General features: G+C 39.3%; 12 protein-coding genes and 1 pseudogene across 13 annotated transcripts; 5 read left to right on the top strand and 8 right to left on the bottom strand.

The window, feature by feature from the left end:
- Positions 1 to 370: 370 nt before the first annotated feature.
- On the bottom strand, positions 371 to 29,782 carry zdhhc5a (zinc finger DHHC-type palmitoyltransferase 5a). Its single transcript, XM_042484275.1, has 12 exons — positions 29,311 to 29,782; positions 19,244 to 21,388; positions 16,993 to 17,114; positions 15,853 to 16,010; positions 12,067 to 12,239; positions 11,748 to 11,850; positions 10,775 to 10,866; positions 10,017 to 10,143; positions 9,307 to 9,415; positions 9,070 to 9,179; positions 5,130 to 6,274; positions 371 to 2,931 (listed from the first exon to the last, which is right to left on the bottom strand). The coding sequence occupies exons 2-12, from the start codon at positions 19,405 to 19,407 to the stop codon at positions 2,697 to 2,699; spliced, it is 2,538 nt and encodes an 845-aa protein (XP_042340209.1). The 5' UTR covers positions 19,408 to 21,388; positions 29,311 to 29,782; the 3' UTR covers positions 371 to 2,696.
- Positions 29,783 to 32,090: 2,308 nt separating this feature from the next.
- slc43a1b (solute carrier family 43 member 1b) lies at positions 32,091 to 56,423 on the bottom strand. The gene is made up of 15 exons (XM_042484278.1): positions 56,215 to 56,423; positions 52,168 to 52,326; positions 51,094 to 51,277; positions 50,955 to 51,010; positions 50,452 to 50,528; positions 44,913 to 45,005; positions 44,180 to 44,313; positions 42,351 to 42,493; positions 40,579 to 40,725; positions 40,449 to 40,484; positions 39,209 to 39,341; positions 38,127 to 38,256; positions 37,911 to 37,984; positions 36,332 to 36,455; positions 32,091 to 36,226 (listed from the first exon to the last, which is right to left on the bottom strand). The coding sequence occupies exons 2-15, from the start codon at positions 52,319 to 52,321 to the stop codon at positions 36,011 to 36,013; spliced, it is 1,701 nt and encodes a 566-aa protein (XP_042340212.1). The 5' UTR covers positions 52,322 to 52,326; positions 56,215 to 56,423; the 3' UTR covers positions 32,091 to 36,010.
- Positions 56,424 to 61,479: 5,056 nt separating this feature from the next.
- Positions 61,480 to 82,665, bottom strand: si:dkey-28b4.8 (sarcoplasmic/endoplasmic reticulum calcium ATPase 2). The gene is made up of 24 exons (XM_042484274.1): positions 82,325 to 82,665; positions 79,969 to 80,088; positions 79,367 to 79,384; positions 79,139 to 79,221; positions 78,818 to 78,922; positions 77,748 to 77,886; positions 72,342 to 72,508; positions 70,709 to 70,864; positions 70,420 to 70,561; positions 69,737 to 69,903; positions 68,601 to 68,689; positions 68,327 to 68,429; positions 68,042 to 68,173; positions 66,153 to 66,278; positions 65,834 to 66,055; positions 65,561 to 65,672; positions 64,528 to 64,766; positions 64,198 to 64,418; positions 63,881 to 64,083; positions 63,660 to 63,745; positions 62,871 to 63,004; positions 62,663 to 62,780; positions 62,364 to 62,498; positions 61,480 to 62,276 (listed from the first exon to the last, which is right to left on the bottom strand). Exons 2-24 carry the CDS (start codon positions 80,084 to 80,086, stop codon positions 62,094 to 62,096), a joined length of 3,198 nt encoding a protein of 1,065 aa, XP_042340208.1. The 5' UTR covers positions 80,087 to 80,088; positions 82,325 to 82,665; the 3' UTR covers positions 61,480 to 62,093.
- Positions 82,666 to 85,088: 2,423 nt separating this feature from the next.
- On the bottom strand, positions 85,089 to 89,892 carry pold4 (DNA polymerase delta 4, accessory subunit). Of its 2 annotated transcripts, none has more exons than XM_042484284.1 (5): positions 89,721 to 89,892; positions 88,056 to 88,171; positions 86,951 to 87,034; positions 86,492 to 86,603; positions 85,089 to 85,245 (listed from the first exon to the last, which is right to left on the bottom strand). In XM_042484284.1, the coding sequence occupies exons 2-5, from the start codon at positions 88,159 to 88,161 to the stop codon at positions 85,221 to 85,223; spliced, it is 327 nt and encodes a 108-aa protein (XP_042340218.1). In that variant the 5' UTR covers positions 88,162 to 88,171; positions 89,721 to 89,892; the 3' UTR covers positions 85,089 to 85,220. The 2 variants fall into 2 exon arrangements, with proteins under 2 accessions (XP_042340218.1, XP_042340219.1); XM_042484285.1 differs by having other exon boundaries at positions 89,778 to 89,891.
- A 638-nt stretch (positions 89,893 to 90,530) lies between these two features.
- Positions 90,531 to 93,308, top strand: LOC121941487 (annotated as a pseudogene).
- Positions 93,309 to 94,353: 1,045 nt separating this feature from the next.
- LOC121941483 (GTPase IMAP family member 4-like) lies at positions 94,354 to 96,835 on the top strand. The gene is made up of 2 exons (XM_042484279.1): positions 94,354 to 94,489; positions 95,276 to 96,835. The coding sequence occupies exons 1-2, from the start codon at positions 94,420 to 94,422 to the stop codon at positions 96,367 to 96,369; spliced, it is 1,164 nt and encodes a 387-aa protein (XP_042340213.1). The 5' UTR covers positions 94,354 to 94,419; the 3' UTR covers positions 96,370 to 96,835.
- Positions 96,836 to 99,125: 2,290 nt separating this feature from the next.
- LOC121941484 (GTPase IMAP family member 4-like) lies at positions 99,126 to 102,770 on the top strand. Its single transcript, XM_042484280.1, has 2 exons — positions 99,126 to 99,214; positions 100,875 to 102,770. Exons 1-2 carry the CDS (start codon positions 99,193 to 99,195, stop codon positions 101,906 to 101,908), a joined length of 1,056 nt encoding a protein of 351 aa, XP_042340214.1. The 5' UTR covers positions 99,126 to 99,192; the 3' UTR covers positions 101,909 to 102,770.
- Positions 102,771 to 104,087: 1,317 nt separating this feature from the next.
- Positions 104,088 to 110,919, top strand: LOC121941490 (UPF0687 protein C20orf27 homolog). The gene is made up of 6 exons (XM_042484286.1): positions 104,088 to 104,256; positions 107,827 to 107,907; positions 108,442 to 108,575; positions 108,884 to 109,037; positions 109,636 to 109,761; positions 109,938 to 110,919. Exons 2-6 carry the CDS (start codon positions 107,889 to 107,891, stop codon positions 110,036 to 110,038), a joined length of 534 nt encoding a protein of 177 aa, XP_042340220.1. The 5' UTR covers positions 104,088 to 104,256; positions 107,827 to 107,888; the 3' UTR covers positions 110,039 to 110,919.
- On the bottom strand, positions 107,194 to 129,253 carry LOC121941481 (nuclear factor 7, ovary-like). Its single transcript, XM_042484277.1, has 13 exons — positions 129,096 to 129,253; positions 122,985 to 123,588; positions 121,879 to 122,059; positions 121,364 to 121,459; positions 120,183 to 120,272; positions 119,879 to 120,022; positions 119,166 to 119,313; positions 118,072 to 118,116; positions 117,913 to 117,939; positions 117,634 to 117,809; positions 114,574 to 117,026; positions 107,415 to 107,513; positions 107,194 to 107,312 (listed from the first exon to the last, which is right to left on the bottom strand). Exons 2-11 carry the CDS (start codon positions 123,575 to 123,577, stop codon positions 116,658 to 116,660), a joined length of 1,869 nt encoding a protein of 622 aa, XP_042340211.1. The 5' UTR covers positions 123,578 to 123,588; positions 129,096 to 129,253; the 3' UTR covers positions 107,194 to 107,312; positions 107,415 to 107,513; positions 114,574 to 116,657.
- Positions 129,254 to 132,996: 3,743 nt separating this feature from the next.
- On the bottom strand, positions 132,997 to 166,322 carry LOC121941807 (zinc finger protein 638-like). The gene is made up of 24 exons (XM_042484683.1): positions 166,197 to 166,322; positions 152,214 to 153,918; positions 150,551 to 150,612; positions 149,348 to 149,377; positions 145,529 to 145,707; positions 144,562 to 144,752; positions 143,576 to 143,791; positions 143,255 to 143,353; positions 143,002 to 143,039; positions 142,832 to 142,878; positions 142,490 to 142,521; positions 142,165 to 142,284; positions 141,275 to 141,406; positions 141,074 to 141,115; positions 140,120 to 140,257; positions 139,795 to 139,959; positions 138,518 to 138,928; positions 137,930 to 138,418; positions 137,666 to 137,836; positions 136,276 to 136,558; positions 135,377 to 135,649; positions 133,781 to 133,876; positions 133,482 to 133,603; positions 132,997 to 133,289 (listed from the first exon to the last, which is right to left on the bottom strand). The coding sequence occupies exons 1-24, from the start codon at positions 166,262 to 166,264 to the stop codon at positions 133,239 to 133,241; spliced, it is 5,160 nt and encodes a 1,719-aa protein (XP_042340617.1). The 5' UTR covers positions 166,265 to 166,322; the 3' UTR covers positions 132,997 to 133,238.
- A 3,305-nt stretch (positions 166,323 to 169,627) lies between these two features.
- Positions 169,628 to 173,313, bottom strand: LOC121942695 (asialoglycoprotein receptor 2-like). The gene is made up of 5 exons (XM_042485974.1): positions 172,996 to 173,313; positions 172,746 to 172,853; positions 171,467 to 171,627; positions 171,157 to 171,260; positions 169,628 to 170,419 (listed from the first exon to the last, which is right to left on the bottom strand). The coding sequence occupies exons 1-5, from the start codon at positions 173,108 to 173,110 to the stop codon at positions 170,275 to 170,277; spliced, it is 633 nt and encodes a 210-aa protein (XP_042341908.1). The 5' UTR covers positions 173,111 to 173,313; the 3' UTR covers positions 169,628 to 170,274.
- A 541-nt stretch (positions 173,314 to 173,854) lies between these two features.
- LOC121942158 (H/ACA ribonucleoprotein complex non-core subunit NAF1-like) lies at positions 173,855 to 179,806 on the bottom strand. Its single transcript, XM_042485285.1, has 9 exons — positions 179,737 to 179,806; positions 178,262 to 178,503; positions 177,986 to 178,130; positions 177,519 to 177,612; positions 177,341 to 177,423; positions 176,787 to 176,947; positions 176,051 to 176,102; positions 175,801 to 175,885; positions 173,855 to 175,613 (listed from the first exon to the last, which is right to left on the bottom strand). The coding sequence occupies exons 2-9, from the start codon at positions 178,501 to 178,503 to the stop codon at positions 175,222 to 175,224; spliced, it is 1,254 nt and encodes a 417-aa protein (XP_042341219.1). The 5' UTR covers positions 179,737 to 179,806; the 3' UTR covers positions 173,855 to 175,221.
- A 12,714-nt stretch (positions 179,807 to 192,520) lies between these two features.
- On the top strand, positions 192,521 to 241,587 carry vegfc (vascular endothelial growth factor c). Its single transcript, XM_042485461.1, has 7 exons — positions 192,521 to 192,917; positions 213,373 to 213,613; positions 213,881 to 214,071; positions 223,980 to 224,119; positions 232,104 to 232,246; positions 236,956 to 237,280; positions 240,741 to 241,587. The coding sequence occupies exons 1-7, from the start codon at positions 192,801 to 192,803 to the stop codon at positions 240,847 to 240,849; spliced, it is 1,266 nt and encodes a 421-aa protein (XP_042341395.1). The 5' UTR covers positions 192,521 to 192,800; the 3' UTR covers positions 240,850 to 241,587.
- The last annotated feature ends 46,771 nt before the right edge of the window (positions 241,588 to 288,358 follow it).

Here is a 288,358-nt window from a genome sequence, read left to right on the forward strand (position 1 = left end):
TGACTGACTGGAAGGCTGAGAACGAGACAACGGCCTCGAGGAGAGACAGCAGGTTTCAGGATTCTGCATTACTGACTCCATGCATCACACAAAAACCACGTGTTCTTGGTCCAATTAAATTTCTCTGTTTGGTGGATGCTGTTATTAAAAATAGGGTTTAATCGACAACTGGGGTCATAACTAGCATGAAAGAATACTTGACCTTCAAACTGACCTTTTTTATATCAAGTTCTCACTGCAAGTCGCCTTAAATTGGCGGGCAAAACTTTGTTTTTTTGCGTGTCTCAATGGTGAACGGACAATCCCAAAAAGCCAAAAATTCTTGCTTGACAACAGCAAAACTATATCGAAACATCTCACACAACTCATGCAAGATAATCCAAGTCTCATTTATCCAATCGTATTCTCAGTGCTACCCAAACACATGCATTTTTGCTTAAACACTACAATGTAAAACACTTCTGTCTAGGGTCATATCAACACGAAATAATGTCAGTCAGATTGAATTTGGCTGGCAGTGAAATTTCCTAGTTTCCTAGCTTTTTTCTGTAAATAGTAATGAAAAGTTGTAGATATTTGATTTTGGGTTTGTGGGTGTTTTGCTTTATAGTTGTTTTTAGTATATTTATAACTGCCTTTTTAAATGCACAGAACTCAAATGCACTGGAATGAGCTGGTGAGAAACAACATTTCGTTTCATTCTGTGTATGTGAATACTCAGTGAAATAACATAAAATGAATCTTGAATATATGTTTATTGATTATCGAAAAAATGTATTTATTATCGAAAAGGGGTGTGATTAAATAAGTTTGTAGTTCTTCTCACACCTTTTCGCATGTGTAAACCAAATCATAATGTGGTTGACCGTTTATTTTGCTTAATGTTTTTCATTGTATTTTTGCTTAATATTTTTTATTTCATTACCTTTTTGCCTGTCTGATTGTTTGCAAAATCATTTGTCTTTTCTTTTTTTACACATTGGAAATAAATCAAATCAAAATCAAAAATTCAAATAGGAATGTTCAACTATTTGTTCTTTTTTTTCCATACGAAGTTTGAGAGATTGAACAAGGGTCGCTGGTTGTTCAGGGTGACAGCGAAGATCACATAATATAATAAACAAGCCAAGTTAGCCCTGAAAACTACTGCGTGCTAAGTACGCTATCAACAAATCTGAAATGTGTAACAACATTTGCTGCCAACACTATAGAGATCACTTCTAAGCAGGAGGCAGAAGATAACGTTATCTCTGAGTCTGACCAGGCAAAGCCTCCATGTCAGACTCACCCTGGGTCTGCAGCTGCCTGCATCACCCTGCAGCTACACCTGCAGACCGAAACGTCACCAGAATTAAACTGCACACTACCCATCAAAATAAATTAATAAATAAATACAAATCTTGAAAAAGAAATCTCATTTGACTCAGGGGTTGCCATCTGATGTTTCGAATCTTCGACTTTTAGAGAGCAACCCTAATTCTGTCTGCAAGTAGTGCACCCTGAGCACATGCATGTGCATGAGCTCCACTTGAGCGGAGTTCAAATGCACATGTGCATAGGTACACTACTCAGCTGAGCATGAGACTGTTTGCCCAGACGCCCTTTAAACTGACATGTTTTAGCGAAACTGCTCGTGTTTTGGGAAGTACAGAGCATACTACTGGACATATGAGACTTAAAATATACTGCTTGACTTATGTAAGAGTTTGGAAACAGACGCTTTAATATAGTTTTGCTGTTCTAAACACAATCCCTGTTAACAATTCATGAAGAATTTATTTGTTGTCGTAGAGGCTTATGAGAAAAAGGTTTCTCCATAAATTCAACTTAACACGCAGTGAGTAATTGTTATACAAATGGTCAATTTGTGGTGAAGTATTCCTTTAAGAACAAGCTATGACTTCATCTTATATGGCTGATTACTTATTTAGTTTATACTTAAGTTGTTGTCTATGGGAAGCCCTTAACTTTGAATGGATTCTACCTTGATTTTGATCGGGTTCCACAGACTGTGCATAAACGTGTTCTTTATTATACCATAATCACCTTAGGGTTTTGTGTTCAATGATCTAAATGTGAGCTTAAAAATGGTGAAATATTACGCATATGCACCACTTTTTACCTAAATGCAGCTTCAGTGCAAAAGTGCTGATTCCGACTGTCATACACATAGTTTTCAAATTCCCAAATCCAGAGCTCACCGGTGACCCCAGTGTGGATCAAACTCCTCACCCTGGCAGTGGTGATGCCTTGCGCTGCTATACTTTTATAATGTGACACCCAGACCTGACCACACCAGTGCCTCCTGCTACCTTCTGAGCTACAGTGAGGATGAAACCCACAAAAAACGAGCCAAACCGTCATTCTTGTTTGGTCCAGTGAGATCCCAAAGAATAGTCTTGTATAGCTCAGTGCCAGAAAGTCCTGGCTTACATCAGTGCAGGTTTTCCTCTCATTTTACCAGCAGAGTTACTGAGTCGGATGTCTGGAGGCAGGACTGTTAGCTCCACCATCAATCAGCCAGCGAGGAGTGAGATCTGGACAAAATGGTTCAATTCATCCTCAGATGTCCTGGTCGACAGTCTGTCAGTGGCTTGTTGTGTTACAAAAACCAAGATCTCTCCCTCAAAGGCAGGAGGAGACGGTAATACCTCCTCTTCTTGTCACTGGTCCTCAAGCGGGAGGCTGGCTGCCAGTCAGACAGAAATCTCATAGGTGGTGCCCCCGACACCCGTCACCTTCTTCACCCCGCCACCCTGAGGCTTGTGGGCGGGACTCTGCACCAATGCCGAGCTGGGATAGGCCACTCCGGGCCGGGCAGACACGCTGACTGGGTGAGAGGGAGAGGAAGGGGCGGAGCAGGAGGAGGTGGAGGAGAAGGGCTGGCCGCCGTTGGTCCGACTCAGAGGTTTCATCTGGATCAGCTCATCCCTGGTTTTAGGAAAAAAACAAAAAAACATCAAGACAATCAGCGTGACAGTTCAGGACAGGAAGTCCAATGACAGTAACAATCAATAATTCAACATTTCAGTTCTGTTTTGCAGCTTTAGGACTGGAAGGTCTGTGTTTGACTTCTTACAAAACCCACCAAGAGTCGTAAACATGACGTCACACAGACTGACAGCCCTCGTTACTTTCACAGTAGAAGGCTGCGAGACTGTCTAACACACACAGTAAATTTGACAGTGTTTCTACTGTCTGCAGAAAAGAAAGTACAGCAGAAATCATGACATAATGCTACAGCTTGTATCTCAGTATGAAGGTTGAAACATTCATATTACACCAACATTCGATTGGGAACTTTCGCTCAATGGAGAGATGATCAGAGGCACATTTCCCTTTAATATTTGGTTAATCTGTGAACTAGATCACATGCAGCATTCAAACTCTACACAGTCCATTTCTTTTAGTCATCAAGGTCACAATGAAGACGCACAACGAGACATTCCTGTGATCAGAGAACCACAGCAGTAAAACTAAACCCATGCAGTTGTGGACTACAGAGAGCAGGATGGAAGAGCAGCGGGGATGTTGGACAGGACAGAGACACACGTTGTCACCATGTCAGAAGATGAAACAGTCTAATTGTGGTCATGCAAAAAGTCTGACTGTGCCTTCGTGGAACTGAAACATCTGGAACTAACCTAATACTAAACTAAAATAATAAAATGTGGGATTCGGTTCTATAGTTTAGTCAGGAGAGGAAACGCAAAACGTTCCATGCATTGTGCTTAATCATTATATATCTAAAATGCATCATCTCAAGCTATGTCAGCTGTCATTGCTTTTTCTTTTCTTTTTATAGGTTACATTTGTTTAGGGATGCAATGATTTATATCAGTATTGTCAGATATTTGCCTTATTGACTGCCATTAGCCTATTGGCAAATTAGATGACACTCACCGATGGCCGTGGCCGATGATTTTCTGTTGTGTCAACATGAATTTTGCACGAGGTAAAAAGCAGTACTTGAGAATCATAGCTTCTCCTTGTGTTTGGGGTTAACAGAGGGGTTTGCCTCTTTGTCTCAGGCTTTGGCTTTAGAACCAAAGGATGCAGTAAACTTACAATTTGCTCATCGGGGGATGCACCCTTTAGTTTGCCCTAATAATACTTCATCGTGAACAACAAATTCATGTAAAAATCAGCTGGGTTATGATGCATTCAAGCTCTATCCTGCAAAAATGAGTATTGGGTCGAGATAAATAATGTTATGTTGTTTTTCTGTGTAATTTTACAAAATGTAGATTTTAGCAGGAAACTTAATTATAGTTGTTTGAAAAGTAAATTTGTTGACGTTTTCAGATCAGTATGAAAGTATCAGAGAGGGAATCATTTGAAAGATTAAAATGAAGGTTGTTTAATAATTTGTATGGCTCAAATTGTGCTCAATCAAAGGTAGAGTAGTGAAAGACTGAATGTATTAACACAGGGCAGTTATTTTGTTTCCCCGGGATAAAAGGGGAAATAAATACAAAAACAAATTAAACAACAGCAACAATGTCTGCTAACTTCAGTATCAGTTCAGAATTTTGCAATTGGTGCATCCCTACATTTGTTTGATAAGATGGTAAAAATGCAGATAGTCATTTCTCATCTTGCATGTTTTCACTTTGCAGTTTTATTATCATTTCTACTGTTGCGACTGTTGCTTTTGCACATCCTGAAATGATGTTTTTGTAAGTCTTAATTCGTTGTTTTAATCCCACACTAAAACTGTGTGCCAAGTATGATAACATACATCCTCCCTTTCTCTATTTTTGTCACTCCTACACTGCTGTTTCATGCTGAATACTTCCATGTAATAGTATCTTTGTTTTTCATGTAGTGGGATGGATATTTGCTGCTAAAGGTGCTGGCACAAATCAATGCACTGATCAAACAGAAGGTGGTAATGATGCAGAGGCCAAGAACAAACAAGCAGTCCACAACAGCATCACGCATGTAACAGCGAGAACCGGAAAGAAAGAAGAACTCACAGGAAATCTGGCAGGAGGAGGAGGAGAGAAGGGAAGAGGAGGAGGAGGAGGAGCAGTCAATCAGGTAGTCAGGTTTTCAGGCGGGCAGGTGGTTTGTTCAGGGTTAACAGCAAACCAATCGTCCTGACAAAAGGCGGAATTCATACTCACTTCGGCGCTTGTATTCCTCCTCCTCCTCCCATCCCTCCACTTCCTCCTCCTCCTACCCCCGCCGCATTTGCTCCAGCTGACGCAGAAGCCTTTCGGACCAGCCGGTACTGCATTTCAGCGGCGGCTGCACTTGAGTAAGAGAGTGACTTGCCCAGAGGTGGTGGGTGCGGGGAGCGGGGAGGGTGGGTTGTGGAAGTGGTGGAGGATCCCAGAGGGGTGTCAGTGGAGCGGGTGCGGTAGGGATAAGCGTGGTGGGGTTGTGTGTGAGGGGCAGAGAAGCGGGGAGGGCGGGAGGTAGAGGAAGAGGAGGAGGAATGGTGGTGGTGATGATGGGCGTGGTGGTGGTGGTGATGGTGGTGGTGATGATGGTGTGGGGGAGGCGGGGCAGAGGAGGAGGGAGGGGGAGCCGAGGCCTGGTTAGCAGGCAGTGGGTGAGCACCGGTGTGGGGCTCGCCCAACAGGCGCTCCCTCTCTGGAGGAGGCGGTGGGGAAGAGGACGTGGAGGAGGAGGAGCGATGGAGGAAGGAGTGGTGGTGGTGGTGGTGGGAGGTGCGGTGGTAGTGATGGGGGGACTGGGAGGACTGGGAGTGAATCTCAGCATCTCTCTGTTGTGACGACAGGAACGGGGAGTTGTAGCCGCCCGCTGCTGGCGTGCAGGGTCTCGCGGAGGAAACCTCAGGGGCTGCTGAACTCGCTACCACCCCTTTGTCGAACTCGTCACCACCTGCTAGTAAGCTGTCATACGACAGGCTCCCGTTGCGGGACGGGTGGTGAGGCGGGGGTGTCTGATTGGCTAAGCTCTTGAAGCTGGCTGAGGTGGTGGTTGCCTCGGAGACGTGGACGGCGCCTGCTGAGGTGTGCGTGGAGCTGGAAGATCGTGAAGCCACTCCCGACAGAACCGTAGGGTCGGAGAAGGAGGGGTACGAGCGTCCGCCGAGGGAGTAGCCAGGGATGCCCCCTCCCCCCGCCTCTCTTCCTCCCTCTCTCCTCTCCCCACCTTCTCCCCCTCCCACTCTGTCAGACGAAGTGTCCCTCCGGTCCAGGCTGGGCTGGGAGCGGAAACCAGGCTGCTGGCTGGCCTGAAGGAGGGAGGAGGTGGAGGAGGAGGAGTCCCTGGCACTGCCAACACTCTCCCCTCGACTTAACTGGAGGAGGCAGGAGGGTGAGGAGAAAGAGGAGGGAAGGTGAAGGAGAGAGGGGGCAGCGGGAGGGAAAAGAAACAAGAAGAAGCTGAGCAAATAAGCGTAGAGAGCCATATGGGAGTTTCACCATGAATTCCTGCTGCACCGAAACTCCCTCTAGTGTTGACATCCTCACACCACACCCCACTGCCAATGTTTCTTTGCTTTTTACAGTCAGTGCTGATATTCTTGGTCATAAGTTTACAAAAGGCCCTTTTTTTAGGTATGAAATGTGAAGATTTTGTGAGGAATTTTGAGAATTTGAGAATATGACCTCACAATGCAAAGACAAAGGAAGGACATGGAGAACTGAAGGGCTGAAAATATGAAGATAATTTTCTAATAAGGGTGCAAATATTCTAAATTCAGCATAAACTTGAATTGATATTGATATTCTAAGATAAGGACTTTTCTTGGGTCGCTAAAATATGTTTTGCTACCACCCCTATCCACAGCGGTACATTGCTTTGCTTCTGTGGCGGTACTGCTGTCTGCCTCTGCAAACTAGGGTCATGTCAGTAGGTAATACAATGACTATACAACTACACTAGAAAAAAACTATCCCTTTCCGACATAATGATGAATTTAACAACAAAGAAAATTTTGTCCGAACTGGAATTTTAGCAAAAATAATGATCAGAATTAATTTTGTGGGTACTTTTATCAGTCCCTCCAGGATGTCGCAATCACAACAATTAACACAAATTCAGCCAGTCCCTGTGAAATTAAATAAAATTTTAATTAAATTTGACTATTTACTAATTTCACACTGCCTGTTCAAGGCAGGAATTTCATACCGTTATGCTTCCTCACTGTTCTGTACATAAGGCACGATCGCAGAAAGGAGGGGGGGCAAAGTGGTCTCACCTCTGAGATAGGACCAGAGGTAGTAACCTAGTAACCTTAAGAGATTTAAAAAGCAGTCCTTAACAATTAAGGCTAATACAAAGAAAAAGAACAGTGGCCATGAATTTATGCAAACTAGGAAAACAACGAGATTCAGGAGCTGCTAACCCTCCCTGCAGAGGACGAGATCAGCCGCCATATAACAGAGGAGGTAAATGATTGTGATTGACATGTTATGCCTCTCTTATTGTTTAAAAGGCACTACCAACGCATGTATTATTTGTCACATTAGAGACTGAGGCTATTGTGTTACATGTCACATCTGTCATGCCTCTTTTGATTGCAGAATGCCGCGATGCAGTGCATTAACGCACACTGGAGCGGAATAATGCCACCGTCGCTTGGTTCCGTGTAGAAATACCCTGACAGTATAATTCATTGCAGCCCTATAGCGCCATCTCCGCGTGAAAGCTGCTTTCGACACAGTGATGACAAAAGAGTTGTTACTGAGATTGAACTTTACACCCACTTCTTCCCATTTGATTCCTCTTTGTTTTCTCCATTTGAGACAAAGTCAAGAGCATGAAACATCAACATTAGATATGTTCTTTCTGAACTAAAACACAAAATTGACGTTAATTTTCTCTTTTTATACTGTGTCCGTACTACAGGGGAATTCTGGGGAGAATCTACAGGAGACAATTCTAATCAGGGAGAAACTGAGGAAACTCAAAACTATATTTTTTACAGTGTTGGATCGACAGGGGGGAGGTTATTGACTAGACATGGGTACAAATACTGAAATTTATCTGTACTCAGGTCCTCTGATTTAAACGCAAAACTTTGTCAGCCTTACACTTATGTTGTACTCATTCTGTCCAGTCATGCCGCAGCAGACAAATCTTGTCACTGACCATTTTAAATGTATTCAAACAGTATTTTACCCATGTCCAGAGCAAACAGAAAGGGGCAGGAAACAAAGTTACAAGTGAAGATAAGAGGGGAAAAATGCTTTCAGAACAATCACTTACTGATACTGATCAACAGAAAGCCACTGAGAAACCAAACCCAGATGACGGACAGGAAATCAAAAGGAAAAACACAAACAAAAATGGAGATGCATTAGATTGAAATTGAAGAGATAAAAGAAGCAGAGGCATGGACAAATGGAAAAAAAAAGTTATTTTCTTACAAACACATACACACACACCATGCATGTACTTTCTAGATTTGATCATATTCAAAACTTTTTCTTGTTTTATTTATGTAAAACATAAATTCATAAATTCTCTTTCCCCAAAATTCAACGCCTGTTAAGACTTTTAAGGATCCACAGGATCCCTGTAAATACAGACAGAACTGCTGGTCACTGGCCCTGCTCCACGCAGACACCAGTTTGATCAAGTCACAATGACTCAGAGCAACTGTCTGATCTCTCCAAGTTTCTATGTCTCACTCGTGTGCTTGATTTTGTTCTCCGTTCTTTGTGAATGTGGATACAGCTACGGCCTTTATGTGCAGTCTTGTCCTCCTCTCTGGTCTCCATGGAGGACGGGAAGTTGTGTGTTTCAGGTCTTGTAAGTTTGGTAACACCTTGCTTGACTTACTTCTGGATCCATCCATATATTTTTACAATCTGTCTATAATATTGTAGTTCTTACTGTCTATACTGTAACTGTTTTATATCTGTACACACAGAAATATTGCACATCTGTCTGTCCACAGAAAGGGATCCCTTGTCAGTTGTTTCTTCCATTTTTTCCTTGTAAAGGTTTTTACTTATATAAAGTGAGTGTTTGAAGACAGAGGGTGATTTTGGGCTAAAAAAACACAAAAAACAAAAAAAAAACCCTGACTTGACTATCTCTGTAAATCACCTGGCTGTCTCTCTTGTGTGTTAATGTGTGCGTTACCTGGTTGGCGTATGCATGTGTGAGCGCTGTGTGGTTCTTGCCGGGGCTGTAGGTGGGCCTGTATTTGTACATGGTGGGGGTGGGAGGGGCTTTGTTCAGTAGACTGCACTCTGCAGGAGGGTGGGAAGAAAAAGAGTAAATCTATCACTGTGAAATTAACATTTCATGTTAAGACAAAGTCCATGTGTAGATGGCTGGTTGAAGTCAGAACTGTAGCAGGATGTTAGAAAACATTACCCTCTGTGTTTCCTCTGGTGATCCCAGGGTAGCGGAGCTCTGGTTTAGGAGGAGGAGGAGGCTCAGCGTCACATGACTGGCTCTCCATCATCTCCAGACTGGACTTGGACTAGATAGAAGACAGTCGACAGTTATACCAACAAGTATGTCAAAGCCAGAATAAATGAATGAAAACGAGACTAAGTGAATGACTAACATCTCATCTGTTTTCTCATATAACAGAGCAGTTAAAAAAAGGATAAGAAATGGCTAAATGTTACATTAACCTTTTTTTTTTTAAGTTGCTTTGTAAGGCACAGCTGCAAACAGGGATAGATTAATTAAAATACTGCTATATAAAATGATAAATTAGAAGAATGGCAGTAATTTATTTTTAGTTAACACTGTTTAACCAATAGAATAATTGCAAATAAAATAAAATAATTCTGAAAATTCTATCTTTTTTTTTGCTTCAATATATATGTTTTATCGTGATGTGACCTTAAAGGATTTCTGACTGTTGAATTTTAAACAGCTTTCAAACCCCTTGCTGCCCTCTGGACTTGACGCCTTAAAGAAAAACTTATGCAGATTTGAATGAGATGCACAGCTTCCTTACATAACGTGTTTACCAACAGGGAAAAGCAATTCTGTTTTTTCTTTAACTCATGTCTATATCAAACAGGATGACGTTAACACTGCAGTATTTACATTTATCCTGCTGTTCTTACCCGGTGCAGGTCTCCCTGTATGCCATTGTCCAGGATCTTTGCAGCCAGCTGGGCCTCTGTCAGCTGTGGCCGCAGAAAAGGAGGCTGCACGCACACACTCTGCACACACTTCTTTCTGCCCAGATACCTGCAGAGTCACAGAGACAGTGAGTGTCCCCATTATAACGACCAACCACAACACAAGTACACTGATGTTACAAGCTTTGTTTTGAAAGCAGCAACACTCTGAGTACTGAAATATGCCATTTCTCATCAATGCAATTTTCAAATATCAACGAATATTTGCAATCTCAGTTAGTCCCTAAAATGCCGGTCTTTAAATATTTTATGTATGTGTCATTTTGTTGTGCTGTGTATACTGAGGCACACTGATGGATTTAAGATGGAGGCATGCACTTGTAAGGTTATGCAATGCTTATGAACAGCCACCCCCAGAGTGTATATTTTATGTGTATGTATATATATATATATATATATATATATATATAATTACTACAAGTATTCCATGTCTGAAAGGAGTGGAAGAAGTTAATACTTATGAACTCCAATCCTCTTTTTTCGTATATATTTTTTCAGTACATTTCATATCAAACATAAATATTCCCACTTTCCGCCTCAGTGCTCACTACACACATCTCGATCAATAAATCAAATGAAAATAAAACATTTGAAACAAAACAAGAACAGAATAATCAAGGGAAAAAAACAACACAGAGTAGTAGTTAAAAAAAAAAGAAGAAAACAAGAAAAAAAGACACCTGGGTGCTTGTGAGCTGCAGAGGACGTGGGAGACATTCTTCCAGCAGCCGTTGGTGAAAGGGTTAACACCTCCTCTGAACTTCCCTGTTACCTGCAGAAAGAAAAAAAAAAAAAGACAATGGTCATTTGTGGCAAGTGGTGGGAAGTTCTAAATGCTGGCAGCAGAACAATGAATTTGGTTTTATTGGTACTGAGTAACTTGGAAACTGATGCAATTTTAGATATATTGCACAAGAAAGAACCCTCAGTTGCAGCAGTTAGTTCTCATCATTATAAAATATAAAGTCAGTAGCTAAAAGAAAGGTTTTAAAACAGGGTTTTAAATGCTCTTGGCTCAAAAAGCCCCATGTGGGGATCGGCCCATATTCACATGTGAAGAGGCCAGAAGGTGGGAGAACAAAAACGTGCACACCAAAAGCCAAACGCTAATGTCATCATTTGCTCATAGTTGGCAGAAGTTAGTATTTCTTTTAAAAAAGATGTTGACTGTGGTCACCATTAACAATGTGGATTTCATTCTCAGCGCTAATGTGAGTCTCACTTTTGAAGAAAGACATGAGACTTCACACTGCAGTGCGCACCAGCTGAGATACTGTCATAAACCAACCCTTTGGTAAATATTATCAGATTTAATGTGGCGTGGTTGTCCAGGAAAAAATGGCAAACTTTTTTTTGCTTCCTATTTGATACCATTCGGAGGTGATGGCAAGTAGACAAAAACAGGTTTTCAGGATCTCAAGCAGCTTTCTGAGAGGATTACCAAACATGAAAATTAGTGGACAACATGGCGACAATGTGATAGGTGTGTACTCAGTGCAGTATGTCAAGTTATCATGTCTGTAGTAGCTATTGACCCACAAATTTTTCAACCTGGAAAATCTGCAATTTGTAAGATGTTACACTGTACACTGTTTTCAAATATAAACTTTCCTTGTCACTGGTGCACCAGTACTAAAACACTGAGTTCCCCACCTGTTCATTGGTAGTCCTTCCTCTAGCCACAAGCACTATGTGGAAACCAGTAAGACCAGCAACAGGGATGAAGAACAGGCCCGCAACACACATTACAGCCAGCCTGAGAGCACAGGGGCGTCAAGGAACATCTCAAGAAAATCACATTAAACTCGTTGTGAAACCCTCCCACACTACATTGAAATGGATCTTCAGGACAGCTGATATATCCGTAACTACTTGTTGAAGCAAAGAAAGAACTTCAGTCACTGCAGAGGTGGACGACACTGTAACAGACTGGACAGGACAGACGAACATCGTAAAGATCCTAAAAGGATACGTGACAATGGCGTGCAGGCGGTCGATGCTCTGGCGATGGTAGAGGATAAAAAGCAGGCCAAAGCCAAACACGGCCATGATGTGAGCCGTCAGAGACAGGAGGAAGAGGAAGAAGTAGCGGTAGTTCCTCCTGCCGATGCAGTTGTTCACCCAGGGACAGTGGTGGTCGAAGTCCTGCATTAAGAGGATTATAAGACACTGTGGTGAGAAAAAGGTAATGTCATTTGTCGGCAACATGAATACAATTACCACAGAGTGTTGTATCATTCTTTACTTCCTCTAACACATCATATGAAGCAGCGTCATTACAAAGACAGCAGAGAGAGAATTTATTTTGATGTCTGACTTTAGTTTACTAGCACATACACATGTATAGAAAAGACAGTAAAAGAAAATTTAAATGTTTAACCCTTAGGGCCCTCTTTAATATTACACACAATCGTACCGCACTGCGTACAAAATCAAGCCTTAAAATATTATACACTTGTGTTATTTTTTTAAAATCACATCAGCCCTTTTCATAAATATCACATATTCATTCATTTTCAGAAATTTAACCCGAACCCTCTTTTTGTCATGATGACACCATGTTTTTAGATGAAATTAAAAAAAAAACAAAAAAAAAAACAGACACATTAAAAAATTGTTTTCAATATACTATATGAGTGGCAGCAACGCTGATTGCGACAGTGCACCCAGTGGAAATAGCTTGTATTTGCTCCATCTGCCAAATATAGTAAAAATGACAATCAATGGAATATAGTAAAAATTACAAATTACAGAATGACACCCAGAAGAAATACAATGTATGTTTTTATGCTTTGATGGCCGTGGGATCAAAAATTGCAGTTTAAATGGGTTTCGTTGGCACATCTTTTTGCACTGAACAGTATGCATGAGAACATTTTGTTCAGACGGTGTATTTTAGACATATTGGAGGAGGTGAGCCGGAAATTCTAAGATTAAACAAAAATACTCAATCGTGCCAAAATGTGTGCCATATGCATGAACGCAGCCAAAATTAGGAAAAAGTGAAGAATCAAAAGCGCATAAAATGCTCCAAAAAGTAAGTTCATAAAAATGTGCAAATGACAAAAAGTTTGTATTTCCAAAGTGAAATGAATAACAAATTCATGAATGAAGTGCTATGAGTCTTTGCAAATCGGAGTCCTTTGCAGATGTTCCTTTTTTTTAAAATAATGATAATGTTGATTGTAGTGATGGAAGCAGGTTGTTCCAAAGAGATGGACCTGTGTATTTCAATGACTATTCATTAAGGGAAGTCCAACAATAGTTATTTTAGCTCCCGCAGGAGAACTCAATTAAAATTCAAAGAGGTCCAGTTGTTAATAAGTTTCTTTTCCAAAAAAGTCCAGATCTCATTTTGTCTAAATTGTGCCCTAAAGCAGAAAGTAACAGGGTCAGTTGCTTCATGCTGTCATCTCCCTCACATCTCTCTTTCGCTGTTCGCCCCAGCAAACTGCAAACACACTGTAAACAATCGATTTGACTGACAGTTGAGCGAAGCTATTGCTGCATTAACTGGATTAGCTGTGCCCGCAGTCTATAGCTGTGACCCTCAGAAAAAAACAACACTGTGAGGATAACCATTTATTCTCTTTAATTTATTAGAAATTGGTCACGGATCTGGATAGAACTGTCACTCGGTCTGGATCTGGGAAGCAGTCCTCCATTTGGTGATGCCTGTCCTATGTTGTAAATATTAAAATAGGTTTAAATCTTTCACACCCCATGGGCTACAGTCTGCAGTCAAATTAACTCATATAAAGGTTTCTATATTCTCTCAATTTCTCCAAGCTCCCATAATACCTGAATCCTGAATTGTGGGCACAGCTTTTGGTAACTGTTACCTAACTGGCATCCGTAAGAGAAAGCCGTTTTCTTCAGGGTTTTCCCCTTTCTGATAGATTTTTGAGCAATAAATGATGTGGGAACACACCTTAAACAGGATAATGAGATCATATCTGCCTTCTACTGCAGAAGGAAGGGAGGCTACTGAGGAAGTGGCCCTGCATAATTTACAGCAGCATATTTTGCTTCTTTACTGAGTCTGTTCCTACAAGGGATGTCCCGATCCACATCTGAGTCCTTTGACTGTGGGTATCTGCTGATACAGAGTCCAAACAGATACTTTAGCATGCCTTATTTTTCACTGGCTTTTTTAATCCAAAAATGGAGGCCCTGGTTCATAACTATTAAAATGATAATCTTATGGAGTAGGGCTTGGCGATATGGCTTTAAAATAATATCACGATAGTTTTGGCTATACTGTGATACACAATATGTATCGCTATATTTTGAAATCTCTGCTAAAATACCATAAAATACTAAAATACAAAATTAAAAAGTAGCTACTGGCATAAAATAAAGTAACGTCAACAATTGTTATATTCAAATTTAATTAAATACTATCATAAATTTAAATAAAGAACTGTTATAGTAAAGTTAAATAAAGTATTGTTAGATTTTAAAGTTAAACGTTATAATTGAAGTTTTTGCTGTAAACTTGAAGCTTCTGGTCAACAGTTGGATTTTGGCGTTAGTAGAAAGTTAAAACTGTAACCACAGCATGAAGATTCATAGACTGAGTAGTGGAAATAAACCAACAGCTCTTCAGTTCATACATCACATAGATTTCTAAGATGCACTGGTGCTCCATGATCACAAAAAGTGATGAAATACTCACAGACTGGAGGTCTACAAAAGCCCTGCTTTTTTGTGTGTGTCTGTGAGAGGCAGAGTTGTAGCTTGTGCTGAATCTCAAGGTTCAGTATCACTTTCCAGCTCCTACATGTTTGTTTTGGCTGTGTGGATGGAGTGACAGTTTCAGCAAATACGACAAAAGGTGGTTTATTATTAATACTGCCAACTGTATCTTTAGGGACTATTTTATGGCTGTGTTCCCATTTTATTTCCAAAAATTCTAAGAAAAGGGAAGAAACCTCTACAACAAAGCTAAGGCAGTAGAGGAGTAATCGAAAGTTGCACAAATAATTCAAAGAAGTTATCATGGAGCCAGGAATAATGCCATTTGTACTAATTTATTATGTGTAATGATGCAGTGTGGGCTTTTTCCAAGTCAAATTGCACTTTCAACTGCATTATCCTGCAACCATTAAACAAAATTGAAAACAACAAGGGAAGACAAGTGCAATGAAAGGAAGGCACAAGTACTTGTTTTGACATATTCATGGTGCCAAGATCACAAAAGGTCATATTCAATGAATCATATACCACAAAGAAAAAGGTCTAGAGATGTCCCTGATCGGAAACGCTGTAAGAGTTTAATGGACTGGCATCAGCTATATATAGCCTGGAGTGTATACCCTCAAGTGAGTCTAGGAAAAACAAAGTCTTTGTGCCTATGACAGAAACATTTTGCAGATGTATAATGCATCTAAAGTACTGCTGCTGGGTGCATTTGAGCCTGAGTTTCTGTTGATTCAAAGGACGAGAAGAGGCTGTCCAATGTCTTGCCACAACAGATCAACACTGACACTTTCAACTCCACCAGAAACCATTAAAAGGAATTATGCGTTACAGGAGAAATAATGTACATTTAGTTTTATCAAATATATCTGCACCGGATTGGCTTTACAAAATGTTGACATTGGCCTGCATCAGGCTAAGTGTCAAGCTGTATTTTGAAGCTTTCTTGTTTTTTCTTTCACTTTTCTTACTAACTTAGTTTTATTCAGAGACAATGTGCATCAACAATGTCCTAATTTATCATTTGTAAAAGGTGAATGGGTGAGTGTGAGCACACCTCAACACAGTTGTCGCAGACGGAGCAGTGGGAGCACCGTGGCGGCCTGTAGAAGCGGCAGGTTGAGCACCATTTCATCCTGACCTGGATCCCTCTGATCTCCACAGTCTTGTAGAGGGGAGCACGAAAATCGTCCTCCTTGTCCTCGTCCTCCTCAGCTGCAGGGACGGGAACAAAAGACACACACATGATCACACACACAACCCTGAAATTTAACATAATGAACATTTGAGAGTGTTTGACCCATTTTTTTGTTCGAATTCTCATTAAAAACTTGGCACTAGACCCAACAATGCACATGCACAATATTCCTACAAATTACTGCAGAAAATCACTAATGAGTGCAAAATCTGATGATACAGATCCTGCTTTTAGACTCTGAGAATCTTTATCCCATTTTCTCCGATCCTAGTTCAACTACAGGGCAATGAATTAATCAGTCTGTCAATCAGCAATAAGATGTTACGGTTTCTGTAGTCATGATGAACCGTCACAGTCTGATGCACACAGCAGCATGCAGACTACACAGTATGTGGGCTGATGCATGCAATACGAAACCAAAGTTCACAAGCATGCCTTTACGCCTTTAGCCACATGTGATGTGGTTAGCAGAACAGCATCATAGAGACGACGGTGTGTCAGCGCTGCTCCATCAATAAAACGGTATTTTAGTTCTTTGAAGCTGCTGGTTTACTGTGGCCTCGATCAGTTAGTTTCAATCAGTTAGTTAGTTAGTTCTATTGTTTGACTTTGATGACTCCAAACTAACCATTTCAAAAACTAAAGCCAGTTTCTGAGTCGGACTTCAGCCTGCTTCTCCAAATTGAAGACAAGCCGGCTGAAATCTACCGAGTTTATACACCGACTACAGATAAGTACAATCTCTCTGTTGGAAAAAAAGTGGAAAAGTTTCTCATCTTTCTGAGGCTGATTAAATGGGAATAAGAGTGTTGAGGCTGTGTCATGAAATCACCTTTAAATGTGGATAAGCAAGAAATGTATATACTTTGAGTAAGCCAGAAAACAAATTGGATATTTTTAAACGATGGTGATATAAACATACTGCAGATGGTGTTTAGTGGATGACTTGGTGACACATGAACAACACACACGTACATACTAAATAATCCACGCACTCACCTCTCGGGAAGATGCCGGGGTCCATGAATGTGGCCATACAGAAGTTAGCCAAAACAAACAGGAATATGACTCCATTGTAGATTGGCACCGCTACCGAGAAACGCTCTGAAAGCCACGGACACCTGAAACATGGACAAAGACCTTTGTTTTCTTATACTGTATGGTATTGTATTGTGAGGCACTTTATAACTCTGGTTCATAAACAAATGCTATAGAAATGACAATTAAAATAATAATAATAATAATATAATAATAATAATAATAATAATAATTATTATTATTATTATTATTATTATTATTATTATTATTATTATTATTATTATTGTTGTTGTTGTTGTTGTTGTTGTTGTTGTTGTTATTATTTATCATCATCAAATTTGTGGTGGCTATATGTTTTTTTTATCTTGGATATATTGTATTTTATAATTATATATATATGTATTATATTATATATAATTTAACAATAACATAGGAGATATAATACCATAACCAAAGTAAAAATAAAAAAACACCACATTATAATAATATTATTATTATTATTTATTATTATTATTATTATTATTATAAGACAGGGCCTGACACAACAATAATTAACATTAACTAAGAAAAATTCTTGTCAAATTTCTAGTCTGATATTTAGTCCATCCTTTACATGATCTCTTGTTATTTTAAATTTGACTTAATGCAAAATTAATTACTGCAAGTCCATATTCATGATTTTTTTCCAAATAAAAACAAGCCAACATATCAAAATGACCTCCAACGATTTAACTGCTTTATGGTCTCCAAGGAGGTGTCTTCGATTTTCTTTAATTCACTTGTGTGAGAGTGAGAGTGACCGCAGGGATTCAAACACCAACAGACTCAGGGAGAAAGAATCAGTGAGAGACTGGATGATGGGCTTTTGTCAGAGTGACAGATGTTGGCCTATTTTCTCCTCACTAATCTGACCACCACACTGACCACACACACACACAGATTAGATTTTCTCCCATATGTGTGCACAAATACACACAGACCAGCAGGCACACTAACGAACACACACTTGTTCACACCTGTCAATCTGACTTTCTCACATTTAAAACCCCACACACGCTGTTTTTTCCCACAGATACTGCTTCACACACTCCAGCTCTCACCACTATTTTCTCTCTCTCTCTCTCTCTCTCTCACACACACACACACACACACACAAACACACACATCCCCGCTCCAGAGTGAGGTGTCAGCAAAATCAGTGATGACAGTCTATAACACCATTGACTTAGCTTTCTGTCAGAAACACTCAAGGGGCTGAAGGCCAAACTGAGGCGGATAAATCCATGTGAAAACGACCTCAGTTCAGTCCACACTACTGTTTTCAACTTTTTTTTTTTAAAAAAAGCTCTTCATCCAAACTCCGAAACTATAAAGCCTGCTTAATCGCTTTTTTCTCCTCTTTTTCGTTATCCAAACTGTATCTGACCTACTCAGGGCTGACAGACGGACAGATAATATTCTTCTGTGTCTCAATTATGTGTTCTGTTGGCCAGATAAAATGACATCCTAGGGGTTAAGGTTCACGTCCAGCTCGGGACATTTTGTTGTTTCACAACTCTCTCCCTCTCCTCACTCTGCTGCTGATATCAAATAGGCAAAAAATATATCTGACTCCCTATCTTTCAGTTAAAGTTAGGGATGGGGATCATTAATGTTATTGATATTGATACCATTATCAAGACTCCTTAACGATCTGAGTCTTCATCAGTACCACTATCGATACTTTGCTATTATTTGCTTGACTGGCGAGGTGACAATGCCTTTTTAACGGAAATGGTTTTGCTTTTATTGCTTTACAAGTGCGTTTTTAACTGACGGGACTTGCTTCAAAATTTGGGTGTGCTTGGATTTAAATGACGTGACTCGACTCAAGATGTAATGTTACATTATAGGACTCACAGGACTTGGCAGCAGTATTGATAAGCTCAAACGTTGTTGATTTTCAGGTTTTGAAAAAAGCGGGACCGGGTCCTCAATAGAACCAGGCTTCGATCACCATCCCAAGCTGAAATTAGGTAGCTGTTCTTACAAACACAGCTCGAGGTTTAAAATGTTCTTGGGAGTAGTTATCTTGAAATCATCAACAAACCAACCAAGCAAAAAAAAGAAAAAGGCATGCTCTCAAATTACTTATGTTTGCACCATATGAACAGGCTCAAGTGTGTGTGTGTGTGTGTGTGTGTGTGTGAGCCGTTGCACTGTTGCCACTTACGTGAAGCAGAAGAAGAGCGTGGTGGAGCCAACGAGGAAGAAAGTGGCTGCCGACACCGGGACATATCGGGAGGGTCTCAGGGGTCTGCTGGGCGGGACCACGGCGTGGGGGAGGGGCGACGAGGACGGACCCCGCCCTACACTCTTACTGCTGCCACCTGGCATCACTTCCTTTGAGTAGTTGTGTGTTTGTCCGTTTAGTAACCACTATGCTGAAGAAGTTATCATTCAGAGTTCCTTTAGGTGAGTTGAGCTGAGTGGTTTTGTAGTTTGTGGGTAACAATTATGGATTGGCAAAATAAAAAAAAATGTAAAAGGACAGATGAAAAAAAGGGGTGGAGGGATAATTGAGGAGGAAAACAAGAGCGGGGAGGAGGAGCGATCGCTTGTTTTTTTAGGTTCTTAGGTCAATCCTGATCTACTCTGTGTGTCTGTGAGATTAAAAGAAGCTTACAAGTCGCTCTGATGTAAAAGCCTTGTTTTCCCGTCAGCCAGAAAACAGGTGGGAGGGCAGGATGAACAAATAAGCCACTGATTGTAAAGAGGAGGAGGTTTCCGGACTGATATCGCTTACAGGTAAAAACTAGTTTGACTCTCTTCTGCCCAACGTGACAATAATTACAAACATAAGCAACAGAAAGTAATGATTCTTAGAGGTGTGCTTGTACAAATCAGTCTAAAAAGCGGACATCTGCATGGTGAATGAAGGCTTAGTGAAAAACATGATAATAGTGCAATAAAAAAATGGCTCTTATTAAGATATTTAAAAAAATATTTGGACCCTTACATTAAAAAATAATTAAGTGAAGCGATTTTGTGTTTTAATAAAATCCTAACAGACAGAAAACCTCAGCTAAACTTTTGAACCTGTCGTGAACGTCCTCGAACTCGTCCAGTTTGATTTGATTGGTCTATAAAAATGGGAGTTTAGTGAGGTACAAGAGTTGGCAGAGGTAGGCCTGTTTTGGTAGGAGATGGACTTACATGATGGGGAAAAAAAAGCGAGCGCAAGAAATGAAATGAGGCAGAAAGAAAATTAAAAAGCTTGGGGGGAAAGTTGAAAGAAAAAAGGCTGGGATGTCAACTTTTTCTCAGCTTAGAAAAAGTGCAGGTCAAGACCTAAAATGGGAAAGCGGCGTGTCTGTAGCTACGTCTCTGCTAGCAAAACATATGGGAATTCCCATTCACTTCTATTTAAAGTTTTCGCACCCAGAGATGAGCAGTCTGGGCAGCTGCAGCAATGTGTGAAAAGTCTTGTAAATAAAAAGGGACCACCCCTTGCTCCTGGGGACTATTTGCTTTCAGTCCAGGACTCGTATTAGAAACAGCAGTCTGTAAGCGGGCCAGTGGAGTAGCCTGGTTTTCCTGTGTCGGGGCATCCCTAAACCCCGCCGGTGGCTGGTTCAAACCACCTCACCTGCCAGCTGCTCCAGGGATGTGATTGGAAGACAAAAAACAGGAAGTGGCGTGGTTCTTTCCAAAACATTTGGAGGAAAATCCAGTAGAACATCCATTAGTATCCATGAAACTGAAATGTTTGAGAAAAACCTAAAATTGCTGCGCTGATTCGGAACGCTGGGGATTAGGTGTGAATAGATGATGATATCTCATACATCAGCCAGGAATGGCAACATAGAACAAGTCAGTTTCCCCACTGGTTTCCTCGTTCCACTGTGTTAGTGGACAGCCGCGCCTGTTAGTTACGTAACCGTCAGCCTTTAAGCTGCAGGCCGTTTTCTGCTTTGCCCTCTTCTCCAGGGACTTCCAGGGACTTCCCTCTGCTTCCTTCCCCAGCGGTGAGCACTGACGCTTGGATAACACCCTCCCGCCACAATCCCTTGGCGGATACAGCCTCTCCAGGCCAACGTCCTAACAATGACCTCAACAAAAATGTGAAAAATTGAGGCTTCTATGTGTGGAAAATAAGATTCCTGGGGCCGTTTGAGGTTCTTCAGGTTTTAAGAATCCTTCTCCAACCTCAAAAACAGGATCTGTGCTGATCAGTAGCCTCTCTGATTGTTGATTTGGGCCGCTTTGTGTGTATGGATGAAACACAGAGGTGGCAGTACTGAATATCAACTTCCAAAGGTCACACTGGATCACAAAAGAAGAGAAACTAGTCCAGTGGTTGGTCAGGATGCTGAACCTAGAGTAGCAATGAGAGGAACAAGGGTTGAGTAAATACCAAACACTCCAGTATGGTAACATTTCTCTTAGCTATGTAGATTAACACGGACAACTAAGAAACAGAAAAGGATCAAAATTAAACAAAACGGCAACAACAAAAATGGACGATAACCTGTACAAAAAAACTCAATAAATTGATACAAATCAGCAACAAGAAACTGCATCTTACATGTAATTACATGTACAAAAGGAGTATCAGGAAGAATAAACTTATTTCATAATCCTTCTCAGCTAATCAGATTTGTGAACTTCATCTCTAACATTTTACACACAATTTACGATTACCTCTACAAAATACTGCACAATAAATCCACACAGGATGATAAGAGGCTGGTATGTGATGACAATATTATGTTTTCCTATGTTTAGGATCTGAGCTGCTCCAGCTACTCACATTCACTTCCATGAACACAATGTCAAATTCAGAGTTGAGTCCTAACCAAACACCAACAATCGCCGGTGCATGATAACAATTCGAGGGGAAACACAACTTCCTTAGACAACTCTGTTGACGATGTCTGCACACAACCAGTTTTTCCACTGCAGGAACTTTCCCAGTGGACCAATAACCTTTTTAGGAACGGAGGAACTTCACCTGCACTTTGACTGAGGGAACCAAGGACTGCGTTTAGTTCCTGTAGAATATTTGTGTACAAAAAGGAAAAATAACGTCCCTGCTCCAAGGGTAGAACCCTATTTTAAGTTTGCTTTCGCACCTAACTAGGACTGTGTCCATAACTGCATCACCGCAATACTGCAGTCATGTGAGGTCATCACCACATTTTTATTTTTTTGAGGCAATCTAATAAATTCATTGAAAAATGTGCTTCTTTTGCTTGGATGCATCTGCAGTCACCACTCTGTAGCCTCACTCAGTGTCCTGCCCACAGCACTATCTGATGGCAAAGATAGAAACAAGAGTTGCTCCAGTGAGCGAGTGGACTCAGACGTGTGCGTCTACTGATGCCAAAAAACACTGAGGAGCAGCACGCAACTGTCTATGTAAAACTGCTGAAGCCTCTCTGAGCTGTGGCTGTTTGATTCTGCAACTAAGTGTAGCCAACCACAGATGTATAATAAAAAGTACATACGGGACTCCAAGATGGAGCCTATTCAGTCCAATGAAACTGCTTGCCTAGCATGTATGCCAAAGTTTCTTGCTTACGGGTTAACTTCCTCTGCAGTGTTTCTCCCACAGGCCCTGCCCACGACTGCCCGCTTGGCTCATAGACTTTTAAATAGTTTTTTTCTCAGCTTGAGGAGGGTTTTATACATGTTCCAAAATGATCACCAGCCATGTGCCAAATGCGGGTCAATTTTCCATTTGGCGAGTGAACTTCTGAGGGCTTTCCACCACACTGGCAGGTAAATGTTTGTACCAAAACTATGCTGAAAGACTCTGTCGAATATTGGTGTCATCTAGGGGCACACTGCTCTGCTGTTCCTCTGCTGTCTATGTCCCAGACACACACACCAGCGCCGGTGCAGCAAAACCTGATCGTCTCAAGCGCTACTAGTTTTGCGGCACCTTTTACCGTACAGGACACCAGCTGATCCACTAAACTATCACTTGCTTCCAGTCCACTACTAGCAAGCACTGCGTGCATATCTATGAAGGACATGAGATATTAAGATGGAGTCCTCATAATCTGAACCAAGACGGCAAACTCTTTATTGTCTCTCACATTGACAGCAGCCCATTAGCTCCACTTCCTCTGTTCTTACCTTTCACAATAAAAGGAGGAACATAATCACATGCTGAGGCTGTGGTGATTAACTGTTCAATATATTCAATCACTTTGCTTCAGATTTTGCGCTGGCCTCTTCTCTAAATTTGGTTACATGATCATCTCAATTAAATGTACTGAAACAAATGTATATGTGACACAAAAAAAGGCAAATTACTATTTTGGCTGATGATAGAAAATGCTTGTCTGGAGGATTTTTTTCATCTACCAGCCACGTTGATCTGTGAGACAAAAGTTACTTTCAGACACTAGTTTTACAAATACAACACCTTCATGGATGAAATATTTATGATAGAAAGTGTCATAATTGACCATGTTAGCGGTTCGAGTTGTCCTGGCAACAGTTTTGCAGACATTTCTTCTGTGGTGGTGGTCTATGGGGATATTTTTTTAGCAATACTGCAAGTGGCCACTGGGAAAAATTAGAAGCAAGGCTGAGCTGCTTCCCTGGGGGAACAGCCTCGCTGCCACAGAAAATGTAAGAATTGTGGGGAGCTGCACTCTGCTGCTGCTTGGTGTGTTTGCGGCGTATTGCAATAAATATCACAATCTTTTTTACTAACAACAGACTAGTGTTTCTGCTGGTAATGTTCTGCCGTAAATATTTACTAGACATAACTTCAGTTGTATGAGTACAAAAAACAGCAAAGAGAGGCACTGCAAAGTAGAGGCTCACATTTTTGGGGGAATCCTGTGGGTCAAGGGATTCCTGTGGGATTCCCACGGGACGGGAGTCAGTTTCACTATTCATCACGTACGCTCACATGCGTAATTAGTGTTGAGTGTACACACTGAGCTTTTACAACAAGAGATCCTCTACAGGAGACCCTTTCATCGGATGCTGTGTTGTAAGTTTCAACAACACTAACACTTCTGCTGTGTCTCTGAGTTTTCTATAAAGCTACTACCTGCCCCTCGCCCTCATCCTTGATTCATCACTGAGCACTCAGCTCAGCAGCTTAACCAGAGAAAGCTGTTTGCAGGGACAAACACAGGCAGAGAGACACAGTCCATCTACACAGTTGGCTACTTTGTGGATTCAAGGCTTCAACTCTTCAATCAATAAGCAAATGAGTGCACCTATTCTGGCCAGGTGTGATGGATGGACCTGTCTTCCTAAACTGTATCTATTACTGCTGCCCAATTTATCTGCTTTAATTGCCCCCAACCTCATTTTCTCTGCCTCGCCCTGTACTGATGCTCATTGTGATGTTACAGCATGTTCAAACTATTCAGAGTCAAGAAAATCTCCTCTGACAGCAGGTCTACAGCTCAAATAGCATATTAGGTGTCCTACAATCGCATGAGACAAACTCTGAAAAGTCTCAAGAACGGTTGCAATTATTATAATCATTTTCATAATCTGTTCTTCATATGTCATGTACTCATTCAGAGACACTTACATCAAGAAATTTACCCTTTATTTCCAAAAGGCATCCGCCTAGATTTGGGAGAAAAGAACTTTAATGCAGAAGGGTAATGTTTTGGAAGCTTTTCTAATTAAAACCCATATATTACCACTAATGAAGTCACATTAAGCACATTTGAACAGAGCTAATTAATAAACAAGGTTTAAAGAGTGTACTTAACAAGAGTGATGCTCTCTGTTGCCCACCCTCATCATATTGGATATATTCTAAACAATCCAAATTAAAAAAGGTGGGTTGTAACAGGCAACACGTACTGCTGCATCACCTATCTCGGCCAGATTTGCACAGGAACATGCCAAACCAACAGCAAACAAGCATGTATGTTCTGTGCCTGCGTGAGAGGAAATACCTCTCTATACCAGCAGACGGCGGTCGTCTGTAAAAGTCATTCAAAACAGGAAACTGGAAGATCGCCATGATGCTACTTAGCCATTTAGCACATTAACAACACAAGCCAATATTCACAGAACTGAGCATGTTTACTAAGAACAAGTGAACAATGACACAACCCATGAGGAAATGTTTCACTTGAGAGCTCAATGGTTAAAGAAAAACAATCTAACCTCACAAGAAGTTTGTTTTGAGCTCACTTTTCCCCTCTTGACATTAGCCATTTGTTTGCATTATTCACTTTTTGTTTCTTTTCTCGTGCACTGAACTGAACAGCCAATCAGAGTGATTTCATTAACCGACAGGCTCCGCAGCCGCTGCCGATTCAACATGCTGAACTGGCGGAAAAAAGCAGAAGGTCGACAAGGGTAAACGGTGCGGGACACACCGACCCAATGTGGGCAGACCATTGGCTTGGTGTGCTCCTGCCTTTCATCCCATCCATCAGATTAGCCAAAAAACATCTGCGTTTTGCCATTTTATCTGTACTCACCTATGTATTACACAATCACTGCGACACTAAGATTTGGGCAGAATCATTTTGATCATGCTATCCAGAAAACACAATGTCTGCAGTCACTTTCCACACATTTTTTATATCATCACCTTAAATTAGTATCAGTTTCAAACCAAACATTCCTAAAAATAGGATTTTCAAATAAAATTCTGTCTCTGAATGGGCTTAATGATGACAAGCTCAATATACAGGCAAAGGACCGGATCTGTCAAGTCTGATAACAAACACCTGCCATGCAAACTATTAGAAATGCAAGGTATGGTGTCTTGTTAATCACCCAGTATTTGCCTTAACTTGGCAGGCTGCCGTAGTGTGTTATGTTATAACATGTCAAGGCCAAAATTAGGCTATGGTTCACAACCGTCAAATGATCCTGCCTAATATTGAACACACACTCCTGCAAAATGAGACATACATCTCCTCTGATATGCTGTAAAAACCTAGATTGTATTAATGAAACCAAACCATTCATTAAGTCACACAGTCTTTGAGGGACTACACACAGAATGAGTTGCTCACTCAAATCTAAACTGCAGCGGATTTCTAAAATTACACCGCTTCATTTGCATTTCCTCAAGATCCGTGAAGACATAGTTATGTCCTCATTCAACCATGACTCCTTCCCATGTGATCTTATCAAATCCGTGCATCCAAACGCCACCAGGAAGAATCTCGACTCTTTAATTTAGTAAATACTAGAAAATCACCGGACACAATGGCACCTTCTTGTATCTAAAAAGGAGCCCACGGCATTGCCAGCAATTACACACATAAATCCTGGGTGTGTATGGCCCGCTGCAGTCACGGCAGCGCTGTAACAACAGCATCAGTATATGCACCAAACCGGTAAAACGATGCCAACAACCCAATTTCCTGAGCACGAGTGTCCAATTTTTTGGATTTGTGATATTTAGCAGCGTAGGAAAAATACACTGGTTTGCAGAAATCGCTTACTATTGTCTCAAACGCTTGCAGAGGACGCTTTATGGATATAGCTGAGCCAGGTGACACGCAACCCCCTGATTGATTCAGTCAAACGGCCCAGCAGCGTTTGGTTTTGACAGCTCAGTGGACACGATTCACCCAGCAAAGATGTGCTATTCAGTCTCTAAACGGAACGTCTTGCAAAACTACGTTAGAAAATGTCACAGTTTAGCGCGGAGGTTGAGATAATCGGTCAAAGGCTTTATATGGTGTGCTGAAACATGTGCTCTTTATCATCATAGGATCCACTCTGGTAATCGGCGCAGATACATGATCATGCAGTGGCTTCTGTGGTTGATTATCGATAAGCGAAAATTTCAGAAAAATCATTTGGTGAAATGTTCTGTGCATACAAGTGAAAGATACCCAGCCCACACTGGACAGTGGGAAATATTGAAGCCGGGGTGGGGACATGATGCTGAAGTAAGCTTCAAATTCGTATCTTGCGATTCAGCAGTTAAGGGGAGAGTTAAGGAGATATTATTTTCAATAATTGAGGGCAGATTCTCGGCATACTGCACCTCTTGCTGTGGTGAAAGCATTTTTGAAATTTTAAGTAAGGCCCCAAAGTTGTGTGAAACCCACTTTCAAATTTGTTAAACCTTTATTCTATTTGTGAAAATGTTAAAAGGAAAATCCCACAGCATGTCACATGTAGACCACACTGGACAACGTCCAGATAAAAAAAAAAAAAATACTTAGACAGGTCAAATCTGGACTAGATTATCACAGATAGGCTAAGGATTATTTAAAACACAATTTAAATTTATATTCTATGTGTGAAAATGCAAAAAGATTAAGATCAATATCTCACGACCAAAACGATTTTACTGTTTGTTGCGATTACATCCCTTTTGCACTTACACAAGTAACATATAGGTTGCACATCTCTGAAACTGTATTTACAATAATCATTAGCCTGTCTGGGATAATGTCATCCAGATTTTCAAGGTTTTCAAGACAGACCTGGCTCAATGTGGTCTACATGTTAAAATGCAGTGTAATCTCCGTTTTTTTTTTTTGTTTGTTTGTTTGTTTTTGGGTTTTTGTTTACATTTTCACTCATAGGATATACATTTTACAAATCTGAAATTGTGTTTCAAATTATCTTTAGCCTATCTGGGATGATGTAGTTCAGATTTGACCTGTCTGAGTGTCGTGGTTTTCAAGAGAGACCTGACTCAATGTGGTCAACAAGTGTGGGGGGAAAATGCATTGAAGGCATCTTTACATTTCCACACATACAATAAAAATTCACAAATCTGAAAGTGTATTCTAAACAATATTTAACATCTCTGGGATAATATGGCCCAGGTTTGATTAATCTAAGAGTAGAGTTTATCAAGAGAGCCCCGAATTATTACAGTCTACAGATGACAAATACCAGTTAATCTCTTTTTTTGCATTTTAATTTTTATCATAAAGGTTTCACAATCTGAAAGTGGGTTTCAGACATTGCTGAGGCTTCACTTAAAACGTATAACACGTGCAAAAAATACGAGAATCGGTTGGTAAGCAACGCAAATTACATTTCCCTTAACTCTTCCCTTAACTGCTGACTCTGAATCGAAAGCTGACTTCAGCGTCGTGGTGGGGACGCATATTAAAGACTATAATAAACGTTACACACCTGGGATAACGAGCAAAATTAATATACCATATAACCTCGGGTGTCATGTTAACGGAAACGTTAGCTAGTTTGTATTACAATGCTGTCAGTAACGTTAGCGTGTCAATAATGATGAAAGAGAAGTAGGGTGGAGATACCAACCTTAGCTAATGTTGAAAAGCAACGATAGCAGCACGATAATAGAAATTAATTAACAAGATACAAAACAAATGTATTACACTTACGCAATAGCAACACCAAAGCAAAGATGATTCGTGGTTTATACGTTATTGATAACGCTCAGTATACCGCAGGAGCCCTTTTCCATTTAACGTTAGCTAACGACGCTGAAGTTAGCTTTCGATTCGTGGATTCCGTTTCAGCAGTGGTCACCTAGACCACCTTAACCAGGTCTCTCTCGAAAACCACCATACTTAGACGGGTTAAATCTGAACCAGATAATCCCACACAGGCTAAAGATTATTTAAAACAAAAAATTCTGATTTTTCAAACGTTTATCCTGTGTGTAAAAACGCAAAAAGCTGGTATTTCACTGCATTTTCACATGTAGACCACAATAAACCTGATCACTTTTGTAAACGACTATACTTAGACAGGTGAAATTTGGACTAGATTATCCCAGACAGACTAAAGATGACCTGTACTCTGTTTGTGGACCCCCCCAACACACACACACACACACACACACAATAAAATCTCATTTTTTTGCACTTAAACAAACTGAATAAGAGTTTCACAAATATGAAATTGAGTTTTAAATATTCTTTAGCCTTTCTAGGGTAATCTAGTCAACATTTGACTTGTCTGAGTAATGTGTTTTTTGGCTTTTTTTTATTTTTATATAAAGAACACTATTGTGATCTTAATATGATAATTCAAGTTAACTCTCCCTTTTAGCATTTCCACCAATAGAATAAACGTTAAACAAGTCTGAAAGTGGATTTCACACAACGTCCAGGCTTTACTGAAAATGTCTAACATGCTGTCGCTACAGTAGGAAGTGCAAAAAACAGGAATTGGTCGTTAAACATTGAAAATTACGTTTCGCTTAACTCTCCCCTTGACTGCTGAATGGAAGCTACGAATCGAAAGCCAACTTCAGCGTCGTCTTTAGCTAGCATTAAGCTACTCAGGTCTCCCCTGGCTAACCCAAGCTAGCAGCAGGCTAACAATTCATCTCACCTGTAAAGGGTTTTACAATTGTCCTGGGTCCAAAAACGGTGAATGGGATGTGCCAGTCTCCCTCGTGTTATTTCCTCTTGAGATTAAAATCAGCAGAGACAACTCCTTACATCCATTATGATCCATACGGCTCATTCAGCGGTGCCAGCAAGCTGTGCGAGTCTTCCTGTTGTGGCTAGCTAAAGTTATCCCAGCGCCAAGCTAATACAGTTAAATGTTTGGCTAGCTTGCCGGAGTCCGATACGCCTGTCGTTATTTTACTACACGCAGCTATCTTAACTAGCTGTTAGCTAGAGGTGGAAGCTGCTTGGGTTTCTTAACTTCTTTTAAAATAACTAGCATCTGTCTGCAGGCAGGCCGCTGCACCAACACGGAAGTTCAGAAGTGGATGTATATTCCCAAAACAATTACGTGCTCCTCTCATATATCCACAATATTGGTGGCCAAGAGATTCCCAGAGGCCGACATATTTGTCAGTACTATAAAACTCTAATGCCAGGTTCAACAGCGGAATTGTCGCAATGAAAATAGCACCGATTGGAGAAAGAGGGTGTCAATCAAGATGTAAGCGGTTTCTATTAGTTCTGCAGATATGACGCCCCGCCCCCTCCTTACAGTAGCGTAAACGTCATGATTGCACTAAATCGTGATTAAATTTATTCCCCAGCACCAAAACACAGTCCAGGGCGTGTTGACTGAGGCGGAATAGGTAATAACGCCTCGGTAATATATTTTATTGTCACTAAGCATGGTTGGCACATAAGCTGTCTCTGACATGAGGTTTTAATCCTCTCATGTGACACACTGACACAGTAACGTATGCTTATGTGTGTGTGTGTGTGTACTCATTATGTGCACGCACGCGCACGCACAGATACACGCGCGAGCACACACGCACACACACGCACACACACACACACACACACACAGATACTGCCAACACAAAGGGGAGATTAAAATGACAGCAGGGGCCATGAGGATAAACACACACAACCAAGCTCTTCATCATTGACATACACACACACACACACACACTCCAAAATAATAACAAATCTGAAATCCTGCCACCAGGAATTGTACAGTACATGGAATTGGATTGTGACTCGCTGTGTGTCCATGTGTGTATGTGTGTGTGTGTGCATGTGTGTGTGTGTGTGTGTTGATGAAGCCCTTTGGCAGTTGGCATGTGAGTCCATAAAGCTCTTAAACTAAAGGGGCAATCATAGCATTAAAGAAACAATGGCTGATTTGGGGATGACCCATTTCCCACTGGGAGTCGAACAAAGAAAACACATTTTATAATATGTGTGCCTTTTTGTGAAACTGCAGGAAGGTTTTGAGGTTTTAAAGGATAGGTTACGTCTATCTTAATACAATATTCATGTCAATATACACAGAAAGAATATAGAGGTAAAGAGTTTGCAAGGGAACAGCTGAATGTGGGTATCAGCAATGTGAGCAATGTGTACAAATGGCCTTCATCTATGGCAAGAAATAAGAAAGACTGAATCTAAATCTGAAATGTGGACATTTTAAATAAATTTACTAGTTGGGATTTGTTCTCAGTCTTAACATGTTTAAGAGTGTGGTCCTAGTAGCTCAGGGATTCTCAAACTGCTTTGCTCTAGGGTCGCTTTTGCAAAATGACAGGAGGCCCAGCAGCTCTGCACAGGTCAGGTGTACAGGGGCATTTAGAAACTAGAATTTCACCTACCTCTGTTAGGGGGTCTGCAGTATCTTCTTCTGCCACTTCTTTTGATAAATAAGCTCTATTTTGATCCTTTTTATGCACTTTGGCACCTAATTTACAGTCTAAATACTAAAAACATTCCAGTGTGAATCATTTTATTTCCATGGTAATTAAGAAAATGGTTTGGGGTGCAGGGGCACTCTGGTGGCTGGGCATGGTTTGGCTTACTATACCTGGTTTTTGGGACACATTCCCCACTGCAAAAGTCTTGGTAAAACTACAATTCGTGGCACTATCCTGGCTGGTAAAACAGCGACAGGTCTCAATAAAACACCCATGTCTGGTGCCTAAAAAGCTGCTGGAAACAAAGCAATGACTCATCAAATCCCAACCACTTTTGTTATTTGTTTGTCTTGACAGCCATCCACCCTTTACCCTCAATAACAAAATCAGCTCATATGTTACGTCACATCGGAAATGTTGATAGATATGCATGAAAAATGCAAATGTAACATATTTGTGGTTTGCAGAAACACACAATACCAATGTCTTCTTCTGGCGACTGGGCTGAAAGTAAAGGTTGTCCTGGTGCAAGATAACAAGTCTCTGGCAATCGTCTTTGCTGACGCTGCCTATCTGGGTAATGTCAGTGCAGCACAGAGCTAGTCTTGTAGGAAAAAATATAATTTATGAATCCCTCAGAGGGAATTCACTTTTTCTACTCTGTTATTGTTTTACACACACACCCACAGACCTGAAATAGAAACACATATAGAAACAGGACCTACACGCTTTAATGGATAAAGAGATGTCAGAGCGAGAGGGTTACTTCATATAATGGCACCCCATAAATTTGGGGGTCCGGAGCCTTGCTCAAGGGCACGTTAGCAGTGACCATGACATAAATTTGCACCTCTCTAGTTACCAGTCAACATGCGGCACTTGGTCCGAGCTGGGCTTGAATCATCAACCTGCTGGCTCCCAATCTGGTTTCACATTTATTTAAATAGTTATGAGATATCTATTTGGGCTTTCATTACAAATTCTTATTTATTTATTTATTTATCTATTGAAAAAATGTAAACAGTAACACATTCATTTATTTTTTATTCTTTACATTTCTTCACAACAAATCAAAGCCACATCGCAAATCAAGTCAGACACCAAATAAATGTTACATAAAATACTTTTTCCTCTTTTGAGAAAAGTTATTTACACAGAAAAAACATTTTGAATTATATTCTCTCTGGACATTCAGTTTTTAAAGATGAGTAACATATGTTGCCTCTTCAATGTCTGCGATTCTGTTATTTTTTTGATAAAACGTTAGTGTCCTAATCATCACCTAAAAACAAACTCAGTTGAACTGTGACATGAGTCATATTAATTACCACTGAAATACAATGAAATAACACAGTAGGTGAACTCGACACAAGCAACACATGTACATTGTGATCCAACCCAGTGCAATGGATATACAATAAATACTAGCTTTCTGAAGCATACAATGGCCTGTTTTTGTGATGCATTGTATTGTATTTTAAAAAACTCCTTAATTTATATTATGTCTGTAAAACAGCTGTCAGATGAGCAGCACATAAAAAAAGAAGAAGTTTTTTTCTTTATTTGTTTTATTTGTGCGTATGCTGCCTTCATCAGCAGGTTGCACTTTGCACTAAAGGTCAACCCAAGGCACTTCTAAAGCATGCAGATTATGTCACACACATTTCCACTATTTTACATATCATTATGTAACCACTAAACAAAGCTTCATCATTAAGCTATTGTCACATTTTCTATTAACACTGTACAAGCTCTCTATTCACAGATTTAACCAGAAGCCATGTTGTGCTCTCCGCCTGAAGGCATTCACAACAAATCACAGTTTCAAATCTTTATTCATCATCGTGGTGTGCTGCTGGCTTTGCTACATTCAAGCTTCTTGAATTGTAACAGTAAAATAAAGCCGCTATAGTTACTACTGTAGCCACTACAATATTTATTTTTTATACTCAATAACACGTAATTTTTGTTGTATGAGCTCCATAACTGTGCCTGCACAGGTGAGGAGGAGGGGGCCAAAATCTATTTATTATTTATAGAACAAAAAGTCTTAAACTTTTTGAGTCTTTATCGTGTAACATTCAGGTTTAAAAATGTTTAAATTATCATTTAGATAGAGCAAACCTATTGAGTTACATTTGTTGAATCAACTTTATCTCAGTATTAGAGTTGGTTGCTACGTGACAGTCAATGTCACAAACTGCCACTGCATATATCAAACAGATTATTTGACAGGTGGCACATGGAAAGGCTGCTTGTTGCTAATGCTAATAATTCAGTCTGAGTGCAGAGGGAAGTGAGCTGCAAGTTTAAATAAGCTCGTAAAATGTGCTTCTTGCCTAATTGAATGGTGCTAATAATTGTTTTAATGCCCGGCAGCAGTGTTCTGCTTTATGCTATGTCTGATTTATTTTCCTTCATTTTGGAGGACATTACCTCTGGACAAGGGAGCATGCCATAAAACACCACAAGTCAAAAGTTATAGTGATCAAATTACATTCAGTGGTTTTGTACTAGAAATCTGCTGGCAGTAGACAGAGCTGAGGCCTTTTTTGGCCACTTAGAGCAGTGGAAACATGTTGTGAATATTATATTGACATACGAACCCGACTGCAAGAAAGACTGTTGGCATTGTACGGTTCAGCAAACCACAGATACACTGGAATTGCACATTACTATGTAGGGATACATTGAAACTTAACATTTCAACAATGCTTTATGTATGGTTGGGTTTAGGCTCGAATACCACTTGGTTGTGGTTAGGACAAGATAAAACACCTAGTTTTGGGGGCACAATCCCCGCTGGAAAAGCAGTTTCAGTAAAAAACAACAGCTTTTTGAGTCACTATCCTGGCAGGAAAATCAGCAACAAAACACTCATATTTGATGATTTAGCAGTGACTCGCTAAATCACAACCAGTTTTGTTGTTTGTTGGTCCCCAATAGTGGTCTGCTCCTTTGCAAGCATCTTACCCAGGAGACACACCATCCACTGTCTCTTTCACCTGCCAATGACAAAGTTAGCTCATATACTACATCACTTTAGAAACATTGATATATTCGTATGAAATGTGCAAATGCAATGTATCTGTGGTTTGCAGAAACATGTAATGCAAACGTTTTCCTCTGGCGACTGGGCTGGACGTACACTATCATCACCTATTTAGCTAATGTATTACTTGTTAGCAGCAACAGTTGCAATATTCAATATCCAATATTCACTCTCTTTTAGCTCTGTTTTGGTCTCCACCAACTTCTGAGAAAGATATCTGACTCCTCAGCTGGTAAATACCCCCCCAGCTACTTGCTAATTGTAGTTTGGTGCTAAGCAGGTAGTGCACAGTGGGTTTTTGGTGCTTGTTCTCTGAAAAAAAAGCCACCTGCTGCAGCTGACAATGACAATATGAGAGCCGTGAGAGTGAACCAGAACAGTAAAGTTATGGTCCGAACGGCTAAACAATGAGCTAAAAACTACAAAAGCTGAGGATATATTGTTATCATGAAACTATCAATTCTAGCAGTTTGAAAGATGTTGTTGTTCAGAGCCTTTTGATTATCTATCAATAGATACACAGGTGCAAACACAGGAATTAAATAAACATAACCCTGGTTAATGATTTTACCATAGCTAGCTGTTACAATCATAGTAATCTATTTTTCACCATCCTCACTCATCGTTCTTTGTTTCAGTTACCTAAACAGACAGTTAACTAAAAAAACGGTCAGCATCTTGAATAGTGGTAACATTATTTCATTTGATAACAAAACAAACGCAAAATATCGCAGTGGTAACATACAGTTACATACATAACATTCAAAATGCCGCTGCTGCCTGCCTCTTCACTATTTCTAATATAACTCCATTTTTAGCATCATTACACTGGCTACCTCTGCATTTTCAAATTAATTTTATGATATTAATTATTACTTTTAAGGCCCGGATGGGACTGGCCCCTGAGTATATCAATAATTATTTAATCCCATATGAGCCTAAGTGTAGTCTGCAAATACTCTAGTAGGGCTACTCTAGGCAATTAATAGAACAAAACCTGCAGAAACTCTGTATGGTCCTTGAGTTTTTATGTCATTGTTTGGGTCAAGGCAAGGGTTTGGGCACTGGAAGTTTTCCCAGCATGCAGTTCACTGGTTCATCATTTGTACACATATTCTCACTTATGGGCAGTTCTGGGCGTTTTCATAATAGGTATGATTTGTACGGTCCCCCGATACAATCGACCGCCCACTCTCCACTTTCCCACTACTCAGCTATCACATTAGTAATGCTGCTCCTTACCTGAGTATGCTTGCGTCATGATCTTCATGACATTTTCGTTGTGTTACATAGTAGAAAAGGGCTCCACGCACAGACAGATGGTGACAGTTGTGAACAGGGAACTGTGTGACCAAGCACACTTTTTCAAGTGGACCCGAGCACAATAAACAGTGTTCACACTAATCAAGTGAAGTGGAATTTGGGGTCAAGCATACTCGGATTCGGGCCCCGGTCCCTGATGTGAAAGCCCTTGCAGAGTGTTTGTGGAGAAAGCAAACCCTCATAAACCGGAGAGAGAACATGTAGTCCACACTAAAAGGAGCCGAGCTGAGACTCAAATTGTGGAGCGACCGGCTAACTAGACACTTTTACGTGTTATTTTTAAATGACCACATGATGGAGTCTAGTGAAAATTCAGTGTTTTCTAAATGAGAAGCCTGAAATTAAATCTGTTTTCTAAAATACGGTTTGCATTTTCTTCGCTGTATCAATGGATGTAAATGTTGCCATACCTGTTTTGTACTTTCTCAATAAAAATCACTGAAAAAATAATACTGCTGGCTATAATCTTTGAGTTTTGTTTGTTTTTTAAATAAGGCTTAACTTATTGCTGTCTTGTTGTTTTTGCTCGATGTCAAAGTTTTCAAACCAGAGTGAAGTTGCACTCACTCATCTTACGCAGTGTGCCCATTTGGTGTGTATCCATTAGCTGCATGCCCATTGGGTTGGTCCTTTGCAATATCTGATGGGTTAAGAGGAGCATTCTCTGGTTGGCTGGCAGCCAACCTGTCACGCTTCGTCTTTGCTATGATCAGATTTCTACGGTGATAGAAGAGATAGCCCGGCAACAGGAAGCCAGCCAGAGAGAAGATGAGGAGGCCAAAATTGATCTGTTGCAAGGGGAGACATGTCAGTGCTTGTGACAAACCTGTTCTAAAAACCTGTTGTATGTTATTTGCATATTCTTGTCTTCTCTTTGTGTTTGTGCTCTTTACCCAGTAAGGATCTCCTTTGAGGGGTCCCACCATCAGCATGAACAGAGGCTGCTGGAGCAAGGCGAAAGCAGCGCTGATCATTGACTGCAGGCCTGTCAGTGTCCCAAAGTGATTGGCTGGATACCTGCAGTGAGATAGAAGATAGACAGAAGTCACAATCAAAACTAAATGGAAGAGAAGGAGTCTTTTTTCTCAGTCTTAATTCACAGTTGGATGGATGATCAAGTAATCCATAGAGCAGTGGTGCAATGTACCACATAAATTTGAGATTCCTATATTCAGTGTTGGGGTAAGCCATTACTGTAATCATATTACATTTTTTGGAATGCAGTAATGTAACCAAGCTCATCAAATACTGCCGCTTTGTCAAAGGACATCGAATTATGATGCTTTAGGTACCTTCCTGCATCAGTTTTGGATGTTGAGGGATGTCCATTGTTGCATACATTATGTCTTTCCAAAATACACTTCACTGGAAATGCACCGTTTAGGCTTTTACAGGCATACAGCTGTTTTCAAAATAAACTTAGAAAAAGGTTTTTAAGTTTATTTTCTAAAGTTTAGGCAACAAAAGTTTGTTATTAGTGTTAGGCAACAGAAACAAGTGGTTAGGCTTAAAATATGTCCGGTTGTTACTGACGTCATTTAACATCATGTAAAATATGTCATGGGACACACGTCATGGTACAAATGTCAATACCACAGTATGTTACATGCAAAAATATCTTTTTTTACTTTAACATTCAAACCTGAACTAAACAGTGGGCTCTCAGGTGAAAGTTTGGTGTTGTTTTTCATATTACTGCAAAGGTTGCCTCTGTTTGTCCGTGTTTGACATGACAAAGTGGTGGTATTTGATGAGCTGGAGTGTTGCCAGCTGTGTCAACATTTCCTGCCACCTGGTGCATACCATGCTGCCATAAAAGGTGCCTCTGTGCATCAGTTATCTGATGTAGATAGTACTGACAAAGCAGCAGTATTTGACAAGTTGGAAGTGACAACAAGCTGGTCAATCCCCATAGACCCCCATGTTAAAATGCCCAAGAGCAGAAATAAACATGTTTACAGACTGATACAAAAAGTGGTTTCAGTCTCTATCATGACAGCTCAAGGGGATGCTTTTTTATATATCTCACCCCTTTAAATGTTATTAAGGCTCACAGGTGATTAAAGGTGAGTGCTGCTTGTTTACAAGTCGCTACCACAGTGATAGTGTTCGTTACATAACCATGATGTAACCTTAGATTCACAGAGTATGGCATTGCCGTAGCTATTTTAGTGTGTTTTCAGTACATGATATTTAACTGTAACACTTTGGTTGCCCCCAAAAAACTCTTGGATGTTGGATGATCAATTTCCCTGGGAATTACATTTTGTTTTAATGGCTTTAAGCCTGTTTTTTGCTAAAAGAAAAAAAAAAGCAATGGGATTAGTATCATAACAATAAACCGTAGCTTTAATTGCACTGCATACAGATGGGGAACTGAGCAGTACTGTAACAGCAAGTTCTTTATTCTTTATTCAGGATCCCCATTAGATGTTACCATTGTAATAACTAGACGCCAACGGTGTTACTCACACAGCAGCATAGAGACCTCCGCAGCAGGAGTGGATAAATCCTCTCACTATGGTGTGCAGAACAAACGACACCATCTGTCAGAGAAAGAAAGACACAACGACAGAGAACAAATTAATAAAGTAACATCAAAACGGTCCCTTTGTGTGCCTTTATCTCTGTGCATTAGTATAGTATGTATTAAATAGCTTAAATTCCTGTACAGTGTTTCTCTCTGACCTGTAGGGGCAGGTTGTCAATCAAGGAAATTATTCCGAAGGTGACCAATAGGAGGTTGGTGAAGATGAAAGCTCTCATGGCGTTGGTCAGTTTCTGGATCTTTCTGTCTCTCTTTGGGGGATCTGATTGACTGAAGGGGACAAATGTCAAAAGAGGCGAACATGGAACAGGGTTCCCCCGCATTTTCATAGACAGAATTTAAAAGCTTTTCCATGACTTTTCAAGGACCCATGGTATTTTTTTCCAGTCCCACTTGCCCAGCGTTTTTCAAACACATTGTTGTTGTTTTTTTTAACTTCCTTTTTTTTTTTGCTTGATTTTCTTTTACTTTTTACTTATTTGTTGCAAATGTTGGGTCAATTCTTCTGATAGTTGCTTGTAACTTTTTTCCCATTTTTGAAAGAAATCGATTTCCTTAGGTTAAAAAGGGTTAAAAATTCAATGACTTTCCCAAAACTTTCAATGATATTTAATGCTTTGAAACCTGGATCGATGTTGATATTCTTGTGCTGCGTTCAGAAGCCTTTCACAAGTGTAAGCAAATTGTTTAGATTTCAAAAACATGGAAAAAATGCAATGAGAAATTTGACAAGAAATGTCCAACAAATTGCAAGAATTTTGTAGTTTTAGAAAATAATATTAAAAAGTTGAAAATGTTGAGAAAAATATATGTATAAATATCATAATTATGAAAATAAAACTATGTTACTTGTTATTTTTTGCAATTTTTTGGGATATGTTCCTTTTCTTCTTTTCATTTTTTAAAAATCAATCCAGTTTACTCCAGTTTCAAATGGTTAAAAATTCAATGACTTTTTCAATTTTTTTTACATATTCCATGACTTTTCCTGGTTTCTCGTGACCGTGGGAACCCTGAGGTAAGGAGATGTGGATGCTACAGAATCCAAGATCATTATTTCCTTCATCTTTTACAGTGTAGTCAAGAAAGGGATAACCCCTGGGCCACTGTGGACAGCAACCAAAAACTCTGTCAATGTCCATGTGACAACCCTCTCAGCCCACAACAGACATCTGTCTCGCCAACTGTTGCAGAACAATACACACATGTAGCAACACAATACCTCTTCACTGTTTGTGTGTTTGCATTCTCCTCTTCACACTCCTTCAACCTCCAGTCCATGATGTAGCCGATCAGAGGACAGGTCAGCAGACACAGCAGCTGCATTGAGCCGAAGATAGATGAGTAGAAACCGACTGTGGAGGACATGCAGACACAAAGTGAGGTCCATAAAACAGGTGGAGACAGGTTAAAGCATGTGCATGCATATTGTCTTATTTTAGAAATACTGAGGTCATGAAGCCTGAATCATGTTTTAAGGTTTCATTCCCAGTATGAAGCTCTAAATGAAGTGTCAAAGCAAACATTGTTAGGAATATGATTCAGACGGACAAACACTGTCTATAAATACTGGGATCAGTCTAACATTGTGCAATGACAACAGGGACATGGCCTCAGTCACATGTTGCTCATCGTCAAACTGATGAATACAGTATTATAACAACAACAAGTGGTCGTCTTTGTGATATTTTTATTGAATTTCTCATGTAAACTAAAAGAGTAATTCAACCTGGACCCTACATTCCCATGTTTTTGTGTCTCAGAGGGCTTTCATATGCGGGACCCCATGTCCGGATTTGAGTATACTTGACCCCAAAGTCCAACTCATTTGATTAGTGTGAACACTGTGTGCTGTACCCGGGCATGGTGCGCTAATCTTTGCTAAAGTCCACATGGAAAGGAGGTCTCTCAAGTGTGATTTATGTGTACTCTGTTATGGTACGCATCAGGTGTGAACACCAACTGTACCAAAACATGGAATTGGACTGCTATTTGGCCTTCATCAGGGTCATCATGAAACACATTACAAACAACATACAAATACAGTAGCTTTTATAAATACAGAAGCTTACTTTAATACTATTTGAAATGTGATTAATGATGAAGGCCACGAGCTGAAATGTGTCGGTCTTTTAATAAAGGTGCTCTAAATACTACAAGTGTTGTTGGAGTCTGTACACTTCATGGCAAAACCAAGCACATACTAGAGTTCCCCATCAAACGGCTTTAATGTTATGCTAAATTCATTGTTTTAAAAATCCTTTCTAGTGTCTAATGGTCTACATGCTCTCTCAAAAGCATTGTTTGGGTACATTTGTGAGGATACTGTGTTCTGAACTAATAAACACACAAACTTGAACCATCAGTCAAAACATTGCAGTAACTCCACTCAGCACTGTCGATAGTAGTTACTTGTTGACATACGTACAAACACTGTTAACACTGAGCATCTTGACTCTTACCTTGTTCGTCCACCTCATTCAGCAGCTCTTGTGAGGCTGAAAGAGACGACAGCTTCAGGTCAGGGATCACCACAGATGGGTTTTCCTTTATATTAAAGTTTAATTATTTAGTTTAGGATATTATTCTTACGGTTGGGGTCCCCATGGGTGACCAGGAACTCCAGCATCTTGTTCATGGCACCCATGAAGAAGATCAGCCTGAGCTGGGTCATCGCCATGGTGATGAGACTCCACAGTAAGATGGGAGAGCACACAGAGCGACAGAGTGGCACCGAGTCTGAAGGAGGGAAGAGGAAATGTGTGAAAGAAGCCTTTAGTTCAGGTGGAAACTACTCAGACAAATCCTTCCTCTTCACTTCCATTGAAAATTCCCAAAATACATAGTTTCTCTTTTATTTTTCATGGCACTTTTGTACCTAAGCCTGGATATGGCGTTACTTTTCACCATGCAAAACTCCAGATAAATGATAAACCAGTGTCCTAATTCACTGTGTAAAGTAGTTAATTCACTACCAGGAGAACAAGGAACCAGTTTGAAACAGAGAGGGAGCTGAGTGTGAGACAGATGAGATTAATGAAAACATGACACATGTGATGAGTGACACTTTCAGTTGAAGCCTCGGGGAGTTTCACACTAAAAGAACCAGTTTCACTGTAATAAAACAAATACAAAAACAGTCCAGTAGAATCAGTAGAAGGGTTAATCCGAATGTTATCAGCTGTTCCAAAGTTGAATGTCTTTTCAATGTTGGCAAAAGTTCCAGTGTTGAACCCACATGCACCCACCAGGCTGAAGTTATTTTAATATTTTCATGAGTCATTCAATCATTACAGATTCTGATGTAAAGTATGCAGTTGCCGGCACAAACTGTGGCTGTACTGACAGGCGCTGTGTTTAAGATATATAACAGGTATGTAAAAAGTACTGCTGACTTATTATTACCTTATCATGATAATAAAAAATATGGATTTAACATCATGCAGTGTTTGTAATAATAATAATATAATGACTTTAATTATACACAACCTTTAAAAACACTGTTTACAAAGTGCTTTGACAAACAAAGCAAAGCCGAGGCAATAAACCTCCAAGTTAATAGATCAAATCAGGTGAATAACACCAAACAAAGGCCAGACAAGAGTTGAGGCAGAATTAGGATATTAGAGGCAGAAACACGTTAGAAAAATACAGCAACAAAATAAAGGTTGTAGACACAGAGCATTAATAATAATAAAAATAATAAGCAGGATCAAGACAGAATAAAAAGACAGGTTAAAAGATAAATTAGAAGGTAAAATTAAAAGACAAACAAATTAAATGACAAATTAAAAGCTGACATTACACTCAAACAGAGAGGCTGTGAAATTTTGTAACTAGCAGCCCACCGTCTCTCCTTGTCAGATCATCATCAAGCCTTCGAGGGGAGACGGGCAGAGCAGTTTCACCTGTTCAGAGGTCTCTACCACTCTTCATTGAGAGGTCACAGGGACAGTCAAATTAAATTCCAAATTGGGGAATGAAAAGTCTTTTTGCTGCAGGGTGTGGATAAACATGAGATGGTTGTTAAAGCTAAAAAAAAACGGCTCATGCAAAGAGTGGCCGAGCAGAGGACACCGAGAGTAAAATAATATAACTTTTTATTTATCCATAGAATTTCGTATATTTTTTTAACACCCCCTGGCGTTGCAGAGCATATTGCAACTAACAACATGTTGTGCATGCTTGTACACTGTGCATCATCTGCGGAGGCCTGCGCCACGGCGTCTTGCGTAAGTAGAAACAAAACTTTAAAGCCAGGCTTGTGAACTGGGTCTGTGTTGGCTGCTTTGCACCAGTAAAAAGACAGACGGCTTGATGTTACACATCGCACTGATCTAAATGTCAACAATAATGTTCCTTACCCTGGGTTGTGCCTTTGGGGTTTGTATGGTCGGGTTCGGGCTGCTTAGCTCCCATCATGTCCTCTACGTGAGTCACATGTGTGACATATGTCTCTCCAGTCACCTTGTCCTCTGTCACAACTCCAGTCAGCTTCACCTTTTTACTGTTAAGAAAGAGAAAGACATTTTTTTTATTGAACAACTCTAGTCCTTACCTTTGGAGAAAACCTACCACCTTCTCAAAAACATTTGAACCTGCAGAGAGTGGTGGACGTTATATCCGTGATACCTTACTTAATATCTGCTCTCAAGTCATGGCGTCAAATATTAAAAGTATTCAGCAAAAAAGTGCTCTCTAGATTTCATGACAGTCTGCTTATGGTGGCACTATAGGAGAGGTCATAGGGTTACCAAAAGCATGATGAATTAGCCTCTGATGACTGTGAATAACAGAGGTGGACTTGAGTAGGACTCGATACTTGCAACTCAACTTGGTCTTTAACACCAGTGACTCATGATTTAACTCGGGCTTAAACCTTTTGTCTTGAAAAAAAATAATACCTGCCCCCAAGCAAAAAGATTTAAAGTATGGCTTTAAAAATTGTGCCATGTATCAATTAATTTCCCTTTATTTTCTAAATCAATATTAATGCTGTTCATTCCCAGCAAGCTGTCACTTAGTGCTCCAAATCCATTTTGTTTGAACCAATCGGACACCATCCAATCAAGATGCAGGAGAGACACATGATGAACTAACGTGCAAGATGGAAAAAATGATAGAAAGTTAATTTCATTCATGTTCAAAACTATGTGTAGGGGAAAAAAATTAAATGGCGTATGCAAGATTTGTGGATTTAAAATTACAGATGGAACAAATTCCAACTTTTTTTGACATCTGAAGTTGTGCAAAGAACGCTAAGTCAAGGCTAACATTAACATAGCTCACGAGCAAATGCTCAGCTAGCGTAAACAGCTGAGTAACATTTTTGCAGCTTTGTTTCAACAAATGAATGCAAATTTTTAAAAAAACATCCATGGCTTCTTATATCTAATATACTTTAACTCTTTTATTATTTTTATTTTTTAAGAGGTATTGTGCATGAAGAGCAGATTATGGTTAGTTTAGGGCTCTAGACTTGAGACTTGCCTGCCCCGACTTGGGACGTGAGTGACTTACTTGTAACTTACAAAACAATGCCTTATTCCTATCTCTGAAAATATAGTCATTTTAATCAATTTTAACAGAAATCTAGCCAGTAGATGTCCAGTTATCTCTGTTTTCCGTTGGTCCTGGCACAAGCCCAGCAAATGTTGTGTGTATTAGCTAAGTGCAGTCGCCTGTTTACTTGTCACAGCTGTACACTGTAATCTCATCAAGCCTCATGTAAATGTATGTATTTACTCCCTGTTTTCTCCTCAGTCAGTGCCAAATTCATATCTGTGCTACATGCCTTATTCTTGCTACAGTCTGCAGCTCCGTTGGTGACTCTTTCGTCTCCTTCTCCCTGCAGTCTGGGAGCCACATGGGGCCAATTCAGTTATACATGTGACAAACACAGTGTGGTTTTCACAGCATGCCAACGAACCAGCGTTCAGGCTGTGACATGTCTGCACACGCCAGTGAATTACAGTAAAACATTACAGGATGGAATTAACCTGAAGTAGCACCTGAGTGGAAACTGTGATGTAGAAAAAATAATTTGAAACATGTCAGCTGCATTTCCCGAACACTCAGCTGTACAGAATTTCAATGAGAATTTCATCACTGCCATAAAAATGCCTAAATACCCCTGATCTAAAGTGTTCAAAGCCAAGCACTAATGTGTTTATAGGATGTAGCGTTCACTAACGTGTATCTGACGTCTTCAGGTGCAGGGAAGGACTCAGCAGGCCAGTTTAGGAAGCAGTTGACGAAGACCAAGCAGGCCATACCCGACCAAACCCACATGATGACACGGAACGACACGCCGAGGTCATAAATCAACTGGAATGGTAAGATGGAGGAAGAGGGGGAAGGTTAGGGAGGAAGACAGGTAAGTAGAGTGGCATATAAAAGAGAAAACAACAATAGGGATGGCTATAAGAAAGGGTGAAGAAAGAAAATACATTAAAAATAAGAGTTATGAAACTGACCTTTTTGCATCGTTATATTTGGACTGAATTTATTTTTAAGAGCTGCTTTCTCCCTTCACTTTTTTATCAGTCTAATCACTAATCTCCAACTTCTTTAACTCCCATATTTTTTCCATTCTTCCTTCCATCCTCTCCCTTTCCACAACTTTCTTCCTTTCTTTCTTTCTTTGTTTATGGTCCCACAATGATTCTTGTACTCTTCATGCAGTTATGCATCTTTCAGCTCTCAGATATGACTATTTTCTCAAGATCAGTTGTTCACAACTGGTGGCCCAACTTAGGGGCAAGTGAATCGTTACAAGTTTGTATAAAAAAACCAACACATGCTATATTTAAGTACAGTGAATTTCCACTTGGTCAGTAACAGTTCTAGTAGATTTATTCATGCATGTGTGTGTGTGTGTGTGTGTGTGCGTGCGTGCGTGTGTGTGTGTGTGTGTGTGCATGTACCTTGACACCAGGGAAGGTAACGGCTGAAGAAGCGTAGGAGCCAATCATCAGGGAGAGGATGGTTGATCGTACGTTCCCAAACATGTTCGGCAGCTAGATGACAGAGAGGGATTAAAGAGAAAGGAAACATCTATTATATCAAATAAATAAATAAACAATCTTATCATCAGTTAGCAGTAAATGAGTAAAACACTCTGGAAACACTCTTTAAAATCTATTAACCAGCTCTGATTGCTGTTCTGCAGAAAGCTTATGTTGATTTTCAGTTATTTGAGAGCACCTTAAAAACTTAACCAGTAGGTGGTGCTGCTGCATTCTTACAAACACAAGCTTTTCATGTGAGGAGTGGAAGTTTAATAACACACACACACACACACACACTCACACACACATCCAGATCCTGTGTGACCCTCACACATCCTTTTGTCACGCATCTTTTGTCATAAAAACCTGGCATGAGTCTGTGTGTGCATGTGAACATTCTCTGGCTGTGCAGATGGTAAGTTTTGAAGTGTGTGTGTGTGTGTGTGTGTGTGAGTGTGTGTGTCTGCAGACTTTCACTCTAACTATAGCTGCAGTTGGAGGGCCGCCAATCACACACAGCAACTGCACGTGTCTCTGTTCACACTACAGGCCTTCGTGCTCAGTTTAAACTTACTGCTCATATCAGATTTTATGCACGACTGTTCGTTTCTATTCCAGAATGTCATACCAGTATAAACCGAGGCCATGTCAAAAACACAATCTAAAAACCAGTTAAGTGTCCCAACAAACTCTGATATTGATTAAAGTCCTCAGAAATGTATACAACGGCATGTTGTTTGCTCTAGTGCTAAGAATTTCAGTTCCTTGAAGGGAGCCAGATTTTATGGCTCTATTTCTTTCCATGAGCTGTGTAACAGAGGGTGCAACTGGTGCGACATACAAAAGTCTCACCATGCTAGACTCATAATGTTATAACCAAAGTGAGATGCTCCTGGATCATATTTAACTCTTTGAAATCTGTAGAAACATCTTTTTCTTGTGCTGCTTCCCTTTCACAAGTATTTCAACCACTGAAACGTGAGCAAATCAGTGCAATTTATCTTGAAAAACATGGGACAAAAAAGCAAATTGCAAGAAAGTGGTAGATTTAGAAAATTATTTTCAAAAAGGTAGGAAACAATGTCTAGGGAAAAAAGAAAAAGGCTAGGGAAAAACTATATTCATATTGAGCAAAATTACATATTTAGAATTGTGTTACACAATTATCATATTTCTAAGCACTTTTTGCAGACCATTTATTTTCCTTTTGTACATTTCCTTTTTTTCCAAAATTTTTGGGTCATTTCTTTTGTTGTTTGTTGCCTTCAACCCATGTTTTTGAAAGACATAAGGTAAATTTGCACAGTGCTAAGTGCAAAGTGCTAAGAAACACGTCAAATGATCATCTTATTATACTGTCTTGTATACATTTACAAAAAAAGAAGAGAGAAGAAAGAAATCAGCTCTCAACAGGGAGCTGCGACGTTGAGCCGTCTCCTTTGGCAAACAAAAGTTTATGATACTTACACATTAAATTCAGCAAGATAATCTTTGACGTTTATCTTAGGATGTAAACGAACTATAACTTAACGTCAACAACACAACAAAACTGTAAAGCCGTGTTCGGCGTGATGATGTGCTGTCGTCTCATTTAGCCTCTTATTGACACAAAATTCACAAATGCGGTATTTACTGACATAGTTTAGCAAAACTTCACAAATCTCAGTACACACCGAGAGATTTGTTTACACTTTTACAAATCTGATTATGCACACACTGACTCAGTTACACAAAGCTCTACACACATTTGTAAATAGTTTCGCTATAATAATGACCTATTACACCCCTCAGCCATATGGGCAGTATTTTAGTGGTTTATTACAATTTGTGCACTTTTCCTGTTTTCTGCTGACAGTTGTAACAATCAAAGGGGCGTTCCACCTTTGCACACTGACATCCCTCTCAGAGCTGTGGGTGAAAGAAAATGAGTCAGGCTTGGCTCTTTGACAATCACAGTTTGAGCACATTGTGTACTCTGCTTGTGTGTTTTTTGCCCTCTGTGTTATCCCGACGGCTCTAATCGGACATATTCTACATTCACTGGATAAAATCTTTCCTACACTGACAGGTGCCAGATTCAAATGCCATTCCTTTTGATTCTGTTAATTAGAGCTGCATGAACTGTGGGTTGTTATAAAGGTTATATATTTAATTTGGTCCTGTTTTTCGTTTATGATCCTGGTACTCTAGTTGAGCGCCAGAAAGAGTGAGGGAGGCCAGGCTGTGGGCTCGGAGACAAGGCGTCCACCGGCAGCCACAATCGACTTACACGGGCCATATGGACGACCCTCTCTGGCTCTGGAGAGCCAGAAAAAGTTGGGAAAGTAACAAGGGGGAGGAAAAGGTACATTTTTCTTTTATTAGCATCTTATCTGCTTATACATATGTTTTTTTAAACTTTGTTTGATGGCATGATGCTATGGCTACGTGCTTATCAGTTTGAACTGGCTCCCTCGGGCATGATGCAGCAGGTGCTACAAGAGGTTTTACTGCATCACATAACTCTTCAAAAGTTGAGCGGATCATCCGGAAGTTTTGAATCTGCAATTCCTCTGTGAAATCGTGGACTATCACCTTCCAGAAATCCCTCATACATGGCCGCTCCCACCTATAAAGTGTTTGTGTTTCCATTATCGCTCACATAACACACCTACGTCGCCTTTGATTGCAAATAATGATGATAAGTGCGTTGGCTTTTAGTGTCCCATTGCAGCCCTCTTTGTGTCGTTTAAGATTAGTTTACTGCCATTTCACAATGGAAGGTTGCCCAACAAATTGCCACTGTAGTCTCTTTATCTTTATACAAGAAAAACTCAATAAAAACAGTAATTCTAGAGGTGCATTTCTTTTTAAAATCCGCCTCAAGAGGAATGTAAATAGCAACAACAAAAACAATGAATATGAATAATCTGGGCAGATAATTTGGCCCAAAAATGTATCCCAATCAACTTCAACTATGTTTGAGCAACAAGCATCACCAGTGGAAATGAACACAGCATGACCAAATATCGCCTTTGTGTTTGTTCCTCTGTCTGCAGTCCCCAAGTTCAACTAATGTCATACCTCTGCACTCAGTAATGTTTCCATGTTGTAGGTTTGCTTCCACCTCCGATTTTCCATTCTTATCTGCCCTCCCCTCTTTTCCATGGCTCCCCCTGTGTCTTTCCATTAGCTGTTCCATCTGCTCTTGCCTTCAGTTCCCAAAGTCTCCCTCTTCTCTGTTTCATCAGAGTGCACATGTAGTGTGGAGATGAACCATATATGTGAAAAAAAAAAACTTATTTCCACAGCAAGGCTGCACCTGCTGAACAGCTTCATGTCAACACCATCACTGTGAGCATGTTCCAAGAACAGTTTCACAGAGCCGCAAGCACGGCTGTTGACTCTTAGTCTTTCTAAGTATGTAATAAGGACAATATTGAGCCCCACCGAGATCCCTGGGAGATTTCAGAAGATTAAAAATGCTGGCTCGGGTAAGTCATTCTATTATAGATCAAAACTGCCTTATCAAAGTTCACAGAGCATGTGTTTGCTGCTGGTTAGGTTATGTACACTTTTCACATCAAGTAGTTATGTAAGAGCTTATCAACAAGATAAGACACACCAGACATAAACACATAAACACACACCGGACTGGGAATGACAGCAGTGAGGCCAGAATGACCATGTCAAGTCCAGGACAGGAAGAGGTGGGGGACAGAGCGAGAGAGAGAGAGATGGTGTGGACAAGGGCACACGGCCGTGGGTGTGCTGACCGCCCATGCTTTGGATTGGCTGAGAGGCCGCAGCAGAATTTAGAACAGCATGTGCCGCTGTGCAAAACACACACAGCCGCAAACACAGTCAGACACACAAACACGTGCTAATAATCCGACCCAAAGGGAATCTGTGGATTTTCTTTTTACAGTTTTCAAGTGGATTCAAAATTAAAATCTGTGAAATCTTTTTTTTTCCTTGCAATGTGATGTCACAATATTCACTGAAAAAAAAAATCTGCAGAAAATCTGCATAGACATGGTCGAAATTCTGCAGCTGAATCAGACCCTGTGTGGGCCTGCCTATAAACCAAGATATACACAAAAAATTCAAAAGCACACAAACAATGTGCTTGGAATAATGAATAGTGAAGTTTATGGTTGGACGACATAGGCATACTGGACCTAGAAGAGTCACGAATTAAAGGGGTCTGCTGTGTAGGTTTAAACCTTTAAGCTTTTATAACTCTGGCGACAAAGTCTGTGATGTCACAGCAGGTATTTTGATTTTGACAAAGGCAGAGATGTAAAAGTGGGTATATGGGGCGCCCTGGTGACCTAGCAGTCTATGCAATATACCATGTCACTGTGACGTCCCAGGTTCAAGTCCAGACAGCGGGGACCTTTGTCCTACGGCCCCGTCCCCTCTCTACTGCTGACTGTACTTCCCCGCACTGATGATGTACACAGACTGTCTGCAGTATCAATACACCGATGCCAACTGCATTTTCTCGTTCTCTTCTCTTATAAATATTTACAACAGTCATCTCCTGTTCTCTCAAATTTACAAGAAAAGTCGTCATTGTGTAAAAGCCTTGTTTTATTTCTTTTTTAATAAATATTTTAAGTTTTATTCCCTCAATGGTTGGTTCAATGATGTCAGACATTAAGCAGTGACCCTATAGTTATTATAACGGGTGAAAATGTCTTTGTAATAAGGAAGATCAGACTGGTGGTAGGGCCAAATAAACACAGGACTTTCACCCAGGAGACCGCTGTTTGTATTGTGTGACACTAAAAGTCAACAGTGACTTATTTTTATTTTTATCGAAAGGCATTCCTATAACTTCTCTTTAAAGGATTATTTATTATTAATTGTACCTAACACCTGAAATTATATTTAAGTCTTGCACTGCTCTGTTTTGATTTTAAAGTCAATCGTTGTTTTTAAATTTTCTTTTGTGTTGTATTTTTTGCTTTTTAACATTTTTCCTGTGTGTGATTTTTGTTTTTAAGTGTAAAGCACTTTGTAACATTGGTTTGATAAGTGCAACATAAATACATTTTCTTCTTCTTCTTCTTCTTCTTCTTCTTCTTCTGTTACTATTATTATTTTAATCTTGTGCAGATTTATCAGAACATACCTCCTGTAAGTTATTTTAAGCCAAACCGTGATCTAATGGAATAATTTTGGTGCCTCAAGCTAATTAAACTGCAATCGTTTCCAGCATGTAATTTTATCACATTACGTGCAACCACCACTTCATGTGGTGCTAAGGGGTTGAGATCATTTTTTGTATTTCTGTGAGATCAGGTTACAAAAACAGCTGCTGCTGGAACTGAAATTGCTGATATGGAACTAAAACACTGAGTTGAAAAATGCTAAAATTCGTTGTAGGGCTGAGGGAAACAGCAGAGTGGGTGAATATTCTCACTTCTAGTTTGCTTATAGAATATGTGGGTGTGAGTGGGAATCGTACTGTGAGTGAAGTGAAGGTCAGGCAGATTCCTCCAAAGCCGTTGAAGGAGACAGCGAGGAAGATGAGACCAGACAGCACTGATGGATCAAATGAAATGAAGATTTTAATGAACCATGATGAAACTATAATGGTGTTAGTTTCAGCTTGTTTCACAATTTGGGTATCCATTTTTGAACCTTTGTGCAAAAAAAAAGTGCATCTGAGCACAGCTATGGTAGAGTAAGTCAAAGTAAAGAACCAAAGAAGTGTAATTTCCCTTTATAATACACTCAAGGTATTTATTTTTCTCTTTTAAGTTTCTGCAGGCGTCATTATAGCATGTTTATTTTCTGTGTCTGCTGTAAAAATGTCACAGTGTTACAGTGGGTAAAATTTTACGATAACTTTTAACTGATTGCAATACTACAAAAATAAGCTATAAAATGATGCAGTCTTTCCTTTGAGTGATGTATCTTGTTGCAGTAATGCGACCGGATCAAAGCAAGTGTGTCAATGTTTCTTACCTTCAGGATTATATGCAGCCACAGCTATCATTGCACAGGAGGATGCGAAACATGAACTGAAATATACACATAGTGTCAGCGCACATGTGGTTTCAGTGGCATTTTTATTAAATATGTTGAAACATTTTGTCTGTCTCACCTGCCAATGAGCCTCAGCGGGCGCGGCCCATATTTATCCATCAGGATCCCCAGAGGTAAAGTTGCTGCACTCAAGAGGAACGAGCCAATAGTGAAGCCAAGGTTCAACATCTCCTCCTGCTCCACACAGCTCAGCCAGTGGCCGCTCTCCGTTGAGGTCACGTTGGTGTGCACAGTCTCATTTTCTGGAGAGGGTGAAAGAAAAATGAGTCAGGAAAGGATAAATTGTTGAAAGTAGAGAATTAAACTCTTCCTTACTGCACTGACAAGACATCACAAAGTATAAACCAAAATAAACATAATGTATTTCTACTAATATATATTTTCAAACTGTTGTTTCTGTCATGAGTGCTTTCAAGAAAACAAGCACCCATGTTCAGTGCCTAAAAACTAGAAACACAGCAACCGGTCAATGCAAAACACCCATGTTTGACACCTAAAAAGCTGGTGGAAACACAGTGACAGGGTGGCCAAAAAACCCTGTTTGGCGCCCAGAGAAGCTGCCGAAAATACTGTGACATGTGGCTACAAAATATCTATATTTGGCACCTAAAAAACTGTTGGAAATACAGTGATGGATGGTTGCAAAACACCCATGTTTGGCCCACTAAAAAAACAACAAATGATGGCTACAAAACACCCATTATTGGTGCCTTGAAAACCGCAGAAAATTCAGTGACTAGTGGTTACAAAACAAACACGTTGGCGCCTAAAAAGCCTCTGGAAATAAGTGACAGGTGGCTGTGTAGGACCTATGTGTGGTGTCTAAAACACTTCTGGAAATACTTCGATGGTGGCTGAAAAACACCCATGTTTGGTGCCTAAAAAGCTGCTGGAAATACAGTTAGGACTCGCTAAACTGGTTTTGTTGGTCTTCAATCCACCATCCTTTCCACCTCCTGATAAAAAAGTCAGCTCATATACTACGTCAATTTAGAAACGTTGATGCAAGCATGAAATGTGCAAATGTAACGTATTTGTGGTATACAGAAACATAAAATGCCAGGCTTGTTGTCATTTGTGTCTGAGATATCTGACTGTGGATGATTACGGGCTGACTGGACGATGGTCTTACCGATACAAAGGTGGGAATAGAAGCCTTCATTCTTCAGCATGATGAGCAGTGAGGCCCAGCCCAGCAGAACAGCAGAGAAGAGCAGGTTCTCTATGATGGCTGTGACGGCCATCCACCACCTCCTCCTGTATGCCTGGGCCAAGCTGGGAGCCATGACAGCTGCGGACGCATGAGAACAGGAAACACGGTGGAGGAAAACTTTAGTCCACCAGGAGCTGAAAACCAAGTTCTGCTAGGAACCATCAAAAACTACAAATCCTTACTTTAATTTGCACCATCCTGTTCTACTCATGGTGACATTTCAAGATGTCACAGCAAAGTGTTCGTGAGAAAGGCACTAAACTTCTCATCAATTTCCTCAAAGAAGTCCACCTGCTTCTGGATTTGAGCTTTAATTTGACTTGAGGGTTGGTATATCAAATCTAACATTTAAAATATCTGACTGCTGCTGGAAACCCAGAGAAAACCAAAGGTACTTCATTACAGTGATGCCAAACTGTCACATCAATGTCCAGCTCAGTGATTTGAGAATGATGGTCTATTACAACCAAATATTAAGGCTTTTAAACCTTAGGAACTGGCATGAGAAAGAATAAATGACCTAGATATAAGCAAAAAAATAAATTAAAAAAGTAAAAGAAAATTACCTGAAAATCATAAAAATAATCAATAAAAGCACACAAAAAATAAAATTAAACAAAACTAAGAAATTATATTATTAAATTAAAATGCTTGATCCAAAAAAAAAAAAATCAAAGAATAAATACAATTTCCTTACAATTCAGTGGCATTTACTTTTTAATTTGTCTTAGATTAAATCGGTTGGGCTGTATTATTACTTCTTTAAAATTTCACACTTTGCAAAGTCATCAAGAGGGCCTGATTGTATCCCTTAGTTATGACCTGCAGGCCATAAAATTTAACTGTGAAAATATCCAGGACAAATGTTTGAGGCCACAAAGAGACACACAGCTGGTTTTGGTGGGAAACACTGGATGTAAATTGTGTGTGTTTTCTGGAAAACCCAACGGAGAATCCTTCAATCTGTCACCACATAACCAGCCACTGTTGCATCAGCGAAGCTCTGCAGAGCTGTATACTGTATGTGGTGTCAGCTGAGAGCTGCCATGACACCAAAGGGCGGCTGACCCCACTTGACCTTCTGCTGTAACTCGAGCTATCAAGTGTCATGCACTGATCTAACCCATGCATACACACCAACACACACCAACACCTACACACCATAGACTGTATGCTGCACCAACCATTCACACATAAAGAAACATTCCTGCCTAAAAATCAGTGGACACTGTGTTCTTCCTGAGTGTGTAAATATTTGATGGACTGAATTAAAAACTGTGTGTGTGTGTGTGTGTGTGTTTGTGTTTGTGTGAGAGAGGCTTTAGAAAGCAGTGACTCAACCTGTGGAAGGCACATGTTTGCACACTGGGAGCACAGCTGATGAGCCATAGATAGACGTCATCCAAAGAGCTGCGTATGTACATTTGTGTTTGGAATTTGTCGGCGTAAAGCTTCAGTTTAAGGAATACTTCACCCTTAAAATAATCATTTATATATCAATTCATGCTGAATTCACGAAGAAACCTTTGTTTTTCTCGCCTGTCTCCACGGTGTGCGGAGAAATCCTTAAAAGCGAAACATTCTTAAGGAATTAAAATAAATGGGGATTGTGTTCAACGACAGCAAAACTATATCAAAACATCCATTCAAGGCAGGAAATGTTATAATTAAAAGATCTAGTGAAAATGCATGAATAAAAGAAGTACTTATTTTTCCTCAACTGTATAAATAAGTGTGTACTTCACAATTATTCAAAATTAAGTGGCTTTAGTGTATTATTGAGATTAATGTATAGGTTTTGTATAGGCCTTTTTTTGTTCTTTTTTTGTGTATAACACTTGACCATAAGGTTTATTTGCTTTGATTTGTGTTTTGCTTTTGCATGTTTGAAATAAAGATTTATTAATTCATTTATTTTTAAAAAAGAAAGGCTTTGATCATACTGCACAAGTTGTGTGAGTTTGTTTCTATATAGTTTTTGCTGTTGTTAATCTCTGTCCGCAACATGCGGTAAATATAAATAGTCATTTTGCAAATGAAATGTTCCAAAACGTCACTGCAGATGAAGTAGCCAATGGTGGATGATGTCATGTTTAGTGGACAAATGATTCATTGTGATTTTCTTCCAACATAAAATCAATACTCTGAATTTTTTGACAACTGTATTACTGATTAGATGTTACTTGATGTTTTTTAAATTGTATTTACCTGCACGGGCCTCCTTTTTAGAAGAATTTGCAAGATATTCCTGAGCTGCACCACATTTCTTGTATTCCCTCGGCCATCTTGGTTTTGAGAAATTTGTGTCACACTTACAACAACTTGCCAGCGGGTGGCAGCGTATTGGTGCAAGCACAAGAAAATGGTTTTTAAATGCACTTTTAAAAGTCTGGAAACATGGAAACCAGACCTGGGTTTCCTTTGAGCAGAATTTATTTTCAAACAAGCAAATTTGATTCTATAAAAGTCAGCTATGATTCTGATTTCCATCCTACAGATCCTCATGTTGTGATGACGTGTGTAGTTGCCGGTTAATATCATTTGCAGCAGTCTGACAGGCTGGATATGTATGAGAGAGGAAATCATATGCAAGCAAAACATTTTTATTTGAGCGAGCAAAAATCTATTCTATGCCCAAAAGATACATTTGCATTGCTGTTATCCATATTATTGTGAAATAATAACCCCACTCACTCTTATGCCCTCTCACAAACTTTTGCTGGTATCCCTTTTCCACCAACATAGGACTGGTTTTGTTCCGGTTGCTGCACCTAATTTTGAACCTGAATTTGGAGAATTTCAGCCAAAAATAAATTGGTTCAGAGCCTGAAAACCAAAACAAATAACAGGTTTTCTATTACCCTAAGCACAAACCGTGACATCAGTGTGCATATTTTACCAGTTAGAAAGAGAGGACAGAGAATGCACAAATAGAGATGTCTAGTAAGAACTTATCAAAAAAGAGAGCATGCTGTGGTCTCATTAATAGCTGGTTCATGCTTGCTTGCTACAGTACAAAAAGTTTGCAGGAAATCAATGCCATCTGCCAAATGCTGTTCACTGTTGTGCATTCTTCAAAACCCTTCGCTGACAATGCATCCTTGAATACAATATCCTAGAATACACTGGGTCTTAACAAAACTGGAAGAACTGGTTCACTAGATAACGTCAATTTTCCAACAGTCCACACTAGAAGCCTGTACAAGAACCGGAGCTAATTTGGTGGAAAAGGACTATCAGTGTGCTGTCGGACTGCTGCACATTCCCTCAACCTGGAACAAAGTTAAAACGAAATCAACCAATCACAGCACTGAAGAAGGTAAATTCTGATTGGCTGTCTCCAATTAAATTGTATCTACAGCATGAGGAAACTAAAAATAAAACTTTTATAGATTCCTTGACAGCATCTTGGAAACATAATATCTGACTAGAGCGGTGTCTGGATTTAAACACACAGAAGACCCCAAAAGGCCAAAATAGTGATTTTTTTTTTAGATATCAGAAAATATCCTCTGATGAGGTCATGAATAGCACCTCAGTTGAACACACGATTGCATCAGATGTTTCTACCTTTCTCTCTCTACACAACACGTCACACTAACACCTCTTGGTTGTTGTTATAGATGAACATTTCCATGTCAAAGTGACTCTGACCATCAACAAACATTTGCTGTCAACAGCTGAATTAATGCTGAAGAAATAGACTATATTCATTTAATTTCATCATCATGTGTTTCAAATGTTGGAAAATTTGACTCAGTCCAGATAAAAATGGTGACAGGATGGTCATGGCTGACGGGCGAGGGAAATAACTGATTCTAATGCTGTTTTAATAACCCTAACTCAGATCATATCTCCAGAGTGCAATCCTAAAAAGCAGCACAGCTCCAATCATTAAATCTTCATTACAGACTTTATGAGGGGACACATTTGTCCACACTTAGCAACATGTTAAAAGTCACTTACTTTACGAGTTGAGCTCCTCCAACAGATGATCTGTGTTTATATGGTGATGATTCAACACGTTTTCTTCGCTGCTGCTTCTGTTTCCCAACAGGAGAAAGTTTGTTTTGGAGTTTAAACAATCTTTTCTGTCTTTCTTTCTTTCTTTTTTCTGTCTTTCTGTCTTTCTCCTGTAGATTTAAAGAGTGGTAGCAGCTGTATTCACTGGCACATGTGCGCTCACATTGACTCTCTCTAAGTACAGTATGTCTATAAATGGAGCTCAAGTCTTGCCCGCCCACCCTGCTGCTGACCCTAACACACACTCACACACACACACACACACACACACACACACACACATACACACACATTTGTCCACACCTTATGTGTCTTAAACTCTGGACACATGGCTGTAGGTCTGATGGTTTGATATAATAATGTCAATGTTGTTGCTCTGTGTTGATCTCCACTGGTTTTAATACAAGATAAAGATTTCTCAACCCCTGTAGTCTCCTAAAACCTGAAAAGGGTGGCTCCTGAAAAGTCTCTCACTTAAAACCACAGGCACCAATGTAGGCTACTGGTAGCCTGCTCACTGGCCCCATCATGTGGTAAGCTACAGTACATATATTTATTTTTAATATTGGTTGCACACCTTAATCATACATTTCAGCTGCAATTTAACTGCGCGTATTGTACTGGAGTCTTTTGCACATGAGCACTCAGGGTCACTGCACTATAATGTCAGCACACCCTGCAACACACTCCTGTTGATCACAACCCAGAAAGCTGTGCAAAGTTGTCACAAACTACAGCAAGAAACTGACAAAACACCAGCATGTGTCCTGAAATAACTGAGCTGAAGCTCAAAGCGTGAAGCTGGTGATTCTCTGGCCATTGCTGATGTTTTCAATTCCTGTTATGACAGAATGGTCAAGGCAAGGGAGGACAACGGGACGACGGGCTCCTGCAAGGACATGCAAAAGGCCCCACCACCTAGCTCTCTGAAACAGGAGCAAGACGTACAGACTTTGTGGTGGTTTTGCCTTTTTTGTTTCTGTTTTGCATCTGTCTTTGGCTGATATGCATCATTTTGTCTTTGAAGTAACTTTGTGTGGTTTGGCACCTTATTGTGATTGTTTTGCCTGTTTTTTGAGTTATTTTAGCCCTTTTTTTTTACACAGAGATTGTGCTATTGGCTGCTAAAAAGTAAATTATACCTTTTATACGGAATGGCGACGCGGGGTAAAAGCATCATACTCCCATCCTGAGCAGGCAGTGTAAAGACTGAATTGGTTTTGCATCCACCTTTGTTGTTTTGCATCTGTCTTAAGTCCATACGCATTTTTTGGGGTGGTTTTGCATCTCTTTGAAGTAATTTTGTGTCTTTTTTGACTTTTTGTGTCTCTTTGTTTTGGTTTTGCTTTTTTCGTAGATATTTTGTGTCTCTTTGCAGTTCCTTTGCATCTCTTTCAGGTGTTTTTGTGGTGATTTGGAGTCTTCTCCTGGGCCTGTGTATAGTAGGCCTGATCAGTAATCCATACACAGATCAAGGTCCTGACCACTGACTAATTATAAACTCGTATTCACAAAACATAAATCATTGACAATGTAGATAAAAACAGCAGCACACATTATTATATAATCAGATGTCAAACTTCTGTATTGCGTCAAACAAGCAGAGCACACTTGAGTTCTGGTCCATTTTTATTTATTGTTGCTTTCATCCCATAACATCATTTCCAATGACAACAAACCCTTCAACAGCAGAATGAACAAGAAAGAAGTCACAAAAAAATCGACAAAATGGTGCTCCCTCTTTAGCTCCAGTGGAAATGTTTGTTGGTGAGGGAACAGCAAGGGAAAGAAAAAAATAAACATATTTAAAAACCGTCTTTCTAATTATTATGTTCCTCAACTAAACCTTTATTTAAACAGGTGAATTAGTCAAGAACAACCTTTCATTTATTGTGACAATCTCAAACCACATAAATTCTCACTTCCATTCATTTGTCTCCCAAAGACATGGACGTGAGCTAATAATCATAATAACGATAATAATGAAGGACAGTGTAAACAAAGTTGGTATATTGGGGATTTGTCATGTCAAAATTCACCCTTAGAGAAAAAGAAAATATTAATAAATAATAAAAACATAAAGGAAATACTCACTCTAAGTGCATCTACATGTGTTTCCTCTGCTGTATCAAAATCAAAATATTATATTGCAACAAACGTCCCTCTTAGTCATTTTTGCAATTTTCAAAAGTTAAGCAAAACACAAACAAACAAACAAAAAAAAATAAGAGGCAGAACTATGGGCAACAAAGAAGAAAAAAACTTCTTGGTTTGAAAAATTAAAATAACGACGAGTAGTGAGTAAAACACCTCAATGACAATTTAATGCTCTTCTATTATAAAGCAAAAGCTTTATGGTTTTATCAAATTGTATCACAAAGAGCCTATGAGCAACTAATAGGGCCACTTTTATGACAAAAGTAAAAGAATTATAATAACAGACATAAAAAATAAATTATTTTGCGAAAAAAAGTACTGTTATTTCGAAAAAAAAAGGTGACAAATAAAAGAATAAGGTCACAATTTAATATTATGAGTAAAGTTATAATTTTGTTACAAGAAAATAAATCGGCAAGTTATGGCATGGCATGTTACCATCATTACACTGAAATATTACAAGAATTTGTCATAATATTCACTCAAAATTATGATTTTAGTCACAATTTTATGAATGTAAAAGCTCTGCAGGCATATAAGTACCTCTTTTATTGAAAGAAATTATATTTTTTCTTTGTAAAATCATGAAACTTTACTTTTTTGACTTTATTCTACAAATTTCTGACCTTTCTTCAGCGACAGCAGACGTGGGACCAAGTCACTGTCTGTCTGTTACAATTATGTTTTAAGTCTTAAACTTCAATTTTTCAGTCCCGAACTCTGTGCTCTTCATTTTAATTAATGCTGTTTTTCATCTTATAAATTTGCATTTAATTGTTATATCTAGTGTTTTAAAACAAGTGTGTGGAGCCTCTGATGTCGTGATATGATAAAAATTCACCTTTTAGGACATCAGGGGATCCGTACAAGTGTGACCTAACTTAATTATTTAAATCCAAATCGAGTTGCAAGTCTCCATTTTGTCGAGTCTAAAGTCACCAAATCTGTGACTCCACACGTCCACACCTCTGCCTCACAGCGGCCCTATGTTCCCTCATCGTGGCTGAATGTGACACACAACAAAAGTTATTGTAACTACTTGAATTAAATACGCTTTGTTTTAAAAATCCCTTCAATGGCAAACAAAGTCAGACATCACAATGGCATCGCTGGAGAAAATGGCAAACAGGTCACTGATTCGTACAAATAAAACAAATTAAAGTGAAAACACTGACTCGATTTCAGGCCTACTGTGCGACTCGATAGAAATTTACAGCTCTGCTAAAAGCTTCAGTCGACGAATTGAAATCTTGCATCTGAGGTACACTAACACAGAGGCAGATTCTAGCAAACAGGAGAAAGAACTAAAATAAAAGTGTTGCAGTGTACTGAGCAGGACTGGTGTCATAAACAGAGATTATTCAAAGCCCTACCATATTATTAATCCATTTAGCTCACATACATTTAGCAATCTTCATCAATCAAATGCTGGCTGGACCTGGAAGCACAGAAACTCTACTGTGTTTAAAAATGAATATAAATAATATCGTCAACATTTCTCCTGTGTGAAGGCTTAAAGTCCGCTTCAGTCCATCTGTGAAGCTTCAGGACGTCGAGTCAAGTTACATTAAAGACTTTCTGAGGGTGTCAGTAACAATCAACACAGAAAAGACAAAAGAAGATACTCAACTATAGATCTATCAGAACGACTGGCCTTTAAATGCTATTATGGACCAAACTCCAACATGTGAACCCTTTAATAACCTGCAGACACCCATTATGTCCTGCATTATGTCTTCCGCTTTGAAACGTGTTACAAATGTGTGACGTGCGTTGACATGCATCCTGTATTGGTCTGCTAACAGTCTTCTTTCGCTGGTTAAATGCTTGTTTTTCGTCTCATGTACAGTATCTACAAAGAGCAATAATGTGACTGGATATTTTTGCATCGCAGCATGAAGACTGTTGCAGTGGCCAGTTGGGGAATTCTATTGTACATCTAGTCATCTGGCCTCACCGCCTGTCACTGGCCACAGATTATTACTGGTGAATTACAGTGTGGACGTAAAGCTGGTGTGTGTGTGTGTGTGTGTGTGTGTATGCATGTGTTTGATTCCAGACCACACTCACTTTTCAACCAGACAATTTCATCATTAAAAGGTGCTATGTGTAGCATTTCATGACCAATAAACCATGCTGTTTGAGTTATTCGTAACTCATTAAACAACCTCAGCAGCGGTTTCCAACCTGGTGGTCAGGACCACAGAGAGATTATTAATAAGAAACTTCTGCTACACAAATTATTTCTCTGACTTTCAGATTGTTGCCTTTTTATTTTGAAGAGGTGTTTAATTTCACCACAGGAGCGGCTTGAACCAGCTCTTCTAAAGCTCAGTGTTAGCCGTGTTAGAACAGAAGTTTTCACTAGCTTCACTAAAATAAAATGAGTTACACCGATGGATGTACAAAGAGAGTGGATACATCATCAATGAATGTTGCTCAGTGGAGCATGTAGCCAAAAAAAGCTCAACTTCCGGCAGGGTTAGATTGGGTATGCATATGGTCCAGTTAGGAAGAGGTGAAAGACTGCAAGTATTTGGAGTCATTTTTTAGTTTTCAGAATCTTTTTAAAAACAAAGGTGGAAAAAATCAGCTTTTAAAAATGTCTGTATACATGTAGACAGGGTCTGAAGTCTTTACTACATAAGACATTTGTTAGGTTTTATTGGTGCAGTCTTATTTAGTAAATTTCTAGTTTGACCTACTTATCAGTTACTTTAGACACACATTGAATAAGGAGCTAATGAACAGCTGCTGCAACCCAAAGTGAGACAGACTGAGAGGTGATGATGCTCTGATGTTAAATAAATAATCTGGAGTTTTTTTGTATGTCCTAGTAATAGTAAGTTGAGAGAGTTATTATACTGACGTGACATAGGTGTAAGGTTATCAAAAAACAACGTATATGAGGGAGAAAAAGGAAAAAAGTAACACCTGCACCCTTATTCCATGCCACACAAGTTTGAGGAGGACGTTTTGATTGTGCTTGGATTTTCATCGGGTCAAAATGTGTTCATGTTTTTCACATTTTAACCTGATGAAGACCTGAGAAGTTATCTTCGTTAAAGTTGTATGACATGGACTAAATGTGCAGGCATTACTTTTTTCCTCACGTGCTAGTAGAAATAATCATTATTTGATGATGCTGTTCTGTCCCGGGCTCATGACGTACATCGAGCCGACACATTGTGTCCCTCTTCTGAGCGCTAACAACACAAAACAGATCATAGCATGCTAGCATGCTGATGCTAAGGAGATTAGAATGCAGGTTAGCAAAGGTGAGCATGCTATGTAACATCGAAGTGCAGCTTTGGAGATCGTGTTTTACTCTGGGCAGAAATGACAAACCGACCAACACTGACCTCCCTCAATCCAAATCACACTAGTACAACCTCAGTAAGCTCAAGGATGCAAATGAAATGCTACACATAGCACCTTTTAGTGTTGAGGAAGAAATGGTCTTTCTTTCTTTTTGTTTCTGATTGTCTGTTGGTTAAATATTTCACTCTGATTCTCTTACATTCCTGTATCACAGCAAAGTATTTATCATCTCTGCTTGTGTCTCTCTCACCTCGCCTCTTCCCAGTCCTCTGTGTTTCTTTCCAACAGTCCTCCTTCACATTTTCGTCTTTCCCCCACAGTCCACCTGTCCTCTCTGTCTGCCATCACTCCCAGAAGATGTTGGTGATGTCAGAGTCCAGGCTGAAGATCCAGATCACAAGTGGCGCAGAGATCAGGACGAACGACCAGGACACGCCCTTCAGTGACTGGCGCAGCCTCGTCATAATGGCGCCCGCTAATCCTGTGCTAGCCCCTGTCCTCCGCAGCTCCTCCTCCTCTTCCAGTGACTTTTTGAAAGATGCAATAAAGAAAAGAGTTAGAGCACAGACCACTGGAGTACAATTAAATCTGAACTGTCAGGCTCCTCCTCTGACCTGGATCTGGCTCCCTGGCTCGATGTAGTTGCGGGCCAGGAATTTAAGAGCCTCGTCCATCAAGATGACAGGAAGTGACATCTTCAGCACCACCACCCACTGAGGCCAGGACAGAGGACGTATCTGGAAAATTACCTGAAGACAAAGACGAAGGGAATATGGGATATTTAAACCGTGGATTGATACAAAGTCTCAGCGAACAGATGTATGACAACATGGCATCAGCAAGGACAACTGCATCTCAGAGGAACCTTTCAAGGAATCTTTGGGACTTGGACAGTATTTGCGTGCATTCTTACCGGCAGCGGGTCGACATATAGGATAAGGAAGTGCAGAGCCATGGACAGACAGATGGCGCCCACCAGCCAGGGGTTTGACCAGGGAGGCATTTTCAGCAGGGACTGGTTCTCCGATAGACTAGACAGCACAGGAAGAGAGGGAAGACATTATTTTTACTAATATAATAATATTTAATTTGGTGTGTAAGTGCGTTTGTGTTATTCTTACCTGTTCAAGGCGTTGCACATCTCTATGGTAACCAGGACAGACAGAGCCATAGTCATGGGATAAGGAGACTCAAAGACCGAACACTGCACACCAGCAAACTCAACGTGGCCCTCACTGCACTGCAGGTAGTGGGACTGTGGAGGAAACAAAAGTAAAATTAACATACTTGCAACAGGGCTGAAAATACCACGTGTGCATGTAATTCTCAGGTCTGCATGTGCCGTTGTGTGTGACTTGTTACAGCTGCTAACTCTAACTCTATTGTAAAACTGACTTTTCACTTGCTGTCATGCCATAACTCCATTTTTTAATGTGATGAAAAACTAATTTATAGCTGATAACATTGTGGCACGAAAAGACGACACTGACAACACACAGACAGACAAGACATTGCAGCACAGCATGAAAGCAGCTATTAGGTATTATGGTATCACGCTATACCACGGTATTTAGCAATCCTGGTGTGATTTTAAAAACCAATACAGATCCTCATCTTTCTATTAAATTCACACTGGAGAGGCTGTATTACGCCCGGCCACACTGCATGTGTGAGCAGCTAGCAGCAACATCTTGTAAGTGTGTTGTGTATTGAAATGGCTGAAAATAACAAGACAGCCAGCAGAAAGTAAAAAAGTCTCCAGTCGGTGGTGCCGGGGGTCTGGGAGCATACTGATACTGTTATATGTCGTATGACTATGAAGTGCATCCTGTAAACTACAGTATATGAAGTCGGGCGGTGCAGCCTGAGTAGCATGAAGTCGGTGTAGTGATGGAGAGATGTGTGTTTACCAGTTGATAGAAGGAAAGTTTTGGTCCGTCGTGGGCCGCCATAAACCACCAGGCAGCAGCTCCTACAGTAGCAGCTCCCACATAACCTGCAGAGAAGGGTGTTAAACAGCAATTATTCAGATGCTCTGATGATGAATGAATAATCTGGAGGTTTTTGTGTATTCTTGTAGTAATAATCATAATTTGATGATGCTCTTCCACGTCCCAAGCTAGAGACTCACATCCGATGATGAGGTAGCGACAGAACAACCAGCTGGAGATCAGAGGCTCTTTGGGTGAGCGGGGAGGGCGGGACATGATGTCCAGGTCTGGAGGGTTGAAGCCCAGAGCTGTTGCTGGGAAACCGTCGGTAACAAGGTTGACCCATAGCAGCTGGACTGGGATCAGCGCTTCGGGCATGCCCAGTGCAGCCGTTAGGAAAATACTGAGGAGGAAGATAAAGGAGAAGGTAACAGTGAGAGGCCCAAATTATCCATAAAGTGAACGTCTGTCAATCTTAAAATTAGAAGACCACGCTTATATGAGCTCTTCTACTGACCAGACCACCTCTCCGATGTTGGACGATATCAGGTATCTGATGAATTGTTTCATGTTGTTGTAAATGGCTCTGCCCTCCTCCACTGCAGCCACGATGGTGGAGAAGTTGTCGTCAGCCAGGATCATCTCAGAGGCAGACTTGGCTACTGCTGTTCCGCTGCCCATAGCAATACCGATCTCCGCCTTCTTCAATGCAGGTGCATCATTCACCCCGTCACCTGTCTGAAACCATGAGAGAGCGGAGGGACAGAGGAGGATAGTTTAGTGATACCACAGGAAAAGTACACTATAAGCCTATAATAATGCTTGAAGTACTAAGCAGCACTCTCACCATGGCAGTGATGTCACTGAGGCTCTGCAGGTACTCCACGATACGACTCTTGTGTGCTGGTTCCACTCGTGCGAAGCATCGGCACGTCCTGCAGGCCTGTCGCTGAAGGTGAGGAGGCAGCTCATCAAACTCTCTCCCCGTCAGGCCCCCGATAACCCCCGCGCCCTCCTGCTCCTCTTCCTGCTCTGTGATGATGCCCACCCTCCGACATATAGACAGCGCTGTCCCTTTGTTGTCACCTAAAAAGAAAAAAATGGAGAGTGATGTAATGTTCGATGAATTTACTCTGTGTAAGATTTATGCCTGGTTTTTGAGTGAAGAAGGTTTAGGACTAAATGGTCCAACAGGTGTAACTATAGAAATTAAGTAACAATGTCATGGTGCGATGCATTCTGAGCGATAACTTTAGGACACACCTCTCAAAGGGAGACAGACAACAACAATGGACCGGTTCAGGAGCAAATGCAGCATACTAGCTAAACAAGGAAGCAAAGAACTGCTACTTTGAAAAACTAAAGGAATTTAACGTTGTGGATCCGTAATGAACACAAGGACTGGTCGGGCGTTTTTAACAAGCTGCCAAATGTTACTTTCCCGGATGTGTTTTCATGCCTTGTTTGTGGCCATCCAGAAAATCGCCGTTTGTACAAAGATAAGTAAACCAATTACTGCTCAAGACACACATATCTCTCTGTTGCTACTTTAAACTCAAGAAAACATGTTTTTCTAATATACTTTGCTATAATTAACATTAGCTGTAAACATGGACGGTATTATTATTGTTTTTCCATTGGACACAAGTAACGAACAAAGAAAGATAACAATGGTGCTGTTGTTGCCTCCCCGGCTGCTGCTCTCTCTGCATTGTAACCAGGCGTAAGCACTACTGGTGCAACCCGCCTCTGGTATATTTCTGAGAGGACTATACTGTGTCTGTGCAGGCTAACACATAAGTATTAAAGGTGTGTTTTTGCACTCATGTGGTAGTTTATATAGTAGTACTTTTATATCATTGTGTTGTTGTGTGTGTTACCTGTGATCATGATGACTCTTATGCCAGCCTGCCGACACATGCGGACTGCACAAAGCACCTCCTTCCTGGGTGGGTCCAACATGCCCACACAGCCCACAAAGGTCAGGTCAGACTGGGGAGAGACGGAGGGAAGATGTGAGAGACAACAGTTCATTTATTAACGGCCAATGCTGACTGACTATACATGTTTTCTATATCTTAATTTCATATCCAAAAGATATGGATACAGTGTTTTTAAGAACCTTTCACCACCATCATCATCATCATCATCACCTCATAGTCAGCAAAGGCAGCTGAGTTCTCCAGGTTGAGACAGTTAATGTCAGGAGGTGAGTCCCTGGTTGCCATGGCGAGGCAACGCAGCGTGTCTCGGCCCGATCCCCATTCCCGCACAGTGGACAGGAGCTGCTCTCGAACCGCCGGGCTCAAAGGCACACGAGCAGAACCGCTGATCCGGATATAGTTGCAGCGCTCCAACACGCTCTCTGGAGCTCCCTGAGGACAGACGGGGGAAACCATTGGACACCAGGGTGAAGAAGAAGACATCACAGTCTCTTTATAGCTACAGGATAACCATAGTGCAGGTACACACCTTGACAAACATCTTGGCTCCAGAGGCCGACCTGGTGAGTTTATTGGATGAACAGAAGACAGACATGGACTTCCTGTCTCTGGAAAACTCCAGCGTCAGCTCCTTCCTCATCAACTGCTTAATCACCTGAAAACAAACAATAAAAACTACATTATGTACAGTTCATCTTTGACACAGCTCAGAGCTTTAGATACAGAAACAAACACACAGAGCATCTGCTGTAGTCAATTTGAAACAACCAAAAAACAGACATACAGAATGTGAAAATAGTGCTCATGGGTCAATGCTCAGCAAAAAGAGACAAGAGGGAGAAGTGAAAGCATGGAAAAGGTTTCAGTGTAATGGATGCAGAGGTCAGAGGAACGCACCAGTGAGTTAATTGCATCAGCATTTTCTTTAACTTTTCTGCTCCCTCACGCACACATGCCAAGGTTTGTGTTTGAAAAAAATGGCGCTGGTCCACGTGTCATAGGATTTCAATGTCCCAGACAAATATGAGAAACTAAGGTCAAACTTTATCAGAGTTTTTTGAATAGGCTTATATCACAAGCATAAATAAAATAAATAAATAGCCAGCCTTTGTTTGGTTGGGCAACATGTCGGCCAAAGGATTTCCCGAAGCTTACAGTGTCATCACTAAATGCGACACATGCAAGCGTCAGAGACATGATAACTTTGATTGTATTGATTTCTATTTGAATTTCTAGCTGGTCATGAGTGATGCAGCATTTCGCATTGGGCCATTCTGGGCTGAATTTTTGTCACACCCTGTTTCCAGTTGTTCATGTTGCTTGCTTTGAAAGCGCCGCAAGGTTCGGCAGATTTGTGAAGTCGAAACTAAGCTTCATCTACATTACAAGCGACAACCTAAGAGGCTGAAAAATGGAGCCAATGCTGAAGTGCTAAAATTGAGTTCCTTGAATGGCCACTTGAGACTGCCTCCAAAAACCAAATCAATCCTCATAGCCCCCCATGTTAAAATGCTCATCTAAACAGCAGAAATAAACATGTTTACAACCTGGTATGATAACCTGTTTTGCTCTCTACAGGTTATTTCCCTCTTAATGACGACTGAACTGGGATGAATCTCACCCGTTAACATTTTATCAAGGCTTCAAGTTACGCATAATTAAGGGTTAGCCCACTTTGAGTGGCAGACTGTCTGCCGTTATTGTTCTCAGCTTCTAAGTGAGATCCACTCCCTCGCCTCTCCAATATCATATCCAAATATGGTCATTTCTGGCTCCAAATGGGTGACGTGTTGGTGGCTACGTCAGTTACAGTCTAAGATATGATACCTCCTCAGTTCATTTTATTAACTTTTTTTAAAAATTCAATTGTGTAAAACGTCCTTGGGTATCATGAAAGGGGCTATATAAATCTAAGATATTATTATTATTGTTAGTTCACTACAAAACATAAAGTGGCACCAGGGAGCTGAACAGTTCTGGTAAATGACCATAGCTAATAACAATCTACTGGCTGTTGGCTGTATTTGTGTGTCATTTCTAGTAAATATCACAATATCAAAAGTGTGCTTCCTCTTTAAAATAACAAATGTCGGAAGATAGCAACCACTCATCCATCTTTTAAGTCGTTACTTCTCAAGTGTGATATCAAGCACACAGCTAATAGGCCCACATGGTTTAGTAACATGACGTGACTGATATCAATATTTAATGGATTCAGTGTGAAGACAGAGAGATGCTTGCGTGGTGTTATGACACAATGTCAGGCCTGCATGTTCTCAGAGGGACATTATGAGAGGAGAGATTAAAACATGTTCGACTTTAACAGATTTTCCTGCTGAAAAACCAGTAATTACCGAAAAACCCTGAAACACACACACACACACACACACACGAACACACACACACACACACACTTACTGAGCAACATGCTGTAGCTCTCTCAGCAGGGCTCAGTCCTCTCAGGTCAGTGTCGAACACATTCATTTTCTCCACCAGACAGCAGAGGGCAGTCTCTGTCGCCTCCCCGACCTTCTCATACACACCCTTTGCCTAGAAAACACACACACACACACAGAAGGAAGAGAGGTTAAAGTATGCTGTTGACGGTATTTATAACGCAGAATCAGTTTCCAGTTGTAAATGTTCCAGCACCGTATACGGTAATCTACGATGGTCTGAGCCGTCGCTGCAGTCACTTCTTACCTCATTGTAGTCCAGTGATGAGTCATTGCACAGCGCACAGATGGAGGCCATCTCCACCAGGCCTTCATACTGACTGGACTTCACCACTGAGCCGTCCTTATAACTGGAGTGAGGCCGCAACAGAGAAAAGCGGAATAAAGAGGGAAGAGTGGAGGGAAAGTTTATAAATTTTGAGAAAAAGGAAGTCGAGATAAATTGTGGGTCTTCACTACCCGTAACCATCCATAATACATGAACCATCAGGGGTTAGGGGTTAAAGGTTAAAGACACTCACACTTCCCCTTCAGGGGCGTAAGTAGATCCAGTCACTGAAAACTCGTTCAGGCTGCAGCGATCCCCCGACACACTGTCTACTACAAACATCTAAACACACACGCATGCACACACACACACAGACAGTTGATTAGTTCGATATTATTAGAAGATCAAATTTGAGGTTAGATTCACATTCCAACAGGCCAGCGAATGAGGCTTTTGATATCAAAGTCAACTCAGTCTTATTGTACTGCACTAATGCTAGTTTCCACCACAGATTTGGTTTTTAAATGTAGATTTAGTAGTAATTGGGCTTTCTTCTTTTCATTAGACTAAGCGCTTCTTATTTTTACACTTTAATGTCTCATGGTACTGAGCACTACAGGTTTGGGGATTTTTATTATTTTAAATTATGCTGACAGTTTTACTTCTGCAAATATTTCGTATCATGGGAACCAGACGCAAGCAAAGTGTCTCTTCTGAAAAAAACAAAGCTACGCCACATTGCCCATCTGTGTTTTGCATCTAAGAATAAATAAGTATTTAATTTGTTTTAAAACTGAGTCATCTTTGTCATTAAAAAAATGGTTTGATTAAATTCAAACCTGCTGATCTGCCAACATTTGTCATTATGATATTTTCTGCCAAACTAACAGCATCACAGTGCTAAATCCAAATCATGTTGCATTAGTGATAATTAGCAAGAATATGACGTGATTAACATAACGTTTTGTATGTTTGTTTTTATAAACGGGCAAATGGAGATGCGAGCACCTGACAGGCTGTGAGCCGGGCACAGCACCATGAAGGGGAACAAATTTCAGTCGAGGTGGTGTGGGGGAAGAGCAGGGCATGTTGTGTTTGTTTACAATTAAGTTCATGATTTTTGGGGTGACGAGATGAGATATAGCAGTCTCTTAAGAAAACAAAAAATGCTGCATACATGGTACCATTTGGGATTTGAAGCTAACGAAAGAGTTGTCCGGCTGTGAGCGGTGCGGCTTCACGCTGTTTCTATATATTCCTGTCACTTGCTTTGAAAGGAACAACCTGAAAATTTTCACACCGCCTCGTCTCTACTAAGAGCTAAAGGAGGCTGAGTGGCCCACAGACATGTTGGTTCAAAGCTGATGTTACATTTCTTCCACCTCTTACCCTGCAGACTGACATCTGGTTGGTGGTCAGTGTGCCCGTCTTGTCAGAGCAGATAACCGAGGTGCAACCCAGCGTCTCCACTGATGGCAGGCTGCGGACGATGGCGTTCTTCCTGGCCATCCTCCTGGTGCCCAGTGCCAAGCAGGTAGTGATGACGGCTGGAAGACCTGGGAGAAAACACAACAGACAGAAGATGGTAATGAGACAGCTTTTTTAAAGAGTTTAAAGAGACAGCTTGTTTTATTTAGAGTGAGTGGTGAAAGTTATTTTGTTTCAACAGCCAAATTTTGCTAGCTCAGTGCCAGTAAAAATGTCACACCTACATTTTTGCCCTTGCACAAAAAAATATACCTCTTATTGTGAAAAACACAGGAAACCACATGAACATCGCCCCTATGTATTAAATTAACGCACGTTTTGGAAAATGCAAAATGATCTCGCCCTCGTTCACGGTTTGAGAACCGTAACACATTTTTTATCTTATCTTTTAATATTTTTCTAAAAGGTATCCTTTTAACGTTTTTATTATTATGTTTATATGATATATTTTTGATCTTGACTGTTGCAGTACTTTCCTTTTATTTCTGTTTTGTCTTAATATGTTTATTGTATGTTTAATGCATGCATCAAAGTACAAAGCAAATTCCTTCTAAGTGAAAAAATATTTAAATAAGATGTTTGACCTTCAGGTATGGCGGCTACAGCCAGTGCAACAGCGATCTTGAAATAGTAAACAGCTCCTCTCAGCCAGCTGCCTCCGTGGACCGGATCATTAAAGTGTCCCACGTTGATGGCCCACACTGCCACACAGATCACACTGATGACCTGCAGGTTCAGACAAGACACATGTAAGGTATTGACCGAGATACTGTACATTAATTCTATAGATTATAGCCTTTTTTTTTTTTTTATAAAGTGTACAAAACAATGAGGGATGCAACAAATTACACACAAACACAAAGAGGTCCTTGCCTTAGACAGCTGTTCTCCAAACTGGTCTAGTTTTTGTTGCAGCGGGGTCCTTTCTGGGTCAGTTGAGGCCATCTCATCTCGGATTTTCCCAATCTCTGTCTGCACCCCTGTTGCCACGACAACCCCGATGGCACGGCCCGCTGCAATGTTGGTGCCCTAAAGGAAAGTTCGTGAACTTTACTGTCGAACTTGTTTACATTATCACAAACACAGAGACAAAGTAATGCATAGCAGTGAGTACATCTGTGTGTGTGTGTGTGTGTGTGTGTGTGCTTTCATTGCTTTTCCCATTTTATATGCTCTCACATAAGGCAGTCAAAGTGAAATCTAATATCTAAGCGTACTGATTTCTTTAATAACGGCAGCTTCTTAAGTTTTTCCTCCACATCGGTGTGTGAAGCCACGCGGTCCAGCAGCTCTCAGAGAAGCACACCAACAAAGACAACCTGCAGACCTGCAGCCTGTCAGAGTGATGCTGCTGAATAAAACATCACTGGCTGTTGTTCTTTTGACCACAGACCACCTGGTGACTCAGCAGTCTTTGAGGTCTGTCTGAGACAACAAACAAATGCACACACCATCGCTGCTTTGTCCCATCAAATAATGGAGATTTTTCCTTTCACACTCTGTGGTCACATCATGTAAGTTAATACAAGAATCTATCATATATTTGCTTCATTGTGGTCACACATTCTTCATTTTTATTATCCTTTATTATAATTTAAATAACAAGAATCTAAAAATACTTTAAACAGTATATTTCATACTTATTTTCATTTTTGACATCTTATATTTTCATTTACAAACAAACAAACTAAAAAGTATGGCGATGATTATACTGGACACATTTTTTTACAACTTTTTCCAAGTTCTTTTTCCAATAGGTCTGAGGTGTTTCATCTTCCCAAATGCATCTCATTCTTGTGTTTGTTTTATTTATATTGTGATATGAATATGAATGTGAATAAACATCAGTATAAAATCAAATGTAAATATGCCGTATTTAGCAGGACAGCTAATTTACATCTGTGGTCCCTTAACAGACAATAGAAATCAATAAATACAGAAAAAAACTAAACAATACAACAAGACGACACACAGAGGACAAAAGTGCAGTAACAGTAGCAATGTAAACTGTCTGGCATAAAGTGCTTTATATGAAACATGGTGCAAAGTGTCTCATCTATGTGAAAAATAAAAACTCAACGTGTTGGTTGTGCGCATTTATTATGGATTTTAAAGGGCTGGGCGCCGAAAGTAAGGTGGAAAAAAAGTGTAACTGCAGATAACTAACACAGCAACTTTTTTTTAAACTTAAGGCTGCATAGTTCACTTAGGTATTCAGTGATTGCTGCCTTCTTACGTAAACTAGAAATATATCATACTCAATGCTGGGATAATTATTGAAGTAGAGATGTAAGGTAAGAACAATAATAAATTATCAATAAAGAAACGTGCAACGGTGTGGCTCATTGACACTTACAATAACAAAAATGAAGAATATCTCAAATTTTATCCTTCAACGCTAAAACACTTTCCATCATAGTTACATGATAGAAAGTCGTCATGGTGGCCTGTCTTATGATGATGATTGTATGTGAAGTAGGAAAAGACAGATGTGTTGGAGACTCACAGAGAAGAGCATGTTCTTCTTGTCCTGGTTGACGGCTCGGGGGTCTGGTACAGGGTCTGTGTGTTTGAGCACCGACACAGACTCCCCTGTCAGAATGGACTGGTCCACTCTCAGCGTGGTGGAACGGATGGACGTCAGCCTGATGTCAGCAGGGACCTTATCACCAACTGCAGGGTGTTGGGAACAGAGATTATAAACAACAAAAAATGTTAGTGTACCTTTTAATTTCTGTTTTTAGGTTAGATCAGGACAAATCCATAGAGCTCCACAGACCACGGTGTCTCTCCCCACCTGACGCACTGAAACTGTCTGGGGACATACATATTATCATATTAAGACTAATTTAACAGTTTTGTTTTAGCTGTGGAGAGCAACAATTTGGCAAAAACAGCACAACACACCTTAACAGACTCAAAATCCTGCAAATCTCCTGCGATCAGATGGTAGACGATGGGCAGGTAGAAGTAGCTGTTTTAGTTTTTGCCCTATTTATAATTCAAATTATGGATAAAGTCATGGAAAAAGAGAACATGGACTGTAAATGTTACAGCACAAGCTGGAGGTGAGTAAATACTAAGTTGAAATCTATTTTATATTGCATGAAAACTCACCTAGAGACCTACCCGACCATCAGTGATGCTCAGGGTTACCCCCTCAAAACAGAATATGTTTAATGTTTCTTATTTGTAATCAGTGTGGCCCGATGGAAAACCCAAAAACATTTTGCCTCTGGCCATGGCTATTGACAGTATGGAGGTATAATAATGTATCACTTGTGTTAAAAGAGGTTCTGAGAGGAAATCATGAGAAACATTAGAAAACATGTCGTCTTTATGTGAATAAGAACAGACTGCTTCACGTGAAAGGTTTACATTCTTTCTCTAGAAAGAGCACAGCCTTTCATAAACTGTTTACAAGTGTTTCCATAAGTGAGTGAGTCAGAGAGCGAGCAGAGAGAGAAATGAAGAGAAGCCGCACTGATATATCAGCCTTTTACCTCTCTCCAACACTACAGAGAGCTTGACACTTATTTTGAAATCTATCAAAGCACTACAAAGAAGCCGTTTGCCATTATTGTAGACTAAAACATTTTACTAGAGCAGAAATACTCCAACAACAAGGTCATTTTATTCTACTTAATGTAATGTTGTAGTATAACTGCTATCTATGAATATCTGCACGGATCCACTGAGCAAAAACGAGTCAGGTATCACTTACCGGTAATTTAACGTTACAGGCAGAATGACAATTGCAAAAGAGTGATGTTTGGAAGTATTTTAATGGAAAAAAAAGAATTAATGTGTAATATAGGCTAATTGCTACAGTTTGTACAGCACAGTGAAGTAGTGACCCCATTCACTTTTAATGTGCTTGATGTTCTGCTGCTCCATCTGTGCCCAGAGTACACTCTGCACTCCGAGAGTGTGCTGCAATGAATAACCACTATATATATTTTACTGTGCACCTAATGAACAGTCCAACTCTAAAAAAAGAAAATCTATTTGTAGCGGCATGTGTTTTAAACATGGTGGACCGTCACAAATAAACGAATGTGTGGGAAACCTTGTACTTTTACTGTTACTTCTTTTTTCTTTGTTTGCATAAAATGCCCATCCCTAGTGGGCAGCCATTCAGAGGTCTGGAACCAGACTACGTCCATGGGTAGTTGTTGCAGAAAAAGCTTATCACAACTGGTACAAAAATAAAAGTTCTCCTTTTAAAATCTGCCGGTCTGCACAGTAACCTGACAATAATGCTGGACACAGGTACTTAAAACAAGCCCACCAATACAGACTACTGGCAATCTAATTCCAAAAATGTACGGCTGAACCCAAAAAGTAATTTTGTTCACTCTGTTATTTTTGGCAGAAAACATTGGAAAAGAGAATCTAACAGTGAGCCACATTAAACATGGCCTCCAGCTCTGTCCTGTTGTTCCAGCTCTGATTAGTGTCACTGAGTTCCCATGCTCTGGAAGTCCAATACTTTTACTACAGACAGAAGGGCACTGGATCACACACACAGAAGCACAAAGAGATACACACACTAACCCTGCTTCCTCTCTCTGAGCAGCCTGAAATAGCAGTGGGTATCTGGAGGATTCAACAGTTTTCTTACTGGGTCAAGATGAAATTGTGTGTGTGTGTGTGTGTGTGTGTGTGTGCAGACTGTTACTACAGCTGGCAGTGTTCATACGTCCCAACTGGACTGGTTCTTACTGTGTATACAACTGATCTCAATGTGTTTATTCAAATATAAAACATTTTTTCACATGAATCCTTTCAGCTGTTTAATGTGCAAAAAGTCATTTGACTTAGAGGAGAAGGTCACATCTGGTCTCATCAGTCCAGACAGCCGTCTTTCTCAAGTCAAGCACACCAACAGATGTTAGTAAACACACCTGAAAAATGCTCAGAAGCACGGCTCTGACACACCACACCAACAGTTGGGCATCTGTCAATGTCGGGCTGTAAATGAGCATCTGTCACCGTAGATTTTGAGGTGATTCCCTCACTGCTGGCACTAGTTGGCCTTTATCTGCTGTTTTTTTTTTTTTGGCCTATTCAGCATGTTTGTCATATTAAAGGAAAACAGACAACTAAAATCAAGACGGTTTGAGATCGTAACGAACTTCTTACATTGCGTAAGATTTTAGCAGAAACAATTCATAATTGTTTGGGTCACTGTTTGTTAGTGCATGATAAATACAATTTGTTCTTTCAACATCTGGTTGTGTTGTTAACATGCTAACTGGCTGACTAGCATCTTGAACCCCTCCTGCTGGTTTTATGATTTCGGTTTTACATATACAAATACACCCACTACCATCTGTTTTGGGCCGGTCCGAAAGTAAACACTTTTTGGCATAAGATTCATAGAGAATTAGTTAGACAATATTTCAGCCAACAATAACATTTAAGTGGAAGGAAATGGCTTCAGCCAAAAACCCCATTTTGAGAGAACTGGTACGACATAATTTATGAAATCTTTATAATGGAAAGAATGATCTTTTCAATCAGGCTTCAGGAAACCAAATTTGAGGGAATTTGAAAGAAGTGGATTATGTATATTTCCCCAAAACACATCTCTTTTGCTTAAATATTTTTCAACTCTGTTTTTCTAATATTATTATTATTTGATTATATTATTATTATTATTATTATTAATTTTTCTTAAATGCTGAAGACCCCATGTTCTGTTTATGTTTTGTTGTTTTTACATTGTAAAAAAAAAACAAAAGTTCACTCTGTAAAAGTAATTAACTAAAAATGACTGCATGACTGTTGCTAGTGAGTAAAACCAAATAAAACAAAATGTCAAAAAATAATCAAACAGACTAAAACAAATACAAATACAGGCTACTGTCGCCTGCTGGTATGAAGAAGAGTTATTTTCTCTTTCAATTTGACGCAGGTGCAGAACATATGTGCTAGTTGGTCGCTGGCTTTAGCCTTTGCAAAGTGTTTAAGCGCATTTTTTTGGCCTAGACGACACAGCAGTCGGCCTTTCACTAATTCTTTGATGTCAGTTCTATGTGTCTGGGCCTTTAGAGATGTTGAGAGCAATGCTGTTGACCAGATTATTTTACCTCCTCTGATGAGAATTCAGTTATACGACCTTCACAACCTCCCGAAAAAAAACAGATCACTGGATATACAGGCTCTCACAAGCACCTTAAATCTCCACTTGCACTCTCACACTCTAAAACCCTTGACAAGAAAATGGCTGCACTCAAAATGCACTCCAAGTGGATGAAAAAGGTTTACACACAGAGCCATTAACTTAGATGACATATATATCATTAACATACTGCTCAAAAGTGATACAAACAATTACAGATTTCAGCTTTTATAAATCCATACTACAAAACCCTCTGCGGCTGCAGCTTTGATGATATGCACTCCAATCAAATATTTTCCATGAGGGCCTTGTGTGCCTCTCACTGGGTTTCCATGACGATAACAGCCGGAGGAAAGGGCAGAGATTAAGATGTTTGCCAGGAATGACTAAACAAAGACGCCGCAGTGTTATTTCAGCAATGTCTAAATAACAATCCAGAGTAAATGCATTGTGCTTTAATACAAAGGTCTTTCCAAGCTCAATGCAGTACCACACACACACACACACACACACACACACACACACACACACACACACAGCTAGACATCATATCAAGTGTGTTTGTGTGTAACATGTTGGGGCCTTTAAATTTCCCTCTTGAGTGTGTGCAGGTTAATTGTAGGACTTTTTAATACCACAATAAGGCAATTTCATACATTTTGCAATCAAACCATCCAGTATTTGAAAGAATGATGGAAAACAAATGGGATGATATGGACTAAAATTATTCATCATTGTATCACGTTTTATTCATAACCTTCTAGCAGTATAATTAATTACATTAATTCAACCTAAACCCAGTGAATCAGCTTAAAACGGATCGGTGGATTAACCAATGAAAAATTATTTATTCATTTAAGTTCAATTTAGTCTTTGCTAAAATTGACTTTATGTCAGGAGAGCTCCATAGCTACTGTAGCTGCAATATTGATGTTGTTTACTACAGGGCTGACTGAAACAGCCTCCTGCAGCACAATCCCACTTTTCATTTTTAAATGTGTAACATCTCATAGCATGCAATTTATGAATAACATTACTGCCTACAATAGGCTAGAGGAAATATTTTGTAATATTGTAAATTAAATATAAGATTTTTCTATGCCTTCTGAGAGTGCTTTGACTCCAAACCTGTTTGATTTGGTTCGTTCATGTAGTGGAAGCCAACAAAGAATGATAAAAGAGTTTACAACAGCACGCACGTCCAGATAATTAATACCAGGTGCTGGACAAAAGAATGTGTAAAAAAGAAGGAAAAAATAGAGTCTGCACACTTCAACACGCTATGTCAAGCTCTTCTTTATAAATAAATTACATGCAACCAAGAAATATATCAATGCAGTTTTAATGGCCTCCTAAAACACTAAAAAAAAGAAACACCTGTACACTGACAATAATAACCTCTGAAAGCTCATCATGTTTTGCTGTGCAGGTGTTGTATTACCTTATTTTTTACTGGAAAGTGTTTCTTCTGCTTTGTTCACAAGGACATATTATTAAAATAAAAAGTTGCAAAGCTTTAAGAGGCTCACGAGATGTTGCAAGTACAAGTGCGTGGATAGAGGGGTCAGTTTGACCAAAATATGGCTGATGGATTATGCTGCAGGACTGGTTTCAATGAAAGATGTTTTGATGGTTGTGTTATGTCGCCATTAGAATCCCTTTAAAAAACAACATTTGCAAGTTACATTTAAAGCCAATAGAGCATGATTATTGGACACTCCAGTGACACAGAGTTAATTTCATTTTACTCTCTCTAGAGGGAGAAGAGAATTTATCACTGCTTACCAGCGACCTCCACTATGTCTCCAGGAACGATGTCTCGGGCTCTGACTCTCTGGACACTCTTCTTGTCCTGTCGGTACACCTTTCCCATCTCTGGCTCGTACTCCTTCAGAGCCTCAATGGCGTTCTCTGCATTGCGCTCCTGGAGGTCACAGGGACAAAGAGAGGTACTATTGGTTTGTTTTTCTTCCTTTTGCTGATGTATTTCATAAAGTCTTTTAAACTGTATGCCCTTTTAATCTGTTCTTTTGCTGGCTAATTCTGGCATTTTTATACCTTGTGTATTTATTAATTTGCACTGTCCTTTTTTAAATAAACTAAACCTATGAGTTTGTGATGCGGAAGCTACAGTTGCTAATGGAAAAATCACTTCAGCATGGTTGGCCTCATGTGAAGACAAAGACAGCAAGAAAGGAGAGACAGGAAGCAACAGTAATTATACAAAACCAGGTCTTTCTAAGTCAGGCACTTCCCTGCCAGTTATTTCTGTGTGATTCTCACCATCCATGTCAGCATATAAATGCTATAATCCAAATATCACCCCACCGAGCAGAGAAGATGACAGACACAGAAGCTAAATCCAACAAACAGAAGCACATCCAACAGGCTTCAAAAGCCTGTGGTTGCCCTGAATGGTCTTTGTTAAAACCCAAACTAGGTCAACAGGACACAGTGCATCAAAAAAGACACAAACACAACACAGGATGAACCACACTGTTGTCCCACATCATCTCGTCTGTGTCACTGCAGTGTGGGGACCGTGTGCTGATGAGCGATGTTAAGGTTTTGTACAGTGTATGCTTGGCCCGACCCTGACATTCTTTCCCTAACCCTAACCAATCCCACTCGCCTTGCCTAAACCGAAACAACCGAACCAACAAAGGCAACAAGCAGTTCATTATTCTAGGATTCGCAAACTTGCCTCCATGAGCTCCCTGCCTGACTGCCGGCCAAAATCTGCCACATTACGTGAAATGGCACATTTCATGTCATCAGTATTTATTGGTCTGAGAAACTGCCCTAATATGATGATATGATTTTCAGTCCATAAAACTTGTGCACACACTATTTACCTGCCATACTCCTACAATAGCATTGGCGATGAGGATGAGGAGGATGACGAAGGGTTCAACAAAGGCCGTGATTGTGCCCTCCCCTTCTTCGAACCAAGCCAAGGTCTACGGGATCGAAGACAAGAAAAAGAGAAAGATTGTGATTTATGTTCAGTGTGGCTCTGTGCTACTAATACTTGTTTTCTGTGTGTGCGTATACAGCAGGGTTAAATTACTACAGTGTCCATACAAACTCCATATATTCACTGTAGAAACCACAAAAAAAAGACATGCGTTGAATATGTGAGTGTGTATACATTTGATTGGGTTGTGTTTCCTTACAAAGGATATACACGCAGCCAGCAGCAAGATTCGAACCAACAGATCCTCAAATTGTTCCAGGACCAGTTCCCATAGTGACTTTCCTGCAAGAGGACACAGAGGGACACATTGACAAACAAAAAAACCAGAAAGATTTTGATTTGGGTGAGATTATGACAATGGAAAAAAGAAAAAGACAGAAAGAAGCATAAAATAACAGGCTATAATAAAAAGAGGTATATAGTTCACCTTCTTCAGCGGGCAATTCTGTGAGTAAAGTTAAAGGTGGAGAGAAAAAGAGAAGAAGAAAGAAATTACATCATCACCACTGCTGCTCTGTTTAATAAATTACAATGCAGTCATTAGTTTTATTCCTTTTCAAAGCACTTTGTAATATAATTTCTTCTTTTTTTATGGCAGCAGGACGAGATTGATATTGTGCTTGCTAATAATTGAAGATAATGCAGATATACAACGAACTTCTGCTGAAAATGTATTATATTGGATATTAAGTACACTGACTGCACTGTACAGTATAGATGTGCATTCATGTACGTATTTACTTACACATTCACCCAAAAATCATATTTCAATAACGACTGCTGCACACGAGAAGCCTTTTACCTGAACTTAGTCGATGATGATGTTTTGATCTAATACTTTTTTTAATTATATTGATGGTTATTATTCTTTGTTGGTGAAAATGGTAGTATGAACAGTAATAAAAGTGGTAATTTCATCATCACAGAGCTTTACTCTTATTAGACTGCGTTGAAATAGTTGATTTGTTTTCAAGCAATTTAATGATTGTGCAATTAAAAACAAAAAAAGGAAGCAATTTCCATCAGTACCGTTGGGCCCCCATCTCTCCCTGTTCTTCTTCAGCTGCTCACAGCTCAGACCTGTAGACTCATTTACACTGAAGAAGCCTAAAACCTCCTCCACCGTCTTAGTATGAGCATTATCCATCACTGTGGAGGGAGAAGGAGAAAGAACACATACCAATATCAGCAGTTAGCTTGGTCAGAACAAAAATATTACTATCAAACCCCAATTTTACTAACTTACAGAGATAAAACTGTAAAAAAAAAAAAAGCTGTTTGAAAAGTTAGTAGTGTGTATAATCATCTTTCTTAACTAGGCTTGTGTGGATGTATTACAGTTTACCAGTTTATTTAGAAATTCAAGAGCTATGATTTTGAATACCATCAAAAATAAAGACTGTCAGTTAAACTGATTCGGAGATGCTGTGATGACACACGGTTACAGCATTAGTTGGATGGGGAATCAAATGAACTGCATAGCCAAGCAACCACATAAACTGAAACCTGCAGAGACAAACAGACCCAAGAGACATAACTGTCCATAGGGTGTGAGCTAGCTCCGAAAAAAACACATCTCCCTGTGTTGCATCAAGTAAGACAGGGTCTATTTCTGTGTTTTAAGCTGTGCTTCTCTGAAGGGCGACTTGGTGTTGTTCTAAAATACATGTTTGTTTGTTTTTTTAATTTACAATTTAATACTATTTTGCCTATTGACAAATCAGAAGTAAGGCTTTTTATAAACAGGTAATCTGTGCCATGTCATTTTGGTGCAGGGTACTTGTATCTTATGCATTAAGTAGATTAGTTTCCACCCATTTAAATAATATTAAAACAGTAATAACTCATTTGACTGTTATTGCCTTTATCACCTTCCACCACTATGACTGTGTGTGTGAGTAAGCAGCAAGAACATTACAAAATTTACCAGTATGTGCTTCATGATAACATTAAATTAAAAAGCCAGAGAGGCTGTGAAAAGTGGGCCTGTGTTTAAGCTAATTTACCCTTTAAAATCTGAGGAAATTGGCATGGTTCCTTTCAAAAACATGGAAAAAAGGTATTGAGCAACTTAACAAGAAATGACCTCCAAAAAACATTTGCAAGAATTGGTACAATTCATAAAAAGTTACAAGCAAATTAAATGACAAGATCTAAAACAGTAAAAGAACAAAAATAGGAGATGACCAGAAAAAGGCCAAAAATAAAATATAATTAATTAGAAATATTTTTTTAAAAATTCCCCAATAACCTAATTGTAAATGCATAATTATAATAATCATTGATTTAGTTTTATTGATATTTTTCATTGTTATTTGATAATTTTGTATGATTCTTTCTCTCTTTTTAATTTAATTTTCTGGTCATTCTCTTTTCACCCACTATTTCTGTTCTTTTTTCAATTTGTAGGACATTTCATGTGAAGTTGCTGCTTTATAGGATTTTATGAGGCTTCTGGGACTTCAGGACATTTCTAGAATGTTGGGACATTTCTAGGACATTAGGATGTTTCCAGGATGTTAGGACAGTCCACAGATTTTAGGATTTTCCTGGGATTTTTGGACGTTTTTAGGATTCCAGGACATTCCTCAGATTTAATGTAATTTCTAAGATTTTAGGATGATTGATTTTTATGATGTTTTTTTCATACTTTTCCCCAGTCATTTGATAATTTTCAAACAATTCTCAATTTTTAAGCTAATTTTCAGATCATTCTCTCGTCACCAGATACTAATTATTTTGCAATCTGCAGGACATTTCATGTCAAATTTCTGATTATTTTCCCCCCATGTTTTCAAATAAATTGGCTCAAATTTTTAAAAAGCATAAATGCTGGTGAGAGGCGTCTGAATGCAGCACAAGAAAACTGATGTCGATTCAACCTTCAAAGGGTTAACTCGCCCTAAAATCACTCATGCCAATTTTTGCATCTGCAAAACACAACCGACCGCCCCTGCATCCTGCACAGGAGCCAAGCAGCAGCGCTATGCTAATAACACGCTCAAAGAGCAAACAGTTATAATAATGACAGTTCCGGTCATTGGCAAAATATGAAGGGTTAAAGCTAACACTTTATCGTCGTTATCACGAGAAGCCTCGCCTGAATTCTGGTTAATATGGATGACATAACAGAAAATACTCAGAGACATGTTGCTCACGACTGGTGAGGGTTGCCAGCAATTTGATATGGCTGCATAATTAAGTGGTTACACGCAGATAAATGAGCCATATGTCAAATGACAGGTGAAAAATTACAACAGGCTTCGAGCCACAAGCTAGCAGTTAGCTACTGTGCTACACGGATGCTCTGTAGGTGACTAGCTAGTGAGCTAAAGGGCTAGCGCTGATATAACGTTAATCCTCCGGAGATGAACAGGTTGCTTACCAGAGTGTGGCGTCTGTCCACTATCCCTACAGTTTTACTCAAACAGTGTTTATCACAGCACCATTGGATTCAATTGCACACAGCGACGAAACAAAAGAAGCAAAATATACTTGAAAAATTAGTTTCCACAACAGGCTATCTAGCTTGTTATACTGTGACAGCCGCTCATGAGTGAAAAATCATCATATTTCCACTGAAGCAGTATCTGATTCCCGAGTGCTATAAACGTTGATTGTTAACAAAAAAATGAAAAATAAGGCGTTTTTAAGGCGAATTATTATCCGAATAAGTTAAATGACTATTTTACACAGACAGAGTGGTATTATTACTCCTTGTCCTGGCTGCAGGAGTGTCTGTGGGTCACTAATACTCAGCCCACACGCTACAGCGGCCAATAACAACAAGCTAACGCATGACTAAATGCGACTTCCGGTCTTGACCGTCAAAGTAAAACCTTTTGCTTCAGAAAAACCACAGTCTGAGGAGGAGCATACTGGCTCGAAACCGCATTCGTTTTTGCAGAATAAAAATCCTTTAATTGGAGCTTCCTGGTGTGCGGATCTATATCTCTTTACACTTGTTCATCTTGGATCCAGCACCCACTAAGAGTCTCTTATTTTAAATTTCTCTTCAGAAATACTACAGGCCATGACAAAATGTAAATGCATCCTACAGGGATACTGAACTTGCTTTGCTTTGGAGCCAGTTTTGCAAAATGACAGGAGGCCAGTGGCCAGTTGCAGCAGCCGGAATACATGTTTCAATCATTTTATGTAATTGCTCAAACTTTATGGTATTTCTCAGACTGTACAGTGTTTCTAGGATTTAGGAAGTTTCTACGATTACAGGACATTCCTGGGATTTCAGAATATTTATATGATTTAAGGACATTTCTAAGACTAGGGTGTTTTATAGGATTTAGGATGTTTCTAGGATTTTAGGACATTCCTGGGATTTTAGGACATTTCTAGGATCTTATTTGGTTTTTAGGACTTTAGGACATTTCTAGAACTTTAGGATATTCCAAGGAATTTAGGATGTTTCTATGATTTCAGGACATTTCTAGGGTTGTAGGGCGTGTCTGTGATTTTATGACATTACTCAAATTTTAGGACGTTTCTAGGAATCTAGGACATTCCTCTGAATTTTGGATGTTTAAAGGATTTTAGGACATTTCTATGATTTTAGGACATAAGGGGCTGAGGTAATATCTCTGTCAGGAGATGTGGGTGACTGGCACTTTTTTCAAACAGGCTGTATTTTTATGCTGTTTAATCCACTCTGGCATCTAATGTATAATTTAGGTAGAAAAACAATTCCCAGTGTGAATCACTTGATTTTTATTTATTTATTTATGTAAATCAGAAAATGTTTAGGCGGCCACTCCTCATCCTGTTGGGGGTCAGATTTGGCCTGCATACATTGAATATCACTGATCTAAATGCTCACTCCATGACAGTTTCAGAGTATTTTACAAAAATTATTACATATTGGACGATCAGAACATGACATACATCTGTATTTCTTCTAATACCAACAAATAGGCCGATTGGACTTTTATTTTCAATAATTATCATCTGACTTCCCGTATCATCGCGGCTAATTTTCCACATTGACGCCGCTGCCCGTGATGAGAGTGATTAACGGTGTTTGGCAAAGAAGAAGTCCGACGAGATAAGAATGAACCAATCAGAAGCCCGGGAATCAAACTGACGCAACACATCCACGTATCAGCATTCAGAATACTTTCAAAATCCCGCCCACCAGAATCTTTTCCACAGAAGCGCCCGCCCCTGAATCCACATCTCAACCAATCAGCGGCCGGTGCGTCTGCTGTCGCTCAACGGGCCGACATGCGAACCAATCAGTTTTAAGCTTCAAGGGTTTGACGACACTGCAGACCAATCGAGTAGCGCTGGAGGCGGGATTTTACGTTTAAAGTGTAACTGGCAGCCCTCGTTTTCCTCCTGCTGTCCATCTGTCAAAAAACCCCAAAACAAAAAAAAAAAAAAAATAGTGGGCTTGTAATTATCAATAACATTTTCCAAATCAAATCTGCAGTAACCTCCACTATCAATACAGTTTTTTTAAATGCAAAGATACTTTTATTAATGTACAAAACTACGTTGTGGTCAACAAAAAAAAATAGTTGCAGTATGCAAAATGTGTGGTTTGAAAATGACAGAGGCATAACAACTTCGTTCAACATCTGCAGTGTCACAAAGACCGTTAAATTAAGGCTAATATTACCATAGCGAGCTAATGCTTGGCACGTCTTATTATACTGTTATGGCATTACAGTTGGTGAAAACTGCATAATGACTTGTTGAGGATGTCAAAGTATAGACTTGGGACCTCACTGTCTTGACTTGGGAGTATAGACTTGAGACTTACTTGTGACTTGCATAACATTGACTTGATCCGACCTCTGGAATCAGTTCCAATAACCCTGTTTATCACTTTATCCTCTAATACAGGGTAACAGAGATGCTTCATGAATGCTGAACTCCTTCCAAAATTTCCATCTCTTGGTAACATTGCAGAAAACATTCACCCACTCATTCTCCATCCTGTGGAGCTCAGAGCAAAATAGAGAAACTGTGCTAAGTTGGGTCAGTTATAAAAAGACGGAGGCAAATGTATGTCAGTGTGCAGACCACATGGGAGATGCCAGAGGGAGGCAAATTATGTGAATGTGTAACTCATTATCTTTCATGTCTCTTTCAACATTTTATCCATTAGAAAAAGACAGAGGAAGACAATATTTTGGTAAAATTATTATTCTTTTTTTAATAAAAAAGTAGTAGAGTGTCGAAGAGACAATGTGATACAAAATGCAAGAAAAAGCAAACAAAACTGGATGACATTTTTCCTGCTGTCTCTTAAAATGTCTTCCTCACAATGGGTATTCGCTCCACAGGCTGAAAGACAAAAAACACAATCAGTACCTACAAATCAAGACCAACTATATTATGTTATGAATGTGTAGCCCTATTTGCACAGGACCTGTATTACCTGGGGTGATAAAGAAATAACCAGCAGCGTTTGTGATTCATGTAGCGAATGAGATAAGCCAAGTCTACATTTTATCTAAATTTACTGACAATATCCCCTTTGAATGATGCGCGCAGTCATTTGTGAAAACGCCGCTGGCAGAATGCTAACCTCCTTTTTTGTGTGGATGTGGATTAGCAAACACAAACAATTCTGCTACAAATTGTCACCATCTCATCATCTTTCAAAATTTCCCTCTTTTGATTGATTTGAGCTTGCTTTTTGCACAAATAGATCTCCACGCTGTGTAGTGCAATGTGCCTCCTGCACCCAAAATGCTGTCAAAACTTTCATCTATACTTTACAAAGTAGCGTACATAATTCTTGAGCTGAGATGCAAATTTGCAGGGGAATCTTAATATCACAAGACCTTTGTGTTTGGCAAAATACGGTAGGTCATTTGCGGTAGAAACTTTATTTATCAAATTACGGACATGGCAGAGTCACCCAGGATTAAGATCACAGATGACTTCCACAATTATTTCAGATTACTAAAGGTTCTCCATTCTGCACAAATCGAGTGTGTGTCTCCAAAGCCCAAATACATTCTCCATGATGTAGTGAATTTAGTGACAGTAAAGGGCCGTCCACACCAAGCACTATAACCATAACCTTGATGTGAGCATCCACACTGATGGACGACAACATTCTGTAAACAGGGGCGCAGAGCATACGCTGCATGCTCCATACATCTTTTTCAACATAAAAACATATATTTTGTGGTCCAAATTAAATGTTAGGATCCATGTTGGATGAGACTTCTGAATAAGACAGATTCTGATTGGCTGTTGGAATTTCTATTAATTCCGAAACTGCTGTAGGAGTTATCCAAACGGTAATTTTTCTTGGTGTGAATGACCCTGAAGTGACATACTGTGTGGCAACTTGTGTTCATGCAAGTCTGCCATGTATCTCGGCTCATGAATTACACAACTGATATGCCGTCACATCTAAAATGCATTTGTTATTATTTGTATGGATTCTAGAGTCACAACACATCATACTGTAATGTAACATTTCTCATAAAATGTAATTGTATCGTTGTTATGGTGCAGGGTATGGGAATTATAAAGAAAACAAACCCAAAACTCTGGGGTTTTGTGTGTGTGTTACCTCTGGTTGTACTCGGAGTCAGTGTTTGTTTGCAGCAGCAGGTATCTGATCTCCTCAGGTGGGCTCAGACCATGAAGCTTTGCTCTCTCCCATCTCTGCAGCCTGCTGATACCTGGAGAGAGAGAGATGATGTGATAAATGATTCAGTGTTTTATGCGATTAAAAGCTGTTTTTTGCAACCACCATAACGTTACCTTTACTAAAAAGAGCCGAAAAAACATGAACATTGCGAAAAAACTGCAGCAATGCTGCTTTGTGCATAAAAATGACATACATGATGAAAACGCTTGGTAGATCACCTGCACTACATATTGTATAAATTTGTTCAAGTAGTTTGACTACTCAAAAATTCTAATCTTGTGCACTAATTCAAACCTTTGAATAATATTTAAGCTGACACCATTTCATCTTATTCCAGAGCCAAATATGCTTCAGTGTGTACACGTGTAGATGTGTTACCTGTGCAGGGCCCAAATCTCCAGTCCAGATCAAACTGTCTGAGCTTCTGCAGCTCCTCCTCTCGGAGCGTTAAAGTTTCAGTCTCTACTCCAGTAAAAAGATTCAGAGAGAATTCAAGTCACCAGAGTATCGGAGAAACCCAAACAGCCCTAACATTGAGAATATTAAACTGAAATCATCATAAATAAAATAACATTTGAACAGGGTTCCTACAACTTACGGAAAGTTGGATTTAAGACTTTTTTTTAACACCACTCAGAGTGGAATTCAACACTATTTTCACAATAACCCAAACTGAAGGAAAAAAAAACAAAATATGAACTGACATCCATTACTTAAAGTGGGGAACAATTTTTCCCATTTTTTTCTCAACATAAAGCATAACATTTTTGGTCAAGTTTAAAAAAAAAATCATTTGATTGGATGTTGCAAATATATAGGAGTGTTGTTGGTTCCTCTTTTCTGATTTGCAAGCTATTAGAGTTGGTGAATTATTTAAAAAAAAAAGAGAGATTTTACAATGCATTGTCAGAAAAAAACACATCTTAATATCCTTCTCATAATGTTTTGCATTTTTAACACGTTTTAATACCAATTATGGCCTAAATGAATTTAATGCCTTAGAAGACTTTTTAAGGATCTGCAGGAACCCTTTTAAAACTAAAAATCGAATTTTCTTTATAATGTTCAAAGCGTTTTTTTTTTAAAACAAAAACTATAGAATCTTCAATTACCAGTTATTTTAATTAACTCTGAATTAAGTAAAAACTGCTTTGTTATACATAATAGAGATTATAGATTAGAAATAGATTTTGCAGGGAATATACAGTATGTGTATCAGTAGAAGAATACCCTTAAAAGCTAGCTGGACCTAAAGGTATCACAAATGTAACTATAAAGCTATATGTATGAATATGAAAAATATATTTTAGCCTTCTTCTCCAATCTGTAGATACTGATTGGTCTTTGGATTTTATTGACTGTTTATAAAGTGATTTTTCAAACAAAGGATGCCTGTTTCACAGAGGGGAGATCAGAAACAACACAGAACACAGCTGCAATAATCAAAACTTGACCTCTATACAAACACTGTGCTGCTCTTCACCTTGCTGCTGTGGAGGAGGAGACGGCGTCTTTTCTCGTTTCACTCTCTTTCTTGCTTTCTTCACCACCTTGAATGAATCAGTTATCAGTCCGCGCTTGGTTGTCATGGTGACTGATCTGAAACATACATACAGGGATACACTTTACTGCATGATCGACACTGGTGTTCATAGTCTGGTGATTTTTTCCAACTGAATAATTTTATTACGAAAGAAAACTCTACACGCACAACAGAGAAGGCAACATTTTAAGGTCATGATTACCAATTGCCATTCTTTTCCAGGGTCTCTACAGATATATGATACTTAATAATGAATTTTAAGACATTTTTGAGATAAGATTTTTAAAAAAATTACCTTTTCTTGTAAAAGCATTGCAGGTTATTATAAAATTAAGACAGAAGATTTATTTATATTTATATATAAGATTTATTTGTAATTTTTTAAACAAAGTTTAAAAAACAAATTTGAAATTTGTCCTTGATCTTGCTACATCTTTAGAGTTGAGGGGTGAGTTGATTAAAAAGTTGGTTAAATTTCAAAAAATGTACTTATTTTTTGACAACAATACAGTAAAAGCTTAGAAAATGTTTTTGACAATATGGGTCCACACAAGTTAAAATGCAGTTGTATTTAATGACATAGCAGGCTAAATATGTCTAAAATTGTATTTAAGACATTTACAAACTTTTATATGGCTTGCAAACACACTGTAAGATTTGTCTGCTGCACAAAAATGAGGGGGGCTGTAGAGATAACAATGCAAATATTTAGTAATAGCCCGTTTGCAGCTCCAGTGAGAGAATCTGCCAAATCTTCGATTTGACTACATCTAAAATGTACCAATAATTCATATTTATTCCAATTAAACTCACATAATTTCACATTATGAGGGATATTATTTGTTGCTAACTCATTACAGTCACTTACTAGTGCTGGCAACATATATTTAACATTTTTTATTTGAATTTACATAGCAGGCTCTACTTGTCAGTGAGTATGTTTTGATAATTTTGCTTCAAACCATTTACTATAAACTCTCATGAATAGCTGAACATGTTTGGACAAATGCTCTTCTACTGCTCATAACTTTCAAAATAAAAGCAGTGCTAAAAAATAGTAAACTACAATTTTATTTGATAGTTCTGATACAGCGTCAATCATATATGTAAATAGCTATGCATAGTTTGTAATTACAAACAGTTGAAATGACAAAACTCTTCAGGAAGTTGCGCTTTGACATGGCCAACCAAAGTTCCATTTAAAAATAAGGTTATTTAAGTTGATATACACATGAAGAAAATAAGTAAGCGGTGGGATAATTTATTTTAATGTTTACGAATATTGACGATTTCATCATGAATTCGGCACGAACAAATAAAAGCTATATTAATTAAAACGTGAACCACTATCTTATGAAGCCATCGCTTGCCCCTGCTGCCACGCCTTTCCTCTTCTACAAAAATGATACAGTTGTTTGGTTGGAAAGACGTGTTACAACAACTTAGCAATCATCCATCAGCACCGTTGCTCTAATATATTTCAGACGACTTTATGAAAACAGGCAGAAGAGTCGCAGTATAAGCGTTATTTATGAGAGCTGCAGGAAACATTTTTCATTACAAGATATTAAATAATATAAACGTTTTTCAGCGTGCGTCACTTGCCGTTCAGCTGTTTTCTCCGATTTTCCAAAGTCTTCTCTCCCGGTCTGTTAAACTTACCTGGTTATTTAAACTATCAAAGCTCCGCCAGATTTATCGCCCCGTTCAAAATATTTTCTCCTCATTCAGTCTGCAGAAAAACCAGTCAACCAAAACAATGACGTCTTCTTCTTCCGTCACTTCCGGTGGGCTCGAGACTGTTGGGCTCTTTGCTGCCGCCTGTCGTCACTTTAGGTAAGTACATTAAAAACCAAATCACTATTGAATTAGCACCTTAACCTCAGGGTGTTTGGTTTGTTTGTAGATATAGTATTTAGTCAAAAGTACGACTAATTAAATATACAATAGCAATGGTAAAAAATATATTTAAAGATCCTCTTCTTGAATTTTATACATGGCCCAGCCATATACTAAAGTTTTGGCCCAGTCTTGTTTCATAAGATTTCGCATCCCAGGGCAAACAGGTGGAAAAGGCTCAAGAAGCACATTTTAAAGTACACTGGGTGAAAACACACTGTATGAATTCATTTAGAATACTTGTTGTCACATGGTGATTATGGTGAGGACTTACTCATATAAAGCTTATCTTGTTCTCTTTGTTAAACCAAGGCTATATATACTCATCCGAAGTTGCTAAAGACTGTGTATTTTGTTTTAAATATATTCTCATGTATACCCCACTCATAACAGATTTCCTCCTGTAACTGTAAGTTATAGAGATTCAGTTTCATTCTGACTTTGTGGGTGTGGTGTGGTGTAAACTCAAAGGAGCTGCAGCTGATACATTTGAATCTCTGCTTTCGCTTCAGCTGTAGTCTACTCTGAACTCTTTAACCTCAGCATGGCCAACCACTATTACAACCCATACATGGCCAGCAACTTTGGTAAGTCATGATACTGTATTCATGTTTTAAAGTACAGCTGTTTTACTGTTGTATAATAGTAAGTTCATGAATAATACTTCTGTGGCTCTTATAAACTTGTTTTGTTTTATTTTATTTTATTTGTTTTTGCACTTAATCGTGACCTGACTCATTTAATACTGAGTATCCACTGATACTGAGTTTTGAACCGATACTTTTCCTTTTTCCTAGACAATACAGCTACACAGGGCACACTTCAAGTACTTAAAATGTATTAAAATCAAACCAGTGTATATGAAGTTGCACCTACTGTTTACATCCACATGTAAAAACATGGGTGCTTCACACACACTGCACCTTAGATAACAGCAAAAGGCAGGAGACTCACACTGTCCTAATATGAATTAAATGCTAATAACTTTGGTAAATACCATAAATAAACAGTCTCATAGAGAATTTTGCTGTTGTTTATGGTGAATGGTGTTTCCCCGTTTGCTTTTACAATTGACTATACATAAAAATAGAAGATGCGTACCCATTCACCCCAGCTGTGCTTAAGTGAAGCAAAAATATCCCAGATATGGTCGTTGCCATCTTGCTCTGGTGACGGCATTCGGAGCCAGCATCTGCACAGTAGCAAATCTGCACAGGGGAGGAGATTGGGGGTTTCTGCCATCTGACCAATCATGAGCAGCCCCATTAAATTCCAGCCTATGGATTGGCTGTCACTGCTATCAATAATGGGGGCAAATCCCCTTTTTGTAGAACTGAGTAACTTATTAAAACCAAACCAAACCAAACGTCATAAAAACAATCAATTGAACAAACATCAAGGTGATGAGAACGACCTTCCGAGACAGACATCTTTGGGAAAAATGTACTTGGCATGTATTTTGAGCTTTTACTTTGGCCTATAGCTCTTTCACGAACATGGAAGGGTGCTCCATGTTAGTGATGGGCTGTCATGCTGTCCATCCCTTTATACAGTCTCTGGCTCTAGCACACACAGAGTAGATAATGGACAAACAGACGGCATATAAGCTGGACAGTTGACGACGGCTGCGCTCTTTAACGTCAATGTTTCTTTCCTTTTATCTTAATTAAGTGTAATGTATGTGCAACCTGATACAGATTCTTACTCATTGTGACTCAATTCTCTACACAGGATATTCTGGACAAAATAATCAGGAGCTGAGGATAGTGCTGATGGGGAAGACTGGAACTGGAAAGAGTGCATCTGGAAACACCATTCTGGGACGACAGTGCTTTAAATCCAAGTTCAGTCCAACCTCTATGACTGTAGACTGTTCCCTGGGCAAAGCTGTGGTGGACGGGCAACAGGTTGCTGTTATCGACACACCCGGGCCTGTTTGACACCAGATTTGGTATGGATAAAACAACTAAAGATATCAGCCAGTGCATCTCTTACACTGCTCCTGGACCCCATGTGTTCCTGGTGGTCATTAAACTGGGCCGATACACCGACGAGGAGAAGCAGACGGTGCAAAGGATTCAAGAAATCTTCGGCCAGGCTGCAGACAGATACAGCATGGTTCTCTTCACTCATGGTGACCAACTTGAAGGAAATCCAATTGAGGAATTCTTGGCTGAAAGTCCAGACCTGCAGGAGCTCGTGGCCAGATGTAATGGCCAGTACCACGTCTTCAACAACAAGAACAAAGATCGTTCTCAGGTCACTGAGCTGTTTCAGAAGATCAGAAACATAGCCCAGAAGAACGGAGGAAGCCACTACACCAACGAGATGTTCCAAGAGGCTGAGAGGAAAATCCAAGAGGAGAAACAACGCATCCTGAGAGAGAAAGAAGAGCAAAATCGCAGAGAAAGAGAGGAAATGGAGAGGAAAATGAAAGAAAAATATGAAGAAGAAATGAGGAAAATAAATGAACAAATCCAGGCTGAGAGGGAGAGGGAGAGAAGAGAGAGAGAGGAGGAGAGGATTAGGGAGAGGGAGAGGAGGGAGAGGGAGATGGAGAGGGAGAGAGAGCAAAGAGAAGCAGAGAGGAGGAGAGAGGAAGAGGAGAGACAGAGGCAGCTTGAAATTATGATGAGACAGTTAGCAGAACAGCATCAAAGAGAACTAGAAGAGCAGCGAGAGAAAGGCTGAGAAGGCAGGCAGAAGAGGAGGAGGAGGAGTCAGATAATGATTGCACAATTCTTTAATTTGATTTTCAAGCCTTTGTATTTGAAGTGACACTGTTTAACTATTTAAATTTCTCAGATAAAAAAAAAAAATTGAACCTCTTTCCCAGCATGGGATGGTACAAATTTATCAGCCACCCCAAGTTGACAAGTCAAATGATGTTGCCATACATCATCACCAATAACGACGATTAAGTACTGTAATGGCTACCGCTGTAAAGCTGACAAATGACTCAAGACAACACATACTTTATGAATACCTGAGGGGAAATTGAATTTTTTCACTCTGTTGTCACATAAGCTGGCCTCATAAACCTTTCTGATAAAAAGGACAGAGTGACAACATTTTCCTGCAACTGGAACAAAAAACAAACAGAGATTTGGTCTCTCTTGTCATCAGACACAAGCTTGCTGGCCTTTTCTTCTGAAAGGCTGGCCGAATGGTGAGGGGTGAAAACTCATGTTTGTCATCTCCCTCGTCATGGAAAGTGCAATTATGAAATAAAAAGTCATTTGAAAAATTAAAAAGAAAGAAATTATAATAATGACAATAGTTAAACAAAAAATAAATCCCAGGCTAAAAATGAAAGGGGAAAAAATAGCAGTAATGAATTGAGTCGTAGTAAGGCTTGATTTTTAAAAAATAATTTCTGGTACATTTTTATATATTTCATTCTGTTTATTCAAAAATGAATATTGATTCAAAATTGTGTGATTTTTTTAGAAAATGTTGGCTGTTACGGAGATTTCAACCATTTCCGCAAGAGGAAAACAGTTGTTTTATTTGCTAATTCAGTGTTAGTATTTGTGCTCAGTAGTGTTTTGAAAATATAACCTAAATCAGGGGCCGGTTATGAAGGAGACAAATTCTCATTGTCTTTATTCTGATTAATATATGTGTTTACTGTGTGTGATGTGTATTAATTAGCTTTTGAGTCTGTGTTGACAATTATGACGTTAATGGCCTGCTTTGGCAGTTTTTTCCACTTTGTATGCTATACAGCATCTCTACAATCTATAATATGTAATTTTCAGGCATTTTTATGTAAAGTAAAAAAAAATTGAAATTTGCTGACATACTGTACTATGGCATTTTCTGCCATTTTTTTTTGACATCCTAGATTGTGATGTTTTTTTATCTGTTTTTTCTCACTTTTTCTTCTTTGTATCTATGACGCATCTCTACAAGCTATAATAAGTTGTTTTTTCATGACATTTGGCTGACATACTATACTGTTGCTTTTTATATGGCATTCGTTTAATTTTTAAGTAATGGCATATGGGGGACATGTTGTGACACCCCCCCCCCCACCCCCCCCCCCCCCTTCTTTTCTGAAAACAGCTAAAGGTTAAACATATAAAAAAAAAACTCTGGGTGCAGACAGAGTGTATTAATTCATTTAGAATAACTATCTCTCTCTGTTAAACCAAGTATATATATACTAATTCAAAATTCACAAAGACTGTATATTGTGTTTTTTGTCATGTATATAACTTGTGTTAAAAATAAAAATTACATAACTACCAAAAGCTTTAGCTTCAGTTTCCCTTTAACTGAAGGCATCTCTTTGTGGGTGTGGTTTATTTCATTTTAAGAGGAGCTGCAGCAGACACACAGGCTGAAATCATTTGTGCTCGCTCCAGTTGCAGTATCTACCTTTAACCTCTTTAACCTCAACATGACCAGCAACTATTACAACCCGAACATGACAGGCAGCTACTACAACCCAAACATGACCGGCTATTTAGGTAAGTCATGACACAATATCCTTGTTTTAAAGTAGTGCTATTTTACAGTGTATAACAGTGCTCACAGCTGACAGTTGGCTGGGTAGAGCTGCAAATAGGTCTACATTTTTTTCTGTCATAACCTTTAGTTTCAAGATCATGATCTGGCTACAAATTCTGGAGTATTTCATACAAGGCTCCTGCAGTTTAACAAATTTTGAATGCCACTTGAAATGTAATTTATCACCAAATTTCATAACAACTAAAACTGAATAAGTAAAAAACAAAACCTGAACCAACATCAATTAGGTTAGGAAAAATTTTGTCAAAAATGTTTAATTGTTACGTAAAATATAACCCCACCCCCAGTTAAGTTGTTGGATGACCTACTTTAAATGCTGAAAAATCTAAACAGACAAAGAAAAAAAAACCCTCCTCCTGGGTGCGGTGGAGATGCAAGTAGAACAGAACTGGAGTATGCGGGGTGGTTTTTTGGCGGGTTTACTTTACTAACTTTTGTTGTTGGTTCCATTGTCCTGATCTACCTGATATTAACCCATTCAGCCATTCAGTAAAATTAATTGAAAAAAATGTTGTCAATTATGTTAAAGTAAAATTAACTAGATTAAAAAATAAATAAGTAAAAATCCTACTTACTTTCTCCAAAACTTCTTAAAATGCTTTTAAAAGATTGATTCAAGACATTTTAATAACAGTTTTGAGGCTTTTTTTAAGTTAGTTAATGCCAGTTGTGCTCTGAAAAATCTATGTCTATAGTTCATCATTGCAACTCATTCTTCTACACAGGACATACCATACATAATAACCAAGAGCTGAGGATAGTGTTGGTGGGGAAGACTGGAATTGGGAAGAGCGCCACAGGAAACACCATTCTGGGGCAACCCTGCTTTGACTCCAAGTTCAGTCCGATGTCTTTGACCGTGAACTGTTTCAAGAGCAAAGCTGTGGTGGACGGGCAACTGGTTGCTGTTATCGACACCCCGGGCCTGTTTGACACCAGATTTGGTATGGATAAAACAACTAAAGATATTTGCCAGTGCATCACTTACGCTGCTCCTGGACCCCATGTGTTCCTGGTGGTCATTAAACTGGGCCGATACACCGACGAGGAGAAGCAGACGGTGCAAAGGATTCAAGAAATCTTCGGCCAGGCTGCAGACAGATACAGCATGGTTCTCTTCACTCATGGTGACCTCCTTGAAGGAAATCCAATTGAGGCATTCTTGGCTGAAAGCCCAGACCTGCAGGAACTCGTGGCCAGATGTAATGGCCAGTACCACGTCTTCAACAATAAGAACAAAGATCGTTCTCAGGTTACTGTGCTGCTCCAGAAGATCAGAAACATAGCCCAGAAGAACGGAGGAAGCCACTACACCAACGAGATGTTCCAAGAAGCTGAGAGGAAAATCCAAGAGGAGAAACAACGCATCCTGAGAGAGAAAGAAGAGCAAAATCGCAGAGAAAGAGAGGAAATGGAGAGGAAACTAATAGAACAATATGAAAAACAAATGAAGAAAATGAATGATCAGATGCAGGCTGAGAGGGAGAGGGAGAGAAGAGAGAGAGAAGAGGAGAGGAAGAGGGAGAGAGAGGAGATGACCGAGGAGAGGAGGAGGGAGAGAGAGGAGAGAAACGCAGAGAGACAGAGAGAGAGAGAGGAGAAAGAAAGGGAGATGACAAACATGATGAACCAAATGAAGGAGCAGCATGACAGACAACTGAATGAGGAAAGAGAAAGGATGCAGGCAAAGCAGGATAATGAGGCCAGAGTCGAAGCTGAGGGGAATAATCCTTTATATCATGTGATAAAAGCTGCTGAAATGGTCGTTGCAGGAGTTAAAGAATTTGGAAAGGCACTTGGGAAGTTTTTCAGACTTTGAGTAGCTCAGGCAGTTTAGGAACCCTCAAGACTCTCCCATAAACAGTGCGCTTTAAAATAAATATATGAAAATATGTGTCATCTGCAGATCTATAATCACACTTTACTGTATTTGTTCAAGTAGAGCTATATTCTGAAGGTTAGTGAGGCTTAGTCGCTCATCATATTAGACTCTCAGGTTGCCATGTAGCGTTCTTTTTGTATGCTTTTTTGAATATAACCGAAGGGGAAATTCAGTGTTTCTATTTTACAGTATGGATTGTTACATATCACACATCATATCTCAATCTGTGTTTACATTAAATGACCTTTTTATGTTTTCAGTCTTTTTTTATGTAAAAACTGAACAAATTGACAGAATTACATTCTTGGGAATTGTGTTTTGAAGTATTTTATGTGACAAATACATAAACGGATCATATTTTTGTGTGCTTAACTGAAAATAAAGATGTGGTGCCAAAATTGAACTTTTGTCAAAGTATTTATTAACTGTTTAACTAAGAGTCTGAGGTCTTCATGTCACACACTACTTTATATGAAACAGTACTTCCTCACCAGCCCTGTGTCCTAGAAATCAGGGGAGACTGGGGTTGGTTGGCACACAGCTGAGGTCCCAGAAACATAAATGCAACATCAAGACGTTTTCTTTCTTGATCTGCACTCATCTACTAGTAAAACTTCTGGAAGTTACCAGTTTTTGGGGATAAGGGTAACATTTCAGTTTTATATTTTTGAAAGACAAAGGTGATCTTTTGACTGAACATGTCATAAAGCTGTGTCAGATAGAGAAAATTTGGAAATGTGTTTTTTTGTTGTTGCAGACAAAAGAACCTGTTAGGGTTTGAGTTTGAATTTGAATGTCTGTGATGGGTGACGGTAGCTGGTGAACATATTTTATCAATAAGTTGGGTCAAATTAGATAAACAGGAAGTGAGATAACTTTTAAAACTGCAACTGAGGACCTGGATTTGACATAGACAGCCACACCAACTCCTCCGCCCACCCTGTCACATCTAAATAAATGATAGTTATTAATAGCTACTTTTGTATCGCTGATAACTTTTCTTTCACCATGATTCGGTAATAACAAGAATATCATGTAAGGACTGAGATATTAAAACACCAATGTGGTCCATTTTGTATTCTTTTGTTATAAGCTTCTGACATTTAAATGCAGTATTTTTGAAAGATTACAACTGTTTTCAAGAAATAAAAATCATTGTTTGTCTTATGCAAACTGCATGGAAGGAAACGTGTTATAGTTCCCTGCAGTCTACCTATAAAAGGTTTTTAATGTGACAGTAGTCCTATTTCAGATTCTCATTTTGCTTTTACTTTTGCGATCTTCTTTTTCTTCTTCTTTATACAGAAATGACATTGTTGGAGGGAGCAAACACGACTAATTTACATTATTAGGGATTATTATCGGCTATATTTGGTGAGCACTGTGTATAATTTCAGCAGCTCTCCCATTTCATACTATAATTGGAGAGCTGCTGTGTAGTGTCTCTGCAGCATTTCTTATACGTGGGCTGATTTCTTGTAAATGGAGGAGGGAGGGGGAGCAAAGCCAAGCATTCTGTGTACAAAGCAAGGCTGCAGACTGACGCTGTTGTACAGCACAGGTGCACAGAACTGACTTAACATCAATCATGTTTGTCTTTTGTGCATTAACTCTCCTCATTTAAAAAAATTCTGAAGTCTTTGAGTTTGCAACAGTAAGAAAGGTGTACATTTTGAAAGAATTAACAGGGACTTTCCAAGAAATATAAGGGCTGTAGTCAAACTGAAAGCAGAAGCAAAGACAGTGTAAAAATGTTTGCCAAAGTTAAAGATATATTTAAGACTGCCATTGTGAGAAGTGATCACATGTTAAGAGAACTGCAGGGACATGTCTAGAAGCTCTAACAGAAAGCAAAAGTGTAGGAGCTAAAAGGGCTTTTATTCTAACAGAAAGCAAAAGTGTAGGATCTAAAGGGCTTTTATTCTAACAGAAAGCAAAAGTGTAGGATCTAAAGGGCTTTTATTCTAACAGAAAGCAAAAGTGTAGGAGCTAAAGGGCAAAAGGACTGAGACAGATTTTTTTTGTTAAGGTAGAGGATATATTTAAGACTAACAGGGAGAGATGTTTACATGCTGAGAGATTTGTGGGGACATTCCTAGAAGCTAAAGGGCTAAAGTCAAAGTGAAAGCAGAAGTAAGGGCTGAGACAATGAAGAAATGTTTGCTAAAGCAGAAGGAATATTAAAGACTGCAACAGTAAGAGACGTTCACATGTTAAGAGAATTGCAGGGACATTCATAGCAGCTAAAAGGTTTTATTCAAACTGAAAGCAGAAGTAAGGGCTGAGACAATGAAGAAATGTTTGCTAAAGCAGAAGATATATTTAAGACTGCAACAGTGAGAGACATTCACATGTTAAGAGAATTGCAGGGACATTCCTAGAGGCTAAAGGGCTTTTATTCTAACAGAAAGCAAATGTTAGGATCGAAGCAGATAAGTTTGTTAAAGGAAAATATATTCATAAACCAACTAACTTGTAATGAATGTTAAAGAGAACATGTCTGGTAATGGGAAAAAATGCAGATATGATGTGATAACATTCACAAACAGCCCAGAGCCCATACATAATGTAACAAAGATGGAGAGAGTAATAACTATATAAATAGTCAGTTGCTGTTTCATTGTGATATCAGATATGCGCAGAAGACTGGGTGGGGTTTGGTGCACTGGAGAAGTATAAAGAGGAGCAGCAGCACAAGGGTTTAAAACTCAGCACACTCACTCCAGCAGCCGCAGCTACTCCACCGTAAATAGCCCCAACATGGACAAGAAACAAAGCAATGGTAGGTCATGATACTGAGTTATTAGTTATTTTACTGTTAACAAACAATGAAATTATAATGAATCTTTACTAATTATTTACTAACATTTATATTTTAGCAGTATATTGCTGAACAATTTTACATTTTACATACTACGTCAAGTATTTGTTAAGGATTACCGACTGATTTTTAAACCTTTTAAATTTTTGTTAATGGTTATTTAACCGTTAAGAAATAATGACATTACAATTAATAATGGCTAGTAATGCTTAGTAATGCTATAAATGTTCAGGCTGTTCTCATGCACTGCTGGTACACTTTTCTACAAAAAGTAATGCACTAAAATATGTCTGTATTCCTCGTAATGATGAGCCAATAATTTGTGATCAAAGCGCTGACGGGAGTAGAGAAGGAAGTGCTGCATAATGAAGCAGGTGGTGGATAGGTCAATAAACATAGGACTTTCCTGGGGACTTTTCCCGTGTTACGAGTTTTATCCTTATGCTCCATGTCGTACTTTCTGGTTTTGGTGTATTTCTGGGGCAGTGTTACAGCGCCACTTACAGGCCTGGCATATAAACTACAGCGTTTTCAGTGGATTTGTATGGACAAACACATTTCTTGAGACTATTCCTTGTTTATGAAAAACTTTTTTAAAACAAAAAAGAAATAGATCGGTTCCATCTCCGTGTAGACATGGCCTTGGGCTCATCTTAAGGTACGTCCTCAACATGTTTCTTGTCCTAAACCTAACCATATTTACATTCATTACGTAACTTGAGGTTAAAGACATAATGTCATCAGTGGGGAACTAATTCGTAGGATATTATACAAACTCCAATGTTTCAGTTTTCATTGTATATAATATCATCCGTTGTATGAGGATACCTAAAATTCGTATGCAATTTTAACAGTTTAGTGTTGCCCACATTGTAACATTACAGGGTTGGTTTCTTGATTGCAGCCTTCTTATATCAACATATCCTCATACAACATTTCGTATTATATCCTTTAAGTTTGCACCCCACGTATGAAGTTGTGTAAAATACATATTTAACGTAAAGTTACTGTGGTTGGGTTTAGGAAAAAAAACAGGTTCATGACTTATCATAAAATTACTCAAAGTTTAGATGGTAACAAACAGCAGTCTCCTAGGAAAAGTCCTGCGGTTAAATGACATACAACATGGAAATTGCTTTCTTATTTACTCTCGTATATGCATTGGTCACGTTATCACAGCCTTCCTGCGTACATGAGTTATATACGCATAAGTGGCTAATGATTACATGGGATATGTATAAATTTTGGTGCTTTACTTTTCATTAAAAAAAACACAGAGCTTGCATGAGAACAGACCTATTAGTCAATATTTAATCTGCAACGTTTTGGCGCATTTAAACTATACTTTAAATATCATAAATATATGGTAAATTGATAGAGTCATTTCTTTTGTCATGGTGAAATTTCACAGATACAAGTAGTTAGTCATACTCTGGAGTACTTGCAGAGAGCTGGTACTTCCATTCTTTTATATACAAAGTCTCCCCCATGCTATCCATTTGTTGTATTATAGTTGTATTAAATAGAATAAATCTACACCCCTGTTTCCTTAAATTCTTTACAACTGCATAATTACTTGAAGCGCAGAAACGTATGTAATTTTAATTATTCTTTTATACAGGGCCCCTAATACAGAATAATGAGGAGCTCAGGATAGTGATGGTGGGGAAAACTGGAATTGGGAAGAGCGCCACCGGAAACACCATTCTGGGGCGACCCTGCTTTGAATCCAAGTTCAGTGCAAAGTCTATGACTATAGACTGTTCCAAGGGCAATACTGGGACGGATGGGCGACGGGTTGCTGTTATCGACACCCCAGGCCTCTTTGACACCAGGTATGGCATGGACAAAACAACTAAAGATATCAGTCAGTGCATCTCTTACGCTTCTCCTGGACCCCATGTGTTCCTGGTGATCATCAGACTGGGCCGATTCACTGACGAGGAAAAGAAAGCGGTGCAACGGATTCAAGAAATCTTCGGTGAGGCTGCAGACAGATACAGCATGGTTCTCTTCACTTATGGTGACCTTCTTGAAGATACAACTATTGAGGAATTCTTGGCTGAAAGTCCAGACCTGCAGGAGCTCGTGGCCAGATGTAATGGCCAGTACCATGTGTTCAACAACAAGAACAATGATCGTTCTCAGGTTACTGAGCTGCTCCAGAAGATCAGTAATATAACCCTGAAGAACGGAGGAAGCCACTACACCAATGAAATGTTCCAAGAGGCTGAGAGGAAAATCGAAGAGGAGAAACAACGCATCCTGAAAGAGAAAGAAGAGCAAATACGCAGAGAAAGAGAGGAATTGGAGAGGCAAATACAGGAGAAATATGAAATACAAATGCAGAAAATTAGTCAACAACTCCAGGCTGAGAGAGAGAAGGAGAGAATTGAGAGAGAGGAGGAGAGGAAGAGGGAGAGGGAAGAGATGAATGAGGAGAGGAGGAGGGAGGCAGAGGAGAGAAATGCAGAGAGACAGAGAGAGAGAGAGGAGAAACAAAGGGAGATGACAAACATGATGAACGAATTAAACGAAAAGCATGCAAGGGAACTGAGAGAGGAACAAGAAAGATTGAACCAAAGGCATCTGGCTGGCGCTAGATTTCAAGCTGAAAGGTCAAATCCTTTTGCATTGCCTTGTGTCATCTTGTAAATGGTTCAGTGAAATCAACTCGTTTACTGTTCATAACCTCAACGGAGATAGAAAAGTTCACCAGTTTCACTTTTTAGGAGCTATTAATCATCCATTTAAATCATGGAACTTAAAATCATAACTTGACTGAATGTTCTACTAAGTGCTGATAATGGTAATCAAAGTAAGTTTGCTGTTAGCTGCTGTAACTGCTGTAACATTTTCCTAAATGTACTGCATTTTGGTTTGATTTTCACCAGGCACCCTTTAGTTCTTTAATTTGAAATGAGTCACATGATGGAAGTAGTTACAGTATGTCTGTTATGTATTTTTATTAACCTCTGTATGTGTTCTCCTTTTATTGGATGATGATTGATCACTCATTGCATCACATTTACTTAAAGGCAGAAGGTTGAGTCCTTCATTAGCTCACACTGATGCCTTGAGTTTATTTTCACTTTCATTTTAATTAAACCTTAATTAAAACTGGATTTCTGTTATTTGTTTGACAATACATTTTTGTGAGAAATGTGTCAAGGTTACATGGATTTTATGCTAAAAGTAAGCTAGTTGGTACAGAATTTTAATGAGTTGTTTCTTTCTTTAAGAAAGAAGGGTACGTGTGGATGCAGAGTTTTAATGTTACTCAGCTGTTACAGGATGAAGTTCTACAATTGTTTTTTAACAACTGATAACTGCCATACACCTGAAAGTTTAGAGAGTGCTTGCATTTCTTAACAGTGTAAGTTGACTGGGGAACCTTGTTGCATGTCATGTTTTCCTCTGTTTGCCCCATAATTTCTGGTGAGGTATCTTATGCGTGGCATGGAATAAAGGCAACTAATTCTCAAAAATAAAAAATAAAATAATTTAGATTAAATTATACATGCTTGTGATCTCATTTATTGTCTTTTTGAAGCATGTTTTTGTTTGAGGAAAAAGAGTATTGTTTACAAACATCAGACAATATTTTCCTTTAAAACATCCCCCATACTGCCTATACAAAATAATATATAATAAAATATCTGTACAGCAAATAATGCCAAATTAAGTAGAAAAATAACAAACACACACATAGATACAAAAGTATAAAATACAATAAAACATAAATAGGGTATACAGATTAACATTTCACATATAAAACAATATTTACATACATACTTAAAAACAAATGAATATAATATGCAGATGTTCATAGGCTTATTTACCTTTGGTTCTTATCACTACACTGTGGTGTGTCCAGCTTAATTTGGGGAAAGATTTTTATCACACTGCATTTTATTATTAGTATGCCAAAACACCATCCATCTCAAAGCAGCATAGAAGACAGAAGTATAATTACTAGCTCCCTTACTGGCGCCTCTGGAAAAAATAATTGCTGGCTGACATTACTATATTCAAGGAAATCACAGACATCTTACCTGCTCCTCTTTTGCATTTTAAGCTCTTTTAACCCTGCATTTTCTTCCACCTACTCCTGTCTGACTCATGGATGTATTATAAGGAAGTCTGTCTGGATTTCATGTATTTCCTGCTTGACCTCTGACAAACAGGAAACAAATGGTCTACATGATGGACCGATCCACTTTTGGGGGCGGTGATGATGACAGTTACCACTGCACATGCCTTAAGTTATGGGTAGGCTGTTGACTGTTTTTGGGATTGTGTAACCTCTAATCAGATGGACTGTCCCAACACCAAGCCTCAGCTGGTCTATCTTTTGGTTTGTCAACATTTTTTTTTCCAACATTGCTTATGGCCCACAAAATGGCCCAGTCTACCTAGCAGATTTCTAAATTACATATAATAATACTAGCCCTGTGCAAATACGGGTTAAGAAAGTACCTTAACTCTTCATATTAACAGTTTTCAATGAACCTTTGTACTTTAAGAGTATAATGAAATTCAGTTAGGGCTTTTGGTATTGGTGGACCACCCCAACATTTTCTGTGGCCCAATCTGGCAACGACTTTGAAATATTTTTGGGGCCGCCTTTGACCTGACAAAGCAGACAAGCTGATCCATGCCCAGCTTCCCCAAAACACCTGTTCAAATGATGGCGCAAACTCATAAACTTGACATATGTTCTGGCGCCACCCTCTGGCCAAACTTCACCTGACCGACAGTCTGGACAGTCTGTGTTTATTCACGACGCAGACGACACGCGCGTGTCCGCCCAGAAGGCACACGCCCGCGCGCATGAAACATGTTTGATCCCTCTCTGTGTCTGTACCACGCAGTAACATTTTGGCAGCGCTTCAGCAGGACAGATGCCGGCGTTTCTGCACAGAGAGGAATAACGACGTGTCACCAGCGGTGCTGTGAATGTAGAGAGACGCTTCAAACGTCCAGCACATCTGCACTAAACGGTATGTGCTTGATTTCATTGGCTGATCCGGCTTTGCTGCAGGATGCTGGAGCCTATTGACGGGCGTCTATCTGTGTTATGACCGGTCGAGACACTTTCATTATGTTGTCCATGTGAGCTAATGAAGCTCTTTTGTAAACAATTATGCCAAATATGCAAAAGATGTGCAAAGAGCTTAACGAGACAGGTCATGTCCGCGAGGTAACGTTACATTTGAGGAGGGATTCCCATTCAGTGTAAACTGGGGTGGTGCCTTTTTCTCTCATCTCACTCCCGGAATAAGACATCACCCTCACTCAACTAATGGCACTAAACCCTTACTTTGGCCCAAGTGCAAAGTGTATATTTGTTATTATAGTGTCTCCCAAAATTACAGTTTTCAGAAGAACCTATGTGTTTGTTTTGCAGCTGCAGTCGGTGCAGACACTGTGCTGTATGATCCTGTCTGAATTCTGGGACACTGTGAGAGAATACATTTATATGCGAAATTCTGCCGTAGTTTTATGACTAAAGACATTACCCTACACCAGGGCCGTAATCATCTATTCAACCTTGCAGGGGACCATTTTCAATCGACACCTCCTGCCACCCAATCCTACAAGGGGAATTTTTTGTTTTTATAATCACAACTGCTCAATGACCACCAGGAGAAACTATAGCCTGTATAGCCTTATTCTCTAGCATTTGCTCAACTTTTCTTGATACTGAGAAAATAACTCTTAAATCTTGTATCTCAAAGGATGTGCTTGTTTTTGCTCTGGTTGCACTGGTTTTAGATATTTGTGGTTATTTACAACAAAAGGGTTGAGCATATTTGAATATTGCATGTGCCCCAATACATATTATAATTACTGTCTAAGCCTTCACCAAAAAAATACAAAAACACATTTGGAAATACTCGACAGCAAAACATGACCTGGTTACTCAAGATAATCCACAGACTTTGTTGTTAGCGATTTCATACAGGAACTATTTTCTTTCTACCGAACTTTACCTGTCAGCGTGGAAGTAAGCGGACATCTACTGCAAGCTCACTTTGCACCACTGAGCTATCGTTAAAGCTCAGCTGAGGAGGACGTCATTAATGTTTACATTTCGAGCTGTTACAAGTGCGAGCCTTTCATCAGTGAGTAGATGCACACTTCCTTCTACACGATGATTCAGTTTGCATTTTGGTGTAGTTTGGTAGAAAGAAAATAGCTCCTACATAAAACTGCTCACAACAAGGTCTGTGGATTTAATTTTAGGGCAAACTGTCCCTTTAAGGCTTTAGTATGCTTCAGATGATGTGCAATCACACCACATCTAAAGGCAAAGCTGATCTGTTCCAAAGGGACTCAAAGGCAGGATAAAAAATCTGCTGTTTTAGCATCCTCCTGGCTGCATCCTTAAGCCACTATGATCTCTCTCCAGGGGAGAAGAGTACATGTTTTGGAGAGTCTCTCGTAGAAAGTATTAATGTTATGGCACTCTACCGTACACTCATAAAGTGACTGAAATGGTTGTCTGATGAATGAAAACAAAAAGACCAATTCCAAGGTCAGACAGAGGGAGCCAAACACTTTTAGATGATAGACAGGTGCTTTGTTTGAAGCATACTAAAGTATTTGGATCCAGTACAGCGCAACTACTGTAGAAGCAAGGAAGTGACTCAGGGTATCTTTGTGAACACACCAATGCAAACGTCCTATTTTCTAAATGTTGGTTCATTTTATTTTTTATTCGTTCAAAAAAATGTATACATAGCCTTTTATCTCATGAACTATCACTGAGAGCAATGCAGCAATGCTCTCTTTTAAAGGAACACCCTGTTCACATTCACACACTCACAAACAGCCCAGGACAACCAGTTTGATCTGATGGCCAACCAGCAGCTCCCCATGGTTGTTGGGGATTTTGGGTCTTGCTTAAGGGCACCGTATACTGCAATTCATTGTACTTGGAATTCGGTAAAAAAACAACCTCAGACAAGGAAAAGAACAATGGCGTGGACATTGAGGTCTGAATTTAGGTCTGAATCTCGCTGACATAAACATACCTGACATCATAGCAACTAGGGATGTACCATATTGGATTTTTGCCGATATTTAACAACTCATTAGGCCAGTAACCGATATCGATATATCCCCCTTTTTCCCCACCTAATTTTAGTGACCATCATGTCTCTTCTGTAGTTGAATTAACATCATATTATACACACTCTTATCATGATGGCCCACCAGCAAGAGACAAAAAATAAAGTGCTTTTCAAAGTATGTAATATTAACTAATTGTGTAAAATAAGAAAAATACTTTAACTTAGGGGTGATGTTTTTTCACGTTTAGTTTGTCAATGAAAAGAAGCAGTTTGTGAGATATTGGCAGAAATCAGCGTGATGGCCGATTCCGATTTTTCATTATAAAGCCAATATTTGCCAATACTGATAACCTACCAATATTACCGTGCACCCCAATATAGCGGTTCAAACAGTGAATTGAGCATTATATTGGGGACAGGGCTCAACATAACCAACAGCTCGGGGCCGGACTGAGTGACAGCGTATGAGAAGTCCCTTTTACATAGCCTGTTCAAGTGAGTGTGCTGTTATACCACCTCAGCCTTCTGTATAAAAGGCATTGTAAGTGACGTGGGTGTGTGTGAAAGAATAAATCAATCCAAACACGTTCTGGGTTTTCCTTAGAACTTTTCGTAACTCCAAATGCATTTTACAGTCAGCTGAAGCCACATTTCAATTCCCCGTATTTTATTGCTCGTCCTCACTCCTTCTTCTCTCCTCCCTTAACCTGACCAACTGACAGCTGCATTAACAGCCACAGGTAGCTGTTTGAACTTGTGCTCACACCATACAATGAACATATCCCAGTTTCACTTTTACAGTATGATCGCAGACTGGGGAGACAGAGTTGTCTTACCTTAAAGCCGGCAGTGGAGGTAGTGATAGTGCTTTTAGTTGTGGTGTTACAGCATCTGATTAGGATGCCTCCTGGGCGCCTCCCATCACAAATTTTCCAGGCACATACAACCGTTTGGAGGCCGCGGGGCAGAGCCAGAACATGCTGGAGGGATTACATATTTCATCAGGCCTGGAAAGCGTTGCTAAGTGGATGAAAATGGACGGATGGCTGGATGGCTGGATGGATGGATGGTGGAGTACTTACGGGTGGTAATGAGGGAGGTGTCTCTTTCACTTTCCTCACCCAGATTCATCCTGCCTGTCTGGGGAATGAACTTGTGACCTTTCTGTTACAATCCTGCATCTGCAACAAAAAAGAAAATCTGTTTAAAAGCTATGCAGTTTACACCAGCAGCATATTTTGCTTGATGTATTTATCAGAATAGACAGCAAAGTGCAGGACAGAGACATGATAAGAGTGACATGTGAAGCGGAGCCCTGTCAGTACTCTTTGTACCCTCTCTTATGAAGCCGTGGACAGAAAAAAACCCTCAGGAAGAAGATTCTGTATTTTTTTTTGTGAATTATGCAACATAAAGCCAACACTGACAGACCTAACAAGCATATCACTGTCCCTCTCTGTTGTCCTCTCTGTCATTGTCTGTCCTTACACTCAGGAGGTCAGTGATGACATCACTCGGGTATTGTCTGACACTCCCCATTTCCTAACCACATTACCATGGCAACAGGAAGAAAAGGTAAGATCAATACTGTCCATGTGTGCCTGTGTTGTGAGTGCCACAGAGTGGCAGTAGTGTTTCCTTCATACAGTTGTGTCTGTGAACGTAACCAATGCATGTTAGACATTTTCTCAAGGAATCGACAGGAAACAGTGTAAAAGCTTCCCAAATGCATCAGTGATGATACTTTGAAAAAAGGAGAGGAGCTGGAGAAAGTAGTAAAACATTATATTTTGCAAATTTTACATGTTTGGTGGCTCCACCCGTCTTTGTTAGACACTGAAAATAAACATCTGTGTGAAATTCAAATCATTTTGTTTCATTTTTTCAATACTTGAGACTTTTTAATATATCCAGTTGTTTGTTGACTCATATCTACTTTCCTTTACCATTGTTTGCATTTTGAGTTTCCTGCTTTACAGAAATGTATGAAATATTTATAAATATATGCATATGTTTTTGCATTTAGCCATTGTCTTAATTCTGTCTCCATAATTGTTTCTGCGTTGGTTGCTAGATATTTTAAAACCTGCATTTTCTTTTTGTCACCAGGCTCCACCTCAAAGGCCGGTGGGGTGCGTTTCCCTGACGATGACGAGCCTCCCGGCTCTCCAACACGAAAAGATGAGTCAAACCTCTGTTCTCTCATTGCTGTCCAGGAGAAGGATGGCAGCTACTTGGTCAAGGTGTGTCACTGTGTGTGCGTGTATGCTCATAGACACAGAGGGGCTGTTTCATGGCTCGCCATATGCATGCAGCTATCATCAATGCTTTCATAATAACAAGGTATGAAATGACAGCAGTGTGACAAATTTAAAAAAAAATTAAAGAGGTCACTCATAGTGATGAATCTGCAGCTCCTCTCAGCTTTACAAAGCTTTATAGTGAGTTTATGTTCATCATGTAGCTGACTAACTGGAGCTTCCCTGCTCTGGTTCACTCTATCAATAAATACCCTCTAAACTTTCTCCTTTTCTGTGTGTCCTCTCTCCAGGCCGGTTTCCTGAGGAGCCACCACTGTTATGAGATCATCTTTACTGTCCCAGATGTCCCCACACTGGGGAAAGAGCTCTCCTGTCTTCCCTCCTCCTCTCCATCCCGGAGGTTCCCCAACCTCCGAGTCCATCGTATTACCTCCACACTGGAGGGTAAGTCCAGGCATCAGTACAGCTCTACAGCGTCAGTGAATGTCAGTTGATTATATGAGTAAGTAATTGCAGTAGAGAATTGGTCAACTAGGTTTGAGATAATTTAAAACAGTGTGCACAGATTGTTCAACAGTGCTGCTCTACAGTCTCACAGCTGTTAGTCTGTAGGCAGTTAATTTTGCTTTCTTTATTGTAGTCCAGGTGCATTGTGGGTGTATAAGATGTGTTGATGTATATAATGCAGCTTTACAACAAAATATGTAGCTCAGGAAACATTGTTTTGATGCAAAGCTGATTAAGCAATATCCTGCACAGACAAAACACTTCAGAGTGCATCTGAATGGCAAGTAGAAAATACAGCTCCCCTCTGTCAGCACTTTGTGTGATGATGCTGCACAGTTCCTCTCTCATCCTATCTTTTCTAATTTATCTGCCCCTCAGTATCACTTTCCTCCTTCTGTGTCCAGACAGGCACACATGATTGGCTTTATAAGACTCTTTTCATGCAGCCGAATTAAACAGGCTACACAAATTAAGAGTTAAAGCAAAATTATACTAGTAAATGTATTTATTGATGAACCCTTTCTCACTCTCACAGGAGGAGTAAAGGTAACATGTGAGTACAGGACTCATCAGGAGGGAGTGCTACAGGAGGAGATCACTCTGGTAACCAGGGGGAGAAAAGGCAGCAGTCTGAAGGTCAGATTCCAGGCCAAGGTCATTGGTATGTACACACGCACATACTGAATAAGTAATGAGTATGCAATCAGTTAAAATAAAGTGGCCGTGGTATAAGCACCATAATGCACTCAGCTGTATCTTTATATAGAAAATAATGGATTGTGTTAACACTACTCTCGTGTCCCCCTTGCCCTCATCCCTCTCTCCTACTCCACACAGACCCACATCACGGGACTCCCATGCTGCTGGAGGGGGTGAGGTGCCTGGGTTCTCAGAGAGACGCCCACACAAAACACAGCAGCAACCGTGAGAAGATATGATGCAAATACACACATACGATGTAAAGTATACAAGTTTCTAAACCCCAGGTTATTCAATGATAGCGGATCTCTGGATGACAATCAGATGTCGATAGTCGTGAGCCTTTGTTGTTGGAGATACAATGAACACTCAACAAAAGCCAGCGAACACGTTACACACACATATACACACCAAGCAGCTCCCTGTAGAAATAAGTCAAAATCAGCACTACTAATATAGTAACAGACTGGAAAATAACTAAATACGTTATCATTTAACAGCAGCACAATCACTCGGGGAAAACTCAGATTTGGACTCATAATGTCCCCTGTTCCTTTACTATGTGCACGCCTACTATCAAAACACAGTACAGTAAATTGTTTGTGATTAACATCCAGATTAACACAGAGGTAATGTTGCAACAATCATTATTTGATCTTTTAACCAAATTTCAATGGTGGGTTAATGAGTGCTGATTTAAGTCCTTCATTTCTCTGTTACCTTCGTCAAAAGAGAGAGCCAGCAGACCTGCAGTCACTCACATTTTATAGTTCTACCTGCAGGTGGTTTAACTTGAAATTCAAAATAAATTAAGTCCAGCTATCAAGTTTAGCTCAAATCTGTGAGATGTAGTTAGCAGCGTCTGTGCAGAATGACACAGCTGTTTCCCATGGCTGCCACCAGATATTTTACTGATTGCACCTCACTGTTGCACCACTGCAATTCTCACTGTACTATTGATACAAAACGCAAAGTAAGCTTATTCAGCTTTAGAGACAACAGTTGTCGAAATGCACTTTCACATTAGAGCCACGTGTGACTACTCAGCAGCTTTCACAATCGCATCACACTTTACTACAGCGGTTCTCAAACTTTCTGTTATACCCACCACCGACTCGCCACCCCATGATTTAATTGATATATATTTTTTTATCAGTTGGTAACATTAATTAATAAAGCTACTAATAAAAAACAATTCATGTTGAATTTTAGTGAAATAAAGGTTAGTATATTGCATTAGCCAACAATTTTTATTTTCCTTAAAAAAAAAAGAAAAATCATATTCATTAAACTTTGTTTCACTAAATATTTTCCTCTGGTTGTCTAAGTTTGAGAACCACTGCTTTACTATCAGGTGACATGATGGCATATTATTACTGTATTTCTTAGTAGCCATATATAAAAGGGGAGCAGATGAGGATTTTATGTATAACTACACCATCTGTTGTATGTATTTTAACTGTGGCGGGAAAAATAACTAATCAAAGCATGATACTATTAGAACATTTTAATACGTCATCTTAAAAAGCAAAATATGTCCATCCTTCAAGAATATGAAAAAGGATTTTTTAACAGATTGGGGAAGAGAAAAACAAGTAAAAATGAGATTGTCTCTGATTGTTGCCATTAATAATAATTACAGTAATTTCATCATCACCACCGTCTCTGCAAATCTTCAGCCCGCTCTCAATGCCAGGGTGCCAAATCAGGCGTCTTTGTTATGCCTCTCGGCATGTGCTATTATTGCCAAGGTACTCATTAGCGTCTTGATGAAACACACGGGGCTTTCAGGGAACTCCAATTAAAACCCATCTGCAGCAATACTTAACACTGGGCACAAGTGATATAGTATAAGTAGCAAGAAATGTTATACAATTGATGTACGGTCATCACACCCTGATGTCAATCATGTGACATTTGTACATCAGGTTACATTATGTAACAAACATACCTATTTTAACCCAAAATATGATCTTTTTTGCTAAACCTACAGCCAGGTAGTTTTGTTACCAAAACCTTACCAGAATCGTCTCACAACATCAAACATGTTACTATGTGATTCAACTGTGCATCACATAGATATGCTAAAATGTGCTCTGTGCGTCGCTGTAAGACGCCGAGGGACGTGACAAAGTGTCGGTATTTGACAACCTGGTAATGAGAACAGGTTGGAATCTTTTCTATCTGAGGAGTACTGTGCATATCTGTTTAGTAATACATTCTTTATTTGCCTTAAGCATATTTTCTATTGTCATCAGCATAGCCTTCTTCATGTGTATTATGAAAGCTTAAATCAGCAGGTGATACAAAAACATGGCACTTATGAGTTGTTTTAAATATACAATTAATGCTGTAACAGAGAAAGGATTGCAGTTTATTTGCATGCTTTATACTGTCTGTCATGAAGTGTAACCAAATCAACAGTTTGACCAAAAACTGAGACGGGTCAGGTAAATGAAAGACCATAGTGGCATAAGAAATGTGTTCATTTTTGTGTTTATTTATTTATTTATTTTATTTACCGTACTGTATTTATTGCAGTGTGACTTCAGAAAACAGAGGCTGCAGCCAAACATGTTACTCTTTTACAGGAGAAAGTAAGTTTTTGGCGTATTGTCTGATCTGAATAACACTCCGATTACGTGTGTATTCTTGGTGGATTATACTAACATTGTAGCATATATTCTGCTGAGTAATAGACCTGATGCTAACCCTTTAGCATACAGTGAATTAAATGATTGTTTCCAAAGCAGTTCCCCCCAAAACCACCCGAATTAGTCTAGATTATTTTGGTGTGAGGTGCAGAATGTCAGAGATATTGGCTGTAGAGATGTCTGACTTCTCTCTAATATATGAAACTAGATGGCACTTGACTTGTGGTGCTCAAAGTGTCAGAACATAAATTTGAAAGGTCAACAGCAGTGTTGTTGTGGTGAAACTGATTACATAGATATCAGCTGGATAAGAAGAAGCCTGAAAAGCAGTTCCCAACCATCTATTATACAAAAATATTCACGCGGAGAAACAGCTCTCACAAGATCCTTCACAACGAAGAAACGCTTCCTCAAAAATATAAACAAATGCCTCCTATAATAAATAATGTTTATACATGGGGTTATTTGTTATATTGGGTTTCAAAGAAAATAAACCAGTGAACAAAACATTAAAATAAAGTTTGATGATCATTAAGCAAGCAAAGGTCTTTCACGAAAAGCACAAAGAACGGTCCTGTTGCAGATAAGTTGTTTTTCAATATTCCATCTTTCCATGTTTCAAAATGCTCACAATCACCCTCAACCAGAACAACAAAAGGAAGGACAGAAGTTTCAAATGGGACAAGGTTTCTGGCTGACAATATCTGCCAAAATGAGGTTTGCATTTGGTTGAGGGAAGATCAGAATGAAGTACATTTTTCTACCTCCTTATGCTCTAGGAAAGGGTGTGTTCACACCCTGATTGGCTCAGAGAGTAAAACTCACCAAGCTGTTCTCAATTCTTACTCAGGAGTCAGTGCTCACACACTGCTCAACAGGTGATCTGATAACCCTGCAATCAAGTCAGGGGAAAAGTAACAGTCAACTAAAATGAATTAGGACAATAAAAATGGCAACAAGTACCAAAAATGCTGCAATATCTCTGTCCAGAAATCACAATCCGATTACTAGTCGTTTGTTTATCAGTTTATGTAGGAGTTTCATTGACAATAATTGCATTTTAAACACAGTATTGGTCAGAAAATTCACAATTAGGTATTTTACTCAAATTGGTCAACCCTAGTGTCAGTTCAGCAAAGCTAAGTTGAGGCCAGGTTTCACATTAACACTTAATCATACAAGTGGGCTATTACTCAACATGAATTTTTACTGGAAGTGTTGGAGTGGAGTTCTGATGCCTCTGATCTACTAAAGACACATTAATGATGAAACATGATGATTTTGAATACATTTTCTGTTTGTTTAAACATTGCTGATTGTGGAAGTGTCACCTGGACTGTATGTTGATATGTTTTGCTCTGTTGTCTGATAGTGACCTGCTACCATACAGTATGAAGTCCTTTTTGCACCATTTGTCTGTTTACCTGATGTTAATAAAGTATCCTCTCACATGTATACACAGTCCTGCACTTTTCTGTTTAGATTTATATCCCTCCTGTGAAGTCACATGACATCATATTATTTAAAACAAGATGCACATTTACTGCAGTCAATATTGTTGGTAAATGTTTTCATGCAGTTTCACATATTACTCGACAACATATGCAGATAAATATGGTGCATCAAAATAATGCCGGCTTCAATGTCTCTTTCCAGAAATAATGATCTGGTTACTTCAGATAATCTACACACCTAGTTGTGAACAGTTTCATGTAGGTACCATTTCCTTTTTACTAAACTACACCTGCAGAATTGCATCAACCTGCAGAAGGAAGCGTGCATCTACTCATGGACAAAAGGTTCATGCTTGTGACAGCACAAGATGCAAACATTAATGGGGTTGTCTTCAGCTGAGTTTCAATGTTGGCTAGATCAGTGGTGCCATGTGAGCTAGCAGTAGATGCACATTTTCTTCTGCATGGTGATACACATGGTGTAACAGGGTTGGAAGAACCCAACTGCAGCACAACAGAACAGGAAAGTAGTTAATAATGATCTCTAATTAATGGCAGGTTGCATGCAGTTCAAGCGTCGAGCAGAGTTCGTAAATAGACTGGGGTTAGCTCACGTTCACCGGTGATAGTTCAATGTTCAGGTGGGGAAACTGAATGTGGACTTACCACAGGGAGCTTGTGAGGAAAAGCAGGGACTCTGTAGAGGGGCAGGCAGGGCTCATGGTCAAGAAAGAAGCAGAGTTGGCGTCGGGCAGGCAGGAAGCAGAGCAGATGAATCCAGTAGGAGCAGGAAGCGGGATCAACGGGGACAGGCAGGGAAGTGCTGTACCAGAGGACACTCAAATGGAAGAGATGTTTTGCTCGGCGATAAAGATGGCAGGAAGAATGGCGATCTCTCTCGATGGAGCCAAAGCAGTAGCCTAAAACACCGCAAAGTCACAGGCAAAACTCATGATTGGAGACAGAATACTATTAGGTTTACCGGGGCAGAGATGAGGCGAGGTGGTCAGAGATGAGCCGATTCAAAACAAGGAAAACTGGAAAGCTGCTAAAATACTGTCTTGATCGGAGATGAAGAGCAGCTGGAGGCACTAGGTGGAGGCTGATGAGGAGGAGTGGCCGGGTGGAGAGGGAGGCGTAAGTGGGGTAAATGGAAAAATCTTGCAGCAGCAGGAGAGAGTCAGGGCAGACTGAGACACATGGTGGATGAAGTTCAGTGGAAATACAATAGTTCCTCCCGCTTATTTGTTTTGACAAACTGACAGTGCAAGATTTTGTATTTTTGATTTTCCATTTAATCAAATATGAAAGGGAAAATGGCAAAAAGGAAATGATTGCATGTATAAAGATAAGTTTCAAAAAAGCGATAGTATTGTACGTCATTAAAAAAAAGTCGTAGTACAATATATCCAAATAATCATTATAAGAAAGTTGCAAGCCATTAATCATTCAGCATGACTGTTCACTTCCCCTTGGCACCTGCCCTCGGGGAATCCCCACCACCATCTCAAGGACTGTTCCAATAGTCTGAAAAATTGAGGTGAACTTGGTGTGAATCAGATTAAATACAGTCATTATCTTACACGCTTTTCAGTTTCGGCTTTTCTAAAATATCTTATTGGTCTGTTCAGGTAGGTTTACATGTGTATAGATTTAGCCCACTCATCTATTAGTAGATAGTTGCTGAGGAAAATTTCATTGACAGCTGATATTTTATTGAAAATTGTCATATAACCAACTGCAGTTAATATTTACATATTTCAGATTGATATTATAAACCTGTAAATATAATATTAATGATAACCATGATACATATCTTAAACAAATATTTCTAAATAAGAAACTGGTGCAGCTAATTACTGGCGGTTGATCAATAAAAGTTGGGCTGAAAGTGAAGGAGGGCAGGTGTGTTTCATTTCAATCTCCTGCCCACTTTCTTTGTGCTCTCCAAGTGGCGGCTGTGTGTGTGTGTGTGTGTGTAAGCTGTTACGTAATACTAAGGGCTGTGGCGAAGGGAATGTGGGGAAGAGAAACTGTTAATGAAATGCAGTGATTCGTGTGTGCACTTATCTGGTGTTGCCCCTTAATTAGATGCTCGCTCCCTAAAATGGCAATCAGTCATCAAAAATTTTAGAACCCTGATTTAAGGTATTTGTTTCAAAATGCTCTGCAATAGTCTGTTAGCTGTTAATTTAAAAACAAAAAATTCTACAATGGGAATTCCTCCCAGATCCCACTAGGCGGTTGATTCACAGAGGATGTTGATTGAAAAGTTAAATGGGTGATTACAACCCTGACCAAACCTGAAGATTCATTACAGCTGCTGCGGAGTGCTTTTGACTCTGATGAAGGCACACTGGTATTGAACTGTCATTGTGCATCGCCATTTGCACAATTATAGGCTGAAAATGTATTACTGTGCTCCAAGTCTTCCTTTTTCTTTGGAAGTCCTTTAGGTCCGAGGCACCTGATTGAGCTGCTGCCAGAAGACGCACAGAGAACGATGTTTCAACTGGCTACTGCTGACTTCAGTCTGAAAGTGTTGAAATGGGCTCATAAAACTAACACTACATCAGAGTCACCTTACCCTAAAGTAACCTCAGTTAACAAATGGCCCACTCATTATCAACTCTATTGTAATGGAGGAATGATGTGATCTTTTCTTCATGTTTGTGCATCTTAGTCTTCGACAAACATACATTGAAGCTTGTGGAAGCATCCTTCATTGGTCCTTAACTCGCTGGCTCATTTCATTCTATCGCTGCAACAGGGCAAATGATTAGCGGAGCCTCATTCCGCCCTGACTTATTGGTACAGGGGCTGAAGAATGGATGGATGGTGTCAGAAAAGATATCGGTGAACGTATAGATGAGCAATCTGGCCTCCACATTGTAGAAGGACACCAGTCCCTTGTCACAGTCCACGTAGATTCCGATCCGGGAGGGTTTGAGGTTGACTGTCAGGTTGGTTGAGGGCTCGGTCCGAAAGGCGTAGTTGGTCCGATCCCGCAGGCTGAGAAACCAGTAGCCATGGGCAGGGCTTACCGTGATTTTGCCCTTCCGATTGACAGAGCGGCTTGCTACTCCCACGTCCCAGTCTGTCTTTCCTTCCACTTCCACCTAAAGAGAACAGTGTGATACAGTTTACTACAAAGATAGCAGACTTCCCACCTAATGGGTAAAGTAAATATTGAATTGAAATTAAAATTAGACATCAGATAGTCAAGTTATTCACTTGTGATGGAGTTTCTTCCCTTTGACCAAAGTGAGACTGGGTCAAGGTGTCACATCGAGTCATACAATTGAGGTGAACTGACACATTTGTAGTTTAGTCTGGTCTGCACCAAAAGGCTGAATAGCAAGTGTACTATCATAGAATGGGGATGATTGATTAGTTTCACTGATGCATCCCTTGTTGGCTTTACCTACACTGAAGTATGTTCCTGAAAACATCTGAGGCCTTTCGCAACACTTCCAGCAAATAGAAACAAAAATGTATTGACATAAAATTTACTAAGTGTATATTGAACACTATTCAATCGAAAAACTTTTCTGGGACCATTAAGAGCCCAGGGAGGTGAGTACTAAATACAATCTATACTGGTTTGAGAGTAATGTATTCCTATAAGCTTGCTGACACTGGAATTCATTTTTGTGGCAGGTGGGGTGCCGCTCATACGTCCTCCACCATGGACATGTACAAAGCTTCACACTGTGTCCCACCTACCTCCCAATAATGCCGTCCTGAGTTGAAGCTCTGGGTGGCCAACACACACACCACCCGGTCAAAGCGCTCGGGGTTGTCAGGTACGGCCTGATGGCGGTCACCACAGTGCACCTGCTTCCCGTCTGCTGAGATGATGAGACGTGGGTGGGCTGTGTTGGCGTCTAAAGTGATGTCAGCTGATGAAGTGTGACAGAGTGATAGTTGTGGTGATTAAACTACCAATGAAAATAACATTACATATAACTAATGAGGAAACAATAATAAACTATACACCCTTACCTGCATACTCTTGAACCCTTCTCACCTCTGCAATGAAAAGACATTACATTTACCTTCTTATTTATTTTGATACTTTTAAATTAATTTATTCAATTTAACAGGACTGGAAAAAACTGGAACTACATTACAGTTTGTGCTGTTAGCTAATCAGAATCTTACTTGTGTTAGGTCTGGGTACAGACTGGTCCGACAGGGATCGCTGGCCTGTTTGGGGAAAAGAACATTTGACCTTGTACATTTCAGCCCTCAGTGAACAGATAATCTATGCTCTGAATCAGAAAGACAAGAGACATATTAGAGCTTCTTGAACAAAAATAAAAGGGAATATTTTAGGTGCTTTCCCACAATCAAAATCAAATACTGTCTCGCTACAGAAGAGTTGGTCTATTTGGTGTAATAATACTAATACTAATACTGCTAATAATGATCTTTTTTCGTATAGCACCTTTCATACATAAAATGCAGCTCAAAGAGCTCTACATGCCAAAGTGCTAAAAATTAAAACAACAACATAACAATATATAAAATATATATTTATAACTAACTAAATAAATAAATAAATAAAATAAACTCAAACTAAACCACTACTCATTATACAACAGATGGATACCATAACTCTGGAAAATAAGTTACAGACAGGCCAGAGGTGAGACACCATATATATATACTATATATATATATATATATTTATATATATAACACATATACATATATATATATACACACACATATACATATATATATATATACACATACACACACACACACACACACACACACACACACATATACACTATATATATATATATATACATACATAAGAAATACTAAAGTCACAGCAGTAAAGGTGCATTTAAAGAATATAAAAAGTTTAAAAGAAGCATCAACCATAATATGTCATAAAAATAAATAGACGATGGAATTAATTAAAAGCAAGAGCATAGAAATAGGTCTTGAGCTGCTCCCTAAAACTACAGACATTACTTATACTGTATATATAAGCAGTCTTTTCCAGGCCATTTGTGCATAAAGAAAAAACGCTGCTTCACCATACTTTTCATAATTCATTTTAGGTACATTAAGCTGGCCAGCACCCACAAGACATGAAAGATCGGGTAAAGGCTCAGCAGAAAAGATTTAAGAAGAATTCACCCATTTCTTGATTATAGTTTTAGGTGTGATTTTAGTGTCCTTTAAAAACAGCATCCTTACTTGACTATCAGGTGTTATTGTCTGTCCAAATGGAAACTTACAGACTTCTGGCAGTTTCTGCAACTCTTCCTCAAAGCGCTCCATCATTTGATTGACAGTCCTGAGGACCACCCCTGAGGTCAGCTCAGACACCACAGAGACACTGGACCAGTCCTTCGCTTGTGGAGGGGTGGACACTGCAGGGAACGTCTGCAGAGAGAGGAATCGTCAGAAACAGATGTGGCTCCAACAGACTTAAAAAAAAAAAACTTAACCTTTTGAGATTATCCCTTTGGTAAACATAATGATGCAAATATTGTCTCCATCTGCTGGTAGATAATTCATCCAGATCTCCACCGTGTAACACGTTGTTTCTTCAATAGGGTTACAGAAGGGGAAAGCGAGGTCAATTGGGACATTTTAAACTGACATGAAAAAATGTTTTATTACTTACAGATTACTTGAACAATACTGGAAATAATTAAATTACTGAACAGATATAGGTGTCCTAATTCATCAAGTGTTTTAAAAACCGACCCAAATGAAAAACAGAAATGTACAAAGAATGTATTTTCCCCAAATTTAGCCTACCTGGGACTGTTAGGACACCTAGTTCTGGGTTAAAATACAATATTTAAATTTAAAAAAAAAAATCAAATAAGAAGAAAAGAAAGATTATTGGATGCATAACTAGTGGACACCTTAATTTTTATCACTATTATATTTTTTGGGTGTTATCTTGCTTAATTCTGTTTACCCATCCATTCATCCATACCTTGAGAAAGTATACACAGTCTTCAGACAGAGCCAGCTCGCTCAGTGCTGCACTCCTGTTTTTCAGCTCAGTTATCTCCTCCTCCAGCTCTCTCAGCAGAATCTTGGCTTTGTGCTCAGCCGCTCGCCGAGTCATCTCTAATATCTGGGGATAACAGATGCCATGGAGCTTAGTTAATATACCTCCAAATGCTCATTTCTGTTAATAATGGTAAAATGACTACTTTTATTTTTGTGAAAACGGAAAAGGCTTTGAGTGTTTGTTTTAAAATTCTCTCCACACTTCCCGTTTCAGTGTTTTATACCTCCAAGACTTCAGCTTGGCAGCGCTCCAGACTGGAGATCAGCTTGGAAAACACACAAACAGCTCCCTCTGTCTCTCTCTGAGCAGCGGCCTGAATAAAAAATGAACAGCAATACATGTCAGGTGTTTAAAGGTACCCACTGAAAGTCTGTCAAGTCAGCAACTTCTATAAGCTCATAAACAAACTGTCAGAGAGACAGGGGATATTTTACTAGCCAAGTGTGAGACAAAAAAACTGACAAAGAGTGCTTGGGTGTGAGGGCACAGGTTTTAATCTAACACTGGAGGGGACACATTTTAAATAGCGGTTTCTGGAGGTGACCCTCAAGAAAAATTTGAGCTTCAAACACTTAATTTTCTGCATTCTGATGAATTTTTATGCACCAACTTTTTGCAGCATGAAAAAATTGGAATTGTCTTCATTGTTGCAAAGAAAGACACACAAGATTCAGGCACCACATGCATAAAACGTAACAGAATAAAATGAATCAATTATTTATTTAGCATGAGTTCCCCCATGCAAGTCAACCATGCAGCAATTCATTTTCATTTATTTACAACCACCTGGACTTTACTGGCTCATATGTGTTTAAGCAAGATGTCTGCTCATGTTCAAAACTTTCAGCACAGTCAAAACATCTCATATTCTCTGAAAATTCAGTAATAAACTTGTAATGCAATGAGGATAAAATCACAATATCTCAAGAAAAAATCTGCCCGCTCTACCTGCTGTGCAGTACGTTATTACTCTCTCTCCTGCCCTTTTAAACGTTCTGTCAGTGGTGGAAAAACCAAAACTAAATAATAATCTTGAGCACTGCGTGTCCTTAATGAAATTTGAACCAAATGTTAACTTCACCACTTCCACTAAAGCGCAGTTCACAGACTCATGCCTAAGCTTTGTAATGGGAAGCACAGGGGAGCCTGCTTTGCCATATGCCACAAAGTCTTCTTGATCACTACCACACGGGGGAGCTGACAGTTGAAAAATGTCAATATAAGTGTAAACGACAGATGCAAGATGGGAAAATTGATAGTTTGTTTGAACTATGGTACATATTCTGAGATTTTACCTAACCCTATTGTTCTTGGGAGGCTATACGTATACAGCACTGTCAAAAGGTTTTTAACAGATACAAAAAGTGACACACTGATCCACTGTGGCACAGACTGAAAACTCACCTGTATTTCTCGTAAAGAATTTTGTATCTCCTCGACTTTTCTCTCTCTCTCACAGATGAGATCCTTCAGCTCCACCTCTGCAATACCTAACTGGGACTGAAGAAGACAGAAAACAAGGATTAACCTTACTTTGTCTAAAACAGTACACACCATATGGTAACACAAGTATATGGGATGCATAAGCTTTTAAATTTCTGTGGCTGCAAAAAAGAGAGCATAAGATGGTCAATAACATCCTTTAGATAGGTCCTTATACAATTTAACCTCTCCAGTTCATTTGTTTACAAAGAGAAAATATATTTGTAAGATTTATACCATTTTGCTATGCAAGAGAATGAGATGCAAACACCCCTTTTGTTGCATTATTTCACGTCCCATATATAATGTGCCTCACCCCAACCTTTATTCATCTGGTTTAAGCAATTTACAAGTTATTTGTATTTTTTTTCTGACTTGGTGCATTCAGATAACTCAACCTAACTGACTGACACACACACAGAGAAACACATAAATACCTTCTTGATGTGCCACTCTCTCTTGGCGGGGATGACACTGTGTCCTCGGTGCTCCGCTGTCTCCACGCAGACGCTGCAGACGCAGGTGTTATCAGTACGACAGAAGAACTCGAGACCTCTCAGGTGAATGGGACACAGAGGCAGACTGGGGGGAGAGTCAATGGAGCCGCTCAGAGTGTACCTGTCATAACATTTAAATAAAGACAAGAAAACAGTCAGTACTTCTTTTGATAATGGATTAACATTTCAGTCATTTTAAAGCAAGTTGAATCCACTGCTACACTCACACCACACAATCCTCTCATTGCAACTTGTATCCAACACACACTTAACCATGGCAGTGTATTAAAGCTGTCAGTGCTCTGCTTAGTCTTTTGCTGCTGCTTTCTTTCCAACTTTATAAAGCAACTTGCTGCCACGTAACCCTTATCATCCTTCAGGTGTTTGAAAAGTTAATTATGGTGTTTGCTTTGCATTTCCCCGCGCCTCTCCCTGGGGAAAGTTAAGCTGGCAAGTGGTGTTAAGTAGGGTCAGAAACGCCAAACATTAATGCTGTACCTACCCTACAATTATATTATAATGTATTTTATGTGAGATGGCAACCTTAAATCTCTTTAGTTGGATAAAGAAAAGACATTTGAAGAGGTCAAGGTGGATGGGCATCTTACTACTTCTTGAAAATTCATAGATTTAAATGCTTAGCTAATTAGCAGATTTATCAATAATGTGAAGAACTGTCAGTTTTGGCCCTATTCTGAATTAAAACTGCTACAGTTAAAACAAGCAAAAAAAAAAAAAAACATCAATAGCTCAACTGTATATGAGTCCATGTGGTTGCCTTGCATCATTTAATTGAACGAGCTGTGCCAAAATATCACACTCAACACAGAAAAATTATTCATCCCTCCATCCACCTTCTGACGCATTACTGGGGCCGGGTCTGTTGGCAGCAAGCTAAGGAAGGTAATCCAGACGTCCCTCCACCAAGCAACATTTTCCAGCTCCTCCTGGGAGATCCCAGCCCATTCTCACTACGAACTCGTCAAATAGCGCCGCTCTGTCTGAATCCACCCATTTTAAGTAGTCAAAGTGATATAATATGGCACCTGCGGGAGGGTAAGTAGGCTGGAGGTGAGTAGGGTGGAGGAGGGTCGTCATGGGGCATATGGTTCTGAGCCTGGAAGGACCGGTGAGCATTGACTGAACCGGGGCTTTGGTTGTGAGGCATCCTGGAAGTTGGCAGCAGCTGAAAACGAGACATCATCTCAGCAAAGACAGTCTCTGGCATCTCCCCCGGCCTCTGAGGTGATGATGTTGTCAGTGCCGGGTGATGATGATGCTGTAAATGTGAGTTTGGATCCTCCACTCCTCCTCCACCGCTGCCATCCCACGGCACTCCAGCGTTGGCCATCTCCTTGAACCGTTCAGTGATTTCCTTCAAGGTTCGGTTGATATGGAGCTCAGGTCGCTTGCGGAAGGACTCCTTGCAGAGGGGACACTGGTAGGCCTTGGAGTTTCTCCCCTCTCCTCGTCCTCCTCCTCCTCCTCCTGTTGCTGATCCATCCCAGTAGGAAGAGATGCAGGCCTGGCAGAAGCTGTGGCCACATGGAGTTGAGACTGGGTTGGTGAACACCTCCAGACAGATCGAGCAGGTGAACTGGTCTTCAGATAGAAAGGCTGCAGGTAGCGCCATCGCCATCCAGTGTTTGGCTGTATGAGAGACAGTGTTGCCATTAGAAAGAAATTTGTAATTCAGGATATATAAAACCATAATGATAGACTATTCTTGATGCCTAATATCGTTATCTAATCACAGCTAATTGCTGTGTCTTGTCTGTGAACAATATGAACTCAGGTTGAAGTAGGTTGATGGTAATTTCAAATATAGTAGAGGCAGTTTTACACACACGAAAAGGCCTTGATTTCACTCTACACTCATAATCTGCATGTATTTAGATTTAGTAAGGCAGCAGCTGACAGTAGTAGTCAGTTACAAAAAGTGACAAAAAAGTCAAGTTACTGCAGAAAAATAATATTTGTACCATCTAGCCTTAAAACTGTATAATTCCCATGTAGTTCTTTGGCATCTACAAATGTTTCAAACTGGTCTTGCAGGTTCATATTTCATATTTGTCACTCTTACTTTTTTAGCATTACACCCATACTGTTTTGCATTGGTTTTGTTGGTCTGAAATAAGGCTGGGTATCAGTAAAAATATTGCAATACCAGTACCGTTAACATGATAGTACAGATACTAAGGTACAAGGTACAAGGTAGATTTATTAATTATAGTTTAAACAAAGTCTAAAAACTGAAATTAAGATTTATCCTTAAATCCTGCTTAGGAGTCGATACCAATGAAGTACATTCAATACCCGTAATGTGAAGTGGTGTGTAGTATAGCCATACTTTTGAATGTTTTGGTGGTATCTCAGTATGCTGAACTGCCAACTCTCTTAAAAACGCTGCGCTCGACTTCACCAGAGACTGTACAGATTTTAGCTGCTGCTGCAGGAGTGTAAGCTTCCCATCGCGGGCAGTTGATTAGAGTTCGCCCGCACACAAACAATGACAGGGCTGACTGTTAGCATCACATGGCAACAGATCCATTTTAGTGGGAGTTTGCTTTTTGGGCTCTGGGTTGGTTGTTATTCATTACTGCTGTGTTAGCTCATGCTAACAGGGCGGACATTGATCTGACCATTTACCAGAGGGATATGGCTTCAGGGCAGCTACAGAAAGTTTGATGATCTGGTGGGGAGTCGGGACGGTCCATGATCAGACCCCCACCACCAAAAAGATCAAATGCAGATACTATTTGACATTTCAATACTATTTTGTACTGTGTTCTGATACACAAGCTCTAGTCTGAAAGCGCATTAACAGGAGGATTGTTTAAATTAAGGAAAGTCAGTTCACAAAAATCTTTTTTTAATGTTTTGCTGAGTTTTGTTTAATTTGTCCAGTTTTGAGGTTTTGAGACCTAATTCCTAATGGCTAATTTCCACTGTCTTTAGCCCTGGGTCAATAGAGTAGCCAAGCACTTTGTATTCTTACCTTAATACCCAAAATGTAATCATGGAGTACTAGAACTAAAACCATCGCAATGTCTCCAGTCTATATCAGGTGCATGAGCTCAATCTCTACAGAGTTAAATAATCATCTGCAGTCGTACTAAATTCCAGTCATTATTCTTACTCATTATGAAAAGGATAAAGTAATAAAAGAGAACAAAGAAATGAGCCCATCTACTTCAGCTGAAAGGACAGAGCTAGGACACCTAGAGTGCACTGAATGAGTCTGACAAAGAATATCACATTCAGTCACATATTTATAATTGCAAACACAGTGTTTGGAAAAAAAGGGAGGTTACCTCCGTTGAGATAAGGTGAACTGGAACAAGGAACGTTTGTCCTCCAAGGACAGTTGGTCAGACAATTAGCACAAGTTCATATGAGTTAACTTCAGGTCAAATCAAAGGTTAATATAAGACAATTAAAGTGAATATATAAGGTAAAGGACAATTTTTCTTCTCATTTTTGTCTCTACAGCCTGTACATCCTGCACTTAAACACACCCATGGTAACATACACACCAAAAAAAATATAAGTGAGTAGTTTCGCAAGATCAGGAAATTCAGGCTTGGCTGGAATATTTAGACTTCTTCTTTGAACATGAATTCATTAGTAGCATGTTAAAAATGAAAACAAACCCCAAACCTGAAAGTCATTCACATTTCCCCTTTGTTCTGTCCTTTTTTTTTTTTTTTGCTTGGAGTATTACATTAATACTCTTTACAAGTGCAACTTAAGTTACTCCACTAAATTATAACTGCAGGTGAAACAATGTGTCGACAAAGTTTTTAAGGAATCTCTTCTTGAGTTATTGTGATATTTTGCCAAAATTTTAAAGTAAAAGCAAAAGCTGCTTCACAAGAGCAGCAGAGAATACTTGATTCGGATTGGCAGGAGGGTGTGTAATTTTCTTAGATCCTAGATAATGATCATGCCTCTGACGTGGCATGATCGCTGTTGTATAAAATCTCATAGCTGGAAGGCAACTGGTTTCAGGTGTTAGTATGCAACTTAATCCAGTTGTTGAAAGAGAAAAGTAATTATTGACTCATACTTAACAATACTTACATCTAGGCTTGAGTGGTATCATGGTATGATGGTATACCAAAGTATTTAGAAATCCCGAAGGTATGATTTTCAAAACAGTCATAAATACAGGCCCTCCTCATTGTATGTAGTGCACAGCACACACCACCAGGGCTCAGTCACCGGTCTCTACTGGTGAAGCAGCTCACTTTGGGCTCAGACAGATTTTTTTTTTTTTTTTTAACAAAAAGCATATATTACAAGATAGAGGTTTGGATTTTGATATATGTGGGCAGGGAGGGTCTACCTGGGAGGCATTTTGGAAATGTAGGATTAAGTGTTTTTTAGAGTTTGACTCAATCTTGTGACTAAAGGAAAGAATGTTTAGGCTTCTGCTGCTTAAATGTCCTTTCTTGTTCTTTTTTTATTCACCCCCCAAAATATGAAATGCTAGAGTACCCCTTGAGTTATGTAATTATAAATACTTATTTAGCATTTATTCATTAATAATTAGCACATTTCTTCTTTGCTTTTTTACTACTCTACATTTTGATGAGAGAAGTTCTATTTTATCATTTCAGCTTTAAATGACAGCAGGTTGTCTTTAACCGTTTAAGCTCCTGAAATGATTTGAGAGATTTAATGGCTGATTAGACACGTGTTAGTTGCAGTGTAATGAAGGTGTCAACCAGCACAATCATCTGTTTATTTAAGCAGCTAAATTGCTGAGTCATACACCTTGTAAGCAGCGTAATTGGTTTAATTGTGTTTGTCTGTCGCTCTTATTGTCTACTGAAGCCTATATTGGTAGTAAATGGCAGAAACACACATTAGAATTAATGCAGAACTAACCCTGTGTGCATCCTAGGAATGCATGTAGCCCAAATGCAGCTTTCTGCTCTTAACAAACACGTTACAAGCACATGTACACGCAGCTGCAGTACAGGTAGTGCCAGTTTCCTATTGGTGAACTAAAGCCAAAGGAGTAAGGTATGCAGTAAACAACCGAGCATAATGATCGCTGAAATAAAGAGGAAATGAGACACTGCTGATTGTATTTCTTCCGTGACATTTAAAGGTATTCACAGTTTTATAGCTACATGTGTCACTGCTTCAGATCGAGATTCCATTCATACTGGTTATATAAACACAGGAGGACTATCGTCACCAGGAAGCACAGCCATACATTTCTATTCCTCCTATTTCTTTTGTTAGAATTAATTCTCTTTCTTTTCCAAGCATTTCACTTTTACACGACTGATCTGTGGGCAAACTGTCTACTGAAACATAAACTTAGAAAGTTTTCCAAAATATGTTTGCCGCAGTGCTCATTAGTTCGGTTTCAGTCTGAGGTAACACAAATGTTTACCAGATTTTTAGGAAATCTGCAAAAGAAAATGTGAATTTAAGCCCTTTTTTTCATTCAGTACTGTTATGCAAATATCAGGGGTTGCATGGTTCATGGAGATAAGCAGAAGGTTTGGCTAATTCTCCAGTCAGGTGCTATTATGTAACTGCAGAAGAGGGTGCAACGAGATTACATGACAGAGCCCCGGTCAAACCTACACATCCATTGCAGGAAAACAATAAATGAAAAAACACCGGACAATGTAAATCTATAGTTTTGAACAACTAATTTTATAGCTCTGTGCTTGTTTTTTTCTTACCTAATTTTAAAAAGTGTTGTCACACCTTTATTGTTAGTGTTTTTTATTGTACATCTCTGCAAACCGCAGATTTATCACATGAACACATTATTATAACAGATAGATTGAAACTTAATCTTTCTGTGGTCAACACTGAAGTTAATGTGTGGTTAGATTTAGGCACAAAAAACACTTGATTGGGGTTAGGAAATTAGAATGTTTCTGGTAAAATACCCTGTTTCGGTAACACAATGACCACAGGCAACGTGGCAATGTCTTTGTAAAAAAATCAACCGCTTTTCAGGGTACTATTCCCAGTGGAAAAATCACAACAGGATACTAAAACATTCCTGTAGGCAGCTAAAAAGCCACAAGAAACACAGTGATGACTCACTAGAACACCTGTTTTATGTCACTGGAAACATTGATATGATGTGTATGAAACATGCAAATGCAACGTATGCGTGCTTTACAGAAATGTACAACGCCAACATTTTCCTGGCAACTGGGCTGCCTGGTCCTTTGTAAACTTGCAATTACTCAATGGAAACACCACAAAATGCATTGCAATAAGAAAACACGATTTCCTGTCAACCCTCTACATGTTTGTTTAACTTTCTCTTGCAATTTTTCTCTCAATCAGTCAGTAACAATCAGAACTGTGAAGTGCTGCTCCAGAGATCGTCACATCTTAGACACATATTTAAACTTCGTTCTCTGTTCGCATGTTTCAGGTGTTATACAACTCAGCTCTGTGTCACCTGTCAACACTACTATTCAGCACAGTTACATATTGAGAAATCGGTCTAAGTTGAGTTCTGCATGGTGAAACTGTAAAACCTGCAATGTAAACAGGCTCTAAATGCTATTGATAAAAGTGCCTGGTGTCTCCACCTGTATTGTCTACCATTATTCCCCAAAACATTTGCATTACACTCATTTAGCATACTCTTTTGTTCAAAGCAAGTGTATTCAACAAGAGGTAGGCCGATAATGAGTGTAATCTACACTTTCTACAATCTCTACTTATCCACCTACACCCATTAAATCACTTTTCACATTCTTTCACACACACTACTCACAATCACACACTTCTAACAATAAAACAATTATCTAAAACGTATTAATGGCGCTTAGCTGGACACATAAGAAATACTTTGATCAGTATGAACCTTTTAAGACGTGTGTACTCACAGGAACATGTTGTTCATAGATTTTCTCCTAATAAAGGTGGCACATTAAGGAACAGTACTTATCTCACGTACTTACTTTGAGATGACAGAAAACAGTGTAAAAAAAACTTTTTGTTTATCGTAAATGTGCTACAGTTTGGTTTTGATGAGCAAGAACAAGATACTACCCAGACACTAAAAGAGAATAACACAATATAGTAAGAGACAACATGTGAGACACAGGTTCCTGTTGAACAAGGATTCCAGTGTGTTTCTACCTTAGTTAAACAAACCTCACCTGCTCTGAAGACTGACGAGATTATTTCAGTGTCACTGGCGGTAAGCAGATACAGCGGATTTCCAACAGTTTCTCAGTGCCAACTGTCTCTCTCCCTCTCCACAGCAGTTTCTCCTCATATTAATCGCTGTAAATGTTTGTCATTTGTCGCATTCCTCTTTTTTCCAACTCCCCTCTGTCACTGCTGGTTGACCCCTCCCTCCTACCCAAACCCCCACCCACAAAGTTAATCCAATCCAACCTGCTGAACAGGTGCAGCACACTGACACGCCTCTTTGCTCTTTTAAACACTAGGCCAAAATGATTTAAAAGATGCATGCACACAATTTAGTTGTGAAAAGACCGACCCATTTGCCAGAAACAATGTTGGCATTGTAAGTTTCTGCTAACTGCAGGTATGTTACATTTAAAATTTATTAGGTTGAAGCTTTAAGTTTAAGCACCGCTGTGGTTAACATGTGGTTAAGCTCAGTTTTGGGGACACAATCTCAGTAGGAAAAAGCAACACTGTCGCAATTAAAAACAGCCGCTTTTTATGCCTAAAATGCTGCTAGAAACACAGTGATGGGCCATTACAAAAAACCCACATTTGGTACCAAAAAGCTACTAGAAAAACAACGTGTCACTAAAAAGCTGCTGACAAAACAGCAGCAGGTTGTAACAAAACACCAATGTTTATTGCCCAAAAAGCTTCTGAAAATACAAGTTGATTACTGAAAAAGCAGCTGGAAAACAGCAACAAGTAATTAATAAAGCTGCTGGAAACATAAGAGGTTGCTAAAAACGCCATGGACAAAAAATGTAACACGTCATTGTAAATCACCCATGTTTGGTGCCTGAAAAGCTCCCTACGACGGGAGCTGAAAAAAGGGAAAGACTTACATCACATCCAGTTTTGTTGTTAGTTGGTCTTGAAGTGGTCTGCAGCTTGGCAGATATCTCCCCCAGGTGTCAAACCATCCACCTTCAGTGCCTGTGGAGAAAGTCAGCTCATACTATGTAACTTTAGAAATGCTGATGTAATTTGTACAAAATGTGAAAATGCAACATGGGCAACAATTTGTTTTGGTGACTAGGCAGGAAGAGAAGAAGTGAAAGAATTTTAACGATAAATCCGCCCTCACTTATATCAGCTTGAAAAACTTTACCCTCAAAATGATTATGTGTATCAACTATGCATGTGATATTTTTCTGGCAAGCTTTCAGTAACAAAGAATCCAAAATCAGCAAATATTGTTGATTAATTGAAGTAAACAGAGAATAGGTTAAGCAACAGCAAAACTAAATCAAACAATAAATACAAAAAAGTGTGCAGTATAAGCCAAGTCTCATTTAACAAGTTGCATGCTCAGTACTTCCAAAACACACTGCATTGCTTTGCCTCAGCTTCTGTTTGAGACTAGAAGTGAAACTTATCTTTGCTTTCATTTTTACTCCTTTTCACTGAAGGCATGCAAGAAAAACAACATTTTCTTCATGAATACAAGGCAACACACCATTAATAATTGATATAAAATTGATCATTTTGTTGGCAAAGTACTCTTTAAGTAAATTTACCAGACCAACTAATTAATTTTGACCCTTGAATCTTGAATCTTTTTAATCTTTTCCCTTGTAAAACAGACAAATACTGTTTGAGAAGTGTCACGGTAATGATTGATTTTACATAAAGTATTTGCTTTTAAAGAGAAACTAAAACCCCAAACCATTTCTTAAAGTTAAAAAGCAATATATAGTGGTATTTATCTGTGTTGATTGATTGAGGTTCAACTCTTGGCATTTGATTAAAATTCTATACATTGTAAATAAATGTGCATAGTGACCATGCTGTAAAGGTTGAAACTTGGCTTTTCCAATTAATTTTTGCTGTTGGCTGATCCTGGTAGCAGGAGCCTGCTTTCATCAGCAACTGAGCCCCCTGTGGCCGCCCTCTCACCAACCGCCCACTCTGTGTGTGTGCGAGGGGCAGGGGGGTGCTGTGGATCGAGAGGTGGCACGATCTGGTGACTGGGCATGTTTTAGCACTCCTAACAGTCCTGCCCAAATTTGACACTTTTTTCCACATTCCTGGGAGGAGGCACTCAAACCAAAAGTGGGGGGTTTAGTCACTCTTTAAGTGTACATAACTATCAGGTAAGAAAAGTTAAGTAAACACAACTAATGGTAATGTTTACTTACCTTTCTCCAGGCAATCAGTTTTCTAGATTTGTTTAAGTAAGATCATCTACTCGTCAGATTTTAAACTGTGTAAACATTCTAAATAAATCCCTATTCATGAGCTACGGCTCGTATATTTGTAAATCTTTTATTATCAGAGTTCCCAGATTCCCCAAGAACTAGAAGAGAAGACACACACACACACACACACACACACACGCACACAAACACACACGATACTGCAGTCTGAGTAATAATAACATTAACAGTATTAATTCTATAATACTGTACATGAAAAATCAATCATTGTTTAATAAAAGCATTTGAAAAACTGAAAATGCTCACCAGCTGGATATGGGTGTCTCTCCTGTGTACAGTAGGCTGCAACTGGTTCTGATCAACAAGTAATTTTATCCATGACAATTTGCATGCCTGGTTGATTTGACTAAAAACTCACTTGTCTTGACATATCAGAGGTTTTTTCCTGACATACTGCATTTGCCAGTCATCTGAACCAACTATAATTAACAATTCCCTCCACCCAAAAAGTTTTTTTTTTTTTTTTTTTTAGCATAACCAGGTTCAAAGTTAAGTTAAAGAAATGTTCATAACCAAAGGTTTAGAAGAAGCTAACTAATGTTGTGAATCTATTCAAGGGCTCAATCATTGAACTCTAAAATGTGCAGTCATCATGCACCGTAACACCACCATAATATCCCTCTCTCTGTTTCTTCTAACCATGAATATGTTAAATCTGCACATTAATAGTGTTGCTAATACACTGATACCTTGCAAAAAAACAAATTTGTCATCAGTTGTTCGCTGTCAATCAAAATAAAAAATAAAAAAAAGAGCAGTACATTTACATGGTAAAATAGCTAAGAAATATTGTCACGAGACTAAAAGTCTTTGCTGTTTTGCTGTTGTCCACCTGTCCCGTTAGCTGGTCCCGCCTGTCTCGGAGCATATTCATCAACTTCCACATCGTGATGACACATCAAATATCATGCAAATAGTTTATATGTGAAATTTAAACTGATTCCTGAGCTCCTATAGACATGCGCAAATGACATCCAAACATCTGTTTAAACTTCAGCATCAATGCAAACTGACAACACGCTTCGATTTCAAGATAAAAGGGCCTCTTACTTTTAAAAGTAGTGCATGGTGAGAATTAGTGCCTGCAAAAAAAACTTTTTTCTGGTTTTACTGTATGAAGCACTTTGTGTTACAATCTGTATGAAAAGTTCTATGCAAACTAAATCTGGCTGTCATTTAGTGTTATCTTTAAATGGAAACAAGATACATTAGGAAAACTAACACTTTATTGATGCACAGCAGCAGAGCATCAAAAAAAAAGAGAACGTTTGAATGTGTTTAAATAAACTCATGACAAGTTTCCATCATTTAACTTAACTGCACGAGAATGAAAGTTGTACATGTAACCTCTGATGTGTGTAGTTTTATTGTTTTGCCCAAATAATGGTTACATTTTAAAAAGTACTGTATTTTATGTGTGCCACCAATAACGATAAGAGTAGGAGTAATGTGTTTATTCCACTAAAGGAGAGACTTAATGTTCTCTGCATTTAGGTGGATAAACATATGTGCGTATATCATTATTGGCATCGGACGAACTGAGTCACAAAGTATCGGCATATTGGATACAGGAAAGAAACCAATATTGCGTATCCCTGGTTGTTGAGGATGCAGCATACAAACATTATGAATGAGTGACAGACAATTCAAAGACCAACAGTTTATTGATTGTGCACACTTTTAACTGCCAGCCAACTTCCACTGCACAGTTCTTCACTCATTTCTCTTAGTTTATTGTACATGGAAAATCTAAACCGCATATATTTAAACTGAGACAGGACATGAGACTAATCTACATCAACGAAAATCTGGACCCTTAGTGAGAAATGATGGGACAATACAAAAGGAGGGGAATGGTGAATTCAGTCAAGGTTTTCATAGCCGTATTCAGACAGGCTTAGCAGTCACATTCGCCGTTTTCATGGTCTGCAGGTATTTCTACCGAGAGAATGAACAAGGAGACTCAATTAGACCTAAATATTCTGGCTTCTTTGTGACCAAACTGTAGATACTGACACCTGTTTTGTAATAAATCAATCATGGGAAGAACTTTTTTTTTAAAAAGAAATGGTCCAGTATTAAAATGATATGAGAGGTTGCAAGAAGAAAAAAAGTGTGTGTGTTGCCTACCTGCAGGCTCTCATAGTGTTTGAGGGTTTTGCAGTGGATTATTTCTGCCTCTTTGTTTCCGCTGAAGAACCTATTACACACCTTGCAGAAGAAACCTGTTTTTGGGACTAAGTACTCCATACCTGTGGACGCACGCACGCACGCACGCACGCGCACACACACACACACACACACACACACACACACACACACAGTGAACTCTGATCGTTATCAAATTATCAGACATTCTGAACAGACATGTAAAAAACAGATGAACACCGAAGTGAAAACCTGATGGCATACACAGTGAATAATCTTACCAACTGGTCTGCTGGGGTCAAACGGAGGGAGGGAGTTCTCTTTGCTTGCACTCTCCTCTTTGGTTTTTGTTTGAGCGTCAGACTTCTCGGGCTTTCCTGTAACAGACATGGAGTTCTTTAAAGTCTGAAGCAGGGACTGATGTAAAAGACATGGTCAGCAAGCTTATCCAGATCACCTGGTAATCTGGAGCTGCTTTTACACAGAGATTGCGCTATAGAGCCGCAACAAAGCTCCCCCTTTATCCCGCCCCTGCAAATAGAACCCAACAATGGCAGCATCATTCCTCTCCTGCGTGATTATACACTGCATTGTGGCATCCCACGCTTAAAGGAGGCATGACGGGCGTGATGTTTAACACAACTGTGCTCATGTTACACATCCACAGTTTTTCAACCAATTCAAGGATCCAAATAAAGATATCCTTGTAATACATCATCTCTAACCACTAAGGCAAAGGATGACACAATAACTGGTTTTACAATAACAATTCAAGACAATTGTTAATACCATTTAAAATATAAATTCATCATCATTAAAACTGTATTTGATTACAAACAATAAATACTGTTAAGAAGCATCAACAAAAGTTAGCAACAATCCCCCAGACGCAGCTGTAAAGGCGCAGCATGCATCACGGCTTTGTTTTGCTGTTCCCGTGTTTGCAGACTGTGTGTGCAGCACGTAAACCCAGTGATGCTGCGGGTCCCTTGTCCTCATCTACAGTGATACAGACACTCGAGCAAGCGTTTCAGAGACAGGCTATCTTTAAAGTGATCTTTCATGTGATCTCAGCACCTAAGCACTTAATGTATTCAGCCTTCAGCGCTTTCTTGTCTTTATCTGAAGTGATCTTGCATTTGTACTTACTGTCCTTGTTATCTGTCTCCATCGTTGCATTATGTGATGATCAGGATTCCCACGCAGTTTTATGAATGAATTTTCAAACCTTTCCAGAACTTTTCCATCATATTTTACCCTATTTCCATGACTGTAAGTAATTTCTCATCGTAGGCCTATTAACATGCACTGCTTTGAGGATAAGCAACCTGCTAGCACTTTTACCATCTTTACTCCCAAGCAAGATATTCCTGCCAGCAACTAGCTGCATATGTTCATGGACCACACTGGCACATATGGATTATCTGCAAAACATAAAGGCCACGCCTCTTTTGGGAGGATAGAAAAATGAAGATCCAATCGATGTTCAAGCAGCGCAGCACTAGATTTTTAACACAGCATATTAAGAATAATGTTAGATGAATATAATTAAAACAGCCAAAACAATGTCTATTCAAAACTTTTCCAAAAAATTTCCAGGCCTGGATAACAGTTTTTCTAATTCCATAACTTTTGCAGAAATTTGTTGACTGTGGGAGCCCTGGATAAGTTTTTTTTTGTTGTTGTTTAATGATGAATGTGTTCATGAACCTGGCTGCAGCCAAGCCTGGCTACTTGATGTAAATGCACATTTAATATGGTTTTGATATTTTTATATATGGTACTGGCAATGTTATTACTTTAAAGTTCATGCAAACAAAAACTCAATTGTGCTGTTACTTGTATTTGTGGTTTTCATTATAAAACTGTAATAATACCTGTCTCCACAGCAGGAGCTGCAGTCTCTTTGTCCTTGTCAACTTGAATTTTCTCCTGTTTCTCAGTTTTTTCTGACACCGTCTCCTCCTTGTTAGCCTGACTGTGACTGACAGCACTGTCTTCTTTCTCATATTTCTCACTCTCTGAAGCCGCTGCTGCTGTTGCTGTGCAGTCTGAGGAGGATTCAGCCGGGGCAGCAGATGCTTCAGGAGCAGGCATGGGAGGAGTTTCAACCTCAGCGGTGGAGTCCACAGTGGCCGTCGGTGTGACCTCTGAAAAATAATGACAGATTTCAGGCCAATATTGATTACACAATCTCCAACAGGGTTCGTACAGACAGGTGCAAGTTATATTCAAGGACTTTCAAGTACTTTTTCAAACTGTGATTTTCATTTTAAAGGATGTAACTGTTTTCTCTACAAGGATCAGTTGCAAGACAATTGCACAAATTGGCTCCACCACCCACAGTCAGACACACGCAGCTGTTTTTTTACTGCAAAATTACTGCTCTGTTGTGAGTGTTTTGTAGACTAGTGAAACATCCTGGTGCCGCCTAAATACCGGTGTTTACCAACCCTTTGCTTTTTCGAGCTCATACGGCATTAGACAACAACTGCTAGCACGCCTTTCTTAGCATTCTAGTTTGAAACATTTATCTAAAATGTTTCATAAAATAATGTGTCTTTCTGTTTTCCTCCATTATATTCAAGTACTTTTTCAAGGATCGAGTAAAAAAATGTATAATTTTCAAGGTATTGCAGTACGTTAATGTATGAGTGCCGAATTCAAGTACTTCAAGCACTTAAAGCACTTTGTATGAACCCTGCTTTAAGACACAATATCTAAGATGGTGTTTCCTTCACTTCATGATATGATAAAATAGGCGTTTGGATTCTACCTGTCTCAGGTGAGACTGTATCTGTCTCAGGCGTGATCTCAGTCTCAGATGCTTGTGGTTCACACGCTGGCTCATGTGTTTGGCTGTGTGAAGCGTCAGGCTGTGAGAGGGATTCTACGGAGACGATGAACGGACCGAGTATTGAATCTGATGACTCAATATCATCTGAAGTGTCGACTGTTGGCATAGTTACAGGTTCTGACTCTGATACGTGCTCATCAGATTTCACCATGGTCGCTGTGGCGTCCGACAGTGTTTCTGTGGTGTCCTCCATTGGCGTGTCCTAAAAACAGAAAACAGGAGAGGAACATTTCATTACACTGAGAAAATAAAAGTGAAACAATTTTCAACCAGCTTTGTATCAAAACAATGTGGATAATATGTGCACATGAACTGTGGTAAACTTCCATCCATTTAACCAGTGCAGAAATATCCCTAGATAGTATTTTATGTCATTTGACAGTTTCGCTAGCTCTTAGGCTGTTGCTTCAACTACAGGCTGTATTTCTGCATTTTTGTATTGTTCGCCACCCATGCTGCCTCTCTCTCTCTTTCTCAAACTTGGACCAAAATGCGATCCAACGGTAAAACTAGTAAGTGATGACTGAATATAAATCAAGATTATGCTACTGTGTTGCCTCAAATTTTGTATTTTAATGATGGGTTTAGCTGTAACAATGGATGTTTGTGAAAAGGAAGTGGCTCTGATCAAATATAAAACAACATTTGGTTCCTGCGTTGCCTATTTCTCACCTCAAGTGTTTTGAAAAAACTGTTTAAACTTACCATTTAACTGTAAAACAAAGCTGTTTGTCACCGGCCAGCTGCTATTGTTTCACACGGGCTATTCCACACTACGTCACTCATCAGTGGGAGTCATTATTGGTGTGGTACCAGGGTTCCCACACATTTTCACGTATAACATTTCCAAACTTTTCATGAGTTTTTAAGGACCTATAATATATTTTTTTATATTTGTTTTCAAACATAACATAATTTCATCTAGCTGCCATACAGGAAGAAAGGGGTGAACCCAGGGAGAAAATGAAAAAAACGTATGTGATGGTAAACCCGTTGTTGCACACTGACGCATATTAGAGCTGAGTTAAGCCGACCTGTGTCCTGTGGTATGGCATGCTGCATTCTGGTTTTTGTAGGTTTTCTATCTTGAGCAAAAGTGAATATCAGTCCCTTTCCCCGGTTTCTCTGGTCATGTAGCACCAATTTCTTAAGTATTTGCATCTTTCAGCTGAATGTCTATTAGGTCTATTTGGCCTAGTTTTATGTGAGGAAACATTTTACATCTGTGAAATACTTTTTTTAAGCTTCAGACACACAAATAACCACGTAGAGAAGAAGTCTACTGCGATGTAAAGAAACTAATATCTACCTCTGGAGTGTCCTGTTGGACAGATGAGGAAACTTCCTCCCCTTCTTCTGTGGTTTCCATGGGAACAGAGGGGGCAGGAGGGGAAGGAAGGTCGGTCACATCTCCAACTTCATCTACAGTCACAAAGTCGCCCATGTCGAACGGGAACTCATCATCCTCCTCCTCCTCCACCTGAATGCAGGACCAAAAACAAAACAAAACTTTAGTTAAAAATAAAGAGGAGAATTAACTCACCAGTTTCAACACTAAACGATGTCTTCTTACCTTTTTGGTCTCCGCTTCTGAGTTGTCGTACTGGTCATCCCTCCAGGAGCTCTGCCTGTATCCCTCCGACCTGAAAGACGACCTCGACCCAGACGAACCCTCACGGTATGCTCTCTTCCTCTCCCTCCTCTCTCTTTCCCTCCTCTCCCTCTCCCTCCTGGCTCTTTCGTCTCGCTCCCTGTCCCGCCTGATCCTCTCCTCCTTCTCCCAAGCCCTCCTCTCTCTCTCCCTCTCCTTCCGCTCTCTCTCCCTCGCCTCCTTCTCTTTTCTTGCCTCCCTTTCTTTTCGGTCCCTCTCCTGCTTCTTTACCTCCTCCTCTGCGTGGTTCTTGGCTGGTTCTTTGGTCTCCTTTGCTGCCTGTTTGCCCTGCTCTGTCTCCACGTGTGTTTCCCCCTGTTCTCCATTAGCTGAGGTCGCTGTGTTGTTGGTATGGTTGGCGGTTCTTGTTCGGCACTCCACGAGCAGCGCGTTGACCATTTCTTGAGTAACCTGTTGAAATAAAAAGATGTCAAAACTCACAAATGTCAGTTTTGTAGGGACGTTTCTGACCCCCAACAGAAGCAGACTGACGTTTCCCACATCATTTACCTTAGGGAGCTCTGGCATGGCTGCGTCCCGGGAAGCTGCTTTGTCTTCAGAGCTAACTGGCTTTGTCTCCTCAGCAGCAGGGGTCTCGTCAGTTCCTGTTGTGGACACTTTATTCTCGTCTGTCGCCTCCTTGACAGTTTCAGCAGCTGATTTTTCTTGCATGTCTGTCTCCATGTCTGTTTCTGGTTTGGCGTCCGGTGCTGCCAAAGAGTCCGAAGGAGCATCAGTATGCTCATCTTTTATGATCTCTTTGTTTTCACCAACTGGCTCCTCTGTGCTCTTCATCTTCTCATCCTTCCCGTCAACGTCCTTTTCAATATTCTCCGATGAAGATTCTGAATTCTCTTTATGTGCTGTCTCTTCTTCGTCTGCAGCTGCTGCTTGGCTGCCTTTGCCACTCGCAGGTGTATCCTATGATCAGAAACAAGGAGGTTTCAACCAGTAACAAGTCAAAGTCATGCATTCAGCTGTTTGATACAAGTTAAAAGTTACAAACATTTTTGCCAGTTGTGAATAAAAATGTGTGTCTAAATGGTAGGGCTGACACTTTGTGACTGGTTGCTCGATATGTTCTCATCTGATTAAATTCTCATTGGTTGGACAATCACTCGTGTCACTTTAAAAGCGTTTCTTCTCAGCTGAAAAAGCCAGGTGCTCTTTTGAATACATCAAGCTGGGAGCGCTTGAAAGTGCTTTGGAGATGCAGCTTTCTCAGCTGAGACACTATGGTTGTCTCTGGTTGCTATGATATGGCATATCTGCTAAAGTAACAACGTCTCCCCAGGGTAGAGCGGATGCTCTGGCCCTTGCTCTAGATGCAGGGAAGGCTGAAGCACATGGGGAGAGAGGATGGACCTCTCGGTCTGTGTGGCCAGCAGTTCAGTCTCCCCCCTACTGTTGTTGTTCTGCACTTGTACATATGAGATGTGACAGTTGGACTTTGTGCTCAAAATGCTCAACATGCAGCACTCAGCACCAAAATAGGCACTCAGCGTCTCATCACACTGCTGTGGTTTGTAGCATAGTGAAAACGTGGCGCTCCCACAGCAAAGAATTCAACAGAAAAAAACACCTTGGTGGACACAATGCTGCCAGATAGAGTTCACTCAGTGCACTGTTAACCTGGAGATAACCTTTAGATCCCCCCCCACATAAACCAATCGACTGGTTGAAGAGTAGGCAGAATTTTAGTCAACCAACTTTTTTTGTTGTTGTTGTTGTAGTTGACTACAGCCCTACCACATGGATGTCCCGTAACCATTTCAAATGTAACTGACCTCAGGTGAATCAAGGTAAGCAGTGATGACTTTGGTCTGTGTGCTGATTTTGGGATCAGCTTTGCGGGAGAAGAACAGAGGGTTGTTCTGGATGATGCATGGAAACATCTGGAAGCGTTTGTAGACAGACAGGGACATAGCTGCAGTTGCCATCTCGCAAATGACCTGAGCAGGGTGAGAAAAATCATCATTCATGAGGAGGTGCAGATTGCAGATTTTGGGAAAACTGATTTTTCAACACAGGCCACAGCTGTGTTTTATGAGAAAAAGGTTCAGGAGTTAATAGATTAGCATGTTTGAAGCTGCACAGACAAATTGCTCGTACCATGTTGTTCAGCACTAGAGTCTTGATGACGGTTCCAAAGCGCCGCACCAATTTTTGGACCTCAGAGGAGGCGGATGGCGTGTTGGGAACATTACTGATCACCAACAGGGAGCTCCAGCTGACTGGAACAGGACTCTCCTGCAGGATGCAAAGGAACATTTTGTCGCTCATTAGCTAGTAAATAATTACTCGTCCATCACAAGTTTAACAATGTAACAGTTAATCAGTCAGTTCAAAGTATACAGACTATTCAAGTTCATTATGTGAATTAATGATGGTTTCACAAGCCCTTGAAACACTGAGACATTATATGATAAGCATGAAAATATTGTAAGTCAACTGTTTTTTTGTCTTCGTAAATCAGAACCTCAACAAACTTGAGACTAAGACAGAAATATTAGTTTTTACAAAGTACAGCACAGATCACTTAATACACTGTGTGTGTTCTTGCTTATCTAAATCTAAAGACCGCTACCCAAAGCTTCTTTCACACTGCTTCAGCCAAGCAGTAAATAAATAATCTGAGCAGACTGCATCACAGAGGCAAAACACAGCTGAATAATAACAGCAGTCAGCAAGTGTCAGAAAAGGAGATGTGGAGAGAAAAGCATGTGAAGACAATATTAGTCTGATGCTGATGCAAACTGTTGCAGCTTCACAGTATAACTCCTCAAATAATGCGATTCGTTAACTGTGAAGCAGCCGAGGATGTGTTGATTTGCAGTCACTGTAAAGTAGCTGACTTAAGGGTTGGCTAGTGCGATAAGAAGGTTCTAATTTTGGATTGCCAAATGCATAAACACAATTTTGAATGATCAGATACATGACCACTGTCACAGGACCACAGCTGGTAAACTGCCATTTGCCTTACGAAAAGTTTTTTAAATCTTCACTGCCTCTGTTAAATAAACCACAACAAACTGGACAGAGAACTATACTGGTAGAAATACTCACCAGTGGGTCTGCTGATCCAATCAGAAGATTGTAGAGAGCAACCTGTGTTAAGAGATTTTCTGTATTAATCTGAGTTATTGCTCAAAGTTCATAGTATAACAAAAGATAATATCAAAAGGAAGACAATAGGGCAAAGAACACAACATTCAACAGATGATCAATATACTGCAGAGGAAAACTGGGCAGTGATGAGTGTCCTACCGGTGTGCTGAGGCCGATGCGCTGTTTGACATGGACAATCTTCAGCTCAGAGTCATTGATCTTCGCAGGAATGAAGGTGTGAACTTTCACGATTTCTTGCGCAATCTCCATGTCTGGCACAGACACAAGTACCTAACATACAAAGAATATTTTTTTAATATTGTATTGTATGTACATTATTTTTGCTTTTCCAGTCACAGGAAATAACAACCCCATGACAGGGATACTCAACTAGATGTCAGGAGGCCAGGGGATAGTGAATCAACAAACAGTAATAATCAATAAATAAAGAATCAGCCCGGACATCTGTCAGGGGATTCTTCTCACCCCTTTTTCTGATAAAAAAAACCCTCTATTTTAAAATTTCTTATGCACTCTGGCACCTTCTGTACATTCAAAGTACCAGAAAACTACCAGTTTAAATCAATTTATGATTATTTTGAATTAGAAAATGGTCAGCAGGCTGGCCGACATCCTATTGGGTTGTAAATTGAGTATCATTGTAGACATTACCTTGAAAGGTTCCAGGGCATTTTTTCACTGATAATTAGTAATACCAATAATATCAATAAATTATCAAAATGTGACATGTCAATAATATAGATAACAAACTGCAAAATAAATGAAATAACATCAACACCACTCTTTCAAAAATGTTATGGGCAGATTAATTCAGTTGTCATTTTGTTTTGTACTATGGGTATTCATGATCATTTATTGTAGATTTCCTCTTGAACATCTGTTTTTGTAGCCTAAACTAAGAGAGAAAACCAATTATCTTGCAATAACATACTTAGTACCTGCATTTACTAGATGTACTGCTGCTCTCCAATAGTGTTTTCTCCTCTCCAAGACACTGTAAGAGCTTCAGTATAACTGCTTGTACCGACCTTCCCGATCTGTGCCGCCAGTATGATGTCAGAGGGAGTCCCAAAGGGTTGGACCAGCTTGGTGATGTCACTCTCCATCCAGCCGCTCTCAGGTAGTCCTGTGATCAACAACATGCCCTTCTGTGGAAACAATGTTTCGGATATAAAATACTGGTATACTGACATTTTGTCACAAGTGATGAAGCCAAATTTTGTATGAACATTTCCCCAAATTGCAAAATCAAAAGCAGAAAATGTTGAGTTTGGCTGAAAACATTTTATCATCCTTTTTACATTGTTATTTATACTTTAAAGTGCGTGTGTGTGTACTGTATGCATCATGTACCTCATCAGAAGTCTTCTGGTCAGCTTCACCTCCTGCGGCGGGAAGTAAGAGGAAGAGAAGATTGTTGGCCAAAGTGGAAAAAGAGCTACAATTAGTATGTTTTCAACACCACAACCAGAGGACATGACATCACAAACCTGTTTACATGTGCCTTAGCTGTTACTGTTACTGATAATGTACAGTTCTGACAGAATATTTTAAAGTTGGAACACTGAGTAGAGTACAGTATGGTACAATACAGTACAGTGCAGTACAGTACAATACAGTATTGTACTGTATTGTATAATACTGTGTTGTATGTCAGCACTGCTGACTCTCAGTAGCTATTTCTTGTTTTCATACCAGAGTCTTCCCCAGCAGCACCTTTTTCCGGTCCTGGAGCAGGTTTGCTGTAAACACAGAAATATTTATAGCTAAGTGCAACCAGAGCAGTTTTGAAATTGGTACGGTAAGCGTGCAGAAAATGGGGTTCAAAAAAGAAAATGCTTTAGATGACAGTAACTGTGACAAACCTGTTGTTAGCATCAGAAGACTGTCCTGCTTCAGGTTTCTAGAACAAATAAAGAAATTAAACATGTTCACTGCAAGGGTATAAAAATTAAAACATCAGTTTTTTTGTGTTTCAAATAACAACAACAGCCCCTTCTTGCAAATGTTTTACACATTTAGGCAAAATAAAAAGTCACTCCACTTATGTTTTTTTTTATGTATCAAAGGGTTAAGAATAAGCCATCAATAAAAATGCGTATATTTTCCACATGGTACCTTGGCCACTGAAGCAGTGATTTGTTGGTCTTTGATGGAGAGATCTGTGGAGTTAGCCAGAGCCTGGGCGTCATCAGCACTCATCATACATACAGATGCCTGCAACAGGGAAGGGTGACAAAGTTATAATTTGGGACATCAGTACATCACCTTTAAGTGATGAATGAATGAACAAAAAACATTTGTATTGTCGCAGGTCTTTAGGCTTTAAATGGGCAAATGATTAATTTATGCTTTATTTAAGTTACTGTTTGAAGATTTTTTTTTTCAATAGAAGTGAAATTTATTGGAAACGGTTATTATGTTCCACTTAAATAGTACCTTTTGTCCTTCACCCTTCTCGCTCTCTTCTTCGGAGCATGGCATGAGGATCACGTTGTTGATCTTGCCAAAGGAACCCACCAAGTCAGTAACTTCCTGCTCTGTAGCATCCTTTGGGATGCCTGTCAGAAAAACCAGACGATCTGCAACAGACCAGTCCTGGGAGGCTGGAGTCACCACTTTCTTCTTCTTCTTGGCTGGTGGAGGTTTGGCAGACTACAAACCAACAGCACAAATTACAGGTCAGTTTTAGGAGGAATCCAGTTTGAGTCAGCCAGAACTAAATGAATGCAAGATTTTACTACTCTGACTATGTACTAAACTGTAATTTTTTATTCATTAAAACAATGGACTGTGGAGCCACTGGCACTGCAGTTTGTTTGTGAGTGTTTATAGATTGTTGTCTTTTTTAATTACTTGCATAATGTAGTGTTGTGTAGTTCCTGTTTTTTTTTTATCTCATAGTTATATTACCTCTTGTACATAGACTATCGTCTGTTTTTATGTAGTAAGCTATGGACATTTTCCTAAATTCTTAATGAGGTTATTTTTCTTTTTATTAATGGCTTTAGAAAATACTGAAGGGACCTAAGAAAAGTCCTGCTAACTTTCTGAAGTGTAATAATTGTGTAGTGTAATAATTCAGTATCAACTTGTCACAAACATACATACTTCAGTGAACCTAAGATGTGTAAATGCTAGTGTCTACTGTATTCATTAAAAAAAAAAAAAAAAACAGCAGGTAAAAGGAACAATCATGAAGATGTCAAATTGTCACTGGCTGTAATCAGAGCAGATAACTCAACAATATTCATAGTCCAATAATTGATTTTTCTGATATGAGTCAGTCAATATTCTGCCTTCATCAATGAATCTGAATCAGTTACTTAACTGTCCTTAAGCCACTATATGAACATGGTTGCTTAAAGACACACAAGCCAGTGTCTTTGTTGTTGTGAAATTCAACCTTAGTGAAAGACACGCACTGTGTCACTTGCCATCTTAGTGGTCTTGGTTCCAGGTTTCATCCCGCTCTTGACAGTTTTGCTGGAGGACTGTAACGGTCCATGTTTGAAGCTATGACCCGTCTTATAGGAGGATGGATGACGGCTGGTCTCAGGGGAGAACCTGGATGAATCATCATGTGGGCGCTTCAAACCACTGTGAGAGGGACCCCCTGCAGACACGCCCCGAATCAGAGAAAGCAGGAAGATAAAAATATTGATTTGTTTGTCATCAGTTTGTCACTTTACAATTATATGAAAGAGAGAAAACCAATTAAATCCTTGCATTTTTAAAGGTAAAGCCAGCAATTTTTGAAAAACACTTCAAGAATATGCTAGTACTTTGGGGTTTTTGCAAACATCAAATTTTAGAAAGAAAATGTGTTCACTGGAGGCATACATGCAAAAATTAAAAACAGCAGGTTTTGTGTTTCAAATACTCTCTGACTCAAACTTCAAGTTTAAAGGGACCGTTCATTCCAAATCAAAAATAACTTCTATTTTTCTCTGACCTAGCTTTTTAAAAGTATAAATTATTTTGATGTGAGTTTCTCAGTGTTGTAGATATCAGCTGAAGATATGTCTGCCTTCTTTTAAATGAATGAAACTACATGACGCTCCACTTGTTGTGCTTAGTGCCATTTTTTTTTAAACTTAAACTTTTTTAAACTTAACTTAATCCAAAGACATGATTGTGAGCAGTTTCACATTGGAACTAATTTCTTTCTACTGAAAAAAACCCACCAACCATATCACCACGCAGAAGAAAGGTTGAATTAATTGCTAGCTCACCTTACACCACTGGAGCTAGTTATTGTAACAGCTCAGTTGAGGAGGATGTCATAAATGTTTACATCTCGCTTTCTCACGAGCATGAGCCATTCTTCCATTAGTAAATGCATGCTTGCTTCTGCACAATCACAGGGTTGGTCTCATACATGTGGTTTACCTGTGTAGTGTTGGTGGTGAGGATGGTAAGGCCCTGTGTGCAGCCTGTGGGAATGGGGGCCCACCCTGTGTCTGCTGTGAGAAGGACTTTGTGGAGGAGAGGTGGAGATGGATCGAGAATGAGATCGAGAGTGATCCCTGGGATCCCACTGAGCTCGACTTCCATATCGTCCGCTCCGACTGGATAAAAGACAAGATTCATAAACAGACATAAACAGTGAAGTTTGAGCAGACTGTGACAAGTGACAGCCTGAAGGCCTTCATTTTCATAAATCAGTGTTTTGTTTCATGCTGCTTGAGCAACACGGCTGGTTAAGATTCCATGAATCTAAAACATTTACAGATAAGAGATTCTGCTCATATTCAGAAATAACACACTACAAAACAAATCTGTTAATGACTATTAAGTACTGAGCAAATTGTGTTGGAACAGGAGAAATTAAGATAAAATTATTCACATAAGTTTGTCATATTCATATTTTACTTTCTAACATGAACATTAACTAAATGTTCACAATATATGTAATAGCTCTAATAGATGTATGAGCCATTTAACATCTCTTCCACCAAGAGCCATACCTGTATTCGAGGGGGAACCTCTACAGTATGGATCTTTTATAAGCGCTTTCGAGCAAGGAATTAAAAGAAAAACGATAAATCATTGAGATCATCAGATCATCAACAGTACATCAGAGGGCAGCTAAAAGAGATTCTCAGGAGCTGTTTTTAATGTGCCAGAGGAGCCTGGCTATGAAGGAGCCAAAAATGTGTTAAAGGAACATTTTGGAAATGAAATGAAAATTGCAACGGCATACATGAAAAAGACCCTGGGCTGGCCTTCAATCAAGTCAGAGGATGTTGCCTCTCTGCATGCATTTTCATTGTTTCTTAGAGGATGCTTTTATATGATGGAAAGTTTGTAGTACATGGAAGAAATAAATATGCCTTCCAACCTCAGGCTAATTGCACTGAAGCTACCATACAAGATATGGGAAAAGTGGAGAGCCGTCGCCTGTGAGCTACAAGAGAGCAGTGACCCTACGGTCACTGCAAACAAAATTTCCAATGCCAGAGTTGAGGATCTGTTAATTGCTCAGTACAATCAAGACTTTAACCAACACCAACTTGCCTTTCAAAAATGACAATGTTGAATAACTAGCCGTAATTTTGAAAAAGAAATTCAAATTGAACAAAGAGTATCATCAAGAATATACACTCTTTCTCACCGATGTCATCAAGAATGAGTATGCTGAACAAATACCTCAACATCAGCTAAACGTTCCTGGTGGCAAAGTATGATACATTCCACATCACAGGGTGAATCATCTCAAAAAGAAAACCCTAAGAGTGGTGTTTGATTGCGGAGTAGGTTTCAAAGGAACATCTCTGATCTCACCTAACCAACCTCACCTAACCAACTCCCTGTTGGTGTCCTTACAAGGTTCAGGCAGGAACCCATCACCTTCATGGCAGACAGTAAAGCAATATTCCACTAGGGGAAGGTGTCTCAGAAACATGTTGACTTCCTTCGCTTCCTCTGGTGGCTGAATGATGATGTGACCCAGAACTTGGTGGACTATAGGATGAAGGTCTATCTCTTTGGAGCAAAGTCCTTGCCGAGATGCGCCAACGATGCTTTAAGGAGGGTTGCTGAGAACAACAACACCCAATTTCAGATCAAAGTTCTGAACACCATCCAGAAAAACGTCTATGTGGAAATCTGAAAAATCTGTACCCTCTGTAACAGAAGCATTGCAGCTGGTAAAAAATCTCACTACTGCATGTTCCAGTGGAGGTTTCCAGCTTTCAAAATAGATCAGCAACAGCTGAGCAGTCTTGGCCAACATCCCCGAAGAACAAAGATCTAAAGAAACTAAAGTTTCAATTTGGACAAAGACCACTTACCTATGGAGAGAGCTCTAGGTCTGCACTAGTGTGCAGAATCTGATGTGCTCGTGTTCAAAACTGCAGCTGAAGAACATCCTCACACAAGATGAGGGATCTTGTCAGTCATAGGTTACATCTACGACTCTATTGGATTTCTGTCACCATTCACTCTTCCTCCCAAGCTCATGCTGTAGGAAATTTGAAGGAGTATGGTTGGCTGGGACAACAAGATATCCCAAACCTTCTCACAGCAATGGTCAGACTGGGTTTCAAATCTAAATTGGGTGTCTGTGCTGAAAGTTAATCGATGTATCAAGCCAAAGGACTGTGGACAACTCAAGCAAGTACGGTAACATGATTTTTTTGATGCAAATGAATATGGATACGGGAATGTATCCTGCTTGAGGATGGAGAACCAGTCCAACAAGGTGAATCTTGCTTTTATGCTCGGAAAATCCAGAGCAGCACCACTAAAATAAACTACAATCCCCAGACTTGAACTCACTGCTGCTGTATTGGCCGTTCAAGCGACTCCAGCACATTATCAGACAGAGTCAGAGAACAGATGCAGAAGAAGATAAAAAATAAAAGTCTACTCACTGAATTTAAATGATCTTTCCAATGCAGAAATAGCCATCATTCACTTTTGTCAGCAAGTAAAATTTCAAAAGGAAATCTCCACTTTGGAATTTGGTAAATCTGTTGTGAGAAAAGGCAGTGCGATCTACAAGCTGGACCCCGTGCTTCAGGATGGACTCTTAAGGGTAGGAGGATGGGTATGCCTGAGGAATTAAAACATTTAAAACACCCCGTCATCTTGTCTAAGGATCAACCCATATCTAAACTAATTTAACAACACATTCATTAACAACTAGGCCACACAGGATGAAATCACATATCTGCCCTATGTAAGAAATACTGGATCACCAATGCAAACTCAGCCTGCAGAAAAATCATTGCCGACTGTGTTGTCTGTTGCCGTCTTCAAAGGAGAGTTAGAGAACAACAAATGACCAACTTATCAGTTGGAAGGATTTTACCAGATTTGCCACAGTTTACCAATGTAGGGGTGGACTACTTTGGACCGACTGAGGTGAAGAGAGGTCGCAGTCCGGTGAAGATATGGAGTTGTCTTCAACTGTATGACTAGCAGGGCCGTACATCTCGAGGTAGTCTACTCCCTGGATACTGATACCCATGCACATAAACTTTTTGGCTCCTTTTGATTATTTTCAATGGGGTTATTGTAGGCACCCACCAACACAATTATGGGGCCGGTGTGTAGGAGCCATTTAGAGTATCTATTGTGTATTATGTTGTTTAATTTGATGAGTAAAGACTACATTATTTTGACCACTAGATGGCAGCAATACCTTTTGGTCTATTACAGGTTCTATTGTTTTTGATGTCACATTGGGTATGAGTCAACGTCATAGAGGGTGTTTGATATATGTATTTTAAAGTCATGGTGGAGGTAAAGAACACAATGGAGCTAAGGCGCGGGCACATATGATTCTTGCCGTAATCACAGCAAAAAGACAGCAAAGGTAAACTAGATCACTTCACCTCATCACAAAACCATCAATCATCATTGTGCAGTAAATGGGAAGATCACCCAGACATATTTCATTGTTCGGACATTCATTCATTCATTTCCTGGATACGAGTAAGGAACAAGTTTCCGCCCATGCAAGTGAGTGTAGCCTATTGAACTTTTTGGGATTCGTTTTAACAGCACAAGATATCTGAAACAATACATAGAATTATTTTCAAATGGATAACCAACAAAACTGCTTTGTAAGAGCTGTGTCAGATGTATATGCAAAGTAAAGCTTAATGAAGAGCATACAACATGGTTGAATCCCATTGGCTGCTGGTCACAGCTATGAACACAAATACTTTAGATAAACATGAGAATAAGAGTCGAACTGACCTTGGTAGATTTGGTTTCCAGTGAGGGTACCTTCAGACACAAACACAAACACTCATTAGAATGTCATTTAATATTTTTACTTCTAACTTGTGTTGGAGAAGAATTATCAAATGTAATTGTCTGTATCAACACAAAGGTGTGCTTTTTAAAATCTGCATCAAGCAACAAATTCTATACTATTTTGTGTTGTTTCAAATTGCCGCCTTTGTTACCAGGCCCACAGAGTTAAGTCCTTTGGTCCCGATCAGACAGAGCATGTTTTGCAGGTTTTAAAGACCTGTAAATTAAAATTTGCCTAAAAAATGGGCAGGCAGAGGGCTCAGACTGAGGGTGAGAGGGTGTTCACAATAATTAGCAGAAACATGGAAAGGGACTCTGTGTGGATATATGAGAACTGCAGAAACAGCAAAATCAAAGGGAGTATTACCAAGTGGTCCAGGTTCACCTGGATGAGGTTCCATTCAAAGCTTACTTTAGGATGAGTCAGGACAGTCTGACTATCTGCCATCAATTATCAAGCTTAATTACAGTTGGTAAAACATAAGAAAGTAGCTTAAATTAATCTAATAATAATAAAGTAGTTTAAATTGATCTGATGGGAAAACTAAAAAAAAAAACCTCTGATGTTGGATGCTTTTCCGCTCTGAGTTAAGGTTTTTCAAATAAAGGTGTTCAGAGCTCTCCGGCAGAAACAGTAAGCACGTAGAGCAGATAAGCAAACTCAGCGATGCACTAAAAAAATTTAAAAATTAGAAGCAAAACACAGTTGCACTTCACTGCTAAAATGCACAGTCTGGTCAGGGACTTAAAGAGTCAAACATCTAACAAAGAACCAGGAATTTTTCTCTCAGGATATGGTTAATTAAACAAGAGCAAAACAGCATGTTAATATTGAACTCAGGTACACACTGCAAACTTAACAACTTAAGTGAAACAATAATGTTATCTGCCTCACCTGGATGTGCAAGCAGGAAACTGTTTGCCAAGACATTAGCCATGAGTAAGCCAAATGAATCCCTAGGCTGTGCATCTTAGTGTTTGTTTCATTGTTATCAAAATTGATTTATGCACCTTTAATTATCTATCTTATATTTGACACTTTCTGGCAGCCAAAGCTGAATGCACAATGCTCATTTAAATTACTATGATACTGAAGATACACTGGAGAGGTAACTTTAGCAGCACATTAAAAAATGTCCTCACTTGTTGCGCAGGTCTCTGCAGGCAGCAGTGTGGTTGACGGTGTTAATATGGTCAACCCAGTCCTGAAGAAAAAAGGACAAATGGGAAAAGACATCCAAATCAGACACAAATGTAACAAACCTACCTTACCTTACAAACCTTTATCTCCTTTTTACATCTATGAATTTACACAAAAGAAGCAACATCTAAGCAATCAGATAACTTATGTATATACAGTGGAAGACTTAAATACTGAGGAAAAAGCTCAAGTGGATCTTTGTTTCCTGTTTTTTTTTAACATGGCGGGAAATACCTGAACAGTTGAGGCCCAGTTCTTTTACTCCATGTTCATGTTCAAATTTTGATATAATTACTTGCAGAAAAACAACACAATGCTTAGTATTGAATTGATGGTCATTCTTGTCCTGGTTAGACTGGTTTCTACTCTCCATCATCTTCAATGTGACTATAAATCTTCATCATTAACACACTGTGCATCACTAGCAGAAACAAAAAAATCAAAACAAGTTGTTTTCCAAGGTCATTTTCCAATGCCTGAAAAGAACATCGATTTATTACACCGTTTGGTCCTGTGCTATATTGAATTCCTGTCACACTCTGTGAGATATGACAAGTAGTTCAAGATAAAAGAAAAAAAAACCTTTTTCCTAATTATTGTAGCCTTGTTGAACAAACCAAAAGAGTTGGAAACCTAAAAACCATATAGTACCTGATATTTTGACAAAGATCAATTCACATTCTGCAGATGATTATATGCAATTGACTAATGATGAAGGGACTACTAAATCATCAGACTTCAACACTAATTTTACCAATGACATTTTAAAAATTTGGGGAAACTAATGAGAATAGAAACTATCCATGTTTAAATGGAAAAATGTAAGGTGAAAAAGATGACTTTTGCTTTTGTCCAAATATACCAGATTTTCAAAACTTCCACACTTGGCATAGCAAAAAAATGAAAATAGTCACACTTGTCTACAAACAATTACTGAAACAACACTAAAAAAAACATACAAGTGATTTTAATACTACTTATTCTGCTTTTTAGTCAATAACAACACCATTTCAGAACCAAAACAGAAACCAAAGTTCTGGATATTTTTCAGGGTGCAATATTGTACATTTCCTGTAAACTGTGGACAGGTCCGGTACTTACCAATATGTCATATTAATCCTTGAAACATTAAGGTTTACTGAGTCGCATTCTTTTAATGAGTAAAACAGCCCAAGCACTTTTTCTTCTCTTCATAAACCTCTCTTGTGGTTATGTGAAAAAAGTTTAATTGACTTCAACATGTTACCTCTAATTGGGGAATTGGATTATTTGAAAATGTAGTTCCAAAGCAGTATCTTTGAATACCTGGAATTTACCGGTCAAAGCAACATAAAGCAACAAAATGTGGTGGCTCAAAAGAAAACAAAAAAGGAGGGGCTCTTGTGGCCTTTTTCGGTACACCTTAACAGTTTAAACAAGTCATTTTACTTCACCAGACAGTTGTCTGTTGACAAGCCTGACTGTAATATCCACGCAAAACACTACTTGAATGACATCAGGATCACTCTCATCTCGACAACTGCCTGATGAAGAAAGGTTGCACTAAAATTAAAAATGTGGAGGTATTCCTTTCAGACATTGGTACGAGGGCATGTTGGCACTCACCTTTTCCTCATCACACTGTGTGTGGCAGAGGGAGCAGGTATGGGGATACACCTTTGGAGACACAGCTGAGAAATCACTTATCATGGTGGGCGTTGGTAACTTCTTGTTGCTGCTGTATGGTTTTGAGCCAGACGAAGAGGAGAGAGACCGCCTTGAAGAAGTTTCGCTCTTGGTTTCAGATGGGGGCCGAAGTTTGGGTCCTTCACGCCTGTAGTCTCGGTCTAGATTACGAGATTTGGATGCTGGCGGAAATTCTCTCGCGGGTGATCGATTGCTTCTGTGACTTTCACTACCCGACCTGCGATAGTCCTGGTCTCCGAGCTTGCTTGAGTCACTGAGTTCCAAACGGTCATGCCGCCTTTCAACTTTCTCGATTTTTGGAGCTGATGAGGATGACGAAGATGGGTACATTTTAACTGTCCTTTCACTGGGGAGCGGCTCTCTTTTGAAAGTCTCTCTGGTACTTTTACTTTCATCCTTTGCCCGACTGGCATGACCATAGTCAATGACTTTACCCGCCGTCTGTGTAACAGTAAGAAGGCTGGGCACTTCTGGTGTACGTGAACGAGCCAACGGCGAAGAGCGTGAGAAGGAGGACGAGGAAGTGGGAGCAACAGTTTTTTGATTGCCTGACTTGTTGATCTGGATGTCACGGAGTATGAAAGGTAAAGTGTCTGGGGTTAGCTGATCATCAGGGTAGTGACTCAGCACTTCCAAATCCTCATTTGAAAGTCCAAAACTAGCCAAGATGCTTCCTGCACTCTCTGGTGTGTACAAAGCCTGACCATCCCCACTCCCGCCACTTCCGCCACTATGTGGGTGCCGGGCTTGGGGTGATGGTGAGTCACTTACAGGAGTAGTCCAGCTTGGGATGTTTGTTCCAGTATGGCTGCTCTGTGGCTGCTGTTGAGGCCCCTGGTGTCGTGGAGGCTGGTGGCCAGCACTAGGCGGAGGACTGGCAAACAGTTTGGTTGGTGGTTGGTAGCTTGACCAGTCTACTCCTTGCTGGTGACCAGCCTGATTATCAGAGGTGAGTGAGCCATAGTTTCCATGTTGACTGATCCCAGGACCTGAACCTTGGTTCTGGTGTTGGTTCGGTCGGTTCATGTGGTCAATGATGCGGTGATCAATGTCCCTACCACCCCGAATAGCGAGGGCGGACTCTAGCTCATCAGGGAGCTGGGTGGGACGAGGAAACTGGAAACCCATCCCTTGAGACAGCATATTAGAAGGAGAACGATTCTGGTGTTGATTTTGAGGTTGTTGATGATGTGGAGGCCTGGGTCCATTAGAGAAGGGCTGTGGCCCTGGTTGCTGGGAGTGGTGGTGGTACATGGCAGCAGACAGACTCAGTCGTGTGTTTCTGTAAGTTTTACTGTTTGTGTCCACGTTAAACCCAACAGTTGAAACCTGTTGTCTATTGAGAAGATTGAGGAGGGCGAGGTGAGGAGATAATGTTGCAGCAAATCCGTTGTTGTGACACTGGTTTCCAACAGTTACTGTTGCTAGAGTGGCAAGCTGCTGGAGAGCAATCTGTGCCTGAGTCTCAATCTGAGCCAATCGCAGAGCTGTCACTGCAGCAGCACCAACCACAGGTCCAAATATGAAATGGGTCCCTCTGGTGCTGTTGGCGACGGAGAATGCGCTGGGCTCCAAACGAGGGGAAGGAGCAAGGTGCAAATTACTGTCGGTGTGCACAGCGAGGCTGTGAGGTGGAAAGCAGAGATATACTATTACAGATGAACAAGATTTTATTTTTCATTTCAAATATGGCTTTCAGATGAAGTCCTTTTCCCCAACGCAGTTTTTTTTTCTTTAAAACAAGTCGGCTCATTCCTCATTTTGCTTGTAGTTTCTTTCCTTAAAAATTTGTCAAAGCATTAAGAAATGTGGTCCACCTCTAGAACTTTTTCCTGTAGTCAAGTGTGTCCACTGTGCTTTTCTTTCAGGATGGGAAAGCAAAGCAACATTATGCAACATTGATCAATGAAAACCATGAAAAGGTAAAACAGCATATATGGGTTTAACCTACAGAAACCTTACTAAAAACCCTAAAATTCTGGGCTTTGTAGTAAAAAAAATATATAATCCTGCTTCCAAAGAAACATTTGCTAGCTTGGATATTGTCCAAATATGGCATTGACGTCTTTGCCAAAATGTTGACAGCAGTGCAAATCAATTGAAAGAGCACATTGTTGAGTTTTTTCCCTGGATACTCCCTGCAGGCAAAATTAGATCATTGCAATGTCTACAAATTCTAAATACACTTACCATGTCCTGGTACAAACAAAAAACACACAAACAGTGAACTATACTGTGCTTTTTTTTCTTTTTTTTTTTGCATAACACCAGCAAAACTCAATGAGAAAGCAAGTCTAGTTTTGGTTTAAGACTAATCACACCTGACAGTCTACATGATCTAAACTTTTACTTTTTTTATGATGTAAGTATCTTTAGTTCTAAAGTCTTTGAGGACATGTTTCTTTTCAACAGACCAAGCCGAGCAACCTTCGGGCAAATATTAGCTTTTAAGAATGATGTCAACTTGCATGCTGAGCAAGACACAACCAATTTTGTTGCTAATCATCTCACCACATACACAGGTTAATAGGCTCAAAGTTAAGCAAAACCTAATTTTTCTGAAGAATATATCGCATGCAGGTTGACAAAAAAAGATTAATTTCACTGTTTAGTAACATCAGCTGTCTGGAATTTCACCCAAAAAGAGAGTTCCCAATACTTCAATAATGAAAAAAAAATCCAGGACTCAGCATTTCTTACCATATCATGTTTTAAAAGTGCTAACCTCTGTTCTGTTTATTCTGTTGAATAAATGCAACTACATCATCAATTTGCACATTGTCATCAGACATGTGCATTCACGGGGTGGATAAGTGGGCAGCTATATTGAGAGAATGGCATGTCAACTTTCCATCACTGAACACTAAAGGTCAGCACATATACTGTCAGTTTTAAAGTTAGAAAATTTGATTTCCGGTGCAACGTATGAAGCAAGGTGTAGACTTTAAAATTGGAAAATAACAGAGCTCGTCTTGTTTTCGCCCTGAAATGGGTCATCTATAATAATCCAGTAAACCAAAGGTAAAGTATTTATTCTGTTCCCAGTTGTTTTTGTTTTGTGCTGTTAATCAGCTGCAATCTTGAGCGTGCACTTAACTCGCGGGAACATGCAGATTAAATAAAGATGTAATTTCGCACGTTGGAGAAAATGCACAAATCACAGCAACAGAAAGACAGAATTAAAACACACAAATCATAGTAACAGAAAGACAGGATCAAGTCAGTTTTATTTGTTTCCTTTTGAATTTGATTATCTATTTCCAAGTTGAAACAAGAAAAGCATGCTGTCATTTTCCGCTTTTAAACCTAAAACCGGTCTTTCAATTGAATTAAATAATGAAATGATATCTGGACCTGTTATACTACCGTGCTAACAAAGTCACTTGTCACAGGACACTCTCTGCATGTCGCATTATAAGCCTGCACAGCTGTCACCCAAGTGTTTCAGGACCAGACCGAAGCTACTGCAACCGTCTAATATTTGGATTAAAACCGGCTAATTGCTCACGTATCTTCCACCCTGCTGAACCCATACATCACACATGATTATGTGCAAGTGTAAACGTCGCGATAGATCCTGAAATGTTGTATTTGCTCGGAAAAATAATCGTTTAATTCGGGAAATTCAGCCTACGTACCAGCCATTTTGGGTGTTTTCAGTAGTTAGCTAGCTGGCTAACGTTAGCTACAAGAGGAGTGCATCAACATGTTCGTCACATTTACTGACCACTGGTACTTTTTCCGAGTGCATTACACATTCAGTAAATACCTTTGACAACGACTCGACGTGTGTCTTTGCTGTAACCGAAAAGTCCTGGTTCCTTTTCAACGAAGAGAAGTCAAAAAATCAGGTAGCGTTCCGCCATTATGAACAACGGAAATCTTCTAATTCTTCTTCTTTGTTTTTTGTCTCAATGCCAACTTTGAGGCGCACACCGCCACCTACCGTACCGGAGTATGTACAACCCCATCTAGTTTAAAGCAGTTAAAATATATATATATATATTTTGCTCGGAAAAATAATCGTTTTTGTCTCAATGCCAACTTTGGAGCGCACACCGCCACCTACCCTACCGGAGTATGTACAACCCCATCTAGTTTAAAGCAGTTAAAATATATATATATATTATTTAAGAAGAAGAAGAAGAAGAAGAAGGTTTTATATATAGCTATTTTTGTTGTTGTTCTACTGTTAACTTATTTTAGTAGCTCTATGTTGTTGTTTTTAACAGACACATATTTAGCATATTGCTCGGTAGTTTTATTTAGTCATTCTTCTTGTTCTCACTATACCCTTTGCTGTTTTTATGATGCACATTTTCCTGCTGTGAGACTAATAATCTTATCTTTGAAAGAAGAAGAACTTGAAATTAACAATCATAGTAATAATAAAAGATATATATATATATATATATATATATATATATATATATATATATATATATATATATATATCTTTTTTTCCTGTTGGAATCTGTTGGTACTGTTTTTTTTTTTTTTTTTTGAAGACTCTATAAAATATTTATATGAACTTGCATCAGCAGTACTGGTGGCTAAGTTATCTGAATGGCCAGTTTCACTAGCCATGTCAGCGTTGTGTCGAAGTCTGTTCTCATGTCAAAAGGTGTTTCCCACCTGTTAAAATATGTTGCATCCCCTTCTGTGGTAAAGTAAAAGGTTTGGTCCACATTTAGGTAGAGATAAACTATATTGACAGGAAAAACCATTTTCAACACAGCACTGGTATACTGGGCGCTGTAAATGCTTGGGCGTGGTAAAATGCAATGTGTGAGCATAGGTAACTATCTCAAGAATGAATCACACTCATGTCGACATAAATTAGCTGCAAACAGAAAACAGATACGTTCTGTTCACCTTTCCCTAACCTTTAATGCACAACACTGCACCAGACTACAATGTAAGCAGATGTTTTCTCAAAATATGAATAAGAATTCAGATTTTATTCTTGTCAAATTACAACTCCATTTTAATAAAATATCATACATTTTCCTTAAAATATAATACAACTTTATTCTCAACTTTTCAGAGAACACAGATATGTGGGGTATTTTGGATGTGTAGAAAGTTTTGGACATAAGCTGTGATCTTGCTCAAGACACTTTCCATGACCTGTGTTTAAAGACCATACTGCGACTTCACTGTCTTTTGTAAAATAGGTGACGCCATCATAGCTTTCTTGTGTCAGCCTAAACAATCTGTGAGCCTATGAGTGATTAATGTAATTATCATAATTTTAATTTCGCTTACATTTGAACATTATTTCCCTGTTCACGATCTTTCTATTTTATCCTGCATTGTGCAGCAATTTGAAAAGTCTTAATTAATCGTCAGTAATCTGTCTGATGTACTATGATGATGAGTGTGGTGTCACCTTGAAGATGGTTTACAGGCGCATGCGATGAATTAGTGGTATGGGCGCTATAGCAACCTCTGTGCTTAAGGGTTGCACGCAATGGCAGGTGTTTTGTTGAAAAACCTTGCCGGTGCAAGACAGTTTGTGAAACTGGGTGAGCAGCTGCCGTCAGACATGCAACGGCACATTTTACCTTTAAATACAGGATGATTCTGTATTATACGGGGTGGGTGGCAATACTACTCTCACCCATCTTTTCCCTCTTGCTTAGTCAAATTAAAGCAAAAATAGCATAGTCAATCCAATCCCAATCTCGCCAGTCAGAGAATGCCGCACTCAAATTTCAAATTCAAATCAGCTTTACTTGCATGAATGTTTATCAGATTGTTGCCAAAGAAAAATAAATTATTATAAATATGTTAGATACACATTATACTGTCCAGTCCATAGGTTTGTAAATTAATTGAAAAAAAGATATATCACTGATGTGAACAGGTACCAGATACACATGTAAAGAGGTCACTTACATGTTGCAAAAGAAGAGGGAAAAAGAAAAGGGAAGAGTAAATCATGCCTCATCATACATGTTGAATTGTCACCTGCCATTTGAATTTTACACTTTCATTTATATAAATGAATCTTAAATTGGTGCACTAAAAGTGTTTAGGGTGTGTGACGCTTAAAATTTCCTGGGTGAGAACCCCCAGAATCTGATAATGAGCATAATAAGTGAACTTTAAAAACAAGAATATTGGATATGTTTCCTCAAGAAATTGTTTCGAAAATTATGGGACACTGAAGCCAAGTATATCACACACACACACACACACACACACACACACACACACACACACACACACACGCCTGTTAAGGCACTCCCCTCTTTCATCTGGTGTGATGGAGGAGGTGAGAGAAACATTTGTCAGTCATAAATTGAACCGTCTCATCTCATTCCCTTAATCACCACATCAACAGCCGGCCTCTCCCAGAAATGATGTTATTATCGCTCATATTTTTAGGTGGGAAAAAATGGGTGGCCCAACAATTCTTTTGGGCGGGGCTGGCCTAGAGTTAAAAGAGAAAGCTTGCTGAGTGATAGGAATGGAGAACAGACCGAGAAAAAATGTGAGAAAGCACGTGATGAGCCAGCAACAGTCTGAGCATGTGACAAAGATGATACATGGGCTATGGTAAGTGATATCTTGTTTGGTCCTCACTTGGTTCAGATTGAGATAGCAGCTGAGATCGTAAATCTGAACGGATGACAATGTCATGCAGAATCCACCAGTATTTAAATCATATTTAATCTCTGTCTTATTCATTTAGGCCACTTGTGGTAAAACACCAGGATTGTGGCTATTCCGATTACTCCTGAATTTACTGACAATAATTCATGTAGTGACAATTTCTTTAAAGGTGCTGTATGCAAGGCAAGGCAAGGCAAGGCAAGACAAATTTATATTTACATAGCACATTTCATACCCAAATGCAACCCAAAGTGCTGTACAGATGAATCAAGTTGATTGTTGCCCAATCATAAAGCATGTCCCAAAGGGCTGTACAAGTAGTACTTTCTAATTTCACCTCAGTTTCAATTTAATCTCTAAAGTACAGTGTCACAAATCATAATAAGCTTCGGAGGGCTTTACCACATATGACATCCCTCTATCCCTGGACCCTCAAAGTAGATAAGGAAGAACTCCCCAAAAAACCCATATAATTGGGCGAAAAAATGCAACATTCAGAGCATTAATACATCAGTAAAACACAACAGCTCAGCTCAAAAAGTTCTATAGATAAGACATATAAAATTACACAAAGAGCACATACCCATAAAAAACACACCAAAAAGTCATAATTATGGAAAATATCAAATTATATCCTCAGACTCAGATCTTTATTAGCAGTACACTGGGTTTGGTTAAGCAACAGGATACACTGATGTTTAAATGAGTTTTTCAGCCTGCTGCATTTAAATGGAGGGACTCTGGAAAGCAGAAATTGGTATTCTCCATTTAGAGCATGCATGGGTCAGTGGACATGCTGTAACTAAGTCTGAGCATGCTCTTTTTGTAAGATGCCTGAAAGAGGTATACAAGTTCATTTTATAACTTAGTTTTAAGTCATGACACCACATCCAGAAAAGTAGGACTGAATATGGCAAATACTTGGGGACAGACTGGTAAGCATGCTCATATCCGAATGTGCTGCCAAGGACTTATTAGTGGATGTTTGCATAAGTAACACTCCGTACAGACCAATGTAATCATTAGCTGCTGAATGAGAATCCCAGTGATGATTACACAACACTGTCTCGGTCTGGCAAAAGGCTCATTACATTTCTCTTTGGTCTGCATTTGTAGACACACACACACAACACACACACACCCCCACACACACACACACACACACACACACACACACACACACACACACACACACACACACACACACACAGCCAGTGTGGATGCTAGTAACCTGTCATTGCTATGATAAGCCAGCAAGGGGAGACTGATTAACTGGCAGTGAAGCTGAAGAGAAAACAAGGTGACAAAATGAGGTGGAGGGGTGCAGAAATGTTGCTTATGCCTGTGTATATTAGGGCCAGATGAGACATACAGATGGAAAGAGCTGGAAATGGTTGAGAGAGCCAAGATTAAATTTGTACCATGTCAGAAATGCATGTAATTTCTTCTTATCTTCACTAAACAAGCAGAATATATACGGTTTTAATGTCAGTATGGGAACACTTTATCAACAGTAGATGAGAAAAAAAACTGTGCATGTACAGGCCTGGCCCACACAACATTTTTGACAAACTTTTTAAATTCATATAAATAAAATCAGCAGTGGAGTTCAACTTCGGTAAACCATTTGGACTGAGCTGACCATGGATGCATTTAAGAACTGGATACCGGACTCCAAGATTCATCAGAAAAAAAATTGCTCATCCAGCACGAGCCAAAAAAGTTTTACTGCTGCTAGTATGCTTCTATGTTGTGTGCTTTTAATGACTAGAAATGACTTTTTTTATGGCATGGAGTGAAGTGTGCAGACATTACTTTTTCATCAGGACCAGGTAGATATACCTTTAAAACATAGGAGGAAGGATGATGGTTATTAGCCTTGACATACCAAAATAACTCTCCAAAGTGTAATTATGTAATGTTCATGTTATATTAGATAGAAAGAGGAGACGGAGAGAACAGAATGTAATCAAATGGCTGTAATGTGGTCATCTGTTTCTGCAATGAGTTTGCACTGCTGGCCCCTCTTAACCTGAATGTCAGGGGTTGAACTTTATTAGCAACTAGCCACTGCTCTGTGTCACACACACACACACACACACACACACACACACACACACACACACACACACACACACACACACACACACACACACACACACACACACTACAGCAAGCTTGACCATTGCAATGCGGTGCTGTAATCTTAGCTATACAGAGTGTTGGCACATGCAGAGTATGTGTTTGGTTTCATTTCTGTCTGAATCACACCTAATAGAGCTTGCCACTATTTGTCTGAGTAGTTGACCTGTCTCTGGTTCAATTACTATGGAGCACCTCATTAGGTAGTGTTATTTTTATTTAGGCATATTTTTGTCCAGTTTTCAGTGGACATATCCTGAACATATTCAGTCATGTTCAGGGTGGACCACATGCTGCAGTTAGCCCTTATGTTCCCACTTGATACTTGTTTCTACACCTAGACAACATTCCTGCACTGAGTCATATGAATGACTTAATTAGATCGTCTGGATCAAGTGTTGCCTTGGGTGCTGGATAGTAGATCAACATACTGCCGGGAAATACCTGCTAAAATATCGGTCAGGTATCTCTCAGAGGGGGAAGCAGGAGAAGTAGGAAGGAAAGGTGGATATACATGCAAGTGGAGGACTATGAGAGAGGCCGAGAAGAGAAATGGAAAGGGAGTGGTGAAGTGGAAAATGTAAGCATTGTGTGTTTGCATACATGTCATACAAACGTTTCTAAAGTGCCATGATACAAGCCACCAGGGGGCGACGGGGGTGGGGTGGGGGGCAAAACTTTGAGGGGGGAAAAAGGGGAATATATAGTATAAATAGTTAGAGAAATAGAAAATAAATAGTTAAATCAACAAAAAAACATAATCTAGATGTCATCAATCACTGCATAACAAAATCTGTGTCTGCTGTGTGTTTACTGAATATAATGAATGAATAAGAAAAGAGAAAAATACTTTTACACATTATTACTGTTAATGTTGTTGTTGAATATTGTTGAGACAGAAATAACAGAAAGTTTATAACAAAGGACACTGAATGTAATTGAAACTACTGTTGAATGAAATGACAAGAAATGTTTATAACAGAGGAAAGACTGATTAGTATTAATAAAATAAGGAAACTATATTAAGGAGTTGTATGTTTGATTTTTGACATTTGCCATTATAATGTACATGTAATTTAAAAAAAAAAAATGCACAGGGGTCCGAGCCAGAGGCTAATGCAAGGTCCTTGGCATGGCAAAATTTGGGAACCCCTAGCATAGTATATGAGCTGACTTTGTTATCTGGAAGTGGAGGGGATGATGGATGGCGTGACACCCAGTTGAGACACTTGCAAAACAGTTTGAATCCATTCGGGACCAACAAACAACAAAACTGGTTGTTTTTCAGTGAGTCATCGCTATGTTTCCAGGAGCTTTTTAACTCCCAAATGTGGGTGTTTTGTAGTGACCCTTCACTATTTTTCCAGTGGGAATTGTGTCCCCACAACCAGGTATTTTAAGCCAAATAGTGATGTGACCTGTTTAAAGTGCACAGTGTAACTGCCAAACCGTGTACATTACATTAGTTTTTTTTTTTTTTAAATTGTTGATGTTACTCACTCTGTAGTGGCTTCACTGACTTGTCTTTATAGGGACAGATGGTGGATGTCAGTCTAGAACAACTATTTTAAGGGTCTATCACAACTAGAACAAACGTATGAAGCACATGAGCACTAGATGCCAACACACTGACCATCAAAATACCTCTGAAGGTCAAACTGTGTCAAACACCCTGCATAAGTTGTCTAATTGTGTCTTCAAGATTTATGGACCATTTTACTGCTGGCACTTCTCTGAAGGGACAAGGCCATGAGGTCATCTCAGGTCATGTTGGTGTTCTCGCTTGTCACCACAGTGAGAGTCAGTTCAAGTTTTAAGGCCTTGTCTTTGCCAGTCCTCATTTCTTCAAGAGGTTAGTTTGGGAGTTACATGGGTTTAGGGTTAGTTTAGTTTTGAGTAAAAATGAAGTGCATTTTGAGATTCATATACTGGATAGTCTGATTCAGATTTAGATTAAGGTCCTGACAACACAAAAAAGGGAATATCCAAATGTTGGTCCAAAATCCAGAAACGTTTATATCTGTACTGTCAAAGTGGAGAAATTCAGAATCTTACTAGAAGTTCAGCTTCACCCTTTTCCTGCATCTCAAATAGACCACTATTCACATTGAAAAAACCTGACAAGTCACTAAAAAGAGCCATGTTTGTGCCTTAAAAGCTACTGAAAAGAAAAAGTGACGGGTTAGTATAAAACACCCATGTTTGGTTCCAAAAAATCTGTAAAAACATGGTGCAGGTCTTGACAAAAAAAAATCCATGTTTTGTTCCTTAAACACAGCAACAGATTGCTACAAAACACCCATGTTTTTTTATCAATAAAGCTGCAAAATGCATCAGTAGATCATGACTGGTTTTGTTGGTGGCGGTCTCAAACAGTGGTCTGCAGCTTGGTGGGCGTTTTGCGAGAGTAAAAAAAAAGTCACAAAAAATGTGCTGAAAATGGTTCATCTCCACCTGCGTGTTTTCTGTTTCTTTTCGGACCTGAGTAAACGGTGGATATTGCAGTCACATGGTTTGTGTTCTGCTGGGCTATAAAGTTGGACACGGGGGAAATTATATCAAAACATGAAGTGACTGGTCCTCGTCTCTGCGCCTCAACAGCAGTGTGTGAAATGTGTCAGTTTATATGCAAAGTGTTGCAAAAATAGACCATTAACGTAATTGTTATTAGATGCCAAAGGTGTGGGGGTGATTTGGAGGTTATTGAGTCCCTGTGCTGGGGCACACTCTGCGTCGCTGTGTGTTGGGCAAGATGCCTGCTATATGACTAACATCCCAGAGTGTGTGAGCAGGACAGGTCTGAGCTAACTGTGATTTGTAGCAACAGGGCCATGGGGAACCCTCTCCTCTCTCGTGGACCAGAAATACTACACTCTTCTGCAATCTATGAATATTTTTACCTGCGACAGCAACTGGTAGCAGGTTCCCACAATTCCAGATGGCGTGGAGAAAGCTGTGTCAGTAAACTCAAGAGTCTGCCGTTAGTTAGTTTGCCTATGTCATGGTGCTGTAAGCATTTCCCAGACCGGACCTGACATGTGACTCACACACAGATGCCAACTGATCAGATCATGTTCACACAAGCATCATGGTCATAGTGCCACAGGGCCGCATTTAGACATCGATGAGCTAGACGCCTATGGCGCGACCAGCTGAAGGAGTGTCAAATAGAAGGAGGAATGGGCAATTTCTTAACCCTTTAAAACCTGGTTGAACATCAGTTTTCTTGTGCTGCCTGCAGACACAAATTAGTTTGATTTCTTTCAAAAACATGGGGGAAAATGCAGTAACCAGCTTGGCAAGAGATGTCCCATAAACTGCAAGAAACTAGCCTACTCAAGTTTGACAAAATTATCAAAAATCTATGGAAACATGCTCAGAAAACTATATTTAATACAACTTAGATAAAACTCATATAATATGTGCGCAGGTGGGTCCTCAACTTCTGTGATTAACAAAAAATGATCTGATAATCTGTATGCTGAAATAGAAAAAAAAAAAAATAGATAAAAAATAAGGGGGTCCCAAGTCAAGATCAGGACCAATAGGTCCATACAAAGATATCATTTCAGATATTTGCTCTTAGTATAACAGCTATCACATTCAATATTTAGAACAAATGTATAACCAGAATGCAGGAAATGAGGTGTTTGACATTTAAAATTTCCCGAGGGAGGACTCCCAGACCCCCCTGTTTAATATGTGTCCCTCCTAATGTTCAAATGAAACCTACACCTTTGGCTACCAACTATCTCGTGCTGTGAGGCTGTAATGAAAATATATCATCATGGCTTCTCTGGGGACCTGGCTGCCAGACCAGACCAAACTTGACCCATGGAATAAAAACTGGACTGTTGCATTTATTTCTGTGGATGCAGTAATATTTGAGCTACTATTTTAGTTGATAAGGTAAACACACAAACCTATAGTTCTATGTACTAACCATTACTATGAGACACTAAATGGTTGGCAGCGGTTTACAGGGATGTTGTTACAGCTTGTGTTAAACCAACAACGAGCATTATCTGACACTGGGCTGAAATTAGAGGTGACATTAACATCATAGCTTCTTTAAGTGATAAATGTTTTAACTGCTGCCGAGAATCAGTATTGCATTGTATGTATGTCTGTGTGTGTGAGAGAATATTAAAGCATGCTGACAAGCAGAGGCTTATGGGATAAACCTTCAACATTACAGCTGTCTTCACCAAATGAAAAATGACTCCTCTTTGAAAAAAAAACATGGAAATGATACGGAGCACAGCTGGAGTCATGCTGTGCACATCCATTAACACCTAGCTGCATGAAGAACACAAGCTGACAAGTGTAAATGCTAAGTAGCAAAAATACTAGTCGAGGCTGCTGATTCATATTTAAAATCACTGCGTATGCCGATTTACGCACAGCAACATTAAAGCCGTGTTGTGGACCTATCGATGAAATTTCAAAAATACTTGAAATTTCAGTACATTTTTCTTTAACTCATGTTTTTATTCTTGCCTATAGTAATTGGACCTCAAATGTTATTGATTTTACTTTCTTGGTAAATTGTTGACATTTCCCCTATTTTAAACCCAATTTGGTCCGTTTGAGTGAAATGTCTGAGTTATACATGTTTTAACAGTTTCTATTGCATTTATCAGTCCTATTTGAAGTTTTACATAATGATTTCAAAACTTCACTCATCATTCAAAAAGTAGGGGGGTGGATTAGATAAGTAGCATGCATAAAGCACAACACGCAAAAGTGGTAGTGGGATAGATTAGTTGGTGAGAGAGATAAGCACTGGTAACACAGATAATTACATTCATAGACTAATCTATGGGCAAAGTGGTAAAATAAGCTGTGCTCCAAAAACACACCTAGCTGCAAAATCCGAACAATAAAAAACACAAAGTCACACTCAACCTCTGTATACCTAAAAAAAAAGATTTTGCCAAATGCAAAATTATCTTGTATATATCAAGAAAATGAACCTATATCACTGAAAGGCTTTCTATTTCATAGTAAGAAGGGTGAACAGGCACAAAAGTACATACAGATTACCACTTATTTTCAAACTCAATTTCACTGACTTTCTTAAACTGAAGTGGATCTTCTGTCTTCGACTTCACCCTGTCACCTAACCTTGTTACTCACTGATGAGCTGCTTTCATGAGGTTAGTGCAGGTCCTCTGAGCTCGCCTCTTCTTGCTTGTCTTCTGCATCTCCAAAGCAGTCTGGAAACCTGGATCACCTCCCTCAAAGATCCAGTGATTACCAATAAAAATAAAGGATGGAAATAAGGGATGAAAAGACCCAAGACTGAAGAGCAAAATACGGGAATCATCCAAAAATGCAAAACCCCCAAAGGCCTCCACCATCCACAAAGTTCCAGCTGATATTTCTGTGCACTGAACACTGCTCTATGTGCAGCCAGTACAGTAATCTGAAGTGCTCTGACCTTCCTCCCTCTCTTTTTCCCTCCTCCCTCTGAGGCATGTCATACACACACACATTACCCCCTTCTCCCTGTATCACACAGATACGCTGAACCAGTGAAAGGAATTTTTACAATCGGAAATGCATGCCTTAATTAACAGTTCACCCACAAATGAAAAGCATCTATATTAACAACACATAAAACCTGTTACGTGTTGCTTTGTATAGAGCAAACAGGTGAAAGCTGTCATTATTAGCTTTTGGATTAAAGTATAGCATGTACAACACATACTCCATTTAAATTCCTACATCGTTAGAACTGTATTTAGCTACTGGTAATGTTTTTTATTTCAGTCAGTGGGGGCAGCATCCAGGGTTAGCCCTCTTTTACAGGATGGCAGGAATTACTGGGTCACAAGTCAGAGCTTCTGAGTCTCCAGTTACACAAGACCGCTGATTCAGAGGTGGACTGGTGAAGTGTAGAGGGACAGTGACAGGAAAGATGAGTTGGAGTGATGTAAGAAGATAGAGCAACACGTTAAAAGAAACAGGAGTGGTGTGTTTTGGGGGAGCGGGAGGGTGAAGGAGGGAACACCTCAAGATGATCAAAATGAGCATTAACCTAAAGACAACAAATTTTCCAGTGGCTTTGGATGCCACTGTGGAAACTTTTGCTCTTGTTAATGTTTATTTTGCTTCTGCATCAGTCACAAATACTAATTTTTGCAAGTGAAGTCCCAAATATTGTTGGGACACAAAAGAGCAAAGAGGAGCAGTTGTCATAAGTAGATGCTTACCAATACAGACAGACACTGTATTGATTTAATAATGCACTTCTGTAAAGCTGGGGGCTTTAAGGGACACAAGCCCCTCTTACAGTGCCTGTTCCAGCTGGCTGTCCACCACAGGAGGTAGAAACAGTACCTAAACGGTGTCTGTGTAAACAGGACAGCCGGCAGGAGGGGAGCATTCGCAGGATGGTTGTGATGTTTGGACAATGTGCTATGTGCGCTCTTCATAGATAAAATAGGGTAAAATCAGTGGAGAGTCCCTATAAAAAGCTCACCAGCAACACATTTTATCACTTACCACTAGTGGTATCTAGGCATGAAGATAGTTTGGGTGTATTTGCAGGAATTAAGGTGAATGGAATTTGTTAAGGTCAATCAAGGCACTTAAAAAATTAATTCAGATATCTTTTTATGTGCCTTTTCAGAAACAATTTCCCAAATACAGTTGATAATCCACGTATAAAAAGTTCTTGTATTTCTTCAATAAAATGTAGCTGGAGTGAAAACATACAGTGAGGTCTGCCAGAGCAAACAGGACATTGTTTTTTCAAAGACATGCTGCTGGGCGAGTTTTTTTTTTTTTAAGGGCTTTGAGCAGCTCAAATTAAATTCCATTCATGTTCCCTGTCTTGGTCTAGCTGTCCAACATTCAGAGATGGATATCTCAAACCGAGACATGCAAAACCAGAAAGTTCTGTGTGACTCGACATCACTGGTGTTTAGAAAAACAGTTTGACATGTAATATGTTTGCTTTCATGACCCTTTCGTAGCAGGGGACAGCCAAAGGTCAGTGTGGCAGTCAAAGCAATGACAGGAGTCATTCCAATATGAAAACATGTCATTTTGGTGTACAAATGGAAAGAGTTGTGGCCCTAATCGGGGTTAAACTTTGCTGCTTTGAGGCACTATGTGACAGTTTAGTACGAAACTGGGATTGAGTTGCAGAGAAAACACCAAAAACCAAGAACAGACAATCAGAACCAGATCTTCACTCAGATATTAATTATATTATTATCAATAATAATCCGTTGTTTTCACAGGCAGTAGTAACAGAAATAATTGTGTAACATTTTTACTTTATACCCCTTAACTTAAAATAATAAAGAAACATTTTCTCAGAGGCCTCTACTTTTTAGATAATTACTAGTATAATTATGATGTACGTAAACAAGTGTTTGCTGTAAACTGGCCTGTGTGTGTGTGTGTGTGTGTGTGTGTGTGTGTCCTAGGGAAACAGCAGATTGACAGGTGTTGATTGATATGAGTAATCACGCTTCCATTTCTGCTCAGGCAAAAAATGCAAAACCCTGAGCAGCATGAAACTCCATCTGTGCCCATGAGTGTGTGTCAGCGTTTGTGCGTGTGTGAGGAGAAATGTGTAACTGAGCTTGGTCTAACATACACAAACGTCTTGACAACAGCCTAACTTTTTAACTCATTGACTCTCCTCTGCTCATTAACATCGCCTCAGATTAGCCACTCTATGAAACAAGCACCATTTTTTTACCTTCATTTATACCTAAAAAGTCAGAGATCCCTTACTCAGTCCATTTGAAACAAACAACAAATTCCACATGTTAATCATTGTTTTGTTTTTTTTAATATGTAACAAATCCCCCTCAAAAAGGTAAAATCTTAAACTATTAAAGGAACATAAATTGACGGCCACTTGGCGGCAACATAACAAGCTGTATAAACAATATTGATCTCTATATCAAAGCGTAAAATTGTTAAGATTTACATGCAAATAGTTGCCTATTTACACATCCAGGGAGCAGGCAAACACAGACGGAAGTGTAGACATGAACACATATAAACTAATAAATAATGTCATATCCGTTTACAGTTTGTTATGTACCTGTGTAAATTATTTATATGCTTATGAATGTTATATTACTAAACCCATAAATAGAGGAAATACCTTTAGATAAAGATCTCCTTTTGTTTCCTCTCTTCTCTCACGGTTACACCTAGTTTACTCATTTCAAATGGGTCTTACCCTAAACAGCACGACTGACATTTAAATGTGTCATCATTCATTTCCTCAGCACACAGTCTACCACAATGACCACATGACAAGCCCTGCTCAGGAAAAGCTGACTCTTACAATCCAGGAGTGACTCTAAGCAGACTTGTGTTGACAATTAAAAGCTTTTATTTTGTACCAACGATTCTGATGTGTAACTTTAGCTCCACTTTGTGGTAGATTTGATCAGCGCAGCTCATAGAAAATATTTTAAATCTAAAAGCATATAGGTTTCATTTCAACATTGAAACATTGCATTTCCAGAATTCAGAAAATTACATGTCACATAATTATAATAATAACACCACAGAATTTATTATAATAACAACACATAATTTCCTGCATTCTGGTGAATTTTAATGCACCAAGTTGTGTCGTTTCTGCATCAACTATACTGTTAATGTCTTTAATTTTGGCAAAATAAGTCCTCTCTTGATGTTTTAAATATTAGCCTGTGCTCTCATGGATAATGTTAAAAGGAGCAGTAAAGAGCAGTACAGCTGCTGTAGCCATAGCCTTCGATTAAAGCACTAAAGCAGCTGCAGTCTGAGCTCTAACCGCCACAGCCACAGATTCATGCAGCACAGCCAGGCAGAGCAGCTGCAGCTGTGCTCACACACAGTGGATGTTACCATCAGTGCTCGGCCTTTTGAAAGGAGGAATGAGCATTAGAGTGGTCAAGGAATAAATCCAACATGAGTTCGCTTTTTACCACTCACGGTTCCCTCATCTCAAAGGGTTTTTTAAAATTTCTTTCACGTTTTGTTCTAGGTCTAGTAAATACCCAACTCGTGAATTTGAAAGCTTTTATGGTATGACTATCATCTTTCATTATGTCATGACTTGGTTAATGACATCACCTTATTGTTCAACTCGGCGTTCCTGCTGGACACTCTGTTTTATTTTTATGTCACATACACGTATTGGTCTGGTTAAAGCAAACGAAGGCGAGGTGTACACACACCCAAATAGTTAAAGCTACCACAACATTTTCTCACAGATCCACTGGTTTCTGGCACTACAGTTGTAATCGTTTAAGCCAAGGAAATCGATCATTGTACGAAGGTCACCACAGTCTTCTCCTCCATATGCATCATCAGGCTGCCCAAGGGCCCACTGCAACCTGCAGACAGACAGACAGACAGACAGCTGGAACACTATTCAAATGATCATGACAGTAGCACAGTTTGACCGCTAGTTAGTTGCAGATTTTTTAAAATATGCATATTTTTATTTTTCATTTGCTAATTATGTAAGGTCTCCATTAATGATGGAATATGTGAAGGTATGACTTTACGCTGAACCCAACAGAAAGTTTGTCATTTTTTAACTGAATGTGCAAGTTTTTGCAAATTACAGTGGTCTACTTAACAAACTGCTCCTGAGGATATCACTCAGCCAACTTCATATTTTGTCTGTGCCATCTTAAAGCTTTTGAGATTAAAATCATTTCAGACAGGAACCACCTCAATTGTGCCTAGCCTTGAGACTTCGATGACGATGTTTTATCGGGAAAATTTTGAGTTTTTGTTGAAGCACCATCGACTGACATGAAGTCAGCTTCATGTGACAAAAAATCATCCAGTATATACTAAATTTACATGGTGCATTATACACTTGCACACACTTGTTCATATACACAACATGATATTAAATTAGTGTGTGTTGTCTAGCACCACATAGTGAACACAGGAAGTGGTACACAATTTGCAATGTCGGTCACTCTGTGTGCAGAGTCCGACTTTCACAGATATGCCAATTTGACGCTGCTTGGAGCTTTAATTTATCGTTATAATGCAACGATTTAACAACGCACATATTTGCACAGTATAGTTACCCATGTGTGTATCAAAATCTCACCCAGCTTTGTTCACTGGTGTTCCATCCACCCAGATCCAAGTTCCTTCCTTCTCTCTGTCAGTCATACCAACCCACGCTGCTGCAGTGAATCCAGTGAGGAACGCCTGTCAAAAACCAACAGTCTCATAAACAGCAGGCTACAGAATCACACACAGGTCATTCAAATGTTTCTGTGTCATCCCACACAGTATTTGTAGCAATTCAGTTTATTAATGAGACATTCTCCCAGGCTATTCATTTACGATACAGTTTTGAGGGTCTCAAATAATGAGTCTGTATAATGCAGCGGTGTACGGGAATATGAAGGTACCTGTTCCTGTCTGCTGTTGATGACGACCAGGTCAGCGTCTCTCCGCAGGCAGTACTGCCGGCTGTCGTCCCAGCTCCTTCCTCTCTGCGAGGAGATGAAATAACAACTGGAGCCAAACATCAGCCAGCCCTTGGGGCAGGTTTCTTCCTCTGTGGTTTCACCTCAACACAAAAGCAACACAGACATCATGTCCCAACATTACATTTCACAACACAGAACATATAGAACAGAACAGCCTCGTGATGCAACAGAGAACAGGATGCTGCGAAACACAAATCACAAAACTTTGGAAGCTAATGTAGATTCATGTAGGTGAAATCTGTGGCTGACTTACACTTTAAAACAGGTTTTATTTATTTTACAAAATAGTTTTTGCACTACTCCTGGAAAGACATGTTGATAGTTTAAAATATTTCAAATCTGAGAGCGCCACAAACTTAATTCTCTTGACCTTGAATTATAATGGTGGCAGACATCTCAAAACCAAATAAATCAAACTCCAAAAAACTAACTAAAATGATTTTACATCCAGTTTTAGTTCACTTTCATTTAACTAAAAAAACCTGCCTCTAATAAAGTGCACAGATTTTACATTAAGATTAACAATGACCCTTTTTGTACTGATTTTAATCAAAGATCCTAAAGCAGTCAATTATTTTGTTTTTATCTCAGTTACTTTGCCAATCACCACGCTGACAATCATCACCGAATAAGCAAGAGTTACACATCCAACAGACACTGAGCGACATCAGCATGTATTTGGAGTTGTGTTTTTGTGCATCTCTCCTTTTATTGAACGCAAAAGGGCAGTACAAAATCAATAAAAAAACAGGGTACTGATAGGCAGTGCTTACATGGGGATAGATGGAAACAGAAATGTAGACGAGACCAGACAAACAAAACAAAAATACAAAGAAATGATCAGGCATGATGGTATTCTTACTGTTACTGGTTATTTTACTATGGTATGAGTGGCAATATAAATCAATTACCACACTCTCCCTGTCTAAATAAAATCACATTACATCTGATGAATCTAAGTCCAATATTCAATCTCATCCAGACCTAGTTTCGTCTCCACGACAACCTGAGGGAAACATCTGTCTCTATAGCTGTTGCGTTCACCAGCTTGTCTCTGACTCGTCTTTCTGCTGTTTGGTGCTGAGCAGGCAGTGCAAGAAGTGAGAGTGAACAAAAAAAAGAACAGTTAAGAGGCAGTAAAAGTGAAGCAGTGAGCTGAAGGCTGCAGAGAGCTGAAGTCAAGTGTCTGTGCACCTACCTGCATCAGTGGGTTCAGTCAGAGCAAGTCTCAGAGTGACGTTGAGAATCGCTTGAAGAATACACAGCAGGCCAAAGCTCAGCAGAACCACGCTGAGATGTCTGAGCTCTGTACACAAAGCACACACACACACACACACACACACACACACACACAATGTTAATGTTCTTATGCTGTATATGATATTGACATATAGAACAGCAAAAGCACAACAGCACTTGAATAACCTCCCAGATCTTTGATTACTTACTTGGTTTTTGAGTCTTCTCTGCAGCAGCATCCTCGGATTCAGGTTTGGGGAATTGCTGATACTCGCCAACTTCAAAAGCGACACGAGATTCATTTGAATTAAAGAACACGGCCATTATGAAGCAGCTGCGGTGAGAGAGTGTTTCAGGTTTCACACTGTGCAGCGCTTTTAAGACTTACACCTTTTCCTGTCGGTCAATGGCCTTCCTGTCTTGTGTAGAGGAAGTATCGTGCCATCAAATGTTTCCTATAGCCTAGAGGCAGTTGAGACTGGATGATTCTTTGTCTCATTAATGTGTTCAAAGTTATTTAGTTTATATATTAATGAACATAATGAACACGAGAAAAAGCCAGTGTGAGAATATTTTCTGGTTTCTGAGGGTCTGGTTTGGTTTTGAGTTAATGAAGGATCTTAAAAAAATAAATAAATAGATTTTTTTTTTTTTTTTTTTACAAAATACGGTAGTACTGTTTACATTTTGTTTGCAAAATTAAAACATCACCGCTGAACTTAAACTACAAAAATTTAAATGATTCCATGATTAGCCAGTCAAATCAAATCGTGATGTTATTCTAGATTCCCTGACTGCAGATCAGCTGTTGCCTAATTCTTTAGCATTTAAATCTAAACCAAGGATAAAATATAATCTCAGGTAGGACAGAAAAATTTGAAAAGGAAAAGTCTGCTTCACAAAGCATCTAAAAAAAGTCACTCATTTATTTGTTTTGTGTCTTAGTTTTGTGTGAAGAAATGTCCTGTTAAGCAAATGTTGTGGAGCAGCGTAAACGCAGCAGCAGCTTTACACAACAGCATGACAGAAACATGTTAGACAACAGAAATGTAGCTCAAACTGCTGATGTCAGTCTTACACAGAGACATTTATTTCCCATCGACACGGCTCATCAAACGGGAAAATACTGATATTTACAAAGCATTCTGGTAAAAAATACAGTCCATATACAATATCACATATGAGTGACAATGACTTTCACATTCTGACAGGACAGTTGATTACTTTCAACAAATGCCACTGCAAAGTCCTTGAAGGTCTGAAAACATGTAGCTTCATCTGAATCCAAACTGAACAGTTCTTTCATAGTCTATTTTTTCAGACCACAAAACCATCACATTTTCTTCCATTGTTTGCAGACATGATGACTCTATGAGGGCAACAAGAACTAACAGATGACACTGGGAAAGGTTTTAAGTACAAAGCCTTAGTGGAGAATTGAAAATATAGCAGTAATTATCATAATTAGTAGAAAGGTGTTCAAATCGGTAATCAAAACAAACTTTTTCTAAACTGCTTTTTACGTGTGATTAATATTGCATGTATTCGATTTTAAACAGTACAGTCTGATGCATGGCAGAGTAGCAGGCTTGGGAATGAGTTTGAACTCAAATATACAAGCATGTATTCAGGTACACTCAGGGCACGCTACTCGCAGGCGTAAGTGCATTTGTACTGTAGCACTTTAGTGAAAATGCACGTTTGGAAAGTTCATACGACTGGATAAATTAGAATGGCAATGGATGGCAGCCTGTTGCTTCTCCAGTATTTCAGTGTGTGTGTGTGTGCGAACAAGGCGTAAGGCTGAATTCATACCAAATTCAGCAGTCGAAGAAGATAAAAACAAAACAAATTTTGGTGGGTCAGGATTTTTTGTTTGTATGTGCGCACACGTGTCGTTTTGTGGCAGTAAAGACATGACAGTATTGATACCGAAAAGGAATTCTACAGACCTTTTAAGCCAGCATAAAGAAACGTCTTGGAGAGAAAAACTCTGCTGCTGGGATGATAAGACTGGCTTTCTGTGGCATTTGATTGGAAAAAAAAAGTCATATTGACTTGGAATATTACAAATAAAAATATCAATTTAATCAGGGACTACTTTCCCTCAGGAGATCTACATGGTAAACAAGTCTGTACCAGTGAGAAAAATAAAATAATAATCAAAACTTAAAACACTGCAGTGACTTAATATGTGGTTTGTCACTGTACATCACTGGGTTTTATCAGCTATATAAATTTGAATTCATAATCAATGATTTTTCAGCCTAATTAGCACTGCTTACAAGCAGAGCCAGTGATTGACACAGAGATAATAAGTCCAGCTGTCCTGTATGACAGTCGACAAAGAAATGACACATTCCTCCAACAAGAATAAACCAAAACATCAACTCACCAGCAGGAGCTCTGGTTAGTGTGTACGTGTACAGAGGGCTTCACTGAGGAGGAGGTGGGGGTGGAGGAGGCGGAGGAGGAGGAGGGAGGTCGGCGAAGGGGATAGAGTTTGGTGGCCAGAGATGAGAGGAGAAAGATGGATTGAAGTAAGAAGGAGGAGGAGGAGGAGGTGGGGGATACAGAGGGAAGTTGGGTGGAGGGAAAAGGTGAGGAGGCGGAGGGTAAGGGCAGGGAGGGGGGAGGTACATGGGAGGGACATTTGTGTGTCCAGGAGGTGGGTGTGGGTGTCTGGGTGGAGGGGGTGTGTGGCTGAAAGGTGGGTGTTTATTCCTCGGGTTCTGGTGCCTGTGTGGATTTCCTGCGTGCCTTGGTTGGAAACCCCGGACGTTACGCTGCTGTTGCAAGGTGTTATGGGTAACGTTGGCAGGATTATCTGGAGGAAAAATACAAAAAAAGATTAAGCAAAATTAGAAATACATGGATGTCTATCATATTCTGCAGGATGGTTAATTATTTTCAACTTTCATTCAGATGGTTACACCACAACACAATCAAAAAATATTAGTTACTGTCTTTAATCTGGAGTGCAGAATATACTTCCTGTTTATGTGTGCAAATACCTGTACTGTTGTTGTCCCTCTTCTTTTTGTTTTTCCCTTTCCTCTTGGCTTCCTGCTCTTTCTCATCATCACTATAATCTAAAGCCTGGAGAGATAAGAGAGACAGACAAATAATAAAGTAAACACAGCAGTTTTTTGAAAGTGGTGGAGGCTTTACATATAAAGTTTACAGATAATGAGACATTGAGACAGATAATCAGTGAAAAAAATTATATTCTTGTTCTGTTTACGTTCCTGTCTATGTGCTTACCTCCTCTGGTGGTTCTTGGTCATTCTTCCAAGAGGCATCAGATCCTTTTATGCTGAAAGAAAAGCATTTTCACTTTAATACTCGAGTCAGAAGTTTGGTCAGAACAAACTTCACTTCATCAAATCAACAGGGATTCTCTAATAAACCTTCTCCTGCCAAGTAAATGTGCTCCTAAAGTGAAGAAATTCTTAAGCACACAAAAAAATTTAGAAGCTCAGTGAAAAAATGTTCAAGTCCTAATATCTGGGGCATCTGATAAGTCTTTGCAGCAAAGGTCCGAACCTCATAGTGTCAAAAATTGCATCCTATAGCCTGCCCCTCTGTCCTTTTAATAAAATCAACATGCATTTCCAAATCATTACAACAATACCTAATATCTGCTTTCAAAGTAGGTCACTTTTAACATACAGACACATCTTTACCATAAATAAAATTAGTCCAAGTACAATAAATCTTAAAAGAAAAAAAGACTGAATCTTTAGAAGAAAACACACTAAACTTGACTCTTTTGGCAAATAGAGCTTCGAGCCTGCTTTTTCTTTATTTTTGAACATGTTTCTTCTTTCCTTTTTTTCTGTCCTACCACTAGTTTGAATCACAACTCCCATTCACATGTGTAGGTGCTCATTGGTGAACCTGGAATGTAGATCTCTTATCAAATGTGATTCCTCTTTTGCAAATAAAATAAATAACTAATCATTACATTTGTCTGACTTTAATGTCGGCGTGTACTTACAGTTTGAGCTGTTGTGTGAGGATGACTCTTGTGTACTCTTTGATGGTCGGTGCGTAATACACCGTCACTCCCTCCTTCAGCCCCTTGCTGCTTATCTGGTCCAAGGAGTTAAAACGCAAAATATACAGCGGGCTTGTCACTGGGCCAAACACCTCGAACACCTGCAACACAAAACATCAAAAAGTCACAGGATGCAAACAAACTGATTAGATTAAACACTGGGTCCGCTCCATTTCTGTTCCTCAGTACAACTGTGTGTGTGTCGTGTAATCTGTTAGTCAATTGCAAATTGACAAAACAAACAAAAATATTGGCCTACAGGCGAAAGCCTTGGTTGACTGCACATCCGTGACAATGGACATCCTTTAACCTCTCTCACTGTGCTACGTGGGACCACCATGTTAAAGCCACAACCAAAGATGTCACCACATTTCTGTCTATGGCTACCTTTTGTCTAAGACAGCCCAAAATCGCACAGTGTATACTGGGCTTTACACAAGACCCGATCAGACAGTGGTTAAGACAAAAACAGGCCCCTGCTGGTTCACACCCACCTTGCCAACCGCAAGCCTGTCAGATGTAAAGATGATGCTGTCATCAGTCAGAGGGGGCGTGTCTTTCAGAGACTGGATGACAACTGCAGACACAGATAGTTTGGTGTGTTTCCAGTTCTTTAACAATCAGACAGTAAAAGTTGCAGTGTGACCTGAGCATGAACGTGTGTATATTTACCAAGTTGCTGTATAATGCTAGAGATGGTTCCTATAGGCTGCAGCTCTGCATCTTCTGGTAACAACACGCACACCTCCTCCACTGCTGGCAGCTCCTACACACAAACACAACATCAGCTTCTGGTCTGATGGTATCAAAGCACATTCATTTGTAGGATTTAGAAAATGATGGGAAAACAAATAAAGTGCACAATAACATGTTTATTAAGCTGCTTCTGCATTCTCTGGCAGCTCGTGGTGACTGTTCAGAACTTACAAATGAGAATTGAACAATACGAGTGTGTGGAAGAGGAAAATAACCTTGACACTGGAGGGCGACTGCTTTTCTTCTAATTTGCTCATAGCTAATAAGTTCATCCTTGAGTTACACATTATTGTCTTTCTCTTCAGCATAAAGTAAAACAGGAACTCCAGAAGACAAAGTAAAAGCCTCCATTTGACTCTTCAAACAAACAATCACAGACTGACCTCGAGCAGAACTTCATCTCTAGTTTTGATTGGAGCTGGTTGGCTGAAACCCTCGTCATCATCATCATCCTCAAAAATGGGGGCAGAGGGAGAAGACGAGGATGAGGAGGACGATGAAGAGGAGGAGGAGGAAGACGAGCTGTCACTGAGGACAGGAAATGAGGAGCATCAGAGTCTGTTTTTTGTTTCCATTCTCGTACTGCTTCCTGATCATAACTTTTCTGGCATTCTGCTGTGTGTCTGTGTGTGAGTGTGTGTGTGTGTGTGTGTGAATACCTGTCTGAATCCTCTGAATCATCATCATCACAGTCCTCTGGTCTACACACAGTGTCTGAAGAAAGCATTGCTCCTGTTGACTCTGGATGTGTTTGTGTATTTGAAGATGTCTCTGCGTCGGTGGGGGTTACATTTAGATTTTCTAGTTGCGTTGTCATTGTGACCTCCATCTCCTCTTCTTCTTCCTCTTCCTTGGGCTCTGGCAACGTCTGTCCATTCTCCTCTGATAATTTTTCAGCCATCTGGAATGAACATACACTTTGAACCTCTGAAGGCATATCTTCAGGTAACACATGGAATAAAGGGATTCACAAAACAACCTTTTATTTTAGTCTAAACATTTGGTTTGTGTCTTTTACCAATTTGTCAACTGGCTAAGCTTATTTATCCCTGCCAGAGTCACTAATGCTGTTAAATTATAATCAGACTTACAAAACTTAATCTTAAATTGGCATTATTGTCTTACAGGCTGTCGGAGGGTAGCAGACACTTACATTTATGACTTTGCTAAACCTTTTGATTTGTGGCTTTATTTAAGACAAAATTTGAGACAAATCATGTTTTTTTTCTACAAGCATTTCAGCTAAGTAAAATACAAAGTCCCGTGCAGAAGTAGACTTTATGTATAAATATTCATTCAGGTAAATATTTTGAGATAAAATATTAAGAGATAAGTGCAGGTAATAAGTCAAAAGATAGTATGGGGTTCAGAGGTAGGTTTAAAGAGTTGTAAAATCAGAAATATACTTACTTAAAATGGACTTACATGCAGAAAAGAATAATCATTTTGACAAAAATGCATTATAATAGGGAGAAATCAAATAGATCGTTTACTGCGATTAAGACCTCACCAATTCACATTTAAACCCGCGTAACGACTTACAAGCCCTAATATGTATAAAAACTGAGTTTCAGACTTTTTAAGGACCTGCAGACTCTCTGTCTTTGAGTGATTAAAGTTAACAAATGAAGCAAGAGTCGATAAAGAATGATGTTCAATATATTTTAAGGTCATAGAATAAATGGCATCTTGAGCTTGAATATGTCACTTATTGATAAAATAGTGTTAAATAAACGTGTTTCGCTTGGAGTTATGTGACTAAATACCCTTAACACGAGGGCGAAACTGTAGACTTTAACAGTTTTCTCGATATCTTACAAAACAAACGCATGACAACATCGAAATTAATCTCTGTACAAATCCACAAATCACACAACTAGTGGATATGCAGGTTAAAATTACAGTGCGGACAAAATAAAACAAAGTAAAGCTTTTAGTGTAACGTTGGCTATATACATCCACGCTAGCGGCACTCGGCTAACTAGCTAACAGGCTAACCAGGGCTAACAGCGTTGAAATTAAGAAACGAAGCGGACTAAATAGTCGCGGGGAAGCGTAGCGCCTGAATCTCCTTTAGGAAGAACTCCACAAGCAACCTGACAACAAGGTAACAATGAGTTTTTATGAGTAATACCTGTTTGTTGCTGAGGCTACCAAGCCGGTGTTGTGAAGAACCTCATGCAGCTCCCGAACAGCGTGAATACCACCACGATGAGCCAGTTACTTCCGCTATCAAACTTCAAAATAATAATTGTTCTTTCTCAAAATCAGTGTTAAAGTGACAAAAATCATCACCAAATAGATATCAACATACAGTACAATGAAAATTACATAATGCAAAGGGGAATTAAATTTTCTTTAGCCTATTTAAATTGCATACAATAAGCCGAAATAATACACGCATTCAGTGGGTGTAGGCAGTCATATGACAATAACAAAATATGCCTTAAGTGTTATCAAAATCTAAGAATCATATCACATTGTAATGTACTAAATATTACTTAATTACGCATTGAAAGGAACTGTAACATGTATATCAAATGAACTAGGCTATATTGCAGACCAACTTAGTCCTACAGTTTATTCTGAAGGTGAAATTCTTGAATTCCGGTGGTAGTCGTTTCTCTCTCCGTTACTTTACGCAGCTGGAAAAAAATCCAACCCAAAACGTGGGGTTATGTTTTTCCGGGTGTGCGCATGGCTGTCTAAAAACAACTGAGAGACACATTTCTGTAAATATAAATAAATTATAGTAAATATAAAAAAAAGTAAAATAAAGTAAAAATAAATAAATAAATAAATACACTAAAACGCCCTCATAGGCCACACTGATATGTGTTTATAGTGTTTTTATTGTTCCTGTGAAATAGGCTCGTGGTATTTTTACTTTATTTAGTATCTTATCTTATCTTATTATTATTATTATCATTATTATTATTATTGTTATTATTATTATTAACAATTTATTATTATTGTTATTATTATTATTATTATTATTATTATTATTATTAGTAGTAGTAGTAGTAGTAGTAGTAGAATGGTGGTGTAGTATTAAGTGTAAAAACACACGTGCATTTATGTCCAAACACAGTAACCAGGATTGCTGATGGTTTACTCTGTTGAGGTCTTACTACTAAATCACGTAAAAAAATTTTTTTTAAAAAGCCTACACTTATGCATATCTTTTATTAACAACAACTAGTCCTCTTCTCATTGGCTGGATCTGATGAGTGACCTTGAGTCCACAGAGGCAAGGGACAGAGGCAACTACTCTGCCACAATTCTGATAATGCAAAACGATCAGATTTACTGATCTTCTTGAAGGTGTTCTTGGTGGAATGAACGACGGGTCAAAGACTACTCTGGACAAATGTAAACCAAAAATGATCCAATTTATATATTTTTCCCTCAATGTGCTATTTCACACAAAACAAGCGATAATCCAAAATAATCTCACTGGGCTATCTTCTTTTCATTTTAGTGTTATACTGTTCAGTCAATCAGTCAGTCTATGTGATTACACAACAATGACAGTGGAACAGTTGCAAGCAATGAAAAAGGCCTACTTGTTCTCAGGCTCCCTAAGGCAATGCTAATATAATCTATAAAAGGAAAAAAGTAATAATGACAATCACAGATATAGACATGAAACACAATATAGTGAGTTAAAATACAAATTAAAAATAGCCTAATGTATACAATACAATATAAAGCCTTAAATTGTGGTTGACTAAAATATACAGTCTATGTAAACTGCAGTGTGTGCAGGTGTAGTCTGAAGCTGGCATAAGTGTTTATGGGGTCTATGGGAAAATACATGTACAATCATACTAACAGCATAACTTATAACAAAAGTGGCAATAAAATGAAATACTTATACTTCAAGACCGTATGGAAGTGATGGAAGAAATATTCAGAATTTCTACTTTAATTAAACTAGCAAAACCAATATTTGAAAATACTTGATTACAGTTAAAACTCCTGCGTTGAAAGTTGAATTAAATTATAATCACATACGCATTATTGGGAAAATGTACTTAAAGCAGGCTTACATGAAATATCAGTAATGCACCATTGATAATACTGGATTATTATTACTGATTATTACTGGACTATTAATCATCGGAACACCCAATTCTCACTGTTTGTGGCATCTTCTTTTGCTTTGTAAAGATGGATTTTTAGGTAATGCTGTAGCACGTTTTTACACATTGGAAATTACTATAGACATATTAGCAAAACATTTAAAATCTTGTTTTACTTTATCATATATGATCAATAGGTGGCAGCACAACCCTTTTGACTAAATTTCTTGGCTACGGTCTCAGGGAGTGTGGCTCAACACAGAGAAACAAAAAGTTCGAATCTTTTCATAAAGCACAACTTTGATCCTGATTTGAGTCATGTGATATTTGGAATCAAATATTTTAAACTGCAGATGCTCTGGTTTAGGAACCACGAAACCTGAAAAGCCCAATAACAGTTTTTGTCATGATTCAATTTTACATCAGAATGCATGACTAGTGTTTTTCTTTGAATTGAACTTGTCAAAAGCGGTGATAGATTTGAGGATGTGGACTGTGTATTTCTATGTGGTTAAGTGAAAGTCATGATCCAAGAAATGTTTTCAGCCTTTGAGTGGTTTTTATATTAGAACAGCCAAACACTGGTTGACTTGTAAAATGTCTCAGTTTTCAAAATGTCCTTTCATGACCTTTTCTTAGCTGAATGTTTGCACAAGCCTCTGTTGTAAAATGTCGAAAATCAACGAAGAATGGACATTTCTAAATACACAAATTAATTTTGTTTCTCAACAGCTAATTTGACGTCAGAACCCCTTGAATCAATTTTTTTGTCTGGAGTCAAAAAATGCAAGACCATTTCCTGTACAACCAAGATTCCTCAATGATAATCGTGTTACTTAAAAGTTTTCTAATTTTTCACCTGGCAGCAGGGTCAATAAATACGTCATAAAATCAGCTGATGTTTGCCCCTGAATGGCCATATTGTTACTGTGCTAATCAACTGGCAGCGGCTCAGTGCCACTGCTTTACTTCAAAGTCAGTTCACACATCAAACACTTCTCAAGCGCCTCAGAGTCAGACCGCTTTGTGCCAATCAGTGCTGCTTTTGAAAACAAATTGACATAAATGTCTGCAGTCACAGCTCTACATCAGTAGGATAATTATAAGTGAACTCTTGCAGGATTCACATTTGCATGCACCAAAGGAGCTGAGAAATGTGCCATTGTTGTCGGTGTGTATGACTCACCTCCATAGAATGCTTTATTAGAATTATACTGGTGTTTGCATTCAAGTGAACAGGAAGTGGAACACCAATATGTCTTATTGAGACAGTGCCTCTGTGTCCTATGATATTTCCTTTGATAACATTGTATGAGCCAAGTCTCTAATACTGATTCCCATTGTTCAACAGGGCAAAATAGAAAGGAGACATAGCTAAGAAATCCCTGATGTGCACACTCAAAGAAAACCTTGAAAATCTTTGTTTTGCTGCATAGAAAAAACAATTCAGCTAATTTATCCTGGTGACTCGGGAGGCTGAGGGACATTATTTATACATATTTTACTGTAGTATCACTGATGGTCCACTGTCTGACAATTGTTCAGTTCATCCCACCTGTTTTCCTCTGGGTTTTGCCAATGGTCTGAAAAACAACACAAAAATGTATAAAAATAAAATGAAGGCAGCCTATCAAGGTCACTGAGATATTGTCTCACAAAAATAGGAATGTAACTGTTGGCAGTCACAATTTATTATTCTGGTCCAGCAATTACAACAGCTGTTTTTAACATGTAATCATTGTTTCGGAAATGTCTAAGGCATAAACCTATGAAGGTCACCTCACCAGAGGAATTGCACATTGAAGCTTTATTTATTAGCATTAGGTTAAATGTGTCCTCTCACAAGCTGATCTCATGCACTGTATGTATATCTTACAAAACATTATGCAACAGATTTTGTATATAACCCATATAATCAGGACGGCAGCGATCATGTGACCAATGCTCTGACGGTAGTAAAGAAGGAGGTAGTATAAAGAGTAAAAGCCTGTGCAAGGACTAAGGTTGGGGTGATGGATGGATCAAACAAACACCAGACTTTCCCTGAGGAGACTGTTGCTCGTGTGTTGTTTGAAACCAAGTGAACTTGAGTTATCTTAAGGTACAGCTTTGCCTAAACCTTACATACACAACTTTATGTTAGGTAGGTAATGAGACAATGCGAACATGTTTGTTTCCTAACACTAACCCAACCTTAACCCCTAACGCCTTTCAAAGGTTAGATTTAAGCAAGAAAAGCTACAAAGGTTAGGTTTAGAAACTTTACTTTAATAACTGCATAACATGAGGACACATTTCTTGGGACACTTATTTGTTAGATATACAAACCACCGTATATGCATCCACCTCCCCATCCGCTCACCCTATATGCGCACCCGTGCTCCTTATATTACGGGGTTAACAGCAGCATTATTACCTGATGCTGTCTGTCAGCTCTTCAGGTGCACGCGACCCGTTTCATCCGGCTGCATTGTTAAGTGACGCTATCCGTGCACGTTGCATGTGGACGCTGAAGGTGGCTTTTGGTGTCACACTCGTATGCCAACAGCACTGACAGAGCGGGCTATTTGATGAGTTCGGAGTAAGAACGGGTTGGTCTTTCAGGGTTAGTTGGCCCAGTAGTCACCAAACTAGAGAGAAGACTGGGGATACGATGGAAAAAATACTTTTGGTTGGCTTTAAGGAGGTTCTGGCATACCATTACATGACTCAAGAAGGGACAGCAGGGCTTGGGTCAGGCTGTGTCAGCCGGGGAAAACTGTCAACCCTGACTGGAGATGCTGAACGGTGGAAAGCACTTTAGGAACATCTGAACCCGGCCAATTTGTCCTCTGTAAAGAAGTCAGAGTTTGAAGACTACCCATCCCTGGCAGATGTCTCTGAGATAGTTAAGTAGTAAATAAAAAATGTATTTTTGGGTTGTTATGTATCCATCCTGAGCCTGTTTGTGTTTTTACAGTACAGGGAAAAATTAAACTTTTGTCTCTAAGGGGCCACAGGATGTGTTTACTGGTTATAAAGGCAGCAGGTGTTTTGCTGGCATTGTCTCATACACAGGCAGAGTCACTGAGTATTCTTCTTTTTAATGGTCCCAATGTCACTCATTGTGTCACACATGACAAAACACTGTCAACAGCATTCCAAACATCTACAGACACACTCGCACACACAAAAGCTAAATTTACTGCAGCTCTGCTATGACATATCCATATGTCAGAGAAAATTCCTAAAATTCCTGGATTTCTTTTTCCTGTTGTCAGTGTGTCACTTCCACATTTCCTCCCGCGGGTGATGAGCTTCAGCTGTTTATGAGCTTTAAAGGAAAAAGACACTCTAAAACTCCATAAAAGGACATGACCAGCATTATTCAGTTCACAGTTTCAATACACTTTCTTTTATATTTTGACATTACGCACACTTGACAAAGTAAGAAATAAACAAAATATCACCAGCTCATATCATTTGATGCAATTAATTTAAGGAAAGATTCATGCTTCAGTTACAAAAGAATATTTCTGTGTGAAACACACTCTCAGTCTGAGTAACACTGAGTCAGTCAACAAGATATTAAAAGCATGCAAACCTTATACTGAAGCACAAGACCTAAATATAACGTTGATAAAGTAATTAAACTTGTCTCAAACAGAAATTTCCTTTCTCTTGTTAATCTCTTTTAATCATATGTAGCTCTGCATAATTGTTTTGATTTGTGTGACCTCAGGCTGTATATTTTTCAGAAGCCTGAAAAACACATATAAACATGTAGTGTGTGTGTTAATAGTTCTTAATGTGCATTATGATTTTTTTGGTCTTTGTTGAGGTTTCATCTGAACCTTTGAAAACATATTTCCTTATTCAAAAACATATAGAAACATATATTTATATATAGATAATAATCTTGTGTTTCAAATCGGGGGAGTATTTAAGAATCAAACGACTGTCAATCATCCCACAGCATTCAAATATTACGTTTGTGGTATGTAAGAGGAGTTCTCAAAATTATTTGGTATTGCACTTTAAAGTGAGAAACAGATTGTGATCATAAGCAGAGGCCAAGATATCCCAACTTTTTCTCCTAATATAGACCTCTCAGGACCATGAATGTATATGTACTAAATTCTGAGGCAATCCATGACTGTAATAATGCATGATGAGGCACCTCATCATGCATCATTGCTTACCTTAGTCTTATTGAGCCATGTACATTTAAGGACCTAAAGACATGCAATTAATGAACCAAATATACTTCATCAGTGACACTTTGGTTAAAAAATGTATTTTTTTTTTCTCTTGCGTAAGTAAGATTTCAACGTTTACATCAGTGTGTGACATTCACCCACTTATGGTGAAATCCTTGTTGAAACCATCATTTCAGCTAAGCACAAGATGTTACAGAGGTATTTCATCTTTACTGTTAAGTCTCGCTCTCTGTCTCTCTCTCTCTTGCTTGCATGCATGCACACACACACACACATACACACACACACACACACACACTTCAAATCCCCTCCACCACTCTGTCTGGTATTCCTGTGTTGATCGGTAAGTGAAGGAAGTTTATGTTAAAGAGCTAATCAGGGATTTACATGTTTCCATGTTAGTCCCACCATAAACACACACATGCACATGGACACAGAGCACACACACAGTTTTGCCTCCGACACACAGTCACATTGTGCCAATTTTCTTCCATGATAAAGCATCCTGAACACACTGGCTGACGCAAAACGAGAACTTCAGCTGTAAGTTGAAGCGCATTGCGGCAGACTGAGTAAAGAACTTCCTGTGAACAGGTTATAACAAGTTTGAGTGTAAACATTGGAGCATATTTTGTTACATTTCTGACTGTGAAAACATGCCGCTTGTTACAACGTCTTACCGAGCCAAAGTGAAGCAATTATTTTCATATCAGCTCAAATTCCACAGACGTCTGAGATTGCACAACTGAACGCATAGCATTCTAATTAGGGAACACACATAAACACTGACGCACACGGGGATGAACACACACCCACACACATGCAGAGACATTGGTTCTTAGTTCCTACAGCCTTGACCTGCTGTTTGTGGGGGGTCTGAGCTATTAGTCTTTGGATATGTGTGTGTGTGTGTGTGTGTGTGTGTGTGTGTCTGTGCAATTAATTGCCTAACCAAGAGGTCAATGTTAAGCCAAGGATTTGTTGTTTATGTAACTGAGAGCTGGATAGACGCAGTGAGAGAGAACAAGCTAAACTTCTAACATACAAATTACACATCTAATATGTTTTGTCTACCAAATTCTAACTTTAAGACAGCAGAAAGTCAAATTATTTTTATGTATGACTCAAATTAATTCATCGGATTTCTATGTTGTGACAAAATCTGTAACAATCATCTCAAACATTCAAATGACAAGTTTGTGGTATGTTCCAGGAATACTCCAATGATACAGTATCACATCATTCCTAAAGTTGGGGGAAAGAAAGGTCAAAACAGATGCAGCAGAACCCAAGATATCCAATGTTTTCCCCTAATAGTGGTCAAGGTCTAATAATACTGGGTCCTACAATTCCCATAATGCAACCAATAGCGCAGAGTTTTGAGAGATTCTCCCTGTTAACATGACCATGTTTATTTTCTCAGACTTAACATTGCTCACAACACTTATGTGACCCTCAGTGACATGAATTGCACCAATTGACTCAAGGAAAAAAAATCACATCTTTTTCCTCAGTCGGTGAATTTAGAGCACGCAGTCATCATACACATATATAAATCAGCAGTGACAACGGTGTCTCTGATCAGAAAAACTAAACAGACTTGATCAGAGATCATAGCATTTCACTCAGCAAGATAGAGACGGTCAGGAGGGAAATTTCATTCCAGACCACAATCCCGATGTTGCTGAAGTCATTCATTGAGATAGTTGATAGTGTGAAACACATTGTAGTGCACTGTAGCGCACACACACACACACACACACACACACACACAGAGTTATAAGGCAGGTCATTGGCCTATTTCCTTGGGCTAAGTCTAATGAATGGTGTCTAAGTGTCAGCCAGCTAACAAAGGAGGCTTATCACTTCAATAACATGCTTTCCCTCCAGCCACTGTGTGTGCGTGTGTGTGTGTGTGTGGAAAAGAGAACGTTTTAATTCATTTATTTATTTACTTTTTACAAAAAGTAAAAAAAAAAAATTAAATATGTAAATCGTGACTACTACTGTATATTTGAAGGTATTTCACATACTTTTGAGGCTTTTTGTAAACTTGCAGGTGGCCTTGTATAGAAGTCTTCATCTCCAAAACCCTACATCCTGCATCTATCACGTAATACTTACTGCAGGAGTGTTTCTGTGTTTGAAATGGTCAGTGAAATAGAAGCATGTCAGAGCTCCTTGTCTAGAAAGCTGTTTTGATGGACCATGGCCTTAACTGGTGTACAAGGTGTGATTAATGACTTCAGGCACTCAGTTGTCTCCCTCGTACCACCACCGTATAAGAAAACTCCTAAAAGTGAGTGACCTGAATGGGCACCAGACCCCTAAAACCCTGAATCAAGTGGGTATGGATAGATGGATGGATGGATGGATGGATTGATTTTACAGTGACTTCATTTATTCTGCATTTAAGCTGAACTCTAGTGCAACATTCACACTTCTAATTTTTAGGAAAGTCTCAATTTTAAAAATGCCTAGAAATAATTTGCATTAATTCACTATAGAAATATTGCATTGCATCAACTGCCTTGAATTTGAATCTCACTCCTCACTTTTATTATTAATGCTTAATGTTTGATTTTTAACAGTACTAATTCTAATTTATTGTTTTTACATTATAATAGATATTTGCGAAATGTCAGCATGAAGCATGATCTTCCTGAATGAAAAGACAAGAAAAATGTGAGTTTTCATTCAGACCTTCTAAGGCTATGAGACTTTTCCGCTTCATGAATTTTTCATATTGCTGAAACACACACACATGCACGCACGCACATACGCACGCGCGCGCACACACACACACACACACACACACACACACAAACAAAACACCCAATAACCACCCTGTCCATTGTTGTTCAGTTCCGGTAGAATAAGAATTCCCACAGTTTGAATGGATGGCTGAATACACACACACACACACACACACACACACATACTATCAAATATGACAAATATTAAGTGTTTTCCCAAGAACTCTAAAGCCTTAAAAAACAAAAAAGCTGCAGTCTACTAGTTGTCAGTCAGTCAGTTGTGGAGTCACTGGGAATCCATTCATAAGAGTGTGTGTGCTCTTCTGTACATTTAATGAGCTCTGACCTCCTCTCAGCTTTGTCTGTCCTCAGAATCAACTGTCTGTCAGCAGCACAGCCTTTGAGGAGCAATAAAAATGTAAAGAAAATGCAGGCGGTCTCGTGGTGACGTACACATGTCTCAGAGTCAGTGTGGATTGTAACATCTGATGAAATTGAGCTGTATCTGTTCCATAAATCGGGCAACTGACCACAAACTTTAAAGAACTCAAATCGGCTTTCCAAGGAAGCCCTACTCCCCCTTTGTTAGCCATAACATGACATGTTAATACCTTGTGTCTACGTTTTTGATTCTGGATACTGCTGGTTACACTAGTGGTTGTTGTCAAGGGGATAAGTGAACCCAAACTCCTTCCTTTCCTGCAATCCTTGGATTGACCTTTGACCTTTGAGGCACAGGCCAATCAAAACAATGCAAAGCCAATAGTAATCCCTGTTTGGTCTAATGAGGAACATGGGACACACACACACACACACACACTTTTCTGATGCTTAGCAGCCATATGGCATTAAAAACAAAGATTGTGAATAAATATGCACACGTAGGAACTTTTCTATTTTTGTTTCAGTCATAAATTATCACAAAATACTCCAGTGTCTCTGAATGACCCCAGCTCACTATTGTTTCTGCTAACTCGCTCAGTTTAATCCAAACCGAATATACCCCAAGGAAAGAGTCCATTCAGGCTGTTGCTCTTAATCTGTGTGTGTGTGTGTGTGTGTGTGTGTGTGTAATACTTTGGAATGCCGGCCACGCTGAAGATTTCATATCCCCTAAATATCTGCAGAGTGGCGCCTCACACACACACACACACACACACACACACACACACACACACACACACACACACACACACACACACACGCTCATTCCTCCTCAGTAGAACAGAGTCTTAGCTAAACTTGGACAAGGAGAGAGACCCCCTGCATAGTATACAGCTTTTCTCTAGTGTGTGTGTGTGTGTGTGTGTTTGGCCTCCAGTTCAAGGCCTGTTCAATAACCCTGTCGCTCCATCTCTCTCTGATCCGTGCCAAGTTATTTCAGCTGAACCTGCTCACACTGTGGACTGGGTTCACCTCAACACTACCTATCCATCAGGAATTTGAGCACAGCTGATTTTGTCTACTGTCAGGAAAATGTAATCAGCTGCAGTGAAAATTTTAACTCAATAACCCCAGACATTTTCATAAAACCTAGTGAGAGATTTTTGCAGTTAGGGAAAAGGAAATCTGAAACGAGCTCCAAATTCATACACAAAAGTATAATGAGTTGAACTGATAAAATAAGAGTACTGACTAAAAAAACAAAAAACTTGATGGAGTAAGTGTGCAGGCACTTTTCTCCTAATATACGCTGTTTTTTTTCTTCTAATAGCCTTGCACCCATGTGATATGTGTGTAACTACCCTCTCTCAGTTTTAGCCTTTACACTTTTGTTCCTCAAGACATTTTAAGGTCAGAGGTCTAGGGGCTGATGTACCACCCACTTTGTGAAAAGGAAAACAACACAACTTTCCTTGAAGCATACAGTCTATGGCCAAAAGTATTTGGACACCTGAGCATTACACTCATATCTGATTGTTGAACATGCCACTCCAAAGCCAAGTGCATTGATGTGCTTCTATCACAAACTTTCTCTTCACCCTGTCACTCTTTTATCAAACAACATAAATGCAGCAGTAGCACACAAAAGTCTCACATTCAGTAGGTGAATGAGGAAGGTAGAACTTTATTGAGAATAAAAAGGGTGTAAAGCTGAAGACACAGACTTGCTTCTAAAACCATTTGGTGTAACAAGATTGACAGAGCTGGAAGGATTGGTGTGTTTTCACAAGTTTTCTGACCATAACAGCTGTGCAAGTGTCCACCTGCAGACCCTCTGATTAAACGTCTGCAGGCGTGTGGTTTTTGAGGTTTTGCTGAACAGTGCTGAGGCTTTGCCAAACGTAACACACATTACACTGACTCATAATTGCACCCTTATAAGCACCGACAGACCACTGTGGTGTATTTAACATAATTGTGTTTGGTTTGCGGAGTACTCTGAGGATCATAACCAGGTCAATATAATAATAAAACAACATTAATACATGTCAGCAAGAAATCAACACAGAAAGAGCGGAAGTGGAAAGTCATGTTTATCATATTTAGACTCCAAATACAAAATTGACAGATAATTGATAATTCAGTATCTTTTTAAGTATATATTATCCAGATGAAATATTTCATAGACAATCACTCAGAGGCTGTAAGAAAATAACAGTATGGTATTCTACAGAGAGCTTGCCACACTTGCTCTCTCTCTGTGACTCTCTACCTGTCTGCTGGATGCTGGGCTGACCACTGCTGTTTCCCCAACCTTATTCTGACTGACATGTAAAGTAGCGGATCACTGTGAAGCTAAAATCAAAAGCTTAACTTCTGCCCGAACTCTCTAAATAAAACTACAATAAGTTCCTATTAGGACAAAACACAGGCTATGCAGGTGAGAACTGTTCTGTATGACACGACAATATTCACCTTAAAAAATGTGACTAAGCAAAATAGACAACATGTCTGGCAAATTTCTTTGCTCTCTATGCAAGACCAAATTAGGTAGATTGAAGCAAATATGTTTGAGTTTAGCCTAAAGATAGATTATAATACCCCCAAACTGCCCAACAAAAAAAGATTAATGCATAAAAAGAAATGAAGCAAAGTTGAAATCTATAAATCCCCACGGGCTTCCACACTTCTGAATATAAAATCTTGAAGGAAACAACAGAGCAACATGTTATAATAGGAAACGCTCTCATCGGTTTGCTTATTTTTGTGTTAAACAAAATATTTGGATGGTTATCTGAAAAATATAAACGGCTATTTGATATAACTACAAAAAGGTGCAAAACAACCAAAAAGAGATTTTAAATGAAAAACAACACAGAGAATGTGTTACAACTAGTGTTGTAGTCAAGACCGTACTAACCGAGACCAAGACCAGAGTGTGCCCAGACCGAGGCAAGACCAAGACTCCAATTTTCCTCTAAAAAAAAGCAAACTACAATTGACTTACATGATTCACTGTAATTATGTTGACAAATAAATCCATTGCGGTCTCGACTGGTCTCAATCAAAAATCCAAAGTCCGAGATATAAATACTTTTTATCCCAAGACAAGACCCTCTCGAGACCGGTCTTGAAGTGCAAGATAACAACACAAGAAAAGACATGCAAGACAGCACCAAAAAGAGACAAACAACTATGATGTCTGTGTGTCTTGTTCCTATAAAGAAAAGGTGGATGGGGCCTTTTGCATGTGTGTGCCCAGGGGATCAATTGCCTAATTATATGCCCATGAACTTACCTACTCCTCTTGTGTTGTGAAAATGAGAATTTCCATTAGTTGCATGAGCAAAGAGATGACCAGGGTCTCTGCCAGTGTAGTCCCTACCAGTTGGCGATAGAGGTCAGTAGAAAATATGCTACTCTACGCACCTGTTCATGCAAAAAAAGTGGTTGTGGGCTTTTATTTTGAAGGCAGATCGTTCGTTTTCCTGTAATTTTGCGCCTTAACGGTCCTTACTGAGGCTCCTCTGACCCACCGGATTTATCTGTTTCCATTTGACCGGGCTTTCATTCACAGCGGGGTCCATATATGCTGCAGTCTGTGTGTGGAGTAAGTACTGGACCCTGACAGAGAGACAAAGAGAGAGAGAGAGAGCAGATGAAAGAGAGTTATCAGCGGCAGAAGGAGAGGGGAGCGCAGACACAGGGGAGGGTTTTTTAAAAATTTCCCTTTTTATGGTTCTCGGATCATAAACACTTGAGGACTTTATAAACATGCACCTACTGGGAATATCTCTTTTACTGGCATATCTTCTCTACACCAACCTCGCCAGCGACTTCAGCCAAAGCGACTATGATGATTATTACGAGCAGGAGCAGATGGACGAGCCGGTAAGTTTAAGAGAAAGTGAAGCTGAATGCGCTCAGCAGCAGACAACATGTGCAAGGATATTTCACCTGATTATGTCAGGGAGGCGCTCCAGGGACCTCCAGGGTCCATCATGTGGTCTCAGGGGGGTCCAGAACCAGAAAGTCAACATGTAATCATCTTCATTCTGGTGTCAGTGTGATCTGCTGAATTCCTGAGAAATATGTGATTGCTACTATACTATGCTATACTACACTATACTACACTATACTATACTATACTATACTATATTATACTATACTGAAAACTGGAGCAACATCACTTTTCTTGTGCTGCTTCCAGATGCCTTTGACTTTATTTAAACATTTGAACCCAGAGCAAATTAAAAAAAAAAAACATGGAGAAAAGGCAGTGAGCAACTTGTTAAGAAATGTTCCACAAATTGCAAGAAATTATTAAATTGAAAATAAATACATTTTAAAAGCTAGGGAAATATCTAGGGTAAAAAGAAACAAACCTAGGGGAAATGTTTCTAATGATCATAATTACATTAAAATCCTTAAAAACAATCTTTAAAATTTATTATATTTTTTGAGCACTTTTTCTGGGTCATTTTCTTTTTTAACTTCCCTTTTCCCCACTTTATTTTTTTTTTTAAATCAGGCAGTTTTTGTGTACTTTTTCATGAATTTGTTGCAAATTTTTGGGTCGTTTCCTCTGTCATTGCTCATTGTCTTCCCATGTTTTTGAGAGAAATCATGCCAATTTGTGGGTTTCAAAGGGTTACATCTATTGTAAGGGTAGTGGGGATGTGCAGCTTGGGCTTAATGGACTGCCAGGGATCCTGAGATGATCCCACTGTGGTCCATCACAGCAATTTGAATCAGAGCTGAGGAGTCTCTAAGGCAGCTGTCAATCATGTCAATGACTGCTGGTGAACTGCAGTAAAGCTAAGCAGCGCTGATCATGAATCAGGATGCATCAAGATGCTGTCATTGCGTATTTAATGCCTCACTGGTAATGATAAGCTGTTCCATTAGTGTGCATTACAAATTAGCGGTGTGTGGTTCCAGAGAGGCATTTAGAAGGCAGGTGGTTATAATGAAAGATGCTACTGAGTTGCATCATGATTTTGATGATTTGTTTTTTTTCTCTGAACAGTGGAGTGCCTTGTTTAATTATTTAAAATTTGAACCAAAAACTGTCCTCCTATCTCACAATAATACACCCATACTGCTGTGTCAATTACTATGTAACATGGTAAATACTTATACATGTGGGCCTGTACCAAAATAATGCAGACAAATAACCCCAAATGCCCCTCTGCGCAGCAACCAAATGGCACTAAACTGTTAAAATGTGGCAGGAAAACACTCAGTTTTACTCAGTCAATGTTATCTCGGTTCACTTTCCAAGTCTGTGTGTGTGTATGGCTTTGGACAAGTGAAAACAAAAGGCGTGTTAGTAACGGTCAGTGCTCAGAACGAGAAGCCAAAGCCAGATCTCTTTGAGTGTATTTTCCTAACTGATTGTAATCATCTGTTCTGGTGTGCAGGGTATCAAAGGTTTAGTCTGAGCGTTTTCTGCTGAGCATCTGGATCCCAGGGGTCAAGGACACAGAAAGATACACAGATTTTTGTAAAACTAGCTGTTTATTGTTTCCCACACACAGAAGGTAACACTGATATTTACTGGCTTTTATGAGCTGGTTATTGTCAAGTTTTATAATAAGAGTTGGATTGATGCACCATTGAAATAATTTCTTTAATGTCATGCCAGAGCAGCAGATTTGAATTGAACTGAATTGCTATAGAATCTGAATGAGAGAGGAAGGAAAACAGCGAGAGAGAGCAGTGAACATTTTCCAGGGGGGGGAGGATTAGGAAGGAGTGTTTTCAAATTAGCCAGAGAAAAGAGCCAATGAAGGCAGGTGTCACAGAGGTCAAGTGTGTGTGGCTGCATGTGTGTGTGTGTGTGTGTGTGTGTGTGTGTGTGTGTAAGGGGGGATAAGTACTAAGCAGTAACATGCAGTCATTTGATCACAGTGGACTCTTAATTGGGATGATGAGTTTTTTTCACAGCTTCTGTCTTCTACCTTTAAAGCTCTCACAGTGAGGAATTTAAGAAACAGCTCTGAAGATAATGCAGTGGTAGGAATGAGGCTTTCAAACTACCGTTTAATCTGCTTACCACACATGAAATGCTCGCTCTATGCTTTTCTTCAGCTTGATGCAGAAAAGATCTCAGTTTCAGCCCAAAGTCCCCTTCAGCCTTTTCCTAAGCCTTCAGTTTTTTGATTAATTATGTAACTAAATACAGAAATTGGCATATGAGGTGTGACAGTATGTGATGCTTGCATAGTCATTTTAAATGTCTTCACTTTTCTATTTAGGGTTAATCAACTACTGCTTGGTGTCCTTGTTCCATTATGGCTTTGTTAATGCTGTAATTTAATAGGTTGCGGACATGTTCTGTTCTTGTTTATTCTAGTTTGAGCATTGATGTTTAAGGGGAACTCTAATTTTACACATTATTGTGTTCACAGGTTTTGGAGAGAATTACTACATACATGAAAAACATATACAGCCTTTTGTGGCTCCAGAGGGAGCTGTGTGAAATATGATAACTCTAATAAGTTTAAAATTGAAAAAAGTGAGCTGACCAGACCTCTGTAGCTCGCTCCTCATTTCTGCCGAAGGGCAGAGGCTCCAGGCTGAGTGGTCAAAGACAGCCATCTGCAAAAGATGATGGCATCGATAACATGGACCTATGCTTTGTTAAATTTTGACAGAAATGTTTTGGTGACATGCTCACCAAAGATATTATCTGAAAGGTTATTTTCTCAGTTTGCTCATCGCAATTATCAAACACGACATGCAACAAACATTTTTTTTTTTTAGTTAATTGTTAATTATTTGTATGAAGATCAGCGTCAAGTCTGCTATGATTTCTTTGGAAATGTGATTGAACTATAATTTGTGTTCATCTTAATTTTTTTTTAAAAAGGACAACAATTTTCTTTCTTTTTGGTATACAATGTTAAACTTAGAAGATGGGCTGTTTTGTTTGTTGTGTTTAACATTGGTTTTGTTGTAAGTATGTTTGTATACGTGTGGACTCACAACTAACACAATGACTGTGACATTGTCTATCAATCCAACCCCACCAACAGTGGGATTTTTAATACCATCAAAAATAATACGTAGTGCACAGCACACACCAGCAGCATCCAGTCTCTACTGGTGGAACAGGCAGCTGTGGTGGGGATTATGTTGCAGGACTGTAAAAAGCCAGCCAGCAAAGTCAGAGAACCAGATGTCTTGTGCTGGTTTGGGTAACCACAGGGTAACATGCAAAAAAGTTGTGTAACAGGTAAAAAAACATATTTATATATAAACTACATACGGGTGGAGACATCAGAGATGAAAATAATTGTTCTTTATTTTCAACATTTAAATCAATGAATATTATGAATATTCTGCACAGCAACCTCAGCATAGTGCATCACAACATTTATGGTGAGTGGTTCTGCCAAATAGGCCACAGTTAATTATTTGAATTAATGTTATATGTTACAATAGCAAAATGAAAATAGTAAAAATTGACCGTAACGGGTCGGGGTAGGTCCAGATTTGACTTTAACATAAATGTGCAAAAGGTATTGGTTCTGGTACTGATTTTTCTGGATTAGCAAAACTGGACCCATGCAAGACTCTGCTGTCTATGTGCATCCTGTTATTTGTAATAAATCACATTAGCTTGACTCCAAAATGTCAGTATGACTTCCAAACCTAGAAGAACTTATGTTCAGTTTCTGACAAACATTGAATGTACTGTATGTATCAGATCAGCAAAAACACTGAATCAACAAATCTGTACATGGTTCAGTCTATCCTCCTTGGCTTGTTTGACTTAATACATTTGGCTTGTTATGGGGGGAAAATCCCCAGTCAGCTTCTTCAATGAACCTTGTTAAGTGCCATTTGTCTTCATAACACTTTTTGTGGTTCCTTTGTCTTTTAACTCTCCGCTGTGTTTTGCTTGGCTTTCTATATTATATGTAGTTTTCCTTTTGACCTCCGGGATCTGCTCCAGAACATTTTCTTGGTTCATTGCTTTGGAGTTTTCTGAAAAGAAGCCCTACCGACCTACCGGTCTTTCACCAAATAGTATTTTGAAATAACAGTGATAGAAGTAGTGCTTTACAGAAACTTCTACATGAAGTACCACACGTCGTAATACTGTAAATGACAAAAACTTGACAAAGAAAACGAAGTGCTCAGTAGAAATCTGACTGCGGAGGCCTGACTTAGTGGTAGGGCATCTGTAAAATCTGCACTGCCAAAGTTTTCCATCTGTTTTAATTGTCCACACCAGCTAACTTCAGCAATGTTGAAGTTTATGTTTATGTTTAGGCAACTCAAATCACACGGAAAAGGTCTTGGAAAGATTGTGCTCGGCAAGACATAGCAAAACTCAATGGTGACTTGATGCAGAAGACAGAACACAAACAGTGACCTTTGGTGTTGAATTCATGTGTGTTGTACACCCAACCATTGACCCTTACCTCCTCTGTACAACTTGTTGCCTTGGTAGTTAAAGGTCACACTGCAACCTGCATTGGGATCAAATGATGCCAGTTAATCATAATGGGACGTAATTCGTAGGAGGCAGGGTAGACTAAATTGTCGTGTTTTAACCTGCATTAAATGATGGTTTGGCTCATTCGGACAGAGGGCAAGCAATAAACATTAACATATTATCAGGTTATAGACATGGTAGGGAACAGTTGCCCACTGTACATATTCAGCACACATGCGGCAACATTAGTATTCATCTGGAGTCATGTGTCTGGCCACCCTATGAATTTAGGTCCAATATTTTCTCCCTCTTGGTCTGAGAGGGAAACATCTGGCTCTTTAGCTGCTAAACAACAACCTAATAGGTGCTAAAATGCTCTATAGAATCGAAGGGGAACTGCAGAGAGGGACAGCTCTGACTCCCCACCAGATCAGCAAACTTTCTGTTGCTGCTGTTTCTTAAGTTAGTCCTGGTGCAGTTAGACCTGGCGCTGCTGCTGGCCACCAGCCTGATGTGACACTTGGTGCTTGAGGGTTTGCTCAGGCCAAATTCGAGCTGCTACAGTTGCAGACTGATGGTCTGAGCTACTGCTTGCTCACCTGCAGTCCATGGTAGTGGGAAAAAAGTGAAGGGAAGGTAGAATGGCTAGCTAGCTAATTTTTGTCTGATTTGTGGTTTGGTTAATAAAGATAGAAGTAGGGGTGTCCGGATCTGATCTCAAACATCAAAACGGGATCTGGAATATTTAATAGAGCCTGAGCCAATCCTTTATTTTGTGTCAGCTGTCACATAGGTGTTTTTACTTTTATGCACAGCAACACGTGAAAACACACAAAAGCGTGATCCCTGTATAAAACTGTAAAAAAAAGTTAAAAAAAATGAATGCACTGGGACACTGGGTTAATGTATGAAGCATGCGCATTAACTCATGGTTGTAGCAGGTAGATTTATTTGTCATTTTTTAAACAAAGTTTAAAAAACGAAATGACATTTGTCATTGATCCTACATCTTTGGAGTTGAAGGATGAGTTGATTAAAGTCAGCAGCTACTAAGAAAATCCCATCCAGTTGCTTGGGCATGTTGCTGCTGGTGGCATCATTCAATTCTGGTGGAAGGTGGCTTACAATACAATAGGATGAGTGCCTTTTCCAGATTTCTGCCTACCAAAACTTTAAGTGTTTGCCAGAGCAGCCATAGATGTTTTTGTTGCCTTTATCTTAACCACTGTATTTTTCATTTTCTTAGCTAACATTTCAAGCACCTATTAACTATATCCATTCATCTAAAATGTTAGAGCATGGCTTCAAAATTGGTCGGCACTAATAACAAGTGCAAATGATTTGCAGTAAATAGACAAAAACATGCAACTTTGAAGAAAGTCTTTTCACATGTGCTGTTTTTTCCATCAGTGTTTCCTTGGCTAATATAATGATCAGTGGTTATTTGAAATGTGAACTTTCCAAACAGATTTCGATGCTGCCTATGATAACGAGCCAAACAAAATAAAAAGTGCCAAACAAAGTGGTACTGCTCAGCAACAGATTTAGGATATATTTCCCACTGAGCTTTTTTTAAAACCGCCTTGGTGCTCTTGTTTCTGCACTACAGACACTTGTTCATGTTGATGTTAGATTTTCCATCAGAGTGAACAGAAACAGCGTGTAATGTTCCAGGGATGAATTTTTAGACTACTTTTGGTTTACCCTCCAGGAAACCTTTGTAGTGTACAATATACTGTGGCCAAGCTAGGATGAAAAATCTTCCTCCAAGTCAAATATTACTGTTATCTTTGAAACTCAATGATGGTTTAAAGTGATGATGGTTTCTGGCAGGTCTCTGTAGCTCACCGGAAAGTTACAACCTTCATGTTATCTGTAGATGACCCTTAACTCTGTCGACAGATGGATTTGGTGAAATACCCGACACAACGCCAGCATCTCTCTCTCTGTCTCAACGTCTCTCTCGCGCTCTGCGGGTTTATGTTGCTCCATCACTCTTACTTCATCATGATGAAGATGACTCGGAATAGAGCAGCCTTTATCCTGACCCAGTCACCACATAATCTCTCATCTCAGTTTCTATTTATTCTCTACCCAACTGTTTCACCCCTCTCTCTCTCTCTTTCCCTCTCTCTCCCTTTTTGTCTTTCTTTGCCTCTCGCCCATATTTCACAACCCCCTGGAGTCTGCAGAAGAATGCAGTGTGTAATTAGCAATCATTTCGAAGGAATTTTCTGTGATTTCTCTGTGGACCGTCCAGCTCAGTCTTCCTGCTCTGCCTGAGTGTTGAGATACATGTCCATCGGCTCTAAATACCAACCATGTTAACTATAAATATCATCCTAAAAATGTGCTATGTTCTGTCAGATTCAAAGGGTAGTAGGCAGTGTGGTACTGTTACGCATGTGTTTGACTTCCTTATAGTTGCTGGTTCAAGAGAAAATATTTAAATTTCAGGTATTTATTCCAAAAAGCCCTTAAAAGCCCTGACATACCAAGCTGATGGTTGGCCGTCAGTCAAGTGGATAAGGAAAAACACCCCACAAAAAACCCTTTAACGAAGAAAAAATGTTATAGAAACCTCAGTAAGAATCAAGAAGATCAACAAACAGACTTAAGTCAAAAGGGAGTGAGAGGCAACTTGTTATAGAATGCAAAATGACTTTTTTAGCCATAGAGCTCTTTACCAGAAACAGTTTTTTCTGTTTTTCTGGTTTTTTCTGTTTAATGTTTCATTCTTTTATTGTGTTATTGTTTGGTAGCGCACAGTAAGTATTATTTTCTGTTTCCATTTTTGAATGACGAATACAGACGACCTGTCTGTTATTTGGAGAGTTATTTTATCTCACTAGTGTGTGCTAGTTGGCTAGTCTTTGCAGTGTGCTCATGTACAACTGTTTTATTGAGACACAGTCAATGTGAGGTCACACAACAGTTGGCCTTCATCGCCACTAGTTATTTTATGTGGGTTTGGTGTGCCTGGCCTCTCAGATGGACAGGCAAAGAGACAATATTTTGGTTATAGTTTGAGCAATCCTGATGAGACATGAAGAATCTCAAAGAAACTGACTACAGAAAGTAGCAGAGGCTGGAGTTTACACTTTCTACACAAGAATATGCTGATCTTTCGTAATCAGTGTCACAGTTAATGGATGAGCATCTGTGCCAACCTTTCATTCAACTAACCATTGTAAACACAATACTGACACGACACATTTAAAAAGTTGAATATTGTGAACATGTTCAACAGTTGTAGGGCTGTCATGGGGAAGGAATTTTCACACTGTGATTAAGGATAGTTTAACACTGTTTTTTTTTTCCAGCTGAGAAACCAACAGGATCATCCGACATTTTTTGTCAAAACAGTATATCCATTCAACCTCACTTCCAACCAGATGATGGCACTAATGCATTAATTGAACCCATAGACTAAATGAAGGGGGAGTGAGCAGTGCCACAGTATATGTAATTGAATACCGTCTCGTCCACCACCATCACAGGAGATCAGAGGAGCTTCAACTTATTTCAGTCAGGAGGGAGTAATATAATCTTCTTCATCTTTATTAGGCAGCCAGTATATGGATAATTTCCTGACAGTACGTACATTTCCTGAACAATACACAGATGCCAGATTTGGAAATTATTTCTCTAGAGCAGCGTGGGTGATTATGAATTTATGTATCTGATCAGGTACCATATGATTTTTCATCCCCTACCCCAGTAGAGGATGCACTTGTTGGGCTTTATTTAATTCTTTTGGGAAGACATCTTGTACCTTTTCTTAAAAGTGTGTGTGATTTTTTTTGCCCATAAAAAGAGGAATTTCCGTCTGTTTAAGTCCTTAAGAGGTCCTGGACATTTTCTTATTTGCAGGCTTCGGTATGCCAAGACTGGATGTTATACACAATTATGCTGTTTCTGATGAGTTTCTGATGCAAAATGGAGACAAAGAAATATTGGATATTTATACTCCATGCGTGATTCTTGTCAGGGCAAACTGATATTCTCCCAAACTATGGGAGGCAATGTGTCATAAACTCACATGTTGCATGGTTTCATAAAAAAATTTGCCCATACATGTTGATTTACATCTGCGTAGTAGAAAATTTCTGCTGTGCACGGACAGGTGGAAATCCACCACACGGGAACCCTATGTGAGGGCATCTCTAATGTCTCTTGCTGTGCGTCAGCACTCATTTGTAATATAAATCTGGTGCATTTAGAGTGAAATTTGTTAAAATTAAATGGTTGTGTATGTGTCTGTTTTAAGTAGATAAAATAATATTGTTGTCTTGGTTCTTGTAGGGAATTTTCTGTGATTACAACTGTCAAGATGTTATTCAGGTGACACACTTAATCTTTGCCAATGTCCTGTCGTACAGTGGTGGGTATCCAGCTCATTAAAACACAGTCTGACCTGTACAGAAGTGTGTGTGTGTTTGTGTGTGTGTGTGTGTGTTTGAGTTAATCTCCAATCATTGAAGATGGAAACCAGGTGGATGAGATCACTCCCTCTCTCTCTTTTTCTGTCTGTCTTTCTCTTATTTCATTATTCAGAGCTTAAAATGACCAAAGTTACTCTCATAAGCCCCAATTCTGTACTTCCCTACCACTTCTGAAACAATTAGAGAGTGATGGCAACAATTTTGGCTGAGACAGAGGAAGAGCAAAGCCTCTGTAATCATATCTACCAACAAAAACATTACATTAGATTGCACAGGTTTACCTGATAAATTGCCAGTCAGTGAGACTCCTTTAAGCTTTGCATTAAAATGGATAAAAACGATATAATTTATGCCTGGTATACACTTCACAGAGACAATATTTGCATAAATTAAAACATATTTAAAAAAAATGTTTGCTGGTCCTTAGTTTTCTTGTTATACATGCAATGGGAGATTTCGAAGGAAACAGGGAGCTCCACAAAGTGAAGGATGGGAATACATTACAGAGGGAGAATTTATGATATTCCCCAAAGACCTTTTTTTCTCCCCAAAGAAGATTGTTGAAAATACATTAATACACACTAGCATTAATTTTTTCAGTTGGTCTTTAAATGGTTTGACCAGGCCTTAATATTCTATTGCTGTTTGTGTCAAAGGGCAGAAAAAAGTGTCATCAGAGCATTCAACATGGGCCAGGTCTCTGTCAGCATGAGTAGTTTTAGATTGCTCCATTTCTTTTGGATAATCCATAAATAAATGCAACAATGTTCTTTTTGTAATCTTAACGTCTGTCACAGGACTGAAACCCTGATAAAACCTAATCCAAACTGATGAAATCTGATAGTCATCCTCCCTTTCCCTCCCTTCTCTCTTTTCATACCTAATACATCTCTCTCATTCTCTTCTCCATACCTGACTCACTCCATCTGTCTGCATCTGAAAAATGTGTTGTTGAATCAGTGAATCAGTGGGAATTTATTTATAGTATGTGGACCTTTTACATATATATAAAGTGGAACTACATATTCCTCAATGTACTCTTCCATTTATGCACATAATTCACAAAAAAAATTATCACATATATAAACATATTTTTCTTAAAACAACTTTTAGTACTTTCTGAGCACCTTCTGAGTCGGCCCTCTGGGACTCATTTTGGTCGGACCACTTTTTAATGCAGGCCTCTTTGACTCTTGATGCTCTTTGAACTCAAAGCATGTGAGGGCTCATTCAGAGTGTTTTGACATCTGAAGGTTAACCTGTTGGTGTCGGACCCTGCAAAGACTGACCTGTAGACCTCACCAGTTGACACACTGTGTTTTAGGCTGCGTGGGTCTGAATGGGAGGGGGTTGAATGGGAGCGTGAATTGGACTGAATTGAAGGTGAAAGGGGGTCAGTGAGGATAGAATGCATAATGAAGTGAGATTGCCAGAGCTGAGAGGCCAAGAGGCAGTATTTCTACTAAAAACATGCTGTTTAGAAATTTGTTCTACGGAAAACATGAGACATCATCCAGCACTGGGGATCACTTTTATCATGTGGTTAAATATATTCACATATAGACTTTCTCCTTCACGGTGACCCTCACAATTAGTCATAAAATTTAACATTGATGGACAGCCATAGCCATGGAGTCAATATTGTGGGGGAGCAAATCTGCCAGGGGGTTTACACCCTTGATTTCCACACACCAATAGTTAATCTTTGATATGTTTTTTTGTTTAACTCTGCAATTGTGTGTCTTGATTTTGTTGGTAGTGTGTGTGGTGCATGCGTGGGAAATGTGTGCAGGAGTTGTAAAGATGCATAAAAAGCAAACCAAAGAAATAGAGCAACATAACATAACCAAAGAGCGTCAGAGAGATGTGCAGCAAAGTGGAGGGTCAGCCAGAGAGGCGACCAGCTGCACCTAAATAACCTGGAACACCCTCAGGTGTTCCAAGTTGCCCTAACGATCACCTGCCTGCAAAGAGAGAGCAGAGAAATCACACAGCACAGGGGACAACACCCCATCACAAAACACTGAGTACATTAACAAGCACGCAATATTCCAGTTTTTGCCCTTATTTGGAAAAAGACAATATTCCTCCTAAGCTGTTTACATGTCTAATGAAAATTAATCTTCCACTGACACTCTGATTTGAATGCACTCCATTTAACATGCCCTTACATTTCATTTATAACATCAAAATAAAGAGATTGGCTGTAGCTGCTGTTTATTCTGCTACTTTGCAACAGTATAGGATATTTTCCTACCGGTGATGGACTTGTTGGGCTCTATATCTCAACCTCAGCCTTGCTAAGTGTTGGCTAGTTAGTTTGTGCACAGTACACTGTTAAATCTTTTACAATGTAAAAAGACAGGAGGCTGTGTGTTCCAAACTGCAGTAAAAACCACAATTAAAACACATAATTCAGAATATTCATTCCCAAATAATGGTGTTAAAACCAGAATAATATATCACGTCTTAATTGGAAAATGCTAAAAATTGAAATGCTGTTTAGATGACCTGCATCAAATTTATATGTATCTGTCCCCCCAATTCATATTTTAAGTACTGCCTTGGAGTGATGTATGGGTCACAATGATTGTATGCATGCTGTTTTTTGAAAAGAAAGTATATCTAGGCTTATAACAAAATATGTAAGTAAACTCCACAAACCACTGCAAGTAACACATGACTGCTGTTCTCACCTTACTTAAATGTTGAACTTAATCATCAATCACACATTAGAACATGAGGACACTGCTGTTCTCATGTGTGATTGATGATTAAGTTCAACATTTTAGCTACTTGCCTTCACTCTGAAAGTCTAGCTGGCAGTCTGTCATGTTGGGTGAAAACTGTTTGACAAGCAGCCACATGTGCAGCAAATCCCCATTGTGCACAGATCAATCAAACTATAAATGATTTAGTCGGGTGTACATAACATGCTCACATAGGCCATCTCTCACATGGGAGCAGGTGGATGTCAGAGTCAGGTGACTGGGACAGGTGAAGAAGCTTGAGGGCATCTGGTGGATGGATGGAGAATGGCAAGTCTAGAGAGCTCCTGGGAAATGCACAAATAGTGGAAACATGTCTGAATTGAGGTACAGAGAGGCAGAGGTTGTGTCAAATGGCTGCTTTGTTTTTCTTCATTGCAGGGCGCTCTCTCCCCGTGTGGTTTATCTTTTGTATGTGACACTGCACAGTTATTTTGGCTTGTGTACCCAGTGTTCCTCCTTATCCAAATAAGGAATAACTCATTCTTTGGTGCTGCAACAACAATATCTAAAAGCAGGATTGTTCAGAATTCTAATCTAATTTGATCTAATGTAGTCTAATTTTATTTGATCTAATTTAGTCTAATACAATCTAGTTTAGTCTAACTTAATCTTCTCACATCTTTTTCATTGTTCCTTTGTGTTTTTCTATAACTGTACCTTTCTCTCTGACCAATGGGGGGGGGGGGGGAATTTCTATTTCTGTAAGGAGTTTCAGATGTCTTCTTTGTGCGTAGGTGTGCGTGTGTGCATGCGTAAGAACAGCTGGTTTAACACTTAAATTCTGCTGCACAAGAAAGGTTTGAATCAATAGGCAGTTAAAATTTATATGTGATTGAAACTGACAGCGTTGCCATGGCATGATGTGTGTTTGTGCGTGTGTATATGTGTGTGTGTGTGTGTGTGTGTGTGTGCTTGTGTGTGTCATTACTTACACCTGCATGTGCAGGCCGGAGTGTAAACATTTCTGCGTATGTCTGTGTGTGGATGTGATTGTCCCCAGCACTCGGGAGCCTATAGCCTAATACTGAAAAACAACTGTACTGGTATTCAGTACAACAACGCTCCCTTTCATGTGATATTGCTTAATAAACTTACTTATTAAGTCTTAATCCAGATGAAAGATTCAGAGTATTTTACTTTTAGCTATTTTCATGATGATCTGCCCATTTTGAATTTGATCTTTGCAATGGAAAAGATGGCTGTGGCTCAGAGGTAGAGGGGGCCATCCTCTAATGGGAAGTTTGGCAGTTTGATGCAAGGCTCCTTCAGTTGACATGTCAAAGTATCCTTGGGCAAGATACTGAACCCCAAATTGCCTCCAATGCTGCGCCATCGGAGTGTGAGTGTGTATGAACAGTTACTGAGTAGCAGGTGGCACCATGTACAGTAGCATCAACCACCAATGTGTGGATGTGTGTGCGGATGGATGAAATTTACATGTAAAAGCACCTAGACCGGAAAAGTGCTATACAAGCGCAGTCTATTACGTTTACATTTTGGCCTGATGATAGTGCTACATTAGTCAGATTAATGATCATCAAAAACCAACAATTTTATCCACCTGGTACTATGATTTCACACAAACTTCCGAGAAATCCAGCCTTCAGCATTCTCATTATGTGAGAGATGAGTCGAAAGAAAAACTATTTTCAGCCTCCATAATCACTTGAGACCGATGGCTTGTGTCCATGTGAGTCTCTAACTGTTTACTGTTGTAAGGCATTTAAAGTCTGAAGCTGTTTCGTGCTGTAAACATGTCAGGCAGCATCGAATGACATCAGTGGGTGTTGTTATAGGAGATAGCATGCTATGGGTACACACTGGCGATCCCGGTGTAAACTGTCTGTGTGTGTTTGTGTGTCAGGGAAGACACACGATCAAACACTTGATTGTTAAACAAACACACAGCCATGATGAAGTTTTAACACACACACACACACACACACACACACACACACACACACACACACACACACACACACACACACACACACACACACACAGAAAGGAAACACAAACTACTGACTCTTGGTGGGACCACCAAGTGAGTGGTTTGTTTGGCAAAGAAGGGCCATGGTTACTGACTTTACATGCTTTTGCAATACACACACACACACACACACACACACACACACACACACACACAAACATACACACTCCTCAGAGTGAAGCATATTTAAGTATATCTATAAGCATTAAATCCGGTACAGACTCTGTATCTGAGAGACTTTGGATTCTAATGTTTGTTTTCCTAAACAGCAAGATCTGTTTCTCGGCTGTTATTTTTGGGCCTGAAAATGACAAATGTAAAGAAACTGATCCAAACAGTATCAGCAGGATCAAGCCAAGAACATCTGTGCTGCCCTCAAGATATATCTCGTTGGAACTGCATCTGTCAGACCATTAATATCTCAGAAGGTTTTTAAATGTTTTGTGTCACTTGGACGTGAACACAAGAACTTGTAAACTGGAGGTCTACAAAGTTTATTAATGCAAGGTCACTAGTATAAAACCACAGACCACTTTGGATGATTGGAGGTTGGGGAAACTACAGCAGTAAAGCTGTTTTGCAATCAGATGAGCACATGCAAAGATTTAGGAAGTCTAGCTTAAAACATTGACATATTATCACTGTATAAAGGTAAATAGTACATATTGGCAAACAGTTATTTATGTACACATGAGGCAGAGCAATATTAACATTCATCTGGAGTCATATCTCTGGTTGTCTAAAAACGAAAGGTGACCGAACTTCTTGTGTGGTGGCAGCTCCAAAACTGTGGAACAGTTTTTTTTGCTTCATATAAGATCAGCCCAGACTCTGGAGAATTTAAAGTCATTGCTCAAGACCCACTTCTTCTTGTTGGCCTCACCTCTCATATTTGTATTTGATTAATTGTTTTGGTATGCTTGTTTTTACTTGTGCATTTTATACTGCATTTTATGTATTTTTATTGATTATTTATTTTGTTTTCGTATATTTGTACAGCACTTTGGTCAACCTTGGTTGTTTTTTAAATGTGATATATAAATAAATTTGACCTTCACCTTGGTCACCCAGGATTTTCCACACATTTATGTATTTGTGGGAGCCTGCCACGGTATCGGTATTTGCCGCCTCATACCTTTTTTGAGCTTTACCAATAACTTGGAGCAATGTTGGAATATAGGGTACTGTGTGGTTATTCATTGACATCACACTCTCGGAGTTCAGAGCATATGCTGGGCAATGACGGAGCAGCAGAGCACCCGGCACAGTGGAAGTGAAACTAAACCGTTTGTACATTCATAGAAAAAGAACTCTCTTTCTCAGAACATCAGCCCTCTCATTTTAGTGTTTTTTAGTTTTAATGAAATGGACTGACTTCCAATGGGAACCGTGCATGCCACTGTGCAGTGCTGGATGTAAACTGTGTAACAGCAGCAACAGAAAGTTTGCTTTCACTCACCTCTGCAGCACCTGCTCCTCAAATCCATCAGTCTGATCAGCTCTGATTTATCCAATGGCAAACCAATTAGCTGATCGTCTCTCCACCCTAAAACAAGACCAGCAGATTGTCTTTCATGTTGGTTCATCTGTGCAAATGTTTTATTTTTTTTCTTTTTTTAATAGCATTGGTGCTTCCAATGCTATTGAATATGTGTGGTATCATTTTAAAGACAAAGTAGAGAAAAAATATCAAAACATCAATACTTTTGACAACTTCACAACTTACTTTGTCTCCTTTGGACAAGCTGTGCATAATCTAATCTAATCTAATCTAATCTAATCTAATCTAATCTAATCTAATCTAATATAATCTAATCTAATATAATATAATATGCCGAATAAATAGTCTTTGGTCTCAATAAAATGTGATCATTATGTCTCAAAGGAACTAAAGAGCTACTTTCAGTAACAGCAGTGGACGGAGTTGATTTGCATATAAAACATTACATTTATTTTATTACAGTGTCTTAAATGGTTAATATAACATTTTAAGAAGCCTGTGGGATTTCCGTCCTTTGATGTGCTGTGTGTTTGAGTATCTGACAGGTCTTTTCCACGTCTGCTGTGTCTGAGTGTTTTACCATCTGTGCTGAGTTCCTCAGCTAGCAGTGTTTTGCTGGCATTGCTTCAACTTCTGAAAAAAAAAAAGTTGTGTTAGATGGGTGTATGTGTAGGATCTGCTGTTAAATTTGTTGTTAAATGCATTTTTTTCTCACTTTTAAATATTTTTCTGCATATGTTGCTGGTCACCAATCAGGAAACCCTCTTGATGTGTGCCACAATATCAGCTGCTTTTCTTCATTGCACAAAAATCTATTTTATCTCCTCTCCTACAAACAATTAGATAATCCTGCCAGTGTCTCTGAGAAAAACACAATGTTCTTGGTATAAGAACACCAGTCTAACTTGTTCCATTATTTTTTGATGATACTGTCATTCATTATACCAGAAAACTGTCAGAAACAGAGGAAATGGGAAGGAAACAACAAAGAAATATGAGCATAGGAGTTAATTCTTGACCTTGGAAACAGAAGTTTGACAAAAAACAACTAAACCCACGAGCTACTCTCAGTTCTTCCCAGAGATTTCCACATCTGATTAACTTTATCAGCAGATGGGAACTGCACAGTTGCAAATGACAGAGCAGTTCTAACTCCTTTGATCAAGACTGTGAGATGCAGTTGACACTGCTGGAAAAAGCTAGATAGTGGATTTTTTTTTTTGTCATGCAAAAATCTCTCAATTGCACAGTTGTGTTATTTAACAAAATAAGCTTTAAATTCTGAAACTAATGCACTTCATATATATGTTTTAGCAGTGGAGATTGACCAAATGCATTGGCTTTAGAGCTCATTAAGACTTCAACATATATCTGGATATTTGAGACATTCTTCAGACTTAAATAACAGTCAGGACTAATTTAGAGTATCCTCTTGTTTTTAGACAGCTGAACAGTTCGTTTTGGATTTGTGAGCAGCAAGAAATCTCCTACAAACGAGACAGCAGAGAGACAGAACTCTGTAGATGTAAATCCTGGGTCTTTTCCTGGAGCCTTACAGTCAGATAACGGCTGTGTGGATAAAAAGCTCAGTCAAACCTCAGACGAGTCCCCAGACAGAGTGGATGAGTGTCAGCTGCTGACATCATGCAGTAGAAGGTCATTCTCTGGTATCAAGCTTTGAGGTGTGTCATCATCACAAATATAACCTGAGCTGTCTGACGTGTGCAGCTGTCTGACAGCTGTCTCACTTTTAATCTGGCATTTCAGTGTTTACATTTGTCTAAAGCCTGTTGCTGTCTGCTGCTTTTTAAATGTCTAGCGATGCTTTCGCACCTAACCTGTTCGTGTGTGTTTGCCTGTTTGGTTGGTTGGTTTGTTTTGTTTTATGGTTGTGTGAAGGCTGTCAGCTGAACTCTAGAGTGGTATTAAACAACAGAGATCCACCTTTTAAAGCCATCTTGGTCTGTTTTTTTTCGAACTCTGCTGCAGTGAGTATGGACTGAAGCTCCAGGCTGAACCATCATTTGACAAATCTCATCCATATCTTCCATACATAAGCAAGCTCTTAAGGAGGATACTGGAAGATTGTTGGATGGTTAGATGATGCTGCTCTTTGACTCTGTTGAGCTACGTAGATTGAGCATAAGATTGGATTTACAAAACCATGGGGCTGAAACAGATACAGCTGTGCCGCGCCACTTCTGCTTTACTCCATGGCTGTCGTGGAGACATGATACAGTTGACAAAGGTGAGATCCAAGGAGGTGTCCATCAAGACGTGATCTACCACGCCAACACAGTCTTGAGAAATGGTATTATCCTTGAAATGAGTTATTTTGAACTTGTTTTGTGGGGAAACATTTATTACCACTCAGATTTTTGTAGATATATAACAAGGCACTCAACGTTGATATAATATGTGCATTCTTACTATTTCACACCACCTCTCCAGACACTTTAAATGAGATGTGTCACATTTCGTTGCAAGGCAAAATAAAAGACTGTTGGAAACAAATCACATCATAGATTTATCCTGCAGGGCTCTTCAGTGGAATTCATATGACATTGAAAGTGATATGTTTAAATTGAAGCTCTTGCATTGGGACAAATATTTGCCAAGCAGTGTCAGTTATGTGTAAAGTTATCTAATAATCTAATCCAAATGATGAAATGTGCAGAGATGTTTACTCCCTTCTGCCTCTCTTTTTCTTGGTATTGCCCCGTTAAAGATGTGATCTGGATATGTATATTCTAGTTGAATGTTATTAAAATCCAAGCCAAGATGGTCTGTTTCTTAACTGAGTGTAATCCCAGACACACACACACACACACACACACACACACACACACACAAAGAGACAAGCAGCACTAAGCGTATTACTCAGAAAACAAAAAACTTCATGCTCTATGGCAGCAGTAGTTATTCCCTTTACTGATCATATTAGTCACTCTTATTCTCTTTTCTTACTCTCTTCTGCAAATGATCACCTAACAAAGTCCACAAGCTTGCATTCATGCACCTTTGCCATCTTGCCACAGGTTCAGCCAATAATTCTCAGTATACTTTATAAACTATGTGAGAGTTAGTGTTTGTGTATTCGGACCAAACTGTCATGCAGCCACGTGCAGAAGACACTGCAATAAATGTTGTGACTTGTTTACTGTGACGGATGATGATGTCAGGGTTCAAGCCTCTGGATAGCTGATTTACATGGTGAACTGAAATGAACTACAAATACTTTCCTCTAAGTTTAGACATAGATCCAAAAACGTCAGCCATGCTTTTGGAAATTGCAGCAATTTAGCACATGCACAGTGTGAAGTTAATCGGCTAAAACATGTGAAAGCACCAATAGGGGAGCATTCAGGCTCAGCAGTGTTAATGTTCAAAAATAGTTTCAAACCTACAAACCTTTAAACGACCAGGAAACATTAACAGCAGGAAGGACCGTAATGGCGAATGTGGTCACTTCAGTTGTAAAGTGCTGATTAAACTCAGTCAGTCCACTGAGTCTCCAGTCAGCTTTGCAATGTGTCGTCTGGTCTTAAAGGCAGGAAGCTGTAGTTCCTCGGTCAGGTGACAAGCATAGTCCTATTTAGAGCTGCTGCATTCTCAATTGTTTGTTTCGGCTTCTTTGAGCCAATGTGACCACAGAGAAAAGCCTTTTTCCCACGTGAAGGGACAGTGTGTGTTTTTGTGTGAAAACACTACTCGTAACACACTAAGAAACACAGAGAATCAGGGGAAATGGAGACAGGACACATACAGAAGGACACACACGCACACACCCACGTACACACAAAGACACACATGCATGCACGCATGCACACACATGCATAGATATACAGAGGAAATCCAGACAGGTCATACTCATGCAGTATAGGAAATAGTCTATGCAGACAGCAACACATACACAAAACATGCATATGCATTTAGAAATACATAAATAAACACGTTGTGTCTTGTAGGAAAGGGAGTGTGTGTTATCTTCAATGACTAGTCATTGTTATCTTCAATGACTGTAAATAGACTTACAGAGGCTCTAAAATACAATGAACTGCTTCATTCTCAGTTTTTTTGAGTCAGTGTGTTTGTGCATGAGAGAGAGACAGAGACGGCCTTGCTTGCAACAGTTGTATTGTTTTAGTCAGAGTGAATGTTAAATTGCTGTTTATCATAAATAGTACAATGGCATTTATCTAATTGTATTGAAGGACAGGAAGTGAGATAACATTCACATACTCCGCTCATACATTTGTCACAGAGGAAGAATTGATTATTTGTATTGTGAGCTGAGTCAAAACTTTGGACAGTAATGCCGCTAGTAAACGTCTTTCTGTCTGCCAAATGAAGGATTACTTTACACTCATTTACTCAGACTGTCTTAGGGTGTACAGTAAATGTACATGTTACATTGTGTGTCATCTGATTTGCATAAATATCAGAGCCTACTTATTCCTACGTCTTATTCTTATCCCAGATTTTTGTTTTTGCTGTCCTTGGGATTCTCTTAACTATGTACCTTGGTATAAAATATTGTCTCTTTCTTCTCTTTTCAAATTGAGTTGCTAATTTCATCACTTTTTCATCAAGTTTTGCTTTTGGATTGCCGCTTCACCTTGTTGATGTTATTGTTTTATGTCTGAGGAGCTTGAAGATTAAAATAGTTAACAATGACATCACTGGTGCTGCAGTTTGTCCTAGTTGTTGTGGGTTCTGGAGCTTTTTTCTAAATGTGAATCTATGTTTAAGTCAGCAGTTCATGTTTGATGCTGCAACATCAGAGGGAGTGCATAACCTTATAGACAGAGGGAGAGAAAGCAAGAGGTGTTTTTTTTTGAGGGGCAGAAGTCTGTCTGTGTGATGCAGTGTTCTGTCCAGTTTTCCCATGACACGCATTACACACCCGAGAAAACCTTGGTTGAACATAAATAGACATAGCTGTAAATGTGTGTAGGAATTTTTTACAGGACTTCATTATATAACCTGGATTGGGACTTGTTCTAAAGTCCAGACTTTACTTGGAACACAGATGTGAGACTACTTGTGACTTGGAAAACAATAACTTTGTGATGTGTTTCTCTGGTACAACAGTGTGTTTCTTGATCAGTCAGTACTTGAGTATTTAAGTTGTGTATTGATAAAAAGTAACAGCAATATTCTCAGTAAAGGTGTCAATGTCTTTTTCAGGATTCTTCTCCAAAGCCAGACATGGAGCAGAAGTTGCGTTCAGCCTCCAGTGTGGATGAACTGATGAGTCTTATCTATCCTTCATACTGGGCCGCTCTGAAGTGCAGATCCAAACTTTCTGCTGCTGCCTCCTCAGCCTCCAAACTCTCTCAGCGGCCACAGCATCGCAGACTGAGGCCACTGGCTGATACAGAAGAGCCAGCATTTGCTGCTGCCTACCTCAACTTGGATGCCCTGAAAAGTATGTTTTTACTGTCTTTTGATTTAATTTTTTTTTCAGACTTGCAAAGATTTGAATTGTGTCATCTGAGATTTACAGTAAAAAGGAAAACTTTGTGCAGAGCATATTTATATGTATTTATTTCAAACTTTGCACAAAGTGCTTATGATTTTGGTATATCTGTGGCTGCACACACAGGGACAACGATACATAGTATATCAGGAAGAATCCGTTTATCTACACACAAGCATGGTTGTGGTGGTGGTCTGACTCTCTGTGTGTGTGCAGGTATAGAGTCGGAGTGGAGGAAGACTCAGTGCATGCCCAGGGAAGTGTGTGTCGACGTGGGCAGGGAGTTCGGGGCTCCCACCAACATCTTCTATAAACCCCCCTGTGTGTCCGTCTACAGATGTGGAGGATGCTGCCACTCTGAAGACAAACAATGCAGGAACATATCCACTGGTTACCTCAGCAAAACTGTAAGCACATTTCTCTTCTACTTCTTTCTGTTTCATTGTGTGCTCAAATATTTATTTACATATATGGTCATCCCTCACATGAAAAAAAAATGCAACACAAAAAGTTTTAGAAGATGTTTCGTTTATTTTTTTACTTTTATACTATAATTTAGAATGCTGTTCACTGGTTGTTCCAGTTTTGCCTTTGTTTTTCTCCATAATCTCACCTTGTTGCACTCAGCTAACATGCTTTTCTAACTATAAAGTAAAAAAATCTCTGTCTGTTCTTGCCATTAGTCTGTATGTTGTTTGCATATCTCCAAAACGGTTCATCTGATCCTTTTCACATTTGGTGGGTATATTGCTGGGGACCCAAGGACGTGCAGTGTCAAATTTAGTGCAATTTCGACATTCAAAATGTCAATATTAAAAAATTTGGAACAATCAAGTGAACAATCCTCTGTGCGGTAGCAGGGGCAGGGCCTAAGGGCTTCAGGGCTCTATGGACTTTATTCACTTTATTGCTCTATATACTAATGTTCTAAATGAACTCTTCTTCACTTCCCGAAGCCCTGACAGGTGGGCTTTTGGGGTTAATTTAGTGCTTTAGGAGGCCTGGGCCTTTCTTCTAATTGGAAATGTTGGTATTTGCAGTGATTGGAGGTACTCAGATTTTTATTACATTTTATTACATTTATTACATTACACAGTCCAAAGACATGCAGGTCAGGTTGATTGGTGACTCTAAATTGCCCTCAGGTGTGGCTGTGAGCATGAAAGGTTGTCTGTCTATATGTGTCGGCCCTGCGATAGTCTGGTGACCTGTCCAGGGTGTTCCCCGCCCTCCACCTGATGACAGCTGGGATTGGCTCCAGGCCCCCTGTGAGCCTTGCGAGGACAAGCAGTAATGGACAATGAATGAATGTTTGCACAGTGTTCAAGCAAGAAGCAATACCATAGACCAAAGATTGTGCCCTACCTGAACAGGCATATTTTGACAGAACACTGCACTAGTTTGTTATGTTAGGTTAAAAATGTCATGGTAGCATGTCTAAAGATAAGGGCCGTCATTTCTTCTGTTGTCAATTTCCCCTGCTGAAGGACAAGGCACAACACACAGACCACTAAGAGTTTTAAATCTGAACGTACATATCTAATATTTATGTTTTCCCTTTCTTTTACTTGACTTTAGTCAAAAACCTATTGCGCATATGCCAAGTGTGGTGGGTGAAGAATCAGATAATCAGCATATTAATTTGGATTGTCTGTACCAAATTTCACAGGAACATAGCCAATTAAATGTTAGACCAAGAGGTCATTAGACTGATCAACAGGAGCCACATCACAAGAATGACTAAAAATGTTTGGTTGTTTGGTTGTTTTTCCATTTACTCTGTGAGGTTCCACTCTCTCTGTCTGTCCTCCAGTCTACTCCAACACAATCACTGAGTTACCTGGTTACTTAAGTTCATATAAAGTATATAGTAGTATGCATAGTATACAACGTTCACATGTCAGCTGGTAGACCACGCAGATGCAGGAGCTCTGGAGTACCCTTAAGTGTGTGTGTATGTACGAGTGTGTCCACTGGTCTCCAGAGTACAACTGTGGTTAAGAGGAGTTACTAGCATGTGGTCTGCTTTTTAATTGCCTTGTGATGTGGTCTAACCAGAGGAATATTGTGTGTGTGTGTGTGTGTGTGTGTGTGTGTGTGTGTGTGGTCAGATTGAGTTTTACAGCATGTTTTTTCTCTCAGTTAGGGGCTCTTCCTGAGGCCGCCCTGTTCAGTGTGGGGCCATAAATCACAGCTGAAGTATAATTTGACCAAGCTTGTTTGAACTGGCCCTAAAGTTGCTTTATGTGTCACTGTAAAATAATAAATCAATTATAAGTTAATTTTGAGATTTTAATAGAGCTTCGATATAACAAGTAGACCGTTACTGGAAAACACTTTACGCAGCTGATTTTATGATGATCTACAAGACTGCTTCAGCTCAAAGCAAATCTGCTTAGTGTTAGGGTTAGAAAAAATTGTTGAGATTTAAGTCTGGACTGAAGTGGTGAACTGACAGACCGGCATTACCATCCATACAGTCACTGTGCTAGCATGGAAATGGAAATGCACTATAGGTCCAAAATACAAGGGACAAGGCAAAATGTAATATATTTCTATGATTAACATCTATTTTATAAAAATGAAGCCAACATATGTGTTCTATTCTCTATGGAAAATGAAGGCACCTATGTATTTCATTACCATCATTCTGTCAGAGAGACTTTCAGAGTGGCCAAAAATAGCCACAGAGGAAGTATTATGTGGTCCACATGGTGAATGTGTGGTACTGTTTGGAACAGATCCAAACCACTAAGTGATTTCTACAGAAATGTAATGAAAGACGTATGGTGTAGTTTTTTTTTCTTCTTGAGCTTGTGAAATAACAAAAGAAAGTAGCAAGTGCATATTGAAATCAGAAGCAAAGTTTTGCTCAGACAGTGCAAGACAGTGGTAGATTCACAGTTGCTCAGGGCCAGGTCATTTTACTGATATGCAAGCACAGTTTCAAAGGATTTTCATTTAACATAAACTTTATAAAACCCTACATTTATGGGCATTTAAACACACTATTACATGAAAAAAAGTGTTTTTTAATCACTGAAGGAATGCTGAATATCAGCATGCTCAGGGGAACAGAAAATAGACAAAAACTGCACAGAAGAGAATCATCCCAAAAAATTTTTTCCACTTAGAATACTGGAATATGATGCTTGAGACATAACATATGGATTCCAACTTGGTTCTTGCAATGAACAAGCAGCTGAGAGACCTGCAGGGCACATAACCAAAGATTTACTATTATTATGTAGACTATAAGTCACTCTGTTGAGCATAAACCTCCAACAGAAGCTGATGCTGTCTTGTGTGAAATAGCTGGGGCATGCGAGCAGTTGTTTGGTGTTGATGTCCTGGATGAGCCAATGTTTACTTTGGTGTACAGTATAAGTGCTGCTGCTCACTATTGACCCGGAGCAGTGTTTCACAAAATCTTGGATGTTGTAGATAACAGAGCACATGTTTTCTATAAACATTTCCTGAAGAGGATCACCCGGTATGACGTCTTCCTGCAGCTGGATAAGAGCGGAACATTAGTGCACATTGAGGACATGCCTCAGTAACATTGTAGAGAATCTTTCCAAACAAGGCTATGCACATGGTAGAGATGCATGACACAACAGGTGTGATAATGTGACCTAACAACTGCACCATGCTTGCACCATTCTTCCACCTGCACACAATAAAGTGTGGGATGTAATGGACTGCTGCTCCCTAGAGGAAATGCTATTTTTAACGTGATGATTCCATGCCTTTGTCTCTCATGCAGATCACAGTCAATATGCAATGTCCAGTGAGTCAGAGGCATGCCAAACACCCTTTTTTAAAGAGTAACTAAACCCCTAAACCCATTTTTTCAATGGAAAAACAATTTATATTAGTATTTAGCTGTGCTGTAAATTGATTTAGGTCCAGCTCTCGACATTTGAGTGCTAAATATTAAAATTCTACATATTATGTTATAAATATGCATAGTGACTGCCCTCTAAAAGTTGTAACCTGGCAACTGCAATTTCATTTTGCTATTGGCTGATCCTGGTACCAGGAGCATGCTTTTATCACCAACCAATGATGCCTGATGATATGCAGTATAAACTGTGTAGTATAATTAACCAGAACTGGCGAGTTTCATGTGCATGTAAAAACAGAGGTTTCTGTGGGTATTTTGCAATAGTCAGTTGCACAAAAAATGCAACCGGCGCATCTACTGTACGAGATTGTGGCTTTACAGTGTGCAGCACTAGTCCAGTTAGAGACTGCAGATAGAACAGATACCAACTGCCTTCAACTGGCTGATGCAAATCAGATTGAAAGAGGCAAAAGGTTTTGTATTCTTGGGGGTCTGTTTCTGTGTCACCCTGACCCTTTGAAGTGGCATATTTGAATCATCAGTCGGAAACCTCTCTGTTGACTAAGACTGTTAAAGTTGAGCAGTTATTTGTTTGTTTTTTTGGTAGTCAGTGTTGTGTGCAGTGTATTTCTGGGGATGCTTTGGTCTTCAAAATTTTGCTGCGGAGTGAACAGTCTTGACTTACATGCCATTCTTCGATGCAGAGCTGCAGACATGCAGGACGTGAGTGACATGGAGAAGAAACTTGGCAAAGAGTGAGAGAGAGACTGCTCCTCTGCTTAGAGAAGGGGAGATTACAGCTCACAGCAACTAAATACAGTCTGCTTTTGTCTGATATCTAGTGTCTTCAAAACATATTTTTGCTTAGTTACTGCAAAATAAAGCCACAAAAATGTGTATGTTGTGTGTGTGTATGTGTGTGTGTGTATCTATGTTTTAGTGTTCTGGGTCTTACATTGCTCCTTCTAGTTGCACGAGGATCTAAGAAGATGAAATGCAACTGTAATTTTATGCCAAAATTTGCAAACAACAATAAGAACAACCTCAACCTTGGCTGACCTAGAATGGGTTTGTTTGGATTCCAGAAAAGCGCAAAAATAGACCTCCTCTTGAAAATGGCTCATCATGAATGACTGTTGCAACTTTAAATAACACATTCAGTCTCACCACCAGCTCCTTGTGATACATATTGTTGGAGTATTTCCATACATATTAATAACCTCTCGGCTGTGCCTTGAAACAGTTTATTTAGCTGGTTAGTTCATTTCCAGGTAGCTGTTGTTAATAGACATGCAGTGTGTGATAGCTTATTGTTTCAGTGCAGCTGCTTTATTCATTTCCCATATGTGTTAAGTTAATGAACTGGCAGTAGCGTTCTGGGCTGATAGCTCTTTTGTTAGATGACCTGTTAGAGCTGATTTCAATCAGAGGAGGAAGTTCACTGTGGCCAGAATGAGGCTATGTCAGCATGTGTTTGGCTTTGGCTGAGTGTCTGTAGACCTTAATGTGCAAATGCATTTTCATGTGTGTACCCATGTGTGTGTGTACCAGTGGTTAAGTTCAGTGTGTATCAACAATACAACGGAATCGAGGAAAGTGAATAATGCTAATGCTTTAGTATGCATGGAGTGATAGTCTGAGTCGAGATGCAGATTAAACAGCCTCGTTTGGCTACCACACAGCAGTGCCTCAGGCTTGTAACAATAAAAGGTCACTCTAGAATTTGCAGTTTGATATTGAAAAAAAAACTGTATTACTCATGTATTGGGATGTGCACATTTTAGAGTCACGTTTTATTGTGACCAGCCCAAGGCACACCTGTGTAGCAATCATGCTCTTTAATAAGCATCTTGATGCCACATCTCCTAAGTGGATGGATTATCTAAAAAAGAAGTGCTCATTAACAAAGATTTTATCAAATTTGCAACAAAATTTGAGAGGATTTAATCTATTGTTTGCATAAAAGTCTTAGTTCTATAATTTAAACTTGTGAAAAATGGGAGCAAACAGAAAGCTTTGCCTTTATGTTTTTAGTCAGGACAAGTAGTTACAATGTTTAATGTGGTGACTAAATATCACTTGTAGTTTTGTCTTTCCTGGCTGTTGATGAGCTGTTAGCACTGTACCATAGATCAGATTCGGATGGTTAGGGTGTTCGACTGGTACATTTGAGTCTGAAATGCTTTTGTATTGCTCTGTTGCCCTTCACTGAAAGAGCATAACATTGTCGTTGGAAAAGCAAATATCGGACTTGATAAAGTCGGACTTGTTGCACATTTTGAAAATTGGACGAAGGTGTCTGAATGATTCTTGGCCCAAAATAATCATGAAACTTCATGAGGCATGCCACCCTTAAGTTGAGGTAAGAAAAAAGGAGGCCAAGGTTGAAGCTGAGAGGCTTTCGCCTGGCAGCTGTAACAAGGCTGTGGGTGCTGAGACACAGTCTTTTTGAGGTTTCACAAGACATTCTTTCACTCTGCTGGTTTTTCCTAACTGCTGTGTTTGGCTGCAGTCTCAGACTACTGGCCAGAGTTTGGAGATTTGCATAGTATGTCATTCAAATGATGGAAGATCAGATAGAAAATTTACAGTTCCACTGAATTCTCATGACTGCTTGAATGTGATTATAAATAATTTGTCTGGAAATGGATGTATGGAAAGGTGAAGAGTCAAATGTGGCCATTTCTTTTTAGAGCGCTCTGTGGTTTGTTTCGTCATCCTGAAAGTTTTGTTGTGCTGATTTGTTCTGGCAGTGCCTTGAAGCAGCTGGCACTTGTTAAAAGGTTTCGACACTTAGCAGGTAATAGAAGTTGTGCTAAACTGTATAATTAACAATTTGACTGACCGTAAGTATCTGTAAGCGTTTATGTCTGTCTGGTGGTTCTCTGTAAAAGGGTTTAGCTCAACACCTGCGCTGTCATGAAATTTCACTCTGCGGTGTGCCACTATTTTCATTCTGTCTTTCATTCTTCCATATTGTGCCTAATGTGTTCTGGTTTTGTCATACTTGGCTATGTTACCATTAATACCTCACATATGGTTTGTTAAAGGTATTATTTTTTTGCTCCACTGGCAATGGGGCCCAACAATGGTAATGTCAGCTGGGCTGTCCCTCCTTCCAACGTTCCAGTCCATAGCAAGATATCGTGACAACTAACTGCCAGATGGCAAAGAAATTTGCTTTGTATATTTATGGAACCTAGACAAGAAATCCCAATGTTTTTGATGACCTAAGAATTCTCGCAACACCATCATCAGCCAAAACTTTCATTTCTACAGCAAAAATATCAGGCAGCACTGCATGAAGTTTAGAGTTCCTCATGCTCCTCAGAGAAATAACCCTTTCCATTTTGAGCACTTTATGAAACCACATGCAGCAAAAAAAGTAACTTTACAAAACAAACAAAACACACCTAACTAGGAAGGTAATGAAACTCACAAGAATAATAGCTTCTTCTTCATACATCGGAGCACTGTCCAGATGTCCAGAACTGATAACCAACAACTCACAATTTCCTATGATTTGTATTGGTTACAGATGTTCCAATTGGTCAAATTGGGAAAAAAACAAAAACCACTCTAAGTCCTGAAAACAGTAGGTAGCTGTATGACAATGAAAACCAACATTCAGTGGTACAAACACGTACTAAGGCAAAGAAAGAATTGTGTGCAAAGTGGGAGCTCTCCATTCAGCACTACAAATACCAAAACACAAACTAAAAACCAACAGCATTATTTTCTTCTTTTTTCTGTCTTTTTCATTGCAGTCTTTAATTCTGTTTAAATTTGTTTTTTTTTTCCTTCTTACTTAAACATCACAGCAGGTCATTCAAAAAGCTACAATCATTCCTAGTTTTTGCAGTGTGGATGCAATAAGAAGAGTGTTTTTCAAGTTATGAAAACATTATGAAGGTCCACAAATGCCTTATCTTTACAATGAACACGAGACTACCTGTGTCTTTGATTAAAATGTACTGGTTGGCAACTAAAGATGGATAGCCCTTGTGGGAAGTCTCAGTGACGCCAGAGTTCAGATTGCTTGAGTGACCTCTGTGAGGTCGCGTGAGAAGAAAGGCTGTAATAGTAAAGATAGATCTGCAACTTCAGACTGGAAGTCACCCTAAGCAAGAAAAAAAAATCTAAGTGCATCTGTATGGCCACTGGCAGAGCTCCATGCCTCCTTAGGCCTCTTCAGAGTTTGACATAGCGCATTGATCAAATTCAAAGTTAATCGTCTTGGCAGTTTAAACGGTTCAGGAAATTTAAAGCTACAATTTAGGGGTTGAGTAGCCTTTTAATCATCATATTTCCGTTTTCCTATTGTTCTCCATCTTCACTGTCATTGCCGGGCAGACCTAACAACAGTGCTGCTGTCAGTTATTTTGAATTAAGGACAGGGTCCTATGATCCCTAACTTGGGAAATCCCTAAGTTAGGATGGATCTGTAAAAGTTTAATTCCTATCCGAAGATGAGATAGGAACATTTTTCTGTAATACCAAAAATCTGGAATGTCATCCTAAACTGAGATAAGATGGATTTCAGACTTAAGAGGTTTTTGTAATGAGGCCCTGGACGAACTTTTCAACCCAGTGGTGGTCAGCGTGATCTGAAAGAGCTGTGTGTGTGTGTGTGTGTGTGTGTGTGTGTGTGTGTGTGTGTGTGTGTGCTGTAACCATGGTGAGCTCTCCAACAGGTCAAAAAGACTGAGGTCAGCCTTAATGATATCCTCATTAGGATGAGAGGGACAGAGACAGTTTAAGCTGTTTAAGGGTCTTGAATAGGAGTCATTGAGACTAATTAGTTTCCATTCATGCTGTTCAACTCTGTGATTGAAAGAAAGAAGTGGCTCTCAGGGTTTCTGTTATATTCTGTACAACAGTCTTGTGTAAGTATCTTTATCAGTGCCATGTGAAAAACCAAGCCCAGCTCCTTATTCCTCTCTTTGTTCTTCAAGTGGTAATCCTTAACATTCTCGTCCATTGTTTTCAGGTTAAAATGTGCTCATTTCCCCAGTGATTGAAGCCTCAGGTTCAACTCCATGTTAAGGGTTCCCTTTTGAAGGGTCATTGTTGAAAGAATGTGTGAAATAGTGGCTTCTTCTGACAGAGTACCTTTACTGATTAAATTCAAAGTGTAGGCCAATTGAATGGGACTTAGTTGCCTTCAGGATTTTCACAAAACAAATGTAAATATATTTAATTGTGACACATGTAGGCAAAAACAAAGTAGAAACTACATTAGATGACTGGTGGACATTGACATCACCTTATCAAACTTTTATGGCAAATCCAGCTGACACTGAGAGTATTAGGAGTACTGGTGACAAAGTTAAAAATGAGAAGCTAAACTGCCAGATGTGTTTCTCGGGTCTGCTGACAGAGAATAGGAATGAATATTATTCATCAGGTGGACAGAAATACAGGGCAGCTGTAACTCAGGAGGTAGAGTGGTTTCCTACCGATTCGAGGGTCACTGGTTCGATCTTTGGCCCTTGAAGTCTACATGTAAAAACGTCCTTTTCCATTGGGCAATATACTGAACCCCAAATTACTCCCCTTAGCTATGCCATTGGTATGTAAGAGTGTGCATTTTGTTGGTAATTGCTGTAAAAATCAGTGACCATCCTCACAGAAAAACTTGACAGCAGTTTCCAGTAGTCCTGTCCTGCAGTAGGGCTGGAGCAGTGTAAAAAATGTTAAACCAGTTTGACATTAAGCAAAACACCAGGCTGGTGTATAAAACTTTACCACTGGGTATACATTCAACTCAGTAGCTCCTAATTGGAAGATAATGAGACTGAAAAAGTCCATGAATGAGAGTGTACAAACTCCAGTCCACTTGGTGGCAGTAATGCACCCCCAAGCCGGTTTGCCAACTGCCAATAAACACTAAAGAGGAAGGAAAAGCAGCGCGTAAAGTGACACAACAATATTGAGGCAGTTTTTGCTCTCTAATGCTCTGCCATGTTTCATCTCGTCATCCCAAAAAGCACATTAACTTTCTCGTAAACAAACAAAATGTGCACCGGTCTTACCCCCTCCCGCCTCTACTGAAATCTGATCTCCTTTATGTTGCACAGTGCCTTTGAGACACTTGTGGGTCTGTTAGTCTGTTTAGAAACAAACATAATCACTAATTTAATACAAGTTGGATTAAATGCTGAGATGCCTTCAGCAGAGGTTTCTGATGTAAGCTACTTTTTAGAAGAAGAATATGTGACAATGACAAGCGCTGATTCAGCTGCTTTGCCTAAAATCAAATGTAATAAAGCTCGTGCACCAGACTGGACAGGTAAAACTGGAAAGTGACCCAACACTATTATATAGCTACCTGTTTGTGTTTATTCCATGACTATTTTACTGTTGGATAACTATTTCATGTTCTGATAGTGCTGATCCACCATGCCTTTTGCACCTTGCCTTAATTCACCTGGTCTCTCTCTCTTTTTCCTTTTGCTCTTTTTGCAGCTTTTTGAAATCACAGTGCCAATCACCCAAGGCACCAAGCCAGTGACCATCAGTGTGGCCAACCACACGCAGTGCAGCTGTCTGTCCAAACTGGACGTCTACAAGCAAGTTCACAGCATCATAAGGAGATCCCTGCCTGAGTAAGAGCTCGTACTCACTGCATCATTCTGTCTCTGTGGATCTCTCTCTCTCTCGCTCTCTCACACACACACACACACACACACATACACACACACACAAGTTCTGTCAGTTCTGTCAGCTTTTCACACAGTATTCACACTCAAGAGACCTCTGTCTGGTGCATGTCTCCACACAGCTCTCAGTGTGTGTGTGTGTGTGTATGTGTGTGTGTGTAGGACGGGAGAAGCATTTTCCTTTTTTCTAGCCGAGGTGTTCTCATTGCACACACACACACACACACACACACTCAAAACAAGAGTTTGAATCTATTGTTACAGACGTTGCTTCCTGTGCTGTGTGTGTGTGTGTGTACAGTTGGTGTTACTTTAGGAAACACTCTCAGATTATGTCTTGATTAACTTCTCAGAACTTCACATGACGAGTGTGTATGTTCCTGAGTGCATACCTAAATGAAGCATGCAGTGATTTATGACCTCTTCATAACACTCTCTGACAGTCAGGATCCCATAAGGAAGTGGTCCATGCTGTATGTTTTGGTGTCGGTCCTAAAAACAGAAGGATGCACATACATTACAATGATTTCTATGTCTTAGTTCATTAATTAATGTCATGTTGAGTTGACATCACTTCCAACAGTTGGCCTCACATCAGTTTTATTACAAAAAACATTTTTAGAGGGTGAACACTGCCAAGTCTGTCCCTTGTCTCCTGTTCAGTTTGTGATCTTTATGGACAGATTATGTTGCTTAGGAGAGGACAGTCTCCAGTTTGTTGACCTTAAGTTTGTGTCTGTGCTTCTGCCAGTGTCTGTCGACCTTCTTACTCCAATTCAATTCAATTCAATACAGTTCAATTCAATTCAATTCAATTCAATTCAATTCAATTCAATTCAATTCAAGTCAAGTCAAGTCAAGTCAAGTCAAGTCAATTCAATTCAATTCAATTTAATTCAATTCGAGTCTCCCTGAGCAATCCCTCTTCCAGGATGGACAGATCTGCAACAGATGTTGTGGTTGTGCTGATGCCTTGGGCCTGCTTGCAGCGCCATTGACCTTTGAACTTCAGGGGCAGTTTGCAGCTGAGTGTGAAGGGGCATAGGACATGGTGCTCTGCCAGCAAGCAGTGAAGGGGAATGCTTCAGGTTGGAAACAAGTTTCTGCTACTGAGTTTGAATATGAGCAGGTGTGGTGCCAGAAAGACTCTGTATGGATAAAGCCCAAATTTAATGAGACAGTTCACCCCCAATTCAAAAATAAAGATTTTATAGATATGGAACTAGATGGCACTCGGCTTGTGGTGGGTTAGGCTAAAGGATATATTTAAAAAACGCAACAACAATGTCTCCTTCCAGAAATCATGACCAGATTACTCAAGATAATCTACATACCTTGGTGTGAGCAGTTTCATGTAGGAACCATTTCCTTTTTACCAAACTACACCCTCTAACTGCATGGCTGCGTAGAAGCAAGCACATATCTATTGTTTCTCACCACTGAGCTAAGTAACATAACAGCTCAGCCAGGGATGATGCCATTAATGTTTTTATCTCACACTGTCACAAGCAGGACCCTCGTTTGCTTGAGTAGATTCACATCTCCTTCTGTGCAGTGACTTGATTAGCGAGTGTAGCTTGGTAGAAAGAAAGTAGTTTCTACATGAAACTGCTACGTCACCCAGAAGCTCACAGCAAAACAATCTAGACTGATAAAAATAGCACTAAAGGTAAGAGGGAATATATGTATTTTTGATTTCGAGGTGAACTGCCCCTTTAAGGCTCACTCCAGATTTTAATATTTTAGGTAGCAGTACATTTTACAGTGTACAGATAAACCTGTGGTGGACAAACTCTGTAGGAAACACTGTTATAACTCAGCTCAAGAGTATCGTTTTCATTTCTGAACTGTAGTATCTTGTAGCTTATTGCAGACATGCTGTGTGGGGTTGATATTGATGTATCTTTACCAACACCATATATAGATATATATGCTTATAGTTAATGTGCAGGAAATCTCCTTGTAACCTATATGAGAGGAATCCCCACTGCGTGCTGCTCAGCTCTTTTTCCAGTCCCTTTCATTTTTCACATCAGGTGAATAAGCAGTGTGATGAACGATGCTCAGATCCCGATGCAGATGAAATTCAAGAAGACGTTGTTAGAGGAAGCCTCCCTGTGTGTGTGTGTGTGTGTGTGTGTGTGTGGGTTGGGAACACTACTGGAGAGTAATGACCTGCTCAATATGGAATGTGCACTTAAATGTGTCATAGAACTTCACAATAAATCTAAACCAAGAAGATTTCGTCAATGAAGGCTGTGTGTATGAGTGTGTGTGTTTGTGCATGTGTTTGAAAGACATATCATTATAATGTAACCTGTAGGATGTAAGCTGCTATAATATGACTAATGTTCTGCAAATTACATCGAAATCATATGCATTTAGACGACTTCAGACTTTCACAGTGACTCATAGGAAAGATCTATTGTTTTCACTCCCTAAACTCAGTTTTTCTTTCTGTGGATGTTGTAGTTGCTCACATTTATGTGAACAGGTCTTGAGGCTGTGGAGTGTGTGTGTGTGTGTGTATGTGAGGGGGAGAGAGAGGGAGAGAGTCGGACCACTTGTGACATTAGAGAAATGTTGATACGTGCAGGTATCTGACAATATATAAATGAAAACACGCTCACAAAACAGTGCTGTTACAGTGTGTCAGATTATGGCTGGAAAAGGAAACGCATTGTGAAGATTTTCACACCTACAAATCATCCAACATGTGAGAATACACAAAAGTGAGCATGAAGCGCACGTATGTTTCACATTAGAAGTGAGAGAAACACACCAGCAGCCTTTTTTCCCCAAAATCTCTGTTTTCATTCTCACCATCTTTTTCATCCCTCTTTTTCCTCTTAGACCCCCATTAGTGAGCATGTCCGTTTCGTTTATGTGTCTGTGCCACTGTAGCTCGAATAGAAACCACACTGTGTCTCTTGTCGTCGCCAGACTCTTTCTCAACTTAAAACAATTTGTCGGTCTGCGAACACACCGCCTGCTGTCTCTCTCTGTGTCCGAGTCAACGGTTCCCTAAATGTTGCTTTTTAGCCAGACCATTTTCTCATTGTGGTATTTTATATAATAGAGTGTGTGTGTTTGTGTGTGTGTGTGTGTGTACAGAGGAAGTGTATTTTTCTTGGCAGTTTGTAGAAATCCAAACAAGGTATCTGGTTTCCGTAGTAATGTCAGCATCAGGCTGAAGTTTGTTTTCCATAATATGAATAATCACATTTTTTGACATATTTATCAAGTTGATACTAATTAACAAAAGCAATACAGAGTGACTTCGGAGGCAATGGTTTCCACAGCCTTTGATTTTTCCTCGCCCTACAGCAGCTGACTTTTCTGACATGAACACCATGTGTTTGTAGCTGGTGGTGTTTTCTCATGTGGTTTGACCACAACTTACCTCTGTTACATTTATTGTAAAGACCAAATACTGACATCAAAAGTTAATGTTTGTGCTCGCCACAAGTGATAAAGATGTTCTTTGGCCATAGACAAAGGACAAAAGTCCCTTTCATTTTCAAAAAATTAGCAGTTTCTTCCAGGTTCCAGTATGTGATGGCTGCCCTTTACTCAAAATAAGAAAGTGGCTGTATTGTTGTCATTTTGGAGTGTTGCAAACTTTTTTTTGAGGAGAAACCAAAGACAAATATCACAAGTTTTGGCCAATCAATTCATTCAGTTTTGTGTAACAAGTTCTGGATCCAACTTGGACCTGCTTTACTTCTTTTCTTTATGCAATGAGCGACATAACATTTCATGTGTGACAAATGAAACAGAGATTTGTTTACAACCTGTCTGATCACATGACTGCACCTGTTTTTGAAACACGTTCCCACTTCGAACTTGTCACATGGTGATGCTTGGTCAGTGACCCTCCGCGTTAACCTATGAAGTTTTAGGTATCCTTGTGCATCAGCTGTTTATACTCTGGGATGCCGCCATAGTGATGTCATCAAATGTACATGGTGGGATAAAGTAGCACGGCCCCTATGTTTACATAACAGCGCTGACTGTCGCGATGGTTTGGATTAGGCACCAAAGTCACGGATGGTTAGAGTTAGGCAAAAGAGGCACATGGTAAGGTGTAAAAAAAACACACATTCACATGGGAATCAAACTCTGGACTCCCAAATAGTTCAGCCACCTCACCACCTGCCCACCCGCCCACCTATAAGCGCACTCATGCTCCTTGTATTACGTGGTCATTGGCAGCATTATTACCTGATGCTGTCCTTCAACAATTCAGGTGCACCCAAACAGTTTCGTCCGGCCGTGTTATCATCTGACTCCTCCGTGCGTGTTGCATGTGGCTTTTGACCTGATTTCTGCTTTCTATAGACTTGGTTGCAGTGATAATGCTTTGTAAAGCTCAACAATAAATCTGGTAAGTAAAAACGTCATCATAAGTGACAGAAATAATGCCAAAAACGTAGTTTCATGGGGACTCCCTGAAAGGAACTACCCTCTGGGATGCTCCCCAGAGAGCTTCTTGCCTTCAGTCACACTGCCAATAGCATCGCTGAGAAATAGTGTAGCCGGCGGTTTGTACAGCAACATAGATTTTGCATTGACAAGTCAAAGTTGTGTTGTACAGTACAGTTCTATGTTCAGTAAAGACCAGACTTCACTGTAGGTCCATTTGTCCATGTTTCCTCCCATTTTCTGTTGCAAGTTGCTGTTTGTTTTTTGTGTTGTCTGTAGTTTCAACAGCTAGTGGATTTTAAAAAATGTCAGTTGCTGCATTGGCTGTGTTCAACTAATCAACATACACGTGTGTCACTCATTGTGCCTCTTTTGCTGGGAGAGTGCCTACTCTTAAATAACAGCTAGAAAATGAAATGTAGTCTTTCAAAACGATGTTAAGAGAATTCTGACTATTCCTTGGTCTAACTGTACTGACACGACAGAAAATCACTCAAAATATGAAAAAGCGCCTTGTAAGGTACTTAAATACTGACACGTTCCTGTCTCTGAGGACACTGGATATCTAAGGGATTGTTAAGGCATCATGATTCAGTAGAGAACCACTCATATTCACAGTGACACATCAGCTGATAAATGTCAGCCTGCTCATTTCCTGTACAGTGACTGACGTCACCAGAGACTTATGGCAAATATGTGGATGATAATAATCTGTTTTTCATGTATGTATGTGTGTGTGTGTGTGTGTGTGTGTGTGTGTGTTTGTTAGTCATGTTTCCATGTGTCATCATTTTACTGCTGGGATTTTTCTCTACAGCTGTTATTTCTGTTATTTCCCTTTTTTATTTATTCATACATTAGTAATTACTAGCTAGCTAAATCAACTTATTCCAGACATATTGTTGAAAAAAAACTAAAGCAACAGACAAATGTGCAATCATCTTATGAAACCTTTACTTATAAACCACTGATATTTTAAACCTTCATGTATTACTGTCGATCAACACAGAGCGGGAAGTTAATCATGACAGTCTCTATAATTTCTGCAACAATGGCAAACTTTAAAGGCCGTAAAAATGTTGTTCCTGACTTTAAATAGAGCAGTTAATGGAGAAAAGAAATGAGGTGTAAGAAAGAAGGAAAAAACATTTAAGAGGATCGGTGAAAGAAAACTAAAAAAAAAGAAATGAAACCAGAGAAAATAAATAATGAGTTCATGTGGTCTTAACATAGCAAACAGAGCTGCTGTAGCCTCAGAAAGATATCAGTAACTCTCCTCCACCTATCTGAAGTTGACCCGAGAGGCCTGCCTTTGATGGTGATGTTTATTTGCCAACAATCTGCTTCCTTCCAGCCTCCCAATCAACTAAATTGTTCAAAGCCATGTTTGATCCATTTACCATTAAATTGTCACACAAATATAGAAACTTTGGAATCTGTGTAATGAAGGTTTCTCTGTCCAAACCTCTCAACAGAAAAAAATATGATATTTGATGATTCTTTAAATGGCATTGCTACAAACAATAGCATATCTGCACATGGCAACTGCAGTATGGTAAATTTATTCCATGCACAGCTGTGCTAGTGAATCTATGAGGCTGTTAGGTAGGGCTACCCCAGATACCATTTTTGGGGCTCAAAAGTAATGCTTCGGCATTTAGTTTTGGCTGTTGGTAAAGTAGAGAAAGTACAACCAAAATCCTTTTTTTTTTGGTTCTGCTGCATGGTTTGTAACGATTAAGTATTGGATATATATCTAAAGCTTGATAAATGCAGCATTAGAGGGCCTGCCACTGTATGTAAGCATTGCTCATTCCAAAATGACATAAGGCTGTAAAAATCCCAGAGATATCCCATCAAAGATAATCCTCTCTTACTTCCCTCTGCCCTCTGTCCGTCTGATTGAAGCCAACCCAAGAAATCTTTCTTTGATCAAGGTGTTTATTTGTCTACAATCCCTCAAATGGCTTATCGTGGGCAGCGGGATCAGAGAGTTAACATTCACACGCATACAGAGCCAACAAAGTGCCCATTTTCTGAAAAGTTTCCCCTTTTCCATTTTTTTTTGGCTCAGTTGATACTTGTTTTAGCGTTAAGACTTTGTTCCAAACATTTTAAAGATCATTTAAAATGAATCTTTCACATGCAATTAGATTGGATTTATTGGAGAAATGTGACCTTTGCTGCCATAGTTATTAAAGAGTCACTCAAGCTGAAAATCAGGGCTAGGCTGCTTTCTAACTGCCATCTCTGGTTAAAAGGTTCAAGCCTGTTTCCCCTCTGAGCACATCCAGCATCACTGCTGTAAGTTAAGTTAGTCTTTGAAGATACACCAAATCATTACCAAACAGTTTTTACACTTTCACATTCTACAGAGTGCTGCCCATCTGTTGAATACGAGTGCAAAAAATATCAGACTTGCTTTGGATTGACACACATCTCACTATCACTCATTTAAGTTTGGCTGACTGCCAATTTGGCACGGCTTGTACACATTGGCAGCACTGAACTTCAGTTTTACATGGAGGATTGGTGAGAGCTATTGGGATCCAGTTATCTTGAACAATGAGCCAAAAAAGACAATCAAAGCTGACTGAATCCTCATGTGCAGATTGAGTACAATGGGAATTAAACTGGCTAATGGCTGATTATGCTCATATTGGCTAATTAGGCCAATGAAGGGTATTAATTCTCAGTTTGAATTGCAGCATAAGAGAAACATTTAATGGAGCTACAAATTGATTGTAACTAAAAAAATGTTTTGAATCACGAAGAAAATCAGCATTTTTGTCTTTGTCCAAACTATTTCATGTTAACTGTCAGTACGACTGTAATGATTCAGCTACCTATTTGAGACAAACTGAAAGGGACTAGAAGCAATATAGTGTTACTATAACAATGCATCAAATGACAGCGTGCAGTGTGAGATGCATTGTGTAGGTATGTTGAAAAAGAGTTTATTGTACAAAAGCAGAAAACAAAGGAGCAGGCGGTGGAGGCAGGGAGCTGGCTGACTCAAAGAAAAATCTTTGGTGAAGGCTGAGCACATGCAAAAAAAATCAGTGAAAACACGAAGACTGGTAAAAAAGCACTGAAGGAACACAGAGAGCACTACAGAACTATAAAGAATTATCCGGCAGAGTTGTGGAGTGAAGACAAAGCTTATATACACAGGTTGATGAGCTGAGTGGGGGGAATAAGTCTTGTGTGTGCAGAAAAAGTCTCGCAGTTTAAACTTACAAAAAATTAGAGCTAAAAGACAATTGCTGCATCTATATTTTCTGGTCAGTATTTCAAATCAACAGCTGGCTTAAGTGCCTGTTTTCATTGGTAATTAGCTATATAATATGAAGGCGTGTAGTAGGATAGGATATCTATAATATCTTTACAATATCTTCATATAGGATCTGACTAACCAAAATTTGAATTGATTTGTGATTTTTCAATACCTCTGAAGCAAGCAATAACATGTCGTGTCCATTTTAAATCTTTCTTTCTGCTGAAGGTGTCCAGTGGCCAACAGGACGTGTCCTCCTGGTCAGTCTTGGAGCAGCAGGCAGTGTCGGTGTGTCAGCATGACCGCCAATGTGCACCACAACCCGCCTCCTCCACCACTGCCCCCTCCAAGGCCTTCCCAGCAGCACCTCGGTGAGTGTTTGCAGATTTGCACACAAACACATTTTTGTAGCATTTCTTGTCTTTTTTTCTTTTTTCAGAAAACACTAGAGGGAATTGTGTTTTCTTACTTTTCCTGCAGTAGCCCAGACCAAATGACAAAAGACGGCTGCCAACAAAACTAAGATTATAGTAATAAGCCGAGTAGATGGCAGAGCCATTGGAAGCTGTGTGTGTGGTCATGTGAATGTGTCTTTATTTTTGTGAAACCTATAGATGTAATTAATGATGTAGACAGGAAAACAGCCTTTAATGTGGAAACACTATAGTGACGTCAGCTGCTGTTTACACAGCACTGACTGCATTCCTTAAATCCACTTCTCTCGGCTCAATGCACTACAGCTAATGGGAGCTCTCTGGTGGGAATTCTCTATAATGTGGCTTAAACATGAGAGAACCGACTGTAAAGGTTTGCCACAGGTGGTGAGAAGGACCTCATCTGTAGAGCACTAAGCACTGCAGTGCATATCTGCCAGCTTTATAAATGTATCAAAGTGTATTTTTACTTAGCAAGTATCATTTCTCCAACTTGATGAATAGTTGAGGCACATGTGGTAAGAAAGGAAAAGGTCACTGGATGTAGCATTGTTGTCTTTTCTAAACAAAAAAGGCAGTGTTTTCGCTTGACAGCTTACACAATTCAGTCATTGCAAGGTAAATTGAAAAATCTAAAAAGTTGCCCTTGGGTCTTTATGCAGGTCATTTTCCAAAGGAATAATTTGTCTGTTGTAGCCAACAGTGTGACATCACCTGGAAATGTGTGTTTATTTTTCCAACAACTATATCTTTGACTGAAGTATCTTTTTAACAAACTCCCATTTACTCATGATTCTTTGCTAAAGAAAAATGGTTTTAAGCCTCTGCTCCAACGTCAGCTGTGGCCCAAGGCTTTATGTTTTTATGATATCTATTCTTCCATTCTTTTAAATGCAATATCTCAAGAACTCCTTAAGGGTTTTTCTCCAAATTTGGCACATCTACTTGGACTCGATGAGTTGAGTAGATTTTGGTCGTCAAAAGTCAGTGTCAGTGTGACCTCACATCCACCTCACTCTCTTGAATGCTTTATCTCAGGGACGCCAGGAGGAAATTTTTCCAAATTGGCACAAACATCCACTTCGAGTCAACAATAAACTGACTGGAATGTGGTGGTCAAAGGTCATGGTGACCTTACAAAACATGTTTATGGCCATTAGGGAAGCATTCATATGTGTATTATGATAAAATCTCAAATAAATGTCTAATGAGATAAAATGATGAGGTTATGATATTATGTTTTCAAAAAGTCAAAGGTTGAAAAGGTCAAAGGTGAAGTTCACTATGGCATCATAATGTTTTCTTGCCATTTTCAACACCAAAACTTAGGAACAGAAGGGGAGACATTTGGTCAGACACTGAACTGATAAAACTCGTTTTTAGTGCTCAGCTTGAAACTATGCTGATTGTATAGATTTTCAGTGCTGCTGTGGTTGAATACGTGTATGAAGCATCCACGTTTTCGAACTTGTTCCTTCTTTTCAGCAACATCCATATTTGAAGCATTGTCAACTGTCTGACTAAATACAAATCTGGACAGACATGGATGCAATATAAAACTTGATTGTTTTGGCGGAGACAACCATAAGGTAGTAATTCTATTTTGACATTTGACTTCCTGTGAGACCTTTCTCGTTATTTTTGTTACAGTACGGTTCTTAGATGATACATCATTGACAGCAGAACTAGACCAATCAGCCAGTTTATAGTCTTATATAACCCTATTGCAGATGCATCTGTGTCATGTACATGACTGCCAATATTTAACAGGAAAATACAGTACAGAAATGATTGGTGTGAGGTAATTTACATATTCTGACATCAAAAAAACCAAAACACCAGTATCGATCAGGCTATAATTGACAACTGAAGTAATATTTTCCTATTCTTTCAGTATTATTATGGATACTTCTAATTATTACTCATTTACAATGATGCCAAGCATGAACAACAACATTAAAAACAATCAACAAATAAACAAGAAACAGTTAAAATATAAATAAAGTCATATAAACTAACAAACAATAATAGCAATGTAAATGGCTAAAAAATTAAATAAAATAAATGAAAACACAGGATAACAAACATGTTATGTGTTATGTTAATTGCCAAACTGCAAAATGTTTTGCCTGCTAATATAACAACTACTTTCAGCTCTGCAGTTATGAAGTTCTACATTTTACCATTTGATTAAAGTTTTGCAAATGAAACTTATCCTAAAATGGGGGAAACACAGCATCGCAGGAACAGGTGGCTTTAGATGAAACAAGCAAAATACAACAAGTTTGTGCAGTCAAGAGAGTTTGCTGAGTCCAACTTGGAACAAGCGCTCAAGCAAACCTCACAGAAAGCAGTTTGGGGTCAGATTACAAAACTGTTCTGAAGCCAGAACAGTGCAGTACTGCAGATGAACCTATAGATTACATCACAGTACAAGTAAATACAGTAGCTGCCAATAGATAAGACTGATCAGTGTGGCCTGTTGCTGCATGATGGAGTGTCCCCAAGGCCTGCAGTGAGCACACGCATACCAAACACCGAAACAAACACACACTGTTAGTAGAGCCATCGTTCTCTGTGTTAGTCTTTGTGACAGGAGAATGTTCATGTGTTCACTAAGGAGTATTTATGACCGCAGTGTGTTTGTTGAGAGTCTGTGTATGTTTGGTGTGCATTAGTGTGTGTGTGTGTGTGTGTGTGTGTGTGTGTGTGTGTGTGTATGTGAGTTCCTCTGTGTGTGTGTTCATGTGTGTTTGGCTATGATAAAACTCTGGACTATGTGTAAACAAACGAGACCGAGCAGAATGCGGAGACCCCAGAGTCGCAGATTCCACAGCGAATTACACATATTACAGACCAAAACAAATTATCTGTGAAAGATAGCAGGATATTTACTGTGCAGATTAGTGGAAAGCAAATAGGCTTTTTACTACCTCTCTATATCCTGCATATAATGACTACTTATTGACAATTAACACATTGTGTCCCTCTAACGTTAAGTTAAAGGTGGAGACTATGTAAAAAAAAAAAAAATAAAAAAAAAAACTCATTTATAAAAAACATTTATATGGAATGAGACGGACAGAGTGATGGACACATTGTTAGTGTTTTGGTGGTTTTACCCTGAAGAAGTGTGGTCAGTGTATCTTCATCCTGAATTTTGTCATTTTAGTAATAATACTGCGACTTGTCAAGTAAAGGATAATGCCCGAGGAGATGTGCATGACCAGTTTTTATTAGCTGCTGGGGAGGCGTGAACCATGCACAGCGGAGGATTTGGGTTAGGGCTGCGCATCAGATGGTTCACGCCTCCAAGTTGACCATTAAAAAACGATGAGGTACACCTCGAAAGGCATTATCCTGCTTATACCGTGGTCACTTACCAAAGAAATGAAAAATAAGAATATTCACATATATGTTTTTATGCTTTTTGCACTTAAAATCAAAAGTTTTTCACAAGCCATAACTCGGTTTCCCTGGTAATACCTGAGGGTTTACCTAATGCCTGGAAGAATCATTACTACCCAATGGAAATGTTATTCGCTACTCCATCAAAAAGGATGAACCTTAGATACAACATATAAGCAACGGTAGATATTTCTAGTCCGCTGAGAATATAAAACCCTGTGGCTCAACTTTTAGTCAGAAATCTAACATCATGCTAAGAAGTTTCAAGGTTGAGTGACTGCTGTGTTTCCAGCAGCATTTTAGGCACCAAACAGGTTTTTTGGGACCCGTTACTGTATGTTCTTATAAGCACGAAAAGCGGAGATATTGCTGCTCTTTCTCCTTGAATTGAGTATTTTAAGCTAAAGCATTTCAAGTTTCAACATATTCGGTACATAACATAAATGTAACGTATTTGTAGTTTGCAGAAATGTTTTTTCTGGCGTTTGGGTTTTAGATTTTGTTCTCAGCTTGAAAACAGTCGTCCTCAGGGGGGGAATAAAGGTCCGTTCAAGCTCATTACAGTGATTTAGGTTGTTAGTCTGTGTCAGCTATGCTGGAGTAGACACAGCTTGCATTTTGTCAACAGTAAACTGTGTGTCTTTGTTATCTGTGTTTGTTCATCTGTAGACACACACACACACACACACACACACACACACACACACTGAGTATGTGTGTATGGAACAGTGTGACCATCCATTTGCCAGACACTCTGTTGCTCTCTCTCTCTCCGTCTCTCACTGTGTTTTTCAGCTAAAATATGATTTTGAAAGAGAACCATCTGTGTTATCCCTGAGGAAAGAGAGAACATCTCTAGTTCATTTCAGGAATGTCTCAGTTTCATAGTTTATTAGTGTCATCAAACAATTGTCACACACACAGTTTTTATGTGCGGTTGTGTTTACAGCAATAGCCATCAGTTTAAACAATGTTTTTCAGAGGGTATTATTTGTTTTTTTGTCATTTACAGCAACAAAGAAGAACATGGGAAACCTTTGTGTTTCAATTATTAACCATACATTCATATTGGAAACATTATTCTTACTGTACTTTATGTATGCTGCAGATTTAAACATTGATACCAGTCTAGCTGATATATTTGTATTTGGCACATTTTGTATATCAGTACACTCTCTGTCTCTAGTTATTTAAGACAAACTCCTTCTTAATGGCTCCCTTTGCTTCTGTTTCTTCAGACATTTTCTCAGCAGATGTGTGTGGCCCAGATAAGGAACTGGATGTAGAAACCTGTCAGTGTGTGTGTCGGCGCGGAGATCAAACTCAAGACTGTGGACCTAACCGACACCTCGACCGTAACACCTGCCAGTGCGTTTGCAATGTCCCGCCTGCTCCCTCGTGCCCGCAGAACTTCATCTTCAACAAGGAGACGTGTCAGTGCACATGTAGCAAAACGTGTCCGAGGCAGCAGCCCCTCAATAAAACAAAGTGTTCCTGCGAATGCAACGAGTCGCCAAACAAGTGTTTCCTTAAAGGAAGGAGGTTTCACCCAGCCACATGCAGGTAAGGAGGAATGTGAAGGGCTCAGTATCAACTGTTGCCACTTTTGGGGTGAGAGTACTTTGTCATTTGGCCAGAAGAATTTTTTGTCAAGGCAGATTCATACCTGATCTTCTCTGCCACCTGAAAAATTAAGTATATTGTTGGAGGTGATGGTGAATTCAAGGAACCGGTTATATTTCACTTGTTCAGTGGTTGCATCATGCTAGAATGAAGTCAACCCCCGCTCAAACACACACACACACACACACACACACACACACACATTGGCAATGTTAGTGGCTTTGTTCAGCCAGAGGGAAGCTTTGGTCCGGCAGTGTTCGGTGGTTATTGCTGTGAACCCGGTGTGTAATACAAGACCTCAGTGCGCTAATGACTTCTCCTAGCTGTCAGTTAACCATTTCCTCTCCCCGCACAGAGGGAAACACACACACATACACACACATCCATCCATCCCGTCCAGTCTTGACCCTTTGTGACCTTGTTTGAGAGTGATTTATGAGTATAACGTAACGGTAGGAATCTAGTGTCTGGGATCTGGCACTGGTGTGTATGCAACTGTTAGTGTGTGCGTGTTTAAAAGTGAGCGTGTGTGTCTATTTGAACTCTTGTGTGTATTTCATCATGGGCCCATAGATCTCTTTAAGTAACCATGGCTAAATGTTCTGTGACACGCCGTGCAGCCAGAGAAGCAGTGGCAATTACATGCCAGTCCCAGACTCTTTGTCGTGTTGATGAAGTGAGCAAATGCTACGTAAAACAAAACTCCATCCCTCTAGTGCTTCATGAGTTTTTTGGGAATTTCATGGATCCACTCCTTGTGTAATCATTCAATAGGAGACCTTGACTCTGGGCTGGGGTCAACCAGATATGAGCGTTCGAAGGCCAGAACTCATTTTCAGCTTCAAGCTGTTATTTTGTTGCCACTACTGACTTACACAGCATGTACATGACAATTTTCATGTCCAGAGATTGAAGTTACTTAAATTCATTTATTCTTAGGGTTAAAAGTTCTCTGTCAAAGGTTTTAGGTCATGTTGTTTCTTGATGCCAAAATAACTGCGTCAGAAGTAAAAACACTTTGACATCCTGTTCTGGTGAAAGCTCTGGTTGTTCAGGCATGGGTTATAAATCACATAGTAGCTCTGACGGCTTTAGTTTTTACTGTTATGAAGTCTAAATCTTAGTTTTAACCTTTGACCCTCAGAACACACAGGAAAGTGGTGAGTGTTTGTCTTTGTGAGGCAGCAGTGGTTCTCAATCATTGTTCGCAGTGTTTGGCTGTACTCAAAACTGCAGGCTTTTGGGACACAGAGGATCATGAATGTAGACTGTAAGGCTACATTCCAGCCTGCTCTCATTCTGAACTTGTAAAATAGCACCGCTCTGTCAGTGCTCATGGCGAAAGTGCACCACGCCAAAAGGCACCTTTCATTTGCGCATGGTCGCCGTATTATTATATTGTTATTGTTGTTATTGCCGCATCTGGAACATGGCCTCATGGAACCTGTCGCATGTACATGAAACGCAGCAGGATATTGTCAGGTTGTAACACTGCCAGAAATTACATAACACAGGGAGCGTGAGGGTGCCTATAGGGTGGATTGGAGGGGAGGTGAATGGGTCAAATAAACCTGGACTTTGATGCGGGAGTCCAGTGTTCGTTTACCATATGACTGTGATGTTTTTTCTCTATATCTTATCAAATGCCTCCAAACACAAAGTAACATCTGTGACTTTATAACCTAAATCTAACCATCCGTGCCAGCATGCGCATTGGTTGGCATCCAGCCATAGGTTACCATGTGCTGTATTTGCCTAAACATGAGCATGTGCAGCGCCATCCCACCATGTGCATTTGTTGACATCCTGGAGGGTAAATAGCCTACGCAGAAGGATACCTGATTGATATGTAGACAAGCAAGTCCACTGACAAAGCAGCAACATGTGACAAGTTGGGATGAGAACGTGTTTTTACATTCACATTATAAGCAAATGTGATCCACGTCTGATTTTTTCTAATCATGCGAAACAGATTTTTTCACAGTAGCATGGACAACATAAATCCAATTTTTTTCTTTTCAGATCTGGGCCACATGGCTCTAAATCTGCTATATATTCGATCACCGGCCGCTGTGACTGATGTAAGAATGGTAATATCAGAGCGGTCTGTTGAAACCAGAAAAGGCACGAGTAGCTGCGCTGCTGCAGGGATAGGTTGCTCTCTGACGGGGGAAGCTCGCATACATGCCTTGACAGCCTTGTCGTGAGGTGTTGACAGAGATATTGGAATGTGGCCCTGGACATCATTAGGTTTGGAAGAAATCTTCCTTTGTGAAACCCTTCACATCGCAGTCCCAACACTCCTCCCTCCTCTCTTGATGCCATCCACACCTCTTTCTCCACAGATTTATCTGCAATAACCGCTGATGGAGCTAGTGGACCAAAACAAAAAACAAAAACAATTGCTCCGTTGCTCTGAAGGGCCATTTCTCTGAAAATAAGTTACACACTCTCCAAAACAAAAGCACATGGCTTATCATTATGCAAAGTGACGTCATCAAACCACTATGGTGAACATTTGCATAATGTAACTTGTACCGCTATGACATTCATTTTTCCCCCAAATGCCTGTTTCAGAAGTGTGACTTCTATATTTCAGTGCCCATGTGTGTGACATTTTTGGTTGCATGTGAGCTGTCTGACAGCAGAGATCCATTCACACAGATGTAAGATTGCAACAATGTGAAATTTTCACGGTACCATAACAATCTCATCAGAATATATCACAGTTTCATGGTATCACGGTATTACAGAATGAATGTTATTATCAGTCAAAATGAGGCTAAAAGGAATGAAAACAGAAGGGTTAGATTTAGTTGAACAAATGTTTTATCACTAAAATTAAGACTTGAGCCTTTTTTTTTCTTTATTTATGGAAGTATATGCGAGATTCATTGCATTTTATTTCAATATTGCAGATAAGCAACAGTATGATGATCATCAACTTTCATATCACATTATACCATAAAACCGGTGTATCGCTTCAACCCTACGCTGATGTCAGATAATGGTCACATAAATGCATTGAGCAAATTCGTGCTCCCAGGAGGATGAATCATTTAGTTTTTTTTCTTTCAGTGTTATATATTAAGTTTTTTTTTCCAGTTTTGGCAAAAATAATTGTATCAACCAACTAATTTATGAATAATCTAGACTTTCCAACATGCCCACATTGATAAAACAAAAGCAGCTGATACACAGTTTGTGTATTCACCAGGTTATTTGGTTAATCTTCTTCTGCACTCAAAATTAGACCATTTTATATTTGTGAAAGAGATCCAATCCTGCAAAACAAATCGATTTTACCTGTTTTTTACTTACTTAACCTGACCTGCTGCAGATATGTTGCTGCTTTATTTGTTTTGAAGCCTAATACTGTTTTTTTTGTTTGTCTTTGCAGTTGTCTCAGGCCACCCTGTGAGGTCAGAAGGCGAAGGTGTGAACCAGGTTTCTCCTTTAGCGAAGAAGTCTGTCGCTGTGTACCGTCCCACTGGAGACGTCTGGAATAACCGCTAACATGCTAAGTAAATGCTGCAGAGCAGATAACAAACTTAACAAGTAGAATTAATCACCCATCCTGCTGCTGGTCATGAGTATCCCCATCAGCTGTGATGGCAGCTAAGTGTGCGGACCCTGATGAATGTGGGGAAACCTTAGTGACTGGAGCGCAGATATGGGAAGCTCTGGTGATATGAAGGTGGGAAATGCACTGACTCGGCTATGAGGACGTTTTAATGGGAGAGCGGCTGATCGGAGCCCAGAAACAAAATGAAGGACCGAAGGAGAGAAAGTCAACACTCGACACTTGTTTTAAAATACTGTCTAAATATTTTTTATATATTTGGGGGGTTTTGTATTAATTATGTCTCAGTATTCTTATGTCAGATATTGATTATATAATTTATTAAATGTTATTTTTCAACCTCTGTTCATTGCAATTTCAATCTTTTTCCATGAAAATACACTGTGATCAATATTTTTGTATCATGTATAGTATATGTGTAAAATAAAGTATACTGGATGTTATATATTGTAACATTAGTTTGTCTGTTCTGGTGCATGTTATACTGAGGTTATTCTAGTCTTAATTCACCTCAGCATCAGAAAATAAACACTCAGTGGTCTAAAAAGTTCAATGGTAAAATATGGGGCGTAAGATAAAAGCCACAGCTAAATTCAACTCGAGTCAACTCATTTTTTGCTATGGCATCATGGATACAGAGTTGGAGGCGGTCTTTTCATTCCTATGGCAACAGCTGCATTTTAAATCTAAAGGCATTATCGAATTCATGTTTTCCTATTTTTTTTTAATTCCTCTTCTGGGTTTGATTCTTGTCATAGCTATGCATTTCACAGCCAACTCTTAACAATACAATTCAAATTAAAAACATTATTACACAATGATAATCTCAAAAAGAAGTGTATTTACACTGTAATTGATTACGTCATGCAATAAGCTGTACATTGTTTAATGGAAAATAAACTGAAACCTATAGCTGACTGTTAGGACAGATACATTCAACTATATACTATTAAATTGGAATATGTTAAGAATCACTGTAATTTAAAGAAAATGGGATTTGCGGGTGTAAACTTTCAAAATACTGGTTCTTCTAGGAATAAAAGAAAAAATGCTCTTGTAGATTGAATACAAATAATGCACAACACTAACTTATTGGAGTATTACCACATTCAGAGGATCCTGGACAGTTAAGACCTGTGAGTCTCTCTTATGGACATGTTATCAAAAAACTAACCATATTATTGTTTCCTCCTCATTTCCTTCCTGGACATTCTCCAGGAATGAGTCGTCCTCCCTGCGGCTACACACACGGCTGAGTCCAAATGAAGGTTAACATCATGCAAATATGAAAACATCCATCAGCTTTTAAATTAAACTAAGATGCTGATGCTTTTCACTGCTGAACAACCCAGCAGTTAAAACTGACCCACTCACTGTCAGGCTCTGTCAGCTGGGTATGAGTCTGTGGTTTTCAGGGTTCTGGCAGACAGCGATCTCAAACTTAATTTGCAGTTTGTTTATTTAATGCATATAAAAAAGTTTTATCATGTTGTATAAATATAGATAGTGCAGGTTTGGCAGAAATGTCAAACCGTCCAAACTGACTGTCTCTCTCAATCACACACACACACACACACACACACACACATTCCAAATCTGACATGAGCACTGTATACCTTTATCTGATAGCCATGGATGAGAGAGAAAGGTGAGGTTTTCTCTTTTCTGTCTCCTCTTGTATCACTATCTGTCTTTCTGTTCTTCAGCTTGATTTATGCTCTACTCACACACACACACACACACGCACACACACATGCATGCCAATCATTCAGGCACCACAGGTGTGTGTGTGTGTTAGCATTTTTGCTCCAAGTGCAGCAGAGCAGAGGTTGATGTTTGTGTGTGTGTGTGTGTGTGTGTGTGTGTGTGTGTGTGTGTGTGTGTGTGTGTGTCTGTGTCTGTGTGTGTCTGTGTCTGTGTGCGTGTGTGTAGAAAGGACGTGCTGCTCCAGAGGTTGATATACTTCATAATCCACTCCAGATGTAGAATGTTAGCTGTTGAAGCACCATCACCTCTCATGTCAACCCAGCTAATGTGTGAGTGTGTTTGTGTGTCTTTTAATGTGTGTATCTTTGCCTCTTTGTCCCACCAACAGAGTCAGACATCAAAATAAACTAAGATCCAGTTTCAAGTATCGAACACGCAAGCACACATACATTTATTATCTCATACATGTTTCAAAGTGAAAGTGAAAAAATTTCATTTTTTTCTGAATTGTTATTTTTCCTGAAGGAAATGTCAATTAGATTAAAATTAGATTACAGAGGTGCTTCAAATGTCAGAAAATCACAACATTTGTTCTCTGTCAGATGCTTGTTGTATTGCAGTATTATATAAGGTATGTGGTCTGCATGGACAATGTCAGCCTGGTCTAACTTCCAGGGCGTCAAAAATTGCTTGGTCAGTGGCCCTCAGTATCAAATACAGACCCGTAATGCACTCTTTAGATGCACCAGGCTTTCAGTCAAATCCAAAGTAAACCCGACCCGGTCATTATTTGATGGTTAGAATGACAAATGTAGTTAAAAGAGTGAGAAAGTCCACTTAGGTGAATGCAACAACAGGACTTTGACGCAGGAAACACTGTAAGTGTGAATGTTAAATTCACATTAGTTGTTAGGTAAATCAATTGATAAAACTAATGTCAATCCTAATCTTTTCCCAACCCTAACTAGGTAGTCTTCTTGCCTAAACCTATAACCGCTGCCCCCCTGCAACAAGGTGCAAGGTAGAAAGGCTGCCCTGCTTCTGCCCAAGTGTCAAAATATAGGTAGGAATGAAACCTACTAAAACCCACCCCCTCAAAAAGAAAAAAAAACCCGATGTGCTGTTCTTTCAAATCACTCTCAGAAAGAAATGGAGCTATGAGATGCGGTTCCTTCCAACTAGTTTTAATTCCCATCACTATCACTAATTAGCTCCCCTGCCACTTATTTTTAAGTTCTGGAAAAGAATTGTGGTTACATAGGTTACGTTACGTTGCATAATAATATGAATTATAATGCTTCACTTTTTGTAGGTATAAGAATAGTTAGAATAGTATTAAAATATTTGTGATGGTAGGGATGGTGAGGGTGGGGGGCAGCAACAGCTGATTTCCAAAGATCAGCTGAGGGATTGGCTGAACTGTTGCGATCACAACATAACGAATCCTGACGGGAGAGATTTTTTTCATTATTCACCCTTTATAAATCCTAAACAGCAGTCACAATAATGATTTGAAGTTGGATTTTGATCATAATTTAAATAATGCCACAAACTATCTCAATGGAAAGACAGGGAGACAATCAGATCCATCGAGCAATGATTTTCCAGAACTCCTGTGTCATCTGAGATGTGTCAGTTTCAGCTATAGCAAGTTTTTTCTTGAATGTCAATAAAGTCGAGTTTTATATGCTCATGAAGGGTTTACAGGCAGCCTGTAAAACTCCACACAGGATGTACAAACGGCTGCCTGGAATCTGATGATGGGAGTTCAATAGTGCACAGTGAGAAATTTTTAAAAAAGAAGAAAAAAAATGTGGCCTTAAATCTCTTTAAAAAGGAAACCCGGTCTGATTGAGACACTGAGTTAGAGGTTCATACAGTTGCTCAACATTTAAAAAATGACGAGGTCATTATTCAACATGGATAATGTTGTGACTCAGTTTAAATGGAAATATTTGTTCTGGTGCTTTTCCTTTCTGTTACACAACTGGTGACTGTTTCATATCTTGTGTAAAACTCATCCCTCAAAGAAGTTATTAGTTTGGATCATACAGCCTTAATAATTTATTGACTTCGTGAAGTGAGTTTAACTTCAAACATGGATTATGTGTTGAGGATTTGAACAACTGAGCAGTGATTTATTGATTTTCACTGATAGTACAGGTGTTATGGGGACAAGATGTCAGGGTTTTGCAGAGATAATGAGAAACTGGTACTGAATGAAAGGATTACTTTCTGAGAGATGATGTTGTGTGTATATCTGACAGATAAATTCATTCTGGATTGTCTTGATTTTGGCTACACTTTCTGTATGGAAGAAAATGTAAACTCTGGCAATAACACTCACCAGACTGTGTCTTTATACATATAAGAAAAAAAATCCATAAATAATCATAGTAACTCACTTATTGAGTTGGCCTGTTTTGTATAGTCTTATTTTACACCATTGAAGTGCTTCCTTTTTTCTTTTATTTGTTTGGTTTTTGTTTTAGTCTCCAGGAAGTACCAGGAAATAAAGGTGGGACAGTTGTAGAGGCTCCAACACACACACACACACACACACACACACACACACACACACGCACATACAGTACAGTACAACACACCTCAAGTCCCTCCATAATAAGGAAGGAAGGTGACCAGGAGCTACCCAGGTCTGCCGATGAGAAGATAAGCTGTTGGCACACACAGTGTGAGATTGTGTGTCTGTATGTTTGTGTGAGTGAGTGAGTGTGAGAGCGAGAAAGAGAGAGAGAGACAGAGAGAGAGAGAGAGAGATGTGAAGATAAATCTCGGTGGCACAGAGAGCAGTTCACATCATATATTACAGTTAGGTCCAGTATTAACAATCCCACTCCCTTCCTGCCATTCAAACCCTATTTGACTTATGACCTGTGTGTGTACAAGTGTGTGTAAATGTGTGTTTGTGGAGAGACAGAGAGGGAGAGGGAGAGAGAGAGAGATGAAGGGAGAAGTGGAGGGAGAGAGAATAAGAGTCTATACAGGAGGGAAATGGGGGTACTGGGTGTGTCAGCTGCTACGATAACACAATAGAATGAGACGCTATAAGTGTGTGTGTGTTTGTGTATGTGTGTGTGTGTGTGTGTGTGTGTACAATGTGCTTGCCTCATTAGAAAGCGATTGGCCTCCATAAGAAATGTGGACTGGCATGTTATTATAAAGTTACAAAGACATGAAACTCAAAAAGCCTAACTCTGCCAGGCATTTCACTAAAAAATAAATAACACTTGTTCATACAGAAGTGTTTTCTTACCAGTATTTACCGCCGACTTACAGCTAGGAACAAACAGTCTTTTCTCTGACCTGTAATAAAAGTCATCTACATATTTAACAGCTTGATTTGATTTCAAAACTGATATCTGATTTGATGTTTGGGATGGAACAAAAATCACTGGATTGGATAGTTACAGCAAATTCCAAAAACCTCCATGTCTGACTTGAAAATAAAAAGCTGCGGATTGGATTTAAAAACATTTTTAAAAAGCAGTTCTAAAATGGAACTGTTAAAAAGTAGCTCATCTAATTTCATCCAAAATATTTCTATAAAGCAGAAGTTGAAAGATACAATAAAGATACAACACAAAATTCACTTGACAGTTGTGTTTTCATGTTTTTTTTTAGGCAGAAAGAAGACTTGGAGTGTCAGTTGCTCTCTTTGTGTCTCAGTCTGCCTTAACAAGCTCTCTTAAACCACCTGATGTATCCATTTTACTGTGGCTCCCACTGTTTTATTGTCTCATGATGGGCTAAATGCTGATTTATTCTACACTGGAAAGAATTAAAGTGGAGTTTATTTAGCATAAAAGTAGTCACGTCTAAAAAGCCCCATTGAGCCTGTGTGTACACAGACGCACATCCTACACATCAGGTTTTTATTTAACTGGTGAGTTTGTGTCTCCTGTGGGTCAATAATATTCAAACCGTCTACTAGCTGTGAATAATTGTAAATGAAGGCAGCAGAGATTAAAAACAGCTGTGTGTTTGTCTCTACGTCTGTGTGTGTGTGTGTGTGTGTGTGTGTGTGTGTGTGCCCTGCAATTCCAAGTCCTAATCTTGACATCCATAAAATCATCTTAAAGTGTAACGAGCTGTCTGACAGAGGCAGACTGCAGGACTTTACAGATGCAGGAGTAACTAATTGTGTGCAATGCTAAAACAAACAGCAACATGTTGAGTCACAAAAAGTCAAAAACTCTGTCTGTCTTTTCTCATTCATCCCTGACAATGAATCTGTTACATCCACTCATTGCCTCACTGTGTCTTTGAAAGGTTCAACCAACACAGGGTCTTGAAAAGTGATGATATATGACCAAAAACTCAAGTGTAACACTTTTGTTTTTGCACATAGATTTAAGTTACAGACTTTGATATTTCTCTCAAATCTTGATCACACATTTGTTAAAATATGTATAAGTGAGCACTTTTCCTTTTCCAAGCTAATCGGTCCACCTCACAGGTGTGACATATCGAGATGCTGATTAGACAGCATGACTACAGGTATCCCCGGGATGACCACTGCAAAAGTCCGTTTTAAAGTGTGCAGTTTGATCCCATATGGACTGTTATCGTAAAATGTTTGTACTCTTTCCTACAAAAGTAATGCACCCAAATTCGAACATATCCAACATTTTTTTGGTATGCTGGGATCCATGTTGAATGCACTCCTAGGACTAAACAAGAAAGCAGCCCTGAGCAGTCTCATGAGGATGCAAGTTGGGGTTTTTGATGGGTCACAAAAATACGGACTTTTCACAGGACTCTCCCCGTCCGGAGGCTTTTAGTCAAAACATATGAGTCATTTTAAGGTACATCCTTAAAATGTTTCTGTTTCTAAACCTAACCATAGTAACTTTATGTTAATTAAGTAAGTGTACATGAAGGATGTAGCATTATTCACGGGGCGCTGATTTGTAGCATACAAACTGTTGTGTGTGAATTTTCGTTACAAAACAAAATGTCACAGATATCCCAAATTTTGAGGGAGCCTGCCATTGGTCCACTAGAACTGATGTGCATGAACTGAATGTTCATTTCACTACCTTAAGCTGTCTCTGATTTTGTTTTCCTGAATTTGGCAGGACATCCAACAGAAATACACCATGGTATTGCATTGAATAAATACTTCAGCATAACATCTCATATGTCACCCAACATACATCACATACATGTCACATTCACTACCATAGCATGCTATACATATTAGCACACTAAGCTTGTTTGTAGATGCCAACCTTGAATTTGGGATGCAAACATCGGCCTCCTGGGTGAAAGTCCTGTGTTTGTGCGTCTCAACCTCCCTTTAGGGACTTCTTCAATACTTGTCGAACATATTGCACTTTATCAGCTTTAAGCTTCATCTTCACATCCCCCTTAGCTCTTGTATATACAGACTTTTACTTTTTGTTTGAATTTGTGATCCTATAACCTGCAACAAAGGCTTGAATTAAAAATGGATTAAAGAGATCTTTCATTTAGACTGAGGAGTACTTTTACAAAGTCTTGGAACAATCCATTAATATTCCAGCTGCAACAACAGAGTTGTGGACAAAGTTAAAGAGGGTTGAGTGCGTGTGTTTGGTCAATGGCAGTTTAAATGAAAGGTCAGTATGTGATGTAAAAAACCTGGTTACAGTGAGTACCTCTGAAACCTCTTCACCATTTGACCTTCCTCTAACACTGAGCATGCCTGTCAGATGGGATGCCTATCAGCCAGAATATGTTTTTTATGTCACATCTCTGAAGCACTCACTGGCTGCCGTGATGCACTGTGTGTGTGTGTGTGTGTGTGTGTGTGTCTGTGTGTGTGTTTGAGAGAGACAGAAACAGAGAGGCAGAGTTACTACTTCTCTCCCCTGGTTATGAAAACACAGCGACCGCCAGCACTGGCAGACACTTGGTCTAGCTAATATTAAATCCCCAGAAAACACACATTATTCTATATAAGGTCGTCCGTCCTGAATTCTAAACATGGGAATGAAACAGTCAATCACATGGGACATAAAATATTTAATGAACACGAACCTTTATTTATGGCGGATCACCTCTCACATCATTGGGAGAATGTTTTCAGTGGGATCTGCTGGAGTCCAGGGGGATGTTCAGGTTCAGGGAGGTTGTCGTATCAAATATTTGACATCTTGATTCACTTTATTAAAGTACTGTGTGCTTAGTGGAGCATTATAGCCTTCAGCAGAGTAAGGAAAATATGCATAAGCACACATGTAGAAGGAGACAATGAAGAAATGTATGACGCACTAGCTGGTAGATTCATTTATTTATGCATTACGAATGGCTGAATTCAAGGTCCTAAAACACGTACTTCATCTGAAAAGAACCAGAGAAGGAAATGAGACCCAACACATACGTTTTTGCACACATTTTGCAGCCAAACAGTTCCATCGGACATGGTTTTAGAGCATGAAAGTCTGCTTCAGATGGTTAAGAGGGGAGGTTGATGGGTCCAACAAGCACTGCATTTTGACTCAGAGAGAGTTCAAGACCAACAAACAACAATAACAGTTGCAGTGTTTCCACACAAAGCCAGGTGTTTTTTTTATTGATTCACTTCTACCTTTCCAGTCATGTTTGTGCCTCTAAGGTGGGCGTTTTCTTGTGTTCTCTGCAATCTTTTCCCAACCATAATCAATTAGCTTTGTTGCCTTTGCCTAACTGCCGACCCCTTCTTATCACCGCGTTCATACTACTTAAAGGTGGGTGTTGTTTTAGTGACATCCGCAGTCTTTTTCCAACCATAACCAAGCAGTTTTGTTGCCTTGCCTAACTGCCAAAGCTTCTCCATCAAGATAGATTCCTAAAGGGTGCCCCCAACATCATTTTAGCAACGTAAAGTCCTCTAACAAAGCAGCAAAATATGATGAGCAGGGATGTGACAACATTGGCCTGTTTAACCAATGTTGGGTTCAGCATAGTTTGCGGGTTGCCCTGTTATTGCTGCAGAGACAGCAATGCAGTTATGATTCACCAACCCAAGGTTATGGAAAAGTGCTTTGCTTCCAAAGAGTATAGTGTTTTGAAGAAAAAAAAGAAAACAATGTTGCAATAACTATGGTCATATTGCAAAATATTGTTATCATTGATCACTGTTCACCTCGACTGTTTAGCCTCAATAGCACCGTGGCCCCGACATGTCCAGTACCAGCCAGCAAGCTGTATTGTAGCTTTCGACGCTTAGCAACAAGACTTAAGCTCCGGGAAACACACCAGAAAGACGCCTAAAGTGCTTCCAGACACGTTAATGTCACAACTGTTACTCATACAAAACTGTGGCCAACACAGTTTGACTGGTCCTCCCAAAGAATGTAAGCTTTCTCTGACCCATTGATGAGGCCTAAGTCAAAAGTTACAGTGAACATTTCTGCTAAGATGCATATTGTGACAGAACTAACAGTGACCTAAAAAAGTTCAATAGTTGAAGATCAGAAACTGATTTGAAATATATTTGTGTGGCTCAGATGTTGTAACCTACAGAACAAATCAGTGGCCAGTGCCCCCGCATGTCCGTCTCTCTGCCAAATGTAGCTAGATACTGCCACCTGTTGGTTTGAGTAAGCACCCTCAGAGGTTTAACATCAACACCAGTAGGTAATGGTCTTTATCCAAATGTGTTTTTAAAACAATGATGTTGAATCAAAGTGAAAACCTTTACAGAACATCAGTGGCCTTGAACTGCACTGCTGCCAGCAACAATGCCATCTGTCTGTACAAAATAACTAAATGCTGCCATCTTGTGATCTCACTGAAAAATTACAACAGACCAGGATGATACCTGTGCCATGGATTTTTATTGATAATGTTTTATTTATTTATGCTTTAATTTAAACAAGAATAAAAAAGTAAATAAGGATAATCTTTTACATTGCATGTGCTGCATGATGTTAATTATTCATTAATTACCATTTTTTCTTTAGAGTCCCAAAAAACAGTATTGATATGAAATACTGCCAATGCACTACTGTAGTTCATGAACAGTTAAAGAGTAAACACCAAAATATCAACTTGAAATACTAAAGGCATCAAAACACGGATTTTGCAGTGGGTGTAAAAGTGGTACTGATTAACCAGGGAGAGGGGCCCCTGAAAAACCTGGAATAGTTTGTTTTTGCTTGAAATGTTTTATTTCTAAGTAGTAAGTGCCGTAACTAAATAGAAATTTAGCTGAATGAAGCAGTTAAAAGACTGAAGTTTGTATTTGAAAAGATTTGGCAGTTCTCTGAAACCCTTTTTACCTCTTGTATGCACAATGTGTTTTAGTCTGCCCCTACACTAAAGGATTTGTCTCTAATGCTGTGTGAGTGACTGCTTATGCTGCTGGCTGCTGCACACTTTGACCTGTATAAGATTAGACAAAAAAAACACATTTCGGTTACCTACGTTATGCAATTAGAGCAATGCAATATTAAGGGCAAAGCATTCAAGTAGTAAAGGAATAGATTATCACATACCAAATTATGAAGAACTGTTATGTTCAGACTCATTACATTCCCTGAGCATCGATTACTGCCAGTTTGTCTCAGCCCTCAGCTTGTGATTGACACCAAACGCGCCCCTTAGCGGGTTTATGACTCACATCAGGCTTTCTACTAACTGCTGCATAAACCCATCCACAGCCATACTTGACACTAAGAACAACCGACATATTATAATAAGCAAGAAAATCTGCGTATCATGGGAGGAAGGGGAGGTAGACAGATCAAACAAAACTGGACTTTCATCCGGGAGACAACAGATCAGGTCGTTTTGTGACCAAAAGTCAATGTGGTTTTAAAGTAACATTACATATCTTACATACTAACACTCGTGATGTACTAATATAACGTTACGTTATGAAACACACACTTTTTTATTTTAACCCCAAACATGATCTTTGTTCTGAGCCTGTCACTCAGCGTTCTGTTTCTACATGAATTAACCAACAGTTAAGTTTATCAGACAGTCACTCTGCTTGGTGCTCCGCTGTCCCGTGTAAAAAAAACAGAATGCTCAAAGTACACTATACCGGTATGAGTGTGGGGTACATTCAAACAGCACGCCAAATCTATGAGCGGTCAACACATTCTCATCCCAACATGGTGTTGCTCTATCAGTGACCTTCCGCGTCTACTCATGACATTTCTGGGATCCTTCTGCGTCAGCTGTCCACACTGCGGGATGCTGTTACAGTAATGTCAACAAATGCACATGTTGCGGGATGAAGCAGCATGATCCTTATGTTTACACAACAGCACAGATTGTCAAGAGGGTTGGGATTAGGAAAAAGGGGCATATGTTAAGGTGTAAAGACCCTCCCCACACACACACACACACACACCTACACGCACACACATATCTACATGGGGAGCAAACTCCTGAATCCTGCACAAAAGTCAATTGTTTGTGGGACCCATCTACCTTCCTACCCTCCCGCACTATAAACACACTCATGCTTCTTGTATTATGTGGTTACAAGCAGTGTTTTTACCTGATGCTGTCCTTCAGTGTTTCATGTGCACATGTTTCGTCCTGCCGCGTTCTCAAGTGACACCGCCCATGTGCATTGCTTGTGGACCCTCCCAGTGCCCTATGGCTGTTGGTTGGATGTGGATGGTGGCTTTTGGTATCAGGCTCGTACGCTGGAAGCACAGACAGAGCGGCGCTGTTTGACGAGTTCAGAGAGAGAACGGACTGGAGAGGTCCAGTTTGTACTAGAATGTGCTTGAACATTTGGTAGTGAGTATTCAGCTAAGCGTCACAAAAACACGCGAAGGGGTGCCCTGTGCATCAATATGAGATGCTGAGGGGCGCAACAAAGGGTTGGTATTTTACGACCTGGGATTGGGAACAGGTTGTTATGTCATGCTGTCACTGACATAAATACACGTAGCAGAACACACCACCCACATCAGCCTGGCAGGACTGACTGATCTGACTAAGATCAGTGTGTGGTGCGTCTAACCCTCATCATTAACCTCTTCTACGGTAGATTGATGAAAGTTAATACGCTGCGGGAGGGCCCAGCCTTCTGGGACTGTATTTGCTGTTACGCAGCAGGTGGTATCCCAGCATTCACTTCTTTGGCTAACGCTTTTTCATTTGACCTGCTGGGTTAATTAGCAGCTGCAAATCATTTTTTGGTATTTGTTTTAAGCTACGGGGAGTAAGTGCCACATGAGAGGGGTTTACTGAAGCAGCTAAATTCTCATAATGTCGGCCACATTGGCAGTCACACAGAAGCACTGAAGTAACTGCCAAATACTTTCCTAGAAAGGTCTTAACAGCATCTGCTCCAAGTCTGTTTTTTTCTATATTACATCAAGCGGAGAGCCCACAGTCCTGACAACAGGGTCATCCCAAATGCTTCACTCATGAAGAGGTTACTGAGTGTTTTGCTGAGGGACGATTTACGGTGATGGGAGGCATTACCGAAATGGATGGTCAGGTCGAAGTAAACTGATCTTTAATCACCTCCCCAGCACTAAAAAACACCCCCTGAAAGCCAAAAAGCCCTCAGATGTTGCTTCCAGCAGCTCAGTGTGGGAAACAGAAAATGTTTTTACTCTAACTTCTGCAAATAAAAAGCATTATTTCTACCTTATCTTAGTTATTACAGAATTAAAAAAATGTTTTAACCCAAAGTAGAATGTGTGTTATGTTTTTCTATTGATTTTTGACAGTACAACTATAAGCTTAGTGCAAAATCAGCTTCAAGACTTGATATAGTAATGTAATTTTCAATAATATTGTACATTATTGTGAAGTATTTAAATTTAAACATGCTACTTGCTGTAAAACAATTATTGTCTGTAATGATCAAAATCAGACCTGCACAATTCATATTTAGAAATAATGTATAGGGATTCTAAATTGATACATTACTTCTTAGTACACCAACAAAAAAAATCCAAAAAAGTCCAGTTCACACCTCTTTTGTTCCAGTTTGGTTTCCAAAGACTCCTTCAAAATGTATCTTGCTCTTTAGCTTTCTAAAAATCAGTAATCACCAGCTAGTTTCTAACTTTGTCTGTTTGCCATCTGGTGCTGGGCGGGGAGCATCCAGTATGTCAGAGTTTTTTTGTTTTTCGTTTTTTTTTCTGAAACAGCTACAGTGTCTGTAGGAGTATGCAGGCCAGAAAACAAAAACAATGGGCTGAAAAAGGGGAAAACAGTAGAAGTGCAGAACTGGAGATAATTCAAGATGAGTTTGTCAGTATGAAAGACAACTTTTACATTACGAATTGTCATTTATCCATAGTTATTTTTTAGTGCAGACTGCACTTAAAACTCAATGCAAACTAATCTGATGAGAGGAAGAAGTGCAGGTGAAGAGAAGGGCAGAGAAGCTCAGGTGAGGGGAATGAGGTGATTAAGTAGGAGAGCAGACTGACTGACAAACGAGGCTGATGCAGAGAAGCTGTGTATGGACAAATGAGGGGAAATGCTGCAGGAACACAGGAGGAGAAAAACACAATAAACAGAACCTTTTCAACTGAATAATAAATGGACTGGGGTGAAACAAAGACAGACTAACTACTATAGGCAACTTGATTCTCAAGTCTACGACAGATAGAGCTTTAGTCTGAGATTCTTTGCACAATGACTTTTGCAAAGATTTGATGGAATTGAACAAATGACATAACATTAAATATCACTGTTATATTTGCTTTCAGGATTAGGTTTCAGAAGTGGGGGACACAATGAAATGAAAAAAAAGACAGAAATATAATAGGCATAATATAGTTGGATATAGTGGGGATACTTAATAACAAATTTAATATTTAGGCTAGTTATTATGCACATGAATATGGAATTAGAATGGCAATATAAGTTTTACACCGGGTTCACACTGGATGCGAAAGCGCTGCAAAGAGCACTGATTTTTCATAAAGCACTGCCTACTTTCTTTCAGCACCCGTGTGACCATTCACAGTAGACGTGCTTTGAGCACTATTACCAAGTGTTTTTTGTGTCTGCACCTATTCACACATTCATCGCAGCACTGCTGACAGTTGTAATGTGGTTTACAGAAACATACAATGAGAATATTTTTTGAGATGATTGGGTTGTCTAACTGCAGGGAGTGTCTATTTTCAGAGAAATGGGACTTTGGGCAATAGGCGTTTTTGGGATAATGTTCTGGTCGAGAAATGCGGTTTTGGAATCGGACATCTATCTGACCTATGGGGCTTCAGAAATAGGGCTGCAAAATAATGGACGGTCCCCTGTGAGGGTGGAAAAATAAGTATTGCCTCTCACATTGTGATTGGTGTGCTGTGTTGTTGTTTATTATCTTAATTTTTTTAAATAATTCCAAGCAGTGCTTCACCCCTCTGTTTATCCATTGCACATCAATAGAAAAAAAAAGAAAAAGAAAAAACGGTTCTGTTAAAGCAGTTGTCAATGCAGTAAACTTTAGTTATAGCAAAGTTACTGTTCATTTGGAGACTGTTTGAGATTCAGCACTGAGCAGTTGTCGTTTTAAAGCAGCAGTGGAGATGGGGCCGTGGATCGATCTATCTGTCTGTCTGGGTTTGTGTAAAACCAGGGAAGCGAGTCGTGTTTTCCTGCTTCCTCAACATTCCCATCCCGGAAGTTTTTGATTGATCCCGAGCGCTGTCGGATCGGAAGCTCAGCGTGCAGATGGGAATGAGAGGCCCCTCGTCACGGCCTGTCAATCACAACCACCACCCACCCACCCACAAACACTCACACACACACAGACTCTGAGCAGCTTACACACTTCATAGACTTGCCTTTTCCCTACAGGAGAATAACCACAAGAATATTTAGTTCCCCCACATTACCAACAGACACACTTTCACACATACACTCAGAGAAAAGCTCAGTCATCTGGCCTCTTTCTTTCCCTCCCTCTTTGTCTCTCTCTTCTGTCATGTGGTAAATCTTTGAGGTTTTTGACAAGAACACAAGTAGTTTAAAAAAAGAAAAAAAAATCTAGTTTCATCACCATCCTCCTGATCACGCTTTGAAAACATGACGGTACGCTGATGTAAGATGTCTCCAGCTAACCAAACAGCGATAGAAAAGCAATGACCATGTCTGACTGAAACTAATAAAAGAAAGAAGACACAAGCTTTTTAAATTGAGTCCACTAAGGCGGTGGATGGAGCTCAAACAATTCAAAAGTAACTAGTATTATCAGGCTCACCCTAACCTCCTAACCTGGGTGTATAACAGACAGAGAGGACCACACAGTGTAGAAGTTATAGACAGCAGAGATTACAGCCAGAAAGTTGTGAAAATTCCACACTTCGGAAGAGAGATTTACTGAATTTTATGCATATCGATAAAACCAAGTTACAGATGTTAGTCAGTCCCTAAAGGATTTTGCAGGCTGTTTTTGTGATTGTTGTGATCTGAAATGTCTAATGTTGTGGCAGTGTTTCTAAAGCAGTGTGTCTAAGAGTTTCTAAGTTGTGATGCAAGTTGCAACAGAGTTTTCTTTTATTAAGTTACAACTATGTAGGTTTCACATAATAATATGATGCATTTTCAGAGCCTCTATTGATGTAAAATAAAACAAAATCTTAGCTGGTCCAAAGTTTTCTTTGTCATCTCAGTCAGAACCAGTCTGGAAGATTTAGAAAAAGCAAGGTCGAAGAGGATGAAACGGGCTGATCTGATTGTAAAGACAGTGATCGACAGGAAGAATACTTTACATTTAAAATGAGACACACACAGATAAGAGTGTGACCACCGAGCATTTAACAGCTTCACTGTCAGGCGAGCAAGAGTCCGGTGTCCCGATCCCCGACAGCATCAGAGTCAGGCGAGGGAGAACCCAGTGTGCCTCTGACAGCCTGACAGCAGTTGTGACACTTTATAGTTTATAAAGCTCAACACTTCCCACAGTTACTCAGTACTATAATCTGTGTCCAGTGTAATCTGTTAAATTTCATTGTGCATTTGAAATGATAAGTGTCACTATAAAAGACATTAAAATTTGCTATCGCTGTGCTGCAGGAAAGGGCTTGCAACTGCTGTACGAGTGCAGTGCAGAGTGACAGCGAATAACTAGCCAGTGGGATACACCCACAGGAACTCGGCTGGACTGGCCACCACAACAAAAAACAGAGAAACTCAAATTACAACACAAACAGTGAGAGAGTAACTTTTTCTGCTGATGAGGCCATTACTCCACTGTACAGTTTCTTTACATAGCAATAGTTTGTTGTATTTATTTAAGCCCTCTATTTTTCATACAATACTGTATGATACAAATATTTGTGTTTTTTGTTTTGTTAATAGTAAAGATAAAGTTTTAATTCTCATAGTGAATGAAATATCATGCTTTATGTAAACCTCGACAGTAAAGGATTTCTTGTCTGATAGGATTGCCAATTATACTTCAGTGTACTTTGAAAAAATGTTTCCCAGAGACATGGGAAAATCTAGAGAAATGCTTCACACACTGAAATCAATATCTTGCTCATGGAAATGTTGCTGTGACAGTGTTTTGTGCTAATCTGATAGAACTAAAGGATTTTTTCAACAAATGGAAACCACAAATCTCCAGCATTGCAAAATAATTCTTAAACTTGCAAGTCTGCTGCCTTCAGAAGGTTTTCTCTTTTACTTTATCCTCCTTATTTAAATATGTTAATCCAGTCCTGGGGTTTTCCCACCAGCATTTCAATATAACATGATAGTTTTGGCTGTTCCTAATTGAGATCACCACCAAACTCTCATAAACTGGTCTTTGGATCTGGCTTCAATCTGTGGACAGATTGCCCTCAGCATTCTCAGATTCCTCACAGGCCTCAGTGTCATTACAGTGATGCTACTGACCTCACCCCGACCAAAGAGCTGAGAAAACACAGAGAAGCTGAGGATGCAGTCTCTGTTCTCCTTCCATTTCTTTTCAGTGTCATCTTTTCAGCTGCATCAGTCTCAAGAGCATGATTTCTTGACATGCAAACTCACACACAAGCATTAACAAGCTGTTGATTGACATATTTGACCTTTGAATCAATTGTAATAATAATATTATTAAGCATCCTGTTTTACATTTATATGTTGAATTGCTAATTGCAGAGCCAAAACATGTGGTCTAACATGTTGGCTGGACACCTCTCCAAAAATATTAATTTGGGAAGTTTGGGAATTTTTCAAGAATTGTCATCTTAGGACTCATTTATACTGCCTTTTGTGGTTGAAAAAAGATTACGCCAGTTTCACTGTCATCATACCCAGCACAGATACAGAAAATAGATGGCACCATAGAGGGCAGAGTCAAAAGTTTCAGATAAAAAACAAAGCGACAGTAGAGGTCAGATGGTCAGTGGATGGAGTTTTTTTCACTATATTATTGATTTATTCCATTCAGCCTTTCTCTAAATGCCCATAACACCTCATACAGGAGTTTCTGGTTTGAACTATATAACACTGCCCCCACAATCTTTGGTGGTATTGCTCCCCCTTCATTCGCACCTGTAAGCTCTCAAAAATGCACACAGAAATGGACAAAATTAATGGAAAGTACAGACAGAATTTTCCATCCATGTCGGTATCTAACGTTGAGCATCAATGAGCCCTTACTGTGGTGGAATGGTTTCTCTGTGGAACTGGAAGCTGTATGTTTGGAGGCAGTAGTTCCCTAGTAGGGTTCAGGGATTATACATCCCATCTGGCCTGACGATACCCCTGGGTCCCTTAAAAAAAGCTAGAAAATGTTGCTGGAAAAGGATGTGTGGAATACCTTGCTTGGCCGACCATCACCACAAGCTGGCAGTGATATGGAGGTCATACATACTTTTGTTTTTTCTAGACTTGATTATTGCAACTCTTTGTATTCATCAGTCAGGAGCAATTTTCACAGCAAGTTTGTTACTGTGCTGTGAGGCTTTTAAAGTACATTAACACAACAGAGCACATCACACCTGTCCCAGCATCATTGCACTTGCTTCCTCTACATCTTAGAATCAATTTAAAAAAATTATGTCTCACTTTAAAAACACAAGACTGAGCTCAGAGTATATAATGGATATTTTAACACCCTATGAGCATTTATGTGGTCTGATATCATCTAGACAACAACTATTTGCTGTTACTGTAGAGATACAATCATGTACATCTCTATCTATATTTATTATATCATTTTTTAAACTTTTACACTGCTTCATGTTTTGTTTTTATAGTTACTTTATTGTTTTTACTTTTGCTCCATTTACCTGCATGTATTGTCTTGTGAAGCATTTTTCAGTTTGTTCTGTTTTGGAAAGTGTTATATAAATGCATTTATTATACAACATTTTATAGAGGTAGTATCAAAAGTGATCTGACAATGAGACTCAGATAATGATGGGCCAAAAGTAACTCATACACTGCACCAAGTTTCAACAGGATTGCCTCATTTGATAGAGAATAAAAAAATATGATGCCATCAGAATTATATGAAAGATCATAATCATATAAAGGTTTTGCACATACTGAAGAATAAGCCAACAAAATGTAACTGTTGGTCTGAAACAGGAAACAAAGGCCTTACTTTTCACCACACTGTGGCACTGAACACGAGAGATAAATGTGAATCATCTGAAGAATAAATGAATATCTTGGTGGACTGTGACTACGTAGCTGTCAGTTAAATATCAAAGCGATATTGATAGGTGCTGGTTAGATTGCTGAGGTGGAAGTGACACATCATATTAACTCTCGTTAGTGTAACAAGGTCATTTTTTGTGTACTTTTTGAGTATTTGTAAAAATCTGTAATTTAGTACTTTTTATCACAAGTATCATACTCCATTACATTTCAAGTCACATCCATCATCTCTGATATTGTGTATGCTAGATCAGGTATCATCAACGAAGCAGATGGAGGAGGACTTGCAGGTGTCTGCAGAGTGTCGCTCAGACAGGTGAGTACAACAACAAACTCTTCAACTCACTCCCTGGATGAGAATGTCAACAACAACAGCGTTGTCAAACAACATTGCCTTTGCACCCACAACCACAGCAACAATCACTGTCTCCCCGACACATATTTCTTTACTGTTGGTTTAGGCTGTAACTCCACTGGTCAAGTTAAATGGAAGTGAAAGTGATTAAACGCTGATGTTAATGATTCTCTTTTATAATGAATGTCCATAGGGAAAATGCTATTTTGGCTGCATAGTATTTTTCAAATTTTATTTCAGTACTGTGGTTGGCCATTAGAGTAAACTGGCTGAAAGGCAGCCTGGTAGCAACCAATGTTGTGTCAGGTCTTAATTATATCCATAGGTAGGTCATGTAGTTGACAATCCAGTTGATCCCAAAGGAGTCAGATGGGGTTGAGGTCAAGGCTGGGCAAACCCTCCATGTTCTTCAACATCAAACTGGACTTTGTGCAAGGAGCAAATAAAATTGTTGTGACAAAGTTAGAATCACATATTTGTCTTAAACATCAGTGTTTACTGTTGCATGGCCATGTGGTGGACATCACCACGATTCAAGCATCAAATACTTGCAATCATGCATAAATTAAATCTGCTGTGCCACTTTTTCGAACTAATATGGAAAACAATGAGCCTGTCTTTGGTAAATATAGCAGGATTCCAATTGGTAAGTTTTATTTTGCATGTGCAGCAGCAGCTAGCTTTTTACATCCTGGAGTCTTTCCTCTTTCTTAAAAATATTGTATATTGCACTCTACTTACCTGACTATAACATAAAATGTAGCTACTGTGTAGTGTGTGTGTGAGAGAGAGTTTAAATAATTTAGACTCTAAATACACTTTGGAGAAATTTTTTTCTGGGCATGAGCAACTGAAAGTAACTGACCTGTTTTAACTTTTAAGTTAACCTACTACAATACACATGCTGTATCAACTCTCTTGTACCAAATAAAAAGTTTTACCATCATTGAAAGTGTGGAAAAAGACCAAAGAGCTTATAATATCCTAGCAAGTGTAATGTTTTAATTCAATAGCCTATTTGAACACGTTTCTATACCTAGGGTAATAGCTGTTTCAAGCATTTAATATTTATAACATTCATTTTGTTTGTCCTCTTGTCATTTGTAGCGCTTATTTTCAGCCTAATCTTTTTTCAGTTCTGCCAAGCCGTCTTCTTCTCTTTGTGAGATCCTAATCTTCTTTGATTTCCATACTATTCTTTTCTCCTCTGGCCAGAACATTTAATGGACAAATTGATGGACCCACTTAGCTGTCCAGGTCTGCTGGCAAGACAGAAGTTAACAGTCTGAATGTTAAGGTTTGAGCTGATTTTGCAGGTAGCATCTTGTGCAAGTGAAGACAATTTTTTTTTTTATCATAAAACCGACACGAGGAACTACCAAGCCTTGTCTGATTCGGACTCAAGCAGGCCTTTACAGTGCGAGCAATTCACTCAAAATTGCACCTAAAAGTTGTGCAAACTGGAAAAATAATTAAGGAGCACAGTGTGCGAGTAACAGAAACACCATTACAGAAACGCCTTTTTGTAACTATTTAATTTGAAATGCCGGATACAGAAAGAGGCAACACTAACTCCAGTGACAGTATCACAGTCACAGACGGGTGACTTGCGCTTGCAAAAGCTATTGTTAACGATACAATAGCTGACCTCATGGATAAAAATGAAGCCCATTTACAGCAAAGAGAGAAGGAAGAGGAATTTGATGAGGGATATTTGCAAGGTTCAACAACTTTGCAAGGTTTGAATGAGCTGGCGGCTAACACATACATGGCTGACAACAACGAGGCCGACATAGCTGCTAAGGTTAGTGAAGCTGCTGTAACGCTTGCTGTTGTCCCTGACAGAAGGACAGCATGAGACTGACATGATTTAAACAGTAAGCATGCCAGACTGCCAACATACAAAAGCAGTTGAACAGTCTTTGCATTTAGTAGACATGGACCAACATGGCCAACACACAGACAGACACAGTCAAATTGTATAGCAGAACCGCTACAATACACCAAGAGAAGCAACACACATGAATGCATCGAACAAGTATGTATTTAATGGTTTAGTAAACCCCATGTTGGAACATTTTGAACAAATTTTCTTTGTGTGCTACATGCACTCATTGGGGAAAAAAGTTAGAATAGAGGCCTGCCAGGGTGCAAAAAGGATTGAATGCATGTATTGTTTAATTGGAAACATTACAATAGTACTAGCTACTACTTCAGTTGAAACCTTGAAGGTATCAAATACCGCTACTTAGCCCTACAGGGACACTACTCCACCATGCATGACACAGTACAGACATGTTTTAAACAGTAAGGTTTTAGTGGAAATTCATAAGTTTGGGAAGTACTGAGCATGCCACTGGCTAAATGTGACTCAGATTATACTGCATGAGTTAATTTTTGTCCCTGTTTACAGTCTTAGAGAATTTTTGCTTTTTTTGGATTTTTCCATTTACCTTGGAGACATGTGAGAAAAACAGTTTGCTTTGAGAAATTCAAGGTAAAATACAATGAATAATTGATGTACAAATGGACATTTTTCAGGTGAAGTATTCCGCGAAGCAAGGACCCTGGATGGCCTTAGCTCTGCCGGGTCTCTGCACAGCAGACAACGGTACTGTTGGTATGTTTTCATGTGTCATCGTCAGCTCCCCAGATAACAGACTAAACTTGCTCAGCTTTACTCTCAGGCTGAGCAAGTTCAGAAGCGTGATTGATTCTCTGTCACTGCAGAAAACTTCAAAAAGAGCTTCAAATGACTCGCAGTTAACTGCCTTTCTGCTTCCAGACTGCTTCTTTTTTCACTCCTTTAAAATCTTATTAGACATCACATCAGAGACTCTGGACCTATTCAGCTGTGTCACTCCCACTAGGATAGCCACTTATCCTGTCACCCCCCCCTACCCACCGGACATGGCAGGACCCTTATTAACAGGCAAAGCTCCAGTGGGTCGTACCAAAACCCCCATGGGGGGGGGTGGTGATCAACACTGTGCCGCTGCGCCGGTGAGTGACAGCTAAACGGCTTAAAATGTCACTTTGAATAAGAAGCAGGCCACACACAGGGACTCACACATAGTGCATACAAGGATTCGCACACACAAATGCATACACATACACACACTAAAATGCATACATACCATTTATTTCAGGAGAGGACGTTTGTGTTTCTGTAGAGGGCGCTCTTTTCTTTGTTCAGCCCTGTAGTTCCACATTTATACATTGTGAACGAACCAAAAAGTGAGTGTTAAACTGAAAACTTAATAGAACAAAGCTGAGAAAAGGAAGTGGTCTTGAAGCCCCATGTGTCATAAAAGTTAATATCTCTCCACTCGCCAAATCTCCATATATTTCAAGCTGAGATGAGCGATTTTATTGTTAACGGCATGTTTCACTTCATCTTTGGTGATTTGATTTCACTTTATAATGAGGATATACATGTGTCTTACACGTACTCTGTTTCATAAAAATGGGAAAACACAATATTTAAACAAACAACAAAACAAATAGAACAAACATAAATACATAAGACATCAAAATAAATTGCTGCAACACAATCAATTTAATCGCTCCCTTTTACATTTAATGCCATCTTCTTTTTCTTTATGTTCTCTAATCAATCTTTGATGACAGTGATTCAACCCAGTATTTCCTCCAATAAAAAGCCTTTCTTGCCATGTTATTGCCCAGCAGCCTAAAAATTGATCCTAGCCTGTTCAGTTGGAGTTGAGATATTCTGGCCATTATCCATAACAGGAGGAGTTTCTTTTGTGAGGTTTTCTGATAAAGCACATTCACATTCTGCTAGTGTAGTTTCCAGCTGTAGACAGACGATTCTGGCTGGACACAACTTACATTTTACACTGATATTCCTATCTTTACATGGTGCATGTACCGTGGTGAGTATCTGAGCTTATCAAAGCATCCAGCCTCCTCTGACATTTGGTTCTTTATTTATGGTCTTCCCTCCCGCAGGTGATATTTCTTACCTTTCAGAGGAAAGAAATGGGATGATAGGTTTATTGGTCACACAAATGTGCTGATAGCAGAGGGAGCAGCGAACCAAGTGAAGGTTATTTTTCCTTGAAATGCACTCATTAAAGATTAATTTAATACACTATAGCATTATCATGTTTCAAGTGAAAGCAAATTATCGAGATTTTAAGTCAGTAACTCAAATGTGCAAAGTCGTTATAAATAATAATTTATAATATATATAAATCACCCACCTGTACAGCTGTCATGAACTGGGGATTTTTCGCTTTTTTTTCACCAGGCTGTACACCAGACGTGTTTTTTTTTTTATACCTGTAATTCTTCATAATGTTCTGCATTTAAACATCGGTTTCTGTGGGCATTCACTGACTTCTGGAGCCACAAGTGGCCTTTCTAGGAACTGCAGCTTTTGGCACTGCTGTGCTGGCTTTCCATTTTCAGCTGCCGGAGGTTGCCCCTTGAGTTTGACTTTGCCTGAAATGACTTGCTTTACTTATATTTTAGCTCAATATTGGTTCAAAAAGTGTTGGGAGGTTTAAATTAATGAGTTGATTGATAAAAGAGTACATTCAAAGAAGACTCAGTGAGTATTACTTTGTCCTCTGTCCTCAGGTGCCCTTTGATAGAAAAACATCAAAATCAACGAAAAAAGTACCACTAACCTCAGGGCTTTTCATAACTGAACTGTTAATTAGAAGTGTATGTGTGTTTATGTGTGTGTATGTGTGTGTCTTTCCATCAGGGCTGTGCTTATAATAATAGTGTGTTTATCATTTTTGCTGGGTCTGTAGAGCAGCTCTCAGCGTTTTCTCCCCGTGCTGATTGGAAAGCCTTGCCTGCAGTAAGCCCCGGGGCTGTATCTAGAAAACCTTGTTAAAGTCTCTACAGAGACCCAGCCATGGAAATATTTGCCTAAAAGATGGACTAATGCCAGTTTCTACCACTCAGCCATATAGACTGTGTCATTATCTTCACAGCTGGTGTCTTTCTTTGTAAAATTTCTTTGATTTGGCACCAAAGACGTAGATTCAGATAAAGAAGCTGCAATTTGAGTTGACATGCTGAGGTGACCCTGATCCTGTGAGACCCATTACTGAGACAAGCCTTGACAAATGGTTTAATGGTAATTCATAATATATTTTATGTATTTACAAAGCTATCTTTAATTATTTTATTTTGATATTTTGAGTATACTTGTGTTACAGTCTGAGAATATTGCAGTATGTCATTTTTTCTTCTCAGAAATGCTAGTTAGTTTTCTACCAACAATCCTATAGCTAACTTACTTAAATATTGAGTCTTAGCTGACAAATTTATAGCTTGAGGGTAAATAAAACGTTCACAAAAGCACACAAATCCAGACAACAAAAAACTAGGTGCTGGACGAGAGATAATACAAGTGAAGAAAAAACAAAGTCTGCACACTAGACTTTGCTCCCATAAATATGTAATTCAGTTACCACTGAGGTGACATTTCGAGCTACATGCTCCTCTCCAGAGTGATGAAGATGTCTCATGAAGAGCATATAGCTGGAAACGTCACCTCGATGGTAATTGAATTAAATATTAATGGGAGCGTAGTCTAGTGTGCGGACCTCGTTTTTTCTTAGCTTGAGGGTATAGACATGTTTTCTCATGGCTACAACCCTAACGCTCATTTACATTTCAGTGTTACCCTACTGTGCAAATCCACCCTGGCTCAGAGCCATCAGCAATTGTTGGTCAGGGAATTACCTGTGTACATCGGACTGAGACAAGTCTGTGACGTTGTACCATTCCTGGAGCCAGTAGCAAATCATCTCTGGAGGTTACCTGAGAGGATTCTTTTATTCTTCAGTCAGATCCCAGGAGTTTTCAGCCTTGGCAGAACCAATGCTGCAGAAAGTATGCCGGATTTATACAAGCAACAAGAGTCAAGAAGAAACAATTCAGAAGCAAGAGAGCTCTCCCCAGGCAGCAACAAAGCACAGCTGATAATGGAGAAAGTCTCTGAATTTATTGTGCTGGATGACCAACCCCTTTCTCTAGCTGGAACGCTCAATCAAACAGTTGGAGCCTTGTTATACACTGCCAAACCATCAATTCACCTCTGAAACGGCTATCCCAGATAAGAACAAGCCGGTGTGCAGATTTATTATGAAATGCTTGGATAACATGTCATGGTTAGTTTCAAAACTGATATCTGGAGCTGAAATGTGTCCAGTGTCACTGTTAAGTCTTACAGCACAGTGGATAGACTCAAGTTTCGCTTTCGAGAAAGCAAGCCTGATGGAATAATGTAAATAATGTATACATTGTATGTTTCTACAAACCATAAATATGGTACATTTAATTGATTCATATGTATCATATCAATGTTTCTAAAATGACGTAGTATAAGAGCTGACTTTGTCATCTGGTGGAGGGGATGGTGGATGTGTGTCACCTTATTGAGATGCCTACCAAGCTGCAAAAAAGTGAGAAAAACATACATTGCTGCATTTTTTGCTGGATCAGCAGCACGGAAAGCTATTGTTTTTACAGACATATTGCTACTTTGCAAGCAGGGATTGTGTTGTTTCTTAACCATAACCAAGTGTTTTTTGTGGCTAAATAACCACAAAATAACCACAGTGTTGTTGAATTTTCAATGCATTTGCCAGATAATAACATACAAATGTAACATATATGTGGTCTGCAGAAACATCCAATGCCAACATTTTTTTTTCTGGTGATTTCGTTAAAAAATCAGTGATGCATGCTAAGCAGTTTCTTGGCTCACAAACAGGAGGGTTCATTACAACAGCAACCAGATAGATGTTAAGTGCACGGAAAATTGACAAGAGGAAAGTTTTGTTTTAAGACACAGTGCCAGTAACATATAGTACGTTACATGATCAAGAGCCTTACTGCTCAGAAACCGGCCCTGTGTGCATAAACAGTGCATTGCAGCTTGCCAGCCACACTTTCAAATATACTGAAAGGGGATACTGAAAAAGACGGTCGCAGTTCTAGCCCGCTTTGAGGAGTTGACAAGGGTGGTAGGCGCTTTATCTGCATACGATGTCATCCCCATTCTTAATTCAGAAATCGAGGCCAACGAGAGAATTAGGACCACGAAAGGCTCTCTCCTTAAAGCTGTGAATAGACGTTTCAGAGATGTGGAATCCTATACTCACTTGCAACGCTGCTGGATCCAAGATATAAAGAGAGGTATGTGGGGTTTCTTGTTAACTTTATTTAATATGAAAGAGAGAGAGAAAGAGAGATTTACACTCACAACTCCCACACCTGTCAGTGTAACTTGAGTTTTTTCTTTTGCACATCTAATGACAGTGTTTCTCATAAAGCATCAGCCTTCACATCGGAGTAATCACTTGATATAAAGCACAGGTTAATTTTAAATGTTAACACAGGTTAAAGTTTAAACATTCCAGGTACTTATGCAAAGGATGCATTAATGGCAGAAGTAAAAATAATGGAGAAAGTGTTGAAGAGGACCACATAAGACGCCTCAGAGCCAGCAATTAAGACGCTATGGGCAAAGTCTAAAAGAAAGAGCAGACTTGGGGGCTTTTTGATGAAATCCTGGAGGAAAGCAGAACCTTGTCCAGAATTGTTGCCCATGATATGAATGCTTTATACATTATCATAAGCCATCTCCAATGTCATTTCCATGAATTTGGACATACATCCAACCATACATATCCTTATGAGCCAGTAATTTGTATAACTCACCTATTTGGGTGGCGAGTATGTACCCAATGTGCTGGAGGGAGTAAAGAAAGAAGTAAAGAGAATGGTGCCTAGGACCATGTGAACTTTGAGGGAAGTTTGAGTCATTTTAAATTAAGTCATCTTTTCCTCAATCCAACCACAATATTACAACCTTACAATTATGTACTATGGTATGTAACTTTACGTCAAGTACATAATATCATCTGTGGGTTACTAATTCATAGGATATGTACAAACTTTCATGTGTGCATTTTCATAATATATGACACAAACTATAAACGTAAAGGGATGCATTGCAGGCGGAGGGATGTGGAATGTAGAAGCTCATGAACACGGGTTTTTATGAAATTTGCAACAAAAATTTGAAAGAAATAAGTTTTTTATATGCCTTAAAGTCTAAAATCTTTAACTAAAACCTGTGAAAAATGGGAGCAAAAACAGAGATGCTGCTTTTAAATTTTTGTTCAGTGTACTTTTGTGGTAAAGAAAAGTAGAAAAATTGAGAAATGACTGAGCAGATATACTGTGGGGGTATGTATTGGTGGGCAAAACTAAATGCACACGTGTGCGCAAGTATTTGGCTGTGTGTTCGTGCGTGTGCATGTGTGTGCGTGTGTGTGTGCACATGTGCGTAGGTTGGGGGGCAGCGATGTGGGTTGGGGGTTAGGGGATTTGTTTCCTGAAGAGGGTTGAGCCTGCCAAGTCAAGCAATCAAATTCATTTCTATTGAGATGGAAAACAAATAGCTCAATCTATCAATGCCACATATATCCATCTCCTTCATACCATAATACACACATACACACACACATGCACACGCACACACACACACACACACACACACACGCATGCATGCACGGGCACGCACACACATACACACACACCACACACGCAGGCACACACACAAATACATGGACTAAATCCCACTCTCTTTCCCTGATTGTAACAATCGCATTGGCAGACTTGATCTTTCTAATGCACGTTTACACACTTATTTTTGTGTGTTCATTTACACACACACAAACACACACACACAGTCACACAGAAATGCTGCCAAGCCGTTGAACGCTTGGAGGCGATAGGAAGCCAGATGTTTGAACAATGAGCAGCGCCCCTCAGAGGCAGGACGGGGAAGAAAAGTCTGGAGCTTTTCTTACACAGAGGAAACAAATTTGTCACTCGGCTCCCTGCAGTACAAGCACAGATACGAGCCCGGCAATTACTGTGACAATGCTGTTCAGACACACACACGCAAATATGACTTCACCTTTGAGGGCATGTGCACACAGTCTAAGCAGGAAGCTGAAGAACAGTGAATGGTCTGAAAAGAGAATCAATTAAAGCCCAGATGTTTTGACAAAGAGAAAGAAAGCCACAGGGAGTTTTACATTGTTAAACAAATTGCAATCTCACAATACAATACATTTTAATACAATGTATATGCTGTCATTCTATAATGATAGAGCAGGAGAAGCTGGCTCATTCACACCAGCAACATGCAGCTGAGTACTTAGCAAAACTTGGACTTGGAAATTAACAGATATTTCGGATATTCCACCGAAGCGTATTTCCATCTATGAAAGTATAGACATCCTAAGTACATAACTTCAGTTGTCAACAACAGCTGGCGTGAAGTTCACACTTTTATTGCTTATTTCACTGTAGTGCTGGGAGTGCTGCTATCAGAGCTTCAACAATCGATTAGCTGTCAACTATTAAATTAATTGCCATTGAATTTAGTAATTGATAAATTGGTACATAATTTTCAAAAAAACTTCTCTGATTACATCTTGTTATATTTAAATCGTTTTTTAGTGTCTTTACTCCTCTGACAGTAATCTGAATATCTTTGGTTTGGGATTTGGTGAATAAAACAAAGTATTTAAAGGTGTCCTGGGCTTTGGGAAACACTGACATTTTCTCCATTTTCTGGACCAAACAATTAAAGGATTAATCGAGAAAATAATCAACAGATTTGTTGCAATCTTAGCTGCTATTAAATTAGCTCTCTGGAAGCTCTTTTACAGCTTAGATGTTACTCATTTGCTTCTTTTGCCACCTCTTTTTCATTGGCTGTTGGTTTCTTGATTTTTGCTTGGTTGCTGTGTCTAACACATGACAGTCTCCTCCACACGCGCAGCTGTGCTGGTGATGATCTGAGAGTCTTTGATTTTATCTGAGTACTTTTGTTGTTTCTAACAGAATGTGGTTTGGATTCATCAGCCTTATTTTACAGTTTACCGATTGCTTTACATTTGTATCAAAGCTTGTTAGTTTACTGCTTATGTAAACCCCATATTCCTTGCAGCAGGGGAGAAGCACCAAAAGCAGATGCAGTGAATTTGTTACCAATTTAGCAATACTTCCTTAGTGGTGCTACAATTCAGTAACAAAATGGTCATCACAGCAAGATATTTGTATGCTCAGATCTATTTGGCCAGCAGAGAATTTTAAATATTGCAAGATGGAATAGTTAAAGTTTTTCTCCACAGTGTCACCTTTTAAGAGTAACTGTTATGTTCATTGGTGCCCAATTAGCCTGACCTTGGCTTGACCTCCATGTCTCTTTAAAAGGACTTTCAAACATGAGGTGCTGCAGATCTTTTGCAAACACCAACGAACTTTCTATCTAAGTTCTCTGAATGAACTTGGTGTGGCAAAATATCATGAGAAGCAAAAACTGGTTTAATAGCAGACCGGGTGGACAATTTTTAAATTATGCCAGAACCAAGTATGCTATACTCTGATGACGTTTCAGTTTGAATGAGGAAATCCATCGTTCCCAAACATATTCTCTATTCTCTATACTAATATTGATACGTTGTGTGTGAAAAATACAACGCTGAAGGCATCCTTTGGAGTCTCTAGGAGACACACCCTTCAGCATCTGTATGTAACGCACAGCTGTCTCCTGGGTGAAACATGTTGGATTAGATAGTCAAACAATCACAGTTAGGTTTAGGTATCAAAACCACTTTGTTAGGTTTAGGAAAAAACATCATGTTTTGGGTTAAAATGAGTACATAACATTACTTAAATATATCACATGAGCACTCATGGATGTAGGGTTAAGGTTATAAACATTATATCAAAACAGCCTCGACTTTTGGTTTTACAGGACACAAACAGCATATTCCTGGGTGAAAGTCTGGGTTTGTTTGACCAATCCAGCTCCACTCCCTCCTGCCCTACATGGACTCTGTTGCTTTTTAAGCTAGTCAGTAGCTTTCAGTCTCAAATATCACCCCAAATGGGTCTATACTGAAGTTAGTTGAAAGCCTGGTGCATCTCATGCAGATGCCAAAGGGTGCCTCTGCATCAGTATTACACAAAAAGTGCAGTAACCAAGTGTCAGTAGTTTGTGGCCTTGGAATGAGAATGAGCTTCCAGTGGCAGCCAGAATCAAATTCAAAGCACTTCTCTTGGCTTACAAAACAATCACAAGAACTGCTCCAGCCTACCTGGAATCCCTGATCCAGGTCTACTCTCCTACTCGTCCACTACGCTCTGCATGCGAAAGACGCCTGGTGCTTCCAGCCCAGCACGGCTCTAAATCTCTAGCCAGACTCTTCTCTTCTGTTGTTCCCAAATGGTGGAACAAACTTCCAAACTCTGTGCGTTCTGCTGAGTCCCTTTCTACTTTTAAGAGACAATTGAAAACTCAATTGTTCTGAGAACACCTAGGCACTTAACCTGACTCTTCTCCTCTTTGCCCTTTGGGGTAGAGTAAGTCTGATGGTCCAAAACCCAGCACTTAATGATTATCTAGCACTGACAAAGTTGTGTGATGTTGTATGTTGATTGTCATCGTAAGTAGTGATACTGAGATTGTTGAATCTCAGATGCTGAGATCGCTACTGGTTATTACTTTGGTTTCCAAAAAAAAGGGGGTGCGGGGGGGGGACTGTGCGGCACTTCTTCTGCCACTAGACGGCAATACCTGTGACCAATCACACCTGAAGCACTTTTTGCACTTACTAAGGGTTTTTTCCTTAAGTCTAAATTCTTGCTTGTGTTGTACGTCGCTTTGGATAAAAGTGTCTGCTAAATGAAATTGTAGAATTGTAGAACATGCTGATCATTCAGTTTTAGATGCACCATTTACTGTTTACATGTTTACTGGTAATGCATCTGTAAAATATGTTAACTGAAACATGGTGAACTAATTCTGTGAGGCTTTTTTGTGGATTTACAGCCATTTAAGTATTTTTTCACAGAGAATAGAAATCAAGGTAATTTACTGATAGAAATGACATTAAATCAATATGGAATGGAATGAATTGTGCACTTTCAACTTTTAAAAAATAGTTAAATTATCTCACTGGCATATGCAGTAAAATGATGTGTATTCATTGTACTGACATGGAGTGTCATTGACCTTTTCGTGGTGCAAGCAAGTAGTTGGCTTATTTTTCGGTGTGTCATTTGGAGTTGAGGGTGTTACAGGAAAGCTAGCGAGTGGCATTTAAAAACATTCAGAGAATGGTATTTTTGTAGATCAGATGATTAAAGTTACAATGTTTAACATTAAAGAAGATAAAGGGCGGAGGAGCAAGACGTCAACTGTAACAGCTGCATTGTGAGCGCAGGACACAATGATGGAGATGATCTGTAGAATTATCCACCCTGACATGCATAATAAAATGTTCCTCAATGAATTGCCTGCACAATTTCATTTCATAATACACATAAAGAGCATCACCACCCTGTCTGGCTGTCACCACACACACACACACACACACACACACACACACACACACACGCACGCACACACAGTTTATCACATTTGTGATACATAATGTGACACTACATTAAGGAAAATCCCACCTATAAATAAGAAGCTTATCACTACAAAATTCAGAGAGAGCTCACCTCGGTTTAAAACGAGCACGAAATTAACAGTAATAAGACACAGGATGAAGAACAGTAAATGAAGGCAGCCTGTGAACAGAGGCAAGCACTGTGTATGCAGTATAGACATGTGTTTTACTATTATTTTTCAACTTATGCCAAAGTAAACTCTAAAAACATACAAAAAGAAATTATACTTCTGCTACTTATATTGTATATTGCAGTGAGGTGTGTCATTAACAAGACAGCTAGTTGGGCTGTATATACTATAAAACTATGATAACAGCACTCATTTATAATTAAATGTTCATTTTGATGTCACTGTTGAATAAATACAAGCAGTTCTCTGTAAGTCAAATATAGAACAGGCGTTGAGCTGGATGCAGTTAATTTGCTCTTGCCAGTGTTGGATTCAAGACCACCTAAAACGAGACAGTCATGACCAAGACCAGAGTGTATTTTGACAGGGACAAGAACAATACCTTGACAGGTTGAGACCAAGTCAAGACCAAGACTATACCCATGTGAGTCCCACATTGCATGATAAACTTATAATAAAATGTGGAACATTTGTGGTCAAAGCCAAAGAAAACAAATGGAAATTCCTCTTCATTCACCTCTTAACTGCAAAATACACCGACCAAGAATTTTAATGGTTGATGCAAGAATGGATCATCCTGAGAAGATAGATATATCTCTTGCAATGAGCATTTCTTCAATTCCAAGATAATCCAGCCACCTGACAGGTGTGTCACATCAGGGTACTGATTGAACAGCATTGTTACTCACAGGTGTGACTTAGGATGGCCTCGATAAAAGGCTGCTCTAAAATGTGCAGTTTGATCACACAACACAATGCCATAGATTTCATGAGTTTTGAGGGAGTTTGCCATTGTAATGCTGACTGCAGGAACTGAGTGTCATTTCTATTGAGTGCATATAAAAGTCTTAGATATTTAACTTGAACCTGAGGAGAATGGGAGTAAAAACAAGTGTTCCATTGAAATCTTTGTTATTTATTTACCGTGAGACATGCCTTGATAAAGGTATTGTAGAGGCGATCTTCTTTATATTGTAATTTTACTTTGTTTTCTTTAAGCAAATCAACTTTATCTTCTTTATTCAGCACTCCTTTTTTGCACTGGCAATTTTGTGATATCCCTGCTGTCGTGGTCTTGAATCAAAATCCCAAGCTCTCTTTGTGTGGACCAAGATGAGACAGAGTGAATTGCAGTTGAGTTTGAGATGAGACCGAGACCTTCAAAAAGTGGTCTTGAAACCAGTTTAGAGACTGAAACCAATTTGTTTGTTTTTAACTCTGCAGTTTTAAGAAGTATTAAATAGCCAGATATAGTGGAAGGTTAAATATGGACCGCTGGGCAGTTTGATATTGATGTCATTGGACACAATCATCGATGTTATTCATTATCTTCTAACTTTTGATAAGTTGAAATGTAGTGAGTGGTTCACGAAGTTGAGAGGATAAAAACTGAAGAAAAAAAACAACAAAAAATCCCCAACATACTGTTGCTCCTTATACAGAATTAGCCTTGGCATACTTCTTCCTGTACAGTCACTTCAGCCAAAATAAACATGAAAAATATAAAAATAACTTTCCCCACTGTTTCTCCCATATAGGCAAAGATCCCAAAGACATAAGTAAGAATATGTAAAATTCATCAATAATGGATGGTTTTGGATGTGGAGGAGGGGTGTGTGTTTCTGTAGTGGATATTCTTGAGGAAATTAACAGCTACTCCGGACAGTTCTGAACAAATTCACCTGAGAGGGTTTTCATTTTTAACATCGATGTGCTGTTGACACACACACACACACACAGATTACACATTTTAAAACAAAGGTTGTAACCTTCTTTCACTCCATTTATTTTGTCTTTTTTATTTTGTTTTGGATCAGTGTTTCCAGCTGATGTGCACGCACGCACACACACACACACGTGGACACACAAAACAAAGCACATCGTCCTGCCATGGACACATTAATGTCCCTTGAGACTTCTTGTCCAAAACAACTCAACCATCGAAGAGACAAATTGGACAGTGTGTGTGTGTGTTTGTGATTGTGTGTGTTCTTGAGTATTTTATAGTTCATGTAACCATGTGGTGTTGTGTAGCTGAGGGTAAGTGTGTGTGTGTGTGTGTGTGTGTGTGTGTGTGCGTGTGAGAGAGAGAGAGAGAGAGATAGGTGAATGTGTGTGAATAATAACAATGTGTTTCTCTCCTGAGGGGCTCCACCAAGCCTGAAGAAATAAAATATTAATGATCAATCACTGCTTTGGGACCACAGACACACATTCACGCATGCACACACACACCAACATGCACGCACACATGCACGCACACCAGAACACACCCACACCCACGTCCACACACACAGACAAGCAGACAAAATTTGTTAAAAATGCTGTGCGTTTGGAAGAAAAAATGAATACTACTGCTACTACTACTACTACTACTACTACTACTACTACTACTACTACTACTAATAATAATAATAATAATAATAATGATAATAATAATAATAAAATTAATAAAAAAGTAATACATAATAAATAGGCCACACTTTGTGGGGAGTTCTCTGTCATATTTAGTGTCTTGGTCTGTGTTACAGACAGAAATATGTATTTGTGGTGTACTTTTCATTGTTTGCAAGGAAGACTGATCACAGAGGTTGTTTATGCTAAAAACCATGGTCTGTTGCATATGCAGTGATAACAAGCTTGGCGGTTTAGAGTTGGGTGTTTTTATATTTTGTGATGCATTTTATCTTGTACTCTGGTTAAAGAAAAAATAGAAAACTTAACTTTCTCTTGTAATGCCACACTGAGATCAAACACATAAGATGGCATGCAATCTAATACAGTAATAATGTCTTGAAACAAACTGTACTTTACTGTCAAAATAGTTTAATTTTAAAATGTTGTTATCATTTTACATAAACCCGTGGTTCAGGGGACTTAGTTTTCCAGTGCTGCTGTTTAATCGTCCCCATCATCAGCATCATGGAAAACATTATCATCATCCTCATCATCATCATCATCCCCACCAACATAATAGTTCACACCTATATATCCCACAAGGGTAAGCCGAGGCCCTTAGGCAAGTGCACGAGAACACAGTGAAAAAAGACAGAGTGGCGCTCACCTATCACCGCCATTATTACCCCTTCCCAGCTGTCCCCTTTGGGGAATGGACCGGTCCCTTGTCACCGACTGACATCTCTCCCATGGGTCTCTAATGGTCCACACACGCACACATACACACACTCACACACACACCTGGATCCCGAAAGTCAATTCCCAGGGAGCTGTCAGACTATCCCTGGCCAAAGACCAGAGGTATCCATGAGTGAGTGGTAATGTGTGCGCACGCGTATATGTGTGTATGTGCGTGCGTCTAAATGTTGTCTAAATGTGAGACAGCGCCAGTTTTGACATTTCTTGATCCCTCTGACACATTCTTAGGGGCAGTGGACAGTTATTTTTTTGTAAAAATGAAAATAAATAAAAATAAAGTAACACATTTTCTATTGTCCTTTGGCCTGCTGCTGATGTGATTGGCAGAAATCCTCAGGGGCAGAGAAAATAGTCACACCTAGACACCTGTTTGTGCTTGGTGAGTGTGTGTGTGACTGTGGTATGATGGACATATTTCCTCAAGGCATTATTGACAGCTAAAGTCATAATTATATGAATTTAACCTAAAGAAAAGGAATGACTTGACCCTTACCAACCTAATTTTGGTCAATTTACGAATAGCTCTATCGAGCCAACTTTCTGACCTTGTTTTCTAATAAAGTTTCACTTTTTAAACTGCAAAGCTGCATGTTTAAAATTCGCTTCTTGTATCTAAGTTCACGGGCACACTGCATTTACCAGAGCAAAGATACTGAGTAGGAATTATTACTACGGATTTCATGATTAAAATGCAGAAATCTGTAAATACAAAATACAGATCTGATATCTTCAAGAAAAAAAAATCTGATTATAAAACACAGATTTCATACTGACAAAAGTAACTCATAGCTAAACCATATATATAAATGATAATTAAAAGTAAAGATTGAAAACACGTTATAATAATAATATTGCTATATATAAATCACAAAAAACAAATCTGATAATCATCTGTATAAACCCATGTTTTGATTTTAATATATATATCTATACAAACTTAATAATTATGAGATAAACACACATACCATCATTAAAGATACAAATGTCATAATAATGATATTTGACATGATTCAGATAAAACAAGTTACAAAATTTCACTTCATAATTATGAGATCACGATTTCTGAATTATGAGAAGCAGTTATTGTAATTATGGGAGACAAACCTTATTACTACAAAATAGAAATCTCAGAATTATAATACAGGGATCTTATAATGGCAAGGCACAGGTCTTATAATGATGAAGTGCAAATCTTATATTCTTGAGACAGAAATTATGTAATTGCAAGACACAAATCTCATATGTGATATTCACATCTGTTTATACATGATATATATCACAATATGTCAAACTGCAACAAACAGATCTAGTTAACAGAAAATACTGAGTTTTGAATAAACCTCATAATTACAAGTTGCAGATCACAAAATACATATTTATGTAATTACAATACGGATCTCATAATTTGTAAATGCAAATTTTGCAACTTGCAAGACACAAATCACATGACTTCAAGATACAAGTCACATAATTTATAAACACAAATCTCATAATCACAAGATACAAATTTCATAATTACTAGATACAGAATTCATAACTAGGAGACATATAAAGTTTTTACAGTTAAGCAATGAAAATCTCATAATGTCATAATCACAAAACATGGATCTAATTATCAAAATATACAGAAGTCATTATTATTACAGATGTATTTTATAATTACATATATCATATAAATCAACAAATTCTAGATGTAGGACATAATATGAATCTTATCATTATATGAAAGAGCTTTAATAATCTTGTAACTGTGAGTTAAAGATGTCATTGCACAACTATTCTGATATTACTACTATTGCTTCTGATACTTCCAATATTTTTTTTTAGTACTACACTTGCTGCTGTTAGTACTACAGCTTAATACTACAGCATGTCAATACTTATCTGCTGAAATCTGATAAAGAAATGTTTTGGTCTTTTGAGTAGTTTACAATTGTACTGATGGACAGTCCTGCTGTCCATTGCAGCATTTTGTCCTTTTAGCCTTTAAATGAGCTCATATTGTCTTTGCAGTTCTCCACCTATATGAGCATACATCATTTCTCAACTGAGAGTTTCCAAAATCCATCGTATCTTATTTGGGTCTAAGCTGCCCATTTTGGAGGAAAAGAAAAAAACATTGAAACACCAGGTACCTCTGGGCTAAAACACAACAAAACCGTCCATTTCAAATTTGCCAGCACAAAGCTCGGCATTCAACAGCCAAAAGCAGAGAACTGAGAAGAGACAACAAAACAGAAATAACAGAAACTATCCCATATCCATCCTCCTTCTGTTTTTGTCTCCCTCAGTTGTTGCTCTTTCCTTCCATCTTTCTCATTTCTTTTTGGAGAGGTAAGTAGACAGAGCAAAACACACACACACACACACACACACACACACACACACACACGGGTAGAGTAAAATGTAGAGAGAGAAAGAGAGGTGGAAGTAGCGAATGCAATTGGGCTGGTATCAATATCCCACAGGCCAGCCAACAGACTGCCTCATCCTCAGCAAACACAACCTGTCTGAAACACGGATTAGATACAGACACTTGGAAAATGCGTCCGTGTGTGTGTGTGTGTGTGTGTGTGTGTGTGTGTGTGTAAGTGTACCTTGTGGGACATTGATTGCTTTGTGTTGATTTGTTCAGACTCATTTCAGTTGTACTGAACTCTGCTTATTTACCAAACTGACTTTGACTCTTTCAGTAGAACCATGTTTACATGTTTACAGTTGCTTTTAAAATGTTGTTTCCAAGCATAAAATAATCATCTTTTGGTTTCTTGCAAGCTATGTATTATTTTAGTAGCAGGTACTGTTGTGTCCTCCAGTGAACTATTCATTTATGATGACCACCTTCTTAAATATATCATACATTGATGTCTGAAAGCTTTACTGGTGAACTTACAAACATGACTGTAAAGTGGACCAAAAATTAGTAACGGAAGTTAATACTCTTATCCAAGGCATCTGAAAGTAGTCCAATTATTAGTTAAGTATACAGAAAAAACTAACATATGTATGTATGAATGTATGTATGATGTATTGTGCATAACACAGCACAATGTAGTTGTAAGCAAAGGTAAGGACAATTTAAATGCTGATTCATGTCAAAGTCACCGTGTATATACTAAATAATTACAATAAAACTAAATTACCTGATAATGATGTGTAACATATCTATATTTAAAAACAATTTCTCACACAATGTTACACAGTATTTGTGCTCTTACAATTATGGGTGCAGTTATCCATTATGGTCATAGCTGTGTGAGTTAAAGGTGTATGTTATGTTTGTTTTAATTTTAATTTTATTTTTGTCTTTTTTCCAACAATGGCATTTTTTATCTATTGCCATAGCTGCTAAGATATATGTGAATAAAGCAACTGGAATAATTTTGTAATAATTTGTAATTATTTTGATTTCTAATTTTTGCAAGTTTTTTTTTTTTTCATAAATGCACATCATTCAAAGACCCTCTACACGAGTGTGTTTGTGTGATTGTGTGAGTGGCAAAACGCTGCACAGCACAGTCTTTTAAAAAAAGCATATTGCTCATGGAATTTCTTCTAGCAATTTGAAAGAATCAGGGTGTATATCAATGGGTTGCTGTCCAAGGTGGGGAATTACTTGTTGGACACATTTCAAAGTAAAATCTCTGGGAGAAAGTATTCTATTACTGCAAGGATCAGGCCAAAAACTAATTCTAAGTAACATTAAGATGTGATATGATAGATGAGAGTTTTCAGATCTGCATTTTTATATATTCAATTTTGACTACTACTACTTCCCCTTACTGCTAGACAGCTAATGAGAACCTGGTCCACAGACCACAATGCAGGGGGAAATGCGTTTCAGGGGACTGGTCAGCTGTGCTTTAGGTAGTTCAGATTATATGAAATAATGCATCAATAATAAAAAACTCATCTTTTACAGCACTTTTACAAAGATTTAAAACTAAAGTGCTCCGGACTGTCTAAACAGTGTGGTAAAGCAGTGTTTCAGATGGACAGGCATGAATGTAAATGTGCTGTTGCTCTGCTAAACTGAATTGGAAAGGTGGGCTCACTGCGCAGCCATCACTGCAGGCAGAAGGTGTCAGGCAGATGTACAAGAAATTACGCAGTGGACAACTGCATTGTGTTGGACAGTTACTCCAAAAAGCAGTGGAGGCAAGCAAGTCCTGAAAGCTCTTGTCCAAGGAGAGACTAAAAGCTTAAAGTTTATTCTGTTTTGTCCACCTTTTTGTCTTAATCTACGGTATGACAGATAACAGACCTTATACTGCTTATTTTGCATTTTATAAAAAAAAAAAAAAGAAGAAAAAAAAACAGAATTCAGAGTTATTCCTAAGAAGGATTCAGATGCAAATGCTTCTGGTTTGAGGGCATTCTATGCCTCTTTACATGATTCTTTACACTGTTTCTTTTATTTTGGGATAGTTTGTTACAAAAAAGTTTAAGCTCCACTGAAATGAATCTGACTGGAAGACACAGACAGCTCATATGCCATGGCTGCATACTTACTTCTGCAAATGGAATATGGGCTTATCATTGATTTAGTATCAGATTCAGTCCAAGTAAATCTGATGAAGAATTATGTGAAATGCGTAGTTTGCTTCTTCTTGCCCACTTTGAAGAGATGAAGAAAAAATCGGTATACACATGAAAGACACCACCATTGCATCTGATGTTGACATGACAGAGCTGGACACGGACATCCTGCATTGTGATCTGTGGACCAGGTTCTCATTAGCTGTCTAGCTTGACCCAAGCGAGAGTCAAGACCCTCAGTATTAAAGTTTAATGACGGCATTTGTCTCCCGATAATGAAGGCAAATCTTCATTTCTCCACATTTCTCCCTTTTTAAAAATCAAAATATACACCTTTATTTACAGTGTTATGATTGAAATGTCTTGAGTCACTAAAATTTGCATCTTCAAAATCAACCTGGATTAAGGTTGTGCAACACAAGGAAAAGGTACGCCAGTATGTTGTCAGCCAAAGGTGTTGAGCCTCATTTTCCAGATGGAAAGAGTAAGAGAGTGCAGGGGAAACTCACTCACTCTCACACTCCCTGAAGCCCCATTAGTCCAAAAATTTCTCCTTGGACCGAAAGCCTATTTCTTCGACAGCCCGTCAGCCCAAAAATAATTCAGAGCCCATTGCTCTAATGTCCTGTTTCTCCAACAATACACACGCTCCACAGTTAGTTTCTCAACAGAGTTTTAGCCACCGATCCTGGATGTTTTTACCAAATCTTTACAGGGATTCTCAGCAGGGATTGAGCTACTGAACCCTGGTTTTACCTGCTTTTCCAGTGATATTTGTGTCACCTAATGTGGGTGTTTTAAGCCAAAACATGATCTTCTCCTAACCATAACCAAGTGTTTTTTGTGTCTGAACCTAAACACATATCCACCACAGCATTGCTGATGAATGTAACATATCCATAGTTTACAGAAACATAATGCAAAAAACTTCTACTGGTGATTAGTTGGTGAACCAGACGAAGAGCCATGAAGACTATGCAGTAGCTGTGCAGGAAGGATGACTAAAAGAGATGGGGATTGGGCTGGTGGCTGAATTTGTCCAGCAGGGAGAAAGTTGAGGCTGAGCTGAGCGAAGAGTCCAAAGCTCGGGAAGCAGAACTGGGGAGTTGCTGAGCTGAACTGAGTTGGGGTCTGAGGCAGGGGAGCAGGGCTGACATGTTGAAGGAGTTGGAGACAGGGGTCTGAAGCAGAGCAGACATGGCTGCAGGGAGAAACTAGGAGCACAGAAACAATCAGATAGGCTCTATAATATATTAAACGGCAGGAAATGCAGACTGACTGAGCAGGAACTATGAGCTGAGTCTTGTTGGAGGCTTGATCACAAGATGGGATGCAGCTGGTGGAGCTCTGCTCTGGCTCCAGCACACCTGTCTCCACTCAGACATTCACACATACACACACACACACACACACACACACACACACACACACACACACACACACACACACACACACACACACAAGGAGAAACAGAGACTGCAGGGAAGGCAGTGGTGGAGGCTGTGACATGTATCTGTCGATGTCAGACCTTGTCCACATGCTCATGGGTAAATCTGAAAGGGTCACACAGTCTGCAGTTTAGGTCACTGAGAGCAAAACTTTTGTAAAAATCCTTTCAGGAAATTTCATTTCATTTCTCTTTTTGTAACATCAGAGTGTGCTAACATCTCCTTTGTGAGGTGTCACAAAAGTGACAGCATTTTTGTGCAATGGCAAACGTGGTCAAACTAGTGTTGGCTCCAACCTCAAGGCCTTATGTTCCCTGGCACTTTAAAATTGTGCAAGCATTTTAAGTACAAAAAATAGATGATTACTTGTGCTATGGAAAATACATTAGCATTTTTTTATGTCCTGTAGCAAGAATCTGGCTGTATATTAATAAAGTAGACCTGATTAATAACGTTCAGTACTAAGGTACTTTCCCACTATTTGGACCTTTCACATAAAGTGATGATTCAAATTTAGAAATAATTCAGTTTGGTGTTATTGTCGCCCTCTCCTTGAGTACCCAGTGTTGCTCTTCAAAATAACTTATTTGAAGTTACCTTGTCACATATCTACATACCTCTTTAAGGGACAGCTGCCTGGAGGGAGATCGCCAGGGAGCTAAAAGCTTCTGGTATTTTTTATTATTTTTTTTAATCCCCCATTGTACAGTTATCATGCATGTTGAAATTAGCTTTAGAGACCAAGAGTGTTTTTTTGTACCAGGCTGCAAACGTGTTTATTTCAGCTGTAAAATTGAACATTTTGGAGCCAGCCTCAAGTGGCCATTTGATGAACTACAGTTTTTGGCACCTCTGCATTGGCTTCATTTTTTCAGCTTCAGAGGCTGCCACTTGGTGCTTACCCAATTTTAAAGTGATTTTGTCTCCTGTTGAGGACACAGCTGTTTGGTAGCCTACGTGGTTTCATTTTCATGACATAACAGAAATACAAATATATGGTAAAAGTATGGTAATGTGCACACAGACTGTAAGAATAAACACTTTCTATTTTTATGCCTTTTCAAGGTAATAATGATTCCAAACAAACCACTGTTATTGCTGGTGTAAATGGCAACCACATTAATTTCTATAAAGAAGATGACTTCTTTTTGAAAAAATAAAAAAAAATAAAAAATAGATGGAGAGGAACTCATATTACAACGGAAAATGTAAAAGCGTTATAAAACTTGCAAAAGGTGGCATCATTTGGTTTGTATGGCTGGGCAATGGGCACTGGTTGTTCTTAGCAATATTTAATGAATACTGGCTGTTTTTTATCACCAGTGGGCATCTGTGTGTTTAAATGGCTTGCTAGGCAGATTATTTGTAGTACAATTATCTTTAGTGGGCAACTATTCTTTTTAAGTGGTCATTCACAGTGATGTAAAGCTGCTCTTTGTAGCATTTGATGACTGTGTTTAAAATGGATATTTAATTATTTCAAGGCAAAGAAAAGAAAGATCAAGTGACATGGGAAAGTGAGGAAGCCTTGGTGAAGAAGAGAAGTCTACAGAGTGAGGGGTGAGAAACAGAGGCAAAGTTTCAAACAGCTGATGACTGAATGTGAAACAATTATAGCAGAGATTTGGGTTGAGTGGTGGAGAGGCAATCCTATTAGGGCTTTCAGGAGAAACATGTCATTTCATCGACAGTGACAGTGACACCAGATGTCATTTTAATTGACACTATGCCATAGGAGAGGAGGGACTGAGAGAGAAAGAGAGAGACAAAGAGAAAGGAGAGAGAGAGAGAGAGAGAGAGGGAGGGAACCAGAGCTGGAGTCCTACTTCCCCCAGGGCGATCTTAATTGGTAAAGTTAGGAATATAAGCTATGAAATATTAAATGTATAAAAGTAGAATATATTCACTCTATGCTGGGAGCACTTTCACTCAACACAAGCTTTTGCACAGTGGTGCACCTAATAGGCAAAGTTGGTAAATACTTCTTTTTTTTCCATATACCATTGTTGTGAAAAATGACACCCCTCTGCATTAAATAATCATAAGTATCCTGGGCTTTCTTTCATGCACCCAGACAGCCCATATACAGTGTGGAGCTCCACTGAGAAGAAAATGCACTTTTGAAATGTTTTTATGCCTCCACACAGGTGATAGCCATGGCCGGAGGCGTTACGTTTTCAAGTTGTCCATATATCCATCCGTTCAAACATGCTTATCCCATTCTCATGAACGCAATATCTCAAGAGCGCTTTGAGAGAATTTCTTCAAATTTGGCAAAAACTATGCCTTGGATTCAGGGATGACCTAATTGGATGTTGTTGGTCAAAGGTCAAGGTCACTGTTCCATGTGTCCTCATTTCGTGAACATGATATCTCAAGAATGCCTAGAGGGAATTTTCTCAAATTCGGCACAAATGTCCACTTGGTGACAATAATAAACTAATTAGATTTCAGCAGTCAAAGGTCAAGGTTTAGGTAACCATGTACCCTCATACTTGTGAACATGATTTCTCAAGAATGCTGTGAGGGAATTTCCTCAATTTTGGCACAAACTTGTAAATTGGTCTTTTTTTCATGTTACTTTTATTTGCTTATAAGAAAAGTGCCTATCTGATTGACCAGTTCAGTAGTGAGATCAGGACAATATGCGATTGACAACACTCTCTGTTGTTTACCTCCAAATTAGTCCTTCCATTGACCTTATTTGCATTTTTGTGTCCTTTAAATTTGACTTAGCCTTGTACCTTATGGGACATATCCAACTGAAGTGGATATGCCACAGCAAACAAAGAGCAAATTGCTGAACACTCATTTATTATATTAACATTTTTGTAAAATATCAACTGGTTTCCAGCCCAGATATGAATAAAATGGAGCATGTTTTCTCTCAGCATGAGCCGAGAGTGACAAATAGAAAACTCAGAGCAGCTGACAGCCCTGAATGCTTTCAACTGGGTGAGTAAAATTGCCCCACTTTGCTGCCATGTTTGTAAACACAGGGGAACTAGGCAGGCGCCTTGAGCGCCACCAGCCAGAGGAAGTGCATGGAGGAGAGAAAACATTTTCAGTCATTTATACAGCAGGCATCTAAATTCTGATATCAAGCTGACATGCAGTGCAGTAATTTGATATGGAAAAACCAGTACAGGCACCACCATACACACCAAAAAAAGGCTTTTACCACACTGTCCTGAGACACTGTGTCAATCTGACGACACTTACATGTTGTCAAGGAAAGCGGCTGACCTGACAGAGGTGCACTGTGGGAGATAGGGCTTCAGGAAGGTCAAGTGCAGTTCAGCACTGACAGATAATAGAAAAAAGGGAATGAGGTGTGAGTAGTAGTTCAATGAAATGACAATGGTGTGAAATCAGTATATTCTTTATTAGGAATTTTATTACCCTCGGGAATGCAATAAAGAATGAAAGGAAAAAGTAAACATTGAAACTGATAAAAGTACATAATATTTAAATTTCTTACAATATTTATAATTACAATTTACATGCTGATTTCTGTAAGACTGTTCCAGTTGCAATTAATGTATTGTGGTTTTCATAATAATAACAATTGTATAATAACATTTGAGGTAACTGATTCACAGAAAAATGAAGCACCAGTGAGTCTCCGGCCCCGTGCACCAAATTGGCAGTCTTGCTGCTCACACACATTAGGTGATATTGGGACTTGTGGACATGTGTAGGGCTGTTTTTTTTTTCTTTAGTGCAACACCTGCAGCTCCTGATGGATGTCCGACCGTCTCCACCCACGCCTGCAGATGTGTCATCTCCCTCCCACCCACTTGCTCCCACAAGTTCAAAAAAAAGTGTCATGATGATGCAGTGCGGACTAAAGGTGGATGAAGATGATAAGGATTGTACCCATTTCTCACTGTGTTTCTGTAGCAACAGATATAAATCAGATGCAGAATCAGAAGTAAAAATTTAGTTTATTAGGTGCTACATTTAGAAGCACACAGAACACTGAAAAACACACGCAACTCCATCAATAACCAGGTGACATTTCATCCCGTGCTCACCCTATTGGCTCATTTATGGTCAATGTTAATCTCTTTTCGACACAGAAAGAGCCTTGTGTCTGTACTTTCGTTTCATTCGTATTCGTGCACGTTTTCTTAAAGCTTACCAATATGGATAGACCATGCAAGACCGTGGGGGCAATTTAGCAAAGTCCAAGTAAGATACAACTGCAGGACAGGAAAAAGACATTTTAAAAATGGTTGGACAGTACACATTGGACAGTGAAAATAATTTTCTATCTTCACGTCATGATGCAGTTAATGGCCTTACAGACCATCACCGCTGCAATGCCTATAAAAAGGACAGAATTATGATTTTCTCCACTACTCCACAAAAATCAACCCCACTTCCCTAAAAAAAAACAAAAACAAAAAAACTGGTGACATATTCATCCAGTTGTATATATAGATTGGTTAAATAAATAAACCATAGTCTCAAGCACACCTCCGTTCAATGAGGAGCAAAACTTAGATGCGTAGTAATGCACCATCTCTCAGCATTGTTGTTGGCAACAGCATCCAACAGAAGCTACCCTGCTGAAATTCAATACAGCAGCATGATTCAGTTTCTGTTGGTATGCAGGTGAGTTTGAGCAAAGGCACCACCAGTTACCATTCGCTCTTAGCAGCTCAGGTTCTGGATGGTCCCTGCCAGTTGTATCTTCTTGCACAGATAATACAGCTGCAGCCTCAGCTGCTCTTCGCTGGATTCTTTCCTGTAGTTCTTCGGAAAGCCATTTATGTCACTGGTTTGTGAATGAACAACAGATTCTGAAGCAGACCCCAGAGCCCACTGTTCTCATGCACTGTTACTCTTCTGTTTTTCTATAAAAACTAATGCACCAAAAGTCGTATATATCGCACATTATGATGAGCCAGTAATTGGTGCTTAAACCACGTTCTTTGGAAGACTGTGATTACGTGATGTACTGACCAAAGTGAAGTAGGAAGTACCCCAGAGCGCTCAATTGGAAAGTAGGTTTAGGTGGTGGGTGGGTCACAAAACACAGGACTGTCCCCAAGAGACAGATGTTTGGAACCATATGAAGTTTAAGTCATTTTAAGTTATGGCCTCACCATGTTTATTTGACTAAACCCAACCTTTGAACTTCACATTAATTATCCAACTTTACGTTAAGGATGCAACGTCATTCATGGGCCATTAGTTTGTAGGACATCATACGAACTGTTGTGTGAGCATTCTTGCGGGACATCAACAGATGTATAAGGATAGATTGCCCACATACACAGAACATCGCTAATTCATATTGATGGAGATAAAGTTTAAAATTAAAAATGATTCTTTTAAAGCTAAGGTTGGGGGTTCCCGCATGTAAACAATTAGATTCAATGCAACTGGAAAAGCACAGGAAACACTTGCCTACAACATTTGACAGCATGACCACTGTCAAAATGAGTTTAGAAAGTTGCTAATTGGGAGATAAAAAAACATTGCAGATCTCAGACAAAGCCCAAATAAAGCCTGTTTGCTTACGGGAAAAGAGGGTATCGCTGATTTCCAAGAAAGGGAAGAATGTCAGCTTCAAATTAGAGGCCGATTTATTTATTTGAGGACAATTACTTAAGGCCAATTAGGGCATGCAGCCAATTAGCCTCTCTGGCTTTGAAAATAAATAAGTGTGTTCACTGGAGCTGTTTACGGCAGCTGTGGGCTAATAATTACTCCGAGCATTTGTTTCAGCTTTAGTACTTCTAGACGTGGGTTTTGGTGATTTGACAGGTTTTTTTGTGGCACGTGAGCTCTCTTAATTCAGATGGTGATTTTAGCAACTCAGAAATATAGTGGAATTTAGTCTACTGTGCGGTTTTCACTGAATAGTTTCTAGTTTTAAGTCTGATATACATCATTATGACGTGTATTTATTGTTTTTGTCAAGTAACTTTCTCTCTCATTTTCCTGCTCACACTCACACATATTTTATCTTCCTTGCTAGAAGGTTTATGATGATTGGTGAATTCTATTAGTGTCTGTGTGTGTGTGTGTGTGTGTGTGTGTGTGTGTGTGTGTGTGTGTGCGCGTGTGTGCGGGTGTGTGTTTCTCACAGTGCAGTGTGCAGTGCCATATTCCACTATAGGACCAAGAGTGCTGTATAGTGACTGATGAGCTGGATGCAGGGAGGGGATAGAAGAATGAACATTTAGAAGGCCATACACACATACACACGCGCGCACACACACACACACACACACACACACACTGACAAATACGTATTGTCAGAGCATTCATGAATGGGAAAAGTCTGTTTAAATGAGACTCAAAAAGTTTTAAACAAACAAAACACAGTAAATAATTAAAATAAACACACACACACACAAAGCATTTCTTTTGCGGTATAACTGCAGCTGTACAGAGTGGATTACACTGATATAAAAAGACAGCACAGTACTGTTAGTCAAGGGTGTCATGGTTTCCTGTCTGGTGTGATGGATGTGATGCCGTTTGATTGATTCCATGCTTATTGTAAATTGAATCAATACTTCTCTGTTTGCCTGTGAGAAACACTGTCAGTGTCCCCTGATGGTCCAAATGCTTTTGGAGAAGCTTCTTCGCTCTGACATGAATAATATTCTGGTTAAGTGATCGTATGTCAACGTTACTCACTAGAATTCCATTGATGTTTAGTTAGACTGCACCACTGGAGCTTCCTTTGAAAATGTTAACTGACCAAGTGTTGAGTTTCTAACCATATTTAGACTGCTTAGGACAGTGTCAAAGGCAATGAAAACAAACTGCATATAAAAATATCCAAAAGGCTTTACAAGTTCGAAAAACACAAATGCAAAAACCTCAACAGAAGCGAATGTCAACAGAAGTTGACAATTAAATGGGCGACTATAATTTCTATATTCTTCAGTGCCTTTATATTTTTATATTTATGTATTCTTCCTCTCTATCTGTGTATAGTGATATTAAGGCTGATTTATGGTGTTGT

The sequence above is a fragment of the Plectropomus leopardus genome, chromosome 4 (genome assembly GCF_008729295.1).
Source record: "Plectropomus leopardus isolate mb chromosome 4, YSFRI_Pleo_2.0, whole genome shotgun sequence".
Lineage (NCBI taxonomy): Eukaryota > Metazoa > Chordata > Actinopteri > Perciformes > Serranidae > Plectropomus > Plectropomus leopardus.

Excerpts from the sequence above, each read along its gene's own strand:
- zdhhc5a (XM_042484275.1), bottom strand. The coding sequence starts at position 19,407 with ATGCCAGGTGGCAGCAGTAAGAGTGTAGGGCGGGGTCCGTCCTCGTCG. Across the intron at positions 10,867-11,747 it reads GAAGGACTACCAATGAACAG|GTAACAGGGAAGTTCAGAGG; the intron begins GTGGGGAACTCA and ends TTCTTTCTGCAG. Across the intron at positions 9,180-9,306 it reads CACCAGAGGAAACACAGAGG|AGTGCAGTCTACTGAACAAA; the intron begins GTAATGTTTTCT and ends ACCCTCCTGCAG.
- slc43a1b (XM_042484278.1), bottom strand. The coding sequence starts at position 52,321 with ATGGCTCCCAGCTTGGCCCAGGCATACAGGAGGAGGTGGTGGATGGCC. Across the intron at positions 40,485-40,578 it reads CACCCATGGGGACCCCAACC|CCTCACAAGAGCTGCTGAAT; the intron begins GTAAGAATAATA and ends CGTCTCTTTCAG. Across the intron at positions 38,257-39,208 it reads AACACACAAACAGTGAAGAG|TCAATCAGATCCCCCAAAGA; the intron begins GTATTGTGTTGC and ends TGTCCCCTTCAG.
- si:dkey-28b4.8 (XM_042484274.1), bottom strand. The coding sequence starts at position 80,086 with ATGGATAATGCTCATACTAAGACGGTGGAGGAGGTTTTAGGCTTCTTC. Across the intron at positions 70,562-70,708 it reads TTGGAGAACAGCTGTCTAAG|GTCATCAGTGTGATCTGTGT; the intron begins GCAAGGACCTCT and ends CTGAACCTGCAG. Across the intron at positions 68,430-68,600 it reads TACGCCCCTGAAGGGGAAGT|TTATAAGGACGGCTCAGTGG; the intron begins GTGAGTGTCTTT and ends GCCTCACTCCAG.
- pold4 (XM_042484284.1), bottom strand. The coding sequence starts at position 88,161 with ATGACAACCAAGCGCGGACTGATAACTGATTCATTCAAGGTGGTGAAG. Across the intron at positions 86,604-86,950 it reads GAGATTTGGGCCCTGCACAG|GTATCAGCAGGCTGCAGAGA; the intron begins GTAACACATCTA and ends CTCTCTCTCCAG. Across the intron at positions 85,246-86,491 it reads GACTCCGAGTACAACCAGAG|CCTGTGGAGCGAATACCCAT; the intron begins GTAACACACACA and ends TTTGTCTTTCAG.
- LOC121941483 (XM_042484279.1), top strand. The coding sequence starts at position 94,420 with ATGACCAGCAACTATTACAACCCGAACATGACAGGCAGCTACTACAAC. Across the intron at positions 94,490-95,275 it reads AAACATGACCGGCTATTTAG|GACATACCATACATAATAAC; the intron begins GTAAGTCATGAC and ends TCTTCTACACAG.
- LOC121941484 (XM_042484280.1), top strand. The coding sequence starts at position 99,193 with ATGGACAAGAAACAAAGCAATG. Across the intron at positions 99,215-100,874 it reads GGACAAGAAACAAAGCAATG|GGCCCCTAATACAGAATAAT; the intron begins GTAGGTCATGAT and ends TCTTTTATACAG.
- LOC121941490 (XM_042484286.1), top strand. Across the intron at positions 109,038-109,635 it reads TATTACCTCCACACTGGAGG|GAGGAGTAAAGGTAACATGT; the intron begins GTAAGTCCAGGC and ends TCACTCTCACAG. Across the intron at positions 109,762-109,937 it reads ATTCCAGGCCAAGGTCATTG|ACCCACATCACGGGACTCCC; the intron begins GTATGTACACAC and ends TACTCCACACAG.
- LOC121941481 (XM_042484277.1), bottom strand. The coding sequence starts at position 123,577 with ATGGCGATGGCGCTACCTGCAGCCTTTCTATCTGAAGACCAGTTCACC. Across the intron at positions 120,023-120,182 it reads GCCAAGCTGAAGTCTTGGAG|ATATTAGAGATGACTCGGCG; the intron begins GTATAAAACACT and ends TGTTATCCCCAG. Across the intron at positions 117,940-118,071 it reads TGTACCCAGACCTAACACAA|AGGTGAGAAGGGTTCAAGAG; the intron begins GTAAGATTCTGA and ends TTTTCATTGCAG.
- LOC121941807 (XM_042484683.1), bottom strand. The coding sequence starts at position 166,264 with ATGCAGAAGACAAGCAAGAAGAGGCGAGCTCAGAGGACCTGCACTAAC. Across the intron at positions 140,258-141,073 it reads TTGGATCAGCAGACCCACTG|GAGAGTCCTGTTCCAGTCAG; the intron begins GTGAGTATTTCT and ends TGCATCCTGCAG. Across the intron at positions 138,929-139,794 it reads CTTACCTTGATTCACCTGAG|GATACACCTGCGAGTGGCAA; the intron begins GTCAGTTACATT and ends TTCTGATCATAG.
- LOC121942695 (XM_042485974.1), bottom strand. The coding sequence starts at position 173,110 with ATGGCCGTGTTCTTTAATTCAAATGAATCTCGTGTCGCTTTTGAAGTT. Across the intron at positions 172,854-172,995 it reads AGAGAAGACTCAAAAACCAA|AGCTCAGACATCTCAGCGTG; the intron begins GTAAGTAATCAA and ends CTTTGTGTACAG. Across the intron at positions 171,261-171,466 it reads TCAACAGCAGACAGGAACAG|GCGTTCCTCACTGGATTCAC; the intron begins GTACCTTCATAT and ends GGTTTTTGACAG.
- LOC121942158 (XM_042485285.1), bottom strand. The coding sequence starts at position 178,503 with ATGGCTGAAAAATTATCAGAGGAGAATGGACAGACGTTGCCAGAGCCC. Across the intron at positions 177,613-177,985 it reads GAGATGAAGTTCTGCTCGAG|GAGCTGCCAGCAGTGGAGGA; the intron begins GTCAGTCTGTGA and ends GTTTGTGTGTAG. Across the intron at positions 176,103-176,786 it reads CTCACACAACAGCTCAAACT|CATAAAAGGATCTGATGCCT; the intron begins GTAAGTACACGC and ends CTTTTCTTTCAG.
- vegfc (XM_042485461.1), top strand. The coding sequence starts at position 192,801 with ATGCACCTACTGGGAATATCTCTTTTACTGGCATATCTTCTCTACACC. Across the intron at positions 214,072-223,979 it reads CTGGTTACCTCAGCAAAACT|CTTTTTGAAATCACAGTGCC; the intron begins GTAAGCACATTT and ends CTCTTTTTGCAG. Across the intron at positions 237,281-240,740 it reads TTTCACCCAGCCACATGCAG|TTGTCTCAGGCCACCCTGTG; the intron begins GTAAGGAGGAAT and ends TTGTCTTTGCAG.